At 41.2% G+C, this 254,611-nt stretch overlaps 15 protein-coding genes across 32 annotated transcripts in view; 11 read left to right on the forward strand and 4 right to left on the reverse strand.

The window, feature by feature from the left end:
- The first annotated feature begins 2,788 nt into the window (after window positions 1-2,788).
- On the forward strand, window positions 2,789-6,977 carry arsa (arylsulfatase A). Its single transcript, XM_056386773.1, has 8 exons — window positions 2,789-3,086; window positions 3,908-4,148; window positions 4,273-4,491; window positions 4,740-4,909; window positions 5,152-5,276; window positions 5,590-5,717; window positions 5,815-5,917; window positions 6,011-6,977. The coding sequence occupies exons 1-8, from the start codon at window positions 2,866-2,868 to the stop codon at window positions 6,304-6,306; spliced, it is 1,503 nt and encodes a 500-aa protein (XP_056242748.1). The 5' UTR covers window positions 2,789-2,865; the 3' UTR covers window positions 6,307-6,977.
- On the reverse strand, window positions 6,754-48,981 carry mapk8ip2 (mitogen-activated protein kinase 8 interacting protein 2). 3 transcript variants are annotated; one of them, XM_056386763.1, is made up of 14 exons: window positions 48,221-48,981; window positions 22,363-22,468; window positions 16,682-16,921; window positions 16,519-16,597; window positions 15,930-16,031; window positions 13,195-15,442; window positions 12,720-12,928; window positions 11,969-12,044; window positions 11,073-11,245; window positions 10,865-10,974; window positions 10,631-10,753; window positions 10,213-10,283; window positions 10,022-10,120; window positions 6,754-9,378 (listed from the first exon to the last, which is right to left on the reverse strand). In XM_056386763.1, exons 1-14 carry the CDS (start codon window positions 48,283-48,285, stop codon window positions 9,306-9,308), a joined length of 3,774 nt encoding a protein of 1,257 aa, XP_056242738.1. In that variant the 5' UTR covers window positions 48,286-48,981; the 3' UTR covers window positions 6,754-9,305. The 3 variants fall into 3 exon arrangements, with proteins under 3 accessions (XP_056242738.1, XP_056242737.1, XP_056242739.1); XM_056386762.1 differs by having other exon boundaries at window positions 15,828-16,031; window positions 48,221-48,979; XM_056386764.1 differs by lacking the exon at window positions 15,930-16,031 and having other exon boundaries at window positions 48,221-48,979.
- Window positions 25,010-28,226, forward strand: LOC130175999 (gastricsin-like). The gene is made up of 9 exons (XM_056386777.1): window positions 25,010-25,141; window positions 25,238-25,379; window positions 25,500-25,617; window positions 25,983-26,101; window positions 26,621-26,820; window positions 26,949-27,065; window positions 27,202-27,349; window positions 27,564-27,662; window positions 27,806-28,226. Exons 1-9 carry the CDS (start codon window positions 25,086-25,088, stop codon window positions 27,959-27,961), a joined length of 1,155 nt encoding a protein of 384 aa, XP_056242752.1. The 5' UTR covers window positions 25,010-25,085; the 3' UTR covers window positions 27,962-28,226.
- On the forward strand, window positions 31,636-34,869 carry LOC130175998 (gastricsin-like). Its single transcript, XM_056386776.1, has 9 exons — window positions 31,636-31,787; window positions 31,884-32,025; window positions 32,146-32,263; window positions 32,629-32,747; window positions 33,267-33,466; window positions 33,590-33,706; window positions 33,846-33,993; window positions 34,210-34,308; window positions 34,452-34,869. Exons 1-9 carry the CDS (start codon window positions 31,732-31,734, stop codon window positions 34,605-34,607), a joined length of 1,155 nt encoding a protein of 384 aa, XP_056242751.1. The 5' UTR covers window positions 31,636-31,731; the 3' UTR covers window positions 34,608-34,869.
- On the forward strand, window positions 38,267-41,444 carry LOC130175996 (gastricsin-like). Its single transcript, XM_056386775.1, has 9 exons — window positions 38,267-38,420; window positions 38,517-38,658; window positions 38,779-38,896; window positions 39,262-39,380; window positions 39,900-40,099; window positions 40,227-40,343; window positions 40,479-40,626; window positions 40,841-40,939; window positions 41,084-41,444. Exons 1-9 carry the CDS (start codon window positions 38,365-38,367, stop codon window positions 41,237-41,239), a joined length of 1,155 nt encoding a protein of 384 aa, XP_056242750.1. The 5' UTR covers window positions 38,267-38,364; the 3' UTR covers window positions 41,240-41,444.
- On the forward strand, window positions 48,359-58,127 carry LOC130175993 (zona pellucida sperm-binding protein 4-like). Of its 2 annotated transcripts, XM_056386772.1 has the most exons (11): window positions 48,359-48,491; window positions 50,644-50,829; window positions 52,293-52,378; window positions 55,751-56,139; window positions 56,266-56,450; window positions 56,544-56,641; window positions 56,864-57,021; window positions 57,097-57,289; window positions 57,381-57,576; window positions 57,660-57,735; window positions 57,959-58,127. In XM_056386772.1, exons 4-11 carry the CDS (start codon window positions 55,791-55,793, stop codon window positions 58,054-58,056), a joined length of 1,353 nt encoding a protein of 450 aa, XP_056242747.1. In that variant the 5' UTR covers window positions 48,359-48,491; window positions 50,644-50,829; window positions 52,293-52,378; window positions 55,751-55,790; the 3' UTR covers window positions 58,057-58,127. The 2 variants fall into 2 exon arrangements, with proteins under 2 accessions (XP_056242747.1, XP_056242746.1); XM_056386771.1 differs by lacking the exons at window positions 48,359-48,491; window positions 50,644-50,829 and having other exon boundaries at window positions 52,120-52,378; window positions 55,828-56,139.
- Window positions 58,128-59,828: 1,701 nt separating this feature from the next.
- Window positions 59,829-69,488, forward strand: chkb (choline kinase beta). Its single transcript, XM_056386774.1, has 11 exons — window positions 59,829-60,461; window positions 60,865-60,973; window positions 61,189-61,302; window positions 61,706-61,839; window positions 61,925-62,029; window positions 64,179-64,237; window positions 65,297-65,384; window positions 65,571-65,679; window positions 67,505-67,605; window positions 67,727-67,808; window positions 67,959-69,488. Exons 1-11 carry the CDS (start codon window positions 59,953-59,955, stop codon window positions 68,013-68,015), a joined length of 1,467 nt encoding a protein of 488 aa, XP_056242749.1. The 5' UTR covers window positions 59,829-59,952; the 3' UTR covers window positions 68,016-69,488.
- A 151-nt stretch (window positions 69,489-69,639) lies between these two features.
- LOC130175992 (actin-binding protein IPP) lies at window positions 69,640-72,819 on the forward strand. 3 transcript variants are annotated; one of them, XM_056386769.1, is made up of 8 exons: window positions 69,640-70,398; window positions 70,494-70,682; window positions 70,797-70,981; window positions 71,137-71,488; window positions 71,615-71,760; window positions 71,909-72,063; window positions 72,250-72,418; window positions 72,571-72,819. In XM_056386769.1, the coding sequence occupies exons 1-8, from the start codon at window positions 70,147-70,149 to the stop codon at window positions 72,632-72,634; spliced, it is 1,512 nt and encodes a 503-aa protein (XP_056242744.1). In that variant the 5' UTR covers window positions 69,640-70,146; the 3' UTR covers window positions 72,635-72,819. The 3 variants fall into 3 exon arrangements, with proteins under 3 accessions (XP_056242744.1, XP_056242743.1, XP_056242745.1); XM_056386768.1 differs by having other exon boundaries at window positions 69,642-70,398; window positions 72,250-72,407; XM_056386770.1 differs by lacking the exon at window positions 69,640-70,398 and having other exon boundaries at window positions 70,547-70,682; window positions 70,805-70,981; window positions 72,250-72,407.
- Window positions 72,820-73,709: 890 nt separating this feature from the next.
- cpt1b (carnitine palmitoyltransferase 1B (muscle)) lies at window positions 73,710-83,332 on the forward strand. 2 transcript variants are annotated; one of them, XM_056386765.1, is made up of 19 exons: window positions 73,710-73,860; window positions 75,159-75,311; window positions 75,488-75,627; window positions 75,836-76,007; window positions 76,215-76,316; window positions 78,497-78,634; window positions 78,717-78,794; window positions 79,089-79,196; window positions 79,612-79,696; window positions 80,106-80,301; window positions 80,388-80,573; window positions 80,665-80,770; window positions 80,856-80,972; window positions 81,053-81,217; window positions 81,344-81,478; window positions 81,966-82,118; window positions 82,235-82,348; window positions 82,467-82,559; window positions 82,691-83,332. In XM_056386765.1, the coding sequence occupies exons 2-19, from the start codon at window positions 75,171-75,173 to the stop codon at window positions 82,823-82,825; spliced, it is 2,364 nt and encodes a 787-aa protein (XP_056242740.1). In that variant the 5' UTR covers window positions 73,710-73,860; window positions 75,159-75,170; the 3' UTR covers window positions 82,826-83,332. The 2 variants fall into 2 exon arrangements, with proteins under 2 accessions (XP_056242740.1, XP_056242741.1); XM_056386766.1 differs by lacking the exons at window positions 73,710-73,860; window positions 75,159-75,311 and having other exon boundaries at window positions 75,491-75,627; window positions 75,855-76,007.
- A 198-nt stretch (window positions 83,333-83,530) lies between these two features.
- On the reverse strand, window positions 83,531-90,484 carry sephs1 (selenophosphate synthetase 1). Of its 5 annotated transcripts, XM_056388204.1 has the most exons (12): window positions 90,120-90,341; window positions 89,565-89,687; window positions 88,855-88,963; window positions 88,242-88,364; window positions 88,013-88,109; window positions 87,555-87,658; window positions 87,314-87,421; window positions 87,015-87,169; window positions 86,795-86,885; window positions 86,609-86,708; window positions 85,660-85,872; window positions 83,531-84,878 (listed from the first exon to the last, which is right to left on the reverse strand). In XM_056388204.1, exons 4-12 carry the CDS (start codon window positions 88,335-88,337, stop codon window positions 84,664-84,666), a joined length of 1,179 nt encoding a protein of 392 aa, XP_056244179.1. In that variant the 5' UTR covers window positions 88,338-88,364; window positions 88,855-88,963; window positions 89,565-89,687; window positions 90,120-90,341; the 3' UTR covers window positions 83,531-84,663. The 5 variants fall into 5 exon arrangements, with proteins under 5 accessions (XP_056244179.1, XP_056244180.1, XP_056244177.1 ...); XM_056388205.1 differs by lacking the exons at window positions 89,565-89,687; window positions 90,120-90,341 and adding an exon at window positions 90,447-90,462; XM_056388202.1 differs by having other exon boundaries at window positions 89,565-90,341.
- Window positions 90,485-91,106: 622 nt separating this feature from the next.
- On the reverse strand, window positions 91,107-96,435 carry bend7 (BEN domain containing 7). 6 transcript variants are annotated; one of them, XM_056386382.1, is made up of 10 exons: window positions 96,137-96,435; window positions 95,463-95,540; window positions 95,026-95,382; window positions 94,614-94,733; window positions 94,172-94,524; window positions 93,367-93,474; window positions 93,061-93,178; window positions 92,841-92,954; window positions 92,546-92,587; window positions 91,107-91,985 (listed from the first exon to the last, which is right to left on the reverse strand). In XM_056386382.1, exons 1-10 carry the CDS (start codon window positions 96,198-96,200, stop codon window positions 91,927-91,929), a joined length of 1,413 nt encoding a protein of 470 aa, XP_056242357.1. In that variant the 5' UTR covers window positions 96,201-96,435; the 3' UTR covers window positions 91,107-91,926. The 6 variants fall into 6 exon arrangements, with proteins under 6 accessions (XP_056242357.1, XP_056242356.1, XP_056242355.1 ...); XM_056386381.1 differs by having other exon boundaries at window positions 91,107-92,587; window positions 94,614-94,730; window positions 95,026-95,379; XM_056386380.1 differs by having other exon boundaries at window positions 91,107-92,587; window positions 95,026-95,379.
- Window positions 96,436-97,945: 1,510 nt separating this feature from the next.
- Window positions 97,946-104,788, forward strand: prpf18 (PRP18 pre-mRNA processing factor 18 homolog (yeast)). Of its 2 annotated transcripts, XM_056388046.1 has the most exons (11): window positions 97,946-98,128; window positions 99,058-99,135; window positions 99,366-99,392; window positions 100,832-100,933; window positions 101,024-101,137; window positions 101,553-101,699; window positions 101,830-101,898; window positions 102,143-102,283; window positions 102,383-102,454; window positions 102,555-102,710; window positions 103,930-104,788. In XM_056388046.1, exons 1-11 carry the CDS (start codon window positions 98,063-98,065, stop codon window positions 104,008-104,010), a joined length of 1,053 nt encoding a protein of 350 aa, XP_056244021.1. In that variant the 5' UTR covers window positions 97,946-98,062; the 3' UTR covers window positions 104,011-104,788. The 2 variants fall into 2 exon arrangements, with proteins under 2 accessions (XP_056244021.1, XP_056244022.1); XM_056388047.1 differs by lacking the exon at window positions 99,366-99,392 and having other exon boundaries at window positions 97,947-98,128.
- A 4,076-nt stretch (window positions 104,789-108,864) lies between these two features.
- On the forward strand, window positions 108,865-117,823 carry si:dkey-234i14.6 (uncharacterized). The gene is made up of 5 exons (XM_056388281.1): window positions 108,865-109,686; window positions 112,342-112,518; window positions 114,113-114,322; window positions 115,822-116,035; window positions 116,598-117,823. The coding sequence occupies exons 1-5, from the start codon at window positions 109,201-109,203 to the stop codon at window positions 116,774-116,776; spliced, it is 1,266 nt and encodes a 421-aa protein (XP_056244256.1). The 5' UTR covers window positions 108,865-109,200; the 3' UTR covers window positions 116,777-117,823.
- Window positions 117,824-164,316: 46,493 nt separating this feature from the next.
- LOC130176365 (transcription factor Maf) lies at window positions 164,317-218,785 on the forward strand. Of its 2 annotated transcripts, XM_056387403.1 has the most exons (3): window positions 164,317-165,650; window positions 172,964-173,034; window positions 218,653-218,785. In XM_056387403.1, exons 1-2 carry the CDS (start codon window positions 164,674-164,676, stop codon window positions 172,989-172,991), a joined length of 1,005 nt encoding a protein of 334 aa, XP_056243378.1. In that variant the 5' UTR covers window positions 164,317-164,673; the 3' UTR covers window positions 172,992-173,034; window positions 218,653-218,785. The 2 variants fall into 2 exon arrangements, with proteins under 2 accessions (XP_056243378.1, XP_056243376.1); XM_056387401.1 differs by lacking the exon at window positions 172,964-173,034 and having other exon boundaries at window positions 218,653-218,765.
- wwox (WW domain containing oxidoreductase) overlaps window positions 218,471-254,611 on the reverse strand; it is a 134,308-nt gene continuing 98,167 nt past the window's right edge. The window contains exon 9 of the mRNA XM_056387400.1: window positions 218,471-220,119. Within this exon, the coding sequence (XP_056243375.1) occupies window positions 219,928-220,119 (192 nt within the window). The 3' untranslated portion in view covers window positions 218,471-219,927. The remainder of the gene's footprint in view (window positions 220,120-254,611) is intronic.

Here is a 254,611-nt window from a genome sequence, read left to right on the forward strand (position 1 = left end):
ACATCCCAATTATAACCTGCTGTTCCTCTTGCGATGCCAAATTAACTGGCAGCATGTGCAGAAAACTGTGAGCACGATATCTTATTCTTAAGAAGAGGAGGAGGAGGTGAGGAGAGCTAGATGAAGAGGTGGGGAGAGAGTCGCTCCCCGCAGGTGTGTGGCTGGTGTCCCTCTCTCCTTGTTTCTGTCCTGAGGGATGAGAGTGGATGGTGGGATTCATTTTCTCCATCAGCTCTGCGGGGCTGTTTTGTACCACACCTCCATCTGCCTGAAGCAATCGCATTATGTGCACATGCACGCACGTGTGAGTGCACACACATAAACGCACAACAGGCACAAACGCACACGTTGCTACCAAAAAGCTGTTGATTCACAAACTCTCTCTCTCTCTCACACACACACACACACACACACACACACACACACACAGACTCTCTCTCAGGACATGAAATGAGATGAGTTTTTCTGGCAGGACAATCCATCTTATATGAAGATGCCCGAATTTCAATCCCAAACAAATGCAGCAACGTTATCCTGAGCAACATTCAACACAACATGGCAACTGATGCTTCACAGGCATATGGACAGAGACACACACAAACTCACTCACACACTCATCCCGCAAAAACACACACAAACACACAAACACACGCACATACGTACGCACACACGCACGCAGGGGTGAGGACCTCTTTTTGTCGCCTCAGCTGCTTCAAGCTACTTGCCCTGCTCTGTGTTTGTCACTGGCAACAGTTTTCATTTACTCACAGTGAAAGGTCAGAGCAGTCATCTTTTACTGAATCACAGTGGAATCAGCAGGGCTGTGTAACACACAGACAGTCATTTATCCACAGCAGGTCTCCTCACTCTTCTATGTCAAACACATCTCATGAGTCATTAGTAGTGGCAAAACCTGAACGGTCATAATCATAAATTATTTGCTCCTAATGATGGCTGCTTCTAGTTTTTCACATTCAAGCTACTGCACTAATGATTGATCCATCATTTGCCTGAACTGAGTCTGATGCCTTGAAAGATTTGTGGTCTTCTTAAATTTAAAAACACCTGTCATAGAAAAGGTGGAATGTTAGTGCCCCCCCCTTCAAGCTTCATATTTGCTTGTCTTTTATGTGTGTATAATATTATTTAAATATTAAGTGTCTGTCTGTGTGTGCTCTCTTCTGCTCAGTTCACTGGGTCAGGTATTACAAGGTATTGCTCGAAGAAGTGAACCTGCTTCTTCTGTCTCTTCCATGGTTCTGTACACTAACACATAACAACTTGAGCACAAACATAGCACACACTGTAAAGTATGTGCTGAACTAATGTTGATTACAATAATGATTACAGTCACCCATTGACGGCTCGGTGAGTGTGATATTCCCAGAGCACACAGGTTGGAGAAGCCAAACAGCAGAGAAGAAAAGACAGCTGATAAAATTGCGCATGGAGCATCTGCTTCTTTATATTCTGTATCTCAATTCTCTCTTTTTCTCTCCTTTTCTCTCTCTCTCTCTATTTCACTTACACACACAAACAGTAGCAACTGAATGTAGGTCAGTCCTGTAGAGAGATGTGAAAGTGAATAGTAAATCAAAACTATCTATCAGCCGATGCCACAGCCATGATTCCCTGCGGCTAAACAGCAACGCTGGACAGCATACAAGCTAAACGATAACGCATGTACACGCGCACGTGCACACACACACACATCTCTAAAGGTACAGTGGATGTGTTGCATAATTCATCAGGACCAAAGAAAACAGCTATTATCTGAATTCCACTCCTCAGTGAATCTGTTTCAGGTGTCAGCATTACTTTGCATAAAATCACCTGGGATGAGACTCACCTGAGTGAAGTGTTCTAGTGATTAAAACTACATTTGTGTTAGGATTTCTATGTAAGCCTACACTCATTTTATCTCTCTGTCTCACTCCCATAGACACACACAATGCCAGCTTATTTAAATGCAGATAACACCTTCCTTTTCTTTCCCTGTCCACCTGAGTGAAGCATTGCTCTGAGAATAAATAAATAAATGGGCCCAGTACTGGACTGTACATTACAAAATCAGCCTTGACGTCCATTTCTCCTCAAACTGGCAGCTGCTGCAGCACTGCACCAGAGATTTATTTCTCCTCTTGTTTGTGTAATTGACCGTGTGTCAGGTCGAATCAGTGGCAGAAACCAAGGTTGCCAGTGAGGACAGAAACTCAGCTGCAGGCCCTCAGACCAATTCCTTCAGTCAAAAGGCAGATAAACATCTCATGCACAGCTCAGGACATTCTGGACAGTCTCTGTCCTGCCACAGTAGGCGTCTCATGGCTTCGTGTTCAGCCACAGTAGGCAGGTACTTCCAGCAGAAAACCTCTAAAAACCTACTGCAGCCTACAGCTCAGCATCTCAAAGCAGACACAAACACACACACAGCAACTAGCTGGTGAGCAAAATGAAGCATCGAGCAGCTGAAGAGCCAGATATTCTCCTCAGGAGTTGCTAGAGTTAAAAGGAGAGGGAATGTTATCCAGTTCATTGATTGACAATGTTGTTTGTGTCAATAAGCAATTGTTTGCAATCAAGTTTGGCATAACAACTAACCACAAGTGATGTCAATGTTGTGTTCACAACTTAAATATATATATATTAAAAGTAAACGGACCCAGATTAGAACAAAACCATGCACTCAGAATAATAAATCAGTTTACCTGCATTGTGAAGTCAATAATAGGGGACTACATGTCCTAGCCGCGCATGACGTCATCTTTACTCGACAGTTTCCGCGGGCGAACGTGTGACGTTTTGTTTTGGCTCCTCATAACGGACCTGCCGGACCCTGATCTTCACTCTCATGTCAGACGGCCCAGGATGGATTACATCTGCCTCCTCTTCCTCAACATTTGTCTGATTTGCACCTGCGCGGCTTCACCGCCGAACTTCGTGCTGTTTTTCGCAGATGATTTGGGTTTCGGGGATTTGGGCTGTTATGGACACCCCGCTTCACTCACCCCCAACCTGGACCGCCTGGCTGCGGGAGGTCTGCGGTTTACAGATTTCTACTGCACCAGCCCAGTGTGCAGCCCGTCCAGGTACCGTCTGTAACACACACATGACTGACATCGACTGATTTCATTTAACCTCCATATGTGAGAGGAAGAGTCAGGTCTTAATGCTACTGCATTAACAAATTAGCACACACATTTTGATGAATTTATGATCCCATAAATCCCTTAAATCAGTGAATGATAACGTAATGTAACTTACTGTGTGTTACTTGAAAGTTTCAGTTGTAAAATGTGTGATAAAAATACAACAGTGACATTAATGCTGCCTAATGATTTGGATTCTCCCCCCTGGCTCAAATACTTAAATATTTGTTAAAATATCTATACGTCAGCAAGACTGTGAGCGTCCATTGGAATATTATGCAACCAGATATGAAGATAAACTGATTAATATGAACTCAGAGCTGATAGACACACTATAAATCCAGTTTTTAATTTCCTGTGTGTGTGTGCATGGCCACGAAAAAGAGAGAAACATTTTTTCAGAGGTGTAATTGTGTCACAGTTTGAAACCAGCACAGCAGAGTCTGGCAGTGTGGCTTACATTAAAATCTTCAGTTTATTACAACATTATAACATTTAGTTTTGTACAGTTCAACACTTGAGGGGGGAACTACCCATGGATCATGTAGTTTCAGTGACAAATGAGGAAATATAACCAGGAAATATATTACTGAAGCACTGCATTGCTCAACGGATTTGAACACCAAGATTGAATCACGGTTCAGTTTCAGTCTCTAGCTCACTACTCAAACACTACCTTCTGCTTTACCCACGTTATGCACTGTCCAGTCTCTCCCATTTCTTTTAAATGACAGCCTTGTTTGGTAACTTTGGCTTGTCAGGGCGTCCTTGTTGACAGGGCGTTATCAGACCCGCTCAGGCATCTACCCAGGAGTGTTGTACCCAGGCTCTGTCGGCGGTCTTCCTCTGAATGAGACCACCATCGCTGAAGTCTTGAAACCTCAGGGTTATGCCACCGCTGCCGTAGGGAAGTGGCACCTGGGATTTGGAGCCAATGGGATGTTTCTTCCAACCAAGCAGGGGTTTGACCAGTACCTTGGGATCCCCTACTCCCATGACATGGTCAGTGTTATTTAGTTTTTAAATGTAATTTGTGATGATATTTGTTAGAAGTATCTTCATGTCATTTATTTTCTCTAATGTCTATTTTAATATTTGTTCCTCTGGTTCCGTTTTCTTCTCCCAGGGCCCCTGTTGGAACCTGACTTGTTTCCCTCCAGATGTTAAGTGTTTCGGATTGTGTGATGTTGGCACTGTAACGGTCCCGCTAGTGCACAATGATGTCATCAAGCAGCAACCCGTCAATTTCCTGGACCTGGAAAAGGCTTACAGTGACTTTGCAACCGATTTCATTACTACATCAGCTGAGAAAAAACAACCTTTCTTCCTCTACTATCCCTCCCATGTAAGCAACAAATACACTGTGAGATAGAATACTGTTCAAGCCAGCAAAATAACACAGTCAGTGTAAAATCAGAGCATTGCCCATGTCAGTTTTAAACTCTTTAAAAATGTGCGGAATAGTCCAGGTGAGGTTTTAAAGGCAATACAGTCCACAATGTTTTCAACCCCCTGTTGATGGATTATGGTAACTCAGTTCAGTGACACAGCAAATACTACAATAACAGCACATTCTTCTACTTCCTCGTCCAGCACACCCACTACCCCCAGTATGCAGGTCCAGGGGCGGCAGGGAAGTCTTTGAGGGGCCCATTCGGAGATGCTCTGTTGGAGTTTGACAACACTATAGGAAACTTACTGACAACTCTGGAGAAGACAGGAGTGATCAACAACACACTGGTTTTCTTCACTTCAGACAATGGGTTGGTTTTCCCCCTGGTTTGTTCGTATACGCAATGCATGATGTATTTGTCATCACTTTCTTACTGTACACTAACATTTTAACACACTTAGTAGTTCTGAAACAGTAGCGTGTTTATCCTCTGCTCAAAGGTCAAGTTGCATTATATCTGTGTCCTCTTTTACATTAGATTTATGGCCTTCTTGTGATAATGCATTTATTGTCTTTTATCTAATGGTGTGTTGTTCCTGTCTCTGTGTGTAGACCTGAACTGATGCGTATGTCCCGAGGCGGTAACGCTGGCCCTCTGAAATGCGGGAAAGGCACCACATATGAGGGTGGTATGAGAGAGCCGGCCATCGCCTACTGGCCAGGGACCATCAGGCCAGGTCAGGACACCTCAGTCAGATGCAAAAAGTCTAGACTGCATGATACTTTCAAAGATAAAAAATAAAAGCTTTAGTTTTGCACTAAACCAGCGCTTTCTGTATATAAAAATCTAAGGTAACATCAGTTTCCCCTTACAAAGACCACATTGGTGGTTTTTCATGTTTCAGCCACATGTACTGAGCCATTTTCAAACGGATACCAAATGTTTTTACACTGAATTCAGTATGTAAATAAACACCATAACGAAACACATGACTTTTGAGTGATTGCTGCTGCTCTCTCTTTTTTTTTTTTCTGTATGCATCTCTTCAGGTGTGACTCATGAGATGGCCAGCACTCTGGATATCCTCCCCACCATCGCAAGTCTGGCAGGAGCCAAACTGCCCACGGTGATGCTGGATGGGCTTGATATGACAGAAATCCTTTTCAACCAAGGAAAGGTAGTGGCATCATACCTCACACTCAGCCTCACATATTGAAGTATTGTTAAAATCAAGATGGTGTATTGATTTTTTATCTTTAACCCTTGTTTTGCAGAGTAAAAGGGAGACAATGATGTTCTACCCCACAGATCCGACTGAAATGTACGGCCTGTTTGCTCTCAGGCTGGGGAAGTACAAGGCCCACTTCTATACACGAGGTACAGTAGGCTTCATGCATGCGATCCAGCATAATCACACGGTCAGAACTGAGGTGGTTTTGACTCCTGGTTGTTCATGTTTTTGTGCATCAGGTGCTACCCACAGCGGTACCACCCCAGACCAAGACTGCCCAGTATTTGCAGTTCTCAAGCCCCACGACCCCCCTCTGATTTTCGACCTGGAGGCTGACCCCTCTGAGCACTACCCTCTCCCTCTGATGGGAAGACCTGACCTCCAAGCCCTGGTGGAGCAGATCAAGACAGTTAAGGAGCAGTTTGAAGCCTCCATGGTGTTTGGCGAGAGCCAGGTATTCAAAGGAACAGACCCCAACCTGGAGCCCTGCTGTAATCCTCAGTGTAGCCCCAAGCCCAGATGCTGCCAGTGTTGAGGGGACTGATTTTCACAACTGCTCATGAAGACACTGCGGGGAAGCCTGGAGGTACTGCACTGCTTTTACCCTAAAATTGCTCAGTGTATTCACAAGATGTGATGTTGATTTTGTAATCATGCATTGCTACTTTCTTGTGAACAGTTAAGTTTTCAGTACTGTTCATACTGAAGTAATATTGCAAACAATCTGATTCCTCAGTGAGGAGATGATTTTCTTGATCTTAATATTAATATATTTAAAAGTAATGTTTAACAATGTACTGTATATTTTCTGACTTGAATACATGTTTTATTAATTGATTCATTTTGTACTTTCCACTTCCACATTGTTTATGATGATAAAGATTTTAATAAATATATGGGTTTGTATGTGAATGTTTTGCAGCCCATTTTAATCACATAAACAGTCAAGAGTATATGTGAAGAATAAAGACAACAATAAAAGTTTAGGACATCAAGCATATATTTTATTCATAAGACCAAATCCATGACAAGGCAGAGTGATTTTTTTGTCATTTTTTTCTTTGTTTTTCCCTTGAATTTTACAAGTCCATGTTTTTAAAGATACAAGATAGGATATGTTTGTTCTGTCACATACTGTTTTGCTCTAGGTATACAGTGAAGAATCTTGTTAATGTAATAAAGTCAAAAGTTTGGTTTAACTGTTAATGTATGTTTCAGCGGCTATATGGGACTAGATCATCCTCAGAGGTTGTTTTTGTGTAGCTGAGTGGAAAGAAGGATTTTAACTAGGCTGTAACAAGATAGAAAAACATAATCAGAAGCAAATAGATACGGATCAGAGATGGGTCACACTGTTGGAGCTCAAAGGCGATTACTATAATCGGCAAGACGCAATAATAGTTTCCAGTGGCAGCTGACTCAGTCACTATTCAGCTATAACCGCAGATTGGTCAGTAGTCTGGTGGGTGTGTCACACACTAATGATGTCACATCTCACAAATGTGCCCTAAATGTGCTGCTGAAGCCTGTTTGTAGAGAGTTATGAAGTTGGCAGGAACCCAAATGCCACCTGTGTGACAGATACTGAGATAACACCTTGTGTAGGAACATAACACACTGAAATAAAATTATTGCAGATCACAGATATTTACGGGTTTTTCTTTTCTTTCAGGGGTTTTTGTCAGGTTGTGATCTTTTTTTTATTTTTTTATTTATTTTTAATTAATGTACATATTCATCTCAGTAACATACTCAACATAAAGGACACAGCACTATCTTAGATTCGCTATTGTATATACATGATCTAACTGACAGCGATACATATGTAGATAACACCCCACCCCCCTCCTGCCATATCAGTGTTCAGTGCACATTTAACACTGAAATCCTGCAGATCTGAGGTGTTTGTTTGTTCTGGTGGACTGTGACTGAAAGCAGCAGAACAAGATGCTAAACAGTGTCTGAAAGAACGATGAGGATGGTAGGGAGTGGTAAACCTCAAAGCCTGAAATTTCAGGTAACAGTTGACTGTGGTGCCTGCATCATTTTTTTTAAATATACCCCCTCCCATAATGTAAGGTGCTAGAAACTAAGCTATGATATGCTACAACAACCCCAGAGTAGAGAATTGTGTAACGTGAATGAGGCTTTAACCCTTGACCAGACTAAAAGCAATAAATAAATAAATATGGGAATATGAGGCCAACCTTATGTCCATCATAGTTAAAAAACAAGATCAAAGTCTAACCATTTACATAACTATAAAACCTCCTTTTTAATGCTTTATTAAAGGTTTGATTCCATTGTGATACCAGGACCAAGAATTAGCAGGACACTCACTGCACAGTAGGCACACTGCCATACAGCATTACTGGTACATGGCTACAGGTCAATCTAGTCCTTCCTTTTCCCTCGTTGAAACTCCCAAGTCAAAAGAAAACGGAGACTAGGACGTCACTGAAAACCAGAGTTAAACAGTCAGAGGTGTGAGAATATGGCTTTTCAGAGGGCCTTTGCTTTCTTTGACCTGAAAGTCACATCAATCATTGCAAAGCATACAGTGGTGCACAGTTTAACAGTTGAATGATTTCCTATGAAAGCTCCCCGTGGTGAAGGTCAGCAAACAGTGCATTTTTGAGGACTGGACAAAAGTAAAATGGTTCTGTCATATCATCCAAATGTGCTGACAGTTGCTGCGCCGAATCCAAGCTGAATAAAATAACGCAGGGCTAATGACATTCAAAGTTCATTCCAAGTCATTACTGCTTTTCTAAAATCTCATACACCTGCAGTTACTCCTGTGAGAGTGACTCATTATTACCCACAACAAAACTAAGAACAAAATCCCCTCCATCGGTCTCAACTGTGTGTTTCTTAATTAGTGTGGATGAGGCGCCTGTATGTCTACTTTCTATACATGTATTTACAACACACACTACATCTTGTACGCAACACAGGGGTAAGCTCGGACCAAGGACAGTTTACTGCACTCTCTCTACTTTGCTCCAATGCCACTATCAGTAGAAATCAAATGAGCAGTTTGTCAATATTGAACAAATACATATTTACAGTTAATTAAACGCCAGCCTCTTGATTCTACACCATTCCCGTACTGATTGATGAGCTGCTTGCCATTCATTTGGATATGTGTATTTCTTGGTGTGTCTGTGTGCATTAACCCTACTAGCCATGCATTGAAAAGTGAAACAGCAGTAGTAGGTATATTGTTTTCATTTCAAAAGAGGAACCTTTAAATAAACAGGTGCTCAGCGTCTTAGTTTTATATCATAGAAAAAGATAAAAGAAACAGGCAATCGATCCATCGAGGTGATGGAAACAAACAAAGAGAGAGAGAGATGGATGAAATCAGTCAAATGCCTAGCAGACTGTAGAAATGAACATCCCAGTTTTAGAGGGACACAGAGGAGTATTTTACAATGGAGAGAAGACCCCACTGACAGTGCCCTCTGGTGGCAAACTTGATGAATATACACAAGCTGTGGAGGAAGAAGGTGGTCCTCATGGCAACACTTCTTACTCTAGGTAGATGTCCTCGGTGGGGCAGGCGTACTCCAGATGTTCCTGGTAGTACTCTTGGAAGGCTCGTCTGCAGAGGAGACAGATGAGCGCATGACTAAAGATTCGCCTAACAGCTATTAGAGGACAGAACATTTCACAGTCATGCTCTGTTTCTGGCAGTGAAAACAAAAAGAGTGCTCAGTAAACATAATGCAGAGCCACTCTGGCTGAATCAAAGGAGGGTTACTGTTTTTAAACAGGTTCTGCCCTTGTTGTTGGGTGTGCAGCACAGGGAGGGAGGCTGATAGATGAAACCGTTCAGCCCATCCCATTCTCTGCTGCCTGATCTCACTCCATCCAGAGACAGTCAACGTATCCGCTTCTTTAATTATTCAAATCCAAGCTCAAACACATGCACACACATAAAAGGCTAGTGTGTAAAAGATAAACCCTCAATCAGTGCTTACTTATTCAGCTACAGATGAGACTGATAAATGTGATATACAGCTAGTTAGCGTTAATTCCGAAATCTTTTAAGGGCTGTTAGTTTTCAGCATCTTGCCAATTAAAGTGCGCTTACAGTGTAAGTGGAGTAAATATATGAACTCAACTATATGAACATGGCTTATAATATAAAAAAACAACACTATAAAAACAATGTGAAGTCATTCCTGTCCCATGGTATACACTCGATATAGAGCACTTGATATACTAATGTAATTTGGCCTCACCCAACACACTCTGCTACAGGTCTCATGGACTCCTGGGAAACAAACACGTGGCAAGCAAATCTGTTCAGCATGGGGTGCTTAGTGATGAAGCCAAAGTAGCTGCAGAGAGAAGAAAACAATATGATGCAATCAGTCGGGTGATACACTGTACACCGGTAGCATCAGGGCAGGATATCGGCGTGTTTGTTTACCAGTTGTTCCTCGGATGGCATCCACAGAACGAGATGTTCTTCATCTGGAAGAAGTGACTACATCTGTCGTACTAAAGATGGCGGGATGCAAAGAGAGATGAGTTTAGTTGGAGACAAGTCAGGTTAAGTCAAGTAGATTTTATTTAAACCTGCACTTTGTGTCAGAGGGCTTCACAACCAACATAACATACTCCCTCTATACTCTTGTTGTATCTGAGTTTGCATTCACAGTCTCAAGATAATTGTGTTTTATGGTATGGTTTCATACATGCGTATACAAATACTCCCTTGATTTACTCAACAATATTTCAGCAAGTTGTGATAAATCACCGATAGAGCATTAATCCATTATAAAGGCATTTTAAAGGAATTAGTGATTGATAGCAATTTACTGGTTGATTCATTCATTTGTCCATACCTCATCGAGGGTGTCATACTCATCCTCCAGGCTCATGATCAGTTTTACTCCTTGCAAACTAATCTCCAACTCACACAGAGAAGGAGGCCGCACATGTACCGTCCGTTTCCTCGATATCGCAATCTAACCGGCAGAAAACGTTCATGTTAAAATGAACGGGACTTCGTGATTCAAGCTGAATGTGCATATACTTTTTGTGATTGTACATGTGTTATGCTGTTCTCCACTACTTACCTTCTGCATGGCAGCACAGAGAATACCATTGCCTTGGTGATAAGGGACCTCGACAGACCCCAAAAACTGAACGCTGAAAGTCTCAATCCATGCTGGATTTCTTTTCATTCCTACAGGGTGTGATGTGGCCATACATACAGAACATGTGATTCTTCTGAGATTCACAATCAAACAGGGAAAAAGACAGTGGGTGTATCTCTCCACTCACCCAACAACTCCTTAGATTGGCCTATGACCTCATGGGCATAAAAGGCAGGGAAGATGCCCCTCTCCCCTGTCCGCATGTTGTAGCCTCTGTACCAGTAGTCATCCTCTTCTTCCTCCACATATAAAGGATCATCCACATCCAGCTCCAGCTCATCTGCATGTCTAGGAATGAACCTGCAGAGGGCAGCAGAGAGAGTGAGGAAAAAAAAAAAAAAAGAAAACCCTCTCTGTTAAACTGTGTCCTTACATGGTATCTTTGCAGCTGAGCATCCTATAGACTGGGCTATATTAGATCAGGAAGCAGCTGTTTGGGTTTCAGGTGACTCCCAGTGGGGAGCAGAGAGAGAGAGGAGTAATGAAACAGCTGACAGAGAAAGACAGTCGGTTGGGTGGAGGAGGAAGACAAAGAGCTATTACTGAAAGAGGGCTGTGGTGAAACAAATACATAATTACACATGCACAACATGTACATGTATACAAGGGAGGAGCATGCAGCTTTCACACACACATTCAAATACAGGCGGTGGCAGATCTAATTATTACTGGCCACCCTGCAGTGCTCGAGTCCAGCTGTAACTTGGACATCTACCCTCCTCCTCACCAACAATATTAGTAATTCACAACTGCTGCATGACCCCAACAGGACACTGAAAGCCACGAAACCTTGAAGAAATCTTGCTTTGTTTATCCATACAAATGCAAGATAGTAATTGGAAAGCTGGAGCTAATGACATTCACGATTCACCGTACCAGACTGTTTCTACAATCAACGAAAACAACTATTATTGTTTGCAATATTTTATTATTCATCAGCTTTTTCGCTGTAATTCACAGCAAAATAGCTGCCACTGTTGTCCAATTTTTAAAAATGGCAATGTGTTCTGTATGTCTTCTTACCTGTAGACTGCTCTGTGTGTCTGGTCCCTCTCCTCTCCATTGATCGTACAGGAGAAAAGTCCAAAGGATTCTGTGCCTATGTGGCAAACAGACACCAGTTACACTGTCTTAATGCCCTGAAAACTACCTTTATAAAATGGAACTAAAATGGAACTAAAATGGTAAATGTCCAAAATAAAATATACTCAATACTTTCATTTTTCTCTGAATGTTATTTGTTGAGGCAACATTTCTCATGTAAACTTTCTGTGAGGAAGTCTATATGAAGGCTAATTGGATTTGTCAAAAAAGAAATGGCAATATAAGGCTTTGTAATGAACCTTTCATTATGCAAATCACCCTTCATTAGAGATATAAATCTTGAAGCGAGACCACTGATTGATGATGGGTGTACTGGGAAGCAGAGCCCTCCCATAGGTCTTGTGTGGGCTCCTTGCCAAATTTGGAACACATGTTAATGCATCAAGCTGACAGTAATGAGTTAAACGCTAATACAGTATATTCATCCTAAGGACCATGAAGGGGTAATTTTAGCAATAATGCTGCTGGGCTGTAACATGTAGGGTATATCATTTCCACTGGCCTAAGTTAAAGGAGTTCAACATTTGTGTTCAACATCCCCTGGCTGTAGTTTCGTACTTAACAGACAGAGTCATGGGTGGTATCAATCTTCTCATCCACCTCACGACAAGACATAAAATAAAGTATGTTTCCCGAAATATCTGATGGAATAGCCTTGTGCTTGACTTACTGGAGGAGCGGGAGGTGCTGTTGACGAACACATTGAGGAACTTCTTCGAGAATGGGAGGTCAGCCTCAGGGGAGGAGTCCTCAGAGGAACTGAGAAGTTCTTGCCTCACCTCCTCATCCTCTCGACCATAGCTCACCTCACCCGTTCCCAAAGGCTCTTCATCACATAATGTGGAAAGCTCACTGTCGTCACTCAGAACAGAGGTGCACCTGTGACGAGAAGATCTCGGTTTAAGGGTAGCCACCATAAAACTGCTGGTTTAACTAAGAGAAGGCAGACAATAAAGAAGGTAGCATTTACTTTGAAAAAGAAACATGAGCACTATTCATCCAGTATTATGCAATATTATCTCTAAAAACTAATTTTACAGTTACATAAAGATGCTGTGTTATCATCTACAGCTGGAAGGATTCATTATCTCTGCTCAGTTTAAACATAAAGTGTTACATTATGTTATTACATTGCCCCAGCATACCTTCTGAGGCTGACTAGTTCCAACGTAGTATTTTCATCCACCACTAGCGTGTACTTCATGGAGTCGTAGGCCAATCCATCATCTTCATTCGGTTGCCTGAGAGCCAGATCTTTCTCACACAGTGGGAGATCATGATCCGATATAGGATGGTCTTGCACACTGGTATCAATGGGCGGTGAACTGTCAAGCTCCAAGTCACTACCCCTGTAGGACTGCTTCCTCAAGCCACCCAGGAATGGATAAGAGTCCCCATCGTCCTCCTCATCGTCATTGTCTGTGGAGTAGGTAAGGCTAAAGCAGCGGTTGGTCTGGGAGGTGGGGATGTCCAACGTCAGGCTGTGTTTGACCTCAGTGATACGCTCGAGAGAGGCTGAGGAACGGCTCGTTGGCCTGGGTTCAGTCTCTCGACCTTCGTCCTTGTCGCTGACCACACTCTCACTTAGGCTTGGTGAGTCCAGATCCTTCCTCCCCTCCATCATCATCAAGTCGTTATTGGGCTCTTCATCTTCCTCTTGTCTCCTGCCATTCTTCGCTGGTTTGTCTGTGAAGTTCTTCTCAGAGTCTTTAGTGGTATACAAGGAATTCAAATCTGTGGCTCCCCTCTCGTTATTTGCACAGCGCTCTAAAATCAGAGGGGTTATGGTGTCACCAGTAGGGTTGTTCATAAAGAGACGGGGACTTATCACCACTCCTTCTTTTGACGACTCGGCACTCCTCCTTTCTCCAGGCTCCATCCTTTCCATTCTGTACCCTTCACCCTCCTTCTCATCGTCTTCTGATCCCTCCATCCCTGCTTTTTTCTCTCGGTCCTCATCATTGAAACCATCTCCCTCTCCAATGTCTGATGATGGTGAGATGGTGTCTGACACAGAAACCTTCCTCTTGAAGCACTCCTCAGGACAGCTGATTGGGTATGAGCCCTCTGAGATCATCCTGTTGACCAAGTTGCTCAGCAGCCAGGGTGAGTCTGAGTTCTCACTCAGGTCATCTTCGCTTTCTGATTCTGAGTCTCCCTCACTTGTTCCATCATATTCGTCTGCACTTGGCATTAGCCTGGGTCCCACCGGCAGGTAGAAGGAGCGTTTGAAGCTCTCTAGGCTGTGGTCCGGTTCTATCTGGAGCACCATCTGTCTGGACAGACTGTCCTCACAGCACTGGGCTGGCGGCAAAGTCTCATCTGGGTCAGCCTGGTGCTCGCAGATCAGCTCATCATCCACATTATGCAGCCCCATCAGAGCTTGACCATCATCGTAGGACTCAGGAGGTAAGATGGGTGAGTCAACAGGGGATGGCGTAGCAATAGTGGGTGAGGGTAGAGGGGAAGGAGATGGTAGAGGAGACCCATCTTTGATTGGGTCAGGCTGGCGCAGAAGTAGAGAGGCTTTCAGTCCAACGATACCACTGTCCTGCTCTAACTCTGTATCTGGGTCCAGTTCCTGGTCTGATGTAGGCGAGCTGGCCTCCTCAATGGAGTTGGTGAGATGAGATGAGCGTCCACTGCTACTGTCGTCACTGGTAAGGTCCAGCTCTGTCTCTGAGATAGAGGAGATCATGTTGGACACTACGGGACCTCCACAGGCAAACGCTGCCTCCAGCTCCCCTTCAATGTCAGAGTCAGAGCCTGGAGAGCTGAGGTCCTTGTCCTGGTCTGAAGTTATGTAACCCCGTTGGTTCATATCAGCTATCCCTGGATCTGAGGATGGAGAGGTGGAGTCATTAGCTGCTGCCTCCACGGCAGAAGTGGCTGGAGCATCTGAACTGTTGGACTGGTCGAGAGCATCTGAGCGGCTGGTGGACACATAGCTGGAAAAGGAGGCAAGCTCAGAGGGTTCAATGGAAGGGAATTCAATGTATGACGACTGGTTCTCCTTACACACCATATCATAGGTCTCCTTACACATGAACTCCACTTCAAAGTCCTTCTCCAGCTCCTCATCGGACAAGGGTGTGTCGGCGCCATCGTTGACCCCCATGGGTGCAGTGGATGACAAGCAGTGACTGGTTCCATCTGGGTCTGGGTCATTTTCTGGTTCCAGACCTGATTCGCTGGTGATTGTGTAGGTGTCAGTGGCACGCCGGTTCGAATGTTTGTGATTGTGGTCACTGTTGAGGTCATGGTCCACCTCTGTGTCCGAACACTGGGAGTGCTCATCTACGGAGGGTACTCTGGTCTTCTGGATTGAAGGGTCAGCTTTTGGCTCAGTGACATCACCAGAGCATGGGTGGGACTTATGTTGACCAAATGAGCCTACAGAGATTAAAAAAAAACAAGGTGTGGAGAAACAAGAAAGGGCATGAGAGAGTGAAAATAAAGGATTATGAAGTAGATTATGTAGAGCAACTTGGACAATTAAAGAGCAAAGCTAGAAGGACAGAGCATGAAGAGAGATACAAGGTGCAGGTGCTTTCCTTAAGGATGAGGGATGAGCAAGTTCAGCAAACTCTTCTTAATGTGTGAGACGCTACTTTGATTCCCTGGTACAAACTGCTTTGTAAGAATCAACACGATGAGGTTTTGCTGAACTTTTATATCACTCAACAAGTCAAATTCACATCACATCACTTCATTTCACAACACGACACCGATGTTAATGGAATGAGCCCTAAGCTTGCTGGGCTGGCCTTCTTGTTACCGTATTCGGGCCTCTCTCGCCTGTTGCCCTCCATGTCGCAGAGGAGGGGCCTGTGAGGGGACTGGGGGTTCCCACCCTCCCCTGCCTGTTTTGGTGGAATACCTTTGCTCTGAGACCCTGGTGCCTGGGAAACTGGAGAGGCTGGACACTGGCCTGTCACATGGCTACCATCCTCCAGACATGAGTGGGTTGGAGACAGACGGCCTGGAGGTAGAGTAGATATTGTAAATGATAATTTATAATAACTGAGCTTTAGTTGAAGGCAACAATAAATGGCCCGTGTGGGACAATTACTCCACAAGTGAAAAGCCTTAAGGTGAAACATGTTTCAAGAAATTTTAAATGCTGTTATATCTGATTTGGTGTTTTGAGAAATTGGCAATTTCATAAAAATTATTATTTATATTAATTGTAATCTATACTTAATTGTGAATTTGGTGCCTCACTTAAGTCAATCAATGTCATCAAGCCACAGAGTTTCTGGGGGTTAATACAATCAGGAAATCCCTCACTGACCTCAGAGTTGTCCAGATAAATAAATTAATTCTGTTGCTGTACTCAAAATGTTTGAATATTAACCAAAATAAAATCTGCACCATGTGTAGCGGACACACAAATGAATACAAATGGAAATGAAAACATATTCACTGTCCACACCTAATTTATTCTAGATAGCTAGACATGTACTCACCTTGTGAGGCAGGGTTGCGTAAGGAGTCCTGCCAGCTTCCCTTCTTTGGGGACAGACTGCTGTTGTTGTTCAGAGAATCCTAATAAGAGGAGAGAGGAGGGCATTTTAACAAGCTTGTACATAACTGTTATGAAGACTAAACACTATGCATAATAAGTGTTACCTGCGACACAGCAGTGGTGAGGTTCAGTGTGGTGGGTCTGCTCTTTAGAGTAGCAAGAGTAGGGGAGAGAGGAGGGGAGGCAGAAGGGGATGGGGGCGCATCAGGGTCGACCTCTTCGTCCTCTTCCTCTTCCTCCTCGTCATCTTCATCTTCGTCGTCAATCATCTCAAACTCTTGGAAGTCATCCTGGAAGGAGCAGACTGGGTGGTGCATGTCACTCTTCTCCAGAATGAGGGAATCCTGACCCCAGAAAAGAAAGACAGCGTTAGTGATGTGCTAAAGTAAAGAATGCTCTATGTTTACACACACTCAGCACATTTCAGATGATAAATGCACTAATCAAAGCGTCTGCTGTTCTGACAGCAGAAGGGAAACTATTATGTAGCGAGCAAACACAGAGGGAAAAAAACGGCTACCTTCCACAGTGTACTACTTCCTTTTTCATTTAATAGTTTTGCCAAGAACAAGCCTGTCTGAGAGATGAAAAGAACGAGGCGAGCACAGATGGACAGCATGCAGCACAGTGTTCTTTGATTACACAGAGGGCGTTTGTAAAATACAGACAAACACACACATATACACACATCAAAACACTGTATTGGGCAACTCAACGTTAACAGCCACAGTACACTTTGCTGATATGTTCTTAATGCATTCTCAGGTATTGTGTGTGTGTGAAGCCATGAATACGTGTGTGTGTATGTGTGTGTGTGTGTGTAGGTTAGACTGAGAAGAATAAAATGAGAGTGGATCAATCCAACATCTCTCAGGTTTCAGATGGTTTACTGGAAAGTGGTGCATTAAATGATTTTGAGGTTTAATAGACCACACCTCCATAAACGTGTGTGTTGCCGTGTATCCTTTACGTTTGCCAGACACAAGGTATGTTGATGCGGGGGTTTACAAAGTACAGTGGATTATTGACACACACCTCACAATGTTAAAGTAAATACTAAAATACTAAATACTGAAGAAGAGGAAATAGATCAACTCTTGCTCAGTCTGTGGCCGCACACAATTGCTCACATAGCTGGGGGGTGAAATGTTTGATTTAACTACACTTTCTGATAATGTTTTAATGTTATAATTGCCCCAACAGTATTGAAGGTCTCTCACCTGCCTTTAACCCTACTGAGGCTCCACTATGAGGAGACCAAAGTAACATCACACCAACATTATCTCTCCACGATGAACCTGAAGAGTTGAGTGTTGTTTGTGCTTGATAAATAAATAAATAAAATGTTGATAAAGCTGGTACATCGTCATTTTCATAGACAGACTCTGTGTTCACCATCACGTTTTTTTTTTTCTGATCATTTCTCCCCTACTTTGACTTTATTTGACAATGCAAACAATAGGATTGATTATTCTGGTTTGTAGTTTGAACAGCGCTGCAGTTTCTTGGCGTTTCAGTGCAGTCTTTTTAATGGCCGAATCAAAGCTGACCCTCTCACTCATCCACCACACACAATTCTGCTGACGCCTGGCGCATCCACTTTATGCCACAGCAACAGAAATCAACACTCAATCTATTACCCAGAGAGTATGCATGAATATGCAGACTTATAACTAATTAACATATCTATTTTTTCCCGTGATTTAGCTGACAAGAAATGTTTTGAATTGGTGCATCAGTGCAACAGACACAACAGACAATTATTTGTAAATAGATATGAATTCTCAGTTCTCACAACCAACTGTCAAGATTCACAGTGCGGTTTCCCCACACTAACCCATTACAATCCATCACTGGGGGTATGTGACATATAACTCCATTACAGTGTAAAAATCCAGGGATCCATCAATGGGGTTGTGAAAAAGCCACATCTGCCTGGGAGAATAATCTGCACTGTCAGGAGACATCCAACTGACAGGCAAGCGAGCAGGCTTCAAGAAAGAGAGAGAACTATAAATAAGAGTTGTGTGTTGGCGAGAATCGATCCCCACGGTCTCCAGTTCCCAAGGACATCCAGCCCTGTGACTGTCTCTCCTCTGTCACCCAGCGGACTTATGCAAGCATGCTCTACTGCTGGCAGGGGAGGTGCTGTAAATGAACTTAACCCTCTTACAGGCTCACAAGCATCAGAGATCACAAATGTATTCAATGTAAATTAAATTAGTCTAAAGGTAAATGGTATTCCATGTATCATACACAGACACACCCAAACCCATAAAAAACTGCACCAGTCCACAGTTAGAGACCCCCTTGTACGTCTTTTAAAAAGCTCATTTATAAAGTCCTTTCTGCTCTTCAACATCAGCTCGATAGGGCCGTGTCTGTGCATGCTGATCGGTTAGAAAAGAGATATCACTGTGACAAAAAAAAAAAAAGATGAAGGCAGAGCGGCTTTTTCATCTCTAATTAGCTTGTTCAGCATGGCTAATTCTATACCTACTGACTGCTGCACATGAGAAGAGGCAGCTCCACTACACAGCACCGCCCTCAGCAGTGGAGAGAGCAGAGGCTTTGGGTTGAACTGCGGGGCCATCTTGCTTAATGAGCTGACCAGCTGACAGAGGCAGCACTGGACAGATCAGAGAAACTGAGGACACAATCCTCAAGCGAGTGCTGGCTGCACGGCCTTGTGAATGAAGAAGATGCCAGGGACTCATAAATCTTGGAGAAGAGAAGTGGAGGCTGAGAATTAAGTGGTGTTTTAAGATCTAACAGGCAGTGGGGTCAGCGGAAAATAAAAAAGAAAGTGATGCCAAGCAATCTCGCTGACTAGTATACAGCTGTTGACTGACCATGACGCTGCCCAATTAGTGCAGAAGTGCTGGAGTTGTCTGACCCCCAATGCCTTTTCCTTTTTGTATTTGGGAGGTTGTCTATTCAGTGCATTAAACCATTCACCGCTGCATCGATGGGCTCTATATACACCCGCAAACTCATCGTAGATTTACGACATCTACAGTTTTTGCATTTAGCTCACATCTTGATTGATAAATATACATAGGAAAGGGAGGAAGTAACTATGCAAAACATCTCTACATTTATTTTGTTTGTACAATGATAGATAGAAAGTGTGTCTGTGTTTGGGTGCATGTACCACCTAAACCTGATTTACCAAATATAGCTTGTAATGTGGGTTAGCTTTATGCTGGAATGATTGTCTCCCAATAATGGAGACCACCCAGTGAGTGATGGCCTCCATCTATCAGAGTTTCTGTACATTTCCACATTTTAAACTCGGAGTAATGCCACAGCGGAGACAGACACCATTGCTCTGTCACACACTGAATTATGCATGTGCTCATGGTATTCAATCAGGGGTCTGGAGAGACAGAAGAATCAGAGGCAGAAGCAGCAGGGTGTGTGTGTGTGTGTGTGTGTGTGTGTGTGTGTGTGTGTGTGTGTGTGTGTGTGTGTGTGTGTGTGTGTGTGTGTGTGTGTGTGTGTTTGTGTTTGTGTGTGTGAGCGAGAGACTCAGAGAGACAAAAAAGGGAGGGACTCCCTCTGTTGTGTTGTCCCTGCTTATGTTTATATGCTGGATTAAAAAAAATGAAAGGCCAAGCAAAAACAAAAAAACAAATCACACGTGTGAAAACACGCTGTCACCAGTGACATCACAGATAGTAGGAAAGGATAGCCTGAGCCAGAACTGCTAAAGCATTTAGTCATTTGGCAAAAAATGACCATTTCCTCAGAGACAAAAAATCAGTCATTGATAACAACCCCATGAACGATCTTTAATTACCTGCCATCAGCTGCAGATGACAGAATAAGCTATCTGAAGGCATCTTGTGCGTGTCTATTTGATTTTGTTCACATGTATGTGTGTCCTGCCGTCATAAAGGCTAAGTTCTGATCTAAAGGGTTTTGCAGATTAAGACCTGAACCCCATAACGAATTAGAATTAATCAGAGCTGGGGATTGGGGCCAGAGGATAATCTCACTGTTTAGATTGGCTGTTCCTCCAAAACATCAAAGACATGCTGCCCGATATGACCAAATCATACTGACATGAAAACCAAAAGCTTCTCTCTTCATCAGCAGAGTGCAGTGCACGAGGGAGGGACTGCTGCTGCTGCTGATGAGCTGACAAATGTCACACACCCTACTGATGCAAGCAAAATCAAACACCATGCGAAATACCCTCCACGTGAAATTCTCTGTCTCCTCTGCACATACTAAGAGGGCAACTGGGTGTGTGTCCTATCCATCCCATGTCAGCAACATTACTTCCTCTGGGCAATGATGTAACATAACAAGGACCGACACTCTGTTGTTTGTGAAGTAAGCAGTCAGGGCCCCTGTTGATGTGTGTCTGATGTGCGTGTTTGACCGCATGTGGCAGGTAGAGAGGAGAAAGAGGGCACTGATGCATGGTTTACTACTGTATGACCTCTCTGGCATGATAAAAAAAAAAACACTCTCTAAAGTCTTTCTCTCTCTGGAGGTCTCCTCACATGCTATGCAAAACCCAGCTTTGTTACAGAAGGGCTTTGCTGGTTATCCATAATGTGTTTTGTTGGTGGATTAAAGTGGAGGAAGCAAAAATATCTAGCACAGATTTATATCGAGAGCTTAAACCTCAGAACCAACCATCCCTGAGCTAAATCACTTCAGCAGTGAGGAGCAGAAGAGAGAAAGTCAGGGGAGGAAAGCATTACTGGAGCGGGAGTGGAGAGGTGGCAGAGAACAGGAGAGGAGGGAATCTGAGCTCTGTCTCCGAGCAACACTCTGCATAGAGAGGGAGGGAAGGGAAGACATATGGGAGGGAGGGAGGGAGGGAGGGAGGGAAAGACGGAGGGAGGGAAGGAGGTTGTCTCTGCATAGCAGCAAACTGCACTGGGTCACCCACCCTCTGCTGCAGCTGTGGCTCCACGCCACCAGCATAAAACATTTACATCCAACAGGAAGGAGAGACAGAGAGAAAGAGAGAGAGAGAGAAAGACAGAGAGAGAGAAGGGGATGACACAATAGTTCTTAGAAACTGTGTAATTAAGGTCTAAGCTGGTCAGACATGTGGGCTGATATAGCTAATGACTCAATTATTTGCATATACTTCATAACACAGTCACATGAATATGAGGCTTAATGGAAGTGCTACTTAGAATTCATATTATACGTGGAGAAGTTTGGTGAATGTATCCTGTTTGCTCAGGTCCAGTATGTATGATGTTTGGTTATAATCTGAGTACATGGAGATTACTTCAGAAGTCTTTCACTTAAAAATAGTCATGCCTGTTCCTCATCTTGCCCCTGGTATTATAATACGACGCTTATGGCCTCTTAAAACTGCAATGCTGGTAGGCTAGGTAGCCTGAAGATAAAAATCTGAAGCGACAGAGGTTATATAAGATATCCATATGCAAATGAGCAGTTCTCAACACTAAACAGCTATAAAAACAGGGCCAGACTCTCTCTTTCTTTCTCATATTCATATTTTTCTTGTCATTGCACTTACCATTTGTCTACTCATGCTGCTATTAATCAACTATGATACTGAAAGTTGTCACCAATAGAAACTGCAGAAGAGCAACAACAAACAGATGGCCCCTCTGGAATCATTATCCATAATATTTAGCAAACAAAAGACTTTCTCTGTTTTACACTTATAACTACTTTACATGATGCAATTGATACTATATGTGTAAGTGTTTACATACTGGAGATATAAGTCAACAAATGGGTAAAATATCAATAAATGGAACAACATAAAAACAAAGAACCTCACCTTCTCATATGGATCAGAGTCATAGTTGAGTCCAATCCCACAGTCATCTGTAATTTCAGAGAGATCTTCATCATCAAACTCCTCCAGGCTGATGTCGTGGGCAGGCCTGGAAAAACATGAGAGATAGTATATTAAGACATGTCATGAAAAAAAGAACACTGGTATCTGCAATATGGCTGTTTCATCAGTGAACGCTCCAGAGGGGAATTTCTCATTGATTCATGCCCACACACTGAGCCTTGTTCTAAGGGAAACCTGCTCTAACTCATAGCCCGTCAAACTCTATCTGGGTCTCAGTCTCATATGCAGGACACAGGCAGCCACGCAAACACCCACATCTTCTGTCTTCTCTTCCCTTATACCAAACCATGCTAACAAGGTGTGACACGTCAGTGGAGCTGAATAAAAACAGCAACACATAAGTACTGAAATTAAATGGCAATATTTCAGATTAGGTTAGCTGAATTTTATCATATATATGTAAGTACTGTGGATGTTATGAACAGAGTTGGAAGTGAATTATTGGCTGTTTCCTCTTACACCAGAGCAGGGATGTCACGAGAACGGATACTTCAGTAATAAGTCGATGCCAAAATTCTGAAAATGTGACGGTACCTGTTTTTCTAGAGTACCGTCATAAACTGATGGTACCATGGATGTAGTAAGTACTACAGATATGGTTCTTCTAGGACTGACAAGAGCAGTATAATAACTCGCATTTCATGTCAGACTAACAAGTGTCCTAGTCTGACCCTGAGAAGGCAGGCACAAGGAACAACAACAACGACAGGTGGAATGACAGCAGCAAGTGCAGGTGCAGCAACACCATGATTGGTGTATGGACACATTTTGCACATGAGTGGATCATCGGGGACAAGTTATAGACAACGAAAAGCGACGATGCAAGCGTTGGATCAGGAGTTGTTAACTTTACATTAACAACATGTCATCTAGTGGTCATGTCCTGAAGTGTTTCTGTTATTGTTTGTGAATTGCGAGGGCTGACAATTGTTGTAACAAGGACACACACAATGGCTAACGTTAGCTCGTTTAGGCTAACATAGTGACCACTAATAACTGTTCAGTCACTGACCTTTCAAACTGCTGCTTGCATGCTGATTATATAGAGGTGTGTACGCACGCACACGTGCATGTGTGTTAGCAGACTCTTTGTTGTTTTAAGTTGTTTGCTGTGGTGTGGAGTTTGGTATTGACAATCATGGCATTTCAATGGTATTGGTACCTACTACCAAAATTCTGGTATCGTGACATCCCTACACCAGAGTTTCTCAACTTCCATTTACAGCATCAGCACACAACAGCAGAGAAGTGTATATGTCTCTGTAATGAGCCACGGCATTGCAAGTTTTCTTAATCATGCTCTGTCTCTCCTTTGCCCCATTAGTTTCAGTAGGCTCTCAGTTCTACAGCAGTTAGCTTGCAATGTGTTGAAGGAAATGCTGCATTGCAGCTTTCCCACTAAGAAAAGGACACTCCACATATTACGTATGGATGCAAGCTTACATCACATGTTCATATAGGGGTCCTTTCTACACAAAGTCATTGCTCCCATGGAGCAAATAAGGATGTGCTGATGCATCTAATAGTGAAAGAAACTATGAAAACGTCACAGTAATCAGAGCATCCCAAAGCTACTGGTCTACTTTAAGGTACAACACAGTGCTACTGAGAGAAGATACAGGAAAAAGGTAATCATGAAGGAGATATTAGAGGGTAACAGAGTGGTTTTCAATTCAAGTTATATAAAGTGTATATCATCTGCAATAGTCAGACTTTGATTATATAGCTCAAATCACAGAAAACAAAATAAGCAAAAATCTACTGCTGCATGTCCTTATGTTATGAAACTTTGATTGTATGATTTTTTAAAAACAAGGACTGAAAACATCCAGTCTTTAATTTAACAATGATAAGGAAAAAGGTATCAAATGAAAACAGTATTAAAAGTTATGATAAGTTGAACAGCACAAAAGGTTTTCATAAAATTGTGTGGTTAAGGTGCTGCTGATACTGAAGCCTAGATATAACACATTAATTTTCCATTTGCAAAAAATTACAGTTGCCCCCAAACTATTAAGCTTGACATTGCTGTTGATATACAGTATATGCTTTATCTAATCAGGTCAAATTGTACTACTGTGGTAAAAGTGACGTCTTGAGGATTTACAACAGCTTGCAGACAATTTTTGGGAAAGCAACAGAAAGTTCTAACTAGACAAGGAAAAAAGACAGACACATTTATGATACTTCATGTGAGATTTTTCATTTGAAAAATGCAACCAATTCATTTTGACTGAATTCATGTATAACAAGCAACATTTATCTATGGTGCTTTTATGGTCATATAAGATTTAAGAAATGTACTTAAAGTGCCAAATTTAAATAAACATGAATTATTCATTGTCACCACTGGATTATTCCATTGGATATACCCAATTGCATAACATCTTAGTATATCTTTGTTGTATAATATGTTTAATTAGGAGGTTTTCTGGTGTGTTTGTGGAGCATTGAATGTTAGCTGTACAAATTAACTATGGATTCAAAGAAAAAATTCTATAAGGGTCACGCTGTCTGAGCTGATATGACTGAAATTTTGATAACAGTCTGGCTGATATGGGACCAAACAGGTGTATATAAACCCTGTTCAGATCCAAGCTGAGTTGTATCCATCCAGGAGAGCTGTGTATGCAGGAGGGATCATGAAGTGTCTTGTTGCTGTTCTGGTCTGTGTGGTGCTCGCAGAGGGACTTGTCAGGTAAGGAAACGACCTTTTCTTAATTCTAGCGTGAAACAATTTTGACTTTAAGGAAAAGTGACTAAAAGTGGAAGGTTTTGCTTCCTCCTTCCTCAGGATCCCTCTGCGGAAGCACAAGTCAATGCGCGAGGTCCTAAGAGAGAAAGGGATCGAACTGCCTTACCAGGATCCAGCTCTCAAGTACCAGCCCAATGAGTTCGCTGGCTCTGCCTACATGTACATCAACAACTACGCTGATGTAAGAGATCCTTAACACCACTTTAACATACACACAATTTTCATGAAGCTATTAACTGATGATTTTGCTCTTTCATTCTGTTCCTCTCTTTTTTCAACTCCCAACCAACGTGTTGCCCAGACCACCTACTATGGAGCCATCACCATTGGGACACCCCCCCAGTCTTTCGAGGTGCTGTTTGACACCGGCTCTTCCAACCTGTGGGTAAACTCCATCTACTGTAACACTCAGGCCTGCGGTGAGTACAAACCAACAGGCTTTACACAACAAAAATCCCTCATGTCACTCTCTTCAGAGCACACTGCGTGTGAAGAACTTCTCCAGAGGACTTACAGCTGATATAGGCAAAGCATACAGAGCTTTCAGTTTGTCAGCTTGTTTCCAAGAGATTAAATAGCGTACACACATGGGATTTAGATTTTTAGTGTAATTACAGGCGTGCCACTTAGTATTTTTGGTCTTAGGGAAGCATCAGCGACTGCATTAGTTAAAATTCAGCTCATGAATTCTATCATCAAATGAACGATCAGTATGTCAAAAGGCTCAAAAGGACATGTTTATGGAAAAGGCTGCAGAGATAATCCAGATCTGTGCCATTTACAGACACACACAAAAAGTTCAACCCCCAGCAGTCTTCCACCTTCAGTGGCACTCGCCAGTCCGTCTATCTACCGTACGGAGCTGGAAGCCTGTATGGAGTCTTTGGATACGACACCATCAATGTGAGTCAAACCCACCAAACAAACAAGTAGCCTCACCTGTCCAACAAAACACTACTAGTATTTGAGTTGTCACCTTTTTCATTCACTTTTAGCAGACTAGACTAGACTGAGTCATAGGTACTGAGAGTACTGAGAGTATTACCAGAGAGCAGGCATTTTCAATATCACCTCAATATGTGTTGCCTCACAGCAAAAAACATCCCTGACTAAAGTGTGGTCAGAGCTGCATCATGCTGGAAAGCGTCAACACACAAAGATCAGTGCAGTGGTTTTCTGTTTCCTGTGTATTAAGTGTTGAATTAGTGAAAGGACCAGAAAATATATGGATTTTTATACACAGGGAACTCAAGGCAGTGTTAATATTTCAATGATGTAGCAATAGAAGAATAATTGTTATGATATGGTCTATGGATAAGGTCTACCCCATTCATTTATTGACATTACTGTTTACAGTTATACTTATCTCCAACAGGCTATACTTTGAATGTGTCATCATATTGGTTGGTTTTGGACCTGTAGGTTGGCGGGATCGTGATCAATAACCAGGAGGTTGGACTGAGCACAGACGAGCCTGGACAGACCTTCGCTGTGGTCAAGTTTGACGGCATCCTGGGCCTGTCCTACCCCGCAATCTCAGCTGGTGGACAGACACCTGTCATGGACAACATAATGTCTCAAAACCTGCTGGGCACCAACATATTTGCTTTCTACCTGTCTAGGTAACACTGATGCAAGACTTTTATTTAGTAAAACTAAAGCTGTTACTGTAATGTATCCACACTACTGGCACTAAACAAATTCTCTCAACTTGTAGAGCTTGCAGCTAAGTTTTGATTGTCTGCTTTAGGGGAGGACAGCAGGGCAGTGTGTTCTCTTTCGGAGGATTGGACGAAAACTTGTTCCGGGGACAGATCCACTGGACCCCTGTCACCTCTGAGACCTTCTGGCAGATCGGTGTTCAAGGGTCTGTGCTTTTCAACATATTGCAAACATAATTTGTCAAATGATCTCCTGATTATAAATGAGTATTTTGTGTCCTGATATGAGTGCAAGAAAAAAACAAAAAAAAACAAACTTGTGGTTTGTGTTTTGCCCCATAGATTCCAGATCAATGGTCAAGAGACTGGCTGGTGCTCTCGGGGCTGCCAGTCCATTGTGGACACTGGAACCTCCACACTGACAGTCCCAGACCAATTTCTGGGTTACCTCATGCAGGAAATTGGAGCCCAGCAGAGCCAGTATGGAATGGTAAGACAAACAGACATAGGCAGGTGGACAGAAAGACTTTTGCAAAAGGTGAAACAATCAGAGAATAAGCCACAATTATTATCCCTCACTTTTCTTCCTCTGTCCACAAGCTGCATCATTTAAAAGTCATTATGAACAGAGGAGGTGAGAGTCCCAATACAAACCTAAGCATTAAACCTCTCAAACAGCATCTCTTTGTGGTCTTGATCTCCAGTATACGGTGGACTGCAGCCAAGTCAACAACCTGCCTACTCTCACCTTTGTTATCAGTGGCGTTTCCTTCCCTCTGCCTCCTTCTGCTTACATCAGCCAGGTAAGTTACTGCTTAGCACAAGCATATATCTGTGTTCTGTCTGTGTTCATGCAAATCCATGTTTTTGTTCTTTTTTATTTTTTTATTTTAACTGTGTACATGCAATGATTCAAATTTCCATTCTCCACCTCCCACAAAACCAGCATGGAAACAATGACTGCGTAGTGGGCATCACGCCCACCGGCCTGCCCTCTCGTGATGGCGAGCCCTTGTGGATCTTTGGAGACGTGTTCCTCAGAGAGTACTACTCCGTCTATGACCGCACCAACAACCGCGTCGGCTTTGCAACAGCTGCCTAAGTGTCATCAGTGTAACCTAACCTGACCATAAAACCTGATCAGATAATAATGATTACGTTTGTGTCCACTCAAACACCGGTAAGAACCTGAGGCGCTGGTACATCTCAAACATCTGCCGTCGTCTGGGCAATATGGGTTTAACTGCAATTAACATATTGTCACTGTAAATTTACAGTAAACAAATATTGTTATACATGTCTATTAAATACTGACGAACTACTGTAGTTGGAACTGTATATTCAATAAAAAAAAAAAGTTAGATGTGTCCATGAAATTCCATTATTCTCAGTCGGGATAAAGGTGAAAATAATTACTGCAAGTGCTTTAACATTTTATCTTTCTAAATGAGCCCTCATTAGCATAACAGCACAGGTCCTGGGCTGAGGGACATCAAAGGGGGTTTTTCCCTTTATAATTAACCTTGGGCCTGTGTGTGTGTGTGTGTGTGTGTGTGTGTGTGTGTGTGTGTTTGTGTCCGTCCAATTACTCCCCACAACTAGTGGCAGTTTTAAATGCCATATCCTGGGATGTACAAACACTCACAATTTTGTTCCAACATCCACAGAATCTGACAAATGTAATAATTAGTCATGTGTTGCCTCATGTTACATCAACAGTTGCAAGCCACTGTCAGCAGAGCACCTGTGATTGCTCATTCGCTGTTTAGGTTCATGCAAAACCACAAAGTAAGATGTAATTAAATCAGGATAAATTATGTTATTTATCAGATACACAACACAGTTGTTCTTCAAGACTAGTTGTGAACAAAAATAGACTTTCTAGTTTTCATTTTCTGTCCAGAATTAAAATGGTTTTATAGTGTACCATACTGGATTTGATTTGCCACTGGTGTTATTGCAGTGTGACAACTAGTGCCAGACACTGTGAAACAATATATCATGTAGTGTAAAATGACACCAACCTCTCAGTCTCAGTGTGGTCTGTGGGTGGGACTTGAGCCTCAAAACTTTTCCACAACGATACACACACAGTCAGAAAGAGCCTGTCTAAACCTAACCTGGAGAAAGAAGGTCACTAATGAGCTTCTCGCCCATCCAAGCCTTCAGGGAATCTGTGTTTCTAAGTATGTGTGGGTGTGTGATTCACAATGGAAAAACACCACATCAGCGCCGCTGTATCCAAGGCAGCTTGTCACAAGCACACGAGTGGAACAAAGTCCCATGTTTGGTTTTTGGATGAGGGGTTAGAGAAACTGAGGGATACAGGAGACAGGTAGGTAATCAAGAGGGTTGAGGTGGAGGGAGGGAGATGAGAATCCTGTAACTAGGCAAGTGGAAAGGTTGAATTCAAAAAGTGCAGAGAGTACTAGAGAAATAAACAATTTCATGGTGACAAGAAGCAATGCAACAGATTCCCTATGAAATCTGACCCACTGCCACTCTATGTAAAATGCAGAGTACATGGAGGCTGGTGAGGCTTCTTCTAATGGTGTTTGTGATGGTCTTGTTTTAAACTAATTATACTAATGTCCCAAAATGGATGTGGTAATCATTTACATATACATACAGTAGCAGATTAAGTTGAGCGGAGAGTTAGTTCACCACAATGTCCATGAAAGTACAATAGTGTTAATGAAAACTGTTCACAGTATCCACAGTAACAGTGACACTGTTTCTTACTGTTGAATTATTACAAATATAATTTTCAGTGCTGTCAGCAACCATCCACTGTATTGGGGTGGGGACGGATATTATGTCAAAACCTGGATGGATAAAACCAAAAATACTGGCATGGCTTCATACCACTAGACATACATACACTTGTAATTTGAATGAATAGGCTCTTTAATATTATTTGCCATCTGTTTTCATCTCCTCTTTCTGTTTTCGTGCATTGATACCTAATCGGCTGTGTTTCCAGACTCCATTTTGTTTGTGTCCTCCTCTGCTTAGTGTTGGAGTCATCCTGTAGCTCTGCAATGCATGTCACCACAGAGTGTGGCCCCATTTCCCCTCAACCGCAAAAAACCTAAGAAATGTGTGTCAGTGAAAAGCTGCAGACGCAGAATGATGCCCAACCCAGACAGATGCTCTGTCCTCTCCTTGAAGACACACACAATGGCTAACGTTAGCTCGTTTAGGCTAACATAGTGACCACTAATAACTGTTCAGTCACTGAGCTTTCAAACTGCTGCTTGCATACTGATTATATGGAGGTGTGTACGCACGCACACGCGCATGTGTGTTAGCAGACTCTTTGTTGTTTTAAGTTGTTTGCTGTGGTGTGGAGTTTGGTATTGACAATCATGGCATTTCAATGGTATTGTTACCTACTACCAAAATTCTGGTATCGTGACATCCCTACACCAGAGTTTCTCAACTTCCATTTACAGCATCAGCACACAACATCAGAGAAGTGTATATGTCTCTGTAATGAGCCACGGCATTGCAAGTTTTCTTAATCATGCTCTGTCTCTCCTTTGCCCCATTAGTTTCAGTAGGCTCTCAGTTCTACAGCAGTTAGCTTGCAATGTGTTGAAGGAAATGCTGCATTGCAGCTTTCCCACTAAGAAAAGGACACTCCACATATTACGTATGGATGCAAGCTTACATCACATGTTCATATAGGGGTCCTTTCTACACAAAGTCATTGCTCCCATGGAGCAAGTAAGGATGTGCTGATGCATCTAATAGTGAAAGAAACTATGAAAACGTCACAGTAATCAGAGCATCCCAAAGCTACTGGTCTACTTTAAGGTACAACACAGTGCTACTGAGAGAAGATACAGGAAAAGGGTAATCATGAAGGAGATATTAGAGGGTAACAGAGTGGTTTTCAATTCAAGTTATATAAAGTGTATATCATCTGCAGTAGTCGGACTTTGATTATATAGCTCAAATCACAGAAAACAAAATGAGCAAAAATCTACTGCTGCATGTCCTTATGTTATGAAACTTTGATTGTATGATTTTTTAAAAACAAGGACTGAAAACATCCAGTCTTTATTTTATCAGTGATAAGGAAAAAGGTATCAAATGAAAACAGTATTAAAAGTTATGATAAGTTGAACAGCACAAAAGGTTTTGATAAAATTGTGTGGTTAAGGTGCTGCTGATATTAAAGCCTAGATATAACACATTAATTTTCCTTTTGCAAAATATTACAGTTGCCCCCAAACTATTAAGCTTGACATTGCTGTTGATATACAGTATATGCTTTATCTAATCAGGTCAAATTGTACTACTGTGGTAAAAGTGACGTCTTGAGGATTTACAACAGCTTGCAGACAATTTTTGGGAAAGCAACAGAAAGTTCTAACTAGACAAGGAAAAAAGACAGACACATTTATGATACTTCATGTGAGATTTTTCATTTGAAAAATGCAACCAATTCATTTTGACTGAATTCATGTATAACAAGCAACATTTGTCTATGGTGCTTTTATGGTCATATAAGATTTAAGAAATGTACTTAAAGTGCCAAATTTAAATAAACATGAATTATTCATTGTCACCACTGGATTATTCCATTGGATATACCCAATTGCATAACATCATAGTATATCTTTGTTATATAATATGTTTAATTAGGAGGTTTTCTGGTGTGTTTGTGGAGCATTGAATGTTAGCTGTACAAATGAACTATGGATTCAAAGAAAAAATTCTATAAGGGTCACGCTGTCTGAGCTGATATGACTGAAATTTTGATAACAGTCTGGCTGATATGGGACCAAACAGGTGTATATAAACCCTGTTCAGATCCAAGCTGAGTTGTATCCATCCAGGAGAGCTGTGTATGCAGGAGGGATCATGAAGTGTCTTGTTGCTGTTCTGGTCTGTGTGGTGCTCGCAGAGGGACTTGTCAGGTAAGGAAACAACCTTTTCTTAATTCTAGCATGAAACAATTTTGACTTTAAGGAAAAGTGACTAAAAGTGGAAGGTTTTGCTTCCTCCTTCCTCAGGATCCCTCTGCGGAAGCACAAGTCTATGCGCGAGGTCCTGAGAGAGAAAGGGATCGAACTGCCTTACCAGGATCCAGCTCTCAAGTACCATCCCAATGAGTTCGCTGGCTCTGCCTACATGTACATCAACAACTACGCTGATGTAAGAGATCCTTAGCACCACTTTAACATACACACAATTTTCATGAAGCTATTAACTGATGATTTTGCTCTTTCGTTCTGTTCCTCTCTTTTTTCAACTCCCAACCAACGTGTTGCCCAGACCACCTACTATGGAGCCATCACCATTGGGACACCCCCCCAGTCTTTCGAGGTGCTGTTTGACACCGGCTCTTCCAACCTGTGGGTAAACTCCATCTACTGTAACACTCAGGCCTGCGGTGAGTACAAACCAACAGGCTTTACACAACAAAAATCCCTCATGTCACTCTTTTCAGAGCACACTGCGTGTGAAGAACTTCTCCAGAGGACTTACAGCTGATATAGGCAAAGCATACAGAGCTTTCAGTTTGTCAGCTTGTTTCCAAGAGATTAAATAGCGTACACACATGGGATTTAGATTTTTAGTGTAATTACAGGCGTGCCACTTAGTATTTTTGGTCTTAGGGAAGCATCAGCGACTGCATTCGTTAAAATTCAGCTCATGAATTCTATCATCAAGTGAACGATCAGTATGTCAAAAGGCTCAAAAGGACATGTTTATGGAAAAGGCTGCAGAGATAATCCAGATCTGTGCCATTTACAGACACACACAAAAAGTTCAACCCCCAGCAGTCTTCCACCTTCAGTGGCACTCGTCAGTCCTTCTTTCTGCCGTACGGAGCTGGAAGCCTGTATGGAGTCTTTGGATACGACACCGTCAATGTGAGTCAAACCCACCAAACAAACAAGTAGCCTCACCTGTCCAACAAAACACTACTAGTATTTGAGTTGTCACCTTTTTCATTCACTTTTAGCAGACTAGACTAGACTGAGTCATAGGTACTGAGAGTACTGAGAGTATTACCAGAGAGCAGGCATTTTCAATATCACCTCAATATGTGTTGCCTCACAGCAAAAAACATCCCTGACTAAAGTGTGGTCAGAGCTGCATCATGCTGGAAAGCGTCAAAACACAAAGATCAGTGCAGTGGTTTTCTGTTTCCTGTGTATTAAGTGTTGAATTAGTGAAAGGACCAGAAAATATATGGATTTTTATACACAGGGAACTCAAGGCAGTGTTAATATTTCAATGATGTAGCAATAGAAGAATAATTGTTATGATATGGTCTATGGATAAGGTCTACCCCATTCATTTATTGACATTACTGTTTACAGTTATACTTATCTCCAACAGGCTATACTTTGAATGTGTCATCATATTGGTTGGTTTTGGACCTGTAGGTTGGCGGGATCGTGATCAATAACCAGGAGGTTGGACTGAGCACAGACGAGCCTGGACAGACCTTCGCTGTGGTCAAGTTTAACGGCATCCTGGGCCTGTCCTACCCCGCAATCTCAGCTGGTGGACAGACCCCTGTCATGGACAACATGATGTCTCAAAACCTGCTGAGCACCAACATATTTGCTTTCTACCTGTCTAGGTAACACTGACGCAAGACTTTTATAAAACTAAAGCTGTTACTGTAATGTATCCACACTACTGGCACTAAACAAATTCTCTCAACTTGTAGAGCTTGCAGCTAAGTTTTGATTGTCTGCTTTAGGGGAGGACAGCAGGGCAGTGAGCTCTCTTTTGGAGGAGTGGACAACAGCTTGTTCCAGGGACAGATCCACTGGACCCCTGTCACCTCTGAGACCTTCTGGCAGATCGGCATTCAAGGGTCTGTGCTTTTCAACATATTGCAAACATAATTTGTCAAATGATCTCCTGATTATAAATGAGTATTTTGTGTCCTGATATGAGAGCAAGAAAAAAACAAAAAAACCCCAAAAACTTGTGGTTCGTGTTTTGCCCCATAGATTCCAGATCGATGGTCACGAGACTGGCTGGTGCTCTCAGGGCTGCCAGTCCGTTGTGGACACTGGAACCTCCACACTGACAGCCCCAGGAAACCTTCTGGGTGACCTCATGCAGGAAATTGGAGCCCAGCAGAGCCAGTATGGAATGGTAAGACAAATGGACAGACATGCAGGTGGACAGACAGACTTTTGCAAAAGGTGAAACAATCAGAGAGTAAGCCACAATTATTATCCCTCACTTTTCTTCCTCTGTCCACAAGCTGCACCATTTAAAAGTCATTATGAGCAGAGGAGGTGAGAGTCCCAATACAAACCTAAGCATTAAACCTCTCAAACAGCATCTCTTTGTGGTCTTGATCTCCAGTATACGGTGGACTGCAGCCAAGTCAACAACCTGCCTACTCTCACCTTTGTTATCAGTGGCGTTTCCTTCCCTCTGCCTCCTTCTGCTTACATCATCCATGTAAGTTACTGCTTAGCACAAGCATATATCTGTGTTCTGTCTGTGTTCATGCAAATCCATGTTTTTGTTCTTTTTTATTTTTTTATTTTAACTGTGTACATGCAATGATTCAAATTTCCATTCTCCACCTCCCACAAAACCAGCATGGATACAATGACTGCGTAGTGGGCATCACGCCCACCAACCTGGCCCCTCGTGAAGGCGAGCCGGTTTGGATCTTTGGAGACGTGTTCCTCAGAGAGTACTACTCCGTCTATGACCGCACCAACAACCGCGTCGGTTTTGCAACAGCTGCCTAAGTGTCATCAGTGTAACCTAACCTGACCATAAACCTGATCAGATAATAATGATTACGTTTGTGTCCACTCAAACACCGGTAAGAACCTGAGGCGCTGGTACATCTCAAACATCTGCCGTCGTCTGGGCAATATGGGTTTAACTGCAATTAACATATTGTCACTGTCAATTTACAGTAAAAAAATATTGTTATACATGTCTATTAAATACTGACGAACTACTGTAGTTGGAACTGTATATTCAATAAAAAAAAAGTTAGATGTGTCCATGAAATTCCATTATTCTCAGTCGGGATAAAGGTGAAAATACTTACTGCAAGTGCTTTAACATTTTATCTTTCTAAATGAGCCCTCATTAGCATAACAGCACAGGTCCTGGGCTGAGGGACATCAAAGGGGGTTTCTCCCTTTATAATTAACCTTGGGCCTGTGTGTGTGTGTGTGTGTGTGTGTGTGTGTGTGTGTGTCCAATTACCCCCCACAAGTAGTGGCAGTTTTAAATGCCATATCCTGGGATGTACAAACACTCACAATTTTGTTCCAACATCCACAGAATCTGACAAATGTAATAATTAGTCATGTGTTGCCTCATGTTACATCAACAGTTGCAAGCCACTGTCAGCAGAGCACCTGTGATTGCTCATTCGCTGTTTAGGTTCATGCAAAACCACAAAGTAAGATGTAATTAAATCAGGATAAATTATGTTATTTATCAGATACACAACACAGTTGTTCTTCAAGACTAGTTGTGAACAAAAATAGACTTTCTAGTTTTCATTTTCTGTCCAGCATTAAAATGGTTTTATAGTGTACCATACTGGATTTGATTCGCCACTGGTTTTGTTGCAGTGTGACAACTAGTGCCAGACACTGAAACAATATATCATGTAGTGTAAAATGACACCAACCTCTCAGTCTCAGTGTGGTCTGTGGGTGGGACTTGAGCCTCAAAACTTTTCCACAACGATACACACACAGTCAGAAAGAGCCTGTCTAAACCTAACCTGGAGAAAGAAGGTCACTAATGAGCTTCTCGCCCATCCAAGCCTTCAGGGAATCTGTGTTTCTAAGTATGTGTGGGTGTGTGATTCACAATGGAAAAACACCACATCAGCGCCGCTGTATCCAAGGCAGCTTGTCACAAGCACACGAGTGGAACAAAGTCCCATGTTTGGTTTTTGGATGAGGGGTTAGAGAAACTGAGGGATACAGGAGACAGGTAGGTAATCAAGAGGGTTGAGGTGGAGGGAGGGAGATGAGAATCCTGTAACTAGGCAAGTGGAAAGGTTGAATTCAAAAAGTGCAGAGAGTACTAGAGAAATAAACAATTTCATGGTGACAAGAAGCAATGCAACAGATTCCCTATGAAATCTGACCCACTGCCACTCTATGTAAAATGCAGAGTACATGGAGGCTGGTGAGGCTTCTTCTAATGGTGTTTGTGATGGTCTTGTTTTAAACTAATTATACTAATGTCCCAAAATGGATGTGGTAATCATTTACGTATACATACAGTAGCAGATTAAGTTGAGCGGAGAGTTAGTTCACCACAATGTCCATGAAAGTACAATAGTGTTAATGAAAACTGTTCACAGTATCCACAGTAACAGTGACACTGTTTCTTACTGTTGAATTATTACAAATATAATTTTCAGTGCTGTCAGCAACCATCCACTGTATTGGAGTGGGGACGGATATTATGTCAAAACCTGGATGGATAAAACCAAAAATACTGGCATGGCTTCATACCACTAGACATACATACACTTGTAATTTGAATGAATAGGCTCTTTAATATTATTTGCCATCTGTTTTCATCTCCTCTTTCTGTTTTCGTGCATTGATACCTAATCGGCTGTGTTTCCAGACTCCATTTTGTTTGTGTCCTCCTCTGCTTAGTGTTGGAGTCATCCTGTAGCTCTGCAATGCATGTCACCACAGAGTGTGGCCCCATTTCCCCTCAACCGCAAAAAACCTAAGAAATGTGTGTCAGTGAAAAGCTGCAGACGCAGAATGATGCCCAACCCAGACAGATGCTCTGTCCTCTCCTTGAAGACACACACAATGGCTAACGTTAGCTCGTTTAGGCTAACATAGTGACCACTAATAACTGTTCAGTCACTGAGCTTTCAAACTGCTGCTTGCATACTGATTATATGGAGGTGTGTATGCACGCACACGCGCATGTGTGTTAGCAGACTCTTTGTTGTTTTAAGTTGTTTGCTGTGGTGTGGAGTTTGGTATTGACAATCATGGCATTTCAATGGTATTGTTACCTACTACCAAAATTCTGGTATCGTGACATCCCTACACCAGAGTTTCTCAACTTCCATTTACAGCATCAGCACACAACAGCAGAGAAGTGTATATGTCTCTGTAATGAGCCACGGCATTGCAAGTTTTCTTAATCATGCTCTGTCTCTCCTTTGCCCCATTAGTTTCAGTAGGCTCTCAGTTCTACAGCAGTTAGCTTGCAATGTGTTGAAGGAAATGCTGCATTGCAGCTTTCCCACTAAGAAAAGGACACTCCACATATTACGTATGGATGCAAGCTTACATCACATGTTCATATAGGGGTCCTTTCTACACAAAGTCATTGCTCCCATGGAGCAAATAAGGATGTGCTGATGCATCTAATAGTGAAAGAAACTGTGAAAACGTCACAGTAATCAGAGCATCCCAAAGCTACTGGTCTACTTTAAGGAACAACACAGTGCTACTGAGAGAAGATACAGGAAAAAGGTCATCATGAAGGAGATATTAGAGGGTAACAGAGTGGTTTTCAATTCAAGTTATATAAAGTGTATATCATCTGCAGTAGTCGGACTTTGATTATATAGCTCAAATCACAGAAAACAAAATGAGCAAAAATCTACTGCTGCATGTCCTTATGTTATGAAACTTTGATTGTATGATTTTTTAAAAACAAGGACTGAAAACATCCAGTCTTTAATTTAACAATGATAAGGAAAAAGGTATCAAATGAAAACAGTATTAAAAGTTATGATAAGTTGAACAGCACAAAAGGTTTTGATAAAATTGTGTGGTTAAGGTGCTGCTGATACTGAAGTCTAGATATAACACATTCATTTTCCATTTGCAAAAAATTACAGTTGCCCCCAAACTATTAAGCTTGACCTTGCTGTTGATATACAGTATATGCTTTATCTAATCAGGTCAAATTGTACTACTGTGGTAAAAGTGATGTCTTGAGGATTTAGAACAGCTTGCAGACAATTTTTGGGAAAGCAACAGAAAGTTCTAACTAGACAAGGAAAAAAGACAGACACATTTATGATACTTTATGTGAGATTTTTCATTTGAAAAATGCAACCAATTCATTTTAACTGAATTCATTTATAACAAGCAACATTTGTCTATGGTGCTTTTATTTATGGTCATATAAGATTTAAGAAATGTACTTAAAGTGCCAAATTTAAATAAACATGAATTATTCATTGTCACCACTGGATTATTCCATTGGATATACCCAATTGCATAACATCTTAGTATATCTTTGTTGTATAATATGTTTAATTAGGAGGTTTTCTGGTGTGTTTGTGGAGCATTGAATGTTAGCTGTACAAATGAACTATGGATTCAAAGAGAAAATTCTATAAGGGTCACCCTGTCTGAGCTGATATGACTGAAATTTTGATAACAGTCTGGCTGATATGGGACCAAACAGGTGTATATAAACCCTGTTCAGATCCAAGCTGAGTTGTATCCATCCAGGAGAGCTGTGTATGCAGGAGGGATCATGAAGTGTCTTGTTGCTGTTCTGGTCTGTGTGGTGCTCGCAGAGGGACTTGTCAGGTAAGGAAACGACCTTTTCTTAATTCTAGCGTGAAACAATTTTGACTTTAAGGAAAAGTGACTAAAAGTGGAAGGTTTTGCTTCCTCCTTCCTCAGGATCCCTCTGCGGAAGCACAAGTCTATGCGCGAGGTCCTGAGAGAGAAAGGGATCGAACTGCCTTACCAGGATCCAGCTCTCAAGTACCAGCCCAATGAGTTCGCTGGCTCTGCCTACATGTACATCAACAACTACGCTGATGTAAGAGATCCTTAGCACCACTTTAACATACACACAATTTTCATGAAGCTATTAACTGAGATTTTTGCTCTTTCATTCTGTTCCTCTCTTTTTTCAACTCCCAACCAACGTGTTGCCCAGACCACCTACTATGGAGCCATCACCATTGGGACACCCCCCCAGTCCTTCGAGGTGCTGTTTGACACCGGCTCTTCCAACCTGTGGGTAAACTCCATCTACTGTAACACTCAGGCCTGCGGTGAGTACAAACCAACAGGCTTTACACAACAAAAACCCCTCATGTCACTCTCTTCAGAGCACAATGCGTGTGAAGAACTTCTCCAGAGGACTTACAGCTGATATAGGCAAAGCATACAGAGCTTTCAGTTTGTCATCTTGTTTCCAAGAGATTAAATAGCGTACACACATGGGATTTAAATTTTTTGTGTAATTGCAGGCGTGCCACTTAGTATTTTCGGTCTTAGGGAAGCATCAGCGACTGCGTTAGTTGAAATTCAGCTCATGAATTCTATCATCAAGTGAACGATCAGTATGTCAAAAGGCTCAAAAGGACATGTTTATGGAAAAGGCTGCAGAGATAATCCAGATCTGTGCCATTTACAGACACACACAAAAAGTTCAACCCCCAGCAGTCTTCCACCTTCAGTGGCACTCGCCAGTCCTTCTATCTGCCGTACGGAGCTGGAAGCCTGTATGGAGTCTTTGGATACGACACCGTCAATGTGAGTCAAACCCACCAAACAAACAAGTAGCCTCACCTGTCCAACAAAACACTACTAGTATTTGAGTTGTCACCTTTTTCATTCACTTTTAGCAGACTAGACTAGACTGAGTCATAGGTACTGAGAGTACTGAGAGTATTACCAGAGAGCAGGCATTTTCAATATCACCTCAATATGTGTTGCCTCACAGCAAAAAACATCCCTGACTAAAGTGTGGTCAGAGCTGCATCATGCTGGAAAGCGTCAACACACAAAGATCAGTGCAGTGGTTTTCTGTTTCCTGTGTATTAAGTGTTGAATTAGTGAAAGGACCAGAAAATATATGGATTTTTATACACAGGGAACTCAAGGCAGTGTTAATATTTCAATGATGTAGCAATAGAAGAATAATTGTTATGATATGGTCTATGGATAAGGTCTACCCCATTCATTTATTGACATTACTGTTTACAGTTATACTTATCTCCAACAGGCTATACTTTGAATGTGTCATCATATTGGTTGGTTTTGGACCTGTAGGTTGGCGGGATCGTGATCAATAACCAGGAAGTTGGACTGAGCACAGACGAGCCTGGACAGAACTTCGTTGTGGCCAAGTTTGACGGCATCCTGGGCCTGTCCTACCCCGCAATCTCAGCTGGTGGAGAGACCCCTGTCATGGATAACATGATGTCTCAAAACCTGCTGGGTACCAACATATTTGCTTTCTACCTGTCTAGGTAACACTGACGCAAGACTTTATTTAGTAAAACTAAAGCTTTTACTGTAATGTATCCACACTACTGGCACTAAACAAATTCTCTCAACTTGTAGAGCTTGCAGCTAAGTTTTGATTGTCTGCTTTAGGGGAGGACAGCAGGGCAGTGTGCTCTCTTTTGGAGGAGTGGATGAAAACTTGTTCCGGGGACAGATCTACTGGACCCCTGTCACCTCTGAGACCTACTGGCAGATCGGCGTTCAAGGGTCTGTGCTTTTCAACATATTGCAAACATAAATTGTCAAATGATCTCCTGATTATAAATGAGTATTTTGTGTCCTGATATGAGTGCAACAAAAAACCAAAAAATAAAACCTTTTGGTTCGTGTTTTGCCCCATAGATTCCAGATCAATGGTCAAGAGACTGGCTGGTGCTCTCGGGGCTGCCAGTCCATTGTGGACACTGGAACCTCCACACTGACAGCCCCAGGCCAATTTCTGGGTGACCTCATGCAGGAAATTGGAGCCCAGCAGAGCCAGTATGGAATGGTAAGACAAACAGACACAGGCAGGTGGACAGAAAGACTTTTGCAAAAGGTGAAACAATCAGAGAATAAGCCACAATTATTATCCCTCACTTTTCTTCCTCTGTCCACAAGCTGCACCATTTAAAAGTCATTATGAACAGAGGAGGTGAGAGTCCCAATACAAACCTAAGCATTAAACCTCTCAAACAGCATCTCTTTGTTGTCTTGATCTCCAGTATACGGTGGACTGCAGCCAAGTCAACAACCTGCCTACTCTCACCTTTGTTATCAGTGGCGTTTCCTTCCCTCTGCCTCCTTCTGCTTACATCAGCCAGGTAAGTTACTGCTTAGCACAAGCATATATCTTTGTTCTGTCTGTGTTCACGTATATCCATGTTTTTGTTTTTTTTTTTTAATTTTATTTTAACGGTGTACATGCAATGATTCAAATTTCCATTCTCCACCTCCCACAAAACCAGCATGGATACAATGACTGCGTAGTGGGCATCACGCCCACCTACCTGCCCCCTCGTGACGGCGAGCCCTCTTGGATCTTTGGAGACGTGTTCCTCAGAGAGTACTACTCCGTCTATGACCGCACCAACAACCGCGTCGGTTTTGCAACAGCTGCCTAAGTGTCATCAGTGTAACTTAACCTGACCATAAAACCTGATCAGATAATAATGATTACGTTTGTGTCCACTCAAACACCGGTAAGAACCTGAGGCGCTGGTACATCTCAAACATCTGCCGTCGTCTGGGCAATATGGGTTTAACTGCAATTAACATATTGTCACTGTAGTTGGAACTGAATATTCAATAAAAAAAAAGTTAGATGTGTCCATGAAATTCCATTATTCTCAGTCGGGATAAAGGTGAAAATATTAAACATTTTATCTTTCTAAATGAGCCCTCATTAGCATAACAGCACAGGTCCTGGGCTGAGGGACATCAAAGGGGGTTTCTCCCTTTATAATTAACCTTGGGCCTGTGTGTGTGTGTGTGTGTGTGTGTGTGTGTGTGTGTGTGTGTGTGTGTGTGTGTGTCCAATTACTCCCCACAACTAGTGGCAGTTTTAAATGCCATATCCTGGGATGTACAAACACTCACAATTTTGTTCCAACATCCACAGAATCTGACAAATGTAATAATTAGTCATGTGTTGCCTCATGTTACATCAACAGTTGCAAGCCACTGTCAGCAGAGCACCTGTGATTGCTCATTCGCTGTTTAGGTTCATGCAAAACCACAAAGTAAGATGTAATTAAATCAGGATAAATTATGTTATTTATCAGATACACAACACAGTTGTTCTTCAAGACTAGTTGTGAACGAAAATAGACTTTCTAGTTTTCATTTTCTGTCCAGCATTAAAATGGTTTTATAGTGTACCATACTGGATTTGATTTGCCACTGGTGTTATTGCAGTGTGACAACTAGTGCCAGACACTGAAACAATATATCATGTAGTGTAAAATGACACCAACCTCTCAGTCTCAGTGTGGTCTGTGGGTGGGACTTGAGCCTCAAAACTTTTCCACAACGATACACACACAGTCAGAAAGAGCCTGTCTAAACCTAACCTGGAGAAAGAAGGTCACTAATGAGCTTCTCGCCCATCCAAGCCTTCAGGGAATCTGTGTTTCTAAGTATGTGTGGGTGTGTGATTCACAATGGAAAAACACCACATCAGCGCCGCTGTATCCAAGGCAGCTTGTCACAAGCACACGAGTGGAACAAAGTCCCATGTTTGGTTTTTGGATGAGGGGTTAGAGAAACTGAGGGATACAGGAGACAGGTAGGTAATCAAGAGGGTTGAGGTGGAGGGAGGGAGATGAGAATCCTGTAACTAGGCAAGTGGAAAGGTTGAATTCAAAAAGTGCAGAGAGTACTAGAGAAATAAACAATTTCATGGTGACAAGAAGCAATGCAACAGATTCCCTATGAAATCTGACCCACTGCCACTCTATGTAAAATGCAGAGTACATGGAGGCTGGTGAGGCTTCTTCTAATGGTGGTTGTGATGGTCTTGTTTTAAACTAATTATGCTAATGTCCCAAAATGGATGTGGTAATCATTTACGTATACATACAGTAGCAGATTAAGTTGAGCGGAGAGTTAGTTCACCACAATGTCCATGAAAGTACAATAGTGTTAATGAAAACTGTTCACAGTATCCACAGTAACAGTGACACTGTTTCTTACTGTTGAATTATTACAAATATAATTTTCAGTGCTGTCAGCAACCATCCACTGTATTGGGGTGGGGACGGATATTATGTCAAAACCTGGATGGATAAAACCAAAAATACTGGCATGGCTTCATACCACTAGACATACATACACTTGTAATTTGAATGAATAGGCTCTTTAATATTATTTGCCATCTGTTTTTCATCTCCTCTTTCTGTTTTTGTGCATTGATACCTAATCGGCTGTGTTTCCAGACTCCATTTTGTTTGTGTCCTCCTCTGCTTAGTGTTGGAGTCATCCTGTAGCTCTGCAATGCATGTCACCACAGAGTGTGGCCCCATTTCCCCTCAACCGCAAAAAACCTAAGAAATGTGTGTCAGTGAAAAGCTGCAGACGCAGAATGATGCCCAACCCAGACAGATGCTCTGTCCTCTCCTTGAAGTGTGAAAACATTGAGTGACTTCAGCTGCGCACAGACACACAGACATACAAGTAGATGCATATGAGGTGCAGCCCTTTGCATGCATCCACTTACACTCCTTCATCAACAACAAACCATTCAGTTCCTTATTCTCATCTTTTCTCCCTTTCTCTTACAGTAGATGCTCTGCGTCGTTTTAAGACATATTCTATATTATTTTGATTTCAGAATTGAAACTATATCAGATAGTGAGATACAGCCACTACTGCAGTGTTGACATTACATGTCCATGTTCCTGCTTGGTGTTTAGACAGCATCCAAGTGAGCGTTCAGTGCCTGTCACACCATATTGTGTGCTGTTTGCTGCTTATCTGACATTGCACTGTGAAGTCTCTTGCACCCAGTCCACCTCTGCTTCTGACTGTTCCTAACAATTAGGATGTTGAAGCTGAGGCTTTAGAGCCAGAGAGAGAAACATCATTAAAACACTTGCTGAGATCGTGCAGGAAAAAAAAAGTCCTGCATCACATTAGTCTCCATCTACTGTGAATTGTGACATGCTGAGCAAAATGAGAATCCTACCACGAGAAAACAAGTCAGCACAAAATTACCATTTACTGATGCTGGTCATGTTGCTGCAATGGCACACCCATATGAGGGCTTTGCTCCCATCTCTATGTGTCTTCAGGTCTCGCTCCTTTCTTTCATTTTCTCCCTGCCCCTTCCAGATTCAAATGATCTCTCCATCCCACATTTGTTATCACAATTATTTTCTGTCACAAGTTCACACAACTGTCTGACTGAGTTAAGCTGCCTTTTAATATATGGAAGAGCATCATTCATTTTAGAGCTGCAATGATTAAACATACCGCAAATGTTTCAATTTTCATAATCAATCAACAGTATTAGTGATATTTCGATCAATAAAGCCCAGCATCGGATGGTTCCAGTTTCTGTTTATCCGTCTCTGACATTACAATAAACTCATTCTCTTTGGACTCTTGGAACAAAACAAGACATCTGAAGACAGCAACTTGGGCTCTGGACAATAATGATGGACATTTTTCATTATTTCCTGATGTTTTAAAAACCAGCTGAGAAAATAATCTATAGACTAATTGATAATGAAAATGGAAAATTGTTGGTTACATCCCCAAGCCAGTCTAATAACAATATCAACATAGATACAGATACAAAGGGGGGCCAGCGATGGGGTCTCTGCTGTGATTGAGTTGCCTTTTAACCATGAGCACCTGCTCCACAGTGACATCATCATCTTTAAAAGACAAGGACATTTGATGTGGTTGCCACTGACTCATTAACAAGATCGATTTTCCAGGCTTTTCACCCACCGTCAGTCTCCAGTAATGTACGCACACCCACACACAAACACACTCAGGCACACACACACACATATGAGTCATGCATTTAACCTAATGAAGGTCTCTCTGTTGTCTTCGTCAGATCCAAACCTGAAGATCACGCCATTTTTGAACTGAAGGCGGAGCTGATGCGTCAGTTTGCTCAGAGAGGATGATTTTAAGATTTGGCAGGATTTGAATTTATGAGGTCATCAGATGTAAAGTGGATGCTGCTGATAGATGGGAAACATTCAGTTGCATCATACTGATAGAAAACAAATCAGCATAGACTGCATAAATATGACTCATTTAATTATTGTTAAATGGAAAAACAAATCTATAGAAGCATCCACTGAGGAGAGTGACAGGCAAAAACATGGCAAGTGGTGGTTATGCACAGAATGAGCGAAAGGAAATACAGGAACACCACGAGAGAGATGGGATGATAGCAGGGGGGAGGCAGCGATGGAACGCTTAAGCTAAAATGAATCTGTATTTGATTTAAGCCTCTTACCCCATGATAACCATACCCATCACCACCCACCGCCCTCCCTCTGCCTTCTCTAACAGCCTTCAAAGAGTCGGAAAGCAAAAGTGGAACATCGACTGCTAAACGTACGAGATTCACTGGGAGAGGGATGGGTGGGTGGGGGAGAGTCAAAGGATGCTTCCTGGCAATTTTGTAGAAGTCATATTAAATTACATAAAATACTCACATTTGAGAAAGTGGAAACAGCACCTTTTTTTGTTGCTATTTTTGCTTAAAATTACTTCAATAATCAATTAATCATCTAAATAATTTGATTTAGTTTGTGGTGGTTACCTACTGACTAATAATTTTAACTCTATTAGAGTCCATTTAGGACTGACATTCAAAGGTTTTGTCAGATACCGTAGATTACATGTGACTTAGCTAAATCATTGTAAGTGTATTCTACATTCAAAATACAAGAGATAGACTGTCAGTATTTGATTTGTTGAAAGCAGAGCCTCTTCAAACTGGAACCCAGTAAACACAGCAAATTCAAAGCCGAACACCAAAAGAAAAAAAAAAAAAAAAAAAAAACCTCCCACCAGCCTGCTTTAAGACTGCTGCGTCAGCAAATCTAGCAAAGACAGCACAAACAAATGCTTTCACATAATGCAATCAATGAATTCTAAAGTAAGGGTTGTCTATACTTTATGAGTCCCACGTTTCAATGTCAGCATTTCTGTTTTAGGTTTCAGTAAACCACAGCAGGGGTCATGTTGGCTGAAAAACCCTACAATACCTGCATGGAGTTCCTTCCATTTCTACATAAATAATTCTGTAAGTTGAAGACTTGATGGGAAAATGAAGTAAAACAGCACATAAATTTCTATTATGTTAATCCATCCACTTAATTTATGCTGGAAGAAATATATTCACATATTTTCTTATACAGAAGTGAAATGTCATATATATATATACATGTTGAATGTTTAGTGAACTGTGTTTTTTCTGTACAGTCATACACTATATAGGCCTATCTCTTAAAGCTTCTATCTTCAGTGGAGAGAGAGAGAGAGCTCCCTCTGTGCAGGAGAAATTATAGTCCGTCATAAATTTCTGGTGCTCAGGGGAGAAAGATAGGCTCTCTTACGGATTATGTTGCCCATTGGAAACAGTGTTAAGGTTATGTAAGGCAGATTACTGTACCGCACCATCACAATGCTGGTGGTTCCATCCATGAATCACACACAGGAGAGACATGGAGAAAGAGACACACAAACATACTCACACAAACCGCAGAAAAACATGGATGTCAATGAACAAATGTATGCAATGTTGAAGAAAAATAAAACCTACAAATACACTTTTTATTTCCATATGCACCACAAACTAATATTTCATCAATTTGATTTAATGGTGTTTCACTGTCTAAAACTGATGATGCACATCTGTCCTAAAAATAAACACAAACTGCTTGTGTACTCTTGAAAACACACAAAATGAACTGAAACCATTTGGGTGAAACTGATCAGTCTCCACCCCATTCACATAATAGAGTGGTGCACTCTTGATTGATTATTCAGATATCTCCAGTGGTCTGTAACACTGGCTTTATTCACCACAGATCCATAGTTCACTGGAAAGATTTGAAGTACATTTGGAGTAGCCTAAGTGACAGAATATATAAGCAGGTCAAAAGTGTGCATAAAGAAAGACCGATACCCATTATTCCTCTGATACATTTAAGATTAGCTTACTCAGGCTGTTTGCCAGCACTGTAAATTCAAAATGTTGATGTAATGGCCAAAGCTTGGCTCTGTGCGCTGAACTACGGTCACTGGTAGTCATGCAAAAAATCAGGTCTATTGATCTGATATGATCCGCTCATGAGATGAAGCTGCAGTATGTAACTAAATCCTGCATGAGTGCATGTTGTGGATATAAAATCCACTGGGAGATGGCTTGCTAATGTGATTGGACTCTGTAGGACATGGGACATGTGGAGGCAGACATAGGAACAATGAAATGCTGTTGCATTGTATGCATTAGTGCTGAGACCCTCCACTATCCATTTGCTCTCGTTTGTTCTTCCTACTACTCTGTGTGGGTGAGTTAAAGTTCCTAGTTGTAAAATAATATACAATAGCAAGATGGTTACAAAGAATTGCTTATGTTGTCAAGTAGCCTATATAGGATTTGTTCTTATGTGGTAATAGAGAGGAAGGCCTGGCAACAGCAATGGTAGACATGAGAATATTGCATATGGAAATCATATCAAAGTAGAAATACAATGAATATGAATGAATATGAATCTGTCATATCTCTATGACATATTCCTAGACTATGCCTCCAGGAAAAAGCAGATCTGAATATTGCAGCATCCTCCAACACAATTTCAGCCAAACCACACCAGTGTTGCAATTTTCCACACCTTGCCAGGCCTAATTCTCATCCAAGAAACATTTAACTAAAATAACCCCATGTCCTCTCTTCTAACCCATAACAGCGACAACCTGAGAGGGAATACTGTAGCTCTAGCACTGATTCTACACAAGTTATTGATCTTTGGTAACTGCCAGTACAATAATCCCACTCACAATTGTGCTTGAGCAAGAAGAAACAGCCAGCAGATTTGTCATATTGTGTGTCGCAGAGGTCACATTAGATGCGTTTGAACCAGCTTCAATATCAGTAGGACTTCCGTAAATCATTGTTCAGCAACATGCCCTTGCCTGGGTAGGACTCAACAGGGCGTGGGCCTCACACAGAGAATGCGCAAAGCGGGTGACTGACGCGACAGCTAAAGATCAATCATTTGTCATCTATTTTACCATTTACCTTCCTTCACACTCTGCAGACGAGAATATGACAGTTGTCTTACGAAAGCAGTTGTTTCCATCAAGCGCATCAGCTGCAAAACACAAACAAGCAGCACAGTTAAGCTGCAGCTCCTGGGCAATAGGCGCGCAGGGAGGCAGTAGCAGGCCTGGCAGGTTATTCAAAATATCTATTACTACCAGGCTCAGGATGTGCGCTTTACTGCAGTCATCAAAACAAAACTGATAGGTAGGTGCGTTTCTCGTCTTTGGTGTCCTTCTCTCCACCCATCAACCGTGCACATCGGGCCCCCATCACCCCCTCGACTGTCGCTCTCCATGTAAGCCCTTACCTGCAGCCAGGAGGAGAGAGGGAATGGAAAGTGGATAGGGAAAACATCTCAGCCCTGTCCGCCATCTTCTTCCACAAATGACTCAGAGCGACTGCAGAAAATCACTGAGGGAGCGCAGTCCATTCACAGTGAAAGGGGAGAAGACGGACGAAGCCGTGGACAGAGGTGTCTTTCTCTGCGGCCCCACAGATGCCCCCCTGGCCGCAAGCCTTCAATCAGACGAGCCTGCTCAGCACCATCAAATCTGCAGTCAACCATCCACACACGCAGGGTAGGAGTGGGGGGTGTCAAGGCAGAGAGGTTCTTCAGAGACAGCTCGCAACGCCGCGGAAATTAAAATACAATCCTGCGTTCTCCCTCGATACGTCCACGCCGAACTGAAGCGCGCAGTATGCGACCGCAGTCCGTGTTTGTGTTCGCCAAATGTCTGCTGCCGTGATGCTGCCTGTGACACACAACGGATGAGAGGCCAGCAGTGCGGAGACAGGCAGAGACAGAGGGGGAGGAGGAGGAAGAGGAGGAGGGGGGTGTTAAGCAGAGACGATATAACGTCAGTGCCGTTACCGTATGAGCAGGCTGCCCTGAGTGGATGCAAGCAGAGCTAAAGCCTGCAGGCTCGATAAGCAGCAAAACAGTGGCGTAGAAAAACAATGTCCGCTGAATGTTTACAGTGACATTTACAGCCAGAACAACCGTGATCTCCAAAGTCAGGTCCAGGAAGCACCAGATCCTCCCACAGGGGGGAATCCAGGGGTTCCCCTGAAAAGACATGCGTTTCAATGTTATTCAAGTCCATGTTTACGTTACTTTGATGGATAATGTATGTGGATATTGTTTGGATTTTGTTGACTTGGACCCCATTAGTTTGAGGGGTCTTGAGCCTATAGGCTAAAGATAACAAAGCAGCCCCGAAAAAAAAGACATATTGAGGCAAAGAGACAAAAAAAAGAGCAGCGCTGACAGTAGAAAAGCACAGCAAACGAGCACATCAATAGGCCAACACTGAGCGCAAAGGTAGACAAAATGGAAAATACAATAGCAAAGAAATAGGAGCAAAAAAATAGCAAATGTTTTAGTTCCATTGTGCACAGGCGGTGTTTATTTAAACCAGTGGTGACTAGTGTGCAGTCTATATACTGTAAATAGAAGTATCACAAGAAGTTATACACAGCATATAGTTTCTAACCTTTTTCCTCCAGGAGACACCATGTCTTTCATACAAAGGTACATGAAAATGTGGCCGTATTTTGTATCGAGATTGGCGTTGCTTCCCTTTCTATTTACCTGACAGATGGTAAATGAATAATCACTTAGTGAATCACACTTCAGACTTCAGGAGGCATCACGCTGTACTGGGCAGGCGCAGTGTGGAGCTGTTCACTGCTTGTGGTGCTGAAACTGTGCACTTTGCTAAGCTATAGTTGAGCATTTGTGCCACAGGGGGGCGGTAAATGCTAACTTATACTCACTGGGTGAAGACCAAATAAGAAGATTTAGCCTATGTTTGATATAGATTATGTTTATATGTTAGACCTTGTTCATTCAGTAAATAACGAATTCACCAAGTTATTCAACTAACAGTGCAGAAGTGTAGAGTAAAGCCCATTTGAACTAACTTGACATTTTAATTTTATCCTAGACTGCATGAATTGAAAATGTATAGACTAGCATTATAAGTAGGATGAGACTGATGGAGTAGGCTATGTTATACAATATAAATGTATGTATTCATCTTATGATGAAATCACAGTCCATTTTATCCCATGTTATTTTCTTCACATTCAGTGCACAGCTCAAGAGAAAAATAAGAAAAATGGTTCTTCTTAGTGGATGAAACAAGCTTTTAACACAATTTAATTTTTATTTCCATTAAATGGAAGGATTTACAGTTTACGAACTGGGCAGATGTGGTCCATATGTAACATTTATCATTACACAAAGGGCAATAACATGTTATACTTTCATCTTAGGGATTTTGTTTTCTCACACTTTCATCATGCTTTTGATGAGGCAAATTTTAATTACATTTATTGTAAGATGGAGTTTCTTTCCTTTTTAAACTGAACTATTAACAAGAAGGAAGAGAATAACAAATATAACCAATGAGAATGTTTATTTAGATGGTTAATGCCATGGCAGGGAAGTGAGTTAAGCAATCACTTTCTCGTTAATAGGGATGGGACCCAGGGTGACATCACCTTCCCATTCGAAAACTGAGAAAAAAAACAGAAGACATGTGTTCCAGTAACACTGCAGCTGTCTAACAACACAGGCAAGCATATAATAAGAAGTTAATTTATCATTATGGTAGCAGTAACACAACATCAACTCAATAAAACGCTATTAAATGTTGACTGTTCAATTTTCCTTATACAATATTAAATACTTATAGACAATTAACTTTTTAAATAACGTACTTTCAGTTTGGGACACATCGCGGCTCTTCCTTCCAGGAGTAGACAGAGAGGTTGATCCACCGCCACTGCCAAAGGAACCACTTCCACCAGATGTAATGCCAGATGATCCAAATCCACCAGACTCACAGGAGCCACAAGCTGCATCAGCACCGGCGGCCTCCTTCCACCTAGGGAAAAAAGGAGATGTAAGAGGTGAATATCATATCAATTCTTCAATCACACTTTGTCATTAACATATAGACCCACACTCGCAGACTCACCCACTTATGTAGGAACAAGCTCTATGTTCAGTATCGATGGGATAGGCAGTGGAAGTTGCTTTCAAGTGGCAAGTAATGTAGAGCTGTTTGAATAACAGAGTTTGAGTTATTGTTAGATGTAATTTTGCTGTATTTTACGTATAACAGAAAATATTACATAATTAACTCAGCCCTGGAGATACTGACCAGTCCACTGTCAGCACCCTGGAATCTAAAGGCCTCCAAATGGAACTGAAGCTTGTTCTCTGCAGTGCGAGCCATGAACTTTGAGGCAGAGCCTGTGATCCTAGCATCAACCAAACACCTGCATACGAAAAAACCCATTAGCGCATGGACAAAAATGTTTTGGTGTTTGAGATAATTGATTCTCACTCTACAGAACAACTTTAATTAACATGTTAAACCTCACCCATGGTTCTCAATGAAGGCATATCTGGGGTTGGAGTTCAACTCAGGTGCAAGAGTCGCTACACAGTTGTCCACGTAAACACGGAGGGGAATATGGAAGTACTGCTTGACTGTAGCCTCAACATTAATCAAGTCTCCCAGGAAATACTGGTAACTTGGCCTCTCATATTGCCAGTCATCTGTGCAACAAAAGAATTATATTTTAGTAATGCTGACGAATACATATTTTGAATCATAGTTCCATAAAAGTAGAAATGTGCAGATAAAATGTATTTTAAGTCACCAGTCATGAGTTTCAGGGTGAAGTATAAGAACTCCTCTGCCACCTTAACCGCAGAGAATGGGATCCATTGTGGGTCAAGAGGAAGGCTGCTCACGTTGTGCTTCCTAAATGTTTAAACATGTTTCCTTAAAATGTAGAAAACTTAAGTAATCCAGCATTTAATCCATAGTTACTGGATTTGATTAGGTCAAAGAGTACAGATTACATATTAATTTATGATAATTATGTTATTTTTCTTTATTTCTTTTCTCTATTTTGTTTGTTTTGTTGTTCATTGCAACTCCTCTTACTGATAATCTACATACCTTGGGTAGTGGCATTCAACGATGACAGCAGCTTTGGAAGTCCTCACCACATTAGAACCACCCACAGGTTGGGGATCATAGTTCAGAGTGAAGGTGTAGATGAGGGATTCTTCTGTCATCTAGCAAAGAAATGAAGATTAGTACAAACAAATATTAGCATACATGAACATATTCTCCCATATTTTTAATTAATACTGACTGAATTTTTCATTTTGCTTACTGTCAATATGCTGCCACAATCATGGAGCTCAGCTTCAAAAATCAATATTTGAGCACCGGTGTCCTCTGCGACAGCACCACAGGCTCCCAGGGTAAGATCTGCAGGGTTGATGAACTGGCCAATCCCAAACAGGTCTTTCTTGACTTCCACATGAGCATCTTTCTCTCTGCACATTACAGCAACAGTTGCAGCAGGAACGGGATGTCTCAGCTCGAAAGGCACATCTGGTTGGACCTCGGGCTTGGGATCTTCAGGGTACGTCCAGGTGAGTGGTTTCTCAAATGTCTGCTTTGACTGTTGGGGATCTTGAGGCACCTGTTTGGGCTCCTGTCTCACCGGTGCCGATGGTTTCTGGTATTTAGGGTTTGAGGGCTTGTGAAGAGCTCCTCCCCACTGAGCATCACATAAGCTGCCAAGCAAGGCCAGTGCCACAAGGCACACAGGAGTACACTTCATCACCATGGCTTCACAACAACGAGTGTCCTCTCGGGGCTGTAAGGAAATTAGAAATGTGCACCTACTTTTATAATACAGCGAGCCTGTTTAGTTCCATTATATTCCCGCCCCTTCAGTTGGCCACTCCCCATCAGACCAAAGGAGCCTAAACCTTAGTCAATGAAATGAGTGCAGCTCAAAAACCTCAAAACCTCAAAACCTTGGACAGCATGATGGGATAAGATTATTAAATATTTTAAGGTATACAATTTGACTGTGCTGAATGAATATAAGCAGTGGATAAAAGTTGTCTTTTAAACACAAAACAATACACGTGCCAACATTAATCAATATGAGTGTAATGTACCAAATTAAACAAATAAAACCATCATACTGGTAAATTGAAAGTTATTGTTAAATTTTTTTTAAACAAGTGAGAAAAGATGTATAAATAGTTGGCAACCATGTAATCAGAAAATAGTGGTCACAAAAAGTTATGTTGACCAGGGTTAGGTCCACCTGCCCTCAGCATGACATGTAAAACTCTTTGCCAAAGTACATTGTGTAGAGGGCTGCAAATCAATTTGGCTCCAGCTAGAATCAGCTGAGATGAACTATTAAATATATGAAACAGAGGCCAAGTGTTCAGTCAGTTCCTGTTACAGTAAGTCCAGGGAACCCGGAGGAAGTTGTTTTGAAGAGCAGAGCATGGAGAAAACCAAAGACTTTAATTGAGCATACTTTTCAATGTTTCAAAGCACTGACCAGTTTTGACCTGATGATGATACCGGTGTGTCAAACCAAAATGTCCACCTCTATAAAGGCCTTTAATATACATTTTCTTGCTACTCTGGCTGAAATAGGGGAAAAGAATGTTTTCTTTTCTTGACTCAGGTTTTAAGGATTCATTGTCACATTACTCTGCAATGAGTCCCAGTCTGTTAACAATCTTCAGTTATTCCCTCATAGTTTCATTTTTCAAACTATTGTATTTATTTTGTTTTTATTTACTCACTTTACTGATAGCTTTACTTTGATTCATATTAGTGCAATCTAATCCTCAAAATCCCAAGTGACCACTATTAATTGTTTGCCCTGTTACATAATTCTAGGGGGAAACCATTAAAATACATATATTTCCAGCAACATTCACAATACAGAGCAGTGACAATATTTAATGCCCATCTGCTATTTATTTTCTTTGCTTTTTCTTCTTTTTCACAAAATAATTTCAAATAGAAACTATTCCATCTCTCAATTCAGTTAACTTTAGGCTTTAGACAGAAAACTTCAGGTGAAGAAAATGTTCAATATGAGGCTTATTTGAAAAATAAAAAATCTGGTTAAAGCACCAAAAGAGGCGACTTTCTCCCATATTCAATCAGCTGACAATGACTTGTTTTTACAAACTGACTACATAACAGAATCTTGATGAAAACGTAGCATATGAAGCTGTCATTATTATCAAATTAAATATCAGAGATATCTCGATTTAAGATAAATGACCATTCAAAAAGTTAAATATATTTGTAGTTTAGTGCATAGTTCCAATATTAAACTAAATATATTTTTAAATTCCTAACAACATACAGTGTGTGTGTGTGTGTATATATATATATATATATATATATATATACATACACTGTTGCTCATAAAGTTGGAATAAAATATTTTTTACCTCTTTCCATGAAATGATTTTGACAATGTGATTTATTTCATTTCACCTGGGTAATTGGGACACATAATGTAATCATTGCACCTGGGGGTGCAATGATTACATTATGTGGAATAAACGGAGGATTGTGTCTGAAAACAAAATTATTCCAACTTTATGGGCAATAGTGTATATATATGGATATCTAAAATCATGACATTATTCCCGAAAATATGATTCTACATACAGTATATAAGTAAAAACAAACAAAAGATATTTAGAATTAATAATAATAATATATATATTGTTACTCATCCAAATTTCTTTTAAAATTGAAAATATGAATCATCTATGTAATTTGTGTACCTTTATTTCTAAAAGGGCGTGAAACACTGCTGTGTCAGCTATGTCAGACCAACCTGAATTTCAAGACATTGACCTTTTTGTGTGCAGTGTTTTTTTCCAGCAAAGTTGTAGAATGTTGATGATCTCAAAAGGAATTTTAACACATAAAACAATTTTAGGACATATCTATTATGAAATATCTATTACAATTATCACTTGTCATAGTGATTGCTGATAGCTAGTCTTTTAAACATTACAATTCACTATGTTTCCACTATAGTCCAGGTGCTAATATCCTTTTTGTAGATCTCTGAAAAGTAAAACCGAAATGTTTCCTTTTCAATTTTGCCTATAATCATGACTCCAGCTTGACTAACATCTCAGTTTAAAAACTCCAAACATACAAAAGACAAGGTTTAACTTTAATTTAATGAATTATCTTTCATTAAAATCATGACTAGTCAAATAGTCACTATAACAATAATTTCAATCTGTTACATCTATTGTCACAATGAAGACATTTGCAAATCAAAAATAAACTGATATATTTCAGAAGATATTTTAAACTACTGTTTAGACTAGCCATAAATAAGCTCCCAGTATGTGTGACTACTTAATACTGAAAGGGTCTGTCATATACTATTTGATGTGCATGCTCTAACCACTTTACTCACGCTTATATCTAGATCTGAGTATTACTCCAAGTGATTCTGGATGTTTGTCAATTGAATTTGTTTTATTTTACAAGGAGGAGGTTAGGTTTAATCATGTTCTTCATGATATTAAACCATGACAACTACACTTAAAGATAAGAGGAGGTATTTGTTTTGTCCAGCTATGCTGCACAAATAATGTGAGCTGCACATTGTAGGTCATATGGCTCAATAACAACCAGTGGGCTCTCTGTAGCAAGCGTGGTGTAGATACCAATTAATAATTATTCATGAGTATCTAATATTATGTTTTCTATCATGTATACAGGTAGTATCTACTAATGGAATACCTCAGTGAAACTGCTATATTTTTGGTTCAGAGTTTACTTTTTTTGGCATTATCTTCAATCTCCTCATTGCTCCACCACAGACCAACCAGTAACTGGAACATTTGATTGACAGTTGTGGGCAGCCAATAGGATATGAGAGATCAACAAGTCAGCATCACCCATATCTTATAAAAGTCAGCAAATTTTCACATTTTTCACAGCATCTGGTGTTCTTCACGAATCACTCTGTGCTGTGAGGCCATGACAATGAAGTCGATTTGTGGTTGTCTTCTGGCAGTGGCCCTACTTGGCTGTCTGGCTGAAGCTCAATACTCTAAGAAGCCTCAGCAGCCCCAACTGCCCAATATTCCGAAATACCAGCCACCACAGCAGCGTCAGAGGCCACATACTCCGTCCAAAAAGGTTGTGGATCCAATGCCTCAGCAACCTGGGCTGCCACAGGTGCCAAAGCAGCCTACACCAGTATTTCACACTTGTGAAGTGGAGGAGATCTACAAGATACAATGTGGGGCTCCTAGCATCTCTGCTTCAGAGTGTGATGCTATAAACTGCTGCTTTGATGGACGCATGTGCTATTATGGCAAATCTGGTGAGTATTTCTCTAATCCTCACAGAACTTTAAGGACACACTATTCTGACACTTATAGTGAACTTAAATTTGTCCAAAGAGCATAGCATCAGCAATGCACTTTGCCTACTAACTTGTTGTTCTCAGTGACTCTTCAGTGCACCAAGGATGCCCAGTTCATTGTGGTGGTGGCTAGAGACGCCACCCTACCCAACATCGACTTGGAAACCATTAGTTTCATGGAAAATGATCAAAGCTGCAATCCTGTTGGTACCACTTCAGCTTTTGCCATCTACCAGTTCCCTGTCACTGCCTGCGGCACTGTTATGATGGTAAGATTTGTGACTGTTTTGACTCTTCAATTTGATTTTAATCTATTTTTGTCAGGTAGTAATAAAGATTGAACTACTGCCAACTTACTATAGGAGGGGCCTGGTGTTATAATCTATGAGAACAGGATGTCCTCCGCATATGAAGTCGCTATTGGACCCTTCGGAGGAATTACCAGGGACAGCAGCTATGAGTATGTTTTTCTTTCTGTAACACTGAGCGGTCACAACATAAATGATTACTACATGTAGGCTAAGGCTTACAGTAGGCTACTCAAATAATTCAGTGGTATGAAGAAGATACACTGAACTCACCCTGAATTTTCTGCAATGGCTTAGGGTTAGTCCATTGTGAAATGTTTTAAACCAATCCTCATGCAATGATTTTCTGACAAACACCTTATTTCTTGTCTTAGGCTAATTATCCAGTGTAAATATGTTGGCACCTCGGTTGAGGCTCTGGTCGTTGAGGTTGGCCTGGTTCCCCCACCGCCCCCAGTTGCTGCTCCTGGACCACTGCGTGTGGAGCTCAGGCTGGCCAATGGACAGTGTGCTGCCAAGGGCTGTGTGGAAGGTTAGTTTGGGGGAGATATTTTGTGCAGTTATCCTCATTTGACTGTGTCACCGACCACTCTTTCCATTTCATCAGAGATGGTGGCCTACAGCTCCTTTTTCAGGGAGACTGACTACCCTGTCACAAAGGTGCTCAGGGATCCTGTGTACGTTGAGGTCCGAATGCTAGAGAGGACTGATCCCAACCTTGTCTTGACTCTTGGAAGATGTTGGGCAACTTGTGACCCCTACCCTCACAGTCTTCCTCAATGGGACTTGCTGATTGAGGGGTAGGTGTTGGGCTGATATGGACATAGGCATTGATTATACATTTTGATGGTATACTCAGGCCCTCTTCCACCCTCTCTCCTCCTGTCATAGCTGCCCCTATCGTGATGACCGTTACCTGACCAGCCTAGTCCCAATGGATGCCTCATCAGGACTCATGTACCCGACCCACCACAGGCGTTTTATTTTCAAGATGTTCACTTTTGTAGCTACTGCAGCTGTCAATCCTGCCAATCCTGCCAAGGGAGGGGCTGCAGATCCAGAGATTATGGTTCCTGTCAGGGAAAAGGTATAGGTTCCAGTTTCTTTTAAACTCATTCTTAATATCACCTTATCTACATATTTGCAAACAATACACATTTTTTCCTCCAGATATATATCCACTGTGATGCAGCTGTGTGCCAACCCTCTCTTGGAAATAGCTGTGAACCTAGATGCTTCAGAAAGAGTGAGTAACACTATATTCACTTTGATGATATATACACCACCAGCAGCCGATGGTATTTGTATGAAGGCTGTTTCACATGTATATATTTTTGTCCTGCAAAAAAACAGAAAAACTCATAGCAGAACATATTTCCAAAAAAGAGTATATTTGATATGGTATCATATTGTGTCTTACATAACCTCAAGTCTGACAGAAACTGAACATTGCCATGTTTTGTACACAGGGAGAGACATTGCTGCTTCTGTCCAGAGAGGCTACAGACCTGAGACCACTGTGGTTAGCAGTGATGAGATTATCATCACTGACCTACATACTCAGTGACAACATTCAGACAAAACTTCATGCCATGGAATCTCTGCTGCCCATGGTTTCAAATAAATCTTCTCAAGTTGTTGAATGTGTTGTCTGATTTCATAAAATGTCATTAAGATACCCTACATTATTTGCATTGCGATCTCATTGCTTAAAAGCTAATACTAATCCTGCAGTAATTACGTGACTATGTCTCAACATTAATGTATTTATCTCCAGAAGATCAGATCAGATACAGTTATTTGTTTTCACAGTAATAGGAGGGAAATAAAGAGACAATTTAGTGGCTGCCCAAAAGTTGTCCATTAAATCCCTTGAAGACCCCAGCCACTTCTAACCACAAGTTAACAAACAACAAAAACAAATAAAAGCTGCGAACTACACTAACCATTCTGATATGTCTGCTAGTCGCAAATTTTGGTGCACAACAGACTCCTCATCTGAGTCTGGGTCTGACTGAGGCTCAAACATGTGGCTGAATCTCTCTGATGTTGCTCCACTAACCATCTTGATACTGTAATTGTAATTTCAACTTCTTTGTAAGATATCCAACCTCCCACCTTCTCACCAAGATATCGGACTTTTAATTGTATTAGTAAATTGAATTCCTCTGCATTTCAACTACCTGAGACACCCAACCTCTCACTTTCCCATCAATATTCAAACCCTTTTGTATTTCAAATTGTGTTGGCTAGACCTCTTAACTTCACACTTCAAGGGGGTCGGTGCCAATACCTGCGAGAGACAAAAGGTAAGACGCCGACCCCACAACAGACAAAGGATGTGAAACACACAACAGGGGTGGGCCTTTCCCTCAGGTATAAATGTTCAAGTTTCCCCATGCTCGGGGTCTTTCTTCATTTTGAACCGCTCGCACGTTGATTGACCTTTTCTTTGCAAAGAAAATAAAACCTTGTCGGCCGACGGAAGTCTCTATTTCATTCTTCACCAAGAGCAGAAAAATTTCCACGACAATACAAACTACTCTCTTACCAGTCAACCTACCACAAGCAGCGGTGGTGGGCAGGGCACAAGGCCTGGTGTAGATGTGCTTACAGCCCCAGTTTTTTATTTGATCACTTTTTTATATGGGAAAACCATGTTGAACAAAATATTAATCATAGCAGAGTATTTTCACATACTTTAAAACATGTCTGGAGGGGAACGTTAATACATTTAAGCCACTAAATAAACAAATAAACTGGCTTAGCCCAAGTTACCCACATTTGAGCAATTTGTGATCGATTTCAATATAGTTTTTATAATTTATATCCAACTGAATTCTGTGTGTTTTACCTTGAGTTTGCATTTGTTTCCAACTTATGAATGTCCATAAAGAATAAATGAGCTAGAACTTGAATGTCAAACATAAAGCATACTACAGGTTACTATACAATACAGTGTAAAAATCAACTTGCTTCAGAGTTACTTAAAATCCATCACAATGATATTAGTGCATAATACAATCCAACAGCACCACAAACTGCATCCTGCAAAATGATCATACAGTTCAATCAACATCTCTCTTAAAACATTAAACGTAAAACATAATTTCAACATAAACCATCATGAAGGCATGATTTTATTGCAGGACTGTTGTATTTGACTGCATTAGTTTTAGCTAGGTCAGGTACGCCTAATACACAGCCAACTGAGTGCAAATTCACGCCTGTCATAGCCCAAAACAAACACTTCATTTCCCAGAAACCTTCAGCGTACGAGAAGTTGACGTATAAAGTTACACCCCTAAAACGACCAATGGGATTGGCAGGTGAACTTATACTCGCATCGTGATTGGACGTTGAATACGCCAGTTCGACTCAGTCCAAATCATCGGGCGCTGCGCGTGCGAGGAGGTGTTTTCTGAATATATAATACTTTAATGGTTTCTATTAATCGCCTCCCATGCCATTCAGACCGTCCAGTTATGTTCGGCTCTTCCGGTTAAGTGGCTTTAACGGTGAACTGCGATTGTCAGCGAGTTCGTTCAGCCGTCACAGACCGACATTTCACACCGGTCTTCCTGTACTCTTCGCCCGGAAACTAACGATGCAGTCGAGTCGAAATGTAACCAGCAGCAGCGGGTGCGACAAGGAGGGCTTGGACGGAGCAGGCAAGCCAGGGCCAGTGCTTTCCAGCAACATTCCTACTGTCACAACAGAAGACACGGATCCTCCGACGGAGAAGAAAAGAGTGGAAAGCACGCTTGTCGTTAACGAGAGAAACCTGAGGACCCCGAGTCCACTGTGTGGGGCCAACTGTGATGACGACTCGGAGGCAGAGTCTTTCCGGGATGGAAGAACCGAGGAAGTCGACCGGGACACCAGGGGCAGAGGGTTTACTTGGTGCCGAGACTTTTTGTCAGGGTCGTGGAAGACTATCCAAGAGGATGATTTTCAAATCAGCATCGTCAGGTAAATAATGACGGTAAAAAAAAAAAGAAATTAAATTTAAAAAAACACTAAAATACCCTTGTAATGATGAAAGAGTGATATTAAGTTAGTCATTGTGGGGACCACTATTGCTTTGAGGACTCTATAACGGCCATCATTCACTTCCTATGACAGCGGTTCCCATACCTTACGATTTGTGTCATATTTTGTGTGAGATCCATGTTCTATCCCTGTAACACCATGGGATTGCCATTGCTCTGCCTTTCTTTAAGGAGCCCTCAATTTAACCATACAAGTGTGTGTGTGTAAAAGCATTCAAAGCAAACTGTCCAGCTGTTTTGTGACAAATTTTTATGACAGGATCCTGTGAGGTCATGTTATCTTTCCTTTGGTGTGATAACGCTTGCTGTTTTTTGTTTTGCAGTGGTGGACTGAGTAATCTGCTGTATCTATGTAGTTTGCCCGAGCATGTGCAGTCTGAGGGAGATGAACCTCGCCAGGTGCTCCTCAGAGTCTATGGTGCCATCTTACAGGTTGGTCTGCAGAGATGGAGTCCTCAAGAAACTATTGTTCTGTGAATATGTGTGGCTGCCCATATTTAATTATCATGGGAAGAATATTATAGTCTGATGAAAAAATATGTCATCACTGTTGTCAAACTACTGTAGCAGTCATTGTTCTTGTGGGACAGAAACCAAAAGCACTGACATATCATGTTGCATTCTCTTTCTGTGTGTCTCTGTCACAGGGAGTGGACTCTCTGGTGTTAGAGAGCGTGATGTTTGCCATCCTGGCAGAACGAACTCTGGGCCCAAAACTTTACGGCATCTTCCCCGAGGGACGCTTAGAACAATACCTTCCAGTATGATGCATACCTAAGTCTACACACACACAAACACACACACACACACACTGTCTCCCTTGTTTCACACTGCTGTCATCTTCAGCCAAAGTGGAAACAAAGTGACACATGACCTTGACTTTCATTAGATAAGAATAATTATTATTTATTGTGTAAAGCATTCAATAATCAGTGTCAAATTATAATGTGTAGGTTCTATGGAAAATATTTTTTGTGCTTTTATTACAAATAAAAATGCCTTTCAGAGATGCAGTCATATTGAAGAGTGCTCTTTAGTTGCTTATGTAATGCCATCAAATTTGTGGAGTTTTAAAGATTCTTTCTGTAGTTACCTGACCTAAGTGCCTAATAATGAGGAGGCATTTGCAGAATCTGTCATTGCTGTGTGTCTCTGTTTTCCCAGAATACTCGCATGCGCACAGATCAACTTTCACATCCTGCCATCTCAGCTGAGATTGCCACCAAGTTGGCACGTTTCCATAACATGCTCATGCCCTTTAACAAAGAGCCTAAGTGGCTGTTTGGGACCATTGACAGGTATGGACACCATGGTCTCCCCTTTCTACTACTAGAACCGTCTGTTTTTTAATAATTCTGTGTACTTTCTGTTTTTTCCCTTTAGATACATGGATCAAGTGATGAAGCTTAATTTTGTACGGGAGGCACATTTAAAGAAGTACAAGAAGCTGATGAAGTTGGACCTGCCTGCTGAGCTGGAGAGCCTCCGGTGAGTTGGGGCACAGGCCTCAGAAGGCCAAATACTGTATTGCATGGACTGCCTTTATGTTTGGTATATATAAAGCCGTAAAGTTGTGATAGGTAGGGTTTACGAAAGAAGTAGGATGAAACCTCTAGTATGTTCTCTACACTCCTTTCAGTACCACTCAGTGTCAGTTAGAGACAAAGCAAAGTCCTCTCGCCTCAAAGTTTTCCAGTCAGAAGGATGATGCAATCACTATTGCTTAAGCCAAGTGCCAACTAGATGTAGTTTCGTCAGAGCCAGTTCATATTACCTACTGTAATCAATATTTAGACAGAGTGAGAGTTTAGTCTGTTCATCTTCTCATGTTAGAGGTCCACCAACAAAAACCTCAATGGTTGAATAACAATTAGCATATGAGAGGCCAATTAAATGGTTAAATGAGGGTTTTCAGACCCTCTTGTCTGCCAGTGAGGCTCCACAGTAACCCTGTCAACATGTGGTTTCTAAAAGAAATTGGCTATTCTATCACCTAGTGTGTGCACTGTCGTATTCATTTTTATTTATCCAACATGTTAGGGGTTCACAATAAAACTTAAAGGCTTGTTCTGTTGATCTGTGGTCTACATTTACATTAATTTTGCTGAATTCAAACAATATGTCAGTTTACAGCATTAAACTAGGGACGTAGACAGCTTGATTTCTATTTCTAAATAGTCTTCCATGTTAAGTTAGATTAATGGTACAACTGGGTTTGCAACAATAAAATGTAGACAAACTGGTGACAAAAATGTACCAATATTTAGACAAGTACACAATGTCCACACCACCAGATTGGACAAGACTACAAATAAAATGTATGTGCTAACAGTAAAATGAGGTAATTTAGATTAATGTGAAAAGATTGTATGTTACATAAATAAGGCTGTAAGGGTTGTATTTGATTTGTTAGAGACAAAAATGTAATCTCAGGGACAGGACAAGCTGTCTTTCTGTTTGCAGTCCAAATGCTGACCTTTGTTCCAGTGCCTCCACGACTTCACTGCTGAGTCGTGCTGACAATCTGACCTCGGCAACCAATAGAGAATCAGCCCAGTGTTGTCTGTGTTTATCTGCGAACACACTTTTTATGTTGTGGACATGTACCAGTCTCACACTGAAGCAAACATAAGATGCAGATACCACTGCACGGATATCCAATGCTATCTGCTGCCATCATCTGATTTCTTCCAACTTACCTGAGTTGATAACACATCTTTTATTTAGATATAAGACCTAAAGGTACTTTGTTCATGGGTTCACTCTATGCAAGTCAGACCATCAGAGTGACATTTTGGGTTTGCTTTTTTTCTTTCCCCTTTCAGGCTTTATCACTCTAGTGTACTCAGTTATATTCTCCCAAATTTCAAGAGAGTTGAACACCACTCTTTCCACTTGTTGAATGAGCAGTTCTCGAGCTTTCCTATTCATACACACTAAGAAACATATTGGACAGACATAGCTGCTTTGAATGGCTTAGTATATATTACCTATGAATCCTATGTATATACCTGATATCCAGAGCAGATAATTAACCCATTTATACCGGATGCTGCGCAGCGCAACATTGAGTCTCCTGCTGGCTGCTGCGTAGCGCAGCATTGTTGATTCCTCATCATTTTCATGACGCATGCAGCATATAAATATGTAAAATATGTATAAATATATCATGAAAATGACGAGGAATCAACAATGCTGCACTACGCAGCAGCTGGCGGGAGGGGCAATGTTGCGCTGCGTAGCATCCGGTATGAATGGGTTAAACTAAGTTACATATTAGTTACATGAGGTACAGTTGAATGTTTATCTCATGTTTTGTATGTATTGCATGTATGCTGAGTAAGAGAGCAAGGGTGGAACTGAAGGGAGTATTATTCAAAGCAGCCGAGTTTTCTAGCATTAAAACAGTGAGTGTTGTCGATAACATGATTGTGTTTTATAGCCTCAGTGTAGTTTCTGTGGTCTAGGACACCTTCACCAACTTACTTTATTCTCAATTGAATATCTTTTCTTTGGACTTAATTTCTCATAATAATGTTTGAGTAACACTTTTGCATATGGAACACTGACAGTCTTTCTCTTCTGTCTTTTTCTTTCATCATGCACTCTGTTCATCTGGCTCTTATCTCCACAACAGTGCATTGCTAGCAGCGACTCCATCGCCAGTGGTGTTTTGCCACAATGACGTCCAGGAAGGTAAAAACTTCTCACATGCTGTCACACCTCTAATTTTGTCTGATTGATCCTGTCACCTGTCCTGTCTGGTTGTACTGATACATTTCATAGGAGAGTACTAGTATATTGCATAAGTCAAAGGACGGCTGTGGTGTATTAATAGGGACAGATCATATTTATAGGCATCATCATATGGGTGAAAATGAGCCACTGAAGATGAAGTGACAGTCACAGATTTAGGTTTCGAATGAATGGGATTGTCTCACAGAACAGGAAACCACCAAAGCTGAACTTACACTACATGGCACAAAAGTATGCGGACACCTGAACATTATACTTAAAGTTGCTTATTATGCCTCTGTGCCAGCAACAGCCATGATCGGACAGATGGATGTTTTTGCGTTGTTCGTCCGTCTCAAATTTGGCACAAACGTTCACTTTGACTCAAAGATGAACTGATTAAATTTTGGTGGTCAAGGTCACTGTGACCTCACAAAACACGTGAGAGAATCCCCTAAAAAATTTGGCATAAATGTCCATTTGGACTCAAGGATAAACTAATTTGATTTTGGTGGTCAAAGTTCAAGGTCATTATGACCACACAAAACATATTTTTGGCCATAACCCAATTCACGCGCTAATTAACTGCAACTGAGCTGGTTGGTGGAGGGAAACAACCACAAGACGGTAATCATGTGAATTATTATTCAGTTTTAACAACATCCACTTCTGGGATCTTTTCCCCCAAGATTTTGGAACCTATCTGCAGAGGTTTGCTCCATCTAGCCACAAGTGCATTAGCAATGTTTCGTACTGGATGGCCAAGCCTTGCTTGCAGGCTTTGTTTCTGTTCATCCCAGTGGTGTTAGATTAGGTAAGCACTTGGCAGACCAGCCAGTATGTGTGGTGACCAGTCTGACTAGTTTGGATAATTGTCAGTATAACAGAAATACCACTTTTCCATTTTGTTAAGCTAAAACATCCTCTGTGTTGAACCTGGCAGCAGCTGATACAATTAAATAGCATGACTCATCAGTGTGGGTGATGGTGGTTTTCTCACTTCTTGTTTTTCCTCTGCAGGTAACATTCTTATGCTGGAAGAAAGGGACCACTCCCCAGTAGAAAAACTCATGCTGATAGACTTTGAATACAGCAGTTACAATTACAGGTAATGTGTGAACTCTTAGTCATACATTTGGTGTAAAGGGATTGGTTACGTTTTTAGCAAATCATATGAGTCATACTTCAGCAGTAGTGATGCATTATGATTAGAAATGAATGGTTTTGGGCTCCAGTTTGGGATTGCACCTTGGTTTATTAATAAAAAAAAACATTCTATATTTTATTTGTGTAGGGGTTTTGACTTTGGGAACCATTTCTGTGAGTGGATGTATGATTACACCTACAACCAGTGGCCTTTCTACAAAGCCACACCGGAGAACTACCCCACCAGAGAGCAGCAGGTCAGTTTAAAGATTTTGCAGCCCGGTAAATCTCCAAGTCTGGGTGTCCACAGGAGGATTTATAGTTGCTAAACACTTATAAACCCTTATATCTGCTAGCAACTACTGTACATGACAGTGTCTTATAAACCATCTATTAAATCTTTCTATACTACTAAATAGGAAGACTTAAAATTAAGTGTTACTAATAGCTTTTGATAAAAGGCAAGCCTGCAAGCAGTGTTTCCTCTGGGATTTTTTTCAGCAGTGGGGGCATGCTATCGGGGTCTAATGTTACTTGTCTAATAAGATTACATTAAAAGTGTGAGTAACGTAACGCTAACAGCGTTATATAATTTACACTCACATCACATCTGATTACAAGTGTGAACATTAAAATACTATTTTTTACCTAACCATCATCATTTACGAGTCAGTAAAAGGCTTATGATAGGCTACCTGACTAGCGTCTTCTTCATCTGTTGTCTTTCTCTTCTTAGAGAAGTATCTGAACAAGCTCATCTGAAAATGCAGTCAGCAGTTAATACATAATGACGTGTAGATATTAGCTTAATGCTATCAATTAGTTTACCCAAGTTAGCGTCACTGAGTTGGCTAATAAGTCTACCTTTTCTCCGGTAATTCGCTGCCTTATTCCTCACGACTACACTTCTCTGACTCTGACCTGGTGCCTGACGTGACGTCACTTTCAAGGCCGCGCTCTCGCGAGTAATTAACTCCAATAGGATCCCCCAACCACCCCACTCACTCCCTCCCTCCCCTCCCCCCGCTGTTGCGCTCATCATCACACGGGCTGTGCTGTGAAGGTGGAGAGATGTGGCGGTGGTGCATTTGCGACAATAAAAAAAAAAAAAAAAAAAAGAAATAAAAGAAATTTGAAGGCGTGGCGGCTATGATTTAGCAGTGGCGGGCCGCCACTGCTAAATGAATGTAGAGGAAACACTGCTGCAAGTGAAACACTTACATGAAAGGCATTATATGCATTCAACAAAGATGGTGTAGAGGTTTTCTGCGACATTTTCGGTCATGCAATAGCAACCCTTCTAGAAGATTCCTGATTTCAGCATTTCCCTGCTGAATACTAGTTAGGTACACATTAATGGAATGGTTAAGTACTCCTTTCTCTCTGTGAAGCTAAGACCGATAACATCATCCTACAGCAAAGAGCAAAGGTGCTTAGGAAAAAGATGACAGAAGAAAAGTGTTGTGGCCTCACAGTGCCATCTAGTGGTAACATTTCTTACTGCACGTTAGAGTTGGAGGGCAAGCTCAAGCACTGAAGCTCATGCGGAAAATCTAATCAAACTGTCAATTTACCTTTCCCCCTTGGCAGTGTCCTCTGCCATCTGTTATTGCACAATAACACACTAACATTCATTGTCTACTAATTGGGTCCAATGTTACAATCAGAATTTATCTTTGGAGGTAACCGATGGCACGTTATTAGTCCTACTGGACATTCATGCTGGTGCATATGTACGAATCAGTAATGTATACCACTATACTTTGCGTCCTGTAACAGAGATTTAGGATTCACAGTTAAGTAAAAAAGCATATTAATTAGTAATAGGTAAAGTAAGAGTAATAATAACTCTTTCAATGTAATAAACTTGAAACTGAAGCTGAAACTAGTATTCCTATCTCTGAAGATAACTAAATGTAAGAAAACGTGTATGCCATAATAAAATATTAAATGGAATTAAGTGGAACAAATCTCAAAGAAATTTAGGAGGGAAGAAAAATAATATAACAAATCACCAACAAATATGATCACTGTACATGGAATGTAATAATGTCACAAATAATTGTTGCTCTTTTTTTGCAGCTTCATTTTATAAGAAATTATTTGTCAGAGCAGAAAAGATACTCTGATGTTACCATGGACCAGACACAGACTGAAGAGGACATGATAATTGAGGCCAACAGGTAACACAGTGTTGTAATAACTTACAGCAGTGGTGAATATGTATCATTTAAACTTTTAGCAAAATCACAAGGACATTGACATTATTTTGTTGTTTATTTGTTTGTTGCTTTTAATTTGTAGATATGCATTAGCGTCGCACTTCCTTTGGGGGCTGTGGTCCATCATTCAAGCCAAGATATCCAAGATTGAGTTTGGATACATGGTAAGATAATTTCTTGTTTTATTTATTTATTTATTTATTTTATAGTCTGATGGAAAAACAAGTCACACATTCATATTCTTCACTCACCAGTATTTATTTAGTCTTTAATTTCAGTTGATCCTTCCTGGTAGTAACAATATTGTTTTGCAGGACTATGCCCAGTGCCGTTTTGATGCCTACTTCAAGCAAAAAAAGCTCTTCTCCTGAATTCCACCATGTAACATCAGAATGTACTGTCGCATTGATTTGTCCTTGTCATTCTTCATGCCTAGCTCAAGTTTCTGTTAAGGTCTTTTTTCTTTGTTTTTTTGTTTTCCCCTCAGCTGTGTGTTATTGAAACTCCCAACTCTATGCAGCTCTGCTTGTGACAAGTAACATTTTGTTAGTGGTAGGAATTTCCACTTTAAGACTGTGCACAAGCACAATCTAAGCTTTCAGGCAATCCATTTTATTGAAACACCTATAGCCATAGTGTGAAACTTTTTTAGGGTAGATATAGCTCTCTAGCACTGAGTATTATTAGTATTATTTTAAGGGGCTCAGTCAATGTGATGTTCAACTATTTTATTTTATCACCCATTTTTACATGCACTTCACTTCTTTGGACCATATTTTGACTTTGGCATTGTTAATTGTTTAGCTGTGCTCTCTGTGCATGTCAGTGGTGGAGAATCCCGGTTGCCAGAGTATTCAGGTGTTTTCATTTCAGATTGAAAATCTTACTGTGGAAGGCTTTTGTGTCTTTGCTTTAGTGTTTTTAGTCATTCTACCTCACTTCTTTCTTCTCATGTTCATTCTGCATTCAGGTGAATAGATTTGATAGGGACTTATTTTAAGGGCATCCTGTGAAGGAAGAAGCAAACTTAACATTCTCACCTAGCTACTCAAAACTTTAACTATCTCATGTGTCACAGGTAGTTTTACTGTAGAGTATGTGAAAATATTCCCCACCAATCTTAAATGTTAAGTTAAAACTTTATCACAAGGGCTATTTTATTCAGTATCGCTGTAGTCAACAATACTGTTAATGTTACTAAGTGTGTGGCATTTAAGTCAGTGAAATTGGATCTTGTCTCCACTTTTAGATATCAGTTATTGACTGTACATTTCTGCTGCACCTTTAATTATCCATCCATATTTATTTCAGTTTGTTTTACCTCTGATGTCAGTCTGATTTATTATTTGTTCTTTTTTTTTTGTTTCTCTCTGCCAAGAATAACTTGGAACATTAGGTTGTATTAGGTTAACTAAAATGTCCATTTGGCACATATATGTGACCACATTAAACTGGATTGCCTAAATTAGAGCCAACAATAATTGAAATCTATGTTGGAATGAAGTGACATGACTTTCCTGTTGCTCACTTGAATGTGAAGTGGGGTTTTCAAATGTTCTAGAAGCTTTGTTTGAATCTCTTTATGATTTTTTATTTATTTAGACTGTCTCCTGAACTCCTGACCGAATGCACTGCCATCAATTAACATCTCCATAATTTTGTTTTACACATAGCTGCATCAGTTTACAGAACCTTAACTGTGCCTCATTAACTGTAGCTGTTTTTATAGCAAAACTGTCCCAGAACAGTTTAATTCTGTTAGAACTTCTCTGTATTATGTTGGTCCTATTTGCACTACTAAAAATATAATTTAAAAGCAAATAAATTCATGTGCTTAGAACCTCTTTCAGTGTACCCATTTTTCTTCTCATCAGTGAAGTGCCTAAAATAAAAGATATTGTAACAAATGTATGAAACATGAAGTTACACTCATATTACTGCCATCTAACTGCAAGGTAATTTGAGTGCCCCATGATGACGTCAAGAGCAGAGTGAAGGCGGCCATGTTTCATCCCAGAGGGCTGACTGTTGTCCCACCTCCATGTGCCAAGAATAGACCAGCAGAAACAAGTCCACTGCTCAGAGATCAAGGGATACTTTTGAATCAGCTGGATTTGTTGCAGAACAAACAGGAATTCTGAGGTTAAAGTTGTTACTTTACCAGCCTTTTATTTACCATGCTGTTTCTGTTAGCACGCGGTCTTAAATCGCTGACAGCTGCTTCACTGTTTGTGCTGTGAAAGGGCATGTGACTGAGAGCTGAGGCAGGGAAAAGAAGACAAGCCGGTGGTTCATGGACTAAACTTGAACATTCTCTCCTCCGTTTTTGCATTGTAACAGTGGCTATTTTGAAGTCTCCGGGGGGCTTGCGTCACCTTATATGGAGGATTTACAGTGCCATTCTGAATTTGTAATTAGAGCAGTGGTTGTGTGTAACATCTGGTACAGACAGCTATTAAAAGTGCTTGGAATGGGTTAAACTTAGAACACTATATCAGTGAGATGAATCCTTTCAGGCAATATTTTATGACACTCTTTGAGTGGATAGGCTTATGGCTGAAATATGGACTTACAAGACTTTGGAGAGCTTTTCCAATAGTCAATACTTGGATAGCATCCCCAGGTATCAGCGATAGGCAATCATGCCAAGAAGACTCAGAGGAGTGGAAAACCAATGAGGCACTCCGGACATATCGCCTAGGAGATGGAAGTAAAACCATGGTTACTGTCCAAACCAGTACACATGCTTTCCATGTAAGTAGAAAACAAAACAATTCTTCCAGCTGTGCATGTTAATCAAAAACTAACCAAAGGCCGTAGAAGACTGACTTTAGTAATTCATTTTTAAGGTGGACCTTGGAAGACTTTCAGAGTGCAGTGAGTACTTCCGGGCCTTGTCCCAGTCCAAAATGAGAGAAACCTCAGAGAGCCTCATCCACCTGGACCATTTGTCCTCCTCCGTCTTCTACAATCTCCTTGAATTCTCCTTCTATAATAAATTTAAAGTCCCTCAGAAAGAGTTGGGCACACACATCCAGGTATGCAATCAGAGATTCAGATCTCCATAGACAATTATCCATGTCCCTGTATTGCTCTGATTCAACTCAAAACTAACCTACCACCTCATGCTTCAACCCTTTCTGACACTGGAGGTCAGCAGCTATCTCCTGACTGAGACCTTCCTCTCGAAGTGCCTGTCAGTCCTGGCAGATGGACTCAGGCCAGATAACTGTTTATCCTACCTCAATCTGGCTCAGGAGATCTGTTGTGCAGAGCTGAAGATGACAGTGTTGACCTACATGAGTAGAAACATGATGGAGCTGTCACTCCTCACCAAGTAGGTAACACTTAATGGTATCATTAAATGATTGTATAGCTCAAATTAATTCAGTTCTAATTTTGGTAAAGCTTTGGACTGTAATCAGGATTTACTACAAGAACTGAGTTTGCCACATTTCTTTCTTGTCATTATAAAACTGATTCATCCCTCAGGTGTCTGAACGATGAGGAGAAGGATGAAATTATTAACCTGAGGATGCAAGGAGACCAATATCTCTGCAGTCTCAGGAAAGAGAACCTAACTTCTTGGAACGACCCAGAAACAGAACGAGCCCGACATATCTTCATCCTGAAAGGGTCAGAGGACAGTGAAGACTGGTATCCAGTTACAGAGCTTCCTTTCAAGGCTGATAAGTGGTGTTTCACTACAGTGGTTCTGTATAACTACCTGTACATCATAGGAGGCTACCGGCAGCATGTGAAGAGAGGCTGGGAGTTCAAGATGGCTTCCTTTAGGTATAATCCCTTTACTCATACGTGGGCATCAACAGCTCCTCTCATTAAGGTGAGACAGTCTTCTGGCTTGTAAATCAAGCTGATCTGTCTGTCTTAACCCAAGTGAAACTTCTCTTGCCTTGTCAGTCATTTATAAGACACTAAAGTAAACTGTCACCATCTCCTGCGTCCACAGCACAGACGGCATTTCAGTGCAGTGGCCTGTGGAGGCTGTATTTACGCCGTGGGAGGCTGGTACTTGGACTCCCTGGTGACTCCGGACTCCAACACTGCTCTCTATACAGCTGTAGAATGCTATGATCCATGGGAGGACACATGGAGGTTTGTGTCCTCTTTGTCAGTGTAAACCAGCTGGCAGGTTTGTGTAGCACTGGATCTAAGCTTTTCTAATTGAAATGTTTCCCCTTCAGAAAAGCATTCTTCAGTCATTTGTTGGTGCACTGGTGACTGAAAATAATCTCTGTCTTAGGTTTGTCTCCTCCCTGCCACTCACTGACTTCCAGTTTACTGTGTCCTTGTCCCATGATGTGCCCCTTGCTACTAGCCATGGACACTGTCTTTATGTGTTGGGGAGTATCCAGAGAACTGGAGAGAAACTGCTGCTGCAGTACAACACGAGACAAGGTACAGCGGTACAGCTCTGTTTGATCAGAACATGGTTTTATTTCCAGCTCAGAAAGCTCATACTTGTCTTCTCCATTGCTTTCAGCTCAGTCCACTCACTTTAGATTTACAGTTTAGACTGTTTCCTCACATGCTCATCAGGACATATATAAAAAACGGTGCCTCTGCATTTTCTCTTTGCTCTAGACTCCTGGTGTGAACTACTTCCCACCCTCACCAGAGCAGATGCAGATCTTCCTACTCTTTACTTCCTGGGTGTCACTGACAGGCTGCTTGTGATTGGTGGAAACAACTCGGAGAACGTTGTAACATCGTTCTGTGTGCAGTCACAGAAATGGGGACAGGTAAGAATCAGGTAACAAGAGACTGAGACTATGTTTACCAAAAAAATCCATCACTACTTCCTCACAGTCAGAGATTCCTGAGTTATGTGCATCTGAACATGAACACATCTTGTCTAGTATTTTTAAATAAAGTCAAAATTTCCTTTATGCTTTTTTCATCCAGGTGCACAGGGCTGAGAAAGTGGCATTTGCAGGACAGGGTACAGTTGCAGGTGACAAGGTCCTGATGCCAAGTATCGAGCACAATGCTGTTGCAAGGATAGATCTCAAAACTCTCTCTCTCACAGCTTTACCTCCTCTACCAGTCTCCATGCGCTATGAAGCTGTCTTTTATCTTCATTTCTAATGTTATAGAGGGCTTCATTGCTATACTGTACATTTTTTGTTAATAAATGAATGTAATAGCACTTAAGTCTCCATCTCCTGTTGACTCCATCTACTGGTTAACAGTGGGGATTATGGTTGTCACTTGTGTTTAAAAACCAAAGACTAAGGCACTGTAGTAAATCTGGGAGAAAAAAAATTTGAACACTATAGAGAACTTCAGAACTTGACTTTAATTGTAAATTATAATTGCTTTTAACTATTCTTCTGTTGGGACTTTGTTGCATATTAGACCTGTTTGTGTGCCATTATATTCTGTATGTGTAGTTTTTGCTGTTGTCGCCTGTTTATGAGATTCAAAATCTCAATGAAATGAAAATGAAATTTCATGAATAGAAATCTACAGAGCTTTTCCTGAATTGTAACACCCAGTGAACTGTAACACCCAGTGTGGGTGGGTGGGTGGGTGGGTGGGGTTTACTTTTTTGTTTGTTTACACTAAAGACATTTCTTCCTTTCTTTGTTACATTATTGGTGGATTTGAAAGTTGTGATGCTATGAACTAAGCTCACACAACTGGCCACACAAGGTCACACACAATTTAGACAATATATTTTGTTTTTGTTTCTCTATACATAATCATGTTCCATTTTCCAACCATCTAATCAAATGAAAGTCATGATGCTTGAATCTGCTGATGATTTTACCCTCTCACAGTTATATCTTCATTATCATTTTGGAAAAGTGCTTGTACTCTCTGTAGGTGAAAAGGAAATGTCACATTGCTCTCAGTTACATCCTAACACAGCACTGCAACATATTCAGTTACACAGCAGAGACCTCGCGGCACATGAGGTTAGGCTCTGTCTATGTTTGGTGTCTGGTTACAAAAAGAAGCATGTCACAGATGAGAAAGAGAGAGAGGGAGAGGGGGTGGGGTTGGGGGGGGGTGAGTGGTGCTGGGTAAGTGCAGACGGGAGCTCTGATCTCACTACCTGAGGAAAGCCATTTCAAGGGCACTGGAGTCAGACAGAGAGCACTCAAGCCTGAGTGCAAAGGAATTTCACTGCCTCAGTGGCAGAAACCAGTCACAGCTTGAGTGGATTGCACTGACACTGCTCGGACAACGGTAAAATATGGGCCTGCTTCTTGTTTGTTGTTCTTATTCATATCTGCATGTTGTTGTATTAGCTGCGGAGGTTTTTGTGACTGACAGTTGTAGAGTAAAATTAATCACATGCTGCATGTCCAAAAAGGTAATGGTGAAAATGCTAAATGATCGACATCTTTTCATGTCTTGTACTTCATGTGTCATTTATGTCAAATGTTAGGTGGAAATCATGATGGGGAAGTACAATCACACAGAGCTCAAACATTCATTTTAGCTTTTTAAACATTTTCTAAAAAGTTGTACAGTAGAAATCATGTTGACCTTTAACATGTCCGATAGATTCTCGCAGTATTCTCTAATACCAAAGGGTTTAGCACTCATCTGTGGGTTGTACTCTGTGTTTATATTTTCATGCCCATCTCAGGTTTGTGCACATGCTCAGCCCGTGTGCCGCTATATATGGCCATTGAACTTTGTCCCACTTGGTGACTGTTCAGTCATATGACATGGAAAAAGAAATCCTAGACCTGTTACCCTGGCCATTACATGGAGTGGCTTGTGAACTCCAAATATTTGTGTTTAGCATTTAACAAGGCCAAATCATTTAAAATACAATAACTGAACTCTTCTAGCTTTGCAACATTTCATGCTGACATCCATGAATCCCATATCAGTGTCCTTTCTTGTCACATTATGAGCAACCACTACAGACAAACAGTGCAACTTTCTCTTTAGTAATTTAACAACTGTGAGTCAGATCTGTCAAAGTCTGCCTATGTTCTTGTTACTCTTTATCAATTTAATGTCTATTGAGTTATTTTAGAGGTTAATTAGCAAAAAAAATAGATGTTACTCTTATTTAATGCCACCATAGCAGTGAATTAAATATCTCAAGATTCTAACAATGTTGAGATGAATTAAATTGAAATTTGGGTTATTACTGCAGGCGCATTTCCATGGGAGATTGTAAGAAATAAAAGCGTTATCTAATCTTCAGATATTAAGGGATATGGCTAATGGACATTGAAATCTTGGAAGGACCTTCATCTAGAGCTGAAACAAAACAACATACATTGTTTGATGACATTTAAAGTATAGATGACATAAAAATTACTTAAGAGTTTATGTGATTTTTGTGTTAACATTAAAACTTAAATATAAGGTTAACAGATTAAATAATATTTCAGACTGTGAAATGTGTTAGTGCTAAGTTTAAGGTTTTTTAATTCTTTTTTATAATATCATTATTCAAATATTATATATTTTTAAATATTCCAGTCAGAAACCTGATAATTTCCCTTTGCTTTTCATGTTAGTAATACCCAGCGATGGCTGAGGCGCATCAGGCGGTGGGCTTCCAGTTCACCGTGCGCCCTGATGGTGTGGACCTTAAGCTGAGTCAAGAGGTCATCAAAAACATCTACCTATCAGGAGTGACAGCATGGAAGAAGAAGGCCATACAATTCAAGGTATAGCCAGATATACCTCTGGTTATCACTGTTCAAAAAATGTGGAGTCACTCATGATTATAGTTTAGTATTTACAATGCGTGTGTTTGTGCATTTGCTTTCACGTTGTCTGAGCAGAGCATAGGACACAAAGATTCATGCTGTGTTTATACTGAATCCTGTTTTTTTATTCACAGAATGGAGTATTGGCTGGAGTCTATCCAGCCAGTCCGTCCAGCTGGCTGATAGTTGTGATTGCCATGATGAGTTCCTTGTATATACGCATAGACCCCTCTCTAGGAATGATTGACGCCATCAAGGATAACCTACCACAAAGGTCAGAACCCCCCCCCCCCCCCCCAGTCCAGCATGATCTTTCACTGTTTTGGTTCAGTTTTTAAGTATTCTGCTGGAGCATAGGCTTGTTTAGATGAGCTATGCAGTGAATCAGTTGTTTCAAATCTACATTTAAAGCCTTTTCTGTTTGATTTCATCTTTGAGTTTTGATAACATGACAAGGGCAGTGTTGTGCCTTTTCTGAGCAGAGACTATATGTCAGTGCAGACCCGAGCGGTGCTGAGTGCCATCCTCTTTGCCACTGGTCTGTGGCTGTTCCTCATCTACCTTTTGAGATACACTCTCAAAGCTCTGCTCTCCTACCATGGCTGGATTTTTGAATCCCATGGAAAAATGAGCACGTCTACCAAAGTGTGGCTGGTATGTTTGTCCTTCTGTCTTTCACAAACATTTCAATTTGTACTTCAAGTTGCATTGAATTGTCCGGTTTCCATTACATCATCGATGTAATCTTCATATCCCTCCCTCAGTACAGAGGGTGTGGTTGATTCTTGTTAGAATCTGGTATAAAGGATAATCTGTTTTACCGTCTGTGTTTGATGTATGGTGTTGTTTGTTTGTTACCAGAGCCTGGTGAAGATGTTCTCTGGACGCAGACCGCTGCTTTACAGTTTCCAGGCGTCTTTACCCAGGCTCCCTGTGCCCAGTGTGGATGATACAATTCACAGGGTGTGTAATTCCACAGTATTGATTTTTCATGACCAGAAACACACAAGTGAATGTGGCCCAAAAGTTTCTTAAAATACATGGCATGGACGTACACAAAAGACATCATTTTACCTATATGGTGGATATTTCAAAGAAATCTAGACTTGTGCACTTAAATAAGCTAATTCATTGAAATTCTTCAAACATGTTCAGCTGTGATTAAACATATTGAGAAAATCAGCACAAAATCTGCTACAATCTACTACAAAACCCCCAACCTGCTCTCCCAACACTCGCAATCCAAGGTTTTGAATTATAGGTTCTCAGCGGAGGCTATTATCCGTTGATAACATTACACTGACAGGCTACAGCCTATGATCACAAGATGAAGGACAATATCAACACCTGCAGATATATTCCATCATACAGGATTCACGATACATGAATAAAACAATACTTTCCTGGGCCAGCAGCAACAATATCAACGCATTAATGTACAGTGTGTAGCTGAACGGCGTATGCAAGCACATACTGCCCTACTTCTACCAACAGTTTCATGATTCAGATTCTTCTATCAATCCATCACTCTCTCTCACACACACACCCACACAGTGATCGACTCATACTGCTCTGCTTAGGTAGACTTATGACAAATAATGTATGTAATCTGTACCATTCAGGCTTTCCATCATATAAACCATCCTGATATAGAGACGCAATACAATAGTCATATGTTTCTAAAAACCTACCAATGTTAACTACTTCTCATTGTAAACACAACACCTTGGAGAGAAAAATATATACATATAGGATATAGGATCCATAATGTGTGAATAATAATGTGAGAGGAACTAGGCCTACCTGATGTGACGGTATTCTTTCTGGCCTTTCTCCTCCAAAACTCCTCCACCGCATCAAATCCACGTCTCAAACCAGTTCGACTCTGTTGCAAGGATTGATGAAGAGCTCAAGCGTCGTTGCCTCCTCCTTGTTCTCAGTTCATTTTTAATTCTCATAATGTCCGAAAACAGGTAGAAAGTAATAAATTGTTGGGCTGCTAAACAGATAACTCAGTCAAGCTACTCAGGTGGAGATGAGGGGGGAGCAGGTGGACAGGTGTCCGTCGCAGGGCTGTGGCTCTCGGATTCTGTTTGTTGTGGCTGCTGTCGCTCTTCCTCTACAACATTAATATCGTCCTCTCCAGACTCTTTGTTAATGCTAGCAAGCTAAGTAGCCGACTTTCGAAAAAGTCTTATACGTGTTTCTCTGAATCCATTTGTTTTCCATGATGTTTCAACAAGTGTCTTTCGTGACCTCCCGACTTTGCCGCTAAATTTCTTCAGTCACCAACTGACCTCTGACCTCATTCTTCATCGTCATGATACGCACACACGCGCGCGCACAAACACACACACAGCTAGAAAACCGATTATAGCTTTTCTTATTTGCAAATAAACTCTGCATTCATTGGTTCGTATTTAAACATACACACACTCAATTCATTTATCTGATTTTATTAAAAAAAACAAAAACAAAAAACAAACAAACAAAAAGGCCACAGTTGGTGGGAGTTTGGAGGCCCCCTAGAGGTCGGAGGTCCCCGGGGGGGCACTGGCCCAGTGCTCCCTGTTGGTATTTGGGGAAAATGCCTGACCTGTATGGGTGGAGGACAGGTCAGTCAAGGCCTGTCTGAATATGTATGTCAGCCTCAAGCCACATGACCAGAAACTGACTATAATCATATACCAACTATCAACTATATTGAAATGTAATATAGTGTAACCTGTTATGTAAACAGACCCTTTTCTCATGTTATCCATTTGATTATTTCAAAACTAATATCACATATCTTCCATTTATTACTTTTACAGCTTAAATTTCAACCTATCTAACACATGACCTAAACCTACACAATGAAGCCTTTTCTAAACATTTGATGAATGTAGCTTGTTTAACCATACAGATAATGGTTCGACTATATCACCATATACTGTTCCTGCTGCCCTTCTGCATCTTGTGAAAGTTAAATAAAGTTGTACTGTAGTAAAACCTGTCATTACTCCGTAGCCGCACTGCACATCTGCTAGGTATTTTTTTCCAGGTTTTCTGTTTGTGTTCCTCAGCAGCTCTATTATATCAGCTGTGTTTCTACATAACACTGTTCCCTTGTCCTGACATCACACACCATGTTTTCCCCACAGTACCTAGAGTCAGTTCGTCCTCTGCTGGACGGTGAGCAGTATAACCAAATGGAGATTTTGGCCAATGACTTTAAAGATTCCAAGGCAACCCAGCTGCAGAGATACTTAATCCTAAAATCCTGGTGGGCAACAAATTATGTGAGTAGTCTTTAAAGAAGTGATACAATATTAGAATTCAAATTCAGCTGAATCATAATGTTATAATCTATATCTGCCCTAGGTAAGTGACTGGTGGGAGGAGTACATCTACCTCAGGGGGAGGAGTCCTATCATGGTGAACAGTAACTTCTACATAATGGTAAGAAAGGCTGTCACCAGATCAGTTTTCTTATACAAGTGGAGTGTATTAGTAATGCTCTGTTTTAAATTTTAGTCGGCTAATATAGAAATTATACATTATAAGGTGGGAAAGTTATATGCAATACATATATGCAATTCCTTTAATTCTCAAAACTTGACCTTTCTAGTGGCCAGTAAGAATTTTTGCAATAAATGTCTTGTTTTGATTTATATATGTACTCTGCTTTACGTCTTTATTTATGTTGACTCAGTTTGTCTTGTTTGTCTATTTGGTGCATTTATTTATGTGAAGGACCTCTTGTACATGACCCCAACACACCGACAGGCTGCGCGGGCGGGGAATGTGGTCCATGCCATGCTGCAGTACAGACGCAAACTGGAACGTGGTGAACATGCACCGGTAATGCTTGCTATGGCATTACCTCCATGTAATGACTTTACTACATTATTACATTTTTCTCCATGTACCTTCTATCTAGTCTATGAATAAACACTGAGCCTTTTACATATTCATGAGTACACAAGCAACAATCAAAGTTAAAGTTAATCCATACTCCATACAACCCCAAACGGTCATCAGATTTCTTTTTTGATATTCATAAATCCTTATTAGTGCATGGGAGTATATAAAGCACCTTTTTCCAACTCAGCTGTTACCACTTTAAACCAACAAGAAGAAAGTAGACAAAAACAAAAATATAGAAATAACTTGTGCAAAATAACTAAAGCTATTCAACTTTGGCCTTTAAATCTATTAGATTTCTTTTATCATTGATTTAAACTTAGGGATGATTTCATTTCTTTTTCCTTTTCAGCTGAGGGCTGTGGGGACTGTTCCTATGTGTTCTACTCAGATGGAGAGGATGTTTAACACCACTCGCATCCCCGGCATTGAAACAGGTGAGCACCTTTTCAGGTCTGCATAGTTTAAGGGGTGAATCAACACTTGGTGTTGTCAAGTAGGACAGACAGTTCCTTCTGTGCTGGATTCAAACTTTCCAGCTGAAGTTTTGGCCACACATACATGTTTTCCACTAGTTTTTAAAAGCTGAACACATGCTTTGACATCCGTAACTGAGAGATGGCCACAAGTGTAACAGGCTAAATAAGTTGCAACCCACATAGAGCAGTTTTCTGCTCAGTGTGTGTTTCAATGTTGATTTACCCTCTAACAACTGCACTGAAGGCAAAAGGTGTGAGCTGGTTCCTAATTGATTGCACTTCTGATAATATTCTACCTTTACTCTTTGTTGTTACAGCAAACATTACTTACTTTGTTGTTGTCGTTCTGGCTGAACTATCCCTGCAGATATTGTGCAGCACCTGACCGACCGTAAGCACCTGATTGTCTACCACAAGGGCCGGTTCTTCCAAGTGTGGCTGTACACTGGAGGGCGCCACCTCTTACCCAGTGAACTTGAGACTCAGTTTCAAAAGATCCTCAATGATACATCGGAACCCCAGCCGGGAGAACTCAAATTAGCTGCCCTGACTGCAGGAAACAGGTATATACAAACACAAACACATGCACAGGACACATACTCACTCACTGAGATAAATATAGATCAAATTGTCTCACTCTCATCTCTAGAGTTCCATGGGCTCGGGCTCGGATTAAGTATTTCAGCCTGGGAGTAAACAAAGTGTCCCTGGATGCCATTGAGTCAGCTGCCTTCGTCCTGACACTGGATGATGAGCCGCAGGGTTATGACTCTGCAAAGACCAATTCACTTGATAGTTACGCCAAATCCCTGCTCCATGGAAAATGTTACGACAGGTAGGCAGAGGAGGGGAGACCTCATTTCTTATCCTCATCACTGGCTCGAATTTTAGTGCTTTATTTCCCTAAAAATGTTCTTGTCCCACAGGTGGTTTGACAAGTCTTTCACCTTGATCTCTTATCCAAATGGAAAAATGGGGATAAATGCTGAACATTCTTGGGCTGATGCACCAGTTGTAGGACATATGTGGGAGGTATGAAATGTGCACAGGTATCATATGTTAAAGCAATAATTCAAAGTTTACAATGATATTCAGTTGTCCTTTTCTGTCTGTGTAGTATGTCCTTGCAACAGACTGCTTCCATCTTGGCTACACAGAAGAGGGACACTGTAAAGGGGATGTGAACAAAGGCCTGCCTCATCCCACTCGACTGCAGTGGCAGATTCCAAAGGAGGTGCAGTAGAGCCTGTTATTAGCATGTTGTTTGCTATGTTAGCAATGTTTCCATCATTAAATGATTTCGCCCACTCTTAGTGTCAAGAGATCATTGGGACCTCATACCTATCGGCCAAGCAGATAGCTGATGACGTGGACTTCCATGGTTATCTCTTTTCTGAGTTTGGGAAAGGTCTTATCAAGAAGTGCAGGACCAGCCCTGATGCCTTCATCCAACTGGCCCTGCAGTTGGCACAGTTCAGGGTAGGACTCCAATCAGCCCTGTGTGTCTGGAATCACATTACTGACATTATTGCTCACCATCGTCTTTTAAATGTTAAGTTGTATCATTTGCCATCATTAAATCGCATTAATCCATCTGCTTTATAGGACCAGGGAGTGTTTTGTCTGACGTACGAGTCATCAATGACTCGTATGTTCAGAGACGGTCGGACGGAGACGGTACGCTCCTGCACCTCTGAGGCTGTTGCATTTGTCAGAGCCATGGAAGACGCAAGTGGAACAGTAAGGAAACACATACATGCACAGAAACACAAAAAATTAATCAGGATAATGCAACATAAAAGCTACATTACATAAAGTTCTGTTGGTTTCAGCTTTGCTTAGCTGCTCAAATTGTATTTGTAGTAGCAAGTCCAGCAGACTTTGGACATATCTGGTGTCAAATGTATGTGTGTTATCAGGCTCACAAATTCACAATCAGTGACATCTGCATCGATCCTACTGATAAGTATGTGGCAGGCCATGCTGTAACAGGTCACATTGTGCTGCTGTGGACTTGGTCACCAAGACCTACTGACAATATGTCCCTGTGTGTCAGTGCACTGGACTTTGAACTCTCTGATGTTCTAGGTTAAACTAACACTCATGACACAACAGAAAATAAGGTCATTTTGATATGATGTTAATGTCACAAGTACAGGCTTGGATACTATTCTTTTGTGAGAACAAGACTCTAAATTGTGTGTTTTCTTGTTGTCTTTGTGATCAGAATGTCCAGAGACTTGCCCTGTTTCGGAGGGCAGCAGATAAACATCAAAACATGTATCGTCTGGCCATGACTGGTTCTGGTATTGACCGTCACCTCTTCTGTCTCTACATAGTGTCCAAATACCTTGGCGTTGACTCACCATTTCTTGAGAAGGTTACAGCATCATTTTTATTGATTTCTGATTCAAATGATTATTTTTATACCTATCATAACCTTTCTTCTTTCTAATCTGCCATTTCCCTCACAACATTCAATGCCTTTGTTTCTAGGTGCTTTCAGAGCCCTGGAAGTTGTCTACCAGCCAGACTCCACAGCAGCAGCTCAATTTAGTTGACATCAACAAGTTCCCTAAATATGTGGGTGCTGGTGGAGGATTTGGCCCAGTGAGTTAGATCATTTCATTTTATGTGCACAAGTTCCATGCTCATAATGTTTGGCTCAGTTGTCCCGATCTGGAAGGTTTAGTGCAATAAAATGATGGTATCTCCCATGTACCCTCAGGTGGCTGATGATGGCTATGGTGTGTCTTATATCATTGTTGGGGAAAACCTCATCACATTCCACATCTCAAGCAAGTTCTCTAGCCCTGACACAGTAAGAGCACAAAATGAGATTACTGCATATTATTGATCCATCTGTAGACTGTTTAGGTAACCTTTCAAAACTCAATAGTCTTTTCTGTCTCACTCTCATTATTCATTATTCCCACTCTGTGTGACCTGCAGGACTCATGCCGGTTTGGTCAGCACATTCGGAAGGCCATGCTTGATATCCAAGGACTTTTCAAGCCTGAAAATGATAAGAAGATGGTGGAGCATGGAAAGCTTGTGCAGCTGGAAAATGGGAAAAAGCACATATAACAGACATTGTGGGTTGCTCTGATGGGTTTGGCTGACAGGCAACTTGTGAGTCAGTCTTTGACAGGCTTCATTCATATAAACAAAACAAAGTCCTGGTGACAGGTTGCACTTGTGATCTTTTTGCTTTTCTGGTGGGTCATATTATAGGAGGATGTCATTCCGCTCACTCAGACAAAAGGAAGAGTTGTTACACCTCTAATTTATTTCTATTTATATTGTACCTTTCACAGCTGTTTGGTGCTGGGGGAAAGATGTACTCTTTGATTTTGGCACATTTAGATTTTGCAATGACTGTTTTTTTCTCCTTGAAACAGTTTATCAGTTTATACCATGGACTGTACATGAAATTAATGTTATGTAATGAATCTAAATATAATATTTAGGTGTGGTCTATAGTTTGTTCATATGAAGCTTGTAAATATATCTACCTAAAGATTTCAGTGCTATGTTTTAAGATGTAAATCATTTGTTATATGCCAGCATTTATAAATTTGCCTGCTCATTTTAGGGTGTTTGTCATTATTGATTTAAAATAAAACACCAATACACATACATTACATACGATTACTGTTACTAGCATGTGAGCATTAATAAACAGAAATACAAATCATTAGAAATGAATTCATCGTACTGGTAACTTTCATTACATATTCAAACAATAAAAGTATCACTTTTAATGCTTCAAAAAAAGACAGAAAAACAATCTATTATAAGAGAAGTTTATTATAAGAGGTGGGGGGGAGGTTATGTTTTGTTCCTGATATCCATAAGAACATTTACAGAGGCATTCCAGATTCATTCCTGCTATTAGGATAAACAAAAATGATCTGGACTTTGATCAGCTGGAAGCTTCTTTACACTAAGTCAGATTTCTCTCAGTACATCTTATGGCAACATTGAGAAAGCAAAACTAAATGCACCAGATCCTGAGCAAAGGCAACAGGCAGCAAGCTCACAGATTAGGGCAATTGCAGACTGACAAACTTTTTTTCCCTTTTATACAGTTGCACAATTCTGATTATTGGGAATGCAGATGGTAGAGGGTCCATCTCCTGAGGGCCATGGTCATTTCTTCTCATCTATGACTTTAAACCGTGATTCATTTATGACTTGCATCAGCTGTTTATGTTAACATCAATCCGCAGTTATATGATGTAAATAGATAATGTCATATTTGACTTAGTTCATTCACATGACTGCAGCTCCCAAACAGCGAGAACAAGCCGTCTTCTATTTGAATATTTATTAGTTTATGTGGGGACATTACAAAAAGTCAAAGTAATAAAAAACAAACCATTCTGGTCACACTCAGTTTCTTTCAAAGCATCAGTTACAGCAATGAACTAATACTAGGCTTTATAACTGTACAAAGTGAATGGACAAACAAAAAACACCATCACATCACCTTGATGTTGCTTATGAGAACAACTTTAAAAGAGGCAACAGACTCCAGACTTCCTAAGATTCAAAATGAATCAACAGTATCAGATTATTGTCTTCATCATTCTCTCACCAGAAGCTGCCTGCCAGTCAAGCACATTTAACATAACAGAATACAACAGACACAAAAGGCATATGGATTTTAAGTATGCTCTATTTCTTACCAATTTTTATCATGGGGATACTGCAGGTTGAGTCCACTGGGTGGTGACATGCTCCCCGGGCCACTGTGTGGTGTGTGTGCTGTTTTTCATGTAGATACACGCCAACCCAGTCTTTTCTGTGTACGTACTATATTGTGTATATATTTCAACACTCTAGGATGGTTTTGTAGTTTATGTGTCTAAAATCACTCAACAGAGCTTTTGGGTTCCGGTCTATGATTCAGCCAGTGAGGATTAAGAGGTTGCACCAGGAGTTGGGTTGACATTCTGCGTGGCAGCTTGTGGTGCTACCTCTATGATCCGAGGTTTGTCAATGATGCGAGCAGTGCGGTTTCCTTTCTCTACGATCCCGATGATCCACGCTTGGTGGCCCTCTCCATATTTTGGAGATTTGATCTCGGCACAGAAGCGGGCAGCCTGCTCCCGGGGCAGACAGATAAGCAGGCCTCCTGCAAATGAAAGGACATTTGGTCAAGTAAAATCATGTTTTTTAATGTGTAATGTTGCTGATGAGTCCTCAGTTCTCTTACAGTCGAAGCTACATGTTGCCTTTGATACTGATGCACACAATGTTGTTGACAGGCTCAGGTGTTTGGTGATAATGGATGGCGCTGCAGTGCAGTGGTTGTCATCCTATCTTTCTGACTGATGTTATTCAGTCTCTATAGGGATTTCTGTCTTTTTGGGCTCCCCTTTCCATTGGTGTCCCTCACAGCTCATTTCTGGTTTTCCTCGCATTTTTCCATATATCATAGTTCTTTTTTTTTTTTTGCTTCCTTGCTTCAAATATTTCTTAATTATAATCTGTTGTTACCATGTTTTAGTTATTCACTTTATCTTGTCCTAGCTACAAAATTGTATTCACATGCCATAACAAATTATCACTGGAAACAACATTTGAAGTAAACTGGCTTCACCTCATGTGATGCATATAAAATACAGACTCAATTTCAGATTTTGTTCATCTTCACAGTCCATACTATACAGGCAGGACTCTGAGGTTTTCTGTCCAGGGCCTTACAGCCTGCTCCTTGGCAAAAAGACCAAGTGTGACTGAATCTTTGTAGTTATGACTGCCAGACAGTGAACCAGCATTTTATTAATGTTTTCCTGTGTTGTATATTTTGTAATATTATAAAACACTTTCTGAGGCTCACTCAAAAAAACGGCATGAGGTAGAAAAGTTAGGTACATTAAATTAGAAGGAAATAACCATGAATCTACACACACCTGATGTTTCAGGACAGGTGCCGTGCATGAGACCAAACATGTTCCCACAGGCCTTGGACACTGCAGCCATCTTGGCCAGCACTGGGAGGTTGTGGATGACAAACGACACTTCACTTCGTTGTTGTCGTGCCAATGTCTGAGCGTGGCCAAGGATGCCAAAACCTGTGATGTCGGTGGCTGCGTGGGCATTGAAGGTGTGCATGAGACCAGCCGCTACAGGGGAAAACAGAGAGACTTAGAAAGGCATCTGGAGGATTCATTTTCTTGATCAGGGATATGGACTACTCTGTTTTCATGGCTGAAGATTAGTCAATGATATGAACAAATACAGATTATTCCGTGTGTGTTAACATTCACAAAGACTGTAACTCACTGTGGGCCAAACATGCAATCTTGAAAGCAAACAAACAACCATTATGATGACAGATATTGCAATTCAAGTATTAATCCTCAAGTTATTTATAAATTAATAATAGGCAACAATAAAAATCTGATGTAATAAGGGCAACAAAAACAATTACTAGAAACCTATTGTGTACCCACACTTCCAACCTTGAAGAAATATTTTTTGGCTTCTGTGTGACCAGGTCCCAGTTTATATGAGATGACAATCGTGTGTTGCAAGCATGAAACTATAGTATGCAACTACTATCTCCCATGAATTCTTTTGTATTTGAAAGTAGATTAGTAGTTAATGGTTTAAGTTAAAATTGACATTATTAGCAGAGAAGAGACTGAGCAGCAAAGGGTGCAATACAGCCGAGCTGCAGCAGAGGTTGCTGCTGTTCAAAAACTCAATGCTTCTCTGGCAAACAGCTGCCGTAGTTATGCTCAACTTAGCATGGTAATTTAATTGAAAAATAATGACAAGAACCAAAAGTTCAACAACACTGTGCAAGGCAGTTATGACTCTGAATCAATTATGGGGACACATTCATAGTGGTATTACCTGTCCTGTTGAGCCGAGCCATGTTCATCATGGCTTCATGGTAGGCCAGCTCTACATCTTCCTGGGTTACCACCAGCTTGATCTTGTTCCACTTCTCAGGCTGAGATATTGAAAAAAATTAGTAGTCATCCTTAAAAAACAATAACTCTCCAGACATAATTATTCATGAGTGAGCAGCAGACTTACAATATCTAGCCACTGGTGTACTGCAACGGCCACTTGCGTTCCAAGTGGCTTGGTCAACACCAACACATCTCCTGGCACTGCATTGTCTGGCCTAAGAAATGTCCAACATGGCATCATCATGATAAGTTTCATTTCAACAAAACTAAACATTATTCTTAAGCAGCAGTGAGTAGCTCAAACAGCAGAAGTAAGGAAATGTGTAACAGAGACTCATTCCTACATGATAAATTCGTTAGGCTGGCAGACTGTTGTAGCAACTCCTCCCATCACCACCCAGGGGTTGAGCACCGTCTGTCCTCCTGTTACAGATGTGCCTGCCTCCTCTGAAGCATCCTTGAATCCCTGGATGATCAGTGGCATGACTTTGTCTCTCTCCTGTAAAAACCCAGTGAAGTCAGAGCAGAAGCAGAGAGTACGGTGGAATATAACTATAACTACACTGATAATTAACACAGTTGGTTCTTGCAGATATTTTGCCAGACACACAAAAGTGAATGCATCAACTGACATGCCTCTTACCTTCTCTGACATTTTGTTGCTGACTCCCAGAAGCATCAACATGTTGTCACACTCTGTCACTCCCATGGCGTACAGGTCACTTAGAACATTGGCACAAGCAATTCTCCCCTAAAAAATAAATACAAAAAATTAAGCACATGAAGGGTTGGGTGTGTAAACTAGGCCTATATCTACAAAGAATATAAACAGTGACATCCATCCATGTGTCGCATGTAAAGCCCTTAAAAGAGGAGATCCATACCATCATGTAGGGGTCATCCACAATAGGATAGATGTAATCTGTAGTCTGGACCAGAGAAAGGCCTCCATGTCTGAGAGGTATCACACAGGTGTCCATACCTATGCCTTCAAAAATAAAAAAGGCTGTCTTTGTGATATTTTGTAAAGGTTTTTGATGTATGTGTGATATAGTACTGTGTCCCCATCCCCTTAACAAAAACAATACAGTCAGATGGCTTCAGGTTGTGCAGAAATTGACTGCTTGGCTTTAATGTAGAATGAAATGATGCCATCCCATGATATTTTAGTGTGTCTAAATGTCACATAAAGACATTTCTTTAACATACCATATTTCACTCATCTTCAATGATTTTTTTATACCATACATTTTTGGGTTTTTCCTATTGACCAATTAAGCATCATTACTATTACGCACTTAGTGTATTTGTTATAACAGTGCTATATGAAGAGCATAATTACCTAATCGAGGCATAACTGCCCCCAGGAACTGTTCATCTTCTTGATAGTGGTTCTCCTGTAGGGTTTCTAGCAGCTTCTGTAACACATCTTGCGGCACCTGTGACCAGAGAAAATAACCACTATTTTAACACATTATTTTTTATGCCACATTCTTTATCAGGCAGAATGCTTAATTGATTTGTACAAAGACAATAAGGCATCCACAGTAGATTTTGATAAGAGAGCCAACCTTGCAGCCTGTGCCCTTGAGCTCAGCAAAGCGTGTGAGCCTGAAGTTCTTGTCCAGCTCATAGCTTTCGGGGTTAAAGGACTCCCTCACGGACATGTCTGAAGAAACTCTGGGCCCTCACCACTAGGACCACATTAATGACCGGGACAGAAAAAATGAAACAGGCGATTAGAAACACACACTGGGTGTCACAGAGGACTGGAGGAAGATTGTGTTACTTTCAGAGACTTTAAATAATAGTAAGTTTTTTTTTTTTCATCCGTTCATTCCACACATTGCAATGTCACCTGTGCACCTGCACAAATGTGCTCTTTTGTGCATCATTTCAAATGAATCATGAATCAAAGAACAAATAAGTTTGAACATCTGTACAGTATGAAGCAGCAGCACTGCAATGAATCCTGTCTTTGTGCAGCTTGTAATATCAATATTTTAAGACTGCGTCAGACAGCTACTGATTTAACTCTGCTGTCATTTTTGGGGCTGCAACTATATTTATTTTCATTATCAATTTATTTACCAATTTAAGCAATTAATTACTTACTCTAAAATGTCAAAACACAATGAAAAATGCCAGTTAAAATCAAAATTTCATAAAAGCCCTTGGTAATACCTTGCAATGTTTCTTGTAATGTCTGTCCAATAGTCCACAATCTAAAGATATTCAGTTTACAATTATATAAAACGGCGAAAAGCAGCAGCAAATCCTCACAACTGAGACACTAGAAAGAGGAAATTATTCAAACAATTAGTCATTCAACAAAATAGTTGCAGATACATTTTCTGTCAGTCTACCTATCCATTGACTAATTGTTGTCATCTTTTTTCCAAGTGACAGAAATAACTAGAGAGCTGAATTGACACTGAATAATAGTAAGTAATAATATTTTGTATACAAAACGTTAGGTACACCTTCTGAGAGCAACACAACACCAGAACTTACAGCTACAAACTTGAACAGAATTAAATCACCATCTCTCTGGCAAATGATGATCAATTCTAAGTTAGTATTTCTGCAGGTCTACTGTACTGGACTCCATTAGCTTACTCTACATATGTTTGTTCCTGATAAAAAACAAAAAAACAAAAACAAAACAAAAACAAAACATTGATATTAACTAATTTAAGAATGGAACAATGGAACTTATGTATTTTAATGATCAGGCACAGGGTTTATTGAATTCTGTCAGTTTAGTGAGACAGAAAAAGCTGGTAGGGGTTACTGGAGTGTAAGGTTTACACTAGTGAATTTTTACAAGTAACAAAGCACCACATCTAAGACTCTTTCTACAAACTGTGGCTGGCACACACACACACACTCACCACTGACAACATAAAACTTCACAATGAGCTGGAGCGAGCTGATCGACTCTCATATTTGTAGTTTCAACAGAAATAACAAACGAATGATCCACAATGACATGCCTGTGGGAAACACTTGGCCACCTGAAAGACAAGCCAATGAAGTTATTGTTTACTTATAAACCCGGTTTGTGGTTTAAAATGCTGTGAGTCACTGAGGGGGCTTCGGTTAGTAAACAGTGGGAGTGTTCAAGAGACAAAATGTTGCCAAGTTCATTCAACCCTGAGGCACTGGCTGACAATATTAGCGCTGCCCAGAGGTAAACTTGTCCATTCTGTGTATTGGGCCCTACATTATAAACCACTGGGCTCTCAGCTTTGAGATGTATATGCTGACAGTGACAGCGGCATCTTTCACATTTGTTTGTTTTGCTTAAAATGCAGTTCTCGTTTCGGTGCTAGCTCTTGCTAGCAAACGCTGATCCATGCATGAGGTGATGAGCATAAGCATCTCTGAGCAACAAAGAGCAAAGAGCGTCCGGGCCGGCGAGATGTAATTCATTTAAAAACACACACCGTGCACGTTGCACTACAAATGTGACAACAGTTGTGAAACATAGTGCCAGCTCGTTGCACATGTAAGTTAAAAAGTTGCCGTAGACCGCCGAACAAAAATGTCGGCGGCGGAAAAAATTAACCCTTTCCTGTCCCTCGCCATGCGATGTGTGCAACATCAGACTTAGTATCAATAAAACAATGCTAAACATGCGACTTGTGCAAAGTTTGTAATGATATGGTGCAATAGAAGTGTTTACAACTGCCCTATATGCGATTTTAGGGCCAAAGCGGAGTTATATTCTTGCAACATTTCCCCTTTAATTGCTCTGACCAGTTTATCCTTACCAGCTTCACGTTAGCGGTGGATCCCGACAGAAGAGCGGGGACTGCACCACAATGCACTGCGGCTCGAATCGGGCGTCTTCTGAGAACGCCTGACAAAAAGGGAGGCATATTTGTCTTCTGATCCAGGACTAAACTACAAAAAATTCAAGCTATCACTTATAATAAACTATATTTTGATCAATATATGTATACGGCCAAGCATCATCTTCATAAAAAAATATTTGTGTTGCAACACAAAGAGGAAACTCACGAGATCTCAAAGGGTCCTATGCCTGCACAGTGGCGGCTTTAACATCCCCTTTAACGAGCTGTGAAGTCTGGCAACAAAATCTCTACAATGGAGTGTACCTTTAATTTACTGTTTTCCCTCCAATTGCTTCCACAGCACCAAAATATTGTCTGGCTCAAAGTGTAGCTACTTTAAAAACGCTGAGGTTTGGAAACTTTAATTTATGAGCTTATCTTTTGATAATAATGGGTTACTATGGCAACTAGTGTTTAATTACACTGCTATGTTACATTAGGATGATACTGTTTATCAATTCTTGGGCCTCTTCAGGCAGAAATTTATCAATGTGTCACTTCTATTTGTCTCATTTCTTATGTTGTTAATTAAACTGTCAGGCATATAAACACAACACAAAAACGCAGTTGTGAAGAAACCATATTTAATGATGGAAACAACTATTCATTTTATATGCACTGTGAGCAGAAATGAAAGAAAAATTATGTATTTCCATCAATTCCATCACAATATTCACAACAATATCACTGATATGCATAGCCTAGAGATTCTAATCATGAAAAGAAACATTATTGATAGATTACTGTATTTTTTTATTATTATTATTTTTCAGTCAGCCTATCAACCCATTTTTAATTAGAAAAATTGGCCAAAAATACATCAAATGTTTACTTTAATGTTTGGAAAAGAGGCGGATGCGGCACTGCACATTACACCCATTGAAGTACTGGTCACTTAAAAGGCACAATCCACAATGGGAAACTTCCCATAACATGTAATTTGTGCAAAATATATGAATGCTATACTGTTACAGTACTTTGTCTCGTTTTAGGCTTGTGACTCCTCCTAGTAATGACATATTTGAACTAGGCAATTGTGCTTTTAAAGCTGTCGCCTATAATGTAAACTTCTGAACATGAAAATGACCTGACATTGCTTAACCACTGTATAGTTCATTGTCTGCTGTCACAAATCCCAGATCCAAGTGGTTTCATATATGTCAAATGAAAAGCCTTAAGGATTACAAAAGGCAGAGTGTGTGTGAGAGTTTGAGAGAGAGAGCAAGAGAGCGGATATCATTAAGCAGGCTTCTTCATTTGGTCCTATTTTGTTCCCTTTACATTCATAACACATAGCAGCAAAGGAAATATCTAAAGTGGCTAAATGCATCAAGTTAGAGAGGTAATGAAGACAATCAACTAATCTGCTCTAAGGCCATGGTGGCAGGTCCTTCAATCAACCAGTCATGTTCATCACTGTCCCCTCCACACTTGCAGGCTTCTTATAGTCGCAGCCTATAAAGGAAGGAAGAAAATGTAATAAAAAAATAATAATAACATCACCAAAAAAGCCTCAATGCATTTTTTGTGAGAACATAAAGACAACTGTGTTTACACATTTGGTGGCTTTTGTCTCATAGGTCTCATAGCCTTCCTTGAAAGAAAAAAAAAGAGACAGCAGGAAGAGAAATGCTTTTCTGACATCGAGGTTGGAATGGAGAGGTGAAAGAGAGGATATGGTGCATGGTGTGAAGATAATTAGCTGACATTTTGGGAAGCTGCGTGAGAATGTCAAATGTCACAGCGGCAGCGTGACAAAGACATATGAGCCAATAAGCAAGCCAGTTTGTGTGTGTGTGTTGTGACAGCGAGGTGGAGAGAGGTAAAGACATTGTGGGCTCAGAGGGGGGCTGATGGAAAGATGTTGTAAAATGGGAGCACTGATGTGAGGGGAAAGGTGCAGACACAGGAAGACAAAAGTAGACAACTGAATAAATGGGTACAATAGTGTGTGTGTGTGTGTGTGTGTGTGTGTGTGTGTGTGTGTGTTAGCTGCCCCTGTGTGTGATTCCTACTTGTAGAAGGTCCATTTAAGGCTTCTTCTGCTTCTGCAGCATCTGAGCAGCCAAATGAACATGAAGATTTACCTGATGCATTCACAGACCTATTCTTTGACTGGTAAACTTTATAACTGACTTATATAAGTAAACTTATTACTTTATGATAATAATACAGTAACTTTGTTTGACCATGCTCAAAAAACACATTGCATAATAAAAAAAGATAAATTGATACCAGATAGAATATAAATATACAGTTTAAATTACTACAAGAAAAGTGTAACAGGCAGACTCTATAGCAGCACAGTACCTCTTTTCAGCCTCCTCCTGGCAAGTTTGATCTGATCTTGAAGGATCTGCACCCAGTCTCGTGGCCCAGGCAACTTCTCTATTCTGTGTTCAGTGCAGTATTTCTCTGTAAACACTGGATACAGTTCACACAACTATATTAATGTTTCCCCAAAATACTGTGTCATGATTGTTCTACCCAGCTACAAAGATACAGACTGAAGTATCTTTCTCTCACCTACCTTTAATAGCACCCACAATATTCTGATCCAAGCCCTTCCTGTTATCATTGAGTCCTCTCTTTCTTTTACCATTTGGTAAGGAGTTGGCCAGGGTAGCATCATCAAAGAAGGCACACACCTAAACATAGTATCTCCATGGTAAAACACTGCTCAGCCTTTATTGAACTTTGCTTATTATTAAGTGAATTGATAGAAATGACTTTTTAAAATAAAATGCAAGTATCAGGTGATGCAACATGACTGTAATGACTGTTAACCATAATAAAAGCGCCAAAGAATACGCTTTTAAAAATTGTAGCTGCGCACCAGTTTCCGGAACAGCAGGCTCCCAGAGCGTGTATAGTTGACGAGAATGGAGTCTAACTGAGCCCTTGAGATAAACACGTCATAATCCTCAGCGAGACGCACCTCAGACTGAAAAGGAATCAAATAACACACAGTGTGAATTGTGACGTATCATGGGGAAGTAGCAAATCAACACATAAGATTAATTCCATTTCTAGATGGAAAAAGAACACAAACTGTTCAACATAAATCATTACCACGAGTACAAGATAAGTCATAATGTTGCTGCAAAATAAAGCATTAGGATTATGATGCAAAACTCATACTATTACAAAATTGAATGGCATGCTTTTTAGCCATGGAGAACGTTGTGTTCTGCTGTCCATGTCATAAAAGCATGCCATCTGACAAAGGCTCTTGATATACACAATGATGTTAATAGATTTTAAATTGCTTAAATGGAGGCCAACATACTAAAGAGAGAACTTTTTGTAATAAAAAACTATTTTCTTATTTCTGTATCTTAATAGGAAATTGGAAGAACATTAACTGCACCTATTTCCATCTGTAATCTCTATGATTTTTAACATGTATGTTAGGCTGAGTTATAATAGAAAAAAACATATCAGATTTCTTCTCAGTGTAAATACAGTAAATATATACATTTAAATTCCTTATTAGAACCAATTCATTAGACAGAATAAGTTCAAATGTATGAGTTTCTGAAGGAGCGATTGTAATACTGAAATCATAAATTAGCAACAAATAAAGCACAGAAAACACACATGAGCATATATACATCAATGTACACTATTATGTAGGTTACCTCCAATGACTGTGGTTCCCTTATCTGGTTCAGGAGAGGACTGTGCGTGTTGTTGACAGTTACTGGATTGTTCTGAGGTGGCAGCACAGAGACCTCAGAGGAGACGGGGTGATTTTTGGCTGTAGATGAGTCTTTCTCTTTTTCAGATACCTCCCTCTTTCCAGATTCCGCAGGTGCGACTATAGGTGGTGATGCCTCCAGAGGGGTAAGAGCAGCCCTTCTAGTGCTAGACACAGTCAGTGGTGCCACTTTATAGATTGGCCTCCTTTTGCGGGGCCTGCGACGAGGAGCAGGTCCTGGACCGAGGCGAGTTTGGCATGGTGAGGCTGTCTGCTCCTGCCTTTCCAAGGATGCTAGAAAAAAGACGATAGCATATTATATTTTCACTCTCTCTCTTTCTGTCTCTCCCACAGCGTGTGAGTATGTGCGTTCGTCCACTGACCTTTTTGAGTCTGCATCATTCTCCTCATGGCACGTAGCTCCTGCAAAATAGCTTGCAAGGTGCCCTTACAGTTACACATACAGCAGGCGGCTTCTGGCACAGCAGGGGGTACTACATCTGCTGGAAAGTCAGTGGTGCATTGGTTAGTGATGGTTTTCTCAACTACGTATATCTGTACGGGCACAATGTGCTTTCATGCAATATCTCTGACAACAAAGGTTGCACTGTATAATGTAGGTCTGCATATATGTGTTGTGTGTATAAACTTGCCAAAAACACCTCCAAGTGCCTGCCTTACACAAATACCTCAACAACAAAATGCTTGTCTGCTGTTCAGCGCCAGACATGATGTCCTCTCTATTTTATGAGAACCTTTTTTCATGTCCTCTTCACACATACTCGGTTACTGTACCGTTAGCTTCATTCACTTTGATTAAATGCTTTGTGCTGTTGAGGATCCTCAGGGCTTTGGAGCGGGTGCTGTACTGGCCACAGCCTGGACCGTTGGGGATGGGGGTGGATACGGATGAAGGAGAAGGCCCTGGGTCCCCTGCAGAGTTCCAGCTGTTGCTCTGGTGGTCCTCTGATACAAGAGACAAAGGTACAGGCTGATGTACCCATGCCAGGTGCCTCTCCTGGGACTCCTTTGTTAAGGTGTCCTGCTCTGTTCCCACACGCTGATATACCCTGCTGGTCTTATCACTCAGAAGCCTCATCATGCCTGTGATTTGTCTCTTGATCTCCATGCCCTCATCCCCCAGCCAAACTACTTTGAGAGAGAGGAGTGTTAGTGGAATTAGTGAGCTCTGCTATGTTATATCAGAAATGAATCCTTACAGTGGCACATACCATCAGGCACAGCAGCATCCTTAGGCTCTCCGTTGGCATCTTTACAGCTGGAATTCACCATATATGACGGTTCATAATCTGAAGGTAGAACAGCAAGGTTACAAGAAATATTCATATGACAATAATCAAATAAAAACTTGATCTCATAATAAAATGTATTTGATAGATGATTGCAAGAATGGTGTTTCGGCCTGTTGCATTTTTATGATGAAGCTTCATGTGCTTCATCTGATGGGGACTGTGATGTCAACCGAGGCAGAAAGCCCCCAACCCCCCTCCCATCCCATGCAGAAACCACCACCTGTAGGTGGTATGAAGAAGTAGTGTAGTGAAGAGAGGTGGCCTGGAGCTTACAGCATCAGCTAAAAGTGGACAATGTTGCATGTTCAGAATGCGCAACAAATTTTCCTAATTAGAACTATTTACTGACTTAATTCATTCTTTAAAATCTAATCAGAATGAGCTATGTGGAGACAGATGTCCAGGGAGGATTTTTACGTGTAAGACTTGAATCGTTAGAGTTAGCTGTTGGTTGAAATCGAGGCACAGACTATGGGCATTGTCGTGGCCATCGCTTTTGTTTACAGAGTCGTCTCTGCTGGCACACAGCGCCAGACAAACACCCAGACACGGACGCGCGTCTTGCAAGGTCTTGCATTCATTCAGCAGCCTACCTTCATCCGTGACCAGTTTAAAGCTCTGTGACTTCCTTCTCCTCTTCCTTTCCCCAAACTCCATCTTCAGGAGGATTATTCACTGAGCCGTATGGTCGGAAATCGCTCTTCAGAAAGACGAAATCAGTGACAAGGATACACTCAGCAGAATCAGTGTCCGTCTGCCTTATTAATCAGTTAAATTTCTCCTCAGGCTGCGCTACAGATCCTGTCAACGGCAGATTTCCACCGAGTTATGGTTAAATTGACCTGATAAATGCTATTGTATCATCTGTTCCCGTTCCCAACATGATGCTGGTTCTTCCATTGCGCCATGTAAATAAATTAATGACTTTAATATTAAAAATCGTCACATATCCCTTTGCGCCACCTGATGGTAACGTTCTCATCTAAAAGGTCGAGTCAGACATTTGCCACTGTAGTGTCCAGATAATGGACTGGCATCTGAACATAAGCACTATTGAGAGCAGACTGAGAACATAAACTTTTTTTTCTAGATTCTGAAATTGGCACATGAATACTGTTAGTGTTGTTAAAAGCTACTAATTTTATAGATTTAAAATAATTCAATGACCAGATTTACACATTTATCAAAAGGGAGAGGCAGATGACTGCTTGTCCAGCTGTGTTCATGTTACATTTGTAAGAACAAAATAGGCAGGCAGGACTCAGACAGGATAAATCCACTTCCTTGAAGCATGTAGTGAATATCCAGATCTATCTGACGTGTAGCCTATATCTATATGACCTCGATCCAGGCAACTGTAAAAAGTCACTTAAGTGTCACTGGCAGAAAATAGGAGATAGTACTGAGTCACAATAAGGGCTGGCTTTAAGTTGGTGTCATGTTTTCTCTCCCATCAATTCATTCATTTTCCACTCAAAATGATTTCAAAAAGTTCACATTTAAACCCTGTTCTTGGAATAAGAGAATTCCCAATCACATATTCTCCATGATCACCTGTTAAAAGCTAAAACCTGCCAGCTTGCAGATGGGGCTGCAACATGAAGAAGGGAAGTTGTTCAGTGGACTATAGTAATAAGAATATAAAACAGTTACATAGTCAGTAAGTGAAACACGAGAAGTGGGTTGTTAGATAAATGCTGTGGCATGAAAAGAAGTGGAACATTGATCTGAAGCAAAACGTAGCAACATGAAAAATACAGAAAAGACAGAACACACATACATCCACAAAAATGCTGAGCAGTGGCAGACTCAGGTCATCTGATGGGAGGGTGTGAAAAAATATAAAAGGCACCTGATCAATTCAGTGAGCCCCCATCAGCAGAGAATAACAATGCATGTTTGGTAAAAAAAAAGAAAAAAAAAGAAAAGGCTGCATCCCTAATTAATATTCAGTCTCTGTAATAAAATACAGGGAATGGTTAACATTTTAAATGTGTAGACCTATTAACATCTGTGGTAAAAACATGGAACTGCTGTTTTGAACAGTCTTGAACAAGATTACTGAAATCACAGACACAGAAATGTGTAACTTTGGAAAAACAATTGTCCACTTAGCCAAACATAAAATGAGTGGGAGTTTAAGATTGCCCATTTTGCTGTTCAGTACCCTAGCCATCACAGGTTCATTGTTAATTTCCATTGCAGTACTTATACCACCCAAAGAAGAATTGTTTTTTTTGATTATAACCAAAGATGAGTGCTTAGACTTGAAATAATAAGTCAACGTTTAGAGTCAGCAAGTTACCTTTTATTTACATTACACATTACAAACATTATATTTCTTTTACTTTGAAACACAATCCATAAAACCGAAAAAAATCACTGAGGACTCTTATACTGAAATCCATTTATTGGGTAACTTCCGGTTATGGCGTTTAGGTACTAGCATCGAGGCAACCGTGTGCATAAGTGAGTAATTGTTGAAATAAACGAATAACGACAAAAATTACAGTCGTGAAATGGATATTCTTAAAGCAGAAATCGCAAGGAAGAGGAAACTCATCGAGGAAAAACAGCTTGTTGACGTGAGTTGCTGATTAAGTTGCTTGTTTTTGTTAGCTTGGTAGCCCGATTGCTAATATTGACTAGCATTAACTTAGTTCAGACAACGTTGTCTTTCCAAAATCATCGATGTTTTTATCAACACGTTTTTACAAATGTGTGGGTACAGCGCTGAACCTCACAGATATTACAAGATGTAGTTAACGTTAGTGTGTTAAAGATAGACATGTAATTCACGTATTGTTTAAGCAAATAGTTAATTAGCAAATAAATACGTAATTTAGCATTAACTTTACCACATTATCATCATTGTTGTGTGATAACCTTTAATGGTTAGCTGTGTCTGTCCTCCGTTTCAGGAACGCTGAGATTAAAACTACAAAAAATATATATACAAACATCCATTCAGTAAATTAATGTTATTGATAACATATTCAGTGTGATAGAAATATTGGATTATCCTTATGGATAGGTGATCCCTGCAGTGTTTCAATGTTCTTCGGTACTGATACAATGTTATAGAAAACGTCAGTTTTACTCCTGTTTTAAATGTACCATGTCACTCTTTTGATCACCTTTTTCATTACATTTGACTCTTAAATGTAACTACTTATCATGGTACCTTGTAGACTTCCTTAAGAGCGCTCACTTCAGTTCATGACACCTCCAAATCATGCCCACGTTCAATGAAAGTTGAACTTAAAACTGAATGTTGAGATATTGCTTTGCCGAAAAGAGTGTTTTGTTGTCGCATTTAGTTCAGCACAGAGAAAAAATAACGGTCAATTACTAGCCATTTGTATTAAAGCTGTATCTACAATGTCATTCTAGAAGGAAGGAAACAATTGCTGTCATGCTGCTCCAGGCTTAACCACGTGTGATCTTTTCATTGAACTGTACATTGAGATTGATTTGAAGAGTAAATCTATCTAATTATCTTTCTTTTTCCCAGGACTCGAAAAAATTCTTCAAAAGGGCTGATCTTGCGCGGAAGGAACAAGAAGATTACTTCAGAAGATGTGGATATAAGGTTGATATCAAGTCTCCCGCAATCTCACAAAGACACATCTAAATCACTTCACTGCCTATCTTCAGTTCAGTTTTACTTCATATTTAGTATGACAACCTAATACTGTAATAAAACTTTTTGCCAGGAAACAAAATAAGGTCAGGCATTAATGCTCAGGTGTTCATTAGTGTATGTGTCTGTGTTTACTGTGCTGTTTTTCCCCAACCTGCCTCTGCTGCCTGCATCTGTAGGTTCAGAGAGAGACTCCTGAGAGCCAGGTATGGGATTGCAGTGTGAAAGTAGCTGACAGGATGCATGATAAAAGGATAAAAAACAATGTGTCCCAAAAGCTTCCACTTCCTTGGCATCCTTTTTGAAAGTTCACTCACTAAAGCCAGTGAGGATAAAAGCAGAAATAACATGGTGGAGACAACTTTATTTGTGAGTGCAGGTTGTTAGAAATAACCCCCTGGATGTTTTGTGAAAGCTGCTGAGATGCTGACATACACTCATCTCAGTCAGACAACTCAGTCAGTCTGTAAACATATACTAATTTGATATCAGGATATCAAATATATACAGAAATGGAAATTTTCACTCGGTCTCTGCTTACTGTGCTTGATAGAATTGGTCTGCAGTAGGTAATATTGAAAATGAATTTCATTCATCAAATTACATTATATGAATTTACTGAACCACCTCATGCATCCAATACTCCACCATTGTTGATATTTATGCTTTTTCTGTTTGTTTTATATGTGCAACAACCACTATGACAACTAGTCTATTTGCTGACTGGTCATGTGTTACAGCCTATTTGTAAACTCAGCACCAGTCACTTTTCAGAGAGTAAGGGAACAAGGAAAGGAAGCCACATAGTCAAAGCGGGACACAGCACCAGTGTGGATTTCAGCATGGAAACTGGACTGAAATTTAAGAAAAAAAAAAAAAAATTCTTTTGTCAAGCTGCACCTCTTATTTTGCACATAATCTGTGACAGCAGCTTTAATATTTAGACTGACTATGAGTTTTCCCTGGTTTTGTGTCACTAGTTTGCATTGCCTTGTAACAGCTGCTATATGGAAAAGGTTATTTCCCTTTCTACTTTGTGCAAGACTTAAAATGTCAAACTTATTCAGCTCTGCTCTTTGCACACATGCAGTATACATTGTCTATTTGAGCCAGGGCCATTGTTTGTTTTTGTCGTCTGTCTCTGTTTGATCTTTTAGATTGTGCTGTTTAAACCACAATCTAAGAGTGCAAGGATGCATGTGCCTATGAAAGCATGATCTGGTAGCATATTTTGAGTTTCTTTGTTGCAAAAAAAAAGAATAATTTTTGCCTGTGTTTAGGTTTTAGGTGGTGCAGCCAGAACTAAATGAAAGTTTTGAGATTAATGTAATATTCAATATGTTTGCTTTTACTGCAAAGTTATTTACTGACTTCTGCTACAAGTCACTGAATAACTTAGGTGAGATGGGAATGTAAATCAATGTACAATACATCATAATGATACACCTTCTCTTCAACCATGAGGTATCATCTAATAAGGACATTACAAATGCTTTTCATACATATCCCATTTGTATTAGTTTCATTTGCATTTGGCCAAAAACACTTTTGATCTTTTAATATCATCAAATTCTGCACCTTCAAATTACCTCCACATCCTTCCAATAACTTAGTCTATCTCACTTTCTATCTTTTTGCCCTGAAGATTGATAAGAAGGAGGAAGATGAGCCATCCACCTCAGCTAATCCAGTGTTAGAACTGGAACTAACAGAAGAGAAACTGCCAATGACACTGTCTCGACAGGAGGTGAGTGAATATGTCATAATAACACTTTGTCGTAATACATTTTTTTTCTATTTCCATATTACGTATGTGTCTTTTGCTATGTTTATGTAGGTAATTCGACGGCTTAGAGAACGAGGGGAACCAATCCGATTGTTTGGAGAGTCTGACTATGATGCCTTCCAGAGACTCAGGAAGATTGAGATTCTGACGCCAGAAGTAAACAAGGTAGGACTGAGACCGTCTGTGAGTGGAAACCAGTATCCAGATCCAGACAGAAATTCACACTGAAGTCTCTACTTTGGAAAATTGCATATCTCTATCATTCACACCTTCCTTAAAAGAGGCCTTTGACATATTTGCTTTCAGCATTACCTTTCTTTAAACTGTCACCATCAAAAGCAGATCTGTATTATTTTGTTCAACAAAACTGTTGACAAGTTCTGTGAAGTAGTGAAGCTGAGTTTTATTTTATCCCCACAGTTATTCACATGGTCCTGAGTGAGAAGAGGTGGAATTGATAGGGCTGCTATTCTGTCAAGTGATTTTTTAAAAATGGTTTTATTGTCCTAAATTTTAGACACAGCATGCTGATTGACATTACATTTTTGGTCCTAATATTTGCTGCTACTTCTGTGTCTAGGGCTTGAGGAACGATCTGAAAGCTGCCATGGACAAGATCGACCAGCAGTACCTGAATGAAATTGTTGGAGGAACAGAGCCAGGAGAATTGGACACGCAGCACGACCTGAAAGTACATGAAGAAAACACCACTATAGAAGAACTGGAGGTACATTGCACTGTGCACTGTGTCAAGAAAGAGAATTGAGTCCCCAACTGTTCAATAGTTCTGTTTCAGTCATGTCAAGCTATGAACAATTTTTTTGATTTTTGTCTCTAATATTGAAACTTCCCCCTAGGCTCTTGGTAACACGCTGGGCACAGGAGATGATGATGGAGACCAGGATGTTATTGACAAGTTTTTGAGGGTAAGACAAGAAAATCATGCTCAATCTTTAATCTAGAGGGAGCTGTTGGATAAGAAATGTTTACATCACTACTGTGGCTGCTATTCATGTTGTTGTTCTCTTCTGTTGATATCTGTTCTTGTTAAATAAAATACATTTTAATGCAACAAATCAAGACCAAATAATCATAATCTGTGTAGTATCTGTCACTGTTTCAATGCTTGGTAATATTCTCTTAATAGCTATGTTTCCTGTTGTATTCTAGTTTCTTCTTGGTGTTTGGGCCAAGGATCTGAACAGCAGAGAGGACCACGTGAAGCGCAGTGTCCAGGGCAAGCTGGCCAGTGCAACACACTCACAGACAGAGTCTTACCTCAAACCCCTCTTCAGGAAGCTCAGGAAGAAAGTAATATTTGTGGAGAGTAAAACAAGCTGCAAGATGTGATTTTTTGTGGTGTGAATGTTTCATTTCTAATAGTTTAAATTGCTTTATTATCTCTTTCAGAGCTTACCGGCTGACATCAAAGAGTCCATCACAGACATCATTAAATTCATGTTGGAGAGAGAATATGTCAAGGTTTGTCAAGATCCAATAACGGTGTTTTTGATCTATGCAGTCCCTTTATTATTACAAATCTACTGCTACATGTTTTAACAAATTTACATCTCTTTTATAGGCAAATGATGCCTATCTGCAGATGGCTATTGGAAATGCTCCTTGGCCTATCGGTGTGACCATGGTGGGTATCCATGCCCGTACTGGGCGAGAAAAGATTTTCTCCAAACATGTGGCCCACGTTCTCAACGATGAGACGCAAAGAAAATACATTCAGGTAAGAACCTGACATTATTCACTACAAATGATGGGATTTCTTTTCAGGACAGTGACTCTGAACAATCTAATAGCCATTGCAAGATCCTGGCACTGACATATAATTATGATCTGTGGACATCATATACACACGTTTCACAGTTATATGTTTACACTGCGCATGGAAAAGTAATAGAATTACTAAATATTGCTGAATGCCCCATGCTCAGTGCCAAAGCATCAGATCATTTTTACGCCTCCATGCCAGCGACAGCCGTGGCCAGAGACATTATCATTATTATGAGCATGATATCTCAGGAACACCTTGAGGGAATTTCTACAAATTCAAAGACGTTCACTTGAACTCAAGGTTGAACTGAACAGATTTTGGTGTTCAAAGGTCAGTGTCATTGTGACCTCACAAAACTTGTTTCTGGCCATAACTTAAGGAACTGATGCGCTATTAATGACAAAAAACACTTAATACCTCTTATTAAATTCCTTCAAAGTCTCATCTACATATATTATATAAGTGTAGACAGACATAGATGTAAACTAAGACTTGCCTGACTGGCAGGTGCATACAACTGCATGGCAGTAATTACAGTTTTCTCATCATTTAAATTTAGGAAATGCCATATTCAGGCTACTGTGAATTTTTCATGACAAATATTAATATGTTCTTACTTAAGTAATGTGCGCTATTTTTATAACCTCTTTTGCTTTTCATGGAAGCGTTCCATTTGGCTCTCATATTGGCTCTTACTGTAACAAAATTGTATGACTGGGATTAATTGAGGACAATTCCTATGGTGAACCCTAGTCACAGTACGGGACGAAATTCTACTTCATCACCATACCTGCATAAATTAGCGTTTGCCGTATGTTAATGTGTTTTAAACAAACTGCTCAGGTTTATGGACAAGGCCAGGTTGGAGGTTAGTGGATGGTCATATACAGTGTACATCAGTGTATCTCCTGAAACACTGTAATCATGACATATACAGATTAGCAAATGTTCATATGTCTAAAGAAGGTCTATTCCCCATGTTTGTGAATGTTTCCATCTCTGCCAACAACAATTTAGCAACATTTGATGAATTGGCTTAACATTTACATCATCCTATCTCTGTCTGTAAAATGAATTCAAGTGGAGTAAAATTGGTATATAGCTGACCATATTTTACACTTTTCAATGACAGCAGAATTTTTTTGTCTTGTTTTTATTTTTCTTACTACAGGGACTGAAGAGGCTAATGACTATCTGCCAGAAACACTTCACGACTGATCCATCAAAGTGTGTGGAGTACAATGCTCTTTAACTTAAAATTTCACTGTAATCTATGCCATGGCTGTCAGGTCCATCGTATCACTATCCAAAATGGGAATTTTTCAAAGCAGCTCAGTCATGGGTTCTGGCATGACCGAGGTGGTGTTGTGGCAGACATGTCTCCAAACATTGTATACCAGAGGCCTTCAAGTACACATGTATTTCACAGGAAAAATGCATAATTTAAATAGAATTGGGGTAAGACTAGTTGTCTGGAGTCTGAATTTTGCGAACTTAGAAGTCAAATAAAAATATCTCCGATTTAGCCGGAGAACGCTTAACAGCCCGCCCTTGATTTTCATTAGACTTGTCTTTGTGAGCTGATGCACCTGTCATGCCATTAATACTCACCAGTCTCAGTCCTTCTGAGAACATTTATGTTTATTGATGCTCAGAGGAGGCAAAACCATTTCTGCAGGAATATTAAAAAGCAAAAGGGTTAAACTTTATTTACTGCTCTTGGTGTAGGCTGTAAAATGATATTCCTTTTAATATTGGCTTACATGCGTTTTTCAAACAAATATTTTTGATGATGTTGCAAGCAAAGTGTCATTTGTGAAGCAAAATCCAGTAGTGTAAGTTTTATTACACCCGAGATGTTAGCGCTCTTTACACTATTGGCATAACCACTGCAAAGTCAGTTTTATGTGTATGTTTGAGTTGTCATGTTTTCAGCAGATAATGAAACCAATCAGTGTGTCTCTGTACAGTGAGAAAATAAAGTGTTGTTTTATTAAACCAACAACAATCCTGATGATTGTTAATTTTTATGCAGACTGAAGAGTTAATTTTCCCTTTCAAGATAAATTTTATTCCATAATTGTAAAGATTTGCTCTCTTAGCAGCTGGACTGCTGAATGGAACTATTTTTAGCCACCATAGTGTTTTTTTCCCCCCCTGAATATGTGTCTGTTGTGAATGTGTTCTTATAAAGGACCCTCCTCAGCAAATGTGCCACGACATGCTTCAGTAAAATTTTTGATTGCCCACTGTGTGACTTAAGAATTCATTAAGAACGTACTAGTCAGATGAAAATAACCAATTAAGGAATCATTGTGCTATTATGTGCTCTGCTGGATAGCAATTCAGAAAAACAACTAGATTTGCAACAACTCATTGCTAATGGAAACCTTTCAGTAGTTTGCTAAGATGGTAACATCCAGCATCACACACTGACCTTACTACTCTGAGTAACCATGGTGATCTAATCTGTTCCTTGTGGTTATAGTGTGTTCTCGGCTGCCTGAACCTACGTCACCACAGTTTCAGTCTGCCAGCTCTGAGCACGTCACTGCTTGAGACTCAGCTGGACAGGTTGACAGTTGGCAGTACAAATACTGTGAATTAGCACAGGATATTCCTCCTACAACTAGTCCACAATAAAGAAGACAGTTTTCTTTTAGCAGTGTGCAGAAACCTTTTGAGCTCCAGAGCATGAAATAACCAGATCAAAAGCCAGTACACTTGTCCGCCCATGGAAGCGCTACTCTGTCCTTGAGATGAAGTAAGCTGAATATTTTGGCTTCTGCCCAGTCTAATCTGTTGTGTCGCTGTCAGCTGTGTCGTTTGCTTAGCCAAGGCCTTGAAATGGTTCAAAATATTTGCAGTGTATTCTAAATTAACAAGAGACTTCCTTGTGTGTTATCATACCAGGAGGTTTGTGTGAGCTGTGTTATCTCCCTGACCAACACAAAGGAGATTTATTTTAGGTGGACATCCCAGTACAAAAGGAACTAAATTTCATTTGTAAACATAGTGAAACTACACAATTCCCTTTTAGATCATTACGATTACTCAGGTGCATATAGCAGAACAGTTTTGGAGGAGGAATTGTGTGAATGAGTGAAACCATCAGCACAACAGTGTTTGATGAGACGGGGAATTAGAAACCCATCGTATGACTTAGGCAGATGTCAGACTGATCACTCCAAAACACGTGAGGACATGCCTGGCTTAGGACAGTGGTGGAGGAATTGTGCAGGAAGGATATTTTGGGTGAGCAGATGAGGAAATGGCTTGCTGAGAAGAAAATGGGACTATAAAGAGGCATTGCATTTAGGATACGCTGCAGTTTTTGTGTGTATAAGGTCATAACAAGTACCACTGGATGTCTCCCCTGTTTTCAGAATGTACTGTCTGATCAGTGTTTTAAGAGTTTGAAGGGAAGCTACCAGTTGGACTTCTTGCTCCTAGCATTGATACATTTTGTATCAGAGTTAGCTGATGTGCTTCTGTGACACTCTCTGCCCTCTGTGAATTTCTCCGTTCAATCTCAAAACTCAAAGCTCTGATTCATGTTTAGTCGCTGCCTCTGTCTCTTGATTGTCCTCTTCATTCCACTTCAGCTTGTCCAGACCATTCAAAGATGTTGTTGAAGTCTGCAAACAACGCGGCCTCATCCCATTCTCTTGGCAGTGAGACCCTGTATGTGGAAATGCTGGTTTAATACCGCTTGAACTCCCTGACAACAATGAGGGTTTGTCTTCATTATGTGGGGGCCTAACTTTTCTTTCTCTCTCACTCTCTAATGACCTCAGATCTATGCACAGCCCCATTAATGGCTGTAAGATGTGGGCAAGCTGATTAAAAAAAAACCCTCTCTATGCTCCTTTTGTTCAGGCGTAGGATGGTGTTAGAGCAGGACGTGTCAGAGATCCACTAAGTGTCATTAACACATTCAAATCCAGAGGCTTCGTGGACGGATTAACTCCATAGCCCTTGTGTAACTGCATATATTAGCACGCTAATGTGAAAAAGCAGAAGTGTTGCTTAGATGCTTAATTGTTGAGTAGTGAATTAGTTCATGTTCAGGAAGTACTTGAGGTGGGTGAGATACTTTTTGAATAATCTCACTGTAGGTAAAAATCTACCCATAAAGGTACAGAGACATTATTTAATCAGGTTATGGATGTTTCATGCATGCAGAACAAATGGATGCAGACCATATATTTACCATGCTGTGCTTTCAACTCATTTCTGCATTTAGATAAAAACAACAGTTTAGTTCCATAAATTGATCGTCAAGAGCACCAACATGGAATATTTCAGCTCATCATTTTTGTTGATCATTCCCCATTAATTTCCATGGAAATGCTTTGTCTGTGGATGGGCCAGCTTGTAGGTTTTCAACTGTAATTAGAGCTTCATTTCTTTTTTCACCTGGATTAGCTGGACGGTATGATCGTTGCCAGGCACCTGGGTAGAGGTGGAAACCAATTACCGGTGGAGGCATAGTGTATCACACCAATATGTCTCCCCCTCTCTCTTTCTTCCTTCTTCTCTTTCTCTCTCTCTCTCTGTCTGTGCGTGTTTGTGTTTCTCTTCTCCATTTCTCCCTGGATCCCATGCAATTTAAATGGATTTATGGATTCATGCACTCTTTGTTCATAGTCGCAAACATAGAGGCAAATACGTCATATGAACTTCCCTGTCAGTCTCCTTTGAAGTCTTTGGCATATATCAGAAGTCACTTGGGTAAATTGATGTCATCACCACCTTCAAAAGTGCTCATTTTATTAGCAGGGCTCAAATGGGGCTTAAAGGTCAGAGCACTAGTTAAAATGTTAAATCGTATAATGAATGTAATGCATTGGGGTCGTTTGGCAGTGGCAGCTGACAAGAGGAAAAAATAATGGGGAATATTCCGATGGGAGAATATGACACCAAATGCTATTCATAGCGTCCATTTATTCAGCTCCTTTATTTGTTGTTCCTTTGTGAAGTATGTGTAAAAGGAGCCCATACCACCTGGGTAGGACAGGTGTAGCGGGGTCACTTGTGCATCACAGTGCAGATTATAAACAAACAAAAACATTAGCAAAATGAAATATGAAAAAACGTGAACAATATTTCTGCATTATCATCTCTGTTCTGCTATACTTTCAGTGTGCAATTACAATCCACCGTCAGCAGCAGCACCACAGAAATGCATCCTTTCATATCAATTGGCCCTGTCCTCTGAGGAGCCATCACCATGGTGAAGTGTCTTCTTGGCCACTGCTTCCCTTTTGTCTCAGATAGGACATGAGTGGAGAGAAGAAAGGAAAAGGAAAGATACACTCAATTGAAACTGAAATGCGAGGCACAGAGGGATATAGGAGGGATGAATGTGAGGCTTCCTACAAGCTGATGTGATTTGCGGAAACATTTGCCAGCGTCCCCCTGTCCTCTGGCTTTTCTCTTCATCTTTTGCCAGAAACTTTAGAGTGACTCTGTTAACTCTCCTCATCCAATGAGATTTGTCAAGATCTGCGTTTTACAACACTTGTCATCCCATCCCAAATGGAATTTTGTTGTTGGAAAATAGCAATAATCAGTCCTTTGGGACAATACAGAATGTGTGTGTGTGTGTGTGTGTGTGTGTGTGTGTGTGTGTGTGTGTGTGTGTGTGTGTGTGTGTGTTTGAGAGAGAGAGAGAGAGAATCGACCCCTCTTGTTTTAGCAACAGTAAATCAATAGTTACTCTGAGTAAAACCAAAGCGCACCGTCCATCCCCTGCAGTTTGCTGTTGAGTATTTTAGTGGACTTAAGAAAAGATGCCTACGCCTAGTTTTCCACTGGCTTTCTGAAGTCCTGGCACTTCTACAAATATGAATATATAATATGAATATGAACATATATATATATATATATATATATATATATATATATATATATATATATATATATATATATATATATATATGAATATTTACAACTTTTAATTTATGTGGACAAATTGCCTATGTGTTAAATTGCCATAGCTATTTGAGCTACCTGGCTTTCCATACAGGGCGCACACCTTATTTCAGATTAGAAGAGACAGAGAGAGAGAGAGAGACAGAGACAGAGACAGAGACAGAGACAGAGACAGAGACAGAGAGGGAGAGAGAGGGAGAGAGAGGGAGAGTCCAGCGTGCTGCAACAACTCAACTTGCAGTGGAGGGAGCGTAGAGGACGCATGTGGCAAGTCGCAGCTGGTCTGTGTGTGTGTGTGTGTGTGTGTGTGTGTGTGTGTGTGTGTGTGTGTGTGTGTGTTGTGTGTGTGTGTGTGTGTGTGTCTGTGTGTGTGCATGGATGTAAACCCTGCTGCTCTTTCAGTGAACGCATAGATGAGATGAGAGGACGTTCGGCTGGTTGAGACGGGAGAACACAGCTGGCACACATCTTCTGGCACACTCACAGTATCATTCCTGCTCGACGGATGGACGGGCTGCAGGCGGAAAATGCTGGAGTTGGCGGCATCGGGGAGAACGCGGAGGAAAAGTACCGCGCTCTCGCCTATGACACTGCTCTGAGCACTTTGGTGGCAGTGGCGGTGTACGTGTTGGTGAAAGTGAGCCTGGACGGTATCAGACAGTGGCGGGCCAGAATCTCGGTGCTCATCGTGGGTTCGGGACCCGTGGGGCTGACGGCCGCGCTGGTCGCTGTCCGCTCCGGGAAGGTCCTGAAACTGACCGTGCTGGACGAGAGGTACCGGACTGCTCTGCTCTGCCGGCCCCAGCAGATCGCCCTGGATCCCCGCAGTGTGAAGTTTCTGCTGGGACTCGGGGTGGACTTTGATAACATGGAGGGCTGCTGGCACAACGAACATTTCTTCACCAGGATAGGCGTGTTTCAGGAGTACCTGCTGAGCATCCTGGAGCAGAAGAAACAGAAGGTGGACGTCAAGGTGCAACTCGGAACCAAGGTACAGCCTCTTCACTGATTCCTGCTTACGGTGTTTCAAAACATTAACAATCACCTATTGGTCTGTATGTAACGTGTTACACTAGCACCTCAATATTTTGAACAGTCTGCAATAATACAAAGGTAAAGACTCAGAATAATCCTCATGTTCTACTCGCACAACCAGGGTGTATATCCCGTCTTATACAACTTACTTCTCTTATGCAAAGGTATGAATAATACATAGATGCCACTGATCTGGAAATAATGTGTGATGACTTCGTAGAGAGGAGAGAGACTCTCTCACTACCTCATCTTGTAATGACTGTGCCTTCATGATCTGTCAATTTAAATACAGTCAATGATCAGAACCACATCCAGCGGCCATAGACAAGAGGCTGGTGTACGCCTCCACTCCAGCAGGGGTCTGACAGCTATCAGCAGTGATGGTGACAGAGATGTCTGTTCCTGTGTCCAATCAGAGGTCCCAGTCTCCTCGGGCTCTTGGGTGAACCTGAACAAGGCTGCTGCCTGAGACTGTAGCTAACTCCTTTCTTTTCTGGCATTTAAAGAGCTTTTTTGTTTTTTTGTATTCAGCATGAGCCACATTGCCCTTAAAGCAGCCTGAAACACAGACAACAAATTTATCTTCACAGAATTTTACACTCATTTCCTTATTTGTTTTCCGTTTATACCTCAGGAGCAACACATTCAACACTTGACTTTTCTGTATATCTATTTTCTCATCTGCAACAGACACACTGTAGATGTACTATCCTACAATTCTCCCAAAGCTTCTCCACACACAACATTGTGTAATATTAGACTGAAAGCGGGCTCATCGGTTGAAATAACCTGTTATGTAAGCTGACCTCAAACCTACAGTTTTTAGGCCAGTGGGAAGTAAAATACAGAATTATAGTAAACAAATTCCAATCCAAGCATATTATATCATAAAAATAAAATGGATTTTAAAATGTAATCCAATTTGGATTCAAAAGGATTTAATTAATTATTATTTAATTATTTTTTAAGGGGATCCCCAAGCCAAATGCATATTAAATGAAATGTTTTTCTGGCACCTGGTTTTAGGACTCAATAACAGGTAAAGAACTAATTTTGATCTGATCTGATGATAAAATAACAAATGTTATCCCCATTTTATTAAAAAACCAAAAGAAGATTATAATGTATCACTCACCGTGGACAGCCACACCATGAAAACAATAACATCAGAACATCCCCTCCACCCCTGACCCGGGCCTCAACGTAGAACAAAGCAATATTAACATAGAAACAAAGACTACATGTTTAGTGAATGTGTCATGGTGGGGAACCAGAGCCTCGACATTTTTTTATTACTGCTCCATCAAAGTGTAACTGTGAATATCGTGACTATCGTGTTTTTTCCTATCATTCATCAAACAGTAGAAAACATAACTATCTTAGTTGTACACTTGCATGTTGCTGTGCTCTGGCCAGCAGCTTTTCTTTCCTCCTCAGTTCCAGTGTCATTCCTGTTTGCTGCAGCTGTCCTCCCTGCTATCCAGTGACTCACCAAACTTTATGAGATGGAAGACAAGGTCAAGAGGGTCTTTGATCACAACAAACTTCAGCTTTGTTTAAAATCACTGCCAAGTTCTCCATTTCCCCTTGATTAGACAGGGCACTGTGTTTGATGACTTTCTTTTTTTTTTTCACCCACCCAGTCCGTCAGTGCTTCAAAGGTGAAAATGTATAATAGGGGTCTTTTAAATCACCTGTTCTCTGCAGTCTAAATGGTTTAAACATAAATCTCTTAGGCTCTGAGCCATTATAGACCCTGTGACGCTTTTTCATTCTTCCTCTCAGCGTGTCAGTCTTTCACTAACTCAATTCGTCCCGGTCTTTCTTGTCCTCTGTGCAGGCAAGTACCTGGTGTTTCACTGAGGGGCAGCAATGCATACACAGGCATAATAATAAATCTCTCAGAGACGCACTGTTGCCAAGACAAGCACGGCCCCTAGACTCCATTTTAATGGCTGATATGAGTACATTACAATACAACCCACCTGTCCCTCAGATTAATAGGCATTGGTAGAAAAACACATCAAATCCTTTGGTTATGTAAAAGTTGTACTAATACAACATGTAAGAAATAGAAGTATTAGCAGTAAGAGTTATATAAAATAAAGTTAAAAAGTAAAAGTACTTTTATATGAAGTACGTGTAAATATTGATTTTCTAACCGGTAGAGCTGAAACATTAATCAGTTAGTTGATAGACAGAGTATTTTTAACCGAATAATCCTTGAAGTCATTTTTTTTTCTGTCCGAAATGCCTGCTTTTTTTTTTTTTACATGATAGTAAACTAGTTAACTGTAACAGACATTCTTTCTTGTTTTTTACATATTAACCGACCTGCATAAGTTTGCATAAAAGCACTGAATATAATTTGATCATGTGTATTATATGAGCTTCTTCAATGTAAGTAAACACTGGTATTGCAAAACACTTAATAACTACACCCACAAATCCAGTGAGGTGGAAAATTACTATTTCCAAGTTGTGCTTCAGCACAGTTAATGTGTGTTGTTACTGTTAATAGGGTGACCTCTTTTTAATATGAAACTATGCAAATTAGCTGTACATGGAAAAAAAAAAATTTTTTGAATTTTGTTTTCTCTTGTTGTTGTAGTTCACAGAGGAATACCTGCGCCGCATCCCACACAATGACTGGCCGAGTGTGATTGTGGTGGCTGATGGGTCGTGTGGCGAGTCCTGCTCTGTGCTGGGCATCAGCTCTGACTACACTGTGGAGTCCTGCCATGCCTATGGAGCGAATGCAACTATAGAGAGACTAGACCAGAGACAGGTCAGTGCACACTCTCACACACATGAACATACAGATACACTAATAAATGCATTTACTCATGCGCACACACTGAGGCAATAACCAACTGTTTGTGTATAGACTGAAGACAGTAGAAACAGGATATTGCAGTAAAGGCAATTTTATTTGGCCTCATAAAGCTGATTTGAGCAAACAGTGATGTGGACCTGCCAACAGCAGCTGAACACAATGCCTGACTCTCATGTAAACAGCCAGATTTCAGCAGACTGTTGGATCATGTCAGCAGCAACACTGGCAATATTTTTGATTTTCTCATTGAATCTGATAAGAGCAGCTGCTGGTCTGATGGAGGCAGGTGATGGCCATGATAAAGCTTTCGATTCATTACGCACCCCTGGACAGACTCATAATCTGTTCCCTGCCAGGTGAATATGAATCAAGATATCAAAACATCGGCTGCAATGTTTTTTCACATCGTGCGCCAAAGGTCACTTGTCATTATATAGGCAGATAGTTCCTTGAACGATGACTCAGTGATGTTACGGAAAAAGCCATAAAAGACTCACGCAATAAATATGGAATCAATTCTAAAAAATCCCCTAAATTAATTGGATTCATTCTCTCTTTGGCTGTGTAATATTATATAAGCTTCAGATTCAGACATAAAAACAGAAAATGAGCCAAGAGATGTGTAATATTTGATGCAGCACAGACAGCCAACCGGCCTTTGGACACTTATTCAGGCAGAAGTATTGTTCAGACAGACTAACAAACAAACATCACATCACTGCTGGTCCACTGAGGTGGAGACAGTCAAGGTGCAGACAAATGATATTTACAGCAGTAGCCTGCTCCTCATCCTGTGCAGATCACCAGACATTAGCCATCATTGATAATTGTGTGATTCATATAGTATGACTTGTGTAGATGAACAGTAGCTTTTAGGATTATATACTCTGTAAAAACAGAGAAGATTCAACAAACAGGTCAAGGTGAAACGCTTCCAGGCTAATATCTGACTAATACTGAACACAAACGTTGTCTCCCTTGCTATTTTATGCTACCATAACCATTCATATATCATTCTCTTCAGAGGCTGTGTGGCTGCCTTTTATTGGCCCTTTTTCTCCCTGGCTGTTTCCTGTAGTGATTGAATTTACCCCCCAGGATATGACCTGGTCGGCCCTACTGTCCCTTCCATCCCCTCCCAGCCGCTGCTCTGTTCCCTCGCTATCTCCCTTGGCTGCACTAAATGCTGTTTCATCCCACTTGGCTGGTTTATGTCATTGAAAAGAAAATTGATAAATTCTGGCTTGAGGGAGTCACTGCCAGATTGAACCACTGAATAAAAATCAAACCTTTCTTAATCTCCACTCAAGTGACAACAGTCCCACAGGCAGAGATGGCGTTTGGGTAATGTTCTCTTTTCATAAGGTACATGTATGTTACGAATTAGACTTACTAAGAAGATATATTGTAAATTTCTAACTGATGATACCAGAAATGACAGTAATCTCATTTCTGGTCCCTGAATATTTTATTATATATGAAATGATTTGATCTAGTGTCTATTTTGTCTCTCTCCCCCTTCCTTCCTTGTCTCTCTTCACTTCAGGTACCCACTCCTGAGATCCGCGCCCACAGCCTCTACTTTGACCTGTCCGCTTACGGAGTGGAGGCCCTCCGAGAGCACCGAAACCCAACCACCAAACCCGGCTTCCACCTGAAGATCTATGGCACCTTCAGGAACCGCTACATGGCCCTGGTCTGCCCCACCTCTGACACCAAGATGGTTCGCTTCCTCAGGCACACGGCCAACTCCTCTGTGAGACTCTTGTCCCCCTTTTGATAAACATCTGTTTCAGAACTTTTGTTTGCCTTTCGCCATGGTTGATAAGGACTCTAGGTGTGACGGATATGCATTTGTATTTCCATGTTTATGCAAGAGGCCACAGTGTAGCGCCGCCTCGCCCACTTACTTATTGCTCACCTTTCATTCGGCAAATGGCCTTTGACTGCGGTATTGTGAGAGTCCATTAGTGGCTGTATGTGTTTGCGTGTGCATGCGTGAGTGCTTGTGCTTGAGTGTTCAAGTCTTTGGACCTATATGATTATGAGTGTGTGTGAGCCAAAGGGAGCTGAAGAAATGGGGATAGCGGGGAGGAGAAAGTAGACTTCACCAGTGTGTGTGTGTGTGTGTGTGTGTGTGTGTTGTGTGTGTGTGTGTGTGTGTGTGTGTAGAGGCCATCTGTACCCTGCTGTTACACATCAGTGAATAAATGGAGGGCAGCATTGCCCCCCCCCATGCTCAACAACAGGCCGTGCCTGCAGTTACAACCATTGGACAGTTGGTGTTTTACAGCTCTGATCATGTACAGCCTGTAGCCACAGCATGTAGAGTAGTGCACACAGGTACATAGCAAGACCATCCTTGGAACGCTTGTTGCTATGTGGGTGGCCATTCAGATGCACTGTTACTTGGTAACAGATGACTGTGCAAGTATGGGTCGAAGAAGAGCAGAGCGACACAGCCAGTGAGAGGCTTGTCTCTCAATACCCACAATTACTGTAGAATCAAGGAGGAGGCACACAGCAATCGGTGGACACATTTCCATCTTCAGTGTTCATGCATCGACATAAAATGACAACGTTCGCTCATGCGTCATCACAGATGGTAAAATATACAGTTACTTTGGTATGCATAGAAGCAAGGATGCATAAAAGCATGTTACTTTAGAATGTGACTTGGTCTTGACCTTTAGTAAACTATTAGAATACAAAGCTTGAATTAGCACATCAACTAATGATTATTTTCATTATTGATTAATCTGCTGATTATTTTCTTGTCTGTTTTGTTAATTGTTTCATGTATTAAATAGTAAAAAAAAAAACCTGCCCATCACAATTTTAATTTCAAAATCAAAAGATATGCAACTTCATTTCATGTATGTAAAAGCAAATTGTCACATTTGAGAAGCCGGATCTAGAGAAACTTGCAGATTGAAGCTTGAAAATAATGAATTTATCATTTATAGTCTCTGATTCATTTTCTGTTGATTGAAAACTGATTATTCGTCTTAATGTTGCGTTTCAGCCAAGATGAAAATGTACATGTGAAGTGACCAAAATCTCATTATCAAGTTACAATAAGCCTCTTTTTTTACACACTGTCACCTTATTACAGTCGTTCACATTCTCTGTATTTCATTCCATTGCAGGGTCATTATCAGAGCTTTCATATGTTTGTGTGTAAATGTAGTTGACTGTAGTAAATGTAGCAAACTAGGAGAAATGTCTTGTAACTGTCTCTGTTCTGCTGCCCAGGTCATGAAGAACATTTTCCACCAGTCCTTTAACGCCTATAAGACGGACATAGAGCCTCGCCTCAGTGATGTGACACTCCACCACATGCAGTGCAGCCGCCGTCTCTTTGAGATCCAGCTGTCACACAGACGCATCAGTGCTGCTTACATTGAAGGGGACAACGTGGCGGTCACTGTGGAGGGGGAGGCAGCACGTGTCCTCAACTTTGACACAGGTACACGTCTATAAGATACCAGATACTGCATTGCTAAGAATGGGAGGGGATATTTGTGCTAAAATGCAGTAGGAGATTCCGGTGTGGGTCTTTCAGTAGCTGAAGGTGAGACATGACATCAAGGGAGCCCTTTGATTAAATGAAACAGAATGAAAGAGAGAGATGCGAAGAAAAAACGATGCAAGGAGCATATACATCATTTTTTATGCATGCTGTGTGTGTGTGTGTGTGTGTGTGTGTGTGTGTGTGTGTGGTGTGTGTGTGTGTGTGTGTGTGTGTGTGTGTGTGTGTGTGTGTGTGTGTGTGACTCATTACTGCTCTCAATGGCCTTTCTGCCGACGCTTATCTGGTTTTGTCTCTCATGTTGCTCCATGTTTATTTATGTGCTGCTGTGCTCTTTTCATTCAGGCCATAACTGTGACCTCAAGGCTACAGTTTGGTATTTGTCTGCAAGATGAGGAACAGTGCCTCTTCTCATAAATATGTGTTGTGCATAACAGAGATTAGGTTTTTGTTTGATATATGCATGATGTCTATGTTTCCTTTCCTGTTCGTCCTCCAGGTTGTGGGGTAAATCTCGGTATGCGAGGTCTGGAGTCAATGGGGACGTTCATTTACCGAACAGCCACCGCTGTGGACCAGAATGATATTCTAGAGGCGCTGTCGGCTAAGATGCAGCACTCCAGACATGTGGCTGAGACCTTCAAACAGACAGGCCTGGCTGAATCAATGTATGAATGAAATAGAAGGACGTCCCGGTGAATGCATAATGCCACCTAGTGGAAAGTGGCGGTGGATAATTTGTGTTTACAGTGAATGTTTACAATGAATCATCAGTCTGATGCTGAAATGGACCACTAATGGTTACATGCTGAATGGAGCTGAATGAGCGTGAGCTGTGAACAGATGGATAATGGATGTAAACATGTGCCCATAAGTCTTTGTGACATTCAGTGAGTAGATCTACTCTTAATCGATGGAGCGAGAATAATACAGGCCACATTTCGTCTTGTATATTTGGAGCTGTTCTGATTTTCAGGTTACAAAGCTTGATAATACAGAGACCTGTGTCAGAAAGAGACGGATCATCTCTTACAGCTGAAGTGAAACAATATACTTTACAGTGGATTTTGATTTCTCCAAAGTGAAAGAATGTACTTCTAGCTCTAAGAGACTAGTCGGGGGAATAAATGAAAACTGTATGATCTTTACCATTTTCATCACTGTCATCTTTTCCTTTGATTAGGGAAAGGATTGACTCACTTTGTCAAAACTGAGCTTGACTGTGCTCTGTGGACAGCGCATCAATGAGAAATGAGACTCTGCCATCATAAGCTAGGCTAAGTGAAAAATGTATAAAACTGTTATTGTCCACGATTTAACAAGGGACACACATGTAGACAGACGATGTAGTGAGGAGGCAGCTGCTCCAAAGTGTTATTTTCAAGCCTTTTGTCTTTGTGTTGGCTTGACAAGGCGGTGATAATTGTGGCGATGACGTGTTGAGGTATTTGCTACAGTGGCCTATTTTTGTGTGTGTGCCTTGTAAATTAATATTTTTGGCATATTTCAAAAATAGGGGACTGCAACCACATTATGGGCAAACTATATTATCATAAATTCATTTTGCTGGCACCACATTTTCACTCTTCTTTTTAATATTTTGCTCCAGGTGATCTGAAAGGACTCAAGTATCATCCATGAAGTATAATATTATAAATGAAGGAGAGTATGTTGATAATAATGTCCTGCTCCTGTTGAAGTGCCAATAAAGACGGTCACACATTGGTTTGGCAAGACTGATATGGATGGTCTTTACATGAAACCCTTTCGTTTTTGTAATCAGAGCAACATAAATTCAGATGCTGCTCAGGTCTAAGAGAAAAGAAAAAAAAAAACTTTAATTAAGGCAATATATGTAATGTGTATTAAAGCTGCCTCTCTAACACAATTGTATGATTAAAAGAAATGTATTAATGTATCAAATGTTGTCATTTTAAATTCAAATGAAATAATGACAACTGGAAAAAAAACCAGACTGACTTTTTCTGTTCTATCGATTTCTGAATGCTTTGGAAATGTGTTTACTACTGTAACAGTTTTACAAGCTGCTGTTTGAACAGTACAGTGCTGTCTACACAGTTTCCACAATGTCTGGTATGAAGCAGTACTGTCCTCTAGTGGTGGAGCCAGTCAGTTGCAGCTGCTCAGCCTCAAACTGTTAACAGTTTTTTTAAGTAGATGAGTCATCCAGTATTTAATGTGTAAAAATTATCCTTCAAAGATAAGATCATAACTCACAGGTCACCAGTGGAACTGGTAGGGACTCTCCCTCATATGACATATGTCTTTTGAGGCTTTGTTAATAGAATTATTCTGCAATATTATGTTTGTTTGTAAAAAAGTATCTTTCTATTCAACTTTCTTTCATGCAGAATATCTCCACCTCTAAAATCACAGCTATTCTGCTACAACGACTCCTGCTGCTTCTTTAGTTGCTCAATTATAACAATATGAAACACCTCAAGGGTTTAAGAAGATGAATCTCCTCTTCTCTTCTCCGCTCCTGCTCTCCTCCTCAAACTGCTATTCACAGTAAACTTCACCGCCTTTTAGATGATAAAGTTCTTTATAAAGTGATATAATATATCACAAAATTGTAATTATCGGATATCAGTTTTTACCTTTCAGAAAATTACAATATAAGAATACATGATATTAGACGGGCATTAAGAATGAGATACTATAATATACTGTAACTGGCCGTCATGGCCGAAAGAATTCACATTAACAATATTATCACAATATCTTTAGAAAATTTGAAAAAAACAATAATGCTAACAGTGAAAGTCGTTTTCACTTTGTTTATTGTGCCTTTTGTCTCTTTTTTTGGTAAATGAATTAGACTCAAATACGAGTGCATTGGGAGGTGGAGAGAGTTTGTAATCATGACTGTAATGAGTGTACAAAAGAACAATTACACTTAATGGATAGTGAAAAGCAAAACAAAAGATTCACCACACCACTACTCTGAAGTTACACAACAATACCACATGTTTACAACATCTAGAGCAAATTTTGATGATGTCAAATTTTGTCGGAATGATGAACATAAACAGAGCTGAACATTTTCTAAATCTGTTTAATTGCCTACTATCACTATTGCCACTAAAATGGAGTAATAGGAAAATTATTATTACTATTCTAAATTAAAAACATATGCATTTTTCTCTACATATTTTTTAGGTGTCATTGGAGTAGCTGGATGGCATATAACACCCTGAGAGTTACGTGGGCTGAGGGAAAGTAAAAAATGAAAAGAAATTTTAAAAAATGCTTTTCTTGCATCACATTAAAACTCCCTCAAACAACCATTCCCCTTAAAGTCTCCAGTAAGTTTTAATTGCAAATAGATGTACAGTAGAAACCTTCTGAATGCATCTAATGTTTCTCTCTCTCTCCCTCTCAGCATATTGTTTCTAACTGAATGTTAAATTAAATACCTGTTTAAGACAGATATTTTTGCAGAGCACTAAACGGTGATAAGTCTTGAGATGAAGTCAATAGAGGTGAGAAACAGTGACCTGCTGAGATCTATTAAACTGCTCTGCGCCAACCTGTCCCACCCTCCAGCCTAACAGACAAGTTAAGGCTCTCCCTCCCAAAGCCGTTTGCTCTGTCTAATTAAAAACATTCATCCGTTAGCTGTGCCCTCCAAGGTCAATAGTCTGGACCTCTGAACCAGCCCCTGCTGTAGCACAAGGCCTTTCATTAGATTAAACACATTAATGAGAAAATCTTTTATCTTTGTATGTAATTAAAGCTGGGATGAAGGACAACTTAATCAATGATGTGGAATGACAAGTTCGTAAATGAATTAGAACTGCCAATGGGGGTTTGGCTGCGATCAATGACAAATGTTAAGCAGAGACCGGACAGGTTGTAGTCACAGCAACGGGCATCTGTCAGTCCAAACAAGCGTATTTGATGCTGCGGGCATAGACTGAGATTTGGCGGGATTACTGATCAACATCTATGTTTGCGCAAGAGTGTGAGCTGCATCAAATGTTTTGAGAGAAACTGTGATATCTCACTTTTTCACTCTGCGTTTATTGATAAAAACTTGTAAAGAATATTTGCACATTTAAAGCTGGTCATGAGGTGCATTTTCTTTTAGAGGACTTCCATCATCTATACTCTGGAAAGCCAGCGTGGGTGTCACATTTTAATAGCATCATCCAGCCATAGGAGGGCAGTGTTGTCCTTTGAAATAGCCTCCAGGCTCTCTCTAAGTTTAGCGGGCTGCAGAGGCAAAAGGAGAAAGCGGATGAGGAAGTGGAGCGATTGTAGATGGGATAAATGGAGACTGTATGACTGCTGAGTCCTATTAAACATCCATAAAAAGAAAACAACATTTATTTTGATTAAAGTAAATAGGTAATGCTACAGCATTTTTGGGGTTGGATAATCTGACACACTGTCATGCAACTAGTCTGATGGAAAAACAAATTAAACTTCTGACCCTGTCTCCTCAAATCTTTATATTAAATATCAACTTTAATAATATAAAATTATAGTTTGTGTATAAAACTAGTAATTGCCACAATCTACAGTTTTCATTCCTTCCCGCAGGATAAACTTGACATGTGGTGTGGGAAGAGATGAAAGAAGAAAGTGGTGGTGAGTTTGTGTTTGAGGAGATGGGAAAGGATGTGAGCACGAGCTTGTATTGACAAGCCTTCAGTTGCTGTCTGACATACAGACAGGAAGTCACTGTCACATGACTGAGGTATCGGCACCTTGTCCGATCGCACAGAGGGCCTCTTATGTTTGCTGCCAGCACAAATACAGACCAAGTCATTCATAGACACGCACACACACAAAGAGAGAGAGAAAGAGTGAGATGATGAGGACAAAGCCAGAAAAAAAGGAAATATTAAGAGTTTTTTGGGGGCAGGGGGGTTATTATCTAGGGAAAATGATTCACTTGATGACTTATTGGTGATTCTTGAAATATTCTTTTTGGTATTTTTACACATGAAAGTTGAGTGAGTTGAATCCCGCAGCTGGATTTCTACCTGACTGTGGCATCTGTCGAACGATTATCAGTTCCCCTTTCTGTCCCATCACACTCACGCCCGATTTTCCCTAAACTGTCACAGCTAATAATTGGGCCTCTCTGTCAGGAAGGAAATCAGGTCCGCTGTTCTAACTAAAACACACATCTTACCTCTTACCCCCCCCCCCCACACACACACACACACTGACACACACACACCCCCCACACCCCCTTCTCCATCACCCTGCTCCTCCAGTCCATTGGAGTACAGCTCTCCAGATAGAACACAACCACCTCCTCCCCCACCCCCCAACCCCAACTTGGTGTGCGTGCGTGTGTGTGTATGTGTGTTCAGGGGGGTGTACGCTGTGTGACAGGGGTAGCCTCAGGGCCAGGTTGCTGTTGACAGGGACGAGGGTCTCTGATTTGTGGAGAGCCGTCATACCAGCGACTGCAGCTGCCTCCCCGAGTGACACCTCCCTGTTAGTGGGGGAGATGTGGACACGTGTGTCATTGTCTGTATGTATGTGTGTGTGTGTGTGTGTGTGTGTGTTGGCAGCGTTGATGCCGGGGCTGATGGACTGACTGGCTGCCTACAGTGCTCAGGACAAACAGGGAAACTTTCCCTGATGAGCTGACAGGTCCTCATGTTGAACACCTAACTGGGCTCCGGTTGGTGCTCGGACAAAGTGCAGAAGAGGTGAAGGCAAGAAAGACAAGAAAATGAAAACACAAGCCAAGCAGGTCGGGGGAAATAAAAGGAGGTGGGAATAGGAAACTAAACACCATGCAGTCCTAATATGTCATGCTTGTGCGTGGCGTGCAACACAGGTCTGCGTGGTTTTGTGTGTCTGTGTGTGTCTCCAGAGTCCAGGCTGTGTAGATCACCATTCTACCTTATCTAATTTCATTAATGTGATCCCCTGTCCATCCCCTGACGGCTTAATAGCCATTATTTGTGGGTCCCTTCAAATAAAGGCTCAGCAGTAAATTGCAGTCTGTGGAAATCGAGATATAAACGCCACCCTGCATTACTGTATAATATCTTTCCCTTTAATTAACTGAAAGCCATGCTGACATTTATTGGATTGCAAGTTACTTGTTAATGGCAATAAATTGCGAAACAAAAAAAAGAATCATTGCTTATTTTACATCAATAATTTGTGGACCTTTTGCTAATGATTATTCATTACTCGCCTATGGGGACTGTCGTGTTTGGTGAGCTAAAGTGAATGAAGAATGTAAAGATTTAAGTGGGCAGCATCTACTTAGTGTTATGGCTTTGGTGCTGTGCATTAAATGCCTCACTCTGTTGCTGTCCCTTTACCCTGTCTTCCTCATCTGGCTTTTTGGTGAAGAATGTGTTCGGTGAAATTTATTGCACTGAGTTCATTCCATCAGACTGAACGTCTTTTAGGGAGAAAGTCTTACTGTTCGGTGCAGTAATGCGCTCGCATGAGGATATTCTCATGTTAAACACAACGATGGAATAGAAAACTGAACTGAGGTCAGCTGATGGGCTGTGTTGTTTGCATGTTTACTGTGTTTTTGCTGAGGGTTTTTAGTTTCGTTTTAGTGATGGGCCATCGTTAGCAACAACAGCATGCTATGCATTAGTTAAACTCATCAACCAACAGACGTGTGGGCCTGGAGTTTACTCTTCTTCATTAAAGTACGTCACAGGTAAGAAGTTTTTATTACTGAAATTGAATGAGTGAATCAGAACTGTGTTTTCTGAATTAGTTTTAAATATAATTTAATCACCACTAGCATATTTGGAAGTTTTTTTCCTTTGAAATTATTAAAGGGGAAAGACATTCTTTAAAAATTAAGTTTTACAGTACAGTTGTTTTTTTTTTGATAATTTAGAAGGTTGTTGTTGTAGAAATTGTCACTCTAGTTCCTGGAAGATAAATTATCAACAAGTGTAAATAGTTTCTGTGTCCAGACTTCAAGGCCTCTGTACCTGCTGCCTTTTTTTCAGCCACTGCTTTCAACAAAAAGCGTTCCTCTGCAGTGAAGGAACCAATTTCCCTCTGTAGTGCCACTCTGTGTGTGCGTCACTTAGTTGCTACCAGCTTGCTATTTGGAAGAACATATTCCCTGTCGTAGCGGGCACCCGTCAGAGGGACGGGTGGCTCTCATCAGGCGCTGCCACTTGCTTGGTGCTGGCATTGATCTGGCGTGGAGGGAACGGAGATCTGACAGCCCTGCCACAAAAATCAGACCCTTCAGACGCCAGGAAAACAGACTTACTCCCCCGCCTCTCTTTGCACACAAATGTTTGCACACACAAACACATACACAAAGTCAAAAAGAGCAGTCGGTCAGAGTGTACGCATGCAGCTCGGGCCTGTCAGTGCAGATCTACTTGACAAGGCTCTACATGTAGAGAAGGATTGGGGAGGGGGAGAGTGGCAAGTAAAGGGAGGGGAGGGGAAGGGGGCATCAGGCAGACAAAAACACAGCGTAAATGATGGGACATGAGCAGCAGAACCAGCTCACACACGGCCTGATGACCCCTCCGGCCCCGTGTACTCTTCCTCTATGGTAACCTCTCCAACGTAGCCATCCTGCCCCTGGGTGTTTGCCTGGGTTATCCTTTCTTCTGCATCATCTGTTGTCTCCCGGTTATGGATATGACCAGAGACAGGCTCTGAGAGAGACGTCCCTCTCCACAGATATCACGCTGTGTCTCTCACACACTTGTCTCAAATGCCTCTTACTCATCCCTTCTGAAGCCTCCCATCAACCTGCGAATGAGCAACTGTGACAGGGAGAGAGAGAGAGACAGAAAGGGATGAGGGGAGGGGGCGAAAGAAGGGGGCATTAGAGAGAGCTGTTTATTTTGCAAGGCTGACAGAAAACTCTCCGAAATGCTGAGTTGGGATCATGTTGAGTAACATAGACTGTGACTTTTTAGGGGAGAAACAACCTGCTTTGGTAAACTTGGAATGACTTTGGAATAATCTGGACCCTCCTCCTCATATTGTGGAATGTCAGAAGAGAAATGCACTTCAGCAGTTCATAGCTGCACTACAGAGCCGAACACAAAACCATCTGAAATGACAGGTCAATCTCAAAATTTCTGCAGTTCAAAATGTCACCCCTCTTACCCTGACTCTCCATCTCTGTCTCACTGGATCATCTCACTGGTGTTTCCTGTATGTGTGCGGACTTGTGCAACATTGACCGGCTCTGTGCTCTCAGATAGTTTATCAAAGATTAATCATCAGGCACTTGAAAATTGAAGAGGCCAAGTGCTCGATTTCATGTGCAGTAGCAAAATACATATAATACAAATAACAGTAGTAAAATACATTCCTAAGTCACTGTCAGGTTGGAAATGAATATGCCTGACTGAAATAAGCATTGATAGTTTTATACACCACTGGTTCAAAGTTTTAGAATACCTCAATTTTCCTAGTTGTTATTTAAATTTACACAATTCAGTGTCTCAGTGTTTCTGAAATTAAAGCATAGAACAAATAAATAATTGGAGATTTTCCTCATGCAATCTGCTTGTTGAACTAAAATCTAATTTTTTTTTATTCATCCAGCAGCCAAACACACTCGTGATGCTCTTTCTACAATGGAAATCAAATATCGTTCAAAAAGTTCCCCCTCAAATATGTTGCACTTACACGTTGCTTTGCTTTCACCTTCTGTCCACTTTATCCCAAACGAGCTCCATGGGCTTTAATATATATTTTGTATATAATTCTGTGTCTGTGCCGGATCTCATGAGTAAGTTGCATAGAGAATTCATCTGCACATTAGGTAATGCAAAGTTATCAGTAATTTATCAGTAAAGGCCAGGCTTAAATAAAACCTTTATAACCAGCTTTCTTCACATGGATCTTTAGTTAATCCAGAGTTATCCGCACTTCCTTTGCATAATATTAGCTCAGCCTCCCCCAACACAAAGGGAATAAATCTTCTCAGCCATCTGGACCCTGCATTTACAAAATGATCAATTTCAATCAAAGGAAATTAGAGGAGAGCTTGATGTATTTGACAAATAGATCATTGGCCTGCATTACCTCTGACCTGAGTGTGACGCTTTGTCGGACTATAATCTCTTTAGAATTATTGGAGCATTCAATTAGCCAGATTAAATGACACTGCCAAGAAACATGTTGCTAATACAGAGAGGTGAAGCTGCAGAGACTATCTCTGTCTCACTGTCTCACTGCCGCCATTCCACTTTCTGTTTCTCTACTTTTCCCTCAATATAATCCCTGTGTCTCCGGCTTTCTGCTCACCTCGCACCCTGTTTTGTAAACTGTCTAGAAGCTTTTCTGCTTTTCTTGTGTGTGTGTGACTGTGTGGGTTGTTTGCCTCAAGACAGTAGAATAGTGCCACTGTAAAAAGAATATTACAGAAGGTAATGGAGAGTGCAGTAGTGGCAAATCGTCTCATAGACTCACTACAGTAAGGAAGTCCTGCCTCTAATGACACACACACACACACACACACACACACACACACACACACACACACTTACAATCTAAATATTTTCTTTGGTCACAGTTGAAATAAAAGTTCACAGCCCCTGGAATGGAGAAGCCCACAGTTGACAGCCCCTTACAAGCCCTCAGTGTTGTCTGAGCAGTGTGCTGTCTGCAGTGGGACCTTATCATTATCGTGTATCGTGTGTGTGTGTGTGTGTGTGTGTGTGTCTGTGTGTGTGTGTGTGTGTGTGTGTGTGTGTGTGTGTGTGTGTGTGCCCTGCTCCAGCCTCAGCCAGCAACATCATAAAGCCTGTATAAGCTTGAGTCCCAGGGGCTGTGTTACTGTGTCACTGGTCCAGCGCCTGTGTGCTTCCTCCTCCACCAAATAGTCTGGGCACTATGGTCACCAGTTCATAATCAAACCTCACGGGCCCTCTCCTCATGTACACTCACATATACAGACAAAACATTGTATAGGGGGTGATATGCACCATATAAAACGATCTTGCACTTACTTCTGTATTTGTAAAGGAAACCTGTGCATTTATTGTAAGTCTTCAAACCTAACTCATGGATTCATGCACATATGGCTGAATGTTTCAGATGTGAAGGCTGACAGAGTTTAACTGTCTGTTTTTGTATTGTTAATTGTACCACATTTACAACCTCTTTGGTTCACACAGTTAAATTACATTATTTATTATGCAAATCATTATTTATTATTTATATTATGCTGTTTGAACTGAAATGAGACCATAAACTATGTGTACTAATAAAGGGAATCGTCTGTATGCATATGCGCAGCATGGCACAAATCACCCCTCATACACACACACACACACACACACACACACACACACACACACACACACACACACACACACACATAACATTACATGTATGTGAAGTCCTTCAAAGAAAAAGCACAGAGGGAGAGAGGACAGATACATAAATCCAAATGTGTGAAATCAAATTTGGGTTTCACATAGGATACGGTATTTGATTAGACCCTTGAATCCTAGTGTCTGTAAATTTGCTCATAGTAAAACAAAGAAAGAAAAAAAAACATGATTACATGATAAACTGAAATGAGTCTTTCACAGTTTAATTATATAACAATGCCACTATTTTACATACTGTATTTACTGCTTTTAGTGTTATTGAAGCAATCATTCACATTTACAAATTCCATTTTTTATGGCGCCAGTACATTAAATAAAAAGTCACATCCACATATGAAATCTTTGTTTTAAACAAATTTAAAACAAAGCTTTTGGGTTTCAACAATGCCCACTTACACAACAAGTGAAAGGTGCAAATATTTAATTATTCTGTTTTCTACCTTAGAACACAACATCATTTCTCAGGTCAAACTGAAAGGTCATTAATGAGGAGTGAAATGCAACTGCCCATCCTCAAACTCAAAATAGTGAATTGAATGGACAGGAGTTGCAGATGCAATGTTTTACAGGGAAATGCTGTGGTACATTTGTATACAACAATTACACTGAAATGAATGAATGAATCAGAATTTATTTTGCTTGTAAGGCCCATTTAACTAAAAATTTAACTAAATAATGCTCACTGACTTGATTAATAATTATATAAATTTGTTTGAGCTATTTGAATGTGATTGACTCAGATAAACTGAGTTACTAAAATATATTTTTTATTTATTACATAGGCCCATCACATTAACTTTTTTTTTGTTTTATGTGAGTATTATATCCTAGAAATCATTTCATTGCTGTATATTATTTTTTAAAATATTTTTTCATAGTTAATTGGGCATATTTTAAAGGTCCCATACTTTATACTTTTGATATCCATAAGAAGATAGATTTATGGTTTAAAGTATCAAAAACCATCTCAATAGTTTAACATCTTCTCTCTCACATTTCTCTTTGAAGCTCTAGCATGAACAAGGCAATTTGTGTTGGTCTCTGCAGAATCTCTTCTGATTGGCTGACTGTGTGACTGAGTGACCCACAGCCAGGACAACCACAGGTGACACACTGTTGCTTACTACTGTAGCTTGGTAAAGCTCCCTGGTAAATGCAAATGGTAATGGTCAGTCAGTGCTGAAATGAGTTGAACAGACAGTCGAAGTGTAGACTCAAATCTGGTATTTCAAAATAAAAAATAAAAACTTTAGTCACTGATCTCTAATATTACTGGCCTTGGGAAGGTGGGACAATGACGTATTGGCTTCCAGCGATAGTGCAACATTTCCTCAACATTTTTCTGTCTTGTAGCTTGCGTGGTCAGCAATGTAATGACTGCTTAGTGTTTTGCATTAATAAAGTTAAAACACACTTGCTGAGGGCGGTGACTGTTTCATTGTGACATCACAAACTTACTGAAGTCCTGACAGCTTGTTTTAAGGGCTCCGTTTCTGAATGCAGGCTGTGTGCATTTCTCTGTGGACTGAGCATTTTGATACTTTCAGTATTTATTTAACACCACTTGCTTTTTAATCAAAAAGGACATAGATATCTCACTTTCTACAGTGTGAGACCTTTAAAGGAAAACATCACACAATGCCGGACCACACAATACGAGTAAAAAAAAAGAAAAAGACAAAAAGAACAATAGGCGTTTACATTCAGATCCCTTGTTTATCTTAAAGCCCTACACAGTGGATTTCCTGCAAGATCTCCATTAACAGTAGACTGAAACAGGTGGTAAACTTCCTACCTCCCATTAATTATTGGTGTTTAATTTCACAGGCCTAGATGTGGCTGTTACACACATGCACATACACATACACACATACATACGCAGTTTGAGCCATAAACCCCTTTCTGCCAACGGCTGATATATGGCACCCTGTTGACACACACTAACAGTGATATATACCAGAGGATGAATCTTTAATTAAGCTTTGGCAGGGACTCCACAGTTACTTAGTGCCACACTTCATTATCTGCACATACCCCTGCTCCAATGCTACACACCATCGTTGATTTAAGGTAACGTAGAAAATCTCTACACTACATTGCATCTGTTCCCGCTCTCGCAACATTTTTCTGTCTGTGGTTTATGTAACATCTGGTTTCAGTGAGAGTTCAAATTTAAGGATACAGTCTGGGATTTATTCGGCCATCTAAACTCTGTGGATGGTCCCATACTTACAATACTTTCCGAACCATCTAATATAACATTTAGCATTTTGTAATTTTTTGTGACTTTTGAAAAGAGGTGTGCTGAAACTGCAGACCAGAGTTCTGAGAAAGACACACTGCAGCCAATTTTCAGCAACTGAAAAAACCCCAGATACAATAGATAGCCTGATACAATAGACAACATTATGAAACAGCTTTTGCTCCTGGGCTCCGCAGAAAATCAGTGAGTTGCGTTGCTTCTGATCGCTACATGCACCATGACAGGGAGAGGTCAAGAGTCCTGACCTGTGATGATAGCCGGGATGACAGATGTCATGTCAAGTTTGTAATGGCTTTGTTTTAATGACGGAGTGAGTCACAGCTCGTGTACATGTAGGGTCACTGTTGAACACGTACTGGATCACTGTCACACAATTTTCATCCCTCTCTGACGCAATACACTGTAACAACTTCTGAACTGTCTGTCACTCAACATAACAATGTCCTGTCACCCTGCTGGAGAAGGAACTCTTGCATGAACAAGTAAGAACACAAACACTGTAAAAAAAAAAAAAAAAAATAATACACTGTGTGTAGTGCATATTGTAATCAATAATGGAGAGTGGAAAAAACAATATATTATATATATATTAACACTTATCTTCTGTCATACCCCATTAAAAGAAAATAAATTCACTGAGTGATGCAACTTTTCACTAATTAGGTATGTCAAAATACTGCAACCTATCTAATATATTTCAGTCTCTAACACGACCTATCATAATTGAATTTTCATTATCTGTATGTCCATACCACTGCACTGAATTCCCTCTTTCTTTTCCTCTCTCGCTCCAGGCCCATCTCTCGCTCAACCATGGCCTTTTTTTACATCATTGTTTGACCAGTGCGGAGGCCTACATGTGTCTACAACATATAACAAATGAAACGGGGACTACAAATGAATCACAGGGGGTGTGAAATTCTTTAAGAAGTGTTAAATGCTGAGTTGTGTTAAATTACAACCAAAGAAAGAGACTCTCTAAAGAATTAGCACTTAATTAGGTCTTAATTAGCATAATTATGCATGCTAACAGTGTCTCGACATAATAGCAGTTGTCAGGAGGGTTGAACCATCTGTAACGGCAGAGGATTAATACATCATCTTTTATATCCAACAACGCTTTACCTCTTCTATCTCAAAGTGCTTTTCATTAATCAATTTCGTTTTTATTGGAGAGGAAATTTGGCATTTTTCATTATGTGCCATTATACCACTCCCTTTGCAGCTATAACGGTTCTAATTAGACCTCAAGTGTATCCTCCAACACAAACACTTCAATAGACAGACACAGAGAAGTGTTCACACAGAGACACACACACACATGCACCATTGGCAGTGTCGTGTTATGTTGACCACACTTAACATGGGTGACATGGGCAGGTTGTGGTGCTGGTAAAGAGGGGAAAGGGTAGAGACCGAGGTAAAGGAGGGGAGAGATGGCAGGATTGACAATGAGGATGAGAGGAGAGGCAGAGAGTGAGCAGAAGGAGGAGGGGGGGTCAGTAATCAATGAAAAGTCTTGAACTTAAACCCTTTTCATGTTTGGTAATCAGCTGAGAGTACCTGCATCCCCTCCATGAGCTGGAGAGGGGATGAGGATGGAAAAGAGAAACAAGGAGAAAAAAGCCTGTTGAAGGAGCAAGAGAGGTGAGATTTACATAAAGAAGCATTTTAATGTCGTGGAACACTCAGTAACCAAAACTTAATGCAAGTTCGTTAATTCTGCAGTAGCTTCTCTAAAATCCTTCAGTCATCACTTTTGTTCAGGTTATTTTTACCAGTTCTTGCATCGGTAACTGTAAACAACCAGCGTTATTTTTCTAAAACATTTTCATAGCAATTTTGTTGAAGTGGGACATTCGGGAGACTAGTTTTACAAAAAAATCCTGTCTCAAGATCCACTAGCTTTTCCAAAGCTTTGAATTGTGTCACATGGTCTTTATCAGTGGATAGTAATTTGGCTCAATCAATGCTGATTTCAAAGATCACTTCAATCGCAGGAACACAAGAGCAAAGACATATGTTTAATTAAATATGACACAAAACTTTATGATGAAGACTTTCATTTGAATTACTGTCTGCTTCATCGTTACACAAATTGGCTAACAAGTAATTCTGAACTCTTTTCTTGTTGCACTTCCATCTTTCTCGCTTTTCCTATATTCCATCTGAGGAATCAATGTCTTGATGGATAACAAGCATGGCACATCTCACCTTCCTCTTTAGGGAAGGGTGACAGAATCACTCCCAGTGCTGCCATTTCCATCTACCGGCCCTCCAACACACACGCTGACACACACTGAGGTGTGGTCAGGGCACATACACACCGTAGCTGCAATCTATAAGAGCCCTGAGCCTTAGGCGACCTTGAGACACTCCACTCTCTCTGGCCTTGCCAATAGCATAAATGTGTGTGTGTGTGTGTGTGTGTGTGTGTGTGTGTGTGTGTGTGTGTGTGTGTGTGTGTATCTATGCGCATCTATGTGCACTCATGTGTGTTAAGCATTTCTCAACTGCATATGTTCACCTGAGCATATCTGAAGTTCCCTAAACCCACTGATATAAAACTGTTCTGGCTAATGTACATACCAATTCTCTACATATGGTACTTAAAGTGGGAGTCATACATTTGAACAAGGTCTCCCCCTCTCCATCTCTCCCCCTTCCCTCCCCCCCTTCGCCTCCCTCTCCCAAGCCCACAGGGACATTAGCATTATCGATGAGCTCACCCCGTCACCTCAGACACAGGCTCTTAAAAGAGAATAATTTCATGCAAATGAGATATTGATGAGGTAATGATTAATTGGCTGCCTGACTGTGTTAATATGCAATAGCTGTCCTGTAATATGCATTTCTAATGACTCTGTCTCAGTGTGTTCAAACAAATGGGCGACTTTGATCATTGGGGTACTCAGAGGCTTTCCAGCATGTTAGCTCGGGGATAAAGCTTTGCCTGAGGGGTTTGTGCAAACTACCATGGGAATGCAACCACAGAGAAAGAGGAACTTTCTCTTTCAATGTGTATGTGTTTTTTTCTTTCTTTTTTTCAGAAAAAAGGATGAGGATTATTTTTTAAGCTATAGCATATTATAATATCAGAACAACACTGCTGCACAGCTTTTTGGTCATTTTTCATACTAATTTTTTGTGCAGATTTGTTGCACACGTGTGAAATTGCAAGGTATGGTATACGTGACACTTGTTGCACTGATTAAATGCTCTACAAATCTGAATGAAGCTCTTTCTGCTATGTTGTTACATCTACCACGAAAGACGTTTTGTCAGTTTTCATGCTCACCTGTGCATCATTTGGTATGAAGCTTTTCTGTGTACCTTCCAGCTGTTTTATAGACCTAATACTTAACACAGTCAGTCTCTCACTTTCACCTAATCTCAGTCTATGAATACATCGTTTTATCAAATATTCTTAAGAACACACATATTTAACAATGTAATTACCACATATTTCTTACTTACTGATGAATTCTGTAAAAGAATATCAAGTGGATTGGTCCACTAGACTGAAATGGACCTTTGACACATTCTGTCGTCTTATCTTTAAGCCAATCAGATGAATTATTTGAGCAGGAAGTAACCTTAACCTGAGTTAACTGTCAATCAATAAACATTCACCAGACCCATCTCCAGACATAAAGACTGCTCGATTCCAATGCCTCGTTTAACTTCATATCATTCACCATAGATCAACTGCACACTGGAACATTTAAGGACAAAAAGCACAGTTTGATAGCTGTAACAGCTCCCGTTGAGCTGATATCTGGTGATTCGACACAGATAATGTGATGGCTGGCATCAGGCTCTTCTAGCCTGAGCCATTTCTGTTCTAATGGTCCTTTTCCCGAAATGTTCTAACAATGGCAAAGTCTGGTTTGACAAAATGGAAACTGTGTGTGAGGTCACTGCATGTCTGAGGTGTAGACTTTTAGCTTTCCCATAGCAAGTGACATGGTTGCTGGGCAAAATTAAAGCAGGCCAGTTTAGGGTAACCCCCGTGTGTGTGTGTGTGTGTGTGTGTGTGTGTGTGTGTGTGTTTGTGTGTGTGTGTGTGTGTGTGTGTGTGTGTGTGTGTGTGTGTGTGTGTGTGTGTGTGTGTGTGTGTGTGTGTACATAAGTGGTTGCATGGGGCTATGAGTGTGCCTAATCAGACTGACTGCAGCTGCCCTTGGGGACTTTCATGGATCTGTCCAAGTGTCATTCAGTCCGTCCATCTGTCTGTCTACATGTCTGTCTAGCTGTCTGGCAAGAGGAGAAATAGTGTGTGTACATGGCACCAACAGTAATATAGGTAACCAGGGTTCAGGATGTGGTGCATGATGTGGTTGATATAGGACCTGAAGAATAGGAGAGACAGGACTGGACAGCTAGACCTGTCACCAGAGATAGGCCTGCTGACACCCGCGAGTGTGTGCGTGTGTATGCACACACCTGCAGAACAGGCAGTTGATGGCTGCCACTCAGACGACTAATCTGCCATCAGTTGAGTGACAGGGGAATTTGCTGTTGCCCTGACCTGCTCATTTAATCACCAAGTGTCCAATGAGGCGTCCCACATTGTTAGCTGTAAACATCATCTCAGGTTTTCCACACATTTTTCCACTCAGTTAGGGTCAAGTGTGTGTGTGTGTGTGTGTGTGTGTGTGTGGTGTGTGTGTGTGTGTGTGTGTGTGTGTGTGTGTGTGTGTGTACATAAGTGGTTGCATGGGGCTATGAGTGTGCCTAATCAGACTGACTGCAGCTGCCCTTGGGGACTTTCATGGATCTGTCCAAGTGTCATTCAGTCCGTCCATCTGTCTGTCTACATGTCTGTCTAGCTGTCTGGCAAGAGGAGAAATAGTGTGTGTACATGGCACCAACAGTAATATAGGTAACCAGGGTTCAGGATGTGGTGCATGATGTGGTTGATATAGGACCTGAAGAATAGGAGAGACAGGACTGGACAGCTAGACCTGTCACCAGAGATAGGCCTGCTGACACCCGCGAGTGTGTGCGTGTGTATGCACACACCTGCAGAACAGGCAGTTGATGGCTGCCACTCAGACGACTAATCTGCCATCAGTTGAGTGACAGGGGAATTTGCTGTTGCCCTGACCTGCTCATTTAATCACCAAGTGTCCAATGAGGCGTCCCACATTGTTAGCTGTAAACATCATCTCAGGTTTTCCACACATTTTTCCACTCAGTTAGGGTCAAGTGTGTGTGTGTGTGTGTGTGTGTGTGTGTGTGTGTGTGTGTGTGTGTGTGTGTGTGCATGTGTGTGTGTGTGTGTGTGTGCGCACACGCATGCTTTGCTAAAGTACTAAATAGTGCTGTGATGGCTCTGAGTTGAGGTTACCATCATGCTCAAACTTTGAGTTCTTAAAATGTTTTGTATTAGTACCCAGTTTCTGAACGGGTTGCACATAAACCTATGGCAATGATGTACAATTTTGCCACAAGCTGAAATTTAAAAGGATCTACAGAGGGGAGAGTTAGAAAATGTTGTATACAAGATAAAAAGCCTCAAATGGCTTAAGATGCTGTATTTATTCCCCTTGTGAAGTAATCTTATTGGTGCCACTTGGATGGAGAGTACTACATACTTGGCATATTTGAAACATTTCAGGTTTTGTAACCAGATTCAGGGCTTTGATATGATTGTTATGATGAAGCTACTCCTGTATAGAATCCAAAAGATGCAATTAATGCAGCTTTAAATAGTGATAGGGTTGAAAATAATCATAATCACTTTTCCAGATCTGTCTCCATAATTCTGTTCTGAATGGATTAAACAAGATATAACTTCAGACAGAGCCAGACTAATTGATTTCTCCTGTTTGCAGTCTTTATGCTAAGCTAAGCTAACCAGCTTTTGGTTTCATATTTACTATACCAACATGATATTGGTAGTCGATCCTCTCATTTAACTCCTGGCAAAACAGTGATAAGTGTCTTTTTGAAAATGACCATTCCTTAAAGGCTCAACCTGATTGGAGCAAATTGACAAAATCCTTTTTTGTCACTGTGTATATTTTAATGCAGACTACTTAATGTGTTCTTTTCTTTCCTCTGTAGGATCCCCTGGAAAATGAAATGATTCATCCTTTCAAGGGATAAATAAAGGATGAAATGAATAAACACAAGCTGTTGCAATGCTCCAATCCAGCAGTTACACTTCAAGTGTCAGTGTCTTCTACACAGTATATACAGTCAATGGTCTGTCTTCCAGCCAGGCTGCCTTCCAACCTGCCACTGTGGGTGGATGTGGGGGGAGCCATACGTCATAAGCAGTGAAAGAATGGAACAGTGTTGGACAGATAAGAGCAACAACCAGTTTCCCAGCTGTGATAAATCCTCCGGTCAGACAGTACTGCTATTTCCCCTCTTTCATATATGGGCCGTTTTATTGAATCTAGCCACTGATAAATAAATGGACTGCCACAGACCCGTTTAAGCCTGCTCTGAGGAGGATTCTTGGCAGGGGTTTACACAGTTGGCCTTCTTTCTCCCTCTTTTTTCTCTCTTGTGATACTGATTTTGTAAGAGATCAGAGAAAAACGGAGGGATATTGAGAAATATGGAGAAAGGCAGACAGACAGAGAAGTACAAATAAAATCCTGGATGTCTGTGAAAACAATCTCAGAAAGCATTATGTTTTCGCAGGAACAGTAAACCCTGCGTATTGTATATGGATATATGGACAAGAAAGCGGAGAAATTTTATTTTATTTTTTTACAAGAGTTACAAGTAAGCAAGAACAAAAAATGGTTTGATGGATGGAAATCTGAATCAGGACTACAAAACAAAATCTTCAGTCATCAGTCTACAGTGTGGAATAATCAAAAAAGATATAATTCTGGGTGTATGTGGCATGCATTGAAAACAAACAAACAATCAAACATAAAAAGACATTTCAAACGTAGTTTTGGTTTCATAAAGGGAAGCAACAGCTAAAGTTTTGTACTCCTCAACACAGGCTGAAATCAAATTGAACCTTACTTTATGAGGTGTTATGACAGGTAGTCTGCTCCAAATCTGTGGCTATGGAAGTGTTCACTCAGGCAAATGTCCATGTGCTGGTCAGGTCTGATCAAGGTAAAGATCCATTAGGTTAGTATGCAAATGTATGTATATTAGGGTCATTGATTGGGGTGAGCAGGCCGTTTTTAAGGCCTGGTGATGCTGATGAGGTGGGAAGGGTTGGTGTGACCTGTCTGGGTCTAACTCAATACAGTGTCACATTACAGCACAGCTCAATCACTTACAATCCTTAGTGAACCAGGTAATAATGTCACTTCTTATTGGACCAGAGAGCATCACAAGATGAATGTGACCTCCACAAAACCTATGGAGTGATGGCGAAGTTACAGCTCCACCTGGATCCTACATTTGGTCCAATGCTTTCACTCATACAGAGACTTTAAAGATCTGAGAAAGTTTTACTGTTGGTTACCTGTTATTCTGCACAGACTTGATTAGATCTTACACCAGGTTTTGTTATTCTGAATCAGTACCAGGAAGCGAGTTTGCAATGAAATACAAGCAATACAACATTATGGCAGCTGGGACAGAGCGCAGAAATACAGTTCCTTTCCAAAACACTTGACATAAATCATAAAGTAGAGAGACTATGTTCCATTTTGTGTATAGAGTAGAATCCATTCAACACAGGACACAGAAGAGGCAATAGACTGTCCCTGCAGCAGTTTTCACAGTGACTGTGTTGTGAGTACAAGATGATGGCGCCATTTATAATTTCAGAGAGAAGCAAATAGTTACCAAATGGTCCAAGTTTAATGGCTACATTTAAAAAAAAAAAAAAAAGGGAATATGTTTATTGTTTACGTGAAAATCTTTTGTCATGAAAGTTAATTGATGAAACAATGAATTGATTTATTGGTTATAAATCAATGATAATCAACCTTATTTATAAATAACGGTTAGTTTAATAATGATGGGAGTGCTGTGAGCAAACCACCCAGGAAAAGAACAAAGTGCTGGAAAAGGCACATGGTGCAAAGACAACCTGAGCGAGATGAACTGGAAACAGACTGTCATGCATACTGGGAAGTTAATGAGGGAGTGGGGAACAGGTGAGCAGGGAGGAGGAGCTGGTGGAGGTGATTCTGGTGGAGGCGGGGAAGGCAGGCAGGTGGGAGAGACAGGGTCTGAAATGGCAGCTGATTTAGAACATGCTATAGATCCACAAACAACTGGACTGAATGAATGAATGAAAGGATGAATATACAGACTGAAACTCAAACCTCTGACAGGCCAAAGTGGAGGTGCGGAGATTGAAAAATGTGGGCTTTTACCTGGCAGAGATTGTACAACAAAATACAGTTGTTGAATTTTGAGAAACAGGATCGAGCGTTTTTATCATCTTAGCTGTAGAGAATAAAAGTCATATCACTCATATCTGCTGCATCAGTTTTGACTATTTGACAGATAAATCAATAATGAAGTTGCAGCCCTTGATAATCGTGGGATAAAAATTTAGCATGCTGGGCCTTCACATCTGCACGACAACAGCTTTGTGGTATCTAACCAAATAAAATATAGCTTCAGTCACTTTGAACCAGAACAAAATGACTGAACCCACATAAAATCTTCAGGATAGAGAATGTACAGAGTGAGAAATGTCATAAAAGTGTTGTCATTCAAAATGATAATGATAATTTCATAACTCATCTTGGCTCTACTCAAACCCTCATTTTCTTACCTAGCACTGTTACAGCAATACAAATAATCATGTTCCCAACTCTGGGACAGTAACCAGGAGTTATTGATGAGGACAGGAAACCTTATAGAAGCCATATGTAAAGTATGTAAACTGCAATAAACTGTGGGTGAGGGGTTTGTGTGCACATTCATGTGTGCGTGTGTGTGTGTGTGTGTGTGTGTGTATGTATGTGCATGTGTGAAGCTATACCATCTGTAGTAACGGGACCTGACAGCTCCCACACCCCTCAGTGCAGTGTGTGTCTGTGGGCTCATTCAGAGTGACAGTGTAGATTAGGGGTGTAATCCTCGCAGAGCTACAGGGGATCTATCAGTACCCTGGGCTCCAGACACACACACACACACACACACACACACACACACACACACACACACATACACACATGGCACTGGAAATTAATTGAAATGTTAATGGAGGCGAAGACTCCATTCTTAATTGCTTGGTGCTGGATTAAGACAAGATCGTTTATGAAGAGAAATTAAATCAGGATCCAGGGCGATCTTGGCTGGTAAAAAGGTTGCAGGCGTGTGCGGGAAGGTCATAAATGAACGCTGATTATCACGACGAACAAACAGCGACTGACACCCTCTGTTTTTGTTAGCAGGTCATGTTAGCAAACTGAATGGGATAATTAGTTAACAATATGTACTCAAAGAAAGTTCACTGTATTTGTCTTTTTTTTCCCAAAATGAAATATCTGAGGTGGCAGAAAAATAAAAGCAGTGTTTTGAGTTTTCCCGGATGTGTCGAGGAAAAACACTTAGAGGGAGGCTTTGATCTTAGTTTTAATTAGCTCCTATTCCCCTCTAGTATTCCTCTTTTCTGTATTTGCAAGAAAGCGTACGAACAATGCTCACAACAAAACCTCTTCTGCCGATATCAGCATTTTACTTAACTTTCCCTCTTAACTTGTTTTTTTTTCCTCTTTACTTCTCAAAGTGTAGCCTCTCTCCCTCAAAATGTCACCACGTATATGTAGGAAGAGCAAAGAGAAGCTCGTAGCAGAATCTGTAATGCTTTCCCCCACGTCCCCCTCATCTCACTCACTCCGTTTGCCTTTAAAATGTATCCAACACACCAAGCGCATGATAAATTCATCATGTGGATGTTTTTGAATCAATATTAATTTCAGGCCTTTCATGATGGCAAATCAATAGCAGCAACACTAAGAGGCTCCTTTGCATGTTGAGCACCTTGTCTTTGCCAGTGAATGGAGACGTGATGAGAGGTGAGAGAGCATCCGTGGTGGTGCCAGCAGGGAGGCCCAAACTCACTCATTATCTCCCCTCAATTAGACCCTCTCGCTTCGCCACCCTGGGCCTCCACAAAGCATGTGTGTGCGTGTATATGTGTGTGTGTGTGTGTGTGAGTGTTTCTGTGTGCCTTCATCCCGCTGAGTTCATCATGCAGGCAACCGAGGAGTGTTTCCACTGAAAATCTCTCTCACTGATCACTTTGACGTAATTGGACAGGCCATCTCTCTGTTTCTCTCTCTCTCTGTGCGTGCATGTGTGTGTGTGTGTGTGTTCAATGAGAAGTGATATGCAGCCCTTTAAAAGGCTTGTTTGACAAATAAATAGAGGGCAGAGCCAAGGTTGCATGAAGTGATATAACTGACACAAAAGTAGAAAATTTCAGACCCGTTTTTAAAGGACAATTCTATTATTCCTATCAGTAGCAATATCACTGTAATCACCAACGGAATTGATAAGATGTGGGAACTCTGAGAGGTAAGACGAAATCGGACCGGGCAAGAAACACAAGGAGGTCGACCAACAGACAGGTTTTAAACAAACCCTTTAGGTTTGCAAAACTTATTTTGAAGAGAAAGCTAAAACATAAAATTATTATCCAAGCTGTCTCTTGTGAGCATCTGTCACTGTTCGCAGGCCAAGCTCACTTTTGATTTAAGTTATTAAAGTGATTTTTAATAAATTGGTTCTGATTATCTGATTATTTGACTTGTAGCAATATCGCCCTGTTCCCCGATCTCAGAAATTACTTTGGAGAGTATAGTGTCATCAGAACTAATTTAAAAAATGATGTCTAAAATTAAGGGAATAATGCACAAATTACAATAAATTAGAATTATCCCTGAAGTAAGGGATAATTCACACATACACACATAACTAGTTCCCTGACTTCTCCGCATCTCCTCCTTTCCCCTGCAGCTGTTTCACAGACCTGTGAGCTCCCAGCTTCTCCACAGCTAACGTTATTTCAAATCTTCTCTTTCCTTCACCTTTAGTTAATTATCTGAGATTCATCAAAGTATAAAACATGTCTGAAATTATATTTGCATGGTTCTCAAAGGGATGTTTTTATCTTTTTGCTGTTGTTGTTGTGTGAGGGGGGTTACACAAATACCACTACCACTGAGTTCTTTGATGATGTTCAACAGCCACTGTCCCGACCTTTACAGTTTAATAATATTCATTTAGAACCACAAACACGTATGTGTCTAGGTATACTGTCCAATTATAAAATATTAATCCACACTTTCCACTCAGAATTGAGAATTTTCAGTGGCCATGGTGTAACAGTTTTTTTGAAGTCTGAGAGTGTAGAACATAGAATTAATGTTACTGCCTAGTTTGTATTATAAACATGCTTGAATTCAAATCTGTTGTGTTGAAAGACATTGTAGGCCACATCCTCACTACCTGTGCAGACTGTGCATGTGTGATTTGGGGCTGTAATGTATTGTAATGTATCCTAGCAGCCCTATGGTTCAATCATTAGGTGTGTGTGTCACAGCAGAGGGATTCCAATCCAACATTTATGAGGCCCGTGTGTCTGTGTGTAAGGCCCTGGCCTCTTGTAGTCCCAAAGTACAGGTTATAACACAGGAGGAGTTACACTCATGGCTGTTAGTGCTCTTGACAGTGCAATACCAGGCATGCATAACATTCACATGAGCAAACAGACACACGCACACAAGCACACGCACACAGACACCGGGAAGATGCCAAGGACAGTGAGCTGGGCTCTAATGAACCATGAAAGTTAAGTCTCTCAGTCTGTAGGTCTGTATATGCCTGTTTGTGTGTGTGTGTGTGTGTGTGTGTGTGTGTACAGAAAGAGGAATAGATGGGTGGAGGTCAATTTGTGGGATGGATAGTTTTACAGTTTTACAAAAAGCAGTGGGACAGAGAGATGGAGAGAGAGGGAGGGGAGGGGGGTGGTGGTGGTGGCAATGAATAAAAAGTGAGAAGTAGCAGTATATGTGATGAGCAAAGTGAGGAAGAGCTGCAGAAGTTTTGTCTCTCCATCAGTACCCCGGTTCCTGGTCCCTTGGTGTGCCTTCCTACCCCCCAGAGAGCCGGTTGTTTAGGGTTGCAGAGCCACCTAGGCCTTGATGAATTTCTCCCCGTCAACAAATTAAGAGTTGCTATTGTTGCTGTGACAACAAGGCATCCCGGTCGCCGTGGGGAGCACCATGGAGACCAGTGACAGAACTCCAGAATTCTCCTAATCATCCCCAGCTGTCAGGAAGCACCTGGCCTGACACCTCTGCTTAAAACCTGTCTCCCAGGCATAAGATAATTACAAGTGCCAGCAGAGAAAGAGAGGGAAGGCAGGGAGAAGGAGAGCTGGTGAGCAAGGAGAGAAAGAGAGAATTCTTTCTTATAAGTGGCTGTGTGAGGAACGGAGTGCAGGAGCTTTTTTAGACAAGTTGCCATTGAAGTAGAGGAAGTGTTCAAAGGCAGAAGTGGAGTGCAGTGTGGGGAGGTGTCTGGGGTGTCTCCCCTCTTCCCTACAGAGAGGGCCTGGGAGGGGGTCCCTAGATAGCGCTGTGGGGGACAGGTGAGGGACGGAGCTGTCACTAGGCCCAAATTCACACACATTTAGAAGACAGAGACTGTTTGACTGGTCCAGTACAAATGTTCCATGGATTGCACCACATTTTGGGGGTAACAGTTTGCGGAGTATCTTTTTTTTTTCATTATTATTTTTGAAAAGTTACACTGAAGTTATGGAAGCTCTGGTCTGCCGCATGTATAGTTTCAGGGGTAAATAGAGTAATGGCTTGGAGAAAATGTGTACAGAGCTTACAAAACAAAAACCCTCGATGCTGACATGCCAAACTGCCTCTCTGTTTCTGACTAAAAGAAAAACACACAGGGCTCATGTCACAGCAGCCCTCTCTATAACCAGCCTGATTGCTATGTGGGAAAATACTTGCCAAATCAAATGCACTGAGCCACTGAGGAAGAGCAACACACACATTTTGCCCACGTACACATGCTCACACACGCACGCTTACATCTCATTACAACCTCTCATTTCTCTAGCAGCGGGGCCTTCCTTCAGAATAACACTCCTGTCATCCCAGCCACAGGGGGCTAAATTATTCAAATACTCTAATTCTTCCCTTCTTCCTCCCACCCGCCCTCTCTCTCTTTCCAGCACTCTGCCACTCATAATTTGTCTTTTCATTGTTGCCAATTTAGAGGCAATCCCTCCCATTAATGATGCCAACTGTTCTAAATGGTGTCAGAGCTGAGTGAACGAAAGAGGAGGGGGAGGAGGGGGAGGAGGGAGGGGATGTCAGCAAAAGGGAAGCAGTGCACGTGTGGCAAAGACAATGCTTGGGATTTTACAAGCTGCTGTGCAAGATATAAATGGATGATATACTGACTTTCACCCATCTCTCTCTCCTGCCCACCCACACGCTCTGATTGTTAAACAGGCTTTGTTTTATTAACTGTTTAAATGTACATATGTGGCTTTATTTGCCTGTCACTAGTAAGCATATTTTGGGAGATTATGAAATATATCTACATCTGTTTCCTGTGCAGAGTCTACTCGGATGCATAAAACTCTGGAATTTATTTTCACTACGAATCAATTAGATCATATACTTTTATGGTCGCGCCTTTGTATTGGCAAGTGGCGAGCCATCTAAAAACCACTTTCTTTTTGTATTGACTGAATGAAAAGTACAATAAAGCTGAATACACCAGCGAGGACAGTGATGATACAGCAAAATGGCACTTAGAGTATTGTTATTGTCCTTGCATGTGTTCTCCTGAGAGCAGCTGTACCTACAGAAATAAACAGAAAATCACATTCCAATCATGAATATTTGAAGTTGAGAAATAATTTATTCACATGCATCAATCGGTGTTATGAACAGGAGAAACAATGTCAATATTTCATCTCTAAGAAATTATGCAAAGACACCAACTCTACCTTGCACTGGAGCTGAATCTGCATGTTTATAATCTTTATATTTTTTCTTAAACTGATGGAAAACACAAAGTAAGCAGCATCATCTTGTGTTTCGCACTCTGTCATCTTTGCAACAAAGCAACTGGAGCCTGCAAAATTAAACGCTACTTGGAAGTGATTAACACGATTAGTTTTCACCTCTTTTTACTTCTGATATGATGTGACTTACTTGAAAATACTGGACCCTCTGACCTTGTCTAAATAAATCAAAATTATAGTAAATAAATAACTTGTTGGCTGAAGGATGTTGGATCAATGTAGGAGCCCCACTAATGATTTTTTTCCAGACATAGGCTACCTGTCTTCAGAATGAATCTGTGAAATATTTTCTTATACACCAAGAACAGTTGCATTCTTCAAATATACTACTTTCATTTCCAAGTTATAGACTGTTTTGTTTTATTGTTAAACTGAGCCACAAAAGCATTTAAGCACATCTAATTATTTCCAGACCTTATCATTAGTGATCGCAATCACAGGTAAATGATGAGTGCAGGTGTAGACTCAGAAAGTCACATGGTTAAGGAGAGAGAGAGAGAGAGATAGAGAGAGAGAGAGAGAGAGAGAGAGCAAAATAAATATTGACTGGTATGAGAAAGAAGGGGCGAGAGACAGAGAGAGAGTGAGTGAGAGAGGCCTGGTTAAGCTGTGTGATGGAACTGTGCTGCTATCTTAAATGAGGAATCCCATATGAAGGTCTGGATTAACCAAATTTAATCCCTCATCAAACAGACAATAACAGTGCAGCCTAATCCCCCCAATTCTCAGATTAGCAGCGCTCCTGCTCTCGTCTTGGCAGCGCAGTAGGGGCCGGTGCCGGCCCGTTGAGCTCTCCTCCACAATGACCTCTGGATGAGAACAGGCTTACAAGCCGCAAGCCTGAGCTTCATCACAGCAGCTGCTAGTCAACAAAGTTTTACCGGATGAACAGTTATATGAGACATTCACAGGACGCGGGAGGGTGGAAAAGAGGACATTTGGGAGTTGTGTGTGTTGAGCTGAAATTTGATTGTAAAATTTCTTTTTAAGGTTAAAGGCAAATGTTCATCATCTTTAAAGTGTCTCAGGAATATTTAAAAATGTTCAGTAAAACAAATACAGTATAAAGCTGGAAGGAAGTTAAATGAAGAAAGCTTAAAGAGAGGTGTTTCAGTGTGCTTGACTTTGAAGACCTTGATTGTACTACAAAACCTGTAATTAGTGGTTGAGATAGGGGGATGTAATTACCTCTAAGAGTGAGTACCCTGGAGTAAACAAATATGTTCATCAAGCAAATAAAGGATTACTGTGTATATGCTCACTTCACTCCTTAACCTGTCTGATTCATCTGGGAAATGCAAAGCACAACATAAGGCGAGAGGGTGAGAGAGACGGAGAGAAACAGAGAAAACAAGAACAGAGAGAACGGAGTCGGGCCAAAACTGCTGACACTGGCTCTTCTGTGCCGGCTGGATGAGTCGTTTCCTTAGATAAAACATAAATAGGCAAATGCTCATTGGGAATATGAGAATACATGTTTAACTGAGAAATATTTATTCATATTTCTCTCCACTTTTACTTTAATTTGTGTAATATTACTCCAGAATAATTTGATTCGAAACTCTTTGAATTTTCAAAATAATTCAAAAGAGTTTCTGTGATACGGCCTCATAACAATTGACCACATTGAAGCTTCTTGAGGGAATATAGCCACAAAGGCAGGATTTAAGTCAAGGTCTTGTTAACTAGTTTGTTTTTGCTGATGGAGCCAGGCTCCACAAGTTTGGGCATATAGCTGAAATTTTGATTTAAACCTCTGTTGACTATCTCCAGCACTGTCTATTGCTTGTGTGGATGCTGAGCCTCAGTTTCTCTCTTAATTAAGGTAATTGTGATTGAAGACTGGCCTGTTTTTGTATAGCCTTGAGGCAGAAAAGGTTGTGTTTTTGCAGCGCTAGGCTGATAGTTGGGCTGGTGGAGGTACTCAAACCTGAGACCCTCCAGGCACCAGGAGACAGCGTGTGTGATGTCTGCTGACCTGTGGAGACCCTGCATGTTTAAGTAAAGATGTACAGAGACACACTGAGACATCTCTGTTGACAAACCAGTGTACCTGAGCATTAGAGGTGAAGATGGGACATGACAGAGTGCTTGAACGCTGTTTTTAGAGACTTAGACTATAAGACTTGCATGTAAAAACATAGAAATAAAGGAGAATGGACTTACTGAGAATGAGGAAAAACATTAAGCAAAGGCAAAATAAAGGCTGCCTGCAATTTTTAGGCTTCTCAAATTTTAATTGATGCAATGCTTTTGACCTATAAGGTCAACCTCAACCTCAGGATTTTATGCTGCACCTGTACATACCTGTATGCAATCTCATGCAAAGTACGTTTTATCCTTTTCTATTCAAATGGTAAATTTTATTACTACCGCCATGTAATTAATCATATTATTATTTTATGTAAGAAAAGATTTTCTGTTGTGTGTGTTAAACCTGCAGAAACAGGAATCCCCTCAGAACAAAACTCAGGCCCCATTTATATTTTATTTAAGGCTCAGGAAAAAAAAAAAAAGAATCACACTTTTTCCTATAAAGAACCACAAAACTCCCTCCAATGTAAAGTGCTTTGCAGTGTGTGCATGTCTATACTGTCTGCCCTAGTTTTCACTATCCTAGCTAATACTATTTATCTTGCCTACTATTGTGCGATGTAACTTCCAATCATTTTAGCACTTTCTATCAATAATGTTCATTTTATTTTTAATAGTGGCAGTAATAACTGTAGTTATGAATTTGGTAGTAAATCTGCCTATGCCTGTGGTGTGTTCATGTGTGTGTGTGCAATGTATGGACTTGTGGTCAATGTGTGTGTGTGTGTGTGTGTGTGTGTGTGCGTGTGTGTGTGTTCGTTGGAGCCGGACCAGCACCAGCACAGTAGTTATGGAGCTCAGGCAGGCTAATGTTGTACTGCTGCCAAAAACAGTAAAGCAGCCCCCACTGATATCAGTTATTAATATTTAACTGTCCACTATTAAAGTTTAAGGCGGTTGAGATGGAGCTGGGGGGAAAAGAGGCTACTTCATGATCACTGGGCGTACAGCACTGTAAACACGTTCACTAAAGCCCCTGACAGTGTTACAGTGTAGATTTAGGGAGCGGGAGGCAATAGTGCATGAGGCTACAGTTGTTCTGTGTGTAGACATACAGTATGTGAGCAGAAGACAATGGATCTGACGAATACATTTATTTCTGCAAGAACATGATTCTGTTATGTCCGTGCGAAAAGTCTTAGCCTGACAAGTCAAGTGATTTAAGTGTTGATGGGAACCAGTGGCCAACATTAACAATATGCATGTCTTATAATACAAATGAATAGATATGGTGTACAAAGGCCATGTTCTGAGGCTGCATTTCTCAGCTGTTGATTGTCACATTTACTGTCCTCAGTCATCGGGGTGCAGTGAAAAGTCTTGAGTAATTTCCTTTGTCGTAAAACTCCTATACATTTACTTTTATTTGTTGCTGTAAACCTACACTAGAAAACAAATAAAAACGCCATATGTGTTTTATGTTCAATACAGAGTTATAAATGCATGGCTTAATATGAAAACATGTATGAAAATATAACAAACTGCCCCCCCCCTGTCTTTTTCTTAATCATGCTCAGCAGGAATTCATCTTTAAAAACAGCTTGGTGAAACGGGTGATGTCCCTGTGTTTTTCAGTACATTTTAAAAATGCTCTTCTCTTATTTCTCCTGTAAATTCAATTTGGAGAATCAAGTTAGCACACTGTATCACAGAGCTGTGAGAAAACAGTCTTGTAAAATGCACTACCCTTACCACAACAAGCTGCTTTCAGTGTTTCTTTTCCTCCAAAGAACCTGGAGCATGACCTCTCCCTGACGTTTTGAGGTAAACAAGTCAAACCAAGGTTAAAACAGGAAGAAATACGGCGTGAGATTCAGCGATGTTCCAACTCGCTCATGAAGAGGTTCTATAAAAGAATAGGCTTGCTGGCTAAAAGTGAGCATGAAAAATACCCCACCTCCACATTGACCCATATCATCCATTATGTGTGGTGATTATGAGAATAGAACTGCCTTATGGGTAGCCACAGTACCAGGAAACAATAGCTCACTGTCAGGCTGTGTTTTAACCGTAGGATGACTAGCTTTATTACAATGTGATTTTTGAAGCCTCACTGAAGTCTCACCAGCCATCGTTATCCTGGTTGCTCCACTGAACTGCTGGATCAGTCAATGACCTGCTTCAATTTATATTCAGATAAATGAACCAACAATTGTACCACACACAGGCATTTTGAAAGAGGTCACGACCACAAAGCGAGCGCAGCTGACAAGGTTTGTAATAGATGTGGCCTGCACATGATACTGGATCATACACCCACTCCTTCAGCTCATATAAATAAAAAAGGGCTCGAAATAAAAGGTGTGTCTTTTCCCTAAACTGCTTTATGTCACAGTGCTTCTCATACATAATGCATTCATGCAAATGACAATGTTCTGCTTTCAGAAATAACAGGAGAACCTAAATCTTTGCCAAAATTAGTCTTTTAATGAAATTTCCATGAATGCAAATGCAGGCCAGGTCTGAGCGTAATTCTGCCCAGGAATTAAACTAAGTTGGCCTGGTTTATCTTAATAGCTGATCTCAGCCCAGTGGGGCTGGTATTAAGTCCGTCGGTCGCAGCACAGCGCTCAACGCAATCACAGCTTTGCCTTCTCTAGCGTAGCTTACTCCAGTGACCAGCACAGAATTAACTTGTGCGTGGACGTGCACTCACACACACATACACACCCACACACACTCACACCTGCACATACACAATCCCCCACACATGCCTCAGTGCATTCCAATATGATGTTTCTCCATTGATATTATGGATGTAATTATACTGAGTTGATTATTGAGGCCGATTTGTCTGTGGAATCCCTCCTAAATGTCTAAATATACAAAATTGTTTAGCATGTGACATTAAATGCAAGTCACATTTCATACCAGTATTTATTATAAAATATGTCACAAACATATGTTAAGTAATGTGTATAGAGTGGCTGTGAGAGTTGATTTGAGTTCGATCTATGTAACGCCTTGTATCTCTTCATTTATATTGTAAGAAGATAATTACCAGACGATTCAGGTTATAAGTTTGCTATTTAATGTAGATCTGTATTCATGCTGTATAATATTGGTGTAATAAAGAGGTGTGTGTCTGTGTGTGTGTCTATGCAAACCACTCTCTCCATTACCTGACACACCACCTGTGTTTGCAGGCAGACAGCACTTCAGTATCAAACCATTTGGATTAGAACAGATTAAGACATTATATAGATATGTAGAAGAGGCTAATGCTTCACTAATTAACTTGTCTTTATAATGAGATCACAGCCTGTGATCTGTGATGGCACGTGCACTGCATGTGCATGATCACATGTGTGCGCTATGTCTTATGTGTTAAGTCCATCTCCAGCGCAGCATCTTTTCCGTCTGTTTGTCTGTCCTTGTCTGTTGTTCACAAGTATTACTCTTCGCAGGGGATTCACTGAGTGTGTCTCTCCCTCTGGTCAAATAGAGAGGATCCATGTGCTGAACTGAAGAGTCACAATTGTTCCCCTCACAAAACCATTGTGTGTTTTGTGTATAGTTTCCAGTGTTGAAGAGAAACCACTGGTCTCTTCACTCCATTCCAGCACAAAGTGACTTGGAGTAACTGCCAGTGATAACTAGTAATTACATCCATTTAAAATGTGCATTATTTTACCCCTGCATTAAATAAACTAGTGAGGCAGAAAATTGTCCAGTTTTATCCTCTCCCTTATAAACACACATTTCTAAAAGGAAGCACTTATTTTTGACAGGTTTTATCCATGAGTGAGGCTAAACATTCTCGTGGAGTTTCCATGTTAATTGTCACAGTGACAGAAGGACAGAGGGAGCCAGACAGACTGCAGGACAGACGCACACTCAGTCACAGTGAAGTACCCCAGGCCAAAATTAATCTCTCCAGTTCACTGCAGTGACTCTTAACCTGAGCCATTGAACTTTGATAGAGGATTCATCTTTTGAGCGTAGACTAAGGCATTTTGACAAAAAAAATATATTATTTTCACCATTCCACAAAGAGGACATGATTTCCTGGGTGGAAATACATTTGAATAGACATGTGCTGTCTATTCACTGAGGGAACTTTCTCTTAATACAAGTCTGGCTCTGTCCCTGTATGTGTGGACTCATTGTATGCATGTGGCACAAAGAGTGATAGGAGTCTTTAGAAAAGAGCGAAGCTCTTCACAGATTAGACTCCATTAGCATTTAAGGTACTGTCATAAATTCCTCCCAAAGTGAAGGGGAGAGGCAGGACAAATGAAGTAGGATTAATAGGGGCCCAAGCCTGACCGATAGTGGGGATTGGGAGGCAGGGTCACCTTGGGATAGAGGGGCAGGGTGGCAAATGTGCAATGGGAAGACTAGTAGAGGTAAAGGTAAGATGGACTTAGACATACAAGACAGACATATGAAATGTTCTGTACAGTTGAATGATGATAAAAGAAGAATGAGCATGAAAGGTAAAAGGTGAGAGAAGAAGATACAAGCGAAGAGTGTACAGGAACAGAAAGAGAGTTGGTTAGGTCTGTGACCTTCCTTGCAGCTGACCTCCAGACAGGTAATGAGGTCAGTGTAAGGAGACAGATAGCTACTGCGTGGGGAGAAACATGGGCCGGGGTGCACTTGTGTAAAAGTACACCTAGTCAACACTTTCCTGTTTAACACATTAGAAACAGACTTATGTGTTTTAAAGCACCTAAAACAAATTTTATTTGAATACATAGTTCATCTGTTTATGTCTGGAACCTGATGTTTTTCAGAAAAGGCTGCAATATTTGTTTCTTTGCATGATGAGAAAAGATTGGCTCAACAACAACGATTAAAAATCTGCATTCTTTTCCTGTTATCTGACTCCAGAATTTTCCATGGCTGTAGGTAGGTGTACGAACATCTTCTTAAACGTATAGATGTAGTTGTCAGACAGAGTAGCTTTAGATAAGAAGTTGAGTGAAACCCTTTTTAATGCAGCTGTTTCTAGGAAAACTTGAATGTTATGTTTATCAGTTCTATGTTAAAAAGGCCCTTTCAAGTTAAACGAAGACTTTCTAAGATCTAACTGTCGAATTTGTCAGCTAAATTTAACTAAACTTCAATAACTGATTTATAGGCCACTTGGGGACAGCAGAAACAAACTGTAAAAAGTGAATCAAGTTTGATGATATGGTAAATGTGTTAGTAAACAGTAGCCTGTTTACTGGGGGTGTAACACAAAGCTGCCAACTGTATCTGTTAATGTCACATAAATATCTGTATTCCTACCTGTATTATGTTTAGACTGGGGGTGGGTGTGGCACTAAACATAAAGTTGTTCTAAATTGTCAAATCTGCCTCACTTTTGCATTGTTTTCTACCATGATAGATATTCCTCAAACATTTATCTGAGTTTAACTGTCAACAAAAAACATTTGATTTGTAATCAAATATCTAATAAATGTGATAAAAATTAAATTTAATCAAATTATTAAAGGAGGATTTTAACAAAAAAAGAAAAAAAAATAAGAGCTGTGTAACACTTAATGGCCTGAGTGGAAATCATTGTGTAAACAAAACAGGAACTTAGTTTGAAAATATATTGAGAAAAAAACCTGCATAATAGCTCATGTGGCCTCACTGAATAATTTTTAAAAAGGAGATTGCGCAATAGGAGGATATCCAGGTGGAAATACATTTATTTTGAAATGTCTACTTGTAAAAACTGAGAAGACCACTGACAAAAACTCCCTTGGCCCATTAGCAATGCACTTTTGAGATGGTCCCTTACTGCAGCTCCTCGGTTTCCTGTCTGTCAGGTGGCTCATGCACGTTGACAGGCTTCAGTAGGCCCTGTCAAGTCAAGCCCTATTCCACTCAACACAACTAATCAGATACAAACTGATGAAAAGTTTTAGGATGACCGTCAGTGCATGACAGAGTACCGAAGCACACCTCGTGTTTTCAGCTGTGTTGTTTACATTTTGGCGAATCTGCAGCTGCACGGTCAAAAAATCACCTGGAACTGACACCGAAGAAAATGTCTACTGATGACGTTTAAGGAGCACCTTCGTGAACACCTGTCGTCGATATGGATGGAAATCGGAGATGAAGCAAATACAAAGAGGTGATTTCGCCGATTGTAACAAGGTGTGTGTGATGTCTATGAGTGGCAGAGGTATGATGCTGTGAAGAAACGGCGGGACGTATGTGGTTAACTGATAAATTCGGTTAAGTGTGTGTGCGTGCGCGCACGTGCGTGTGTGTGTTGGGAGAATTTTTATGGGGGTTGATAATTATGTGTGGAATCGCCAGTCACAGACAGTCATGTGATCCATTGTCACTGATTATAGCTGCTGTTAGGTTGCAAATTTTAAAATCACAACTTCTCAACTTCCTGTTACTTTCTGTTAAACAAAAACAAATCTTTTCTGGCTGCTTGAAAAAGTGAAAAACTTAAAACCACAACTTAACAGGCAACCCATGTTGTGTTGTTACAGTAGGTTACTGATCTGGCAAGCTATGACTGAACTCTGCTTTAGGTCCATCAGTCACTTTTTTAAGACAAAAGAGAAGGCAGCAAAAGAAAGTAATTTTTTTTTTTTTTTTTTTTTTTTTTTTTTTTGGTGCTGCAACTGAACCCACACTCTGACAGGATGCTGAATCACTGGCTTGCAGCACGTCTGTAACAAAGTTTCCCCCTCCTCTGATCTGCAGTTTGAATTGATTTTCAGCCAGCCAAGGAGGTGAGGGTGAATGTCTGCCTTTATGCAGCTTAACTCTCAACCCTTACAGTAGCAGGGACAAGGTGACTTACAGGTAATCTATAAGAATAAGGAGCCAGGCAGGCGCCCTGGGCTTTTATTAGATCTCCGATACTCCCCGGCCCCAACCCCAGTCCCAGCCTCGGCCCCAGATTGGCACTCGCTGGCTCCACCTAGAGAAGGGCTACGTCGCAAATTACTCCAGACAGCCACTATGACATCCACCTAAAAACCACCTTTCCTTTAACAGTGGGGCCGGGGCGGCAGAGGATAGAAGATGTCAGTGTCTCCTCGCATTCACCCAAGAAGAAAGTGAGAGAGAGAGAGGCAGAGAAAGAGTGGAGGGATCCATCCGTCAGAGCTTAAGGAGTTTTCTAACAGTACATTGACCTTGAGTGCTTGCCATTGATTTCCAGTAACGCCTACCAAACAGCGTTGCAAACCCCCGCCGAGCACTGCGGGACCCTGATTGGGAACAGATTTCCCAAATTCCGATAGCATGCCACCTGCCCAGGATGATGGATAGTCCTCCTGTATGCCATCAATCCTCACCTGCTGCCGGGGAGGTGACACCTGGGCCAGATTTATCATCATATACGACATCAAGCGAGCAACCAATCAGAGAGAGGTATACTAAACTGAGGCCCCTCCCCCCTGGAGGGCTCCATTATGTTTGGAAACAGATTTATTCCTACAATGTGACAAGAGGAGGGGAGATGAGGAGGGAGAGGAAGAAGAGAGAAGTAAAGGGCAGAGAAAGTAAGAGAGGACTCCCTGGGATAAACAGGGTTAAGCTGAATGATGCTTTAAGGCAGTACTACAGTGATTAAGAATTGCACTTCCATAAAGTTTAGGAAATCACAGGAGACATATTAAAAGTAGAATGGTCAAAACAAAAGAAGCAGAGGCCAGGGTATCCTGGCTTTTAGTGAGCAATTTGCAAATACGCTCAGTGCAACAGTTTGCAATTTACTAGATTTGTTAAATAATGTTTCCTAATAAACGTGATGATACATGTATTCCAGCTGGCAATACGTCCCTTTCAGAATGTATTTGCTGTTGCAAATGATAAATGTTATTCCTCTGACACAGCGTGGGTGTGATGACATTGTTGGGGTTGTTTTTTCAAACTTTGGAACGCTTCCTCCTGAGCCACGGAGAACACTTTACAACTGTTTTCATTGGCTGAGCTGTACTCGACATGAGTAAACCAAACCTCGTGTGTAAAATTGGTAGAATGCCCCTTTAAAGATTTATAAAGCAGGGAAGTGTTTTTTCATGACTGCTGAATAGAAGCAAAAGTGATAAAAATTCATCAAAACTTTCCGGAAGAGTCACTGACATTTTTCAAACTGGCCTTTTTATATATGTTTAAAAATATTTTTGTCAGTATCGCTGTACGTCAATGTGTTCACATGATTCACAATATACAGCATATCATATAATGAACTGATCTAATTCCATCTCTCAGAAATGATCATGGAAGCAGAAGAGGTGATCACAGGACCATGAATGCGCTAATCTAATTAATATCCTCCTGTTCCTGCCACTGATTTTACGACTAGTTAAAAACCTTCTGCTGCTTTTATGGCTATTAGAAGCCAACTGTGAGCTATCTTCTACTTCACTCTATTTTCTCTCTCCACCAGCGGTTGACCATCTTAAAACTTAAGAGCCTCGAGGGAGCATAGGGTTCAACAGACTCAGAGGCCAGCTACATCTGGATCATTGCGACAAACCTCTAAAAAAAAAAAACAGTCCAGAATGAGACCTGACAGCTGTGATGATGCTGTTACGTTGCCAGGAGTTTTCCTTTCTACAATTAACCTACCATCTCCCTTCCCCGAAAACCCTTTCCTTGCCCTCTTCCTCTCCACAAACCCCCTCCTCCTTTTCCATCCTTCCCTCTCTTTCACTTGGCGGAGCTACAGCGGTTTCTCCAAGGCTCACCAGGCACAGTGCTTTAGCCCTGTGTAATCCTGCCAACCCTATTTCATTAGCCACGCGGACTAAAGAGCTTAACGACACAGCCCCATCGCAATAGAGGGAGAGAGAGAGGAAAAAAAAAACCGTCACAACACAAATTCCTCAGAATACATGGCCGCTCAGCCGGTATTTACGCTCTCTCTCTCTCTCTCTCTCTCTCTCTCTCTCTCTCTCTCTCTCTCTCTCTCTCTCTCTCTCTGTGCCTTGCCATACCTCTCCCTCTGCCTCTCCATCTCCATCTTGCAAAGGAGCCCAGAATGGATTAGAGATGGCATCAATGGGATGAGACGTATTACCAATCGATTTGGAGGGAGCATGGCATTGTTCTTCTGAGTGGAAAACTTTGGCTCTGGCCAATGTGCCGATGCCAAATGCAGCTGATTTGGAGATGAAGTTATGTGGAGGAGTGACTCTCCCTCGCTCACTCTCTCTGTCTCTATTGCTCTCTCCTGTCTCATTTCATCCAAAACTACTGCTTGCGTTTAATCACTAAAGTCATTGAGGACTGTTTTGTGGTTCGTCTGTATTGTCTAGGAGAAACATGTCGGTTTAAGAGGCTGTAAAGTAGCTTTGTACTGATCTGGGGAGAAAGGCGGATAAACAAGCAGATTGGGAGAAACCTGATCAGTGTTAATGGTGATGGTTTAGGCTTTCGTCTTTCACTGATGCCTTCTGCTTGACAGCCAACAACACCATTCTACTGATTAGACGGCGCTACTGAAAAAGAAAGACACTAGCTAAAGACTAAGAATGCCCATAGTTTCCATCCCTGATTATAGAAATCATGCTTTACTTCAGCTCTGACGGATCATGCATAAACTTTCTAACACAAAATTCTTCTCAAGTCATGATTTCTCTCCCCAGCCTTGGGTTGATTGTGTTGAAATGAACTAGAAACTTGATTATTCTCAGAATATTTGTAGCAAAGTGGTTGGAGTGACAGGGGCCTTGGATGAGGGGCCCGAGGATGTAGGGGGGCCTGGCTGGGCAGGTTGTCAGCTAAGGGCAGAGGGTGTGGGGGACAGGGGCAGAAGCTGCTGCCATATTTCTTCATGAGGGCGACAGTGACAGAGGAGCGACAAAACGAATGACCTGTCAAAAGAAATGAGAACGAATAGTTCCTGTGTTCCAGGGAAAGAGGACCCTTCAAGCATCAAGGGGCGGTTCGTTTAGAAGCAGGAACCAGGACCAAGTCTGCAGTTAGCATGACTGCTACAATAACTACTATGAACCATGAGTCTCTGTAGAGGCCAACAGAATATGTTTTCTTTTCAGTAAAAAATGTTTCCTGTATTTTCTCATTTGTTTCTATGTGGACACATTTGCGTCCAGTTGCAAATTGACCCAACCCCTTGTTTTGTGCAGAATTCAATCTGATTGAACTTTGATGCATGAAATCACAAGGCTCTCCTTTGTCCTTGAAGAAATTCTGGAAATATTCATTGTTTATATTTCTATTTTATAACTGCACAGCCAAATAAGACAAGCACCAGGAACTATTTGTTTTGCTATTGATACATAGCCAAAGTGAGCATTAGCTGTTTACTTACCAATCTAGAAGAAATGTTATGAATTCAGTAGCAAATTTTATTCCTTTACTTGCCAAGAGTGGTCTTCAGCGGTGGAAAGCAAGGCCAGTGCTAACTCTTGTTTTGCTTCTATTTCTATCACTAATTTTTCCTACTGAAGTCAGCATGCTAACCAGCTAGCCCCAGTCCGACCAGACCGTCTTGTCACTTTCCGATAGCGAGTCACTGTCTCGTCCAGTTTTCTCTGAAGAAGTAGCTGCTCAGAGGGCGTATTATAACCTCTTATCTTTTAAATGTAACAATGACTGAAACTCTTGGCAAGCGAGGATCACCACCACACATTCCTGGCAAGAAACATGTTTGGCATCAGAGAAAACTTACATATAGCCCCTTTAATGACAGTAGAGTGATGAAACGCTGTATAATTTACGATTTTGTAGACTGCTGTTATTAGCACACTAGACATGCCGGCTTCTGCAGTTTTTGTTTACAACCCAACCCACATAATTTCCTAACTTGACTCGCAGAATTTTAAATATTCAGAATAAGTAGAAATGTTTTCACAGGACTTTTTTTTTCCGTAGAACATAGTTCCAGTGAAAAACAAAACTATTTGCATGGGCTGATACTTAGGGTAAGTGGTAAGTGCTGTTGTTTTTGTTGGTGGTGGTGATTTGGGTAAACCAATCTTTTACCGTACCTGCTATAAAATTTATAGAGATCTCGTTTGTGTGCACTGTACATCAGCTGCTGAGTCTGACAAACTGCCTTTTGCATGATGGGACTTTGTCCCATGAATGCTCCATTTTCTCAATCTCCTTCTCTCTGCAGAAAGAGCAGCTTCTCCCTCCCTGTTTTTTTTTCCTTAATGTCCCCCTTCTGTCTGCCCCTCTCCTCTCTTTTTCTGTCTCATCATTAGTGGCTGTCCCATGTTGAGGGGAGAGTAATCTGAACTACTTGTCCCAGGGGCCCATTCCTTTACTTCCTGCTGTAGGAATAAGCGGCCTATTGATTAGTTATCAGCCCGTAATTGGGCTGCAATCTCCCTCGCCCTCAGATATCCCCAGATATATGACACTCCTGACAGCCTGAGAGGTGGGTGAGGAGGGTGGGGGGGTTCCTCCTGCCTGCCAACACTTTACTCAACAAAATGTCTTCCTGACCGCATAGATGCCAGCTGCTGCCCACGTCTCTCTTCCTGCAAAGGGATTTTCAACATCATGCCAGGGAAAGATTATTCAATCTTTCAAATTATAAAGCCAGCGAGAGGTCCACCAGGATTTTATGCTCTGTGTTAACTATGAGCACCCATTTTTGCCATTTTCTCATAGGAATAAACTCTGAAATTGTAATCAGAGTTTTAAAATGAAAATGGTGCGGCTTACCGAGAAAGAAACTTATATAAGCTCAGAGTAAGTACACCATTCGCATATGGATAATTGCCTGTGAGGGATTTCAATACAAATTGAGGCTCAGGAAGCGGATAAGCAACAGGAAGGGTGTCTCTGCTCCTGTGTAAGCATCCAAATCTACTGTGAGTGCGCAAAGAACCATGACTAACTCTTACTAAGTCTGTTTGTGCGTTTTTAGGAAAAGCTTAAAGATACTTTCCTCTCTTCTTCATCTCGTTCCTTCTTGCTGTCACAACCTCCTTTTTCCCCAAATGTATGTGTCACTCTCAGGATCTCTGTCTGTTTAGAAATGTGTATATCACTCTCCCACACACTCCACTCATCACAGCGAGGTCTTAATTGTGAGTGTTTGTGAGTTTGATCAGAGTGTGCGGAGAGGGGGTGAAGTGGAGATGTGTCCCGCTGGGTTCCTCAGACAGACACGACATGTCAAACCCTCCATTTAGCAGCCAGATTAACGCTTATCCCAGCCCTCCTCCTGCTCCCTCGCTCCTCCCATCTCTCCTTCAAAACCACATCTGATAAACATCTCATTTCCACACTCAATATTGCCATAATCAAAAGTCCACCTATTAAATGAAGCCTGTTCATCATCCCGTTTCACTCATCCCTCGGTCCGGTAACGATCAACTTCTTTTCCCTCCATTCTCCTCCCTCGCTCTCCCCCAGAGAAGTGAATATCCCGGTGGAGGTGCATTTGTCTCCTGGCATCAATATAGTGGAGGTATAAAAGATTGTTGTATGAGGCCGTGGTGTCCTGTGGGCTGCATTGTCTCTGCAGCTTCCTCTCTGACAGAGTGCAGAATAACGCAGAGAGATGTGACTTTAGTTTGCCTGCTCCCTCAAACACTCCTCTGCTTACTAAGAGCTATAGGCAAATGATTCTTCAATTTCTGAGGAACAGATGAGGGGATTATCACAGGGAGGCTAAAATTAGTATTTACATTCATTTGCAATAATCTTAAATCACACTGCAAGCAGAGGTGTTTACATTGTCATCTTTCTATTGGCTGAATCTCTTAGTGTCTCCAAGGGGACAGACAATGAGAGCATGTGTGGAAAGAGTTCAGAGGAGGACTGGGTTAGGTCATGCGGACTGTTTGTATGTGCACCTGCTAGGACTGCCCCCTGATCTGTACATAGCCAGTGGCTCCTTTTGTGTGTGTGTGTGTGTGTGTGTGTGTGTGTGTGTGTGTGTGTGTGTGTGTGTGTGTGTGTGTGTGTGTGTGTGTGTGTGTGTGTGTGCGTGCGCGCGCACGCGTGCGTGCATGCGTGTGTGTGTGTGTGTACAGGACTGAGTGAACCAGAGAAGTTTGTGCTCATCTTGTGGTTCTAGTTACAAAGCATTTGAACTAAACAGTACTTTATACAGTACTTGTTTGTAACATTATAGTTTGTTGTTATAATTTCTTCTAGTGTGATTCAGTCTGTTTACTTTTTCTGACCAGGCCTGTCACTCAACATCAAGAAGAAACAATATGTACATGTAAAAAAAAAATTTGAATGCAAATACTGTATTTCTTTATTTCTTTATTTTATTTTTTCAACCACAACTTAAACCAAAATTTTTAATGTTAATGGCTGCAGTTAACATCTAGTTTCATTATCAGTTAGTCAGTCTCTTATTTTTTACATGTGTCACATTATCATTTTATCTATGACAGAACTGAAAAGGGCAGAAAACAAAGAAAAATCCCCACAGCCCAAAGTCACATCTTCACATTGCTGGTTTTGTACAGCCAACAGTAAAAACCCCACAGATATCCAGTTCACAATCATATAAAACAGAACAAATCAGAAAGTACTTTCATTTGAGAAGCTTAAGCTTAAGAATGTTGTTACTCTAGCTTGATAAGTAACTGAAATTATAAAAGTTGTTGATTACTTTTCTGTCAATTGACAAATCATTTACCCAGTTAATTTAATTATCTTTTAATAGTCTTTTGGCACTCCTTATGTTGACTTAATGTAACCCCATTTCTAAACCATATTTTTGCTTTAGTTGCATTAAAATAACTTTTTGAGAGAAATCGTAAGAGACTGAAAATGAACAGTGAGCAGTGAGTGTTTCAGTCCCGGTGAGTAATACTGTGTAAACCTGCTGTATCTGTAAGTACGTGTGTGTGTGTGTGATTTGATATTGTCGTGTAAATATGGGATGAATGTGATGACGATGTGGAGGAGGTGAGGGAGGAGAAAAGGGGAAGAGGGCTCTTTGCACCTCCCCTCTGTGCGACGGCGCAGTTCGACTCTGACTAATGGGGAAACTCTTTATGTATATGAGTCACATTAATAACGGCGCAGAGTGGACACTGTGAACATTAATAACAGTATACCGTTGCAGAGAGCGTATAGGACAGTACCTATACCGGCCACATCAATAACAACTCACAACCTCCAACTGCAACATGAATCATCGTGCCGGTGTGCGTGCTGAGAGTCACACATGCAAACACTGTGCATGTTAGAAGCCTAAAAGTAGAAAGTCACAGTCATTAGCCATGAAAAGCTGAAATCATCCACGTTTCTTCCACAGTTAAAGCAGCCATTAGAAGCCATTAGCTTTGGGGGAATACAAATAGCTTGTGTAGCTTGAATTGTTTTTGTTGTTTTGTGCTTTGACTTCTACCTGCTCCTCCACATGCTGGGTGATGCACGGTGGGGATAGCTAATGAGGCCACTAATGTAGCAGTGTGCGTCTAATGAGAGGAGATGAGCTTGGGTTGTGTATGATTTTTGTGTGTGTAAACATGATCACATTCAAGAACCTGGAATGCAGGATCCACTACGAACTCCTTCATCTCGCTGCACTTCAACATGCAGTTTCACACCTTTGTGTATTCGTAAAGCCCTTGAAAATCATTCATTCGCAGGCTGCACTGACGCGTGAACGACCCACATCTCTTCATCACGTTACCCATTCACGCTGGATATCATATTTTAAACTACACGTGCAGGTTTTCCTGGTTTTTTAAGGTGTAACAGAAGTGCATCCCGTGTTACACAGAGAGCGAGCGCAGATGAGGCTGCTCAGCCGATGCTTGTGATGTTCACCTGCTGTGAGAGACAATCACCAGATGTGAAGAGGAGAGTTTGACACATGCAAGTCTGCTCATTGTGGCCAATTACCAGGTTGAAGCATCCTTCTGGCAGGCACAGAGCCAAAGAGTGTCACAGCCTGGTTTTCTAATCAAGTATGTCCAATCATTTGAATCTGAATTTTATGTTTGCAGGTATTTTACTCTGCATAATATTTCCATTATTAGGTTTTTGATTGTCTGTGGTGACTGGACACACTGTTGAGTTTATCCAGCAAAACAGGATAAGAGGGGAAAAAAAAAAAATCAACAGAGGAACCGTAGTCGTTCATATTGACATATCACTGGTAGGTCTGTGTCTTATCTCTGAAGACACCGTTTCACTATTTGCGAGTGTGTGTGCAGGTACAATCCAAGGTAATGATCAGACTCACTTGTTGAGGCCCCATTTCTCCTCCATTAACCAGGCAGACGTTTTTCAGCTTGTCAAGTCCACATATAAACAGACAGTTCACAGCGAGGGCTGCTGCCTGCTTCCTGAGCAGGTAAATGAATCGAAAAAGGTTGTAAAAGTCTGATTAATGCAGGATTGGGGAACAGGACAGTGAGATAGTGGGGAGAGAGAGAGAGAGAGAGAGCGACTGGGCCTGTTCTGTCGAACACTTTGCAAATATGGCACTTTGTTTCCGTGATGTGGAAGCTTATTATCTTAATATGCATTATTTTATTCCCCCTATAAAACACTGGCAGAGGAAAGTGTGGTACCGGTCTTCATGCTCCTCCTTGTAATAGCTTCTCACAGCTCCTCATTTTATTACAAAAGATACAACAGTTAGTTAAGACCCCACGAAACATTTCATTTTCTGTCCTGCTAATTAAATGTGTCTCAGATGAGCCCACTGAGCCCACTCGTCTGGTTGTCCCCCATTTGGAGTGCCACCAGAGTTTAATATATGGCATTAAACAGGGATTGAGAATGAATATGAAGCCTACCTCCCATTGGGAATGTAATGAATGATTATAAGGCATAATCTTGGTAATGCAGAAATCCTTTAGTTTCTGTCGTTTTATTTAAGTTACTGTCTGTTAAATATGGTAATGTCTTTGGCTATTTTTGGCACACTTAAGATTTGGAATAGTGTGAGTGGGGTTATAAAATGCATATCTTGCAGATACATAAAGTGAGCTTTAATGAGTTTTTTCTCAACGCTCTCAATCCTCCATTTCCTTTCTTTGTCAGAACATTGTGATAATATTTTATACAGCATTACGATCATATCATGGTGTTTACGCTGCCCATATTTGTAATTAAATTGTATTTTTGCACTTTATTTATATTACAGACCTCACGAGTGGCTTCTGCTTCTCTGACTAGACCTGTCAGCAAAACCTTTCTACTCTAAAGGTGGGTAACAAAAGCAAACTACTTACACATCCTCTGTTAGTGTGTAACTTCAGGGAACCCCAGAGGCAAACAAAAGGTTAGCATGCTGAAAATAAAAGTGAGGTCTGTTGCAACATGGCACATAAGTCATACGGTAATGAGGATGTTTTTAATAGATGTAACAATTAGTAAAGTCACAGCACCAGTAAATCACAGGGAACACTGGGAGCACTGGTTATCCTTTACCCAAGACGCATCAGTGTTCTCCTGGGGTGAACTCTGAAGGTCAGGCGGTGTCTCATTAACACCTACTGTAACTGGTCTCCACATGGAAGAGCCAGACTATTAACACAAAGCTGGTTTGTGCACTCGAGTCCAGGGCATTAGCGGTGTCACAGGAGAGTCACCCAGCCTCAAGAAGTTGGATGTTTTCATTCACAAACCATTTGACCACAGGCTCTTTCAGTCTCTCCAAATACATGAAGATACAAAATAAGTATCTGCAAGTATTTAGGCCTTTTTAGGGTAATGTAATTCTTACAGTAAGCAAAAATTTTCTCAGTTTTAAGTTAAAGGAAGAACTTCATTTTCACATGGTTTTTGTTTTGATATATTTAAGTATAACATTATCATATAACACTGGTGATCGAATTGTCTTGGCTTTTCCTCTGCACTAACACTGTGTGAGTGGGCCTCCTCCTGCAGTATAAGCTCATTTTATGATATATGTCCACGTGCAACTCCTGTATAGTCTGGGGGAAAAAATCATCCTGAATATAATAAAGACAGTAGTAAACTTCATGGCAGTGAGCTGCCTGTGTGAAACTCCACAGGGAGACAAAATGAGGTGCATACAGGACTATTAGCCCTCAGTAACACAGCTGATGCATTTGCTCTGGACTCAGCTGGTTAACCCTTGAGACTCCTGTGCCGATAAATACTGGTTTAAGAGATCTGGCAAACCCAGAGCTCACACAGCAGTAGCTAGTGTCTGCTGCTGCACCAAATATGGCTCTGTACAAACACAACTTAAACTGCTCGCGCTGTCTGTTTGGGACTTGTATGTGACATTATATCATTATTATTACATTGAAATTAAAGCAAAAATACAGAAGTTTGTGGCCAAACAAACCACCGTTTGAACAATTTTAGATAGCTGTAAGGGGATTTATAATTATGATGAGTTTTTTGTTATTTTGCCAGTTTTACAGAACTAAAAAAATGACATCTTACAACCACAGATCATTTTATTCACTCTTATCTTGCTCCACCTCCCTGAGTTATGTCACTAATTTCCCTGTCAACAACGAGAAACCATAATATCATGATGGTGGTTAAAACATCTACAAATGACTGTATAAAAAGCAATATTCAGTATATATATATATATATATGTATAGTTACTTTCAAGTTCATTTTACTATATCCTGCTACAAGTCTGAAATTACACTACATCAGTACTAACATATAGCAGCATCAGATGGGACAGTCTCTTTAATGTTTATTCAAAAGCATCAGAGGGGCCTCTGTTGTGTGTTCTAATGAATAAAACACAATGTTTATCCTTCCTGTTTAACGTTAAGTCCCCATGAACAGTCACAGGGACCAAGAGAATATTTACTTGTGTTGGGACACCAGGGAGTTGGATTATCTGCTGGCGGCTTTGTAGTTTTCAGAAGCTTCCCCGTGTGACATGTTCCAGGGAGAGTACTCTTATTTACTCTCCAGTCCTATGTGTATAGCCCTCCTTATTGTTTGTTCTTATGTGCCACCACTCCTGAGGACTGTGCTCCAGGAGAGAGAGAGAGAGAGAGAGAGAGAGAGAGAGAGAGAGAGAGAGAGAGAGAGAAGAGAGAGAGAGAGAGAGAGAGAGAGAGAGAGAGAGAGAGAGAGAGAGAGAGAGAGAGAGAGAGAGAGAGAGAGAGAGAGAGAGAGAGACAGAGAGACAGAGAGACAGAGAGACAGAGAGACAGAGAGACAGAGAGAGAGAGAGAGAGAGAGACAGAGAGAGAGAGAGAGAGAGAGTCACAGAGAGAGAGAGTCACAGAGAGAGAGAGAGAGAGACTCTGATGCTGTGATCATTACATGGGATTGAGACTATAGACTCCAGGACAAGGATGGAGGTGTTGTCACTGCAAACTATTTCATTGGAAAAAAGATAAAAAGATTTTATGTTGACAGTGAAATCTACTCAATGTGAATACTTAAGAAACATGATTTATGTGTGATTTAAATAATCTCTTTTTATGTTTTTTTTTTTTTTTCTATTTTCAAGGTTTTTTTCCCGCTGTTTTAAACCATGGCCAATTACAAATGTGTTTGCCTGTTCTGGGCAATCATGGGACAAATGTTTGCCTCGTTAAATCATCTTCAGTCTCATCAGTATGACTGAGAAGAGAGAGCAGATGAGGCTCCGCTTTGAGCTAAATGATTAAAAAATATTTCCCCACTTACAACAGAAAAGTGTGTATGTGTGTGTGTGTGTGTGTGTGTGTGTGTGTGTGTGTGTGTGTGTGTGTACACTGCAAGACAATCGGATACAGACAAACCCTGACCAGTGCCACATGGAGTCGTCTTTTATACCGAAAGGTGGCGACATTGGGTTTCCAAACAATGTCAATGAACCGGACCCGTGCCACGCTCTCTTCAAACACTTCAACCCTCCTCCACATGTGGTGATCTGTTTCTGCCGTTATAGGTGGTATATGGAGCATTTATCTATTGCTCAATGAAAATTAAAAGGCATTGTTTGATACATTACAGTACCTCGATGTTTTGTGTGACAGACTCGCACTGTTGTTGTGTTGTTTGATAAGACTTTTGAGATCAGTTTGACTCTTTAATTAGAAAGCTGCTTATTTACTAATGAATGAAATCCACCTGTGCACTTTCGGACTGCATGAGAGCTGGATTAACAAAGTCTGACTAATCAACAGATCATGCTGAGACAAATAATATCGTTGACAAATATGCTCTGATAATTAATTTGAATTATATTTTATGTAATTATTATGAGGGAAAAATATTAAATGTGTGTTAAAATGATACGGAAGTGCTAATCTAAAAAAGGTAGACATGCATATTTACCATCTGAAATCTTCGTGCAATCCTTGCAATGTGTTTTCTTTCTCTCGCTTTCTTTCTTTTCCATGAAAAGTGACAAAAGGATGAATATTTAGTCTCATGTGTCAATCTGCTGATAGGCTCGGACACTTCAGAAAACTTTGGTTTCTATACCGTTATGCTAATTACGAGCCCAGGCTGAGCTGCTCATTGGCTGAGTCTCGGTCAATTTCATATTTCAGTCCTGACGTCAGGGCGCCTATAAAACTAAGCAATGCTTTTTAACTCGTCGGCTGACTGATCCCTTAGAAAAAAAAAATCTATCAATCCTTGGGTGGAGTTTTTTTTTTTCTCTTTCTCCACAAGGCAACTATTTGCCCGGGACACGTACGTGAACCTCCTCAAATTGGCGCACTAATCCTAAAAGGAGCCATGAAGTGTTAAATGGTAGAAACAGAGAGAGCGGCGCTCAGACACCCGCACGCTGGGAGAGAGGGAGGAAACAGCGCTGCTCCAATGCGTCTGTGCAACACAGACTGAAGAAAAAAAAAACTTATCGACTCACAAAACCAAAACCTGCGCTGCGCAATTAGTGCGAGAAAATCCACTTTTTCCTCCGGTTTTGAAGAAAATAAATAAAGAAATCAAGCTGGCTCAGTGCGTGTCTCAGCAGCCCACTTTGACAGGTGCTCCTCACCCCCTTTGGAGGACTGTCAACAGCAAGAGGATGGCATCAGAACTGGCAATGAGCAACTCCGACCTGCCCACCAGTCCCCTGGCCATGGAATATGTTAATGACTTCGATCTGATGAAGTTTGAAGTGAAAAAGGAGCCGGTGGAGCCCGATCGCAGCATCAGCCAGTGCAGCCGCCTGGTCGCCGGGGGATCCCTATCTTCCACCCCGATGAGCACGCCTTGCAGCTCGGTTCCCCCCTCTCCAAGCTTCTCGGCGCCCAGTCCGGGATCAGGGAGCGAACAGAAGGCGCACTTGGAGGATTTCTACTGGATGACCGGGTACCAACAGCAGTTGAACCCCGAGGCTCTGGGCTTTAGCCCGGAGGACGCAGTAGAGGCGCTGATCAGCAGCAGTCACCAGCTCCAGACCTTCGATGGCTATGCCAGAGGGCAGCAGTTCGGCGGCGCAGCCGGGGCAGGAGGCGCCATGGCCGGGGAGGAGATGGGATCAGCGGCCGCCGTGGTGTCCGCAGTTATCGCCGCAGCCGCAGCTCAGAACGGGGCTCCCCACCACCACCACCACCATCACCACCACCACCACACAGGGGCACACCACCCATCCTCCGGGTCTCAGTCCGGCGGCGGAGCGGGGGGAAACCACCAGCACCTGCGCTTGGAAGACCGGTTCTCGGACGAGCAGCTGGTGACCATGTCGGTGCGGGAATTGAACCGGCAGCTCCGGGGGGTCAGCAAGGAAGAAGTGATCCGTCTGAAACAGAAGAGGAGGACACTAAAGAACAGGGGCTATGCCCAGTCCTGCCGGTACAAGCGGGTCCAGCAGCGGCACGTCTTGGAGGGAGAGAAGACGCAACTCATGCAGCAGGTGGACCACCTCAAGCAGGAGATCTCCCGGCTGGCCAGGGAGAGGGACGCCTACAAGGAGAAATACGAGAAGCTGATCAGCACCGGCTTCAGAGAAAACGGAGGATCCAGCAGCGACAACAACCCCTCATCCCCGGAGTTTTTCATGTGAGTCTCGGCGCTGAAAAGTTTTAATAACCGACCCTCACAAAGAAACGGGGGAAAAAAAAAAACTTTAAATTTGCGCGCAGCTAAAATTAAGTTGTGCGTGCTTGTGTTGAAGTTGTTTTGTTAAAGCTGCGTTAGTTAAGTACAAAAGAGTTTTTCCACTTTTCTGTATTTCAGACGTGTTTTTGTTTCAGGGTGAGGAATTTTGTTTGATTTGCTTTTTCACAAAGATGCATAAATAGGCTTTTATAAAAGACTCTGAAAAGGAATTCAGTTTTCCACAAATATTTTAAAGGACTTGTGTCCAGTTCGTCATGTTTGTCTTTTAGAGACAAAATAACTTGACAACGTGCAGCACATAGGTCCGCTCCTCTCCTCATCCTGCGCCTCGTCCATCCTGTTCACTTTACACAGAAAATTGTTTTGTGAAATGAAATAATCCTCAGGCACAGCAGCTTTATTTTAAACTTCTTTTTGTGTTTTTACTCAAAGTCAGTTAATTTTGAATGATCTCATTTTCATATTTTCCATGTGTCTTGTAAAAAAAAAAAAAAAAAACCCCAAACAAACAACAACAACAACAAAAAAAAAAACATCCAAACTCAGAAGAGAAGTTTGGAAATTAGAGACTGTTGTGTGAAGCGGTGCATGCTGGTCATGTACGGACTGTGTTTTTGCTCCTTTTTGTTTGTTTTTTTCCCCTTTTCCTATTTTTTGTGAACCTGTGTATAATGACTGTGTTACACCATGACTGCATTGTTCAGCCTAATCACCTTTTGTAAAAAAAAAAAAAAAAAAAAAAAAAGTGTGGAGAAGTACATTCATCCGTCACTTTGCTTCTTAAACGTTCACCGCGAACATGAACCCTTCATCATCCTACCAGCCTCTTGTGGGGGAAAAAAATGACTTTGTGGAAAAAGACAAATTTGTCCTTAATATTGATTTATACTGACAGACCACACATGAAAGTGAAGAGCATCGGGGTGTTTAGTAGAAACACCTCTAATTCTTCCTGACTGATGCACAGACTAAACAGACTGCGATCAACAAGTGGGGCTGAAGATAAAAAGGTTTGAACACAGCAGAAGCAGATTATGATGCATGCCATGAAATAAATTAGAGAGAGGCTAAAAAAAAGTGTTGCAACAAATGCCCTATTCTTCCTGTAGTTCGCTGATAATGTGATTTCCTTTCATTTTAAGGAACTTGGTGAAGTTTACTCTGAACCCTGTGGGTCTGATTCGGTCAATAAACTGTGAACTGTTTGGAAACTGAGATTTAATGTTCTCCCGGTGTTGCAGAATAATTAAGCAAAGTATCAAGCAGACATACATCTTTTTGTGATGCCCTGGGTTTCTGATGTCTGGATAGTACAGTTAACTGGCAGATATCGTGTTCACTCTTAAAATGGAATTAAAAAAATCTATACCATTCATCAATAAACCTTCATGAGAGGAAACAAATACATTCTCCTGAAAATGTTTATTATTTTTGTTCTCTTTAGTTTTGCATGTTGTTTGTCACTTTGTCTTTGAGGCGATGCCACACACTCTCACTCTTATAATCTTCTAAAGTGAAATAGCCTGTGAACAGAAGAACAAAATGCCAATTGAAAATGTCATTGAGATAACATAAACGTCTGGTTTTTATTTTGATTGTAACCAAGACCAAGTCCAACTCTATAAGTAATTTAGGCTTCAACTAATATACGTTTTGTATTCTAATTTTTTTTTTTTCGTGTAAAGATCACGGCGAATTATTTCTACTAGTTTACTTTTTCTTTTGATTTTTGCTTCTCCAGAAAATAAACGGCACGGCTTGAACCTGTTGCGTAATTAAAGATAGAAAAACTCCTACATTTAAAAAATCGTGCAGAAAGTCAGAGCACAGTGCTCAGCAGCGTTTCTAATATAATTCATTTTTTTCCTCAGGGCCCAATAACTGTGCTGCAGGTGTCCTAGAATGGTTGAGTTAATCATTGATTTTAGAGTAAACTTGCACTCTTTACTCGGTAGATGTCCACTTGTTGAATATTGTCTGTGGAAAGTTTCATTTTAAAATTGACCACTCACATAAGCTCTACATGACAAACATTAAAAAACTGTCTGGACAAGATGAGGCAAAAACAACCGAATATTTCTCATTTTAAATATGTGCATTTTGACCTGCATCGATTCCGCAGTATTTGCAAATATTCTTGTTACGCGGGTAAACACTATAATGATACTGTGGTGGCGTGATATGTCGCTTCGTCCCTATCGGTAGGCTACTGTTCTGACGCGAGACTTTGTGCTAATCTCTTTCGCTTCTGTGTAAAGGTCCTTTATTTGATTTCTGACGTAATAATTCTGAGAGTACTGAGGGAAAGCCACAGGAAGCACTCGGAGTGATTTGGTTTTGTAGTGACTGACAGGTCCGGCAGTCTGCACCCTGCCTCAGCCTCTGCTCTGGACTGAGCCTGGCCTGCAGAGTGTTCCTCCTCCTCCTCCTCCTCCTCAGGAACTCTGTGTATCCTAAAGACAGTATGGTTGAGATAAAAGCTGCACAGGCTCTGGGTTGGGCTGCCATGCAAGGTCACTGCCACCACAATGCATGCTACTGGAAATCTGTGTGCTGATGTGTGTGTATTAGTGTGTGCGTGCGTGTGAATGTGTGGAGGAGGGATATTATATTTTCCTACTGCAGGACCTTTGACAGTCTGAGTGCTGGCATGTGTGTGTATGTACATGAAGAAGAGCTGTTTTTGTGTGTGTGTGTGTGTGTGTGTGTGTGTGTGTGTGTGTGTGTGTGTGTGTGTGTGTGTGTGTGTGGCTTTAAGATACACCACGGCGGCGACTTGTTTGAATGCAGAGTTGAAGACAAAGACTCTGTATTAGCTCTGTGCTGTCTCACCTGTACAGGGTGTCACGTACAGTCACCTGGCTCATACTGGCTCCCATGAAAGCACAGAGTGAGGGACAAGACGAGAGAGCACATTGCTCTCATGCCTGGAGGAATGATTTTGTCTGTGATTAAAAGTGAGTGAGAGACAGTGATAGAGCTAGACAGAGCGAGGGAGAGAGAGAGAGAGAGAGAGAGAGTAAGAGAGCGAGAGAGAGATGCTGGCTGCCTTCCTGCTCCTTTCAGATGATAAACGATCAGAGATGCGTCCTAGCTGAGAAGAGAGGGCCTTTTAGTGAGCATGTGTCCACTAATTTATGGCCCTCCTATCTGATTAGGTCAATATAGTGTGCTGTTTAATTACATTTGTGTTATAACCTAGAACCGGAGATGCTATACTTCTTTCATGGCACCTCTTTTCTTCTGTGGGGCAGATAAGATGAGTCGAGTTTTTCTCCGGAGTCTCAGGTTTTTGCTCGGGACAGTCTTTACCTGGAACCTGCTTTGTACGTCAGCAGTGTTGTGTGACAGACAGGAGGGTCTGCCGTGTGTAATGGTTCATAGGTTTCCAGTGTTTGTGCTCCGTTAGAATGATGCAGTGGAAAATTGCTGATCATTAGAGGGGTGTGGAAATTGTGCAGGATGCTTTATTCTCGTGTGCGCGCGTGTGTGTGTGTGTGTGTTGTGTTTTGACTTCTAAACATACCAAAGGGCAGGAGGATTCAGAAGCACTGATTCACTTCCTGTGTTGAAGGAGGACAGAAGGCACAGGAAACAACATTTCAGCGCTTCCTCCTCATTTCTCAGCACTCTACCAGATTCACTGCTTCTCTATCTTTCATTTGCTTCCCCTCCTTCATTTGTACGGTCTGAAAAAAAGTGTGTTCATGTAGCATACAGACACCACATTATTAATCTTATCAGCATGAAGTGTAATTCTATTCTCCGGCCCAGTATATTGACTTCTGTGCTGTATTCATTTGCAGTATGTCCAATGATTAGGTTATTAAAGATAATGCAGTTGTCTGCTGTCACAATATTGGACTCTCTCTTTCAGGTCAAGTATGGGAAATCACTCTGAAATTTATCAGTATTGACATTTGAATCTTCGTCATGTACTTTGCTTTAATGCCTCAGAATTAATAGGACAAAGGATGTGCGCACCGTTCAGTGTCTGTTTGTGTGAGTGCTCAATAAGCAGCCGGCATTTTCTTTTATTTGACGTTGTGATGGAAGGGTGTGTATATGCTTTAACTGAGTGCATTGAATCTATAGGGATGAGTCATTTTACCATGTCATTGTGGTGCTTGTATCTTTGTATGTCAATCAAAGGGAAATTAAATAAACGTAAGTGAAACAAATAATGATAATATAATCTCACGCAGTACAGAAAAACTCGAAAGGCCACAGGTGCAAAAAAAATTAGGCTGCGTTAATTTTTTCTTGACTATATTAATTAGTTTAAGAACTACCGAATCATAGATGTGTAGCTGTTGTACTTGGAAGTGTTTTTTATAATCGTTTGAGCAGAAAGGAAACATCTTATTTCTCAAAACACTGCTGAAGAATCACTATATCTAAGAAAAACTGTGTTCTAATTTTATCTAAAGCTACATACAAATAAACTGAGTAAAAAACAATTGGTTTCATATTAATAAAAGGTAGTTTGTAAAAAATAGGAGTCACAGAGCTCATGTTGTAACACAACTGTTTTCTTTTTGTGTAAGTTCATTCTCTTTTCCCTCCCTGTGTGTGCTCCCCCTCCCCATGACCAACCCCCCAAAGGGTTAAAAACATATTCGCATTCAAAAGAGGAAACAATTTCAATCTCTTCCACTCAGTCCGCATCTGCATCACTCCATGCGATAAACATTTACATTTAAAGTGATTTAAATCAACTGCATTTATGTTCCTCTGTGGTCCGTCCATCATCTAGACCTGCAATACCAGAGCTTGTCTCCCTCTCCCTCACTCCCTCTCTCTCTTTCTCTGTCTCTCTCTCTCTCTCTCTCTGTCTTCCTGTGTCCTGAGTTATGTGTCATTTATTTGAAACCCTAATAATTTAACTTGTCCCCTCCTGTCCCCGCTGTGCATGTGGTAAGAATGCAGCAGCTGTAAAGAAGGTTTGTTCCACCGCTGCTGTTTTGTATCTTATTGGCTTTACATGGTGATTTTTTTCCCCAGTAAATAGAAGCATGGGCAGAGTGGAGGTAATGTGATTGTCTGAATCCAATCCTATAGTCCTGTGTTGAATTGAGATCTCTGCAAATTCTCAGCTGTAAAAGAATGTGCATACAGGCACATGTAATGCGTCTCATGTTTTGTGTATGTTGGATTTCAAATACTACATTTGCATTTGCCAGTATAAGAGGCTCTCCTCAGAATCCATAACTAAAGGGCAATAGATGAAAGCTAATTATGATTTAATTATATGTGATCACAATATTCTGACTCACAGATAAACATAGCCGAGGCTGTGTTGATGTTTTCAACAGTGAGTTGAGTTGCAGGGCACAGAGTCAGTGGAGGGGTGTGTTTTGGACCGCAGCGAACGTGGTGGGGGGCTGTTTGAAAACTGAATGCATTATGCAAGTGTGTTTGTGTGTGTGTGTTTGTGTGCATGTTTAAGTCTGCACATGCACACGTTTGTGTTATGCAGGGTGGAGCTGGAGCTGGAGCTGAGCCCGACCCTTGTGTGTTTTACCTGCATCTCAATGAAGCAAGAGGTGATTTATCCCTCTACTGCAGTCAACCTCTCTCTCTCTCTCTCTCTCTCTCTCTCTCTCTCTCTCTCTCTCTCTCTCTCTCTGTCTTTGTCTCTCTGCCAGTCAAAAAGACATTGATCTCTTTGCCAGGCAAGGTGACCCACAGTGTTGTTCAGCTCTTCCAAAGTCTCCCCTCTCCCTTTCATTTGTACCTGGGAAAGGCCTTGACCCCACACACTGCTGCCATGTAGCAACCCTCTGCACGTGGACCTCACCCCTGTATCAAGCCCTGCGCGTGTGTGTGTGCGCGCGTGCGTGTGCTTGTTTGGCTTAGCAAGAGTGCACAAAGAGTAGACGCGTGTAAGTATGGGTGCGCAGTGAGTGTGTGTATGTGGGAGTACAGTATGTATACGTGTGTGTGTGTGTGCGAGACTGGTCCTCTGTGTGTGTTTATCAAGCTCTCTATGTTCATTGTGTGTAGATTCATGTCTGTGGGGTTGAAACTGTAAATTCTCAGCAGAGTGCAGGGGCACCTGGGACTCTGTCTGAGTTGATGTTACAGAACATTTCTCAGGTGACGGCAGCCTTCTCTCTGCTGTAGGTCTGTCACTGGGAGCTCCTACGCAGCTGAATGGGTCAGAGTCCATTTGGCCCCAGTGTGAATCGGATTACAGGGAAATGAATGGTTCTCATTGTTGCTTAAAGATGGATTGGGGGGCATTAATATACTTTGTGGCTCCTTCGCCTCATTTCTCTCTACTGAAGCCCAGGGAAAAGTTTTTCAGAATGATTCGTCACTTGGTTTCTACACCAGGTTTTCTCATCCACACTTCGTCCTTGACATGCTCATACAGTACATTGCTCACATATGTGAGATTCACATACATGTGTGTCAATGCCCTACTCTCACACATAATGTAAACATGCAAATAAGATCCTGAGCTAATGCTGCATTTTATCATCTCAAAATAAAACATTTAAACTCATTTTAATTAGATTATTTGAAATAATGCACTTAAATTTTTAATAATTATTTTAAAGCCTGATAAAGACTTAGAATTTATTATCAGAATAAAATGTAGTAACCTGAACTTAATTTCAGATATTATTTTGATATTTATTGATTTTGCTTGTGTGTGTATTTGGGTGCATGCATGTGCACTTGTTTCTGTCTTGGAAAGTTAATTGCATGAAATACAGTGTGTGTGTATATATATATATATATATATATATATATATATATATATATATATATATGTGTGTAAAAAACAAAATTACAAAACAAATCTAAACCTTCCATTTAAATCTATAAATATCTGATTGATTGAAATGTATTTGATTGAGAATTTAATTTATCGTTTAGTGCTGCTGTTCTGTTCATCTGAGTTGTTTATCTGTTTGTTTGAATTATATACCTCCTTCCTAATTTGAAAAATAATTCCAATCGCTTGATATCATATTGTGAATTCTATTTGGGTCATTTTTTAATCACTCCAGAAGTCCGTCATTCAGTTCTAAACTGCCATTCAATAATTTGTCATTTGAGCTTTGCTCCCCTGATCATTTTGTAACACCGCAGGTAACTTTCCTTAAACTCAAGGCAACTTTAGAAACAAAACTGTTTGAGTACTTCATGTTCAAAGTATGTTACTGTATGTCCACAGCAGAAAGTCACTGTTGTTGCGATCACAGTGTTTTAAAGTTCATCTCTGTTTCCTGTCTTTGTAGGACATCGAGAAAATTCCTCCATCTGTGATAGAGAGCTGTGACCTCTCCGTCCCACCACCCTGGAGTCTGAGGTAACCTGTGCTGTTCAGTCACTCTCTAACACAACAGATTCATTTAATACACTTTCCCTGTTGAAATATATAAAACTAATGTCAAATTAAAATAAAATATAAACTGCATCTACAAGTTTAGTGACACAGAAGTCGAACTAAATTGCATGTCTGCTGCAGGTTCATCAAAATCCAGATGTTCACACCAAGCTATTTTATATCATTTATTTTATTTACATGTGCAAAATTATGGATTTATACACAAAAGGACTTGGCATCAATCTCCTTGCCCACTTTATATTTAAGAACAAAAGGAAGGAAGGAAGGTTTACATCCAAGCAAGTTAGTGATATTCTACAACATGCACAATTTTTAATCTTTAAAACCACTGATTATATTTGATTTTATGATTGTGAATGAAACAGAAATCCGAACACTAACTATTACGTTCAAACAGTTTGAATACAGTCTTTATTTACACTGTCTGACAGAAGCCTTAAATCTCTAGCCCTATGACCTCCTGATATTTTCAATATTAGTATAAATCTGACAAAAGTTGGTATAAAACCTCTGACATGAAGTAAGACTGTTGTATATTTCTCCTGAGTGAAATCAAAACCACAAACCACTTGTTAATATTGATTTAATTTGATAAGGAAGCACTCATTTAGGACAGCAGACACCTGGGAGGGTTTTGTTATTGGATGGATTTTTTTTTCTCACTTCGTATTTAGCTCTATGACAACCAAACTCCTTCCTCTCTCAACATTTATTGTGTGTGATGTTATGCAGCTCCATGTTTTGGGGCTCCGACAGTGTTGCTTGATTGACAGCAGGGTGACATGCACAGAGCTCATGGGACGAGATCCAAAACCTTTGACCTCTGTCCCGAACCCCTGACTTACTTCACCCTCTCTGCTCTCTCTGTGGAGACAAACACTGTACATAATTTTTTATTTCTGGATGACACACAGATGGACGGATGTGGGGATTGCAGAGGATGATGGAGCGAGTGAGGGAAAGTGAGGGCTAGTTTCTTGTGCTTTCGCATTGCCGGTTGAAAAATAAAGGAAAAAGGGACGAGGAGATAAAGATGACTAGAAGTGGAAGAAGGAATCACGGCAAATTTAAGGGGAGGAGTCAAGGAAGGAAGGCACCTGGATTTAAATGCAGAAGTGAACACCAGGGTGAGAGGACGGGAGGAGGTGAGCAGACGAGGGAAGGGAGGAAGGGATGCGGGAGGGCTCCTGGCCGTGGATGCAGACAGACAGGCAGGGTAACCAGAGGCAGGCGGTGACCTTCTCTGCTGCTGGAGGATCGAAGGCTTTATTTAAAGGCCTGGTCAATGCTGGGTGCTGCTGAGGTATCAGCCTCGCAGCCAGGCGACTCATCACCACTGTAATACAACTCTCTAACCCTAACCCCCCTCTCTCTCACTCACACACACGCATACACACACACAGACACAGACACACACACACACACAGACAGGACAGGACACTCTCTGGACACCTCAGATCTAACAGTGTACAGTCGAGAGGCTGGACAGACGAAACTACAGCATCAGCATCGGCTAATTTTACTGTGCAGCAGACAGTATACTCTACTTTCCTAATGTGCTCAGCATTGTGAAGCACATGCTTGTTTTGCATTCGATATGCACTCCATCACTGTCCATTTTTTTTTTTTTTATGTTGACTAATTATAAATAGACAGTGTGATGCGCATATTTAGATGTGATGGTATTGACACAGTGTGGATGGAGGTGGTGAAGGAGTTAAGCATGAGAAAATGCAGGCTGCTAAGGTAGGACACGTGCACCTGTGTATGTGAGCGTGTGTGTGTGCGTGCGCGCGCAGACTCATGAGCAGACCATGAGTTCTTGCACTTGCGTGTGTGCGGCTGCAGCGTTAGGACACCTGCATGCTTCAGCACTTTCTGGCTGTCAGGAGCTCTGAGGTCACAGGCATGGGAGTGGAGAGGGCACATTAGTGGAAGCTTCAGAGCCACCCACCCACACACCACGCCTCCACCATCTCTCCCCTTGTATCTTCCACCCGCCCCAACCCCCACTTCCCCGTTATTCCCTGCCATTCCCTCTCCCCCTCCCCTCCCCTCCCAACTCCTCTTCCCCTCATGGTGATGGGGTGAGTCGGCCACTCACAGAGGAGGGGGAGGGGCTGGGGGGCAAGGTGCCTCTGTGGCTGACAGCAGGCAGGTCAGGTTTTTGTAGACACGGCAGAGGAGGAAGGACACATGCACACACAGACGCATAAAGGGGTGTGTGAGTGTAAGACAGAGAAATAATGGAAGCATATATTTAAATGCAGGCGTGGACATATGGACTGTGTACATAAACACGAAAAACTTTTACCCTTAGATGGTGATTAATATCAAAACTTTAAATATGACTGGCTGATAGGGAAAGACAGACATCGATGTATATCATGACGTATTTTGACTGGCCACTCCTCGTCACATTTGCCTGACGAAAATGAAACTGGAACATTTTCATCTTCTCAGAATTTCTGGTTGAAATCAGATTAGTATTAATCGACTATAAAATAGACAATGAAATTATGTCATCGCTCCTGATATAGAAACAAAATTCCTTACTATGATTTTAGATTTTTGACTTTTCAATGCATCACACTTAATTCAAACAGTGTATTTATATGTCACTTATATAAAACACACTGTGTTAAGGTCTTTTGTATTATGCAGGGATCAGGATTTGCTCCATCCCCAGTCTGACACACTTCACTATCCTTCACTGCCAGGGATATATATATCTTCTAGCTGCCCAGTGTTAGACTCGTTACACTCTTCCCGTCCTGATGGTGACACAGACGCCATCCCTCCATCCAGAAAATCCAAATGACAGGGAGGATATGAACAGGATGTATGCTCATTATCAGCCCTGGTCTGGAAAGAGAGGAAGCAAGCAGAATTGGGTCTGTGTTAGAAACAACCATTAGGGGAAAAGAAGATTTGGTTCTCTGCAGTTGTAAAGATACACAAACTGAACACAGAATAACTGTGTTTAGATTTGGATTGTTTTTAAAAACGTGTTATGGGTTCTTTCTTTCTTCTAAATTACAGAGAGGATGATAGTTAGGGGGAAAAGCTGCACCCTCCAGCCAAACCTCTAAACACCAACCCGCTCCTCTTTTCAACTTGTGATAATATACAATTTTCTCTCCGATGTTTCAGTTGTTTAAGCCTGGATTGTGTTGTTTTATTCAAACATAATTAGTTGTAAAGCTGTTACCGCTCTGTGTGTGTGTGTGTGTGTGTGTGTGTGTGTGTGTGTGTGTGTGTGTGTGTGTGTGTGTGTGTGTGTATGTGTGTGTGTGTGTGTGTGTGTGTGTGTGCGCACCTCAGAGGCACAGTTTTCCTCAGGTTGTGACTGTGTGTTCACAGCGTGATTGAGAGAGGAACTTGTGATCAGCCGGAGGTTAGTGTGATATAATGTATTCCCCTGAATCACCGCAGCCAGCAGCCCAGGGCCTTCCTCTCGCCCGCAGCCTCCTTCTCCTCACACACACACACACACACACACACACACACACACACACTCTCCTACCTCGTGTCACCATCCCCTCTTCCCTGCGGTGACTGCCCACTGCTAGCTTCTTAGCGTTGCACCCAGTGTCTAATTGAATTCCAACACTCCGGCGTTAGCTCCTGATGCTATAGAGATGTTAACACGGCACAATACCAACAGTCCTCAGGATGTGTTTCAACACCCTGCTCCTAAAGAGAAAATTAGAGCTAAGCAACACATGATTTATTCAAAGCTCCAAACTGTGTCTCCTGTACCCCCTAAAGGATCATCTTTTATAGCCATCAGCGAATCAGCACTTCATATACACACATGCAGCTCATGCAGAATATGTATTGTGGCTCTGCCATTGGTAGACAGAATGCGTGTGTTTCCTCTCGCTTCTCTTGCTTCTACCAGAGTCTATCTATTGTCCCTTGTATAAATGTGTCTGCCAGTCTTTCTGCATCCATATTGCTGGCGATGCCGTCCATCCCCTTCTCCCTGACACCCTCACTTTTATTCCCTGGCTCTCAAACACTAGCTCTGGGCTTTAATGGCACATATTTTCTGGGCCCGGCTGAAACGGGATGCATCTTCTCCTTGTTAGCTTGATAAATAACCAGGCTGCTGGGAAAGTGCTGAATTTTAGCTTTCAGCCTCTATTTTCTGCTGGATGACATTAATTTTAAGTGCTGAGAAGGAGCTAACTAATACAGACAAATAAATAAGGAGGAGGGAGAGAAGGTGCAGAGGTTCTGGAGTCACCCCCCCCCCTACCTGTTTATACACAGGCATCTATATATGCAATATGCAAACCTGCAGAAACGCCAAAGACACGCAAGCAGGGTAAGGCATGCACACAGACACACACACTTCATTTCTCAATAGATGCTTCTGTTGTTGTCCAAACTGTGCAATCATCTTGAGCCATTATTAGTGTGACTCCTGCAGAGATCAGATGTTTCGCGTGTTCGAGATAGACGTCAGTCAGAAAGTAAGACTGTCTGCGCCTGTCCCTCCTCTCTGTCTGCCTCTCTCACCCTCACATTCAGTCTTCCTGGATTCTGTGTTTCATCAGAAGAAGAGATTAGTGTGGCGGCTGATCACAGAGCACAACTCCTTGGTTGAATTGCATTTATTTGAGCTTCAAATCAGTGACAGGGATCAGGTGCGAGTCTGAGAGTGGATTGCAATTTAAATGTTGAGAGTAAAATAATGGTGAAAAAAAGTTCATTATTGCTGCAGAAAAGACACAAATAAAGCAGACAGAGAATAAAACACTTATATTTAAGTATAAAATACATGAATAAAAGTTTAGTAATATTACTTTTGCATTTCTGTTTGTGTGCACTGAATTTGAGACATAATTCTGTATGTCTGTGCAGCGACAGCCTGAGATGTTTTTCATAAATTCAGAATGATGGACTAGTTGGATTTTATTTATTTATTTATTTATTTTTTAAATAAACAAATAACTGCAGAGCAAAATAGAATAGGATACAAGATTAAAGTAGAATCTCAAAAAATATCTTTTACAATTTTCTCCTTTGTTGCTTTTTATTTTCATGTTGAGGTCCGTAGATTTTGCTTGCTGTCCCTTCTCTTTTTTTCTTTTTTTTTTTTAGTTTTTTAGGTTTCATTTAATCGTACTCTTGTGTTTTTCCAGTTTTCCAGATTTGAGCTCACAAAACCCAGGATGACTTTACATTTAGAAAAAAGCATTTGTCACATGACAGCAGCAAAAGCACAGCCATAAATGTGTTTTACTGCCTAGTCTATAAACAAGGAGCACAAGGATGTCGATAGGACAAACACAGCACTACTGAGGATGTGAATCTACTTTTATCGGTCGGAACATGCAAAATTATACTAAAATGTATGACTACCAGTTAGTTACCACTATGTGAACACACACACACACACACACACACACACACACACACACACTGATAGTTGATAGTTTTTTTTTAATGCTGTTGTTTAGTCTTTTAACATAACATGTATTTGCTTCTGTGCATTCACATTCAATATTTTTTTGTGAAAATCCATGTATCTCTCACACACACACACACACACACACACACACACACACACACACACACATACCTCTGTTGTGTATAACACAAAACAATGAAGTGGCTCTGGCTAAGACACCTCATACATTATTTTAACAATGTATAGTGCGGTGAATAAAAAGGTCAGTGGTTGAGAACCGGCTCCATGTAACAATAAGATGCATGAACTGAGCACTGCAGGCCCTTCAGTCAGCTTCCTGCCACCGAATGCTGTGAGGAGGAAACATGTGAGCCAGGGTGATAGATTCTACTGTAGGCTCTGTGTATGTGTGTAAGTGTGTGTGTGTGTGTGTGTGTGTGTGTGCATTCAGTGTTTATGGGGTACTGCTGTGAAACACCTCTTAACAATAAATTTACTTGGTCTATCATTATTGATTGTAAATTTTTTCCCTCATGGCCTTTGCCTCTCTTTGATAAATGTCATCTATCATGACAGCGTTTTGCTTTTAAAGCGCATCATGAGCTGAGATTTTGTTTTTAAAGCAGCGCTTTTATTAGACCAATTCTATTTTTGTCAGTATCTGAAACACACTCTCACTCTGCAGATACGATGCAAGCAACGCGCGTTTCTGTTTGCAACACAGGGTTTAATTTTCAGGGTGTATTTATCACATGCTGTCATGTTGTGGTCACATGACCACATGAACCACTGCCAGCAATTAAGGCTGATAAATCACTCATTTACAGGAAGAGAAGGAGGGACGGAGCCTGGCAAAGAGGAAATGAGAGAGTGATAAGAGAGAGGGAGAGGAATAATGAATAGCCTGTACTCCTGCACAGATATTTTATTCTTTCATTTTTTTTAAAACATGATGTTGAATGTTATTGTGTTTGGGCAGTGTAGTATGAACTGTTGCCAGTGAGGCTCATTGACTCGTACAGGCAGAGACAAAGAGACAGATGGTAGTCGTTTGTGTGGTTTACTGTGATTGTGACCTGACTACACTGCTTTATTTACTGTTGGAGGTGTTCTGTGTGTGTGTGTGTGTGTGTGCGTGTGTTCATGTGTGCAGCTGTGTACACGCCTGCACAAGCAAATGCATTTGTGTCATGACACAGAAAGAGATGCAGAGACCATACATACACAACCGTCAGTTCCCTCTCTCTCTCTCTTTCTCTCTCTCTCTCTCTCTCTCTCTCGGGCTCCTGCTGATGGATTTCCTCTCAGTCTAAACAGGAGAGCAAACACACTGATGGCTCTGTGCGCAGCTATTCCAGTTACCAAACAATGCTGGAATCTAACTACAGTATCCTTTATTTTTGTCACAGTGTAGCTGGAAATATTGTCATAAAGCAGAATTTAAATTCAGACAGACTTTGTTTCTCTTTTTTCCTCTGATGTGCCGGCAGAGAAATAAAGATATAGCACAAAACTGTGAGCTTGAGCTGCTGATCGGACAAAACTCTTAGAGAGGCCCTGGGATTGTGAACGAGGTCTAACCCATGTAGCGTCTGTATAAGTTACATCAGAATATTTGTTTCAGCAGCCCAGGTCAGTGCTCTGCAGAGACTCAGTCTGCCCACTCACTTGAAAAGGCTGTTTAAAGATTCATGACAAAAAAAGGAAAAAAAAAACAAAAGAAACAGCCCACTTCTAATAGGCTGGAAGAAAAAGAGAGGGAGTGGAGGAGGAGAGGAGCTGTGGTTTCTTTCCCGACAGTCTGAGCTCTCATGCATTAAAGACAGCGGTCACTAACTGACCAAAGGTGTCTTTACAATGAGACCATTGAGAGGAGTTGAGTTAGTCAGGTTTCCTGCTGCTGAGTGAATATGATAACAAACCATCAGGAATCAGCTGTAATCTGTTGGAGGGTGTTTTTGTTATTTAAAGAGTTGCACTTATTCATTTCATATTAATTGGTGATTTCTATTCTGCAGAAATGTTTCTCATGGCAGTGTTTGTGCGTGCGTTCGTTTAACAGAGGCAGGACGCTGCTTTCGGTGGTTTTACCAGCGGAATAATTATGAAAGCCTGCGACAAGTGCAGCTATTCTGGGGAGAGAAATAAATTGTGTACACATTAACTGCACTAGAACACAAAGTCAACACTGTGAGTGTGTGTATTTGTACTTGTGTGGTATGTCAAGTATTGCCAAAGACTCTCTAGCATGTGAAAATCTTTCATTTTTCCAGAGGAGAGAGAGAGAGAGACAGTGAGAGGCTTTACTGTCTCTGATCTTCGCTTGCTGCTGGCTCACTAGTAAGGCAGTTATAGTTGGTAAAGTAACAAAAACAAATAAGAAAAAGACAAATATCTATTCAAGATTGCAAATTTATTATTGATCATTTTTATTGATAAAATGTAACATATGCAAGTCCCAGTGCCTGAGAGCTTGTGCCGTAAATCTCTGTCCTCAAGTAAGTTTTTTTTTTTTTTTTTTTTTTTTTTGCTGTGCACTTGTGATGAAAGGAGGGAGCTGACTCTTTCTCTCACTTTCTCATATGCTTTGTTTCAAGGTTGTTGACATACATAGAGAGGGAGGAGACATGAGTGAAGGAGTAGCAAACTGCACAGGGGCCCTCTTTTGGCATGTTTGAACATAACGTCCTGCCTATGCAAACTGAGGGGGGAAGAGTATGGGCTCCACATACGCCCTCTTTCTCTGTCTCTTGCTTACGTTCAAAAGCAGTGAGCAGCTCATCACCTGCTCACCAGGAATAGGTATTTTCACGAGGGGCCTAAGGCGTCGGACCATAACACTACATGGTTTTAAACTCTTATAATTGGCACAAATGGAAAGCTGCCTTTTTCCTGCTCACAGTAATAAATCAAAGGAGTTCATCACACACAAGGATGCTTGTATACGTTGTCGATAATCCATGTTTAATCTCACACTGGGGTAATTGTTTGAATACTGACTTTGGCCACAGGCTTCATCTAGTCCCTCATCTATTGCTCATATAGTAAACACATTAAATAGACTGGATCAAACACAGCGTCATATAAGTCACACAGCAGGTGTAGTAAGTAGACATGATAACACAATCTTTAAGGGGCAGCAATCTCTGATTACGCCTCTGCATCAGTTCTTATGTCTAAAAATCCACCGTTTTTCTACTTACTTATAATAATAATCAGAAGAAGGATAAAATTGAGTGTGCCACAATTTCAGTGAAGAGAAAGCACATTTAAAGATCCAATTTCTAGCACTCACACACACGATGTTCTATTCTGTGTATTTTATGTGGCTTTATCTTGAGTGAATTAAAGGGCCTGTAAAAAGTGGAATGTTATTAGCGTCAGACCACCTGGGGTGAACATCTGCAGCCTCAGACTGCAGACCCAACATACATCACTGGTTCTCCTCTCACTATTTACTGTCACACACACACACACACACACACACACACACACACACACAGACACACACTCGCACGCGCGCACGCGCGCACACACGGCTCCACTGCATCCATCTTTTGCATGTCTCTTGTCTTATTGACATATGCGCTGTTGTGCATTCCTGCAGGGGGGAGAGCTGGTTATTAAAGATGCCACAAGGTCATAGGTCAAGTACAGGTTCTGCTCCTCTGGTCAGCCAGAGGTCAAAGGTTAGCAGGTTAGTGTCAGAGGATGGGGTGATCACAGCTAACTGGTTTACCACAGTGCAGCGTACCAGTAAGCCACTGGTGATTCAAGAAATCTGTTATCGTTGATTTGTGGAACATAGAAATGATTCTTCTTTTATTCTGCTGCAGTTTTTTGCATGAAAGCATTTTATTTGTTTATCTCATTTTTTTTATTCCTACAGTAACTACTCTCCTTTGAATAATTAGATGTTCTTTTCATGTTCTATTAGGACTGTTTTTCCTTATGTCTCTGCTCGAACACTTTTTTTTCATCTTCAAAGTGAAAGCTAAAATAGGGCGATCATTGCAATTTAATTACTACAAATCCCTTTGTGAATTTGCTCCTGTGTTTGTTTACATGCATAGATTTGCCAGCTCCTGCAGTTTTTTTTGTGTGTGTGTGTGTGCTTCAGTGAATGTCTTTACTTTCTTGCATCGTTCAGTATATGCCTTCTTATTTTTAGTGTATGTGTGCCTGCATGTGTGTGTAGATGGAGTTGCAATGGGGTTTATTTAAATAGATAAGATAGTGTTTTATTCCCAATCAGAGGACTCTCCTGTCGTATCTCAGTCTCTTCATAATAACCCCCAGCATTGCTCCACATCCCCCTGACACACACACACACACACACACACTCAGTATTGCAGACACTGCAATTTTTCTGTCTCTCAGGGGTAAAAGGCTTTGATAAGTGAAAATAAATACTTTTCCTCACACGAGGAACAGAAGGGGGAGAGAAGAAAATGGCAGAAGTGACAGGAGGTCTCTGACAGTTTGATGCCTCAATACAAGCAAATATATGACAAAGAAACACCTTCTATAACTCTGTGCAAGTGTGTGTGAGAGCGTGGTGCAATTTAGTGCTAAAACACAGGAACATCCTCAGTCATTGTGCGGGATTAAGAGTGAGGAAGACAGTGATTGAGAGATCAGTGGGCTGAGGAGAGGGGAGATATAGCAAGTGGCCTGCAGGCTGACATGTTAACTGAGTTACAGTGAGAGAAAAAAAAACCAAAAAAAAAACCCAGCACAGCACATGATTTAGAGGAAACAGGTTCTCCTCCCTCATCTGTCTGTTTCTCTGACTGCAAGGTCACGTAGACGCCTCCCTCTCTCTCCCTCTCCACCTTTGTTTGCCTCTGCTCCTCCGGACCTCATTTCATTCAACACTCCCAAACCTCCGACAGCTCCATAACTATAACTCTCTCCTCCCCGTCCTCTCCTGCTCTCTTCTCTTCATCCACGACTAAATGACTCTGTCAGAAATAAAGAGCACTTATCTTATCTACTGCCTCCACTCTGCTGTCTCTATCCCGGCCAACGTCACACACACAAATACGCTCACAAAAAAAGAAAAAGCAACAACTTATGGAAAAAACGGCAACAAAGACGGATAATCATCACATTTCTAGAGTTGGATCTTATTCTGTTATTACATTCATAATTACTGTCCTTTTTTAAAAAAATTATTTTCTCAAACATTTTCTTAATTATTCCTCCCAGATAGATTCAGTCTCATTCAGCAACGTTTCAGCTTGTTTTACCAACTCGAAGTCTTAGCCACCTGCTAGAAAGAGAGACATCAGCCCACAGTGTAGCAGACATGCAGATAGATGGAGGCTTGACAGAGGACAGGTGTCCACTCATTCTGTTCTGTCCTGCTCCCCACAGCCCCACCTCCCTTCCTTCCTCCTCTTTCTCCTCTTCCTCGCTTGTCATCCCCTTCTTCTGTCCTCCCTGTGGCGTGGGGGAGAGAGGGGGATCTACCAGCTATCCAGCTATCCACAGCCTGCGGAGGGCTTACTGTGTGTTTTTGTCTTTGTGTGTGTGTGTGTGTGTGTGTGTGTGTGTGTGTGTGTGTGTGTGTGTGTGTGTGTGTGTGTGTGTGTGTGTGTGTACGAGCCACCTACCAGGCACACAGCAGGCGGCCACAGAGGGATGAGAGGAAAGAAAGAAGGATGAGGGGGTGGGAAGGAGTGTGATAGGGATAAAACTCTCAGCAAGAACAAACACACAGTTACCAACTACACACACATACACACACATACACGCTCTGCTCAGCCCAGCACATGCTCCAGCAATCTGCGGGGTCTCCCTGAACACTCCATCACTAATAGTCACGTTACAGAGTGCAGCATAGACACAGTTTCTGATCAGCATGTCTTGTGATGACTTTGACTTTCTGTTACCTAAAAGTGCACACACACACACACACACACACACACACACACACACACACACACACACACACACACACAGAGCTGTCCTGCATGTACAGTTGAGAAGGATCAGAGGTTATACGTAACCTCCATCGACTGATTTATCTGTATGCATATGGTTATGCATATGTTTATCGAACCTCATCCAATTCAGCCTCCTTACCTGAGTAAATCAGCTTGAAGTATGTGCGTGCTATGATATTCAGGATGGTCTTTTGTTCGCTGTTCTGAAGGCCTGCGAAGCAGGGAAAAAAACGATAGAGGGAAGGAGAGAAAGAAAGGGAATGCGCTCACTCCGAGCGGATAGTGGATGTGTGTATGCAAGGATGCATGAGAGACAGAGAGATGAAAAGAGTGATAATTCTCCTGCTACCCTGAGGCCTCTCGCAGCCTCGCGGGCTCCCTATAGGTCCCCTGGCACATGCCTGAGCAGAAAGCCGGGGCCCACTAATTGGCTCCTGTGATAACACCAGAGAGAAAGGGAATGTTGTGTGTTTGTGTTTCGGCATTACAGCACCACTGAAAGCTTATATTTTCTACGAGTAATAATTTATTAGTTTGTAATGCTGCTTTGAAGGGTGTTTGATTTCTAAGCTGTGAGGACATTTATTATGATCTGCTAGCTCATTGAAGTCGGAAACCACTGAAAGACAATTAAAGCATATACACTAGTTCAAAGCCCTGCTTCAGTCTTTAAACAGCTTGTTTCTCTCTAATTGTTTCATTATCTCAGTGTGCTTATTAAATGTACGATAATTGTTAATTACCACATGAGGATTTGTAAAGGATTTGTCTTGAGTATCAACACAAATTAATTAAACTGAACACATTTAAAACAACAGCAATGATAACAGCAGGTGCAGTGTGTGTGTGTGTGTGTGTGTGTGTGTGTGTGTGTGTGTGTGTGTGTGTGTGTGTGTGTGTGTGTGTGTGTGTGTGTGTGTGTGTGTGTGTGTGTGTGTGTGTGTGTGTGTGTGTACATCCACATTTCCAATGCTAGGCCTGTTTGTTTGAATCTCTATGTTTAATTGAGATTCATAGGAGGAATTTAAATGAGATTCAAATGAGATTCATAGCTAATTGTAGCAGCACAGGTAATATGCAGATAGATATAATGATGATTCAGTGTATCTTGCAGTCTAACAAGAGTTTGATTAGACCATTGGAAGACACTGGCTTAAATCATTACTGTGGTTTGAGAGAAAAGCAGCCAAAAGAGGAAAGAGGAGGAAACTGTTGTTAAGCAGCATTTAAAGGTAAATAAAATAAAAGTTTTCAAAGCTACACTTTTTTCTGAGCATAATTTTATATCAAATTTAGAGAATTCCATGCTTTGTCTTGAAATATGGTACGATAAAACCAACCAAAAATCTTTCAACAGTTTATGCTATAGTTGTACAAAGTGAAAATAAATATTAAAGCGTTAACTTATTGTAAGTTTCTTTCCTTGGACAAAAGCATCTGCAAAATGAATGCATTTTTTTTTAATGCAGTGTTTCTATAGCCTGGATCATGTGAAATGTCAGGGCAGTGCAAGTAAAGATCTTGTTCGGGATAAATTCCTCCAGTGGTTTATCTGAAAGAGAAGACACTGTACTGTACATCTGATTCCATACACTCACCAGTTTAATCTGTGTAAAATCCAGCTGCTCACAACAGCTGGGACATTATAAGTAAATAAAACGCAGCTCCTGAGCTTGCACATACACGCATGCACACATGTCAACACTTATTCTTCTGCTGCCTTCCATTCATGAGCGACGAGTTGTTTCCTTCCCTCTCTCCTGCTGTACATACGCCTGGACAGATGTGCACCGCTGGATACTGTATTTTTATCTATAGTATGTTTACCATAATTAGATTGATGGGAAAAGGCGTTATGAGCTAATCAGTGTGTGTGTGTGTGTGTGTGTGTGTGTGTGTGTGTGTGTGTGTGTGTGTGTGTGTGTGTGTGTGTGTGTGTGTGTGTGCGCGTGTGTGTGTGTGTGTGTGTGTGTATTTGTGTGTTTAGGGCGCTAAAAGGGGTGTGGGGTTGTATTAGAATAACTATGACACAATATTCATGGCTGTAAAGTTATCTGGATTCTACATCTCTTTCTTCTCCGATAACATGGACTCAAATATATAATTACATAATTCTGGCATCCATTCATAATTCCTAATATAAATGTAATATAACCCAAATACTACATGATACACAAGGTATTAATAATAACCGTAATACTACAATACATTTCTGATATTATACCATGTGGTGTGAGAGAGATTTTTAAGCTTATTGCTAAACTCTGCTTTCATGGCCATTTCTACAGAATAGCTCAAACACACACACACACACACACACACACACACAAACACGTAGGCACAGACAAGCACACACATGCAGAGCATATATACTCACAAGCCATACATTGTACCTTATTTTGCTTACTTATATCTTGTTATTAAAGGGGATGCTTATACACCAGGTAACATGAACACGCACATAAAATACTGGCTTTGTGATGAGCCAACCAATGAAACAAATATTCTGTGGGACTGGTTAAGGCACAGCCGTAAGCATCGAGGCTCTCGCTACTGTACAACTGCAGTATTGATAGATGCTGAAGAGCCTGAGTCTACGGTCCCACTTTATTTCAATTAGCTCACAGGAAGCAGGAAATAACCTGCAGATCAATTGTCATTTCTACAGGGCTGAGGCTAGAGGCTGAGATTCACTTTGTCCACCGATAAAAGATGATGTAGCCATGAAGAACATTAAAGGGAAATCCCCTCCTCACCTACTCTCACGCTGTTGTAGAGTGTATCATTAGTGTGTGATCTTCAGAGCTTTAAGGACGATATGGTTATATACAAAAATTTGTTTTCATACTATAGACACATTCTCTACAACGGCCTTGTCTGCTGCCTCAGTAAAGGATCTCCTACATATCCCAGAATCCGGCTCTAAAGCCACAACATGTTACAGCTAAAAAATTAAAACCCCTTTTAGCTGCTTTCACTCCAGTCTATTGAGGATAATTGCAGAGCAGACATTTTCTCTGGATTTCTCTGGTTGTTGTTGTTGCTCTAAAAAATGTTCAGGACTTGACTCCTAAACTCTTAAACATTAAAAATGTATATTTCCTGTATTGTTTAACTCCATAGTAGCTATTCTGACCTGAAGTCATGTCTGTGTTTTTCAAGGTGTTCACTAGGTAAAGATAAGTACACCACCAACAACAAAATAGGCCCAGAAATGTGCACATTTTCTCAACTGTGTTTTAAAGTAGATTTAAAAACATCCTGCTTTTATGATGGACAATAGTGCTTACATTAAATCAGCGTTGGAATCACACCACCAAAATAAATGTGATGAATGCTGATGTACTCTTTTAATGACCAAGCACAAAACTGTGCAGTGACAGAAAACAGAGGAGCAGGAAACTGTATATGTGCCATGAAACACACTGGAAAGCTTTCAGCGAGGGAGGCTGAGAGAGGGAGGTCAATATGGATTGCAACGGAGCACGATATAGAAGGTTATATGGTGTATGATCATATCAGAAAACACAGTCTTGTATGCACCCCACTTTACAGTATATCACACACACAAACACACACTCACCTGAAAACACCGGGACGCGCCGCAGTGTGATTTGTTTGTGTTGTTGGTGCAGTGGACTGAAGCTGTGGCGGTAGTAACTGTTTGATGGTAGGCTTTATGGAGACACTATATAACGCCTGTGACAGTTTATTCAGTGCATGTCAGGAAGGGGGGATTTGTGACACTACAATGGCCGGGACACTCCTGCAGCCCCGTGCACTTATGCACCCACCATTCACAGCTCCGGAGGGAAAAATGAGCGAGGGAGATGTGAATCTGTTTGCATGTTAAATGTCACAGAGCTGCACGTAGTATAACACTGGAACAAGGCTGTAATTCTGTAATAAAACGAGCATTAAACTTAGATACTGGGGGAATTGATGAAAATATCTCTTCTTTAATTTTATTTGCTGATTTGAATGTAACATGGCGCTTATTCGTTTGACATAATGAAATAGACGCAAATGCCTTTCCTCTGCTCCACAGTGGCGGGCAGTTGCACACCAGACTGAGATCACTCAACAGAACATTTTCTTTACAGAAAAACAAATTCTGCCTTCTTTTTGCACTAACTTTTTGTCCAGATAGTTACTCCCCAAGGTCCATTAGGTGAGTTCTCATTGGTTCTCCTCTTGACTGGATGCTATTAGCTCCGTGATTGGATATTGAATTAGCCTGCTGATTGGGTATTGAAGGAGTGAAGACTGATGAGAGGATTTGGCTAAGCTTTCTTCTCCAAACCTCATTACTCACACTCACACTCAAAGAGAGCAGAGGTGGAAAACACACACACACACACACACACACGGACATAAAATGACTCATGACTCGTGTACTCACAGACGTTCCTGTCCTGCTCAAACACACACCTTTCCATGGGAGATTTAGCAACTTAAACGCCTCCCCACTCCACTAGAAGACAATTCATTTGCTCACAAACAGACACCGCTCTCTCAGCTCACCTTTCACGCCTGCTGCAAACAGAGCACAGTAGAAAACCACCAAACAAATATCTGATATGATGCACGAGCAGCTGCTGCAGAGTCTGGAGACGCTGGGAGACAACCTCTCTGTACTGAAAAGAAAGTGTTGTTGGCCCAGGAGAGTGCTGCATGCAATTGGAGGCTGCTAAAGAGAGGGATGTGTGAAAGGCTTTGAGCTGATTTATGCTCTGTTTCATCCCACAATAAAGATTATGGATGATGATATTGATTTAGCCGAGGCTGTGGCCATGACTGGACTCAAGCTCTCAGGTTGGGAGAAAAGAGAATTTAGCTCATTATCATTCCCAGACACAGTGAGTGTATGTGTGTGTGTGTGGATAAATGTGTGTCTCTCTATGTGTGTGCCAGAGTCTTAGATCACCCTCTGTATTAGCAGCACGACTCTTCCCTCCTTTAGTGTTTGTGAAAGTGTTGAACCCCATCCTGTCCTCTTCTTTCACGAGCCAGAGAGCGAGCAGCAGGCGTTCCCAGCAGCACAGCAGAGCAGACCAGGAGGGAGGGATGAAGTTATTGACTCCACTTTGATTTAACCTCTCCTGCCTGATCCTCAGAAGCGCGCAGACACATGCAGATTGGGGAATTCTCAAAATAACAGCTGCCCTCTCAGGGATGTGCACGTTAAAAAGATACAATTCAGAATTAATTTTGGGCTTGTAGTTTTAGATGTATTGGTATTTATCGGTGAAAGTCGCAATACCGTGGCGTTGAAATAGCAAGTAAAGGTCCTGCATTTGAAAAACTTTGAAATGATACCTTGTGATGCAGAATGGCCCCTTTTAGGGTATTATTTTATTGGTAACATTTTACTTGAAGTCCTCCCATTAAGCATTTATAAGCTGTATACAAATTTAACAAATGGTTTAGAACACTGTATTATGTAGTTGTTCACAGCTTTAAGGACATTTAAGTGTTTTTTTAGAGTATTACAGCATCTCCTATTAGGACATACTTCATATTATTACACCCGTTGTTTTACTTTACTGTCATGATGTGTTCATACACCAGCATCCAGTCACCAGTTGCAATGAGTTCCAGTTGAAAAATACATTATTACCTTATATCTGGTTATACATTTTAGTTTATGTCCGCCTATAAACAGGAGGATTATAGTACTGCCATTTGGATATACTGTATGTATTAGATTACTAGCAGTGTTGGAGGAGTTACTTCAAAAATGTAGTCAGTTACTCATGACAGATTACTTGTTGAAAAAGTAGTTACACACCTTTACTAATTACAACCCATCAAAAGTAATTAATACTCATGACATGATTTTTGTTTGTCAAAGGGGCCTTTCAACAACGATACAGAAAACACAGAAAATGACAGAAAACTAGACAGAGTGGTTTAAGTTGCCATCCTGCAGTTTAGATGTGTTTACTGACCATCAACAGCTAGCTTAGCTGCAGTCACTGCACATATTAGGCTGCTCATAAAGTCCCATTCCTACAACCACAGGCTTCACACACCTTATAAAACTTTACAAATCTTTAGAATTACAGTACGACAGCAAACAAGCTACTGCAAGTAACTATGTAGTAGTTAAAAAAAATATACATATATTTCCTCATAAATGAAGTAAAGTAGAAGTAGAAAGTAACAGAAATGTGTTCTCTCAAATAAACCACCTTATATCTGTACCGGCCATTCATACATTTACTATGTGTAAATGTATTTCACCATTTACATCCATGTACTTTACAGTATGTTCTTTGACTCATAAATAGACAGCAGACCTTTCACCACACATTATGATAGTTTAGCTAAATGCATCTGCACAGTGTTAGCTAATACATCCCCAATTTCAGACCATTTCAGATTGAAAGAACAGCTATTATTAAGAGTAATATCACTGAATGCTGTTTTGCTGAGCGCTGTTAGAGTTGTTGAACAGGACAATGGCGCCAAAGTGCACTTCTCTTTAATTAATTACCCGCTTTTGTTTCCGGAGGCAATACACAAACACACGCGCACACACACACACACACACACACACACACACACACACAAAGATAATTGCACTCATGTACACACTCACAAACACACAAGAGTTTGGTTTTTAGAGGAAAAAGGAGGAAGCGAGGGAGAGAGGAAGAGGGTAATATCAGCAGGCTATCTATCCTCTCTTCCACTGGTGCATCGCAATCCTCTTTGGAAATAACAAATGCATAAAGGAGCCACAACACAAATATATCTGCCTGGCTCAGATAGATAGGGCTATGCTAGAGTTTAATACCCTTATGTAAACCAGTAACAATCAAGCCCTAACACACACCCCCACATCACCACTAAGGGGACAATAAGGAACACGCTCTATTCTCTCTCTCTCCAGATATGAACAGTGAGAAGTGATTTTGTGTGTGTGTGTGCGTGTCTGTGTGTGTGTCTGTGTCTGTGTGTGTGTCTGTGTGTGTGTCTGTGTGTGTGTGTGTGTGTGTGTGTGTGTGTGTGTGTGTGTATGTAAGAAAGAGAGAGAGAGAGGAAGACAGAGACCGAGCTGTTTTCTTCAGCAGATAGTGAACAATGCAGTAGCCTAGATTGGTTGGCTCCCTGGTGTTTGTTGTGGTGGTTGTTGTTTCAGAAGCAGAGAGTGATATAGACCCTGACCTCAGAGACCACAGCACGTCTGATACTCTATTTCATTCATCCCTCACCATCCACTCTTTTGATATCTCACTCTCATCCCTCTGCGCCAATTTGTTTTTATACTTTGCCTCCTCTCTCATCCTCCCTCTGCTCTTTTTTTCGCCTCCTTGCTAAAACTGACAATTCAGTAGACAAAGAGAGGAGCGACATTAAAACCGAGGAGGCCATTTGTCTAACAAACGTTGCCACTGACAAGCAATCCGAACCAAAGAAAATACTCGAGGACTGACACATTTATCAAATTAATTTGTGTGAAATGTACTGCACGTATGGCAGGTTTACTTACTTTGGGATGCTCGGGAAAAGTTATCACACACTTGTAGTAGCCTACATCTTGACTCTCTCAATAAAATATGTGACAATTTTGCATCATCTCCGAACAACTCAGACGCAGATTTTGACCAAGAGGGAAAAAAACAACAAGGCTGTTTCTCTAAAGGTAGATCAATATGTTTAGTATGCCGTGTGTGTGTGAGAGAGAGAGAGAGAGACAGTGGGGGTATAGACAGGAGTTATAATAGCAAAGGTTAATATCATACATCAGCTGCCATCTGCATACGGATCTGAAGGAGAAAAACACTCTTTGTCTCTCTGCTCTCGGTAGGGTTGATCGCTGTAAGATTATACAACAGCTGACATTTCACACTTGCTAGATGGAGAAAGATTTGGACACTTTCTTTTAGGGGCGTAGAGGGGGCAGCCATAACAGCTCAGTAATTTAACACAGTCTCTCTGGCAGTGCTATTCTCTTTATATTCTAGAGGAAATTGTGATATTTGAGACACTTGTTAACAATGTTTCTAATAATTTAAATTTTAACAAAGTTGGAGCTAAAGCAAAAATGCTTTTTTTTTTTTTGTCTGGTAGTACATTACCAAAACTTCACAGAGGCCTTGTGATGTTTGTAGCCTCTGCAGACAGTCGAAGCCTTTCCACAGTTTCTATCAAAAGCATAACAAGTTGCTGTGTGTGAGTGGCAGTGCATGTCTCAAAGATGTAAAGAATCTGCCTTTTCACTGCAAGCTCAGCGAGACATGATCAACATCTGTAAACCAAGCACACGCAGAAAGTGAAACCCAATGCAGTGCAGAGAGAGAGAGACAGACAGAGCGGACTGTGCTGCCGTGTGTGTGTGTGTGTGTGTGTGCGCTGTCGTTAATGTATATGTTGGCCATACCTGATTGCTTGCATGCGTGTGTGAAAGCATGCCTTGAAGTTCTCCTTGATCATCACACTTAATGCTGCACTCTCAGCCATATAAGACCCTGCTAGGAAAGCATCAAATATTTATACAACATTATCCCTGATCCTATAGCCTGTAAGTAAAGAAAACACTCTGCTGACTTTCATTGCGTTACAGAGGTTCAGGATTCAAGCTCTGGTCCTGGTTTGGAGTCGTTACAGATTCATTGCCTTTCATCCACCACCAGGATTTCTTGGAGAACGCTCAACTGGTTGTGTCGACAACCCGCTGGGTAAATTATACAGTAAAGAAGCCGCTCCGTCACAAATACTGTTTACAGCTCTCACCGCAGGAATTGTGACAGTTTTTTGATATAGTGATTGAGAGGGAGGATGGTGGAAAAATGCAGCGAGAGAAAGCGAGAGTATTAATTCTACATCCCAGACATTGAATGGCTGCTGTTGTTCTGAAGGCTGTTTTATGGAGCAGAAACAGCCTGATCTCTATGTTGTTTTCTCCCTGATTGATTGCCCTGGCCTGAGGCTCCTTGAAATGCGTTGCGTTTTGTCTGGGTATTTACTGGAATGTTGGGAGGATAAAAAAAAAAAAAAAAATCACAGCCTCAGCCATCACACTTCAGAGGCAGAGTGGCAAATACAAACAAACAGAAAGCCAGAGGAAGCCCACACAGACGGACACATGGGGACACAGAGGGAGAGAGAGAACATGGCACAAAGAAGCAGACATACTGTATCATAAACCCATCCAATGTGTACACAAATAAATTTTTTAAAACCGTACATTTTACTGTATATGTGCCACTGCAATGACCCGATCCTCCCGAGGATGAATGATATTTAGTGCGTCTTTATTTAAACCAGTGGTTCCCAAACTTTTTTCACTCATGCTTGCTTTTAAGAAGAAAAAAGTGATCTAATCTAAATCTAAATAAATCTGGTTTTAATAAACGAGTGAATTATGCAAATTTTAATTAGATTTACAGAGGTTTTGACTTGGACATTGTAGGTGCGAATCACAGGTGCAACTAATTAACTCTTGACGAGGTTCAGTTCTAATCAGTGATGTTATTGGTAACACCTGTGTTAAACTAAATCATGTTGCTGTGAAAACTTAAGTTTAGCTTCAGTTTTACTTTCACATCTCACATCACATCTTCCTCCACAGTGTTGCTCGACTTCAACATCTTTGATGTCGGTAAAAACCCCACAATCACTCAAACCTTCCTCACCACTGTAGATTCCAGACCCACTACGTTTTCACACAACTAGAAGACACTAAAAAAAAGAAAAAAAAAGGGAACACAGATCTTACTGCAGAGCTGTTATACTGGATGGTATCAGATTTATTCTAACAGATGTGTCTAACTCAGTGAAATAATGTAAAAATATGAATAAAAGTTACATTTATGAATTTAAAATTGAAAAATTGAAAGCTGGAGTAAAGGTGTATGAGCTGCTCCTCTCATTGTGACATTGGAAAACAAACTGTAACAGGACAATTTGTTGCACTGTCTTGAATTGATTTCACTGCACACCTCTGACGCATTCATGTTTCAGAAATGTGGAATCAGTCAGTTACAGACATACAGAATCCTCTGGTGTCCTGCTCAGCAGTCAAAAATATCAGATTTAAAGAGTTTAGTTTTTGATTTCTCAAAACAAGAACGAGCGTCTCAGCCTTCATTTTCAGATTGTTTAGAGCTGGTGCAGGCTGTCACACTTATTTTACAATAAAATGTTTTCTGTGTACACACAGGTGAGGGGAACTGGAGGGTGGGCTATTTTGAGTCAGACAGGCAGTCAGGCTGTAGGCCTTCACCATGGACTGTGATGTGCTGTGGACAGGACAGCCCTTGGCTCTGTCTGTCAGTGTGTGAAGCCTCTGTGTTCAGCAGTGTGGGCCGAGCTGTTCACAGTGCCCCGATGTTGCCGACCTGTCATGGTGACAGAGACAGACTGACACGCTGTTGCACTGAGCAGTCACAGCCTTCGGTCTGTCTCTTTTTTCCATTTGCCCATTCATGTTTCTCAATTTCTCTCAGTAATCAAACCAAACAGTCTGTCACCTTCCTCCATTTGTCTAACTAATTTTCCTGGTGTCATGGAAACAGAGTGTGGGTGTTTTGAAATTAATAAATGTTTTTGATGATTTTAGTTCTTCTCTGTTTCATCACAGTATAGGTCAAGACTGATTCATTCTGAATGACGTGATTTTGTGCAAGTAAGTGCCACATTGTACAAATGATGGAAAGACAATTTGTCAAATAAATTTTAAAAAAGTATGTCAGCTCCTAATTGATTTAGTAGCATCAGCATTCAGTGCAAATCTGTGTGTGTGTGTGTGTGTGTGTGTGTGAGAGAGAGGAGAGAGAGAGAGAGAGAGAGAGAGAGAGAGAGAGAGAGAGAGAGAGAGAGAGAGAGAAGAGAGAGAGAGAGAGGAGAGAGAGAGAGAGAGAGAGAGAGAGAGAGAGAGAGAGAGAGAGAGAGAGAGAGAGAGAGAGAGAGAGAGAGAGAGACAGTGTGTGTTTCCATTCTATCAGCCCTTCAGCCCTACTGTAGGAGGGGAGTTGATTGCGTAATTCTACATACCTCAAAACAGTGCTTGTCAGATGATAATCTGCCCACTCTGCAGATTACAGCTCAGATTAACACACAGTGAATGCTGGAAAGGTGTGGGAGATAACACCCACAATTTGTGAGTCATTGTCTATTTGTGTGCGTTTAATGTGTGTATGCATGTGAATGTGTGCCTAGGTGTGAGCGTTTGCAAATGCAAATGTGTGCAAACATTTGTCTAAAATTGTTCTGTGTGCACACTGTAGTTGTGTGTTTGTTTGTATTCATACACTCTTGTTTGTCTTGCTGCTGTCTGTCTGTGGTGTGAGGGTAACCCACTCGCACACTCACACACACCTCCTATAGCCTGAGGGGTCTAGCAGCTTATTATGAGTCCTTAGTGGGAGAGGGAGGAGAGAACAAGAGCCCGACTACACTTAAGTGGCAGCAGACAGCAGAGACAGAGAGATTTACTTCTCTTATTCCAGCACACAGAGATTTAAAGGAGCTCAGTATGTGATTAAGAGAAACTACTTCTATAATACTATAATGCTTGAATGCCTGCTGGCAAATGTAACGATTAAGACGTGTGTGTGTGTGTGTGTGTGTGTGTGTGTGTGTGTGTGTGTGTGTGTGTGTGTGTGTTGTGTCTGTGTGTGTGTGGTGTGTGTGTGTGTGAGAGAGAGAGAGAGAGAGAGAGAGAAGAGAGAGAGAGAGAGAGAGAGAGAGAGAGAGAGAGAGAGAGAGAGAGAGAGAGAGAGAGAGAGAGAGAGAGAGAGAGAGAGAGAGAGAGAGAGAGAGAGAGAGAGAGAGAGAGAGTGACAGTGTGTGTTTCCATTCTATCAGCCCTTCAGCCCTACTGTAGGAGGGGAGTTGATTGCGTAATTCTACATACCTCAAAACAGTGCTTGTCAGATGATAATCTGCCCACTCTGCAGATTACAGCTCAGATTAACACACAGTGAATGCTGGAAAGGTGTGGGAGATAACACCCACAATTTGTGAGTCATTGTCTATTTGTGTGCGTTTAATGTGTGTATGCATGTGAATGTGTGCCTAGGTGTGAGCGTTTGCAAATGCAAATGTGTGCAAACATTTGTCTAAAATTGTTCTGTGTGCACACTGTAGTTGTGTGTTTGTTTGTATTCATACACTCTTGTTTGTCTTGCTGCTGTCTGTCTGTGGTGTGAGGGTAACCCACTCGCACACTCACACACACCTCCTATAGCCTGAGGGGTCTAGCAGCTTATTATGAGTCCTTAGTGGGAGAGGGAGGAGAGAACAAGAGCCCGACTACACTTAAGTGGCAGCAGACAGCAGAGACAGAGAGATTTACTTCTCTTATTCCAGCACACAGAGATTTAAAGGAGCTCAGTATGTGATTAAGAGAAACTACTTCTATAATACTATAATGCTTGAATGCCTGCTGGCAAATGTAACGATTAAGACGTGTGTGTGTGTGTGTGTGTGTGTGTGTGTGTGTGTGTGTGTGTGTGTGTGTGTGTGTGTGTGTGTGTGTTGTGTGTGTGTGTGTGTGTGTGTGTGTGTGTGTGTGTGTGTGTGTGTGTGTGTGTGTGTGTGTGTGTGTGTGTGTGTGTGTGTGTGTGTGTGTGTGGCAACACTTCTTCTAAGAGGCCGAAATAGAGAATATGCACACAGCTGTATGTGGACGTGTAGCTGCGGTTGTATCCATTTGATGAATGCCAAATTTCTATCCACTCATGTCTTATTTCCAGTCTGCCCCTTGTCTGCTCCTTTGTCTCCCCATCCTCATTCTGTCGGCAACCAGAGAGAGAGAGAGAGAGAGAGAGTGTGTGTGTGTGAGTGTGAGCGTGCGCATGTCCATTCCCATTCTGTCAGGTTTATTTCTGTTATGTTTCTTAATTAGCTAATAAAGGTCATGGCATCTCTCAGTCAGGGAGGGGTGGGGGGGCAGCGCATGCAAATGAGCAAGAAGGTCAGATGGATTAGTGACTGCCTCACACTGCCCAAATATGGACACGACCGTGCTGCCATACAAATACCTGCAGCAATTTAAAGTGCTGGCTCCTTACAAACACACACACACTGGAATAAATCTGACTAGTTACCTCAAGTGTTACGGTGTTTATAGACAAACAGTGTTAGTGCCAAGCCAATGAGGTTACATATGTGAGTATGAGCTCCAGCAAATTCTCATCAGTTTTGAGTGGCTTTACTCAGCCTGTAGGAACAGCTTTATAATGCCTTCTGTGGTTCTGGAGGAGCTCTCTAGTCTAAAAAGCAACCCTGATGATGTCACCAGGGTTATATCCCATTGGACTGTCAACAGAAATCCTGCTTTACAAACTGGGGAGTGTGGAGTTTGAAAAAGTTTACCAGAGCAGGTCTAATAATAGACGTCACTGAACTGCATTATAGGAAAAGTTGAATCCAGGATTTCTGAAGCTTGATTTACACTATGGACTGAAATTCAGGATATTATAGCCTCTGCTGCTTTGATTTTTTTATTTATTTATTTTTATCGGTCTCTTGCAAGCCCTCAAACTTTGAAGTGCAATACAAAATTGCTTTAGTACCACTTTAATCAGGTAGTTCCTCTTTTATTTATGACCTTGATCATTCCCTATCATTAACCCAGTAGGTTTTGTGCCTTAATCAAAACTCATTTGGAAGGCAAAAACAAAATTACCTATTTTGTTGTTTATTTTGAAGGGCTGGTTGTTTTTAGTGGCAATTAGGTTGTTTTCTTTCCATTTTGTATTTTTTTCTTAGCACTGCATGTGCACGTCATCACTTCATTCCGATACACAAGATAAACATGTGCTTACTGCTCTTATTTGAAAGTGTCTCTTTCGAATAGTGAAGTGCTCTCCTGATGCTCTTGTCTTCATAACTCGTGGTGCATGAATGCTTGCGTAGATAAGATAAGAGAGGAGGCACAGATGCTCCAGTGCTCACACAGTCTGTGCTGTAGTGTTGCAGTGGATCTGTTACTACTCTTTAGGTCTATCACCTTTCGCAGCAGAGCTTGTCTCAGTGTCCTTTAGCCCTAAATCACCAGGCTGTCTCCATGTGTGAAAGCTCTCTCTCCCTCTCTGGGTCTATAACTCATCCTGTCTGTCTCGCCTCTCTCTCTTCCCCACAATCTCACTCACTCACTCTCTCACATAACTCACTGGGTCTCTTTCCATCTCTAACCTGCTCGCTCACTCCTCCTCTCATAGCCATTCATGATTATATCTTTGTAACACTTCACCTCTCTTTCTGTGTTTCCCCTCGTCTCTTTCCCCTTCTGTTTCTCTTTCCTTCTCTAAACAATTTTCAAATCCACTTCGGACGTAGCTCCGGTGCTTTGAGTCATAGCAGTGCCTCCTCACCTCTTGTTGTGCATCCCTTCCAAATCCCACCATTCATCTATTTATCTCTGGTGGGAGGTTGTCTGGCTGCCTGCCTGACTTACAGCAGGCAGAGTGATGGACACGGGGTGAGACCCAGTGCATTACACTCCTCTGCAACAAAGCACAACAGAGACCAGACACTACAGTATAACAGTGCACCGAATACAAAATGATGCACAGAGGAGGATGATGGACAAAATAGAACTTGAGTGGAGAAGGAATGATAAACAACACGTCACTCTGGGGGAGCATCTTCAGTCTTTGAGCTCATTATGTTCATGAGCGAAGATAAACGCAGCCGCATATCAGCGCGAGTGGAAACTCTAATAACGGAGATGTGAATTAATGCCAAACTTTCTCACACATGATGAAAACAGATGTGAGTAAGTACACCTACTATCTGGAGTTGCAGGCGGTTTGGCCTGCAGCATTAAAAGTTGCGACTAAGAGCAAACCAAACTGTCAGCGCCATATCTTCAGCTGAGCAGACCTTCGTAGGAGATGATAGAGAGAATGGGACTTTCTTTGTTTACATCCCTTCCTTCTCCTCCTCCCCCCCCCCCCCCTCCTCCTCCTCCTCCTCCTTCTCTCTTTCACTCAGTATTTAACCAGAATCCAGCTGTTGTTTCCAACACATGCTCCAAGCCTTAGTTGCTCTAAACTGAAAAACTTTAATTCTGCAATACCCTCTCAGGAGCAAGCACACACACACACAGAATGAAAATTACAAACACTGCTCCAGGAGTGTGTTTTACAGACATCGAACAGTGCATTGAACCTCTCTCGCTTCAAAAGTCCAGCATTTTTGCCTCCCTCCTTGACATTAGATCTGTCTAAATAGTTCAAAGACCCATCTCTTCCCTCATGTAATTTTTCTACCTTTCATCTTTGAATATGCCAGTTATTTCACTCCCATGACCCCCACTGCCTTTAACCAAGAGTCAACCTTCCCTTAAAGCCCTCTATGACTTTGTCTCTCCTCTCCCTCTCATGACTTTCCTAATGCAAACATGGCTCCTGTCTTCTAAACGTCTCTGTGTGCCCCTGGGGCTGTGAGATTTAGAGCCGTTTTGAGAGGAGTTTAAAAAGGTCCGATCCATAATCAAGTGCCTCTGCCATCTGCAGAATTACAATAACATGCATTTAAATGACTGAGCTCAATATCTGTATCTGCTGTATATCACTGCTAGTCATGACTCATACTGCAGGCCCCGTCGAGCGGCACACTTAGTTTCAGTTTCATGTTAACACCCTGCAGATTAAGTGGTGGGGTGACCATTGTATCACTGCGGAGCATGTCTGCTTCTTGTTTTCCACGCAGACACAATGGAGTATAATTAGTCGATTGCTGTTTCACTCTCAGGCTTCTGCTCGCTGCTAATAAATGCTAACAACAAAGAGTCAGGCCGTATGTCATTCACTGCATTAGCTTCTGTAGGGTTTTGTCAGGCAGGCTGCGTGAGCACATTACATACATTAACAGTGTTTCAGTGTATCAGTCCTCTGATTACAATAAATGCTCCCTCACATTGTAACGATGGGCTTTACAATAATGGGCCATAAATTAATACAGTGCTCAGCAGTAAATACTATTATGCTGTTAGTGTTTACAGTATACCCATTTATATATGGCTGAATTGGTGGATAATTACCATTCACAAAGGCAGTCACTCCAAGACAACAGCCACTTACTGTCCATTTGTCACTATGCTGGGGGGGGTCAGAGGGGGAAGGACTGCATTCGCATCAGGATATCAATGCCCCCCAAACCTCATTGATTTCAACAAGGGATCAATAAATGTATCACTAGCTGTGTCTTACCACTATTAAAATACGGTAGCAGTGGGCTGGATCTCTTTCCTTTAATCTTACAGAAAAGGAGGTGTGAAAAGCTTATTAAGGTATAATTCACTGCTCTGTCTGTGTCATTTGGGCTTTGTATTATCACTGAGATCATTCCCACATGAGAGTGTGGAAACCCGGTGAGTGAGTGGCAAGAAAGCATGTGTGTGTGTCTGTGTGAAAGGAGCATGTGTGTGTGTGTTAGGGGGTGCTTCCATATGAAATGTACACGAGGGTGAATCTCAGTGGTGTTAATGGCTTTTTAAATGTCAGGGAAAGCCAGGGAATGATAAAAGAGAGATCTGTTATCCACTGTCCTCATGATCACCGTGGAGCACGCTGCTGTTCGGTGTGTGTGTGTGTGTGTGTGTGCGTGCGTGCGTGTGTGTGTGTGTGTGTGTGTGTGTGTGTGTGCGTGCGTGCGTGTGTGCGTGCGTGTGTGTGTGTGTGTGTGTGTGTGTGTATCTGTGTGTGCGCACGCGCATGCATGTGTACGAGTAGGCCAACTTCCACCCATGCTGATGTCAGCATGATTTATGCACCAATCAGATTAGCTCTGAGAGAGAGAGAATGAGAGAAAGAGAGTGGGGAGGGGGCGTTAGACTGCTGGTTTATCGTCATGTTTTTCATCTCGTATTTGGATGAATCCCAATGAGGATGTAACAATAACTAAAAATCACTTTCATTGATGCATTTTTGTATTTGACCCACATGCTCTCTTACTGTATCTGTACATGTACAGTAGTATGTATTCACTCCATACAGATGAGCACAATTAAGAGAATACATAGTCTACACTACCTGCCAAACAACACACATCAGCTCGGCCATATAGAAATATGAAATCACTACCTTCACATTAATACAAATATTTTTCTGGTATTGATACATAACAGGGGAGGGCAAAAGTGAAGGCAGCTTTCCCCTCGCTTCATTTCATACAGTAATTTCCATATGAATAAGGAGCCCTATGTAATCACAAATGTTCATGACTGACTGACTGAGTGATCATATTTCCACCATTGGTCAGCCGAATGCAGCGTGACTGAGTTTCCCTATTGGCCGATGCTCTTTCAAAATGAATTGGCATAAACAGTTTCTTTTAGGGGGTGTTTTCAGCCTGCAATGTTGCCAAGTAGTGTATTAGTCGCTGGATTTAGAGACTGTTTTTCAAACAAGACAGTTTACCGCGCTGCCCTGGTTTCCCAGCTGCTTCTAAACACAAATTCACAAACACTGTAAATAAAATAATCAAAGTGATGTTCGGTGTTAAGGACTGTGTCCCATTGATACGCATTAAAGCTCCGCATTACGAGTGTTATTTCATTTGATAACATGATACAGACATATCGGCAGAATACGAGTCCCGTGAAAGCTGACAAACATGAATCATTATCCAGGCCTCCGACAAACACATCAGTCGGTCCAGACTTAGCTACATGTATGGTCCAGTCAGTGTTTCCAGTGGCTTCCAGTAGCACACCCAAAAATACAGCACACACAAGCAGGGAGACATCAGATGTGAAAGCAGTGGCTTTCTGGGGGTGGCACAACAGATTTAATGCATCATTAGGGCCACCATTGTTTCCTGTCGGACCTGAACTCTTTAAGCTCAACTTTCTCTTGACTCGGTTGCTGCTTCAGCTCTGAGACTCAACTCACTCTGACTCCTGTCTCACTTTGGAAGAGACAAAATCTCTCCTGTTTTCTCTCAGCTGCACAAATCCTCCCTAAAATCCACACAATCCACACTCTATAAAAAAAAATTGTGTGTGTGCGTGTGTGTGTGTGTGGTTTGTTCAGTGCCCTGGCCTGCTCTAACAGAGGGTTGAGTGATGTCACAGCAGACTGCATTTTAATAGAGAGGGAAGCAATTAGAGAGGGGACAGGGCGAGAGGTGGAGAGATGGAGGGGCTGTCTCTGTGACACACAGTACGCACAGTTCACACAGACTCTCTCTCTCTCTCTCACACACACGCACACACACACACACACACACACACACACACCCACACACACACACCCACACACACACCCTCACACTCATTACTAAGGATGAGTTAATTAATTGCACAGTGATTCACGGTACTTGTAATTAATCTCGTAGGTATGCGAGTGTGTTTTTGAGAGGTGACTCTTCTGCCTTCCATTTATAATACACACACACACACACACACACACACACAACACACACACACACACACACACACACACACACAGTCGCTCTTCAAGTGAACACACACATTTCCATTCTTTCGGCATTACAAAGCAGACTTTCTCAATGATGCTTCACAAAAACTAGAGTATCTTCTTATTAATCAAGTTGTTGTTGTTACTGGTAGTATTGGCAGTTTTGGCCTAAGGCTTTTTTACCCCATATTCTTGGGCTTAAATTTATTTATTGCTAATTAGATTTATTGCTGTTTAAAATGATTTATTGCCTCTTATCTTTCACTTCAGGTGCAAATTTTATGTTTTACTGTTTGTCTAATTCTCTAAAATGTTGAATTTCTGACTCACCTTTACAGAACCTTTTGTTGTTCTGCAAAGGTACTTCTCATTGTCCAATGGTTGAATCAAAGTAAAAATGAATATATTTCTATAAGACTTTAACCAACGCCTTTATGTGTGTGTAACCTTATACCCATGGGGGAGGTGTATCTCACTGAATAGACAGTAAAACAGTGGGAACTCACATTATGCAGGTAAATAAATGACAGAGATGAAGCTATGAGGTCATCAAGCTTTTCCAGTGCTGTGTATTTTGGCTTTGTGCTTTATTTGGTTAAAAGGCTTTTCACCTAAACAGCCCCAATTATGGAGAGAGACAGAGAGAAAATGTACCGGTGTAATGTTCAGTTACATCATGTCCCGACAGGCATGGCTTTTATTCCTCCTCAGAGCTCTTAGCACGTTCCTTTCTTTTTTTTTTTGGATTGGTCCGGTTGAAAAATTATGCGTATTAATCTTGGCCTCCTCTACCCATGATCCTTTGCATTTATCAGCGTGAGCAGGAGTGGTGGAGCAATCACATTTGGAAATTAAACAAATAAAAAAGTTGAAGATAGCTGAGTGAGTGATGAGGCTGGCCAATTGGTAGCAGCATAAATCTCCGCCTGTCACCACCCCACCTCTGCCTACACACATTTGGATATTGTTATGATTTTACCGTGTTTGCATATATGAGCCTAATTTATTAGAATCAAACACCATCAGGCTTATTTACAAGCAAGTTCTGGTCTGCTGCCAATAAGCCCATTAAGTGCATTGTTGGAGAGTGGTTATATGATCAAATACACAATAGTAATCGTGAGTGGAGAGAGGCCGGAGCGTTTCTCAATGAGGTGATTATCCACGTGCAGGTTATTGTGCTATTTCAGCATGACATGTAAATCTGCATCACACAGTCAATCACAGCTTGAGTCTGCTGTCAGCACAGTGATGCGTGAAAGTGATGAGGGGAAAATAACAGAACAAGAAACTGGTGCAAGAAAAATTGAGAGATAGGCTTCTCTGCACTACTGTTTGGGAGAAAGAAATGAAAGACAATGTTTTTTTTTTGCCTTTGCGCGTATAATGTTTTCAGTCTGTCCGTCCCATTCTCTTGCACTCGGTACCTCAGTAGCGGCTTTCTTCAAATTTGGCACAAACAAGAATGATGAAGTGATTCGAATTTTGTGATCAAAGGTGACGGTCACCGTGACCTCACAAAACACATTTTTGGCGATAATTCAACAATCCATACCCTGATTATGATAAAATACACTCAGTGCTTTTTATTAAATTCCTTCAAAGTCACTTCACTACATTTATTATATGAGTCTGATAAGACATAGAAGTAAAATGTAACTTGATTGGTTGTTTGATAAAACCATAAGACAGTTATTTCTAGTTTTTAAGAGCATACAATCTCATTGGCTCCAAATTGTCCCAAATAGAAGAGACGGAAGAGGACATGAGACAATTCTTCACGCTTAACCCCTTCCCTCCTCACCCCCCCCATCTTTTTCCCCCTATCAATCTTTTCTTCCGTCTCCTGCCTTGCTTTCTTTGCGCTATGATGCCCATAGTTTTAAACATAACCAGTAAAGTTGCTTGAGTTTATGCACCACATGTATTTGAGTTGCAAAGGGGCACGAGTGTTTCGTAAGTATGGCTGTGTATATAACCACATTACATTTTTGGTACTAACCATGAATGTGTTCAAAGCACCAAGCATCAAAAACTGGACATCAAATATCTGATTCTATTCTTTGATCATACATTTGATTACTTTCAAATTTAGCAAATTTTAGACTTTTTATTATGTAAATTCCCTTCTTTCTACAACGGCTTATGTTTAGACAAAATGTGACATTTTGAGAAGGTTAGCTTCTTATGGCGAAATAGCATGCGTAGTAGCATACTTTAAATTATATCAAAAAATATTGTTTTGCACCAGTATTGATAATTTTCAATCATACCCGGCCCTAGTTGTATGGACTACCGTCTGGCTAGCAGCCAGGTAAACTTGCGGTCTACAAGAAATCATACAGACATACTCAAGACCACACACACACACAGCGACTGACAAAAAACGAGACAGAGAGAGCAGGGGTCCGGGGCTAAGTAAGTGGTGCACCAGGTTATGCGTCATTTACCACGGCTCAATAACAACCTTTCTCTCCGCCCGACACACCTGGTCACACAAAATGACACTCGCTGTCCTCTAAGAACACATACACACATAGACCATATCTCCTTTCACCCTATGGTGGCCTTAACCAGACACGTTACATCCCCACTCCGCTATCTGCTTGTGACAGATGTATTTATGTAATGGTTTTGATAGGTATTGATTCTCACAGCAGAGCCAGTTAAGAAACAGAGAAAAATGAGATTTCAAAATCAACATGGCTGGGGGTGGGGGTGTTTGGTAGAGATGATGCCTAACAAGACAGCAAGAGACACAGGGAGAAAAAGGTGAGGGAGAAAAAGCTGTGTGCGTTTAGAGCTGTGAGTCAGCAGTGACGCAGGAACCTCGAGAGGAAGAAGCTCAAGTTGAAAGCACACACAAGATGAGCACTTGATTCACAAAAAAAGAGATGGGACAGGCTGAAAACACGCATGAAAACTGTGTGTGTGTGTGTGTGTGTGTGTGTGTGTGTGTGTGTGTGTGTGTGTGTGTGTGTGTGTGTGTGTGTGTGTGTGTGTGTGTGTGTGTGTGTGTGTGTGTTTGGACTGGGATGATCACGTGTGTGTGTGTGTGTGTGACCTTGGCTTGGCCCGGTGGTAAAGTGGGGCGTCCAGAGAGTCAGTGTGTGAGCAGCCAAGCGTTCTCCCTCAGATTAGCAGGCTTTATTACTGCCACCAACCACTGGCCTGACAAATCCTCTTATTTCATTTTACCTTCCTTTACCTCTGCCTTGCTCTTTCTCTTTTCCTCACTCTTTTATTTCCCTAAAACCTCCCTCCCCCTCTTTTCTCCCGACTCCGCAGTAGCTTTCCATGCTTCACCTTGCACCCCGCCTGGCTCGTGCTCAGTTTTCCCTCGCAGTTTAACAGCCCTATTTTCTGTTTCCTCTGTGTTTTCTCCTCATTGTCTTTCCATCTTGTGTATGGCTCTGCTCACACCTATACAGCTCTTTTTCTACCTTCCTCCACCCCACCTCTTGTTCCGCTCCTCCCTCTATCTCTCCCCTCCCTCCCTCTCTATAGTGTGATGAATCTGTGGACAGGGGCTAATAATTGTACTTCAGCCCAAGTGCCCATTTTTCTTTGTGTTTGAAAGCTGTGACAGGCAGGAGCTCTTTTTTTTCTCTACCCCCCATCCCTCCTCTCCTCCTCTCTCCCTCCCTCTCTCTCTCTTTTCTTTCTATCTTCACACAATGGGTGAGTAAAATAACTCAGGGTTTACAAGGTCATGCTGTCTAGCGGTGAGGACACGCTGGGGATTTGGGGCTGGAAGGATTTCCTCAAAGGTGCCGTGTTGAGACTTCAATAAAAACAGAGAAAGTTATAGATTGCACAAGCAGATCTACAGGGGGAAATAAGTGCATTTGATAGTGAACAGGCTCAGTGAATCACAGCTATCTGGATCCAAAGTTTGTTTGTTTTTTTTACAAAAGAGCATGCAAAAGACTGAAGCGGGTAGAAACATCTACTTTGTTGCATGTGCCAACAACTCCAGTATCTTGATAACACACAACTGTCATCATTTGCACAGAGACGACTATGTAAAATGATATATTTCCTGCCATATAGAAAATCCACGTCTTATTTGCAGTGTGGTTCTGAGCAGTGTGTTGTTTTAATACTGTGCCAAACAGTGAAGGATGTCTATTTCGGTGCTACTGGTTCATTACATCTCGTAGAGGCGTGCATCCGGCACAGTGAGATGGGGCAACCTCTCTGTTTACCTGTTTACCTCTAAACACACACACATGCGCGCGCACATACACACACACACACACGCTATATTGGTTTTGTCATCCTGCAAGTGAGTTAAAATTAGATCTTTAAAAATCTGCAAAACATATAAAACATAGAAAATAGAGGTTTTATTTTGACAAGCAGATTTTTATATTAAAATGTACTAATTTAGTACAGATGCGTCTGGGGGAATGATCAGCTAATTTTTCTTCTGCCCACAGTTATTAAAAATATATAATCTCAGGCTCCGTCCAAAAAGAAAAAAAAAGCAGACTGCAAGCAAAGCACATGTGCAGATATTGAAAGGAAATAATATTTTCATCGACTCTACAGAGGTACTTAATGAAAATTGATCAACAGTTTTAATCACAATGTCATCTTCAAAAAGAGGGAGGTGGAACGGGAGCAGGGAGTAGGGAAGAGAACAGGAAGCAAGACTTTATTGCCTGCTGTAGTTAGATGGTAAATTTCCTCCTGGCAGATATTTATTGAGTTAGTTGAGTCTAGAGAGAGCTTTAACATTGATTGTGATCATTAAATATATCCGCTCGAAATGGCAACATGGCATTCCCTCAGTCAATGGAGCCAATAGGAGCAGAACAAAGGCATAATCAAATCAATCCTCTCATAATTATTCTTTGAGAGGTGAAATTAATCACAAGAAGAAATAAAAACAATAATGGAAAATGAAATGGTCAGTCGTAAACAATTACTGCCCAAATTGAAATAAACTCAGTGAAGGGAGAAAATCAACTATAAATCCAACTAATTAAAATAGCACTCTAATGTATCTTGGTTATTTGGTTTACACCGGTTTCCAGTTATTATATTGTCTTGTTCTGTTATTATAAGAGAGAGATAAAGAGACCGAGACATGATGAAAGACAGGAAGAGAAAGTGTGTGTGAGTGTACGAGGCCCAGACTGTGGGTCAAAGGATCAAGGTCCTCCTCTTGTGAGAGCCGCGCTTCACTCTCCTCCCTGCTTGCTGAGAGGAAGTGTAGCTTATTGATTAGCTATCAGATTATTCCGATACAGCCTGATCGATAGGACTTTGTATGAAAGCCAGGCAGGACCCTCCCTCTTCACTCAGGCACACACACCCATGGATCTGCCACTGCAGTGTCCAGCCACACAGACGTCTGGTTGTTTGTTGTTCTCCTGAAGATTCTCCTTTGTGTCTTGAGTCCGCCCCTCCAATCGAAGGCTTCCTCAAACGCTCTGTCTGTTCTCTATATCCCCACTTTTACAGAGTTGTCATCGACAAGCTTGGCTTTGCTGCCTAGAAATCAGTTATATGTGAATTTTGGTGTATACTGTCTGTGTGAATTGGTTGAAATGTTCTTCCGACTTCCGACTGACAACATGTGAAGTGGGCAGGCAACAGTTTAAAAACTTACTTAAAAACTTGGAGGAAAGATTCCCTAAAAAAATGTTTGTGTTAATTTTTAGTGTGTTTCCAGCATATAGCCTTCATCGTTATTATCAAATTGTACAGTATGGTCACAAACAGCTGATATTATTCTTGTGCTTATTTTATTTTCCAGTTTCAGACTTTTTTTTTTTTACATGGGGGGGGGGGGGTTTGTAATCTCAGTTGTGGAATTACTCTCTTTAGGATCAGGTTGTGAGACTATAAATTGTAACCATCTTAACAGGTTTTCTGCTCTAGAATCACTTTGAATAATTTTATATTTCACTAGAATAGAGTGTGACACAATGCAGGTGTCAGATCTGAGTTTTGAGACCAGATAAGGCAGGAAATTTGCAGCGGAGCAGCTGTCTCTGCGGATGTAGAGCGGGATGTCCCCTAACTGCAGGGTTGGTGGGTTCAATCCTTGGCTCCTCCTGTCCAAATGTTGAAGTGTCCTTGGGCAAGGACGCTGAACTCCCAAACTAGCGCCTCGCATGGCATCTCCACTGCCATCAGTGTGTGAGTGTGTGTTAGGCAATGGCTGAATGAGAGGTGAATTGCAAAGCTCTATGGGAGAAAAACAAAACACAGCAAGACAGACAGAGGGAAACTGAACAGGTGACATGCTAAACACTCACTAACTGGGAAATACATGTGTTCAAAGCTGAACCAGGCAGACACTGGGGAAAGAGACTTGTGTCAAGGCCCAGGAGCCTGAAGATAAAAGAAACACGTGGTGAAATTATGCTCTATCAGTCATTAACAATCAGTCTAATTCTTGTGGATGTCAAATTTGTACTTAAACACAGATGTTATTCAGACTATTTTTATTACTGGTGTGTTGAGGCAGAGGAGAGGGACGTTCTCTGCAGTTTTATAAAAAATGCTTTTCTTGTTTTCTCACTCGATTCCTCGCTGAGACACCGACTTCTCTTGCCTTGTGTGTGTGTATCTCGGTTCCAGGTATGTACTGTGCTGTGAAAGGACAATGATAAGACACCTGTGTTCTTGGTACAGTACAGATTATAACAGGGCAGGACACCTGTGTCAGTTTCTGCGCAGGCCACAGCTGTGTAAAGGCATGGCATGTTTCTGACGTACTAAACTATGAAGTTTCTATGATATTTACACCTTTAAATACTATGACACTTCAACTCGTCTAAAAACTTCTCATTAACTAATCCTTATGGCAACAAATGTCACTCTACACACATCATTTCTTCCACGGAGAAGGAAAATTTGTTTTCTTTCAGGCAATGTGTTTACAAAAGCACTTGCAGATTTTTTTACGTTTTTATTCCTTACTATACTATGACATTTTTAGACGTTTTTATGCCTTACTATAGTATGACGTTTTTATTCCTTACTATACTATGACATTTTTAGACGTTTTTAAGCCCTTCTATACTATGATGTTTTCATGTTTTACTATACTATGACGAGGTCCAATTTTTATGCCTTACTATAGTATGAGGTTTATGCCTTATTATACTGTGATGTTTTATTGACATTTTTATGTATGTTATCTTTACTATGGCATTTTTAGATGTTTTTATGCCTTACTATACTATGACATTTTTTGACGTTTTTATGCCTTACTATACGATGACATTTTTTGACGTTTTTATTCCTTACTATACTATGACGTTTTGTTTCACATTTTTATGCCTTATTATACTATGACATTTTTAGACGTTTTTATGCCTTAATATACTATGACATTTTTTGATGCTTTTACCCTTTACTACACTATGACATTTTTTGATGTTTTTACGCCTTCCTACACTATGACATTTTTTGATGTTTTTACGCCTTACTATACTATGACATTTTTAGACGTTTTTATGCCTTACTATACTATGACATTTTTTGACGTTTTTATGCCTTACTATAGTATGAGGTTTATGCCTTACTATACTGTGATGTTTTATTGACGTTTTTATTCCTTACTATACTATGACATTTTCTGACGTTTTTATTCCTTACTATAGTATGACGTTTTTTGACGTTTTTATTCCTTACTATACTATGACGTTTTGTTTCACATTTTTATGCCTTACTATACTATGACATTTTTTGAAATTTTTATTCCTTACTTTACTATGGCATTTTTAGACGTTTTTATGCCTTACTATACTATGACATTTTTAGATGTTTTTATGCCTTACTATACTATGACATTTTTTGACATTTTTATGCCTTACTATACTATGACATTTTTAGACGTTTTTATGCCTTACTATACTATGACATTTTTTGACGTTTTTATGCCTTACTATACTATGACATTTTTAGACTTTTTAATGCCTTACTATACTATGACATTTTTTGACGTTTTAATGCCTTACTATACTATGACATTTTTAGACGTTTTTATGCCTTACTATACTATGACGTTTTTTGACGTTTTTATTCCTTACTATACTATGACGTTTTGTTTCACATTTTTATGCCTTACTATACTATGACATTTTTAGACGTTTTTATGCCTTACTATACTATGACATTTTTAGACGTTTTTATGCCTTACTGTGACATTTTTTGACATTTTTATTCCTTACTATACTATGACATTTTTAGACGTTTTTATTCCTTACTATACTATGACATTTTTTGACGTTTTTATGCCTTACTATACTATGACATTTTTTGACTTTTTAATGCCTTACTATACTATGACATTTTTTGACGTTTTAATGCCTTACTATACTATGACATTTTTTGACGTTTTTATGCCTTACTATACTATGACATTTTTTGACTTTTTAATGCCTTACTATACTATGACATTTTTTGACGTTTTAATGCCTTACTATACTATGATGTTTTTTGACGTTTTTATGCCTTACTATACTATGACGTTTTGTTTCACATTTTTATGCCTTACTATACTATGACATTTTTAGACGTTTTTATGCCTTACTATACTATGACATTTTTTGATGTTTTTACGCCTTACTACACTATGACATTTTTTGATGTTTTTACGCCTTCCTATACTATGACGTTTTTTGATGTTTTTATTCCTTACTATAGTATGACATTTTTTGACATTTTTATTCCTTACCATAGTATGACGTTTTTTGACGTTTTTATTCCTTACTATACTATGACGTTTTGTTTCACATTTTTATGCCTTACTATACTATGACGTTTTTGACGTTTTTATTCCTTACTATACTATGACATTTTTTGACATTTTTATTCCTTACTATACTATGACATTTTTAGACTTTTTAATGCCTTACTATACTATGACATTTTTTGACGTTTTAATGCCTTACTATACTATGACATTTTTTGATGTTTTAATCCCCTACTATACTATGACGTTTTGTTTCACATTTTTATGCCTTACTATACTATGACATTTTTAGATGTTTTTACGCCTTACTATACTATGAAATTTTTTGACGTTTTTATGCCTTACTATACTATGACGTTTTTTGACGTTTTTATTCCTTACTATACTATGACATTTTTAGACGTTTTTATGCCTTACTATACTATGACATTTTTTGACGTTTTTATGCCTTACTATACTATGACATTTTTTGACGTTTTAATGCCTTACTATACTATGACATTTTTAGACGTTTTTATGCCTTACTATACTATGAAATTTTTTGACGTTTTTATGCCTTACTATACTATGACGTTTTTTGACGTTTTTATTCCTTACTATACTATGACATTTTTAGACGTTTTTATGCCTTACTATACTATGACATTTTTAGACTTTTTAATGCCTTACTATACTATGACATTTTTTGACGTTTTAATGCCTTACTATACTATGACATTTTTGGACGTTTTTATGCCTTACTATACTATGACGTTTTTTGACGTTTTTATTCCTTACTATACTATGACGTTTTGTTTCACATTTTTATGCCTTACTTTACTATGACATTTTTAGACGTTTTTATGCCTTACTATACTATGACATTTTTAGACGTTTTTATGCCTTACTGTGACATTTTTTGACATTTTTATTCCTTACTATACTATGACATTTTTAGACGTTTTTATGCCTTACTGTGACATTTTTTGACATTTTTATTCCTTACTATACTATGACATTTTTAGACGTTTTTATTCCTTACTATACTATGACATTTTTTGACGTTTTTATGCCTTACTATACTATGACATTTTTTGACTTTTTAATGCCTTACTATACTATGACATTTTTTGACGTTTTAATGCCTTACTATACTATGATGTTTTTTGACGTTTTTATGCCTTACTATACTATGACGTTTTTTGACGTTTTTATGCCTTACTATACTATGACGTTTTGTTTCACATTTTTATGCCTTACTATACGATGACATTTTTAGACGTTTTTATGCCTTACTATACTATGACATTTTTTGATGTTTTTACGCCTTACTACACTATGACATTTTTTGATGTTTTTACGCCTTCCTATACTATGACGTTTTTTGATGTTTTTATTCCTTACTATAGTATGACATTTTTTGACATTTTTATTCCTTACCATAGTATGACGTTTTTGACGTTTTTATGCCTTACTATACTATGACATTTTTAGACTTTTTAATGCCTTACTATACTATGACATTTTTTGACGTTTTAATGCCTTACTATACTATGACATTTTTAGACGTTTTTATGCCTTACTATACTATGACGTTTTTTGACGTTTTTATTCCTTACTATACTATGATGTTTTGTTTCACATTTTTATGCCTTACTATACTATGACATTTTTAGACGTTTTTATGCCTTACTGTGACATTTTTTGACATTTTTATTCCTTACTATACTATGACATTTTTAGACGTTTTTATTCCTTACTATACTATGACATTTTTTGACGTTTTTATTCCTTACTATAGTATGACATTTTTTTACATTTTTATTCCTTACCATAGTATGATGTTTTTTGACGTTTTTATTCCTTACTATACTATGACGTTTTGTTTCACATTTTTATGCCTTACTATACTATGACGTTTTTGACGTTTTTATTCCTTACTATACTATGACATTTTTTGACATTTTTATTCCTTACTATACTATGACATTTTTAGACTTTTTAATGCCTTACTATACTATGACATTTTTTGACGTTTTAATGCCTTACTATACTATGACATTTTTGGACGTTTTTATGCCTTACTATACTATGACGTTTTTTGACGTTTTTATTCCTTACTATACTATGACGTTTTGTTTCACATTTTTATGCCTTACTATACTATGACATTTTTAGACGTTTTTATGCCTTACTATACTATGACATTTTTAGACGTTTTTATGCCTTACTGTGACATTTTTTGACATTTTTATTCCTTACTATACTATGACATTTTTAGACGTTTTTATTCCTTACTATACTATGACATTTTTTGACGTTTTTATGCCTTACTATACTATGACATTTTTTGACTTTTTAATGCCTTACTATACTATGACATTTTTTGACGTTTTAATGCCTTACTATACTATGATGTTTTTTGACGTTTTTATGCCTTACTATACTATGACGTTTTTTGACGTTTTTATGCCTTACTATACTATGACGTTTTGTTTCACATTTTTATGCCTTACTATACTATGACATTTTTAGACGTTTTTATGCCTTACTATACTATGACATTTTTTGATGTTTTTACGCCTTACTACACTATGACATTTTTTGATGTTTTTACGCCTTCCTATACTATGACGTTTTTTGATGTTTTTATTCCTTACTATAGTATGACATTTTTTGACATTTTTATTCCTTACCATAGTATGACGTTTTTTGACGTTTTTATGCCTTACTATACTATGACATTTTTAGACTTTTTAATGCCTTACTATACTATGACATTTTTTGACGTTTTAATGCCTTACTATACTATGACATTTTTAGACGTTTTTATGCCTTACTATACTATGACGTTTTTTGACGTTTTTATTCCTTACTATACTATGATGTTTTGTTTCACATTTTTATGCCTTACTATACTATGACGTTTTTTGACGTTTTTATTCCTTACTATACTATGATGTTTTGTTTCACATTTTTATGCCTTACTATACTATGACATTTTTAGACGTTTTTATGCCTTACTGTGACATTTTTTGACATTTTTATTCCTTACTATACTATGACATTTTTTGACGTTTTTATTCCTTACTATACTATGACATTTTTTGACGTTTTTATTCCTTACTATAGTATGACATTTTTTTACATTTTTATTCCTTACCATAGTATGATGTTTTTTGACGTTTTTATTCCTTACTATACTATGACGTTTTGTTTCACATTTTTATGCCTTACTATACTATGACGTTTTTTGACGTTTTTATTCCTTACTATACTATGACATTTTTTGACATTTTTATTCCTTACTATACTATGACATTTTTAGACTTTTTAATGCCTTACTATACTATGACATTTTTTGACGTTTTTATGCCTTACCATACTATGACATTTTTTGATGTTTTAATGCCTTACTATACTATGACGTTTTTTGACGTTTTTATTCCTTACTATACTATGACGTTTTGTTTCACATTTTTATGCCTTACTATACTATGACATTTTTAGACGTTTTTATTCCTTACTATACTATGACATTTTTTGACGTTTTAATGCCTTACTATACTATGACATTTTTTGACGTTTTTTGCCTTACTATACTATGACATTTTTTGACTTTTTAATGCCTTACTATACTATGACATTTTTTGACGTTTTAATGCCTTACTATACTATGATGTTTTTTGACGTTTTTATGCCTTACTATACTATGACGTTTTTTGATGTTTTTATTCCTTACTATAGTATGACATTTTTTGACATTTTTATTCCTTACCATAGTATGATGTTTTTTGACTTTTTATGCCTTACTATACTATGACATTTTTTGACGTTTTAATGCCTTACTATACTATGATGTTTTTTGACGTTTTTATGCTTACTATACTATGACATTTTTAGACTTTTTAATGCCTTACTATACTATGACATTTTTTGACGTTTTAATGCCTTACTATACTATGACATTTTTAGACGTTTTTATGCCTTACTATACTATGACGTTTTTTGACGTTTTTATTCCTTACTATACTATGATGTTTTGTTTCACATTTTTATGCCTTACTATACTATGACATTTTTAGACGTTTTTATGCCTTACTGTGACATTTTTTGACATTTTTATTCCTTACTATACTATGACATTTTTAGACGTTTTTATTCCTTACTATACTATGACATTTTTAGACGTTTTTATTCCTTACTATAGTATGACATTTTTTTACATTTTTATTCCTTACCATAGTATGATGTTTTTTGACGTTTTTATTCCTTACTATACTATGACGTTTTGTTTCACATTTTTATGCCTTACTATACTATGACGTTTTTGACGTTTTTATTCCTTACTATACTATGACATTTTTTGACATTTTTATTCCTTACTATACTATGACATTTTTAGACTTTTTAATGCCTTACTATACTATGACATTTTTTGACGTTTTAATGCCTTACCATACTATGACATTTTTTGATGTTTTAATGCCTTACTATACTATGACGTTTTTTGACGTTTTTATTCCTTACTATACTATGACGTTTTGTTTCACATTTTTATGCCTTACTATACTATGACATTTTTAGACGTTTTTATTCCTTACTATACTATGACATTTTTTGACGTTTTAATGCCTTACTATACTATGACATTTTTTGACGTTTTTATGCCTTACTATACTATGACATTTTTTGACTTTTTAATGCCTTACTATACTATGACATTTTTTGACGTTTTTAATGCCTTACTATACTATGATGTTTTTTGACGTTTTTATGCCTTACTATACTATGACGTTTTTTGATGTTTTTATTCCTTACTATAGTATGACATTTTTTGACATTTTTATTCCTTACCATAGTATGATGTTTTTTGACCTTTTTATGCCTTACTATACTATGACATTTTTTGACGTTTTTAATGCCTTACTATACTATGATGTTTTTTGACGTTTTTATGCCTTACTACACTATGACATTTTTTGATGTTTTTACGCCTTCCTATACTATGACGTTTTTTGATGTTTTTATTCCTTACTATAGTATGACATTTTTTGATATTTTTATTCCTTACCATAGTATGACGTTTTTTGACGTTTTTATTCCTTACTATACTATGACATTTTTTGACGTTTTTATGCCTTACTATACTATGACATTTTTTGACTTTTTAATGCCTTACAATACTATGACATTTTTTGACGTTTTAATGCCTTACTATACTATGACATTTTTTGACGTTTTTATGCCTTACTATACTATGACATTTTTTGACTTTTTAATGCCTTACTATACTATGACATTTTTATTCCTTACCATAGTATGACGTTTTTTGACATTTTTATTTCTTACTATACTATGACGTTTTGTTTCACATTTTTATGCCTTACTATACTATGACACTTTTGACATTTTTATTCCTTACTATACTATGACATTTTTTGACATTTTTATGCCTTACGCACTTCTATACTATGATGTTTTCATGTTTTACTATACTATGACGAGATCCAAATCTTTATTATTACAATTATTATTTTTCTTACATGGTTTTCGGGCAATATGCTTACAAAAGCACAGGGATTCACAGAATTTGCTCAGTGAGCCTCAGAACGATGGGAGTACCCTCTTACTGCCCTATGGACTGCAATGCAAATTCAGAGCGGATTTTCAGCAAAAGCCTTTTTTTTTAAACTCACTCCTATTTCCACATTTTTAATGCTAGAAACACCACAGTGCACAGATTTGTGCAGGAAGGTCTTGTGGTGCTCAAGAAGTTATAATTTCGTTGATACAATCTATGGTTTTTAATTAAATCACAGTAGTACAAGAGGTCCGCTCAGCCATTTGGTTCTGTGTAAGTTGAAGTGTATTGTTAAATAAGTGACCATTCAATGTTGGGGTCCATGTACCCTGTTAGCTGAGTGGATATAGCGGATGCCATTTGTGCCGATAACTTTAACTGCGGATTGCCAGTTCGAATCTTGGTTAGGTTGGACTAATTGCTGCACGTCAATATAATAGTAGGTACTGAAAGCACATTAAACATACACATTAAATTGTTAACAACTCTGTGATATTGTTCGTAATTATTTTCTAATTTCTATGTAAGGTGTACACAAAGTCATTAATATCTCAAACACTTTTAAGGCTATAGACATGAAATTTGACAGATATGTGGGCCATGATGCCATGATGCAGTGCTTTGCATGCTCATAAATTAGTGTGATGGTGCCACCATTCTGCAAGATATCAGTGTTCAATGTGACTAATGATAATACTTTTATATCTATATTTTCTCTTAGATGTTCAGGTTCAGAGTCCTTGCTTTGACCAAGATAACATCCTTTTTTATGCATTTGTCAAAAGCAGTGACGGCAGCAATCACACTGTGACGTTTTTCACATTTGTATGCCTTACTATACTGCGACATTTTTTATGCCTTACTATACTATGATGTTTTATTGACATTTATAAGCTTTACCATACTATGACATTTTTTGACGTTTTTATGCCTTACTATACTATGACGTTTTTTGATGTTTTTATGCCTTACTATACTGATATTTTGTGAGTGTGTCTGCACAGGAGGGACAGAAAATACTGAAAAAAGAGACAGACTGTAAGGAGAGAGACAGTACAAGGTGAAAAATAGATGTCAAAAATAGGAATCATGAATTGCGGTTCAGTTATGTTTGTGTGTCATCCTGCTGCTTTTCTAAAATAAGGAATGACTCCTACAGGCAGCTGAAGGTTAAGGTTAGGGTTCGAGTGAAAGTGCAGGTCATCTGTGGGGTTGACTGCTTGATCTGTCCAGTTGCACACGGAACCTGAATGCTTTATACCGAGACAGAAGACATATGACCAAAGCAAAGACAAAAATGCTATTGTTTTATTACATGTATCATCAAGCAAAGTGTCTCTGTAGATGCCAGTCCTACTTAGTCAGACATCAGTGATCCTTACTTGTCAGGTCCATACACAAATATCTCCCCCTAATGGTCTGCAAATGAATGGACTTTTCACTTTCTGTGGTTGAAAGGATTTCACACACACTTTACTGTAAAACAGATTTTTATTGAATATTCTCTTTCTCTCCTTTTTGTTATTTTTTTGTTTTCACAGATATCATGACACTGGAATGCTGACGTTTCAAGAGCAACCTACGGCACCCAGACTGCCATAAAGCACAATGTCTCAACAGCGTCCCAACAGCGGCTTCAGGGCACCCAATCCACAGCAAACCCAAAGCCAGAGTTCAATATTAAAACAATGGTGAAAAAACAAAACAAAACAAAACAAACAAAAAAAAAAAAACAAGAGACTGAAATCACTCACATTTTTCTTGACAAACCACAAGGGAAGAAACACAGAAATTAAAGACCATAGCTCTGGAAATAAGATTCTCCACCATCTGTATTTGGTATTCAACTGGACACAGATCGTCCCATAAATACCTCCAAATTGTAATTAAGACTTACCAGAGTATAGATTATTAATACTTAGGTTGAGTCAAATAGCAAACAGAAAAAATATGATGTCCACACCCCTTTAGCACATGGCCAGAAATCAGGATATTGTAAATATTGTACAGTAAACAAATAGGGACATTGATAAGAAATAAAACTATTGCAGAATAATGTATATAGCCATAAGAATCATACCTCTAGTGTGTTTATATATCCATAAGTGTCACATGCCCATTACTCCTCATTTTTTCTGTGCCCAAAAAAGATTTAGCACAATGATTAACCAATGCTCTCTGTATCTCAATAGGAAACATCAACATCTACGTAGAGCTAGACAAGAGGATACTGAATATACAGACATTAATTGGGAAGACACAATATTTGCCATATAGTGCACTATTGCTGGAATCAGATGCATATGCCATAGAGTGTATGCTTATTAAGTAACTCTGTCTTGTTAACAACACAGGTCATTTGCTTTTTTGAACGTTGCTCTTTTAAATAAACTGTCATGGAATAGAGAAATTGGACAGAGTTATAAAAAGCTACAGAGACAAAAACAGAGACAGAACAAAGTTTAATAGATCCCTGAATTTGTCCCAAATCTTCTCCTGTCCCCCACCCCCCCACTGTAAACTACCACAGCAGAGCTTAACACAACTCAGACTTTGATTTATATTTTATCAATTGAGTGTATATGAAACCCCTTCCTGTACTGTATATGTAGTGTGTTTTAGCCCCCGTAGTGACGTGACACATCCAGATGGACGTCTGTGGTTTGGCAGCTCTCTTGTATAGTGCAGTCAGAGTACAGTTATCTTTTATTCAGTTTATACCTAACTGAACATCACCGTGACCCACCACCCTTCCTCTTTGATTCCTGTTTGGCTAGTCCCCCCCACTCCTCCTCGTCCTCCTCCTCCTTCGTCCATCAGAGGGCCTGTATGCCTGCTGACCTCTCAGCAACCAGACGTTCGCTCAGCTCCCACAGACTGGCAGCGTTGCTCTGGTCCTGGGCCTGGATGGACGGCAGGCAGCGGAAACAGTTGTTGAAGTACATGCCTCCCAACCCCTCCAGCTCCGGGGCTGCGGCACAGTACACCGTGGTGGCCGCCCCTTGTTGCTGCGGACAGAGAAACACACAGAAGGAGATACAAGTTCAGTGGGCGAATCCTGAGACTGACACAACGAGATGGCGTCAGCCTGCAGGAGGAGACAAATTACGGAGAACTCATCTACTGACACACAGACATTAGGACGTGTCCTGTCCAGAGAAAAAGAGAGAGGACGAACAGCGAACATTGCATCATGACCACATTGCTATGTCCTCTGTGAGACACACACACAGACACACACACACACACACACACACACACACACACACACACACACACAGACACACAGACAAAAGGAGACAGCAGGACAGTGTGTCCACAGGAAAACACAGAAACGCCGTCTCTCCCCTGCCCTGTAGCCCATGATGACTGGGTCATATTACCATGGGAACAGCATAACCCCTTACTGTACATATATTTATATACATATATTTATTTATTTATTTCTCTACCCGGTGTGTACAGGACCTCTGGCTGTATGGGACCAGGTGAATGCTACAGATGTATAGACTCACAATAGCAAACGTGAGAACATGGACAAGAAAATTACACCAGCTCCTGTATGGATGGGGATCAACAGGGAAACCACAACTATTATGTAAATCCTAAAAGAGCAGGTTTTAATGCCATGGTTACGAATATGTATATTTTCACATGATGTGCATATGGGTTTGGCCAGGCTTTCAAAGTTGAGTTGAGAATAAGTATTGGAAATGATGTAAGTACAATTCTGTATCTATGTGTTTAAATCAGAAGTTCGTTGGTTGTATTTTCACATACAATACACAAACACACACATGTCACAAGACCTTCCCTCCAGCTCTCTCTCAGTAAGGCCTCCCTCTCTCTTATTTTATAAGCGAGTTTAAACCTGAAAATCACTCGAGTCTCAACCCAGAAAATGACTCTGTTTCATGTTGTCTAAAGCCGAGACACGCTGTGAAAGAGAAACAGTATTTGGGCGCAACCTGCTAAGTTCTCAGATACACCCTGCCCCATCAGTCAGTAATTAGTAGGGATATTCTTGGAGGAGAGAGATTTCTGTGACATTTGAAAATGAAAGCTGAAACTGCAGCAGAATAAACACGTCAGAGAGAATTACACACATAACCCAACTGCTCAAAGAGGGATCTTTCATGTTGCAGCTCCGGCTAAAAGCTGCTGTGACAGCTTCCCTGCAAACTCCGAGGCTGGAGACGACTTCTATACGGCCACATGAAATGGCTCGTCTCTTTATCTCCCAATGAGAGGGAGTGAGAGTCAGATGGGGGGCAGAGAGAGTGAGAGGGAACACTGATGTGACGACTGAGGACTCGTGTTTAGCACAGAGCACTGGCTCACACTGAGACAACCCCATATATGCAGTAGTCAAACATGGGCAAGACACACAAACATACACACATGCATAATGGCACCACATTACATGCCAACTGTTTGAACAGCTTCCTACAGCAGCTGTGAGACCAATACACATGAAGTGGAAATATCCATCAAGGTCTAAAGCATTTATACTTTCACATGCAAGTACAAAAATATGCACAGAAATGCAAATGCAAGGAACAAAAAAAACACACAAATCAGATTCCAAGAAATATTTTTCTCATCAACAAACACACACACACACACGCAAACACGCGCGCAACCCCCTCTGAGCTCTAAGTAAACTTCCGCCAGGAGGAGCCCTGGTGTGTAACGTCGCAGCAGCAGATTGAGTGTGTTTGAAGTGCAGTGTGATGAGAGAGCTGGTAAACAGCAGATGAAAAGGCAGCATCTCTCTGTGTGCCGCTGTCTGTCTCACCTGCCAGTGAGGCGATAACTTCATCCACATCACATGTCGCCATATCAAAGACAGACAAATGCCAAGCAGTGTCTCCGAGTTGCAGGTTCACACGCGCTCAGTTTAACTCATCTCCCTTGCTTAGGGCATCTGATTTAGCTCGTCTGAAAGCTAAATGCCTTTTAAACTCCACTGAAGATTTCAGTGCTGCAGGCACTGATTCGCTGACGCCCCCTTGAACTTGGCTGACTTTCAGAGCAGTTTGTTTGTGTCCAGTTACCAAACACTGGTCCTGCTGTAAGTTGAAAAATTGATAGAAAAAAAACTTTCACGTTCATAATCCAGATTTGTGTGGCTGAATTTGTAATGAAGACTTCAGTATTTTTTTCAAATAATTTTTCCTTGAAAAGCAAGAGTCTGTACGACTGTTTCTTTGCAGGCTGCTGCAGTCCAGTCAGTGGTAAGAGGACAAACAGCACAAACGTGGACTGTCCAGCAATGTGCTATCTTATTGGTGTTTAGCTCATCCCCCTCACCACTTGACCTTGCGACCTCTGTAGAAGATAAGGCTGATGAGATTAGGCATTAACATGCTCAGCCACCCACCACAGCCATCTATCATTGTGTGTGTGTGCGCATGTGTGTTTGCAGATAGGAGGCAAGGGGTGTGTGAGGTAGTGGGAAAAAGAACAAGAGGGGTTGCGCAACAACCTTGATGCACTTACATTACACAAGTACACACAAACACATATTCACATGTGCATGCGCCCGCACACGAGCACGGACAGATAAACACTTGGGACAATCTACATGAAAGGTAATGTCACCGAACCAGTGTGCATCATACACATCTCTGGTGAAACGGCCACTTCTAACCCATGTGAAACTGTAAGATTATGCCTGTAAGTTTAGCTGTCTACAAACTGAGGGACTTTGCTGTGTCTTTTTATCTTCTGCAACTAAATGTGAATCATTACCTTGTGTACAGTAGTTTTCAGAAAAAAACATCCGTAGTGTTTAAGAGTTGTTCTCTATTACCCAGAGCTGTAGACTCTGACTTGACTCAGACTTAAGTTGCAGAAACGGGGACTTGAGATTTGATGTGGACTCATCTCTGATACTAAGACTAATTATAACAATATGCAGCAGTTTGCCATGTTAAAGGTTAATGCAAAGACTTGTAGTAATTTAAGTGCATTTACATAATCATTGTGATCAAATTTATGAGTGTGTTGTTCCCCGCCTATTGCTGTGCAAATGGCCTGTTCAGGAAGCCACTCACAAGGTCCCGCCTCAGATATTTTATTCGGAGTCCTCCAAGTCTTCTCTGGCACGAATTGGCACGACTTTAGCATTTAGTTTAACATTTATAGTTTTTTTTTTTTTTTTTTTTTGTATGGTCTCGGTTTTGAAATACAAACAATTAAATCCTCTAGGTGTAGTGCTGTGTCATTAGTGAGCACAGTCAGCCTTCAGAAACCTGAAAGACTCAGATGAAGACATGAGACTTGACCAGGACTTGAATGACCCGAGACTTCAATCGGACATTCCCCAAAAGAACAAGAGCTCTGCTACTACCACACTGATTTCGGGGAGAGGAGAAGATGGGACAGATGAGGTTCACCCTAAATCCAAAATTATCCTCTATGCTAAAAATAAAACACAAAGATCACAGCAATATGACAAACCAAAGGAGCAGGACTATATCAAGTGAGAGCAGATTTTACTTACTTTTGTGTATATCTGCTTTCGTGGGTAATAAAAACACCCAAATACAGAGGAAATCCATAAAAAGCACCCTGCAATAAGCTGACTGTAGATAAGCAGCAAAGAGCCTGCACTTAGCCTGGGCTCCACTACTATGGCTCTGGAACTGCTCTGGGATCAGATCCAAGTCTTCCAATGTCAGTATTGACTCATTACCCAAGGACCTCATGGACTTGCAATAGAAATGTCCTTGTATAGTGTTACGCAATAATCAGTTGTTGAAAACTCCTTATTGAGCGTATTCATAAGCAAAAAGGGGAAGTGGGGGAGATGTGATGTTGTTGAATTAACAGTAATGTTACTTTGCCGTGTTCTGTTCTGTGTCTTCATCATCCAAGTTGTACTCAGCCATATGAGCTTTCTCTGACCCTATGCATGTGACCCCTCACCCCACATCTGTAGTTATGACATTGACCTCTCCCTCTGACCTGGATGTAAATAAACCCAGTACTGTAGAGCAGTCTGTTTTTGGCCCATCCCTGTACATACAAACCTGTAAATACAAACAGCTATGCATGCTGAAAACCTAGCAATTCTTTCAGGTACTTTTATAATCCCCAAATTCTCATATGGCATGTGCTGAAAAAAAATGAATTATTTAAAAAAGTAGAAAAAAAAAAGAAAAGATTCAAATTAAAAAGGTTTAAAATACATGAGTTGATAATGTTGTCAGGCAATATCCTCTCTTGGACAGTGTGTGTAGAGTCTTCCTGTTTTCTTACTCCTGTGGGTGGTTCTCTTCCTTTGCCTGTCCTTCTGTGTTTCTGCTCACCATCTGTGTCAGTTGTTGTCAGTTGGCATTTGTACAGCAGCGAGGGTTGAGGCAGAGCAGAGAGGAGAGGGGGAGCATTCACCAGCTGACCTCTGTGATGGCACTCCAATTCAGCAGCCGTGCTAAATGTTGGCAAAACGGACAAAGCTATTTATGCCTGGGACACAATGTGAGAAGTTCAGTTTCTGGCATGAACCACAGATCATTGCAGCATATGTCCATGCTTGTCATGTGAAGGCCCACTGAATATGCAGCGGGCCCAGGAAACATTTTTGGTCAGAACCAAAAATAACTTTTGTTAGTTGGCTTGAAGTTTGGTAACCTGTCAATCACAGACAAGCAACATCCTCAGATTTGAAGTACCCACTGTGGTGTTCTATAAGGTAAACACTTTCTTGCAAATACTATTTTACCCTGTTTTAGACACAGTCCGGTTTTAGGAAAACAGACATGTAAGCTACAGATTTTTTTTTAAATCAGATCTATAACTGCTAAAACACCTGAATTGTAAAGGTACTTGCTGAATAAAAAAAACATTTTCTACAATCCAGTGTAAAAAGGCTACAGCATGCATTTGGAAAGTACTTCCAGGCTTGTAGCCCCAGCAAAGGGTTCAGGAGGAGTGCGGTTTTTGCCTCAGCCCTCTGCCCAGCCTCGTGGACTAGCTATCCTGAAAGTGGGACTCAAAGGGATTGTGATTCTGTTTCAGGAATGTTTTTTTTCAACCTGTGATGTTTAAAATAGATGGAGGTGTCTGATTTTTAATCTGTGCTAAAGATATTTTACATTTAATAAATAACCATTGAAATCATAAGCTTCTCCTGTGTATTCCTGTGGTTGTGTGTGCGTGCGTGTGTGTGTGTGTGTGTGTAAAGTAATCTTTGCCCTCAGCCGTGGTAACCTCTGCGAGTTGACAGCTCAGCTGAGCGTGCCTGGCCCAGCTGTAGAGGGAATCCTGGGTAATGCGGTCCCCTCAGATAAACAAGCTGTCCCTCCATTCAGCTTGACCACTCAACCAAGAGCAGAGGAGATTAGCACCTCAAACACCTCAGCGCACACTTCAGAAAGCACCGTGACACTCACCCCTCTGACTCCACGGTGACCTCTGTCACCCTGACTGAGGTAGGACAAAGGTCACACTAGACAAAAGCAAGTGACTGTACTGTGCGTTTTGTCTGTTCTAGCACAATAAAATAATTTCAGTAAGAAAGTATTATGAGGGGAGCAGATTATTCATTTCCACACATCCATCAGCCTGGAATAAAAAATAAATCCATGTCCATAATGTGACTGAGACTTTGTTCAGACCCCTAGAGAATGACCAGCTTTCCTCATCATGAGTCTCCCCAGTGATTAGTCTACCCCTGGTCATCTGTATGTACTAAACTCTATTTCATACCCTCCATTAGCCCACTGGCTGATGGCTAATACTCACCTACTGGCAGCGTGCTCCCCTGAGGGGCATTAAGGACAGGATGGAAGGATCAGCCTCCTCCCTCCCTGCTTCTCTATCCGTTCCTTCATCATGCCCGCTCAATCGCTCTCCGTCTGTCTGCCTTGCCCCCTGCTCCTTCCTCGGCCCCTTCTTTTCCATCAGCCCTCTGCAGATCCCTATTCCCCTGCAGTCCCATCCCCCCTCCAGCCCCATAACTTACAGGACTGGGCATACAGAGCTGCTGTAGCTGAGGTCTCATGGGTAAACGGTCATAGTAGGTGAGTAAATGGATCTCTTTCCCTGGAGTCCCAGATCACAGATGACACTCTTTCTTTCTATATAAGTGAGCAGAGTGATATGGTCTAAGATGAGAAGGCAGAGAGAGAGAAAGGAGCAGAGGGGTAAACCATGTAGGAGTGACAGGAACACAACACAAAGCACCGCAGAAACCCCCCCTGCGCTATTTCTCTCTCTTTCTCTGCTGCCCTCCCTTTACCCCTTCTGCGCCAGATAAGATCAACCGAGTGTCAGTCATCAACAGCCTCCTGTCACACCGTGATTGTTCATCTGCTGTGTGTGTGTGTGTGTTTGTGTGTGTGTGTGTGTGTGTGTGTGTGTGTGTGTGTGTGTGTGTGTGTGTGTGTGTGTGTGTGTGTGTGTAAATGTGCAGTCCAATGCGACATCCCTGCATACATTTAATGCCCACATGTTCGAGGGAACAATAGAAGAGGAAGTGAGGAACGAGGTGGAGGGAATGCAAAGGACAAGAAGGAGAGGAGGAGGGGAGGCATAACGATGAGAGGAGGGACAAGGAGAAGGAGCACGAAGAGAAGGAGAAGAGGAGATGAGGGAGCTAGGACACAAGGCATCCAAGGGGAAAACGACGGGGAGTCAGAAGGACTTGCGCAGCGACTGTGAAACTATCTCATTTTTATCTTGCGAGAGGACTTTCGAAGTGATCCGCACAACCTAATTATTTTCCCCTAATAAAAGCAACATATGCTAAGACAATAAAAGGCCTTATTGGACACCTATTCATTAAAGAGGAGCAGTAAAAGGAGCAGGACTCTGGCACAGGGATTAGCTTTTAAAAGGGCTTTTCTCTGGCTGGAAATGGCCTTAGTCTTCCTTTAGCATGCCCATATGGGTGCATAGCCTGCCATAAAAGATCTGAATTATACATGAAGAGGCCTGGCTGCTTTATTGGCTGTGATCTGCTTTTTCACTCTCACCTGATTGCGTCAGCGCACGACACCTCAAAGTTTGGATTGAATCACTCTTTGATCACATCTACTTTGTATGAATGCCAAAAGTCGTGCAGTTTTGAGCAAAGAAACGCTCCGATGTAAAGTACATATTGCTAACGACAACCATTCAGCAGCAGTAAGATAAGCCATAATTCAGAAAAGTTGGTTAAGTTAGTAACACCTGGTTGAAATAACACATGCTGGTGACTCACGTCTGACAGTTTGGCACAGCGGAGTCATTATTCCATATGGTCAATGTACTGTAAGTGTCAGTATGTTGTTATTATGAGCAGAGCAATGCTGTCTGTGTGTTGGTATGTGAGTGTGTGATGAGCTGGTGTAATAGGGCCACACACAGGTGTGTGTATGCTCACCTCCTCACTGATGCACCAGCTAATTGGTCTCCTGCGGCAATCTGACATATTCCCATACTCAGAATCTCACACACACACACACACACTTACCAAAAGAAAAAAAAAAAATCACACACACATACAATGTAGTGTGCAATAGTTATATTCACACAAATACAAACTGTGCAAATGTGCACACATGTGCAAACACAGCCATGTGTGCACCCACATGCACAGACAGCCCGCAGAGTGGGTTTCCAAATGAACTCATTATCACAGTGCCGACTCCAAGTGAAGAATGACACCCTAACAGACTGCTCACACTGTACACACACCTACTGAAAAGTACCGTAAAAGAAAATAAAAACCAATGACCAGAAAAGCGTACTGTAAAACACCATCTATGAAAGAAAAATGCTCCCAAGAGCCAAAAACCTCCAAAATCCTCTGCAGAAAAGGCAGGAGCCCCCGAACACACCAAACACAATGCAAACATTATCTGGCTTTTTGTTATGTTAAGCACCAGTGATGATACCAGCCGTCACTCCAACAGCAGACATGCACCCAGCTGTAACAATTACTAAGAATACAATCCCAAAATTTAACATTACAACTGGGAGGGAAGCCCCAATGTTCAACAGAGCAGAGATACATTTTAAAGCTATCACACAAAGCAGCAAAGGGAAATGTATTTTTAGGCAAATGACTGACATGGTTGGGGGAAAAAAAAACTGTGAATGATAAGTAGTTTAGTCCAACTGAATGCACAAACAGTGGGTTTCATTTGCACGTTAAAATGTTCATAAGATCTTTATTTTTTTTCCTAAGCTCTTTCCTTCACAGATGAACAATGTGTTTTTCATCCTCAATATTTTTGTTTGTTTGCAGTCAAGCTCATCTCAACCCTGACTTCAGCTCATCTTCCTCTTTATGGCCATGGTAGAGTAAAAAACTGTCTTTTTACATTGTCTATCCTGCTCATTTAGCCTCTCACCCATTCTCCCACCCCCCCTTACCTCGTGATGGAGGTCGAGAGAGGGATGTTCTGTTTTAAATAAGAAGGCAGCACTGGCCCATTAAACTCTGATAGTAATGATATTAATTTGGCAGGAACGTGTCATTTTCACAGGAGAGCAACTAGCTGAACTGTCATTACGCACACACACGCACGCACACGCACGCACACACACACACACACACACACACACGCACGAAAGCATTCTGTCTCATTCACACTGTCTCTTACCTACACTCTCACACAAACTCAGCCTCTCTCTCTCTCTTTCTCCCCACACACCCACACACACACACACACCCACACCCACACACCCACACACCCACACACCCACACACACACACACACACACACACACACACACACACACACACACACACACACACACACAAACCAAGAACACGTCACAGGAGAGCAGCTAGCGGTAACATTATGAGAGAGTTGGAGAGATCTGCTAATGGGATAGATTAGTGTGCCCTTGGTCACAACGGCTACAATGGAGTGACTGGAGCTGTGACATATATCCATGTCGCCCCCCCCACCCCCTTCCTTCTTCACCTCCTTTTATTCTCCTCTACTGCACTTTCTCCTGCTCCTCTTCCTCTGACCCCCTCTTCTTCTTCTTCCTCTCTCCCCACTCCACTCATCCCAGCTTCACATTTCAGTCCATCTCTTGCTTTATCCTTTACAGATGAGACCAGTCATGGCGAGATTCAGGACTGGGGAGTGGAAACTTATCAGAACAGAGGCTCAGTTGTGATCAAGGAGAGGATGGCTGAACACTTTGTGCTGCAGCGAGGTTGTAAACCACTTACACATTATCAGAATTGTTTTTCCTCATTATGGATCTTTGTTAATGGAGGAACTTACCAATCAATACATGAGTAAAAGTGATGGAAATCAGAATGTGTGAGCTGTAAGCGGAATGAAAAGCTGTCACAAACAAGACTGCAAGAAAATACTTTAAGTCACTCTTGTCATTTATGGTCAAGTCCGGAAGTATGGCTCAGCTAAACATTTAAATTTGAGTGGGTCAAAGTGGATGCTTGCATGTTTGGTGGGCCACAGAACTACATTAGAAGGTATGGTAAAGGGAGGAGGAGACCGGACCACATTCCAAGCTTCAAGGGGGGTCTGACAATACTGATCAAAATAAACTGAGGTGCTAGAAAGGAGCCAAACCAATGAGAAGAATGAGATGCAGGAGAATCCTGTTCATTCAGACCACTACAGTGAAAATTTGTGCAGATTAAGATTTTTTTTTTCTCATTTTATTTATTGATTAAACACATTAAACTTTAGAGAGAAACAAGAGCAAACTTGCAGTATTTGATGTGTGAATCTGCGGTCTGTATTTGATGTGCCTTTGAGTCGTCTCTCTGCTGCACTTTTCCAGCTGTGACACTAATAAAACTTGTCCAGCGCCTGTCTCTATAACACTGCTAAATATACTCACACGCACTGACTCTCTGGAGCATGAACACACACACACACACACACACACACACACACACACACACACACACACACACACACACACACACACGCAGGTCATATATGCATGTTACTCACATTTAAACACATATTGACCCTCAAAGCAGTAAAAACACTACAGAGGGATGAGCTGGTGTATTGTGCAGTGTAAGAAGAAACTGAATGTATTTATCTATTTTTATTGGTATGCTGATCCAGTTGTATGTGTGTGTGTTTTTGAGTCAATGTGAGAGTGTGTGTCCCAGAATGCTACTGTGAATGTGTGTGTGTGTGTGTGTGTGTGTGTGTGTGTGTCTACGCTGACCCCATCTCGGCACTCCTGACCGGTTGAATGCGGGCTGCATAAATTAGTGCTGATGCTCTGCGATGTAATTATGCTGCTGTCAGGACGGCCCCTCTACTCAAATTCATTTTAATAAAGTTGGTCTCCAAGGTTACCGACCGGGGGTCACCTTCGGTGTCAGCCCCTATGGATCGCGCCCACGAAACATTCTGAAAGTCTGCGGTCGGAGTACGGTAACACCTTAACACGACAGCCTGAACCCCCACACCACAACACAAACACACCTCCCACTGGCTCACTCAGGATGGAGAGAGGCAGGTGGCAGAAAAGAGGACAGAGGAAACAAGAGTGGCAGAAATGAGGAGGTGGTACAGAGACAGAAAGGAGGATCAAACTGTGGGAAGATGGGATACAACATACAGTGAAAAGAGAGGGAGAGGTGTGGGAGGGTGGAAAGAGAGGTGGTAGCATGAGGGAAGGAATAAAAATGAGACGAAAAGAGTAAAAGGAGTGGGGGGGGGACAAGGGTAGAGGGACAAGGAGAGGGCAAGGGAGTGTCTCTCTTGGGCAGATGGTGGGGTGTATTCTCATTTGTCCTGCTACAGTGTGTGTGTGCTAACACTAACCTCCGGGGCAGAGCTGCAGCACAGAACACGCTCTCAATTAGCCAGTAACACAGACCTGCACATACAGTTGGGCGACGGAGACGCACTGCTCTGTCTCTAACACAACAAACAGTTAAACATACAGGAACACAGCGGACACTGCCCCAACACCAGCTGAATGAAGACCCATTTAAATTAACCATGGATACATTTCTAATTACTTTCCAATACCTTCTGACTATTAACGTGGATGGTTATGGCTAATGACAGAGGAGGGTGTGTACTTTCAGGCAGTGTAAAGTATTATCGATCGTGTTCTGAGTTATTGAGGCTCATTGACCATTTGCAACAATTTTGGCATAAAATATTTAAACGGACTGACTCAACAATCAACTCAAACAATTTGGCAGATCTTATTTCATCAAGTAGACATGTTTCAAATATTTCAAAGAGAAGTTGTGTAAAACTACTCTTCTGGATATTCTTAATTAAATGACAGAATGAAATGATAAATTTCCTGCCGCTTGAGCTGTAAATTGCATAAATTCTGGCTTTCACTGGAGATGGCGGTTTCATTTCATCTTCATATATTACGTTTTTTTTCCTACAACTTCTTCTACTATTACTTTTAAATATTTCTATTTAAAGTGTGATTGGGTGAGCTGAAAAGGTATTTCAAATACAGCAATGTTATCAAATGAACACAGTACACAGAACACAGAATGTTTTCCAATGTTTAACAATAATGTTTGTGAAATCTATGCCAGAATGGTTGATCTCAAAGTTATGTGAATATAACTGTCTGGCTTTAATAGTAATTCTGAAATCATATAAAGGTTTTGCTGCTTGTTACTAAGCTACCATGCTAATATTTGGTCATCATCTGCCTCTGTCTCTACTGCATTATTACCCTTTTTACCCCCCCCCCCCCCCCCCCGTTCAAAGTTGCATCTGGTAAATATTAAAATCTCAGTGTGCGGCTGACCAGATGCACACAAACACAGCACTCTCTCTGGCCTGCAATCATTCAGTGTGTGAGAGTGTGTAGCCTAGCCGTGTGGGCCGGGGTGACTTTGACTGCCTGTGTAATAGTTACAGCAGCACGCTTTGTTAGCTGCAGGTAATTTATGGTTGAACTGGCCTGATAGTCTGATACGATCGACTGCCCTGACTGTCTTTACCAGCCGGCCCCAAAGACACAGAGGAAGACTCTATCTGAGGAGGGGAGGTAAGAAAGAGACACAGAGGGAGAGAGATAAAGATAGGAGGCTACAGGGCGACTTAAACTGTTGCTACTGGAGAGAAGAGTCTAGATGGAGACTGCAAGATGCAGAGAAATAATAAAGCAAAAAATGAATGTGACAAAAGCGTACCGGGAATGAGTAATGCAGGTGAAAGGCAGTGAGAGAGTGAGAGAAATTAAAGAGTTGCAGAGCAGTTACGTTCACAGCATCTCTCTTGAGGTGTGCTGAGAATTAGATTGCATTAAAGACTGACAGTCCATTCATCTGAACCATACCAAGAAGGAACATTTAGTTAATTGAATGATTAATAAATTCAGCTCACTCACACTATTTCACTCCGGTGTTGGCTTTGGATAAAAATGTCTGCCAAATGGGAGACGTCATATATCACTTGTTTGAAATCCTTTGCCTAAAACTTGCGCTGGGCATCAATATAACTTGAACTAGTCCAGCTGTGTATACAAAGTAGGGGCGATACAGCAGCGGTATGCAGTGAGCTCTTTAACCTTGTGCTACGGCGGCCCGTCTGTCTTCCTTTCCATTTCATCAGAAGAAGATGGTGTGTCGGCATGTTGAGTTTTTTGTTGCTGGCTCATCATTACCTGTGTCTGAGAGACACAAATCCCTCAACTGCCAACCAGCACCTATCTCTCTCATGTGGACCGGCACACTGGTTTCCACGCCCACTTTGCTACACCTTCCTTCCTCCTTCCTAATAAAGACAGGCACAGACCCTTGCTCTACATATACCTTTCCTTGACCTCCTCCTCTAATCCAGTTAGGCACGAACATCCTCGCCCTTCTCTCTCCTCCCTCATACCTCTCTCTCCCGGATCGGCCACTCTAATCCGGTCTGTCAGGCCAACCAGGTCCCTGACTGCTGTTCTCCTTTCATCTCCCACCTTCAAACAGAATGAGGATGCTTTCATAAGGCTGGGTGAGTGACAGGTAGGGGAGCCAGGTGGAGACAGGTCCCTGATATGGACAGGCACTTTGTCCTGTTTAAATACACTAATGGGGGATAAGAGGCCTGTCACAGGGACAGGTGGAGATAGGACGGGACAGAAGACACAGACACTCATCTTTACTTATGGACGATTTATGAATGCAGATATAGGGATGTGCAATGTATTTCATCAGATAGCAGAGGTTGTGGTAGAGGGCAAGTAACTCCAGTCTCACATTAACTCTTTGGGATTGTTTCATCTTTAGAAGAAAGACTGATTGGACAGTGTTTCCTATCAGTGCATAATGATGTGAAATTCAAGCTTGTTTGCCTTTAGAGACCAAAAAAAAAAGCTTCTTAGTTAGCCAGAGAACAACTGACTGATGTTTGCAAACACAAGAGTCCAAGAACAGTGTTTCTCTTATTCCTGGGTGGAACACTCCAATTTCAATGCTACATTAACACACAAATCACTGGTGAACACACACACAAACACACACACTCATCTGAATCACAGCGTACACACCCAGTAGGCAGCCTTTTGGATAGATGGCACCTGCATACGGGAGGAGAGGGCACACAAATAGGATTTGAGAGTGGAAGGGGGGTGTGCGGAGGTGGCGGGGTGGGGGTGAGTCCATAAATAGGATTGTGTAGGAAGCAGGGCGAGCTAAATAGGATTGTAATGTACAGGAAAGGATGTATAAATAGGATATGAGAGTCAGAGCTGTGTTCTCACTAGTTCCACGTCCCTGTGGTATAGGAGTTCTCTAGCACTGGCTGGTGCCACGTATGCATGTGTGTGTGAGTGTGTGTGTGTGTGTGTGTGTGTGTGTGTGTGTGTGTGTGAGTGAGAGAGAGTAAGTAAAGGCCATTAATGTGGAGGCTAATCTTGAGGCACCTGTCTCCTCAGGCAGAGTGTGACCTCCACTAGCCAGGTTCACCCATGTTTGTCCTCCCACCTCATTCCTCACCTCCTCCGCCTCCCCCCTCTCTCCCCTCTCCTCAATCCTCACATCCCTTTCTTTTTTCATTTCCCCTCACTTTGCTTTTCATATTTCATAAATAAGATCTGTTTTTTTTTTGTTTCTCTCTCTCTCTTCCTGACCTCTCTGAACAGGTAAACTGTCACTCTCGCTGGGTGTACACTGCTCCCCCTCCAAGAGAGGTCGACGGTCACAGCTCCGTCTCCCCCCTCTCTCTATCCTTCTCTCTCTCTCTCTCTCTCTGCTTTTGGGGTCAGTGGGCTTTGGGAGCTGTCAGCTCAGAGCTGGTGTCTGCTGGCTGACGGACTAAGATCAAAGGTCAGGGGTCAGGAGTTAGAGGGCAGGACGTGACCCTAAAGACAAACAGCATGGGGAGAAAGTCGTACCCCCGAAAGAGCCTGTCATTCTCCACACAGGGGGTAATGTGAGCATACATACAGTGTGTGCATGAAAGTGTTTGGAGTGTTCATATTTACATGTTGATGCTCTCTCTCTCTCTCTCTCTCTCTCTCTCTCTCTCTCTTTTACAAACAGATAGTACTCAGAACCTTTCACTTTCTTCACGTTATTGTGCTGTAGATTTCATTTAAAAGGGATGAAATGGAACCACCAGGACTCTTCCTGGAGTTGTCTGGCCAAACTGAGTAACTGGGTAAGAGAGGCTTTGGTCACGAAGGTGACCAGGAAACAAACAGTCACTCTAAAAGAGCTTTAGAAGTGCTCTTCAGAGATGGGAGAAGCAGAAGGACGACCATCTCGACAGCACTCCAGCAATCAGGCCTTTGTGGTAGAGTGGCTACATGGAAGCTACTTGTAAAAAGCATTTGACAGCCTGCTTGGATTTTGCCAAGCAGCACTGAAAGGACTCAGAGCATGAGGAAAAAGATTCTCTGGTATGATGAGACAAAAATTTAACCTTTGAGCAAAAGTCCAGGCACTATATGTCTAGGGAATCATGACCTCATCCCCTGGCTAACACCATCCCTACAGTGCCTGCTCCAGAGCTCACGTGACCTGAGACTGGGGCAACGGTTCACCGTGACCTGAAGCATACAGCCAAGACAATGCTGGAGTGGCTTTGGACCAAGTCTCTGACTGTGCTTGAGTGGCCCACACTAAGCCCAGACTTACACCCCATTATGGCAGTTCACTGACACCTCCTGTGCAATATGATGGAGCTTGAGAGGATATCCCGGGAAGAATGGGATAAACTGTCCAAATCCAGGTGTGCAAAGCTTGTAGAGACTTACCCAAGTAGAATGGAAGCTGTAATTGCTGCCACAAGGGCTTCTATAAAGTACTGAATTAATTTTTTTTTATTGCTAATCACTTGCAAAAATTTGACAAACATGATTTCACTTTGTCATTATGGGTTACTGAGTGTAGATTGACGGGCAAAAATTGCAATTTTATCACACCTGACCTCAATGTACAGTGTGTGTGTGTGTGTGCCATGGCATATGCTATGATGTGATGTGTGAGATGTGTCACGATAGCATGGCATGCATCTATTAGCCTGTTTATGGTTTCTTGTCAGAGCAGCTCCTCTCCTCCGCCCATGATTACATTACAAACCCGTTTACACCACCAAGGTCACAATGGACCGCTATGAAAACATCATCTTCTCCATGAGCCAAGGCAACAATGCATACGAAACTGACAGAGACACAGGCAGTTAGTCATACGCTGTGAGCAATACATACATACTCTCATACAGTCATATCATCATATTTTAAGCGCCAAGGTAACTGTGTGTGTTTGTGTGTGGGGCCCAGGAGAGCACGCTGCCTCCTCAGACAGGTAATGGATGGTAGGACTGAGAGAGACTGAGGGGAATTAAGATAAACACACTCTGATAAAACTAACCTGCCTGGCCGCACCGCTGTCTGTTTACCATGAATTAAAACATATCACATATGCTGCATACACATACAAGCACGCACGCATGTGCACGCAAACACTGATACCTGCATACGTGCATGCAAACACGCACAGAAAGAGTTTACACTTAGGATTTTATGATGGATTTATATACAAAGGCATGCTTAAACAGTGGAATAAATGTTTGGACAGTGGTGGCTCTTTGAGTAATTGATCTATGAATCACACACAAGAGATCTTGTAAATTATGAAGACAAATAAACTCTCCATATATCAGGCCCCTATTATAAAATATTAAGCAGATTTAAACAGATAGAAATGTATCTGCTTAGACAAGGACATTTATTTTTCTCTCACAGGTGTCCTGCATACAGATGATGTCGAGTAACCCAGCAACGATCACATTCTGGGTCCGGAGCCAAGTTTGGGACTGAGAAAGACTAAATTTGGTCCCAAAATTATTCTGGACTAATTGCAGGTTAAAGAGCCTTCACTGAACAAAATTAATGTTATGTAAAGTCGCTGTCTACTCTAGGTTATAAGAGCATAAGTTGCTGAAGCCTCTTTACATAAGACAGTATAATGCGGTTAGTCCAGGTGAGGTGGCCTGTATTGTTTGCTTGTATCGAATTGGTTTGTAGTGTGTCTGTGGCTGTTTAGGTGAGTTTGTTTGTTTTAGGTGAGTTGCATGGTGTGGTGTTAGAGTATGGGGGGTGTAGAGCACAGCCTAATCCGGCGGGGGAGAGCCAGCCTAAAAAGGCCCCTCTCCCTGACTCTACATCCCTCATTGTCTTGGAGAGTGGGGGGGTGGGGGGGGCAAGAGTACAGCCTAATCCGGCGGGGGAGAGTTTAGCTCAAAAAGGCTTCTCTCCTTGACTCTGCCTCCTTCAAAATGGCCGCCACTTTCTCCAACTGTTCAGGGGAGTTTGTTTGCTGAATCTGCTAGTGTGTTTTGTCAGAGTTGATGATGGTGTTGTTTGTGGTAGCATAGGCAAGATAAAGAAAATGGTGGTGTGAGGAGCAGTGATGGCTGGCATTAGGGGAGTGACTCTGGGACGCCAGTGATCACTGTCTAGCCTCCTGGAGGTGTTGTGGGACCAACTAGACGAAACACTGGTGAAAGGAGGTTCCCACCTGATGACCCCAAAGACATGTTAGTTATCACTGCTCATTAGTCTGTACAGCTAAATTAATAGTTATCATAGGACATGTTAAGCTTAGGGAGCTATTCACTGGGTCCATTTTCTGTAGCACAAGCTTTGTGTTTATCTTAAACATCTAAACACAGAGCAATATTTTAGCCAACTTAATTTTCATTGTAAGTAATGTAATGTACCAAGTAATGTGGCAAATTGTTTTATTAGCCAACAATGTAGTGTGTCATAAAAATTTAAAGAAAATTAGAAAAGTAGGTCCCACTGGTCTGCAATGCAAGCGGAGAAATATGGCCAAAAGTTGGTACAGCAACACACTCCCCAGCACAAACATGCTTCATACATGCACACACTCGTTTCCAAGTTCATGCACCACTGATCTAAGTACGTAATGAAGTGTGACATATCAAGCAAAGGCGCTAATGGGGTGTGAAGTCATTAGTGAACTCTCTCTCACTACACACACACACACACACACACACACACACACACACACACACACACACACACACACACACACACACACACACACACACACACACACACACACACACACACACACACACACACACACACACACACCTATTCTTTCAGTCCCTACTTGTGAGGTGTGATCGTGATAAACCTTTTATGCAATCCTGACTCAAGGGTATTATTAGTGAACTATGTTCTACACAGCGGCCTCACAAAAATAGATTCCCACAGCATGAATGTATCATACATGGGTGGTGTTAACGCAAGCTTTATTTTGTGCACGGATCTAAGGGAATGTGTGGGTGAGAGACACAGTTGCAGGGTTTCCCCATTCACCCTTCACTTGTGCTCACACACCTGACACACGCAGACTTCTAACAAAATGCACGTGTGTGTGTTAACCTGACATAACCGACATAATGTTTTCCGACATACTCCACGTTTACAGCTGGCACAGGAAAGAGAGAGAAAGGGAGGGAGAGAAATGGGTAGAGTGAGAGAGGGGAATGAGAGAGACTCTAAAAGCTTGTCAGTCCCTCTTAATTATTCTAATTGCTGAGCTCAAGCTTCATGCCAAGGCTTAGGCATTCCCCTGGCACAACAACACAAGCCCCCCTATCACACGCACACGCACATGCACACACACACACACACACACACACACACACACACACACACACACACACACACACATACACATACACTATTCAGCCACTGCATTGCCTTGAAACCTCTCCTCGCTCCTCGTTTCGTCCTCTCCCCTCATCTCCATACAGAACTCCCCCATCCCTCTTTTCCTCAGCTCCCTCTATCAGCATCCCTCCACCCTCAGAGCACCCTCTTATTCCTCCACTCCTCCTCCTCTCCTCCCATCACAACAGACCCTTCTGCTTCCTCTCCCCAGCCATTCCTCTCCTCCTCCCCTCCGTTCCTCCGAACTGGATTAAAAGTACTTTTCATTACCCGTGCGGGAGATATGGCACTTAAAAATCACCCCATTATCATTTTTCACCCAGCAAACAGCACACACTCTCACAGAGACATAATTACCACACCCTGTCATACCAGGGAGATGGAGGCTGCTGATTTCCAGCCAGGCCGTGTGTGTCACTCTGTGTGTGTGTGTGTGTGTGTGTGTGTGTGTGTGTGTGTGTGTGTGTGTGTGTGTGTGTGTCTGTGTGTGTGTGTATGTGTGTGTAAGAAACTGCTGCCTGTCCGCCTGCCTGCCTGCTTCTCTTATTGATATTAAAAGCGCTGCATAAACGAGTGTTTAAAATGGCTGTCAGAGGGGGAGAGAGAGAGGATCCACTCCAATCACAAACTGCAGCACACATCACTGGATCTCTTTCCCAGCTTGGCACATGGTAATGGTCTGGAATAACAGAATACTGCTCGATGAGTCCCATTCCCACATTCCAAGTTGTGCAAGACTGCAGAGGAGGCAGCTGAAAAAGGGAGGGCATGAGTGATAGAGCTCACTTTAACCAGTCAACACTTAACACATAATGAATTGGGAGTCATATGATGAATTGGATTTATGGCAACGCTTGTTCTTAATGGCTGAAGTGCTTCAAATTGTGAGGCTGGGGAGGGAAGTGGGACCTGACTCATTCACACTAATATTCATTTAGGAAGCTGGTCCTTATCTAACAGTTGGGCCAGTTCTGCAGGGGACGTGCCTTCACTCACAGTATTCACAAGGGGGTGTTAAGTATATATGTGTTTAAAACATTACTCGCAACCCTAAGACATTCATCACCGTGACAACACTGCGTGGCGACCCCCCCAATATCACTCCACAGGGGCCTGCCGTTGGCCTGTCACAGGAATGGGTGTCTATAATTATGCCTGTAGATAAAGCAGGGACAAACGTGGGTCCTGCATGATTAACTGGGTTGCTGTTTGATCACATTTGACTAATTTGTGGCATAAATCTTCAGGCTGGCGCCCCTGCTAGAGACCATTAGCCCTGACACTGACACCCCTGACACACACACACACACACACACATACAGAACATACACATACTCAACACTCATACCTTTTAGAGGAACTGCAAAAAGGGGTGTGCTGTTGGCCCTTCAGTGCTGCTGCGTTGGTGGGGAGAAAAAGTGAAAACAAAATACATACACTCGCTAACAGTTTCTGGTAACATCAATTCTAAAACTCTATCTGTATGAGGTGAGGGGTGGGGGAGTGGGGGTGTAGGTGGGGTGCGTGGTACACCTAAGCACTATAGAGAGAGAGAAATGCAGGTGTACTGGATTATGATATTAAGCAAACATGAGCTCTGAGGTCTAATTATGACACAGGGGAGGTTAGAGAGCGAGAGAGGGAGAGCGATTCAGTACTGTGTGGTGGAGTGGATGCTGAAGCCAGCAGAACCAGCCTGGTCATTTGTAAACAGGTAACGATGCAGGCCAGGTGTATGAGCATATGTACCAATGAGCAGGGGAGGAGACAGGGGAGAGGGACTGAGTCAGAGGAGAGAGGAAAGACGGGAGAAGAGAGTGGGAGGAGTAGAGGGAGGATCTAATTAGGGTGAATTTACAGTGCCCTGTGCCAAACAGCTAAAATGGCCAACTGGGCACAGAGATTTATTACCGGGTTAAATTAGGTTGTCTGGTGAGAGTTGGTAAGACCACCTGCAGCTGTCAATTGTCACAGTGATTATTATAACCGTGGAGAACGACAACGGTGACGCAACAACAGCCACACAAACAGAGTAAAAGTAGGCCACAACAGTGCGTCGTTACAGATGCAGGTTTGTGAAGAGAAACCGATACTCTTTTGTGTTTAGGACAATATCAATTGAGTCAAGTGAGTGATTAAGAATGATGCTTGAACCCATTTAGCATGAATCAATGAACCACTGGACAGAAGGTTTCCAGAGCGAGGAGCCTTTGCCTCCATTTGCATCAGTATCCTTGATCAAATCTGCAAGGTAAACAGGTTTAAAACCTGATGGGGGATATTAAACTTGCAGATTGAGCCTGACTCCCCCTCCCCAGGCTTGTCTGGAGCTCCGGGCTGGGGTTTGGGCCTCTGCATTTGACTCTGCTGCTAAGAGCAAGGACGTGGCACAGCGAGCCAGCCCTGAGCAGCCATACTTTCATGGTCGGTTTCCATTTAAATATCTGACTGACAGGGAACATGGCGCCATTAAGGCGTCCCGAGGGCCCGGCACGAAAGGAGGAAATGGGCAGATAAAACCCCCCAGGGGATAGGAGGGGGGTGAGAGAAGGGCCATGCTGCCTACAAAGCCTTTAACACTGGGACCTGCTCTTAAAACTGTATAGGCACCACTCCATCCATTCAGTCCTCCATCCCTCCACACCCAAAACAACCTTGTCTCTCTGGAACAAAAGCAGGATTTATCTAGCATGACTTACAGCCCCTACCTGACTTTCTTCCACTGTTGGCAGTATGAGGTCATATAGCATGTGTGAGTGTGCACAAGTGAGTGTGTGTGTGTGTGTGTGTGTGTGTGTGTGTGTGTGTGTGTGTGTGTTCACATAAAATAGTAAAGGATTCCTCCAAGCCCCTACTGTACAATAACTCTCAAACATTTAATACTCACAGTATATATACCTGAGGGACACTGAAGCAGAGTTGACATGTTGCACACAAGAGTAGCAGTTTTCAGTCCAGTTATTAGACCCAAGGCTCTGACATTGTCTTTCTCTTGGTCTTGACCCCATTTTGTCCTTGAGTCTCGTCTCAGTCTTGAACTCAAACAGCAAATTACTTTTTTTTCAGTGTCCATCATTTACCAAGTTTCTCTTCATTTTTCAATTTCTACCCTTTTATAGATAAAATAATTGATTGACTAATAGCATAAATAAATGACTAAATTAATCTGTAATTCAAATAACCTCTAGTTGCAGCCCTAATATTCTGATCTCCAACAAAGAAAACAAAGACTGCTACAAGACTGGATATACTTGCATGTATTCTATACAAAGGTCAATATCTATACATTGAATATTAGTACATCTACTCCACATCCTTACAATTGTTAGTGTCAGTGTCAATGTACTACTTTTCTACAGTTCTATCAAACCAGATGCAAGACTGAAACTAACCACGTGTTTAAACAATGCAAGAGGCTGTGTTGGTGGGAGTGTGTTGTTTCAGGTGTGAAATATGACGTAGAGTGCTTTTGAAGACAACACACAGCAGTTTATAAAACTATGAAAATCTGGAAAGTTATGTCCAGTGGTTTTATCTTTTGTTGATCAGAAATTCTGTACATAAATTTGTACATATTTGATTGGTCAAAGCAGCATCATGATGGATGCCACTGAATTGCTTAGTGGAGAAGTTGAGCCAGATTGTGCTCTAATGCAGTGGTCTCACTGAAATGTAGAGGACTATGCGTTTCTTTTTTTGTTTTCTTTTTTTTTTTTTACAGCGCTACTATTATGAAGCCAGCTTCAGTCTTAAGCATTAAAAATCCCAGTCTTGTCTTGGTTGTTTGGCGTCTCAATCTGGTCTTAGCCCCAAATGATCATGTCTTGGCTACAACACTGGTGTTAACTATGCTGAGCTCCAGTCTGCTGGGTCAAGAATCTTAACAGTGGATGCTGCCAGGCCTAGAGGTTAAGTGGCTGTCAGAGATGGTATAACACAGCAACGAATGGCTCTGACACACAGACACAAATGAGCAAAGCCAGCCAGCCAGCCAGCCAGCCAGAAGGTCGACCAGCCAGGCAGGACAGTGGCACCATGAAGACACTTATCCACACTGAGAGAGAAAGAGAGGAAGAAATAGGGAGAGAGAAGGAGGATTGTCTGCCAGTGATATACTTTTACCTCTTAACTTCCCACAATTGAGCTTTCAGAGGCTACACTCTACCCCTCCTTCCTCCCCCCGTGCCACCGTCCATACTGCCATGCCCAATAAGGGTCAAGACTCTGCCTTCCTCTTAAGGAGCTCATTTGCATCCCGCCGGCAAACAGCCAGTCAGAGCTTGTTCAAAGGGTCTGCTAATCCAATCAGATTGTTCATCTGTGAGGCCTTATCGCCGCGGACACCGGCATCTGCAGGAACCACATCACAGGGCATCATGGGGCTGCTGGTTGTGATTGGTGGAGACAGAAAGTCAGAGGGAAGTAGGCATCACAAGGCTTCAACACAGCTTGGAGTTAGCCAGGAGTGACAGTCAGAAAGCAGCAAGGCTTAACCAACACTTCCCATGTTATGACTGCTGCCCCAGGAACGGCACGGATACATATTGCGTGTGAAATACGAATTAGACCAGTAGGATTTCATCTTTATCTACTGTTGAGCACAGAGCGGGGGAAATGTGTGGGCATGAACAGTACATAAATATCAAGATTTAATAGAAAAAATAAATGCCTAAAAATGTTTCACAACATACCTTTTTGATGGAAAGTGTATTTCAGGTCCAGCAGCACAAAAACAATAAAATAAGTGAAATAAAAAGTGAATTAAATAATTAGAAAAAAGTTCAGATGATAATTAAAAAAAAATCAAAATAAAACAAAAGACACCTTGAGAGCACACACAAAAGGCACAGTATAAAACAAATGAATGGGTATAAGAACTGATGTATATGCCCTTGAGCCCCAAAGGGAGGCAGACAAACCTTGCTTGTGTAGGTTAATGTTTAACTTTAAGCACACGCACACGCACGCATGCACGCACGCACACACACACACACACACACACAGCCATATCACCAGTACAACAGCAGCCACAAGAGTAAAAACACAGTTTGCTCATTCAGGTATATACGCTACAGAGGTGATCTGGCTGCGTGAGTGACTTTGTGTCCAGGGACACGGCCGGACATAAAGGGACATGGGGGGACATAAAGGTACAAGGGGACGGAGAAACCAACTTGGCCGTCCTTGCACATAATCCCACAGAGACCGGAGTCCCATCCGCCTCTCCTTCTCCATTTTTGCTCCCGCTATTCTTCTGTTCTTCCAGCTCTCCCCTCTCTCCTCATCCTCCTACTTTCCCGTTCCCTCATCCCACCCTCCCTCTCTACCTCTTGCCATCTGCCCTGTGCCCCCCCCCACCCGCCCGCCAGCCTGATTGTCTCGCCCTCGCACTTGCTCTCGACCCCGCTAGTGTCACTATTAGCAGCATCACACCGGGATCACATGGCTGCTGAGGTATGGGAGCCGAGTCAATGGAGCGTGGCCCACAAAGACGTCCGTATACCCCCATCACCACTGCTTCCTCCTCTCAATAATTCTCTCGCCTGCATTTTCCCATCCCTTCCTGATCATTAGCTTGGAATGCTGCCAGATTGGATTTAACTAGCCAGACTAACTGTATTTCTTTCCCCAATATGTCCGGTGCTATCTTCTGTAGCGTATGAAGAGCTACAAACACATTTAAACAAAAATGTCTGGAAACTCAAAAGTTAAAAAAAATTATAGGTAACTCCTCATTATGGTTATTAAGTGTCATGTGAGCTGTCGTTCTAAACAAGTGGATATTACAGTGTGTAACAGAGCCACAGTTTGTCGGTTATGTGACCTGCTCTTTGTCCCAGCCTTGGCAGACTATTAGACCTGGAGCAAGGAGTCAGAGAGGTGAGGCAGACGTGAGGAGGAGGCAGAGTTGGATCTATAACTGCTCTCCAAGCAGACCGCTGCTCCAGGAGAGGCAGCTATGGATTCAACCCATCCCTCTCTTTTCTCTAACTCTCTCCTTTTGTGTCCAAGTGTGTAAGGCTGCATGTGTGCAGTGTGTTTGCAGAGGCAAGTTGAAGTGTGTGTGTGTGTGTGTGTGTGTGTGTGTCTGCAGCTTGTGCATGTGATAAGCCTGTGGTAGTAGTGGTCCTGAGAGGGACCTAAGGCCCTGTTCTCCTGATTAGTCATTTATCAGGCCTGGCAGCCCAGACCCACCATAATCACTCTTCTCTTACCCCTCCTCCTTTTCCACCGCTGATCCCCCTCTATCCCTCTAGATCTCCCCTGTATCCACCCCTACAACAATGCTCTCCATCCCCCAACACCAAAGTCTTATATGGCGGTGCATGTACATGCCTATCCAACCTGCCTCTATCCAAGCCTCACCCACTCCATCCACCTTGTCCTCTACACTCACTCGTCTCTGGGAGCCCCCTCTTCCTTCCCCTCTTCATAAACTCCAATCCAATTTCTCTCCTTGTCTGACTGTGTTGTGCATGAGCTAAAGAGCCAAAGCTGAAGCTAAAGACAAATTTCTAATTTGTCTGTTTGAATTTCGTGAGTTGGAGCTGCTTAATGCTGGAGAAAGAGAAGAGCGGTGCATGATGAGAAGAAGATGGGAGGGCAAGTGTCTTCCGGAGCGGCAGGAGCACCTCCCTATCAACCAGCACCACACTACCCCGTCCTGCCATGTCAACAGAGAGGGATTAGGGTACCAGACGTATTGAGGAGGCCAAAATGAGTTAATGCAGTTAACCAGCTGCTTCTTCTCAACCTGTCTTCCCTTGGTTGGGAGAAATTGGAAAAGCTGTCTAGCCAAAGGGAGGGAATGTAATCTGGACTATGCAAACCGGAGGATACGGAAACATGAAAGGCCTGTCCTCCTGCTTCCCATGCCTCTTTTCTCTTTCCTTCACCCTTCCCTACCATCATTCCTGCTCTCTCTCTCTTTTCCATATCTCTCTATGAAACGGAGGGGTGGGAGAAGAAGGAAAGAGAGAAATGTGGGCTTAAAAAAAATGAACACATACAGAGGAGGCTGGACCCAAGACAGGGTTAAAAGAAAAACTAAAAAGGAAGGAAACTGAGGATAAAAGAGGGTGTATAGATATGGGGAAAGAGAACAAAGCAAGTGTGTGTATGTGTGTGTTATTACAGTGCGTGACAGCTGTTTCGACCCCCAGGGAGATAACAGCTGGGACCCTACCACAAACACACACTCCTCTACATATCCCTCATTTCATTTCTCCTTAACCATCTTCATATCCCTCCACCCCTGGCCTCATCTTTTCCTCCAGTTTCTCTTTCCACTCATTTAATTGTGATTCCTCCAGTCAATCTCCTCGTCTTGTTTTCTTGCTGCCTGTTCATAGGTTCTCCACTCACTCCTTGTTTTTTTCTCTTTCTATGTATTTGTTTTATTTTTTTTTCAAACTGTTATATGTACATATTCCTCCTTCCTCTTTGTCTCAGACTGATAACAGAGTATATGAAAAACCAGTGAAATGCAAAAGTGGATCTTTTCTTTGTGGCTTCGCTGATATCATTTCATATATAATTTTGTTTCAGTTTTCAAATAAATTATACTGCTCTGTTTTTACTGAGGTCGAATCCAGAGTGAAAGAAATTACTTTAATCCCTTTAATAAATCTCCATGTAAACAAAGCCAGCGTTGGGGTGACAGAGTTTAAACGGAGGGTGTCACACTACAATTACAAACCGGGCCTTTAACCACACCTCTCCCCCGCTGACTTGTCTCTTTATAGAGCAGTCTGCGTAATAGGGGCTCTCTTATAAAACACAGCGCCGTGTCACACACACATTACTCAGCCCACCGCCCCTTTAAATGATCCAAAGATGTATGAGGCCATCTGTGGGCCGCAATTAAATACCCACCCCTTTAATTCAGCTGCATGCTACATTACCACCCTCTGTCCAAAGCCCTGTAGACCAGTTGCAGCGCTGGGTGAAGTCGCACAATAAAGTACAGCAGAGTGAGTTACACGGCAAAAAAAAGTGACTCAAATTAAAACTTTTTTTGTTTGCAGTAATTATTTTTAGGGCATTTTCTCTATATTCGAGAGGGACGATAGAGAGAGGACAGGAAATGAAGGGAGAGAGAGGCAACAAAGGGCCAACTGTGCCTGATGCCAATTGAGGACATGGCCACCAAGGCTCCGCCAAATTAAAACCCCTTAAATTGAGTGTGTTACAGTTAAGTGTTACACTGATATATATGCTGATACCACAGGAGTGATCTAGTTCATGTTGCTTGAAATTATATTACAAATAAAAATTGGTCCAAATGGATGATTTTTTTACTAAATTAAGCAAAACATATCTACAATTTAAGACTTAAGATTAATGTGGGATAAAGTTCGTTCTGCAGGTCACAGGCCAGACACGGTTAAAGGACAAAATCATTACTGATGTTTCCACCATCCATCACCTCTTCTTCCCCCTGCTCCTCAAAATCACTTACTCTCTTCACTCTTCACCCCCTCACTAGCAATCAGCAAAAGAGGTTCATGAAATTAGTCTGCTGCTGAACACATGCTCCAGCTTTCTCTTATTTCCTATCACTCCCATCTGAATGCCTTTCACTGTCAGACTCATAAAAGTCTTCCTCTCCTCCTCCTCCTCCTGTATCTGCTCCAGCTTCTTAGAGAATCTAAAAAGACCCTTCCCCGACTATCTGTCTGTCTCTCCTTCATTTTTTCTCTCTTTCTTCCTGCTTCACATGTATTCCTCTACTAAATTGTGTCTCCCCACATTGCCATTCCCCGTCCATTGACTACACTGGCCTTGTCTCTGAGCGCTAATTGTCTCATTCTGAGGACTTAAGGATGCTAGATGGGCGCTAGATGTGTTAAAGAGACGGACTGTGAAACCAGTGTGTGACTGGCAAATTACATCCTTGGCCTTTCTATGGTTGGCAAAGACACTTAATAAGCTCTGAATGTGTTCAACAGCTAGGTGAATAGTTCACTGGCTCCACTGTTGAATCTGAATAGCTCTGAAAAACGCTGCACAGAGTTTGCGCTCATGAGTGTGTGTTTTGTGTGTGCGCGTTGAGTAAGGCGCTGTTTGTATTCTCAGTGCAGTCGACCCGGCGTTCTTCCCAGTGACAGGATCGGGGCAGATCAGCACTCACTTACAGAACAACTCACCTGAGGAAAAACTCTCCTCTCAGCACGTCGCCCTTTTCTCTTTCTGCCTTTCTACTCCTTCGCTCTCTCTCTCTCTCTCTCTCTCTCTCTCTCTCTCTGACTCCTCTGTCTCTGACCCAGACAGAGATCCCCCTGAGCTACTGTACTCAGCTCTCCCTCTCCCCTTTTCTTTTTCGGTTTTCATTCTCTAACCCTATCTGTCTCTTTTTATAACATGCTCTCTGTAAAGATACCCTGTGGGAGGGCAGTATCTAACAAACACAACCGCACACACTGACTGTACACGCTCACATTGACATTGACGTGCATGTGCGCACGCACACACACACACACACACACACACACACACACACACACACACACACACACACACACACACACACACACACACACACACACACACACACACACACGGACACATATATACATCACCTGCAAGACTACCCTCTACTATAGTTTTCATTGAGACGAGTGACGGGAATAAAGGATTCTCCTACTCTGTTCCTGTTTTTCTCACACACCCACATATGTACAAACATACACGCTCACAAACACACACACACACACACAGACAAGAACCCTACCAAATGCTCTATTTTCTGCTGCTGTGTGGTGATTTATGAAAGGCGTTTCTCACAGCAGGCAGATAGTGCTGTTTGGAATGCTTCATTTCATAAATCTATTCTCCATTCTCCTTTCTCTACATCCCCTCCTTCGCCTCCTCTCTCGTATTTCCTCTTTGCTCCCCTGTGCAGGACTCCCTCAGCCTCTGTTGACACATACAGTACACCGAGTGTGTGTGTATGTGTGTGTGTGTGAGTGAGTGAGAGTATGGATGGGGAGGGGGAAGAGGGACATAAGTAGGCTTTGTCTGCAGTCGGGGTAATGATGCAGGAACAACCAAAGCCCCTGCAAAAATCCCACTCTCCTGAGGTCTCTCCTTCTCTCTCTCTCTTTCTGGCTCTGTCTCCACTCTCTGCCTGCTCTCCCCCACTCAAGCACACGCACAAGCGCACACACACACACACACACACACACACAACATACGGGCACGCCTGACACAGAGTCAAGCAGCGTTAAGTTGTGTAAACTTAAGTGAGACATCAACTGAGGTCCAACTCCCCAATGAAACCACACATCCAACTAATAAACACACACATTAATAACTCGGCTTGATATAGCACCTTTATCAACACACACACACAAACACACACATCCTCTATGTGTGTGTTGTGTGCTGTTGTCTATGAAGAAAAACCAGCATTGGGTTAGGAAAACAGTAGAGAGGTTACATCCAAATGAAAAAAAAACATAGAGAAGTTGATGGAACAAAAATAAGATGGAAGTGAAAAACTGATGATTTTACTGATGCAAATGGATAATTATCAATCAGATGCACAGTAGCAGTAGTAGTAACTTCTGCATTTCTTTCAAATGAAACTTGTTCCTCATCTTTACTTGTTTTATACGTTGAAACCTTTGTAAGAGCACATCATAAGCAGCAATTAATTTAATTTAGTATTTAAAGAAATACTCCCATACATCTCCCATGAAAATTTACCAGCATGGCAGCATTTTTAACAGAGCCGCATTCCCTCCACCTGCCCAAAAGAACATGGTCTTGCCCTCTTTTGTCGAGCTGTGACGTTTAAACCACAACTGTCTGTCTGTTATTGACCAGTAGAAACAAAAATATTGAATAAATAATGATATTAGATGGTTTTTTATTTATTTTATAAAAAACCACTGTCCTTACATAGACACACACACAACATACTGTTGAGGAAGTTGTTTGTTCCAAGGCTGGATTTTGTGTTATTATAAATGTCAGTGTGGTTTTGAATGAGATTTTTCTTAATTCTATAATCGAACTATGTCTGGCATATTATAGAAAATATATTAAATACACAAGATAGACAAAATAGCGAGTTATCAGACTAATGTATAAGCATGGGGGAAATTACTAAGAACTCAGTCAATATGTGATAAAGTACAGCGAGTCTTACAAACATCTTGATATAATGTTAGTTGAATTAAAAGTGCATTTTTCTACATATAATTACATGATAATTAATTTTCAGGGGCCCCTCCGGTCTGGGGCCCTGGGGAATGTGCCCTGTGTGTTAGATGTGACAGTGCTGTTTAAAACTGTTGCAAACAGTGATGGACACTTTGTTTGCAGTATTGAGGTTAGGACAGGCAGCCCCCACCATTGTGTGTGTTTGTGCACGTGTGAGTTCTGGGTTCATCGTGACCGTGGGTCATCAGATAGTGGCAAATGGTGAACATGGTGGGAAAACACTTCTTAAAAGCACAACTCTACATCTGCTGCAGCGCGAGGATGAGAGGGAGAGAGAGAGAGAGAGAGAAAGAGATGGGGGCCACAGTGTAGATAAGGCAGTCTTGTTCCTTATTTATGTCTTATTATAGCTACAGCAGGGCCAGGCCACAGACACAGTCACCGGGGACACAATGATGAACTACTCGACAAGACAGCCTGCTCACTCCTGGGAAGACACACTCCCTCTATTCCCCACTCCTCCACTCCTTCCCCTTCTTATTTAACACTTCCCTCTCCCTCCAGTCTCCTGCTTGTTTTTAACCCTTTTCTTCCTTTCCTTTCAACAACCTCATTCTGTCTCTGTCCCGCCTCCACCTCCAGACTCGCTTCTCTGCTGTATCCTGACTCACCTCACCTCCTCTACTTCATCTTCTTCTTCTCTCCCATCGTCCTTTTCCAGCCTTTCCGGAGCACATGGAGCAGGAGGATGGTACAGTAGCGTAAACAAGGAGAAACCCAAAGGTGCTGCAGCCGAGTGGAACGGCAGGCAGGTGACATGATTAAGACATCCCCTTTCTCCCTCATGCACGCACAGAGTACCTCCTCTCTGTTACACCGCCTCTGCTGTTTCTAATCCTCTCTCCCGTCTCTCTTTCTCTCTCTCTCTCGTGGGGTGACCTGCAGAGGTGGATGTGACTGAGCTCATTACCTGCCTTAATGAGAAGACAGCACCACTGAGACAGCAGCTGCAACTTACCTGAACACTGCACACACACACTCACACTCACAGGAGAACGCATGTAAATACCAGCTACTAACTACTGAGACAAGCAAATACACTTGATTATACCTCAGAGAGTGAAAGACTCAAAGTGAGAGAGAGAGAGAGAGAGAGAGAGAGAGAGAGTGAAAGGGAGATGAAGGAGGAGGGAGGTGTGTAAAGTCTCGCAGGCTCACTGTTGATACCGCCGACTCTCTGCTGTATCTTAGTTGTTGTTTTATGGAATTACCCTTGTACCAACATGCTCTTCCTGTGAGTAAAGCTTTTTTTTTTTTTTGCCTGGTTCAGGAAAATTAATGTCTATGAGCGCAATACAATCCATCATAGGCTGAAAGCAGAGGTCATTCAGGAAATGATAGCAGGCAAGATAGGCTTCTCCTCCATGTACACACACACACAGACAGAGAGAGAGAGAGAGAGAGAGAGAGAGAAGAGAGAGAGAGAGAGTGAAAGGGAGATGAAGGAGGAGGGAGGTGTGTAAAGTCTCGCAGGCTCACTGTTGATACCGCCGACTCTCTGCTGTATCTTAGTTGTTGTTTTATGGAATTACCCTTGTACCAACATGCTCTTCCTGTGAGTAAAGCTTTTTTTTTTTTTTTGCCTGGTTCAGGAAAATTAATGTCTATGAGCGCAATACAATCCATCATAGGCTGAAAGCAGAGGTCATTCAGGAAATGATAGCAGGCAAGATAGGCTTCTCCTCCATGTACACACACACACAGACAGAGAGAGAGAGAGAGAGAGAGAGAGAGAGAGAGAGAGAGAGAGAGAGAGAGTGTGTAAGGAGGATATAGAAACATGGGGGGCATGGGATCCTTGAATCGTTAAACCTTTCTCGGGTTTTACTCTTTGACTTTGCTAAGTTAGAGAAGGTAAGAAGAAGCAGAAGAAAGTTGTGTACTTGAGTATGCGGCTTTGATACAAGAGACAAAGACTAGGTAATGCTGTAAATTTCGGCACTAGTGGTACAGAGCAGCGTTTCAGTACTGATACCAAACAACAATACTTTAAAAATTAATAATAGAAGCCAAAGTTATCAAAGGTTAAATGTCTAAACACAAGAGGAACTTTGCTGAAATAAAATAATATAAATCATCTTTTTAACCAGGAACTGTCTGTTCTAAGGATAAAGGGCATGTTTGAGGTTTGTCATTAGATTTTCATCTGTAGTTATCTGTAGTGTCTTGACGTGCATCAATCTGTGTCAACGGACGTCCACTCTTCACTATGGCAAAAACCTCATCACATCTCTCTGAATGGAAACATCTCGCCTACTCTACCATCACTACTTCCTCTGTCTGCACGGCGCATTCAGCGTGTTTTACAGGTGTCAGCTGGCGCACATCAAACCATGCAACCCTCCACTAAGTGACCAGCGTGTTTTGTATTTAATTTAAAAGGTACTCCTGACGTTATGACCACTAGTAGTGCAATGGGGAACTGTTTGACAAGTGAGTCCTGTTTATTTTGCGTTGACGTGAGACGCATACTTGCCGATTGTGTCACGCTACTCCACTGATCGTCAGTTGGAGGTTGTGATGCATCAAGAAACGCAGCAACGCGCAAACAAAGGCAGAGACGAAGACTGAAAGCGAGCAAACATGGATGTGAACATTCAAAAAAAAAAAAATCTGCCTTTTAAATCTTTTATGAGGAAGGAAATCCAACCCAACACATTTGTCAGGCCTCAAAGATCCACACAACGCGCTTTGCTGCAACACTGAAAATAAACATAATTGTGCTTATTTACAAAAAAAAACAGGGCACCTTTTACAGGAAGATGGATCTCACCAGACATTTGATTCCAGTATTTTAGTCTGTGAAAACATCCAACAACTTCTGTCATTGTAATTTATTTATAGTTTATTGACTGTGTTATCAACTTCGTAGGAACAGCATGTGTCCATCTCTCTGATTATTGACGAATGACTTAAATGTAAAACCTCAGATATATGTAATGATAGTGCCATCACCACACGCAGGTATTGTCAACAAGTCCCAGAGCTGGATCCTCTTTTGGGGAATCCAGGGTGTCAAGGCCACTCACACCCACCACACACACACATACACACACACACACACACACACACACACACACACACACACACACACACACACACACACACACACACACACACACACACACACACACACACACACACACACACACACACACACACACACATACATACACACCCTTCTCATCCTTCCCCACATGTGAAGTTGCTGACAGATTAATCACATGCATTAATTATTGACAGTAACTTCAATGTGAAAAGCAAACATCCGTCACCCTCGCCCTGTTTTAAATCATTTATACCTTCCCTACATGGATAATCATATGGCTATTGATTAAGATACTTACAGCACAAGGGCATATTGATAACACATACATGAACACAGCCTTACATTCCAGATCAGCTCGGTGGGAGGACGGCGAGAGTCCATCTAAAGCAGACACACCTCTGAGCTTCGACAAAAACAAACAAACCTGTGTATGTGTGTGTGTGTGTGTGTGTGTGCGTGCACACTCATGTACACACACAGAGAAACTGAAGGTGTCCTACTTGAAGCTGAATCTGACATGCAGGTGTTTGAACACTGTGCGAGAGGATGACATGGAAAGAAGGACATGTTGACATGGAGATAAAGACAAAGACAGCTAAGCCTTGTCCTAAAAATGAACAGGTGAGGGCCTCTCTCTCTCTCTCTCTCCCGCTCCCTCTCTCTCAGGGAGAGGGAGGTTTTTATCTGTCTGGCAGAGTGAAGGATGTGTGGTCAGGTTCTACTCTGATGCTCCTGTCCTTTTAGTAAATCAGCCTTCACTGTTGTCACCTGGCCGACCCATGGTCACACATCACTGGTGTCACCCTTACATGATGTCAAACCCCCACCACCACAACCCCCATACCTACACACACACGCACGCACGCACGCACGCACGCACGCACGCACGCACACACACACACACACACACACACACACACACACACAACCGGATTGTATAGTTTCCCTTACTTAAGCCAATGACAATGACTGAAAATGAATGATAGCTGGTCTTAAATATGAAGGTATAGTGTTGAGGTGTACAGCTGATAATCCTATGATATGTCTCACTTTTTTCACAAATGTTTCCCTCTGAAAAATGTACTCCTGCTTTTGTTTATGCCTTCCACTTAACCTTAACAGACGGTGTATTCAGCAGCATAAGCTATGAATAAAAACACCAGCTGGATGATCTACCATAGTCAGAATATTCCTGCCCATATCAGTGTGAAAAAAATATACCCAGCACATATTTTTTTATCTATAAAAGGGATCTTTTTTGGGGGGAAAACAATAAATGCTTCCAAAATGAAAAATAAATTCAATAGCAAGAATAAAACATTTTGAGGAAAAAAACAGCCACAGAAAAATGCGCAATACTGTTTTTCCTTCTTTACAAAGATCTAATGAAATACCCCATGTTTTAAGAAAATGACTAAAATCACATGCACTCTAAATTTTTGAATATCTAACATACAGTTAGTGCAGAGAAACCACCATCTCTATAAGTGGTCCTCAGACATCTGTAATCTATCCATGCTGCAGACAATCACAAAGATGGGGAGAAGCTAGAGGGATCAATACAAGCCTCCCACAAGATCTATTGCTTTCTGATCGATCTCTCTCTCTGATCAGCCTCTCTGAGATCAACCACACTTCCTGTGCGATGGCACTGCAGTCTAAAGCCAGAGGTGAGGAAGAGGTAAGATAACCCGCTTCAGACTCAGCTTCCTATCACTGCATTATGTCATCAGCTGTTAATACATCACCACAAGTGTAGGTGAGTTACTGTGAATGTCTCTTTTCAGCATGTCACTGTGAATGTGAAAGACGTAGATGAATTTCCTTACAAAATTTGATCAGTTAAGACGCAAAACACTTCCTACATGCATGAGTGGATTAAGATAAAGATACAGTTCGTACAGGCACGGGCCTCCGGAAAATACAATGCACTTGCACAAAGACAGAGCTATTAATATGGCCAGGCTTTTGCTGTCAAGTACTTTATTTGAATATTTTTAAGAAGCCTTTCATTAACAGCAGATTTTTTTTAACTGGTCTGCATTAAGAGTGTTTTATCTCTTTTACTTTGTTCTATTGTTATTGTAGTTAGCTGG

Source organism: Seriola aureovittata, chromosome 10 (genome assembly GCF_021018895.1).
Source record: "Seriola aureovittata isolate HTS-2021-v1 ecotype China chromosome 10, ASM2101889v1, whole genome shotgun sequence".
Lineage (NCBI taxonomy): Eukaryota > Metazoa > Chordata > Actinopteri > Carangiformes > Carangidae > Seriola > Seriola aureovittata.

What these genes read in the sequence shown, in the direction of transcription:
- LOC130175996 (XM_056386775.1), top strand. Translation starts at nt 38,365, where the DNA reads ATGAAGTGTCTTGTTGCTGTTCTGGTCTGTGTGGTGCTCGCAGAGGGA. An exon ending in TGGCAGATCGGCGTTCAAGG is followed by an intron (nt 40,344 to 40,478) that starts GTCTGTGCTTTT and finishes TTTGCCCCATAG; the next exon opens with ATTCCAGATCAATGGTCAAG. An exon ending in CTTCTGCTTACATCAGCCAG is followed by an intron (nt 40,940 to 41,083) that starts GTAAGTTACTGC and finishes CCACAAAACCAG; the next exon opens with CATGGATACAATGACTGCGT.
- LOC130175992 (XM_056386768.1), top strand. Translation starts at nt 70,147, where the DNA reads ATGAATCCTTTCAGGCAATATTTTATGACACTCTTTGAGTGGATAGGC. An exon ending in CCATGGGAGGACACATGGAG is followed by an intron (nt 71,761 to 71,908) that starts GTTTGTGTCCTC and finishes TCTCTGTCTTAG; the next exon opens with GTTTGTCTCCTCCCTGCCAC. An exon ending in AGTCACAGAAATGGGGACAG is followed by an intron (nt 72,408 to 72,570) that starts GTAAGAATCAGG and finishes TTTTTCATCCAG; the next exon opens with GTGCACAGGGCTGAGAAAGT.
- prpf18 (XM_056388046.1), top strand. Translation starts at nt 98,063, where the DNA reads ATGGATATTCTTAAAGCAGAAATCGCAAGGAAGAGGAAACTCATCGAG. An exon ending in TCAGAAGATGTGGATATAAG is followed by an intron (nt 99,136 to 99,365) that starts GTTGATATCAAG and finishes CTGCATCTGTAG; the next exon opens with GTTCAGAGAGAGACTCCTGA. An exon ending in TGACACTGTCTCGACAGGAG is followed by an intron (nt 100,934 to 101,023) that starts GTGAGTGAATAT and finishes ATGTTTATGTAG; the next exon opens with GTAATTCGACGGCTTAGAGA.
- LOC130175993 (XM_056386771.1), top strand. Translation starts at nt 52,135, where the DNA reads ATGGAGCTCAGCTTCAAAAATCAATATTTGAGCACCGGTGTCCTCTGC. An exon ending in GATCTTCAGGGTACGTCCAG is followed by an intron (nt 52,379 to 55,827) that starts GTGAGTGGTTTC and finishes GTCTTCTGGCAG; the next exon opens with TGGCCCTACTTGGCTGTCTG. An exon ending in CCTGCGGCACTGTTATGATG is followed by an intron (nt 56,451 to 56,543) that starts GTAAGATTTGTG and finishes AACTTACTATAG; the next exon opens with GAGGGGCCTGGTGTTATAAT.
- si:dkey-234i14.6 (XM_056388281.1), top strand. Translation starts at nt 109,201, where the DNA reads ATGGACGGGCTGCAGGCGGAAAATGCTGGAGTTGGCGGCATCGGGGAG. An exon ending in AGAGACTAGACCAGAGACAG is followed by an intron (nt 112,519 to 114,112) that starts GTCAGTGCACAC and finishes TCTTCACTTCAG; the next exon opens with GTACCCACTCCTGAGATCCG. An exon ending in GGCACACGGCCAACTCCTCT is followed by an intron (nt 114,323 to 115,821) that starts GTGAGACTCTTG and finishes TCTGCTGCCCAG; the next exon opens with GTCATGAAGAACATTTTCCA.
- sephs1 (XM_056388203.1), bottom strand. Translation starts at nt 88,337, where the DNA reads ATGTCCGTGAGGGAGTCCTTTAACCCCGAAAGCTATGAGCTGGACAAG. An exon ending in TACACCAGTGGCTAGATATT is followed by an intron (nt 86,709 to 86,794) that starts GTAAGTCTGCTG and finishes TCAATATCTCAG; the next exon opens with CCTGAGAAGTGGAACAAGAT. An exon ending in CACCTGTCCTGAAACATCAG is followed by an intron (nt 84,879 to 85,659) that starts GTGTGTGTAGAT and finishes TTTCATTTGCAG; the next exon opens with GAGGCCTGCTTATCTGTCTG.
- LOC130176365 (XM_056387401.1), top strand. Translation starts at nt 164,674, where the DNA reads ATGGCATCAGAACTGGCAATGAGCAACTCCGACCTGCCCACCAGTCCC. An exon ending in TCATCCCCGGAGTTTTTCAT is followed by an intron (nt 165,651 to 218,652) that starts GTGAGTCTCGGC and finishes TTGTTTTCACAG; the next exon opens with ATATCATGACACTGGAATGC.
- LOC130175999 (XM_056386777.1), top strand. Translation starts at nt 25,086, where the DNA reads ATGAAGTGTCTTGTTGCTGTTCTGGTCTGTGTGGTGCTCGCAGAGGGA. An exon ending in CTCGCAGAGGGACTTGTCAG is followed by an intron (nt 25,142 to 25,237) that starts GTAAGGAAACGA and finishes CTCCTTCCTCAG; the next exon opens with GATCCCTCTGCGGAAGCACA. An exon ending in TTGGATACGACACCATCAAT is followed by an intron (nt 26,102 to 26,620) that starts GTGAGTCAAACC and finishes TTGGACCTGTAG; the next exon opens with GTTGGCGGGATCGTGATCAA.
- arsa (XM_056386773.1), top strand. Translation starts at nt 2,866, where the DNA reads ATGGATTACATCTGCCTCCTCTTCCTCAACATTTGTCTGATTTGCACC. An exon ending in GCCAGGGACCATCAGGCCAG is followed by an intron (nt 5,277 to 5,589) that starts GTCAGGACACCT and finishes GCATCTCTTCAG; the next exon opens with GTGTGACTCATGAGATGGCC. An exon ending in GGCCCACTTCTATACACGAG is followed by an intron (nt 5,918 to 6,010) that starts GTACAGTAGGCT and finishes TTTGTGCATCAG; the next exon opens with GTGCTACCCACAGCGGTACC.
- cpt1b (XM_056386765.1), top strand. Translation starts at nt 75,171, where the DNA reads ATGGCTGAGGCGCATCAGGCGGTGGGCTTCCAGTTCACCGTGCGCCCT. An exon ending in TTGTAGGACATATGTGGGAG is followed by an intron (nt 80,771 to 80,855) that starts GTATGAAATGTG and finishes CTGTCTGTGTAG; the next exon opens with TATGTCCTTGCAACAGACTG. An exon ending in TGCAGTTGGCACAGTTCAGG is followed by an intron (nt 81,218 to 81,343) that starts GTAGGACTCCAA and finishes TCTGCTTTATAG; the next exon opens with GACCAGGGAGTGTTTTGTCT.
- bend7 (XM_056386378.1), bottom strand. Translation starts at nt 96,200, where the DNA reads ATGGAGTTTGGGGAAAGGAAGAGGAGAAGGAAGTCACAGAGCTTTAAA. An exon ending in AATGATGCAGACTCAAAAAG is followed by an intron (nt 94,525 to 94,613) that starts GTCAGTGGACGA and finishes TCTTTTTTCTAG; the next exon opens with CATCCTTGGAAAGGCAGGAG. An exon ending in CAGGAGGAGGCTGAAAAGAG is followed by an intron (nt 92,588 to 92,840) that starts GTACTGTGCTGC and finishes TTGGCTGCTCAG; the next exon opens with ATGCTGCAGAAGCAGAAGAA.
- mapk8ip2 (XM_056386762.1), bottom strand. Translation starts at nt 48,285, where the DNA reads ATGGCGGACAGGGCTGAGATGTTTTCCCTATCCACTTTCCATTCCCTC. An exon ending in ACGCAACCCTGCCTCACAAG is followed by an intron (nt 16,032 to 16,518) that starts GTGAGTACATGT and finishes CTCTACCTCCAG; the next exon opens with GCCGTCTGTCTCCAACCCAC. An exon ending in GAACTAGTCAGCCTCAGAAG is followed by an intron (nt 12,929 to 13,194) that starts GTATGCTGGGGC and finishes TTCTCGTCACAG; the next exon opens with GTGCACCTCTGTTCTGAGTG.
- LOC130175998 (XM_056386776.1), top strand. Translation starts at nt 31,732, where the DNA reads ATGAAGTGTCTTGTTGCTGTTCTGGTCTGTGTGGTGCTCGCAGAGGGA. An exon ending in CTCGCAGAGGGACTTGTCAG is followed by an intron (nt 31,788 to 31,883) that starts GTAAGGAAACAA and finishes CTCCTTCCTCAG; the next exon opens with GATCCCTCTGCGGAAGCACA. An exon ending in AGCAGAGCCAGTATGGAATG is followed by an intron (nt 33,994 to 34,209) that starts GTAAGACAAATG and finishes CTTGATCTCCAG; the next exon opens with TATACGGTGGACTGCAGCCA.
- chkb (XM_056386774.1), top strand. Translation starts at nt 59,953, where the DNA reads ATGCCATTCAGACCGTCCAGTTATGTTCGGCTCTTCCGGTTAAGTGGC. An exon ending in TCTATGGTGCCATCTTACAG is followed by an intron (nt 60,974 to 61,188) that starts GTTGGTCTGCAG and finishes TCTCTGTCACAG; the next exon opens with GGAGTGGACTCTCTGGTGTT. An exon ending in ATGATAATTGAGGCCAACAG is followed by an intron (nt 67,606 to 67,726) that starts GTAACACAGTGT and finishes TTTAATTTGTAG; the next exon opens with ATATGCATTAGCGTCGCACT.